This window comes from Neopsephotus bourkii, unplaced genomic scaffold, assembly GCF_033783945.1.
Source record: "Neopsephotus bourkii isolate Nb327-2 ecotype Australia unplaced genomic scaffold, CSIRO-AGI_Nbou_v1 NB_567, whole genome shotgun sequence".
Taxonomy (NCBI): Eukaryota; Metazoa; Chordata; class Aves; order Psittaciformes; family Psittacidae; genus Neopsephotus; species Neopsephotus bourkii.
The window spans coordinates 1157912-1446269 of NW_026901068.1; the positions used below are offsets into that span (position 1 = coordinate 1157912).

The following is a 288358-nucleotide window of genomic DNA, read 5'->3' on the forward strand; positions in this document are numbered from 1 at the left end:
AGATATTCTTCACTATGAGGGTGGTGAGACACGGGAACAGGTTGCCCAGAGAAGCTGTGGCTGCCCCATCCCTGGCAGTGTTCAAGGCCAGGTGGATGGGGCCTTGGGTAGCTTGGTCCAGTGGAAGATGTCCCTGCCCATGGCAGGGGGGTTGGAAGTCCATTATCTTTAAGGTCTCCTCCAACCCAAACCATTCTATGATTCTATGATGTACATACCTGCTGGGACTATTGAGAGCTATGCCCTGTATGGCAATTTGTAATGAGAGAGAATCTGCCCCTTCGAAATGCCCTTCATGTGAAGAAGGTATTGATAATGAACTGGGGAGGAATACAGTGGAGGAGTATTTCCAAATAGCATTTCTTCTACAGAGGCAGTGGAAAGCAATGCTGAGAAAGAAAGTAATTTCAGGACAGCCTCACGATATATGGTGTAAGTGTAAGAAATCATTTCAACACATAGTAAACTTTAAGCTATTTGACCAAGTGCTTAAGGGACTCAAGGATATTATTAAATGCTTTCCTGAGTCAGGACTAATATCTGACCATTTATATAAAATTAAGAATTCTGTAAGCTTAGCCATAATGCAAAATTGAAACCAAAACCCAGTTTGATAAAAGCTCTACAGCCTTCCAGAGGGCAGGCACTCTCAAATGGCAGCGCAGTGAGGAGATGCAAGGTATTTCCTGGTTGCACCAGCGCTGTATCTGAGTTACCCAGCTCTGGGATAGGCTGGGCTTATTTTCACAGCATCCATGGGGCAGGATTGCTGTATCTATAGAGCAGGTTAAGCCAAATGCAAACTCATTTTGTACTTTTAGAAAATATACAGGCTTGAACCAGAAAGGCAGTTACTGAAATTGCTACAAATGCAGCTCTGTGTGCTGAGTTCAGCAAAGTTACATTTAGCTAATTTCCTAAGTAGCAGGGTAGCTCCTTGCCATCATGCCATGAAAACATTGGAGGGGAACGTAAATCCTGGCTGAGCTTGTTTCTTTAGCCCCAGGATAATGTATTTCCATTAATACTGATCTGTTCTACCTGACTATTGTTTCTTCCAGTATGTTTTTACTCCTTGAGCTTATTCATGTACCTCAAAATACATGCTTATGTGATTTGCTTGTTCTATATCTGCTTCACTAATAACTGCTGGATCCTGGTACTAATGCCATCAGTGTCATCATTTTGATCTCATGACTACAGGATGATGTTGAAATAATGATACTGAATGAATGTATGTTTGCTGTTTAGTTTAGCAACAACTCTTGCATTCTAGTTGAGTTCCTTTACTAAGATCAATCTATCTAGATCTGTATCTCTGTTGTTCAAAATATATCCAAATAACACCACCATAGCCAGTTATTAAGCTACATTCTTTTCATACTCATTTCTTCTGCACATACGCTTGAAGTACAAGTTCTATTTTAAATACGATGTTTATTCAACAAACTCAATGTCTTTCATCTTGCATTAGCTCAGATGAAAGCATTCCCATGTAAAATTTTCTACTCCCTTGCAACAGCCTGTGGAGGCAGAAAGGAAAAGTCAGATTCAAAATCTTTGCTGGCCTGAAGCATTTCATTCCTGACTGCTACTGCTAACTCATCTAATTCAAATACAGGAAAGGGTGAGCAAGCAATAAACCATTTCAAATCAATCCATCTGGCAGTAGGTAGAATAACTATAATGAACAGCATGTTTACAGAGCACATTTCCTACACAGTCTAGTCATTTACAGAATTCAGGTCATGGATGTCATAGGTTGTCTGAGAAGCATTAGTTGCAATGATATTACTGGCATGTGAAAGGGGAGTTTGAGGGTAATTTATGATGATGGATGTTTGCTGTTTATGCACACTTCATTAGTTAGGTCAGCCTTGCTAGTGCTCCTGAGACTTCTCGGCTTTCCCTAGTGCTTGCTGATGGCCATTTGCTGAGTTCATAGGTGAGTGAACACGAACATATGGGTTTAGATAGATTATCTGCTTTATGATGATGTTGTGGTTTAACCCCAGCTGGCAACCATGCAGACGCTCGGGGTGGGGGAGAGAATCAGAAGAGTAAAAGTGCAAAAACTCGTGGGTTGAGATAAAGACAGTTTTATAGGTAAAGCAAGAGCAAAGCAAAACAAGGAATTAATTCATCAGTTCCCACTGGCAGGCAGGTGTTCAGCCATCTCCAGGAAAGCAGGGCTCCATCATTCATGATGGCTACTTGGGAAGACAAATGCCATCACCCTGAACATTCCCCCTTCCTTCCTCTTTCCCCTGCTTTATCTGCTGAGCATAATGCCATGTGGTATGGAAGAATATTCCTTTGGTCAGCTGGAGTCAACTGTCCCGGCTGTGTCCCTTCCCAACTCCTTGTGCTCCCCCAGCCCACTTGCTGGTGGGGCGGTGTGAGTGGCAGAAAATGCCTTGACTCTGTATGAGCACTGCTCAGCAATAACAAAACCATCTCTGTATTACCAATACTGTTTCCACAAGTCCAAAACAAAGCCCCATGCTAGCTGCTATGAAGAAGATTAACTCTACCCCAGCCAAAACCAACACAGAAGACTAAGGATAGCATGAGACGTCTGTTACTGAGCTGTTAGAAGTTGACATGTCCTTCAGTACAGAAGCTGGAAATCATATATTGCAGTATTTCCAGTATTTCACTCTTCTGCAGGCAGAGGAGAGAAACAATCTATTAAGTTTCTGTTTAAAATATGGCAATTTTATTCTGACTTGGTATGTTCTAGGATCTAACAGGATCCTAAATTCATTCCCAACATGAGGAGCTTTGTATCTGCCTCTACCAATGCTGCAAGCATAATGTCTTGGTATTATAAATCTTTGGATTTCCTTCAATGGGAACACATGTGTACATAAATAATAGAAGGATTTGGCTTCCTGTATGCAAATTTATTAGGCAAATCAGTAGGAGTCACAAACCCAACTAAGTAGCTGTCTCAAAAGCAAGAACATGAAGTACTTTTCAATGATCCCGAACATGACAGCTAAAGTCACAGCAAGGTAGAAGTTATACCACAATTGTGGTAGCAGACTGTTTAGCAAGGACAACCCAATGTGTTTGCTCTGTGAATGTGGAATAACACTAAATTTTTACACTTACAATCAATTTCCTTGCATAAATACACATGGAAGCATTCATTCAGGCAGAATGGGAACAGTTACTTGATCAACATCATGCACCTTCCAGACTTCTGGGAAGGACACAGTAAATAAATGTGTTTTTTAATTGTACCTCTTTTTTTCTGAATGACAGCTTCCAGGAAGTAGTGACAAGGACAGCGAGGATTCACTCAGATTGCTTAGTTCAGTTTGAGAAGTGTGAATGGCAAGAGAGATGGAAATACTACACTAAGATGCAATATTGCAAATTATGAACAAAACCCCTTTATAAATTCCAGTTACAGGTGCACCATTTGCCATTGTCATCAAGGCGCCTCTGGAGGTGAGACCACAGTATGCATCATCAGGAACTGAGACTGTGTCTCCACCATGTGAGCATCTGGATAGCAAAACTGCTCTAAAGATGTGCTTCCACTTCCTTCCCAGCTCTCCTGCACCCCACAGGCTTTTTCCTTCAGCTCTGCTGCAGGTGTTGCAGCAGTTAAGCAAGTTCAGCTTAAGAACTGAACTGACAAAACACTCCAAGGATAAGCACAATGGTAACAACATGTTTGCTGTTAGTGGGAGTACTTACATTGGAAATACTTGTCCTTGAAACCGATATCCACGAACCTGGCATAACTACCATATTCCAAATAGCTTCCCTATTGTACACACATTTTTTAAATTAGGATAGCTGCAATAGCCAAGTGCTCATACTCCTAATTGAGTAACTGGGCTAATAAAACTGTAATATGTAGAAAAGGCCTTAGGACCTTCTTCTATGCTTATTTTGAATCATCTTTCTTCTCATTTTTAAGGTGTTATGGTTCACACACTGCAGTACTGGGCATCACCTCAGATCAGTGTAGAGTACAAGTGAATCAGCAGCCTTGTTTGGTCCACTGCATGCTGAGCACTTTATTTTTCAAAGCCTTCCTCAAGTCAGGCCTCTTAATGTCTACTTGGTGATATCCCATTATTTTGGGCTTGGGCTTGGGAAATTCCACTTCTCTGGCTATTTAAGTTGTATGTAGGAGCAAAGCTCCTTTGTGCATTTCTCCTGTCTTGCACATCCTAGGATTTGCACTTCCCACTGTGACAGAAGATCTTAATATCTCCACAGAATGGTCTGAGCCTAGAACCTCCCCCCTCATTCAGAGTTAGCACCACATTTGACAACACCCTGACTCACATGAGACACTGAGGTCTCACCATAACATAGACCACTGCAATTTTCCTGCTTTAAGACTTACTATTGAATCAGGTTTGGCTGATTTCAAAAAGTTTAGTTAAATAAGGCTTATTTTAGACCTTCCTGTGGGCTGATCTGAAATTCAGTAATTGATGGCACTATAATTTCCTGTACACCTGTAAGAACCACAAAGCACAGCTCATTAGTCTGTATTTGGTATGAATAACTAGGATGATGCTCATATTCTATTTTTCATTTGTGTATATAGCATTATTTTATTTTTATTCTGGGCCTTATGAGCAGACAGCTACTCCCTTTCTTCTATGGACTGTCTCATAGCTTTAAATTGACACCTCTTGGAGGAGAGAGACAGCATGTGACATGTGTACAGAATCTGAGATTGATAAGGGTATCCTTTCATTCATTATAATGACTAAGAAGGAGTGAAGATTGACACTTCAATCACTCATTAATGAAGACTTACTGTATTTCCATTCATGAATGTGTTAATCAAATTCCAAAACATTTTTAAAAGGTTATTATTATTACAGAAGTTTGACTTAGTCTCATATGACAGTGTAGAAAAATCTCTCTCAATAAATTCTAAATAAATAGAATTCTAATTAATCTGGAAACTCCCCCAAAATTACTGTTGGTTTTTTTTTTTTTTTTGGGTTTTCTTTTCGTGTGTGTGTGGGGAAGTATCTTTTCTGCTTACAGACTGATAAGAGGCAGGACTTAAATATATACTTTCTGTAGTTCAAAGGGTCACTAAACCTCAGCAGAGCCAAGACTAATACACACCACTCCAGACAAGACAGGATCAGGCTGGGCTATGTTACTTCTAATTTGCTGTGGACAGAGGTCTCTGACTCACACTGACTGAATTAAAACATTATGATAGAGACTAATGCCAGAGTCTGCTGTGAAGGACTTGGCAGAGCAGGGAATGAGCCCTGTCTCACAATGCAGCTTTGTTCGAAGCTCCTTTTCCTGGAGGAGCTGGTGCTCAGTAATGGGCTGGTCCATGCTCCTCCGGAGCAGTACAGACCGGTCACTGAAGGAAGCCACTCCCGACCTCAGCTTTTGCAGGCTACCAGGCTGTAGCTTGCGTGAAAGCAGCCTGGACACCCCTGTGAAGGGATGGGCAGCAGAGCTGCTGTCTTGGAATACATCGTAACAGCTCATAGAAAAGAAAGTCACCGCGCAAACCCAGTCTCAACATGCATGCAGTGTAAAGGAGGCAATCACACAATCTTGTCAAGTCTTGTCTGCTGTTACAACTATTCCTCTTCCAAATTCTTTGAGCTTTCTCTCCCAAAGCAAGGCTTAGTTTGAGCGATTTCATACCCATTTCTTCCCTTGATTCCACTGCCAAATGAGATTGATTTGTCAGTTTTTCTCACTTTCTGTTCTTGTTCTTCATCAAGATGGCAATCACACGTCTCGCCCCTAAGAGATGGCAATCACTCATCCCTAAGAAGCTTACAAGGTTTTTCCTTTTTGGCAGCGAACAAGTCATGTATTTCTACTGTTTGGCTGTGACAGTGACTGTTCCCTGTCTTGTGTTGACTGATTAGGTGAGGTGCAGATAAAGATGATCTCTTTATTTTAATAAAACCCCACCCCTTGCTTGGGCTGATTGGGTGGAGAGAAGATTTTGTTCCCATAGCAACATTCTGCATGTGAGCCTGCAGAAATGAGGCTGGCTAGATGCATTTCAAACACGCTGCATTTAAACAGTGGGTTGTGCTCTACAATGTAGTTTAATTTTTGCATCTGACAGAATTATTTAGTAAACACCAGAGAAACAAAGAGCAAAATCTTTGCATCGCCATATGTGAAACATTAGCCTGCTAGTGCTAGGTATGCTATAGAGCATCGCTTCAGCTGCTCTTGTGAAATTCACGTAGTGAAGCAACCTGACCACATTACTATCAGTTGTCTGAACAGACACCACAACCCTTAGTAAAAATCAGTCCGAAGCTCAAATGTTGCTTTTGTAAGAGTTCTTTTACCTTTAGCTGAGATATTGCTGTTTGTAGGGAACTTTCTCGGCTAATATGATGAGAAAAAGTAAAACCCATGCAAGAAGTTGTATCTCAGAGATGTTGAGGCAGCAGTAATGGATGGGCCAATGAATCCTTGCAGAAGTGGCACATAGGACCAAGGAACAAGTTTTTCTCAATGCAAGGACCTGCTGAAGGAACACATCACTGGAGAAAGAATGGAGGACAAACACAATTTAGGTTCTGGTTTTTACACCTCTGGTTTTTACACTTCACCCTGTAAAGGTTGATCATGAGGTAGCTGGGGTAAATTTTATGGCTAAAGAGGATGGAATTAGACTTCAGTGACAGAGGGACAAGACAAGGAATGTATTTCACTTCAGAGCCTTTGATTCATTTATTAAACAATGAGAAAGAAGGACAGGGCAGAAGAAATATGTAGTAGTCTTTAACGGAGATGATATAAACTGGCCTTTTTTCTTCAGCTTTCATCTATTTGCATTTCAGTACACATAACCTCTCACTCAACACAAATCTTGTTCAGGCAGGATTCTACATGTTTATCCAGAATTTCACTTTGGGAGGTACACAGCTCAATGTCTCTGGACACATATATCAGAAGCACAGTGGTTTGGTCCAGGAAAAAATGATGGCAAATCACCCAGGAGGACAGAACGGCAAATAAAATGCCCACATAGAGTCAATATTAGTGAGTATTTTAGGAATTACATGTTATATGAATATATACAGTGATACTATAATGTGAAATTGAGTCACCTTTTTTCTGTGTTTTCCTTTTGGGCACTGGTGAGTAAAGTAATGACGTTGAGAATAATGAAAGAGTTGGTGTTATTGGCAAATACCTTGGTGGGAACAAGTTGAGAGAACATTGTTGTAGCATAGCACCATTCAGCTGGTAGCATAAAACTGTAGAATGGCCCCAAAACAAGTAGGTGATAAATTGTTACCTAAAGCTTTTCTGGGGGATGGATATACAGCCAGAGGGATTTCTGAAGTTTTGTGGAAGGAAGACACCTCACACCAAAAAAATATGAGTGAAAGCCAGAGGAAAGACAAAGCAGGCATAGTCACGCTGAATGCTGGTTTCTCTCTGGTTATCTGCGACTGATCTGAGCTGACCAGCATGGGCTGGAGCTCCCACCTATTGCATTTTGATTAAGTGGCAGTACTGTATGTGAGTAAAGCTCTTTGGAGGCCAGCAAACTAACATGGCTTTGTCAAAACAAGCTTGGAAATAATTGTACAATGCTTGTCAGTCATAATTTTTATTAGAGGGTCTTTGGAAAAGAAAGTAAGCTTGTATACAGGGAAACTGGAAAAGGATATGTTCCTGGAGATCGTGGCTCAATCTCACCAAATCATGTATTGCTTCATGCCTACACTTCTTCTGAAGATGCCTGGTGTTGCACAAGCATGATAAATTGGCCACAAGTGTAGGAGAAAAGGGGCACATGGGGTGATGTTAAGAGTGAGCATACAGAAAAGGAACGTGGTGAAAGGGTGGGTGCCAAAAACCATGCAGAGTCATAACAACTGATCAAGATCACCAAAAAGAAAAAAGACAGTGATGAGTTGAAAAAGTGGAAACACAAGCAATCCTAGTGCCCTGAAATGTTATGATCTCAGACAAGACAAGTCAGCAGCATTTGCTGCTGGCTAGCCAAATTGCCTTGGAGTTGTGTCAAAAATCCCTGCCCACCACATTTCTCGATAGGTCTGGATTCCAAACTTTTCATCTGCCTTAAAATGCTTATGTTTTCAAAATTAAGGGATGGACTTGAACCTTTATAGTGCCAAAAAATAAATGCAGAGGTCACCAGTGCAAGAAGGAAGCAGCAGTGTTCCTGCTATTGTGAGAAAAAAAAAAACAACCCATGTGCTGAGATGAGTTATCTAATACAGCTTTTGAAAGATACTGACATCAGGGTCTATCTCTAGGGTAAATGGCTCAGCTCTGCATCCTGAAAAGACAAAAGCTCTGGCCTTAAGGTGGGGAGCCAGATTTCCAATAACCTGTCATTAGAGATTTCAAGGAGGCTGCTCTATGAAAAGCCATGTTCAGTTGCTGACTTTTGATAGTTTCTGGCTGTTCTGGGTTCAGCAGGAGCAGTCATTTTTTCTCCTTCTCAGTAGCTGGAGCAGCGCTGTGTTTTTGACTTTCAGCCTGGGAACAGCACTGATAACCCTGATGTTTTTAGTTACTGCTCACATGTTTAGACTGACCAAGGACTTTCTGAGTCTCATGCTCTGCCAGGGAGGAAGGGAAGCTGGGAGGAAGCAGAGATAGGACAACTGACCCAAACTGCTCAAAAAGCAGTTCATGCAAACAGCACATCATGCCCAGGATGTAACTGAGAGTTACCCGGAAGGGCTGGTTCACTGCTCGCTCGGGCTGGGTATCAATGGGTGGTACTGTATTCTCTCCCCTTGTTATTTCCCTTGTTATTGTTATTGGTGGTAGCAGTGGTGATTTGTGTTATACCTTAGTTACTGGACTGCTCTTATCTCAACCCGTGGGAGTTACATTCTTTCAGTTCTCCTCCCCATCCCTCTGGGAGTGGCGTGGGGGAAAGAAAGGGTGGGAAGTGAGTGAGAGGGCTGTGTGGCTGACTTACGGCCTGGGCTTAGACCACAACACTGGTTCATCAGGAAGGGACGATTGCTGTGAAACTTGTTTCAAGGTCTTGAACTCTCCTAATGCATAAAAAGCCAAGGTACTGAACACTGACGTTTGGGGTACTTTAAGATCCCCATACCTACAATTTCAGCATCGCAACACCTGAATCTGAGGGTTCCAACTCTTTCAATCATGCTCGAGATCTTCCTCAGAAAAGAAGTGATTCCAGAGCACATGTCTTTTCATGGGTGGAGCTACAGGGAAAACAACCCAAACTCCCAGATTCCCATACATCTATGGTCCAGAATTATTGCTGATGTTATTATTCATCTTGATTATCCTTTTTCACTTAGAGACAAACCAGTAATTCTACCAAGCTTATACAACTAACCCTCATGCAAGAAGGACTCTGTGCTTCAGTGAGAAATGTCTGGAAGAAAGGAAAGCTCTTCAAGAGTTTGTGACAACCAGGAGTGACAGCAAATACATTCAGCAGGATATGTCCATGGCATTTTACACTGGGCAGTGGACAAGACTTGCCAATGACTGTAGGAGGTAGTATCCTTGGAAACACTACCAATTTCTGTGAATAGTAATCTACAGTGATCATGAAAGCACCATGTCATACCTGTAATACAGAAATTTTGACAAAATGAAGGGTTCTTCAGTTTCGAGAGACCTGAATCAGGTCTATAATCAGACCTGAGAGGGGAGAAGTACTAATAACCAGCAGCATGAGACAGAAATTAACAGGCTAAGAAGAGTACAGAAAATAGCCAACATGAAGAAGCATGCTCAAGTGATCCCCTCCATTTTAGCAGCTTAGTGCAACACTGTGCTGGGTAATACCTTACACTACAAACTCAAAGGCAGTAGCACCTGACTCCATCTCCTCAGCATTGCAAATGTGGTGGCTGAGGGTTGAAGACTGAGCACTGTGGTGTGGCAGCCGGTCCTCCATGATGTGAGGTTATGGACTCTGTGTTAACCAGCCAGCTTATATTCAATCACTTCAGCTAAATGGCTCCTGTACAACTAATTCCAAATGCAATGTGATGACAGTTTGCTCTGACTCCTCTGACTGCTTTTACTTATTAACTACCTTGCTGGAAATTAATTTACCACAGGTCACTACATGCTCACAGGACTGATGTTTCATGAAAATACCTGAGGACACACCAGGACACAGGGAAGACTTGAAATAAGCAGTTGCCCTGGTATCAGCCACATCCTTTGGATTCTGAAACGCGTGGTCCTGTCTTCCCAAGACACGGCACAACCTCCTGCTCTGTGGTCCTGGTTTGGCTGCTGGGCACACAGGCTCACCTGGTGCGTGTGTGTGTGCAGACATAACACATCAAGTAATGTTTCACCTCCGCACACCGGACAGCAGGAGCCCCGGGTTTCTGTACTTAATGTTAATGCAGAAAGTACGTTATAATTAGCACTGAATACCTTTCGAGATGGGATTCTATTTTAACTCGAGAACAGCTTGTAGCTCTGACAGTGTACTCCAGCTTGCAGGAAAAGTAAATTGCTCCTGGAATAGGTGTAATTTGCTTTGCGTGAGAATTCTGGTAAGCACTATGGGAGCACTATGACCACGTACAGAACGTTTAAGCACCAAACCGCCGTGGTCCAAGCGTCTTCCCACTTGCACCCGGATCAGTCTGGGGGGGATGAAGCCACCCACGCTGTCAGCTCCTTCACCTCCAGGAGGGGAAGCACACTCAGCCCTGCCCTGCTGTGGTTCAGCCCGGCCGGCTCTGCCCAGCCGGGAAGCGAGCGCCTGACCCGGGGACGGAGCCCCGCACGGTGCTTTCCGTGGGGTGCTGCCGCGGCTCCTCCAAGCGCTGCGGGGCCGCCCAGAGCCCGCCACCAGGCTCGCTCCGACCGAGCCTTCCCGCCCCGGCCCGGGAGGGGTCTGCGGCCGCGGCGCTGCCCGCCGCTGGGGAAGGGGCCGGGGGGCGGGGGCGGGTGTGCCCGGCCCCCTTCGCGGCCGCGCTGCCTCGTGGCGGGCGGCAGCCGTCGCGCCGCCGCTCAGTGTGGGCCGGCGGGCGGCGCGCGCGGAGGGCCGCCGCGCCCGCGGGTTCTTGGGCATGGCCGCGCCGTGAGGGGCGGGAGAGCGCGGCGCCGTGGCGGGGAGCCCTCGGCGCTGTTGCCCAGCATGCTGCGCAAGGTAAGGACCCTGCCGCCCACCCGCAGGACGCGGGGGCCGGGAGCCCCGAGCGCCGCGGCCGGGAGTCGAGCTGGGGGGGTCGAGGCAAGAGGGTGAAGGGGTCGGCAGCTGCGTGCCTGCCGGGGCCCCCGCCAGGGGGCGCGGCCGCCCTGGGAGCGGCTCGTCTGGGCCCGGTGTTGGCGGGCCGGCGGCGGGGAGCCCGCGGGCGCTGTCCATGGTGCGGCGGTCGGGCAGCGCGGCGCAGCGGGACCCGGCAAACTTTGCCGCCTGCTGCCGGCAGCTGCCCGAGCCTGCCGTGTGCCGGCTGGGATTGCCGTGGGCGCGCCTCTGACAGGGGCAGCGCCGGGTGCGGTGAGGCCGGGGCACGGGGTCTCCCAGCAGGCCGCCGCCGCTGGTTGCCAACCCGGGTGCGGCGGGGTAGGCTCGGCCGGCCGGGGCTGCTTGCGGGAGAGAACCGCCGGTCTGCATGTCCGGCGTGCGGCGGGGCGGCCGGTGCGAGCCTCTCCCGCCTGCCGGGCTGCCCCTCTCGCGGTGGCAGACCTTCCCTTCCCTAACATCTCATCAGGGACAGACTTCACTCGGCAAATTGAACAGCTCTTCAGCTGTACTCTAGGCAGCGGCGCTGTTTATTTCGTGTGAAGGCGAACACAAGACTCTCGTGATTGGTGAAGATCGCTGCTATAAGCTTTAGAAAAACAACCTGAAGGTCTGAACCAAGGGGAGGGGGTAGCAGGCACCACCAGACCCCGCTTTGGCACTGCAACCAAATGCTGTTGAAGTAGTAGGAATCCGTTCCCTGGCATTTGAGAGTTTGTACACAGACCTTCCAGCTTCTACTGCAATTTTCAGTACTCCTTCCGAAAGGTGAGCTTTCCTTCTAGGTGTACATGGGCTGTTTTCCATCATTGCTGGAAAGTAGCTGTAACGGGGAAGTGCCTGGGTATAAAGAGTACTATCAACAAAATGAATCACGTAACTGCTCGGGATTCTTGTCCCACTGTTGTCTTGCTCTCATTTTGTGTGCTCAAATTCTGTTTTTATGGCTTTAGACCTGTTAGCCTAAGCGTGCAGTAGTTTGGACAACTGCAGTAGCAAGGCAGCCCTCATAATTCATGATGAAGTACAGGAAATTTCTAGTGTAGAGATGGTCAAGCTTTGAAATTAAGGGTTTATTAAAGGTCAAGATGACCTTGGGGATTGTGGACGCAAGGTATTCAAGCCTTGATTCTTTTTCATACCTAGTTCCATGGCTGCCCAGGGGCTGAATCCAGGCTTTAGGATTGGTCTACACTGGCAACCTGTTCTGTGCTGTACGTTCATGAGCTGTCCACTGCAGACCCACCTCTGTGGGCATGATGGACCACCTGTGCTGAATTCCTCTTCTGTGCACAAAAACTAGAATGGTGCCAAGAAAAGTTAAACTAAGATAACTTTGGCTTTAAATTTATATGATTTGTAACCCCTAATTCTTCAGGAACACCTTGGGGCTAATGAAGGCTGCATGAAGAAACATATGAGAAAGGGAATCTGCTTTTAGGCAAAAGGATCAAGAAGTAAAAAAACCTAAAACTGTGGCCTTCACTTTGGATCATGATTGCCCAGATTGGGCATCCCATTGGACAGCCTTCGTCACTGAGTTCATGGATCAGGTCCTTAACATGTCTTGGAAAAACTGCAGTCATGTGGCCAACCAACAGTTAAAGTTAGTTTCATGCCATGGCTCTCTAGGCTAGAGTGTGAAACCTCAATGCCTGTTGCTTTGTCTGCTCTTTATTCCCTGCTGCTTCAGAGAATTTTCAGCCATTTGTGACTTAGCATCCTCTTTCTGCTCTTATACCTGTCAGGAAGGGAACATAAAACAAGGGGAATCCCTTGGTCTTCTATTGTTCTGCCTGTTGTGTGATTTTGTAGCCAAGAAGAGGAAGCCTAATATTTGGGACCTCTCTGACTTTGCTGTCCCTAAATGCAGTTGATGTTTCATTGATTTCTTCAAAAATAAATTAAGATGGAAAGGACTGGGCCACTGAGCTAGAGAGCTGAAATGTTTGCACAGGGTTTAGCACATTGTTAAATCCACACTATCCATTTGTATCTAGTCTTCCAGGGCCTCTTCTGTCATAAAGGACCAAGAAATGGAAGAGTTGTTTGGGATGTCTCAGAAGCATAATAAAAACTCAGGGTTTGTTGCCAGAGACAGATGAAATATGTACTTGCCCTTTGTTTTGGGGGTGTACTGAATTTCAGTTCCAACATGGAGGAAATGGACCTGTGAGGATGAGTGGAATCAGTGAAATGTTCGTGTCTTGGTGGAGCTGCTGTTGTGTGTGTGAGGTGGGCTTTCCCTAAGCTGAGACCTTGGCTCCTGAGGTGAGCTGATTGCTCTGAGGATCCTGCCTGCTTCCTCTGAAATGGTGTGAAGTCCTTTAGGCAGTGGTGACCTGAAGGCAGCAATTGCACACAGGTGCTGGCAGTCCTGTGGCTTCAAGGATGCTCTGTGCAACCTCCTCTGCACTTTTGCTCACCAATGCTGAGACGCGTCTTAAGCAAACAACCCTCCATGTGTTCCTCAGGTCTCTGCTGTAGTCTGTGAAGGAATGCAGAGCAGCTTGGGTTAAGGAGGGTCTGATGCTGTGGACAGCAGAGCTGTGCAGTATGGAAGAGAGACCACCACAGGGAAGGCCGAGCAGCAGGAAGACACTGTTAGCCTGCTGTTCTCAGGCATTCTGCTGAATCTGGAGCCTAGCGTAGGAGCTGTTATTGAGTGAATGCTCCTGCTAGGGAGCAGATGAGACCTCTCTGCCAACCATCTCCACCCCCTCCTTTCCGACCTCTCCCCCTACCTGTGTCCAACCTGTTCTGCGCAAAGGGAGTGCTTTCTAAAATCCTCTCAGTGCTAGTGAGGTCGAAATTTCCTCATTATCCAAACACCTTATTTGAGACGCTTTGCAGTTTTGTCCTTTCAGAGGGCATTCCCTTCCTTTCTTGTCTCTACACACTCTTTAAAGACTTGAGAATGTGTGAAGTTTCCTGTCCACCACTGCTTTTGCTCCCTCTTCAAGCTGTTCAAAACAGTTAAAGTTGACATAGGCATTTCCAAGTAATTTCTTGCTTGTATGAATACCTGTTTTAAGAACACCACTGCATAGTATTTAGGTGCTGCGGCTGGATGTAAGCTAATGTCAGCTGAGGTTGGTCCACTTGATTTCATTCCAGGTGAGAGATCTGATTTTTTTTCCTCCACTTGCCACTCACTTTTCACTCAGTTTCTTATTAGGAAGAAAATATTAATGCCTATATAAGCAGGAATAAAATCCCTGAGTTTTTTCCCCTGTTTTTAAGTACCTTGCCCTTCCTGGTCATTCAAATAAAATAGATTGACATCCTAGTTAATAGAGACAAGCTGTCTATGAGACATTGCAGGAAGCTAGTAACAGAGAGGAGAGACCACATTTCCAGGCAACAGATGGAAAGCCAGTTCTCCAAACCTCAGCATTCTTGTCTCTTTGAACTTGTTTCTCTCAGCTTCTCTTGCCAGATGACCTACCTGTCTTAACTGACCGTAATAGAAACGAATTTATTCAGCCTCAATAGCCTTTCACCAGGTCACTGAAGTACATACTAGATGTAAATTCTCATTTGTATCAGCTTTTAGTATCTTTTTGAATATCAGCTCTGTGTATCTTGTTCATTTTCACTAGGGAAAACAAATTCACGTGTCAAATACTGCTAGAGTTTTATCTTCAGGCAAGATGTACCCACATTTAGAAATTAATGGCAATCACACACAGCAAGAATAAATTAGTATTTAGGGACAAAAATAAATTAGCATGGGCAGAATATATTAAAAAATCCATGCTGGGCTAAATAATGCATGTGATAAAGATGAAATTGTGTGCTACTTCTGGTTTTATTATGTATTGTTTAATGTTCTTAGGTACCTGTTTTTGGCTTGATGCTCAGTAATCAGTGGCTACTCTTGTAGGTACAAATGAGGAGGGAAAGGGAACAGCCTTGCTTGGTAATGCTGTTTAATTCATAAGGTAGTTAAGAGGGACATACACACCTTGACAGGTACAGAGCAGTGTTGCATGTTGCTGTGAATTTTATTCACCAGATGTTTGAGCAGAATGAAAGTTTTATTTTTAACCAAGTGGTCGTTGTCTGTTTTTTACAACTTGTTGGGCAAAACTGCACATATTGGGGGCAATTTGGGCTAATGGGAGTGGGGTGGCACCATAGCTCTGCTGGGGAAAAAACGTGCCCTTTTGGTATTTGTAGTTGCTCAGAGATTGTCTTCAAATAGGATATAGCACTGTCAGTCAGACTTCATTTCTTTGAGGTTGAGGTAATTATGAGATTTTCCTTATTCAGCTATTTTAGAGGCTCTACTATTTTGGCTACCCTCAGGGAATATGAAATCTGTTAGCACTTAAATCCATGACAACAGATAACTTAAGCATTAGATTTAGCTGAGCCTAATGTGCAGGTACTTTAGCTGGGTAAGACACAGGCCACCCTGGCATAAGGGAGCACTGAATAAATTCTGGCTCCAAGCATAGCAGTGGTTATGAATAAGGGTCTTTGGCCTCTGGGAGAAACAGGACAGTCAGGCAGTTGGAGGTTTCTGCTGCAGCTTGGGCAGGCTGTGACCGGGGCGAGTTTAAGTGTGTTTTAGCAGATTTTTAGTGAATTTAGGTTCTTGGAGGTGTTTAAGTGCCTACAGGATTATGTGATGTGCAAGCAAGGATTTTGGTGGGATGTCAGTATTGGTTTTGAAGGTCTAAGATAAAGATACCTCAAGGAGTCCTATTTTCTGAAGAGTTAATCTTTCCCATCACTGCTTCTGCTGTTTGTTTTTTTTCCTGTGACTCAACTGATCAGCAGTAGGATCCATCTCTGCCATTGGTATCTGTGATGCAAATGTGGAGCAAAACAGGGCTGAAATTTCCCATTGCTTCAAAAGACTTGAAACAGTAGCAAGGGAAAGAAGAGGACCAAGGCAATGAGGCTAAAGCTTCAGGCTTGGCAGTGGTATATGCTGTGTCAGGCAATAGATGATGGAAGGGCAATTTATTCTGCTCTGCAATGCAAATAAGGTTCTTGAAAAGGTAGGCTGGTATTTCTGCAGTTTTGGAGGTTTTAAGTTGGAATTGTCTTGGTATAAATAAATGTCGCTGGGCTGTCTCAAATATATCTACCGTCTATTTAAAATCTCTATCCTAAAATTTTTTTTCTTAAGATTCTATAGTAAAATTCTTTGAAGTTGGGTTGGTCAGGAGCCAAAATCTGATGGAAAGTCAGTGTGGTTTATGTATCAAAGTCCCTGGGCTCACTTTTGAAAATGGGATTTAAATGGCTGACATGTTTTCAGTTGTCTTTCTTACTGGTTGTATTTTTACCTGCCACCTCTGTTGGTAAGCAGAGGAGAGCAAGGCATAAATGACACAGGGAGGAAGAATTAGGGAGTTACTGATTGCTCACTGCCTCAGTCAGCAGAACTGCAGCCATCAAATGAAGCCGTCAGGCCCCAGGTTCAGAGCAGAAGGATGTGCTCCTCATTTCGCTGTGCAGCCCCTTGCCATTAGGCGTTGTGTGGACCATGAGTTTCCATGGATTCAAAATACAAGCAAATTCAGGTAGAATACTTCAAAAGCTGTTGAGTACAAAATTAACACCACCGTGTCAGAAAGCCCTTGACCTGCAGATCCCCAAAGGCTGGAAAGTATTCTGGGGAGGAGCATTACATGATTGGTTTGGTCATGAGAGTCTTCCCAAGGCATTTCCTGTCGGCTGCTGTTTCAGCCAAGATACAGGCATGGGTTCAGTTCCAGCCAGTATGCTCCTTACAGTCTAGCACTGCAGAACTGAGCTTTGTTTTCTCCTGAGGTTGCTTGTGAGGTATTGAACCTATTAGAGTCAGGATGTTGATTAAGCAGGTGAGCTGAGAAATGTTTTATTAGTCTATGTCAGCTCCGAGAATGAGTGCATAACTTAAGATTGAAGCAGTGGGAAAAGAAGTGGAGGAGGATTGAGATCCCTTGGCTTCACTGAACTGAAAACAGAAGAATTTTTCAAAAGTAATTTCTAGTGTATGTGACTCATGTTCAGGGCAGTGGTAGGTCAGAGTGGCTGTTCGCATGTTTCTCCACAGCTTACCTGTGCCAGGACCAACATTTCCCTGTCCTCATGTTCTGAGGTAGGGACAAAGCAGGTTCTAGCACAAAAGGGACAAAAAAAAGAACAGCTAATATATTTTCCTCTGTAAGTTCCCCACTGCTGGAATGTTGTCCTGATGTGAAGACCATAAAATCTTAGCTTTAAAAAATATAAATGAAAAAATCTCCAAACATGGCAAAAAAAGTGACAGATATGCTGATTTTGGTTGTGAGGAAAATTTAGCCTCCTTTAAGTAAGATCATTTCCAGGTCTGTCCAGTGATAAACCTTCCAATTTCGAAAGGGTTTTTCATTTTCATTGTTTGGGGTATGGCTGTGCTGTATTGAGCAGCCAAATAAATGGAGTTAATAGGTTCATCTTGGTCTGAATTCCTGATAAATAAGCCATGTGTGACTTTTTTTCCCTGTCACCTTTTCCTGCAGCAGTTAGCACTTAGTGCAAAAATGGATCTCTCCAGACCGCTGCTTTACCATGTAGCAGAGGTACATTTAGAAACAGGTTTGCGGTTTGATTTCCACAGCTGCCTGCTTCCTCTGAGAGAAGCAGCGAGTCCTGCTTGGGTGAGGATGTGGCCGGTGTGTCTGCCCCGCACAACAGGCAGTAACATACCTCTTCCAAATAGTGCAGATGTGATTGAGCAAATCTGGGTATTTCCTGGACCTATCAGATTATTTAATCATAGGATCATAGAATGGTTTGGATTTAATGCTAGATTCTGTGTAGCTTGATGATGACTGAAATCTTCTTAAGTTATAATACTCAACTGACTGATGTAGCACCTTGACCGCTTTGTGGTGGGACATCTAGGCCAAATACCCCCAATGGCTCAGACCAGATCTACTGGTTCAGACCAGTAGATTGTTGTGAGTTCTTAATACCTGTAGAATTACATTAATAGTTCTTCATTTGGAAACTGTTACATAGTCTGTGCACCGTTTATTTTCTGAAGCCTCAACAATGGTTTGCAAACAGCACCAAGCTTTCAACATATCTCCTCCTTGCTGCCTAAGGAGTAATTTCCATCTTCAGAAGATAACTGGCTTGGGGTTTGGCCTTGGTTAAACAGGTACACAGTTTTTGCTGGGCTGTTGACCTGATGTGGATTTTTCAGGCAACTTTGTTTGATCTTTTTCTGCTACAGCCTGTATTGCGCATGTTGTTGGCGGAGAAAACTTTTCTCTCATTGAAGAGTAAGGCTTCCAGAAATGTTTGATAGTTTATAGGTGAATAATGGCTAAAGCTCACCTTTTCTGTCCTAGCACAAATCTGTGCATGCCGTGACAGATCTCATGTGGCTTCAGGACCTATAAAATCAGGACACTAGCTCTTTGGTCACTGGTTTCTGAACACTTGATCTTAAGCTGTTGTATTTAAAGTAGTGGAGCCTGACCTTGAATGCCAGAGACCATTATAAAAGGAAATGCTTCACTGGCCTGTATCATTTTTTCAAAGGTGTTTTAATAGAAAATAAGGTTTTGATTTAAAAAAGAACCCACAGAAAATCTGTTTCTGTTGTAAATACTGATTTTTCCCTGAAAACCTAACCTCTAGTTGGAAAAAAAAAAAAAAAGGCTTAAACCTCTTTATTCTCAATGGGATGTCAAAATCTTCTCTAGAAGGGGAAAACATCTTTTTTTCCGAACAGCAATACAGTGTTAATTCTTGCTAGTTTGATTCGGGTATTGTTTTGCAAATGAGTCAGTGTTTTCATCTGCTTTTTCTTTTTTTATTATTGTTCATCTTGGACATTTGCTAGCATATAATTATTCATAGCAGTAATTGAATTTGCACATCTCCCACCCTTTTCAGCTGCTCTCAAAACTATTCTATTACATATTCTCTGTGTCTTTTTTATTTTCTCAGCTTATTTCTGGGCAGATGAATAAGCACACTTTCTAATGCATTTCAATTATCTTGTTTTTTGTCAAGATATATTTTCAGGTAACACACTTAATTAAAACTCCATTAGCTGTTTAAAAAGGAAATATCCCCTTGTGGCAAGCCTTTGGGACTGGCCTACTTCAGGTAATGAGCGTAAATGGATGTATGATACATATTGACTTGTTCAGAAACAAAGGGAGATTTTTGTCCTTTTCCTTGCTTTTCTGTGTATAAATGAAGCCTGAAGAGGTACTCTTTCCATTGCTTTTTATCATTTAGACTGAGTCTATTCAGGCCTTCATGAGAGTTAGATTGCAGGGCTATTTTATTTTGCTTTATTTTATCTTGTTTTATTTCACTTTATTTTTTTATGTTTGTTTATTTTACTTTTTTATTATTTTATCCTGTATTGTTATTCTGTTCTGTTCTGTTATTGAAAGCAGCGCTGGTTGTACAGACTTGGGATACCTTATCAGAAAGCAGATCCTCTCTGACCTTTAGTAAGAAAAAATTAGGACAACTTATCTAAGCTTTTTGCACTTTGCATCCACATTCAGCAAAGGCATAACTGTACCCAGCCTTGCAGTGAAGAGGCTGTGCCCAGCCTCAGAGGCTTTTTTCCTTCTGCTGCTGATCAACCCATTCCAATTCTGTGCCATCCCATTGGGACCGGAGCAGCCAGTCGCTGAGGATGGTGGTTCGGGTCGTGGGAAAGCTCAGGTAGATCAAGTTGCTCTTTCAGACACAAAGCGAACTTTTCAAAGAGGGCTGCTTTCAGAAACCACTGCTCGCTGCTGCCAGGTCAGCTACTGGTGTGGGCAGACTGGGCTTCTGTGGCTTGCAAAGCACCTGTACAGGAGGGCAGCTGAGCACAAAGACTACGTTGATGAGTGAAGGGAGCAGGAAGAAGGTCCTTGTGCGGAGTGGTGAGTGTTATGTTACATGAATAAGGTTTGATTTTAATTACTGGGGAGAAACGTAACTAGAGAGCCCTGTAGGCTGTAACCCCGAGTGTGTCATTGCAGAAACTGTGTAGAAGTGCTTGAGGGTGTGCAGATTAAAATATCCTGGGCTTTGGGTGATGATAGAAGCCACAGTTTCCTGACAGCTATTTATTGTTCCTCTTTTTAATGTGTAATCCAAAAGGCTTTTTTTTTATCCAAGAGGATTTTTAACTTAGCTCTACAACAGACGACTTAAGTACTTTTTTCAGATCCTGAGATGTAGGAGTGCAGCTTTAGCAAGCAAGAATGTGTATCTGCATACGTAATACTCTGCTAATTCACACCTGTTGAGAAAAAATAACAGATTTATATCCTAATAGTCTGGCATAGCAGTTCTAGAGGTGGGAGTAAGTAATCAAGACTTTTGTACTCGGCACCTCTGCTGCCAGACTCTTCAGAAATTGAAATAATTAAAGAAAAAGATGAAGTTACTTTTATTCAATACATTTCTTGCAGGAATACAGCAATGGTGGTGAATAAAGGAATTTCAAATCACTGGTAGTGGATAGTAATCTAATGTAAATTCCCAGGCAGGTTAAGTTAATGTATTCTTGGTATGGTGCCTGGAGTAGGATGGGGGGAAGGGATGGGAAAGGATGAATCAGCTCTGATGTTTTGCAAGATCCTGTCTTCTAGTTCAATATTGTCTTGTTTTCTTTGCCTGAATTTATTTCTGACAGGTGGTGACAGAATGTTTTCATTAAAGCAAGGCAGATACCTTCCTGGAATCACAGAAATCATACGAAGTCTCCTGTGACAAACTAGTATTCAGGTTTACAAGTGGCTGGGTTCTCTTGGCCAGTTCTTTAAAGCTTTGATCTTCTGCCTAATGTGTTTTTTTCTGGGACCCATTATTCAGGAGCGAGGACAAGAGCGTACAGGCTGTGTCTCCTGCTGCCTGCCCCTGCCCGCAGGGAGAACTGCTGCCTGCAGGAGGGCTGGTTACCCGCAGTGAAGTAGAGCCTTTCCCTACACAGCCCTTGCACAGTGGTTGTGCTGACCTCCTGGTGGGCTTGGGGCAGTACCAGCATGCCTCCAATCTACTTTAGCACTACATGATGTTGAATTACAGATCAGCTATGGCATTCTTTTGCTAGAGCCTCTGAGGTTAGGGTACAGTTTTAAAAGTCCTATAAGAGAGGGTAAGGTGGCTCTTACCAGCTGGCAATAGGAAAAGCTGGGCATAGCTGTTATAGCACCACTGTAACAGTAACGTGTTATTAGTGCTTGCAAGGGGTGCTTGTGCCTCCTTCATAGATGGCTTGTGGAGCCAGGGTGGATCCTGATGCTCACATGGTTTGAATCTTGATGATCCAGGTGGGATAGCTGTACCTCACCTCATATGCCCTCAAAAGCTCCTCGCTGGAGTTTGTTGGAGACTGTGCTGCCTGCTCTGGTTCCCCAGTTGTAGTTCCCCAGTGAATTTCAGTGAGAATGTGGGTCACTGTCAGACTGCAGCACCATGGGGATGGACGAGAAATGACTGACTGTGCCTCAGCAGGATGGGTCAACTACATAGCTTCAGGGCTAGGAACTGTGTGTGGATCAGGTCTCCATGTGTAGGGTGGGACTGGGGAGAGGAAGAGAAGCTGCCTGATGAGTCAAGCATGGTCATCATGAGTCTCAGCAGAGCTGAGTGCACTGGAGGTGGCTTTTAATTGCTGGTTCTGGTGTGCTGATCCTGGTGTGCTGATCAGCCACCTCCAGAATAGCCTGCCTGTAACAAGCGCCCAGGTGTCTAGGCTGGGTTTACTGTTCTCTATGGTAACTAAATTTAGAGAGAATATAATTTAGAAATGAAAGAGAGAAATCACTAAATCAGAGGCAAGCATGGCATTGAATCAGATGCAGAAAAAGCAATGCTTTCCCCAAGCTGTGTAACAATGAGTTCATTTGTTCCTTGCTTCTGGAGCCCGTTTTGATTTCATAAGCACATTTTCTTCCTTGGCACTGCTGCTGTAGGGATTTTGAAACTTTTTGTGTGCTCTCAACATTTTTGCTGTGCCTGAGATCAGCACTGTTAACTTTACTGCTCTGACTGTTTGGTTCAGTCCCCTGGGCCTATACAGTGTTCAGCTTTGGCTGTCCTACAGGACAGATTTTGGAAAACAGCTTTAGAGATGCTAATCTCTAAAGTGTGGAAGTGTGGTATCTCTAAAGGGTGGTGGAAGGGCAGTGATACTCAGCACAGGGATAAGTGTGGATTAAAAACCTACTGTCTTGATGTACCTTAATGCTTGTAGGACTTCTCACCTTCACATTAACACATATAAGCCTTAACAAATCCTCATGACACCACTATGAAGTGATGTAGATATGTATTATTGCTATGGTTCACAAGAGGGCAAAAGATGAATTTTTGTTGTGTTGCCAAAGAAGCCAGTAGTTTTAAATTACTGTCTTATCCAAGACAACTAGAATTTGTCTTTCTAAGATGCTGCATTGTAAAAGCATATACTTGTCTAGGCACATGCATCAGTGCTCTCCTGAACAGGGAAATGTTCCTAAACTAGTGCTTGTGAAACCAGTGCAGCTTTGAAATAGCTGAGTGATTCTGCAGGGAAGAGCTGTCAGATTTTTATCTCTCTCTGTTACTGAGCTTACGAAGGTTCTGCATCCTAATAGGCTTTAAGAGTAGAGCTTATTTAGCAATTTCAGGTTTTTCTCATACAATTTCTCCCATACCTCAGTTTGAAAAGGAGAATGGAGAAGAGGGAAAAGAACAGCATCTCCAGAATACGTGAGAAGTGGTGCTTGGGTCCCTGGGCAGCGTATGGGAGAAAAGAGAGCAACTGAAGAAGGTGGTTCAAGGCTGAGGATGCCCGAGAGGGCTGTGGTGGTTAAACTCCAGCTAAGGGAGGAGGCATTGCTGAGACCTTCAGGCACCCTTCTACTGGTTCTGCTGGAGCATCCTTCACTGGGCTCTGTAGGTCCTGGGCTTTGCCTGCTCCTACTGCCTGTTATTGTCATCCTTTGTAGCCAAAGCCTTTACAACATAGTTCCACCCTTGCTGCATCCACCTCCTCCCATCTCTATTTGTTCTCATAGCAGCTCCTTGGCAACCTGCTGCACGAGATACAGTTTGCAGCCTCACTTAGAGAATTACTCTAATCTGACCTCCTCTGTATTGCAGACTATTTCTGCTCCATAGGGCTTAATCCTGCAAAGAGCTAAACTCAAACTAGACAGCCTTAGCTGAGATTGTCTTCCCGGGTATGTGGATTTATGGTTAAGAGCAGCACATATAGAACTACATTAACCACTGTAGGGTAGAAATCAGTATGATGAATTTAATTTTTCAAGTAAAGTCTGTAAATGGATTCTGGCTGTATAAAATCACTTCTTGGGGAGAATCTTCTTTCATGAATAAAAGGGTAAAAATGGAAGTCTATTCAGTATTATTAATTTTAAAACACTGTCACATATTTGTTTTACAAACACTAGTATCTTCTGACCAGTGGTCACTGAATATCATTTAAGTTTATATATATGTTGTGAATATATAGGTTGTGAATGTTCCATCCCTGGCAGTGTTCAAGACCAGGTTGGACGAGGCCTTGGGTGGTATGGTTTAATGTGAGGTGTCCCTGCCCATGGCAGGGGGGTTGGAACTTGATGATCTTAAGGTCCTTTCCAACCCTAACTATTCTATGATTCTATGATTCTATGTGTGTATATATAATAAATCTAGAGATGTGTCTTGAGTAATATCTCGTAAAACAAATACTGAGGTATAGCGAGGAACTAGGGCACAGATAATTGTGTTTCTGATCAAATTAAGTTTCTGCACACTGAAATATCCATGAAGCAACCCTTCTGAGGCATTTTAAATGGCACAGAACTCACTAGCTGTATCCTTGCTGATTCTAATGCCCATCGCAAGCTGTGTAGTTTGAGCCCTACAGCCTGACACTGTGACTTGTTCACAGAAAGGCTGACTGGCTCACAGTAACATCATTTCAGAAGCTGTAAAGATCATTCTTTCTGTACCTTGGGTTGCTTCATGATAACCCCTTTATTTTCTGCAGGCACTTCACTTTCTGCTCTCCTGCCAAAGGAGGTGCTCCCACAGACACTACCTCCCACATTTGTTTCTACTCCTGTCCTCTTGGGGTCCATTCACCAGTGCTGGGACCTTTCACACTTCACTGGCAGCCTCTGCAGTAATGGCTTGCCTTAGCCCTCATCCCTGTCTCCTGCTATGTGATGCTTGTGTAGCTCTTCCTGGTTCCCTCATGGCTACTCTGTTGTCCCTTCTCTAGCTCTCAGTGCTGCTGTATCTTTTCTGCAGTCAGTGGGTTATGGCATGATTTTTTTTCCTCTCATTTCACTGAATCCCACTTCTTTCCCATTAGCCTTGTCAGAGCCAGCGCCTTGGCATGGTGTTGCCCTGTGGTTAGGGCTTTGTGTACAGGCCTCTCTCATCTATCTTACACTGCTAGGATGCTTTTCAGATAATGAGGTACAGAAGAGCAACACAATTTACTCAAAGAGCTGGATTAGATTTGTGTATCACCTGTAAACTCATCTTCCTGAAAACATTTTCCCAATTTTCACTAATGTCCCAATTTTCACTAATAATATATTTTGGGAATCATTCTCTTAGTGGTGGGGAGATGCTGCTCCTGAGAACAAGGCTCCTGTTACACTTGGGAAGTGTGAACCTCCATATGCTCTCCATGGGCTCTTCCCAAGAAGGTGGGCTATTGATAAGTAAAGTGTTCAGTTTCCCCCATCACTTTGATTGTGTTTCTTGTGGGGTTTGTTTCGCTGTTTAAGAACGCTAGGCTGATACTAGTAATAGTGATGAGTGAGCCTGAAGCTGGTACTGTTGTATGGTCTGTGTTTGAGGTAAACATGTGGGAATTAATTCATGCTGAGGCGTTCTGTGTAGTCCATCTCCAGTATATAAAAAAGGGGGATGTAAACTCAAGCTGAGCTCACTCTGTTTAAGTATCCTACATTGCTACAGCAGACAAAGAATTAGTATCTGCATGTCACATTTTTTGTAGTTTAAACTAATTGAGCTGTGTATGATTTGCTTTCTCACTCCTACTAAAAACAACTGATGATCAGTACCAGTGTAAGTTAGACATGAGTAAAATGCTGTTCAGCTAAACAGCTTGAATAACGTAACAAATGGTGCCATTTTGCATGCCTATTCAGAGCTCAGAAAATCAGTCTCCTTCCAAAACTGGAGCCCTGCCACTTGATTTATGGGTTTTGAGCAGTTTCAGACTTAGCAGTTTCAGAGCTGTGTTTATCTTATAGTTAACATAATCACACTGTCCAGTCATCAGGATATAAACTGCACAGATTATGTTCAGGAATTACACTGTGGAAATGCAGATGGTTCTGTTTAATGAGGTACAAGACCTGTTTTGCATGGAATGTATAAACCTCAATTATCCATACACCACAAGGGACAAAGGGTGATTTTGGTAATCAAGCTTTGAGAAAATGGTAGGAATATTCAATATGATCAGCATTAAGAATAATGACCTCATCTGGGATAACACAAGGCTCAGATAATTGAAGTGCCTCTGTTTTGGATTCAAAGTGTGTATTAGTATTTAATGTTTGGGCTCCAGTTCAGTAACTGCTATTAGTATCCAAGTCAAGAAGATCCAAGATAAAAGCCAAGTAGGTCCCAGTGCTTCTCATTGGCACTGTAGCCTTCAGTTAGCTATTACTAGGGACAGAAAAGGAGAATTGATAGCCTGTTTTTCAAAGCTGATGTGTCATTTTTACACAGTGTAGTTGCTGACTCGAAAAAAAAAAATTAGTGGGCTTAGTTTTCTCTGGGAGTTGTATTTTAAAGAGAAATCATTTTCTTTTTGTTAAGGTTTGGAGCTCAGAATGTTTTGGAATATTTTTCTTGCTCTTTTACAGTAAATCCCACTTCATTTGAATTAATTACTACTCCTATGGTGATACTTGAAATAAAGACAATCTTGGATGCTCAAAAGAGGGGAAAAAAAGAAAAGACTAAAACTCATCATATGAGTCTTACTGATAGAATCATATTAACTCTGCATTCTGATGTTCACAAATTCCTCCATCCTCCTGCCTCCCATTATCAGTGCCTTTTGGTTTTTAAATGCATGGAAGGTTTTTCAAACAACTCTACCAGAAATCAGCTTCACATTACTTTACCAGGGCAGGGATCAACTCAAAATCATCTGGGTCACTACGCTCTGAAGAGATGTATGTTTACATTCTTGGTAAGAATTAGCATATTCTCCTCTTTGAAATACCAGTAAGTTTATAGTAAATGAGGACATCCTCATGTTGGTATGGGTGGACTCTTTTGGCGGATCTCCAGCTGTTCCGCTTGACTGCTTTGCATTCTGCCAGACTGTGTACGAGTGCGTCTTCTGCTCCATAGGCAGAACAAATAGGTGAATCCAAACAGAGAGATGCATGAACGAATGATGTTGTTTGTCTGTTGAGATGCAGCCTGGGTCAATTCACTGGCAACTCCATGTCCTGAAGTCAAATCTGTAGCTGACACTGCTTCATTATTTCAATGTGCAGTGTGCTTGGAAAGTGGTCTGTGGCCCATCTGTGATCTCACTGGCTTTTAAAACACTTCAATCATTTGGTTGAAAGGATGGCAGTTCAGGGTCACTACTGGGACGTACTGCTACATCAAAAGTACCTGTAAGAAAGAAAATATCTAAAGCTAGGCTCAGGTAGTTCTGCTCTCTGTCCCTAATGTGTTCTTCTGCATAGCATGTGGTAGCTGGAGGTGGGCAAGGCATACTTTGTGGTAGAGACTGCAAAAATAACTGTGGTTTGGTACCTTGCATGTTCCTAATAAAGGGCTACCTGAAAGCTGAGGAGTTCTTTGCAGTACAGGAGACCTGTGATTTTGTGTAAAACCACTGTCACCCACAGAGACCAGCTGGATACAAAAGATCAAGGGGGACCTGAACTCATGGCCTTGCTATTTTCAGATCAATAGGGCTCCTACATGACAGCCCTGCAGAAGGTTCTTCAATTGATGTGTATTTATCTTTTGACCTATTTCTCTTCCTTGTGTTATGCATAACTAGCACTGTCCACAGACATACAACCAGCATCTCATTCTCTGTGTGTGCACAGGATACTTGGAGATTCAGTGGAGCCCGTACCTTTGCACTCGAGAAGATTTAAGAATCACAGTCTTGCACTATTCCCACCCAGACTGTCATAATCTCCTGCCTTTTTCTAGCCAGCTTCAGGTCGCATGTTGTTTTGCAACAGCAGATCAAGTCACAGGGAATCTTTATTTTATCGTAACTACTATTCATTTCCTATGACCTGCTTTCCCAAACTCTGCCAGTTTTGACCTGCACATTAGATGGGAAAAGGAAAACTGCTTCTTACAAGAATCTTTGTTGGCTGTTAATGTGGCACAAAAAAGGAGAGGTATCTATTACATGTCAGAGGACAGTCTGTTGTGCAAAGTGTGGCTGTGTTACACACAAACATACATCTTGAAGTAAGAGACACAGTGCTTGAACAAAAGTATCTGAGACGTGTTGTTTTTAAGGACAAAACTGGACAATTTGAGAGTAAATAATATGCTTGAAAGTGTGTGTAACATATGTGATACAGTGAGGGTTAACGTGCAATGATGTTAATCCTCACTGTATCACTGAGGTTTGTGTAGGATGGCTTTATTCCCTCGATTTCAGTGGGAATTCTCTGTGTTCTTGTAGAGTACAGAAAATGTCAGGGAAAATATTCAGGTGTAATGTTTCAAAGCAATGCCACCTTATGGTTCATTTTAGAACAGGAACATGTGGCCTCCCCACATGCAAAAACACCATGTGGATCTGGTTGGGCTTGCTAACTTTCTGTGTTTATGGTTAGTGGGGTCAGTGACAGCCTATACCTATCACTATCAGGGCTAACTGCAGAGAAACAAATGTCATTATTAGCCTCATTCTCAAACAAGTGCTGTTCCCTCTGTACAAGTAACCATGGCATTGCTCACATGGGCAAAAAAATCCTGCCCCCAGTCCTTCCCTCCCAGACTGTTCAGGGCTCCCATTTCTGGTGAGATGATGTGCTCCAACCCAAGTCACCATTTATAATTTTGATAGCTACAGCCAATATTCATTGTACAATATGGAATATATGTGAATGATAGGACTGTGGTCCTGTCATTCACACACAGTAAATAATCTTTAACTGGCCAAAAGCAAGAGGAAGGGCTTTGAAGTTCTGCAGCACTGTTGCTTACCTGGATCCCCGATCCCTAAGCAGCATGGGTTTCATGGGCCTGGATATGTCTTAAGATGATCTTAGAAAAATCTTTGCAGCAGAAACTGGTCTTCTTAGTCTCTTCCTGCTCTTGTTCCAGTTTCTGGCAGCACTAGCTGCTGCCTGAATGCCAAAAGCTTGTCAGAGCTGCTTGTTTGTGTGGCTGCACTGAATTCCCTGAAAAGTCAATTATATATTGACATATGCTCATGTTTTAATTACAGCTACTGGTGCAGCTTGGAGACCTCTTTTGTCTGTAGTAGCTGTAATGGTTTGCAAATAATCCTGGTTAGCCAGTGAGGGAGGGGTCACTGGATCACAGAAGAAAAGTCCTGGGGATGCTTTAATTAAATTCTGGGTTTAAAAGTAGCAGTTTCTTCCAGCAACCGCAATGCCTAAGTCCCAGAAGTGGGATTAAGGAATATGGGATTCTTCGCTACGCTGCTCAATGCAGAGGAAGTCCATTTCTTTAGGAAATTACTTTTTGAACTGCAATGAGAAGTGGCACAAGAATGGATGTGACAGGAGCAGCTGGGACTAATGTTCAGCTGTTACTGAGCTGCAGCTCAGTCCAGTTTATACAGCCATCACCTCCACTGTCCTCAGTGTTGACTCCCCACCAGTTGCAGTGGGGTTAAAATAAAATAGAAGGCATCAGCTAGGCTTTGACACTTTCTGTTGAACCAGTTTATTCGTATAGAGCCCTTTCTTCTTCCTTTTAAGCACACAGGCACTACACAGCAGCTTTATTGAGTATTGTGCAAGACTGCTAAATTCCGTCAGATTCCAGCAGCAGTCCCATTTATTGTGGAAGATAGTAAAGCTTAGTAATGAAAATCTCAATATTAGCTTAAATATAGCTGCTGCTATGAATTTAGTTTATTCACAAAGGTGTGTATGTTAAGCCCAGTGGCTGGAGATAATACTGCAGGAACTCGTTTTCATATGGTCTTGAGCGTTTTGAATTGTAGACTTCTAAAAAATAAATTATACTATTTTCTGCTCTCACCATGTATCCTTTGAAATTCCTTTCCCTTCTCCTACAGCCTTTCTTCTGTCAAATACTTTGACAGCTACATGCAGACTGCCTCTCTTGATTTGGCCAACAAAATCAAAACCTTTGGCCTTCTCTCACTCTGGTGTTAGAAAATACATAGTGAGCTTATCATATCTGACATCTCTAGTATGTGATTGGTCTGAAATCAACATCAAAAGTGTTTTACAGACATATTCATAGACTGATCCTAGAGATCTGATTTCCACAGGGAACCAGGCTAATTGAACCAAGTCAAAAGTATGGAAATTACAACCAGTGCAGGTAAAAAGAAACGCATGAGAGTATGGAGATAAAACAAAACAGTGCAGAAATTAAGGAGATGCTACACCAGATGCCTTGTAAGAGCATCAGAAACCCTTCACATTTTTGCCTTCCATGATTAAGGAATACTGCAAACTTTACTTCTGAATGTCTTGACAGGCTTGGGCCAGGTTCTTCTTGGGAATAGATGGTTACAGCTTTGCTGATGGCAAACAGTTTCAATGCCATGCTTCAGTCAAGGGTGAGTTCATTTTGGAACAATTTTGCAATGTGCCTTCAATTGTGTATTTCCAAATCACTTCAAATGAACTGTGCTGCTCTGCCTTGGGGCATCCAACTGTAATACCTGGCACTGGGTTGTCAGGCCTAGCTATGATTTACTCTTTTGCTTGACATTATTTATGTGTAGTCAGTATTCCCCTTTCATTGTAACAAGCTTTTCTTTTTTTTCTTATATTTATCAAAAGTGATTGTATGTATTATAAAAAAGATTTATCCCAAATGAGAGAACTCACCAACAGGGAACTTTCAGTGTTTCTCTGTGCCCTCTATATAATCTTTCAACTGCATCATCTGTTCACGGAGTGCATTCTCACTCTGATTTATTAGTGTCACACAAACTATTTTATATCAGAATGATATGTCTAGGGTATTAAATAACTGCAGTGTTGGAGCAGGTTCTGGTAAGTCATTTCAGTGCATATTCAAGTGCTTTGGACACATATGGGTAACTCATTCAAAAAAACTCTGAAATATCTAAACATGCCTGTGACCACGCATAACCTGCTGTGACAAGCTGGTCTGCTGACTGCAAGGGCTGGGTACTAGAGCTCCCTGCTCCCTTATTGCAAGGATTGGGTGCCAAAACTCCTGGCTCAACAGGCTTCTCTTGACGTGAACAGGAACCTTACTCAGCTGAATAGGACCCTGTGTTCACAGGTATATAATTCTGATTGTGTTCAGCAGCGTATGTATGTGTGCATTTTTGCACATTCACTCTGCATTATTAGGTGAATAGAATGGTTATACTCCTCCGATTCTTTATAAGAAAAGGTTTTAAATTTTAGGAAACAAGCTGACTCAAAAAATGAGTATATTCTCATTAAAAGTGTGATATTAATGGAATAATTGCTATAGCTTTGTTTTGAAGTCTGATTTGACTTGTTAGCATTTTAAGTGTGTGAATTTATTTTGTTACATGTATATTTGAGACAGCAGTTGCAGGTTGGACTTTTTTTTTTATAAACACTTATGGGGAACAGAAGGTTATTTTTATAAAATATTTCTTACAGTTAACATGACATGAGAAGTTCTTCTGTTTGTGAGGGTGGTGAGGCACTGGAACCATTGCCCAAAGAAGTGATAAATGCTCCGTCCCTGGCAGTGTTCAAGGCCAGGTTGGACAGGGCCTTGGACAACATGGTCTAGTGTGAGGAGTCCCTGCCCATGGCAGGGGAGCTGGAACTAGATGATCTTAAGGTCATTTCCAATCGAAATCATTCTATGATTATATGATTCTATGATTTGAGAGATAGAGAAAGAAACTTTTCAAAGATTCTGCCGAGTTCATTAACGCCAGGTTTTCCTATATGAAGGAAAACATTTGGAAAGGATTCAGGATTGTATGAGTAAAGAAAGTGGGGTTTGGTTTGGTTCTGAAGACACGGTTCTTAGGTTATGTGACCTCCCATGTTCAGGAAGGCTCATAGCTGTAGGAAGACTCATATTGTCAGTAAGGCATCACTAGTGGCTATTCTTCCACAAAGAGTGTTCTAGTGGTTTTCTTCTCTTACCTCCCTCTCCCCATATTTCTTACCTCAGAAAGAGTAGTCTTTTGTCACTGTTGTTTTTTTTAACATTCCCTGGCATCTAAGTATGGTTTCAAGTGTGAAGCAGCAACGCACTAGTTTTCCAACCCTCTCATTCATATTTGTGGCCAGATTAAAGAAGGGCTCATCTTTACTTTTCTCAGACAATATTCACGGGTTTATAGCATCTCTGGTTGTCAGCTTTAGTGGTTTGCTTACATTTGGATACAAGATCTCATCACTGTGTATATAGTTGAGTCTTATTTTATTTCTCTGCATTAGAAAACCTCTCAGCTTTGTGCTAGATGAGGAGACTGAAAACCATGCTGTGTCTCATTAGTGCTTTATACATCTGCCAGAGAGTAATGCACTATACATGCTTCTCATGTGAGGGCATTTTGCTTCAGTTACACCTGTTGGTGTATCCCCTGGAAAATTATTATGGATGCTACAACCTGTATGGAAAAAGTAATGCTGTTGAAGGGCAATGGGTAATTAATGCTATATAGGACTTCACGCTTGCATGGATCCTGCTCTAGGATCAGTGTGCGATGTGAATGTGAATCCGGGTGAGATGCTCAGCCTGTGGAAGTGGCAGGCTTAGGGTCTAAAATGCAATATAGTGCTTTGTCTTCCAGTTTGTTTTCTGAGCTCTGTAGTAAATCCTATTGCTTGGACACTCTCCACTTGGCTTCCTCTTTCTTTGGGGCCCTCCCATGCTCAGCAGGAGTGCATTAAGTTGAAGAGTTTTGGGTAGCTGAGCTTTCAGCCTCCTGCTCTGTTGCATCTTTCTAAGCACTGCAAGAGAAAAATAAAAGGAAGTATTCATAAGAGAGATCATACTAGGAGTTAGGCTGCCTGCAAGAGACAGGTTAACCCCATCTTCTTGCAGAAATCGAGCCTGGTTTGTGCTGTATCCTAAATTCCCTGTATACAAAACGACCTCTAGCTGCCACAAGCTCTGTGTTTGCCAGTGCGATCCGTCCCATTTGTCCTTGTACGCTCAGTTTTCTGAGGTTTAGGTTTTGTGCGGATGCTGCAGTCTGAACCCAAAGCTTACAGAATGCCATGAAGTACCCAGGGACTTCAGTGGGCTCTAGGACCACTCCTAGATTCTAACTTCACCGATGCCTTTTGAAGGACCAAATGATCAGATGGAGTTTTGAAAGTCTTTCTGCTTCATCTGTCCTAAAAGTTACTGCCCCTACTCAGATTAAGGGTTGTGATTTCATAATGAAACTCGTCTGTGAAGTGAGACTATAATACAACTTTCTACTTTCTATAGATATACAGAGTATGCATTATGTGGAAACGTATAATTACAGTCAAGACCTTGGTTACACAAAGAGCCACAGAAGTCAAATGCAGTCATTTTTTCTGCCATCTCTAACGAGATTTCAGATCAACCATTAGCAGAGACAATGGCTTGTGGAGTTCTTACAGGAAGGTTCCTCATGGACCTTCAGGAGACAGGCTTAGTCCATCTACTTTCTTGTGAACACTGTGTCTGGCAGTCATTTAGATCTGCATGAAGTTTAACATGCTTAGAGGGAAAAATGAAGTTTGGTTCTATGTGTACGCTTCCATAAGAGACTACTGCCTTCAGCTTGCCAGCATCGTGTTTTCTAAGAGTATGGGGGCTTTGAAATGGAGCTGGAATATTGGGAAACGGAGGGGGAGAGCGGGCAGTTGTGCCTTTATCAGCTACAGTCAGTTCAGGTGGGTGCTGCATTTTGCCTTTTCCTAGCTCATCTGGGCTCGCAGGCGATTGCTGGGGCCATTTTCAGGGACGGGTGGTAGTACTCCAAGATGTGAATACAGATTCTCATTTAAAAAAGCCATGAACTAGTAAATTTATACTTTTTTAGTTTGTAAAAATAACAAAATCACATTTATTTTACACAACAATAATGATGCATAGACTGAAAAACCTGTGTGTTGTGTTTACAAAGGGAGACTATAAAGTAACTTCATTCACTGTAACCGTCCTTCTAGAAGAGCCAGAGCACAAATGAGCTGTACCTGTATAGCTTTGCCTTGAAACTGGCAAATACTTATTTTATTCTTGTTCAAGGACTTGACCAGCAGCATAGAATAAAACAGAGATTCTTAGGGGAAAATGCAGTGCCCTTCTCTGGATTTAGCAATGGAATTTTATTGTATTCTTATGGCAATTTTAGCTATGATCTGTTCAGATCCATGTTGGGACCTCCAATACCAAGGCTGTGTGACCAAGAAATCCAGATCCATCTCCTTACCAGCAGCAAGAGGCAGTGAGGTTTGAACCCAGTTCTATTTTTTTCCCAGTGTTTAGTGAAAGCTTGGTCCCTGGTTCTCTCTGATACTCAGATCTCACTTACTGAAGACCATACCTAGGATCTGCCTCTGCTGAGCCTGGATCACTCAGCTGGCAGTGGAGAAAGCTGAAGCTGTGTGGGCAGTTGTGCTGGTGCCCACTGTCCCTGGACACACAGCCCCATGCACCCACCACACGTCCTGTGTGTCTCCAGCACCTGCTGTGCTCTGTGGCTTGGTCCTTCAACATGGGGCTCCCCTGATAAAGTGCATATGCCAGATGTTTTTCCAGTGGGCTCCTTCACTGCCATGCCACGATCATGCCACAAAGACAGGCTGGGAAAGTTGGAGCCTCACAGCAGCCTTCCAGTATCTGAAGGGGGCCTGCAAGGGTGCTGGGGAGGGACTCTTCATCAGGGACTGTAGTGATAAGACAAGGGGTAATGGGTTCAAACTTAAACAGGGGAAGTTTAGATTGCATATAGGGAAGAAATTCTTCACTCTGAGGGTGGTGAAGCACTGGAACAGGCTCCCTGAGGAAGCTGTGGCTGCCCCATCCCTGGCAGTGTTCAAGACCAGGTTGGATGGAGCTTTGAGCAAACTGGCCTAGTGGAAGGTGTTCCTGCCCATGCAGGGGGGTGGAACTAGATGAGCTTTAAGATCCTTTCCAACACAAAACATTCTATGATTCTATGCCCCACCATCCCCATGGCTGGAAGGGAGTTGCTCAGTGGAGTGACAGCTGCCCGGGGCACCAAGAGGATGCCAGCGAGAACAGCCTTTGGGAGGCACTTGTTAGACCTTAGCTTACATGCAGTCTCACCAGCCACAGGACTGCTTCATCAGAAGAAACACATTCCCCAGGTCCTCTTTTTAGATGCTGAAGAAGGGATGGTGTTCTGGAGTCACAGCAGCACAGCAGCCTCTGGTATGCAGAGCAGCCTGATAAGGAAAGCACAAGGGCTTACAGTGGGTCTCCTCTAAGCATTGCTGCTCCCTGACTTGCAGGGGGGTCATTGCAATTCTCTCTGCACCATTTGATCCCCTTCTCCTACAAAAAAGAATACCATTTAATGGACTCTGCAGCATATTTTGACATCCTTAAATGTAAAACCATCTACAGAAATGGAAGAATATCTGTTTATATTTAGCTAAGACTAAAACTAGTCAGCTGAGTTTCACTTTGATGATTCAAAATTATGGGACTGAAAGTATGATAGAATAAATCTCCCAAGATCACCAAGTTCAAAGACATATTTTATGTTGAACAGTATACCTCCTGTGAAAGATTTGTTGCTTAGGGTTGTTCGTGAACCAGTCTCTCCAAGTTGTGGGTCTAATCTCACCTTAAGAGTGCAAGGTTAAATAATGCTTTACACCTGCTTGTGCAGTTCAGAAGAGGCTGCTTCACAGTTGCTATTTGATCTGATTTCAAGGTCTGCCACAATGCAAACAGTTATCTTTATTCCTACCTCTGCTCAGGAGTCATGCTAGTTTCTTCAAGTACTGTTGCTTCATTTGAGCAAAACAACAAAACCTTCAGGTCCAGCATTCCTTTGTGGAAAAATCTTCAAAGTCCACTAAGTTATCAAATTAATCAGCAGCTAGCAACAGATTGCTCAGGGTACGTATGAATGTGATGTGATTCAGTAATAAACAGCTCACTGCCAAATGTTTTTTTCCTGTGCTGTAGAACAGCAGTGCCAGGTCGGGATCCGAGCCCTGTGATTTTTTGTTTGAGTCACAGGTGGGCAGAGGGTTTCATTTCAGCCTATTATTTTTTGTAGCTAGCAAGGTTTCTGCATGGTCTGGAGAAGGAAGGATCCTGACGAATTGAGCTCCTGTTATGTGGTAGCATCAGGAAGTCACAAGTAGAATTGGCTGGTGCAGTCTTGCAGTGCCTGGTTAGGTGCTGCTGGTTTAACCACCAGCTGGCTTGAAGGGAGGGGTTGGTTGATTTCCTTGTTTACCACTGATAATCAATGATTTAAGATCTTGAGAAGATGAAGAGCTAGAAAAGAGGTAGAAAGGTCTTGAAGATTCCTTCCTTCCCATCCATTTTCCATTTTGGCTGAAGGATCTCAATATGGGCAGCGGCAGGGACTGCTTTGCCTGGGGAGAAGCGATTGCTGGGTTTGGTTCAGGAGGAGGATCTGACTGCTGAGAGAGCCAGGAGCTGAGTTTAGCGTTACCCCAAACTTCCTCTGTAACCCCCAAGGCAGACACAGGGTTTCACAGTCCCTCTTCCTCCACAGGAGAAGGAACAGCTGCCATCCTTAGAGAAGGGCTGGAAAGCTGTGCTAGTTGGTGTTGGGAAAGCCCTATGAAATGCAAGTCAAAATACTATTTGTTGTCTTACACATTAGAATAATTCACAACAAGTACTTCCTTTTGAAGAAGACAGCAGTTTATTTAAAGATGCGGTTTGTAGTCATGTTATTAGCATGGTTTTAAAGGACTTGCTTGTTCCTGTTGCAATATTTTTTAGAGTGATTTGCTGAAAGAGAAAGGGGAAGCTCTGAAGTGTATACAGATTTCCATCAAAGGCACAAAATAAATTGAAAATGAGACAGGCCATGCTATTCTTTTTTAGCATCTTGTGCTTCGATGAAGTTTGGAGTTGCTGCAGCTATGGCAAGTAAAGTCAAACTGTGTGATACTTGTGTGTCTTTAACACGATGCTCCTTTCCCAAATGGTGGCTGAGAGTAGCTGAAGTATTTGATTCCTCTTTACTGTATAACTTAAATAGCCCTTTTTTAATAGTAAAGGGATTAGCTTCCATTATCGTGTTTATCTTGGGTCAGTTTATTAGGTTTGTTGTATCAAGTGATCTAAAAGTAAAGGCTGAAATCCCTGAGGATACAGCACAGTAGTCAACACAAAATAAATAGGAAGAAAATTAAGTTGCAGTAGGTACCTGAGCATGTTTTTTATACCAGATGGAATATTATTTGTATTTTACAAGTGCAGGAACTGGTTTTACAAGATAGGCAACGTTGTCACTCCACAGCACAGGGCCATATAAGTAAGGCTGGGGGAAAGAGAAGGGAAACAGAGCTGTGCATGGATTGGCAGCCTTCCTCTTAAGACCAGGAGTGTGCATCAGCTCAAGTAGTGTTGCTGAATATTGGTGATGCCTCTAGTTATCTGGTGCTACTTTACCTTAGTTTAATTCCTTTAGGGGGAAAAAAAAGTTAATAAAATCTTCAAAGATATAAAGTGGAACAGATTCTTTTGTCCCAAGAGAAAAAGCAGTTTTGGTGGCACTGTAACACTACATATGTATGAGACACTAGATTTTTTGTTCTGAAAAGCCAAGGTATCATTGTTTTTCTATAAAATCACCGTATTTTTAAAGTAAAAAATTTTAAACAATAATGAGTGATTTTCTGGAAGTTGAGAATACATGGAAATTTTTATTTTGCTAGCAATTTAGAAAAGGATTTTTTTCACTTTGTAACAGAGCCAAATAATGTTCTGGGGGAAAAAAGAACATGAATCAGTTTTTCACTTGCCAATGCCATCCAGTGCTATGGGGGTGTTAATTCTTTTTATTAATTCACTCCAACAGCAAAAGCTAGCACAGGGACATGCTCCTGGCAGGGTTCAAAGCCAAGTTGGACAGGGCCTTGAGCAACCTGCTCTAGTGGAAGGTGTCCCTGCCCATGGCAGGGGGATCGGAACTAGATGATACTAGGTACTTTTCAACCCAAAGCATTCTATGGTTCTGTGATTCTCAAGTTAGAGACCCAGCAGAAGGATTTTAGGGGATTCTGTGACAGGTGAAGTGTCTCAGTGTCTTTCAGGACTCTGGGTTTCTGAAGAGCCTTTGACTGACATCCTTTAGCAGAGGCCATCCAAGATGCGCAGTGTCCATGACTTAAGCATGTTTGCTGTATCACTCCTTGTTTATTTTCAGCTCTTCACATTGTGTTAGTGGTTTCATTTCCTTCTGGTGAGCACTTTGCTCAGAAGCTACTCTGTCACGCAAGTGACATCTGGATCAATTAAGCCTAATGTTAAATGAGCATCCAAAACAGCATTTCCTCTTCAAAGGTGAAGCTTAGTGGGATTTTGAATGCCTGATTTGGTCTCCCATCAGTGCTTTAAATGCAGTGTGCTTTAAATGAGAGTCTTGAGCAGGCTCCTCTACTTCTTCCTGCAAGAATCAAGGAAATAAGGTTTCCATTAGAAAACGTTGTATCAGAATGTTCCCAGTTACTACAGTCTTGTGTTGTTACCTGTGTGTGCACAGATGTGAGAGTTCATAAATAGCTTTTGCTGTACTGTTTGGCTTAGTAGAGCCAAACATGCTGTAGTAGAAATGCAATAATAGAAGAGGGAAAGTAAAGAGTGTTGCCTTATGTGGTGTGCAACACACACAGGCAAGACCTTAGCTGTTTCTCTTGTAGTTTACTTATCTCCTGGGTGTGGAGAGGCATGGGTTTTCAGTCTTCAATTCTAATCAAGATGAAGGAAAGAAAGGATGGGACAAGCACTGCTGGTCATCTCCCACAGCAATAAACTGTATGGCGTAAGATAGCATTGCTTCTTGCTGACAGTGAGAAAACAAAAGATACTGAGAAAGGTCTGAACAGATCATATTATTTACTTAAACAAAATCTCTAATCTCCAATCTCCAAGTATTTTAAATGAATTAAGCTAAAAAAATTAGTTAACCTGTAGCCTTTTCTCTTTCCAACCCTTTTTCAGACACCTTACTTATGAATTGTACTGTTCTCGTTTCCAGAAAATAGAGCTTTCAAGTCATTGGTGCTAAGGTGTATTTCCTGTGGTCCTACTGTCTTGTCTTTTCTTCCACTTTCTTAGAAAATGTCCCAAATCCTATCCTAAGCACAGAAACAAGGTCATTTGATTTCAATTTCATGTCCTTTAGCTAATTAACTTACTCTCTTGCTTTGGCTGTCTCATGGTAATTGGTCCCAGAGTCTTGGTATCAGCTCTGCAAGCATCTCAGGAAATAGTAAGAAAAGCCCCACTTTGATCTTCCCCACTTGGAAAAGATCACTGAGAAAGACTGACTGTGATACAGAGTAGTGCCAGTTAAGGGAATGTTTCTGTATCAGTGGAGATAAAGCTATGTGACTGTATATTTTCAAACCACTTTTGTCCTGGGTTATTTAGGTAAAAACACAGCTCTTAAAAATGGCTATTTTAAGATGCATCCATTAAACTTGTGTGTCTGTGAAGAACTCCAAGAACTTGGGGGGGATGTCCTGAACAGGCAGATGTGTCAATAGGCCACAGATCATTCAAAGAACTGAATTTCTAATTTCTTTGCATCCTATAGGTTTCTTTTCACATCTGTGTGAAGGGAGTGACAGTTTCATACTGAATTTATCCAGAGTGACACAACATCCACAAAGCCTCCAGTTCTGCAACCTTGGCTTGTAAAATGTTTGTGCTTCTCTTTCAATGTGTGCATTCAGACTTTATTCTTCTTTATATATTACCAGTGTGATGAAATGCAGGGCTGTGGGTTAGATTCTGAACCTGTTTACAGTCTTTCTTCCAGTGTAACTTGTCTGAATTTGCTGGAGCCAGTCTTGATTTACACGTGTCATGGTTTAAACCCAGCCAGACAGCTCATTCACCCACTCCCCCACCTTTTCCTCCCTCTTTCTTTCCCCGCCCCTCCCCCCCTTCCCCGCTCCCAGAGGGATGGAGAGGAGAATCAAAAGAATGCAACTCCCACGGGTTGAGACAAGAACAGTCCAGCAACCAATGTACAACGCAAATCACCACCGCTACCACCACTAACAACAATGATAAGAGAAAATAACAAGGGAAGAGAATATGATACCACCTGCTGAAAAATGAGTCCTACCCAGAAGACCCCATGTCCTTCCGGGTAACTCCCAGTTATATCCTGGGCATGATGTGCTGTGGTATGGAATACCTCTTTGGCTAGCTTGGGTCAGGTGTCCTGTCTCTGCTTCCTCCCGGCTTCCCCTCTTCCCTGGCAGAGCACGAGACTCACAAAGTCCTTGGTCAGGGTAAACATTACTTAGCAACAACTGAAAACATTGGGGTTATCAGCACTGCTCCCAGGCTGAAAGTCAAAACACAGCACTGCACCAGCTACCAAGAAGGAGAAAAATTGACTGCTATTGCTGAACCCAGGACAACACGAAAGGTTAGTTTGCAGATCCTTGCTTTCTTCATCTTTCAGCTTCTTGATGACTCTGGTTCCCTCTGTTTTGTAAGAAATGACTGTTGTTGCTAAAACATTTGTGGTTAGGACATATTTTTTCCTATCCAGACTGTAATCCCCAACAGACTGTCCAGGCTGGTTTAAGATAGTATCTTTGGTGAGAGATGGTAAAGAGGAAGCTGAGCTTGGGTTTGCTGCAGGGACAACATTCCCTGCCATCCCACCACTTCTTCTTCCACTGCCAGCACTGTGCTCAGGCAGTAAACACTGTGTTGGTTAGAAGGACCAGTATGTCACAGGAGGGAGGGATCTGTAGCAGAAGTTACAAGGCCACTGGATTTTCTCCTTTATTTTGTTTAAATTGCTAGTGCTGACCTGTAGGAGTGAAGATAAGGCTTGTTTTCTCACCCTTTTCCTCCCTAATCCTTTATTCCAGAATAGGATGAAATTTACTTTAGTCCCTGGCAACATATAATATGTAGGTGTGAGCAAAAATACCTCATTTGTTGTGAAATATGCGTCCCACTACAGATTTTGAGAAAGTCAGAGACTCCCTAGGCCAAATTAAACCTACTGACAATCTAGATGCATAATCCTGCTTGCTATGGAACATTGTTCCTATTGTTAGACATGCATATATTGCTCTAAGCAAACCAGAATCAGTCAAGTGATACGTGGTTTTAAGTATATTTTAGTATTAGGGCTGAAAGGCAGAAAGTTGTTCTCTTTTTTTCAGTGCCTTTCAATCGAATTGGTGTGTTCTGCAGGACTCCCAAGCTGTACAGTTAAATAGCCAGCACCCTCATCACCGTTAATCTCCACTGCAACAACAAAGACAGCAGGACTTGTCTGGGTGCCAGCTAACCTTGCTGTCAATGAAGTGGAAGGAGTAAGGTGTGCTCACTGTCATCTCTCTAAACTACAACAAGGTGGCAGCGTACTTCAGGACATTACTAGTGCATCTGTATCTGCATCTGGCTGGCCATTTGCTACCCCTTCTCTGGGACATCACTGCATATCCTGCACCTACTGCTACAACAGCACCCCTAGGCTTGCAAGAGTCGTAAGAAGAGATGCTATTGATTATTTGTCTCTAGTGGAATAATGGCCCTGCCAGGTCACACTATAGATCTTCTGTGACGATCAGTATTAGACACTAAACCACAAATTTAAGCATCAGGTTGCATGGTGTGTATATACAGATACAGCAATCGGTATCTATGGAAGAGACCATTGCTACAATAGCCCACTTTTGGTAATTGGTGTTGTCAGGGGAGCATCCTGAAATTTGTGTCCAAGTTGCCATTCTTACTAGCTACTCACAGTCACAGCCTCCATATTTTACGCCATTCATACTTCTGTCCTGCAGAACATGGCTTCCAATAGCTGCCACATTTAAATGGTGCTATACAACAGGGGTGGCTTTTAACTGCAGGCAGCTGGGGGTAGTTGTCATGGTCAACAAATTGAAGTGGATGGTGGAGTAAAATTTGTTTTGTGGGTGCTAAAGCTGTAGATCTGCCTGCACTTTAGGCATCAGGAATCCTAAAGCTGCGTGTTCTCTGACTGCTGGGGAGAACTGATTTAAAGGATACTGAGGGATTCTCACATGGATCTGCAAAGTATCTCTGTCATGTCACATTTATTCTTTCCATTCATTGCTCACTTTTCCAACTTGCTCTTTCTGTATCCTGAGCTGAGGTCCTGGGTGCGGCTCTGCGCATGCCAGCAAAGATCCACTGAGCATGGGGAGCTCTGCCTTTGTTTGGAAAGATCCCAGAGGATGAATAAGCATGTTTGTACCTGGATGTATACAGACTGTGAGCAGTGTCCCGTACTCCATGGGAAAGGAGAAGAGGAAATCTTCATGTTGCTGTCTCAGCAGCATGTGTTGTCCCATGTGCCTGTTGCTCTGGCAGTCCTGCTCCTCCAAGCTGCAGCCACCAGTGTAGCATGGACAGTCCTTAAGGACTGTTTCGGCATCTGGTTTGCCCTCATAACGGGCACAGATTACTGGGGTGAGTTACCCTCCAAGAAAAGAAAACACTGATCACAGCCCCCAGAAGGGCTTCTTCATGCTTCTGTCACAGCTTCCTTGTTCCCCACTGGTTGTCTTTCCTGGATCCTGAAAAATCTTTAATTTCCTTTCAGACTGGTGCTTGGGGCATCTGTTCTGCTGTCCTTCACATGGAGTTGCACTTGGCAAGCAAAAAGCTTTGAGCTGGTTCTGTGTTACAGCGTACTACCTATCATGACTGACAGATGAGGGTCTAGAAAGCTTCCTGAGTTACCTGGGATATTGAGGTGTACTAGAGAAGTGAGAAGTTGTGAGACCCTTGAAAAGCTTGCCTAAGAAAGTTGCAAATGCCCCATCCTTGGCAGTGTTCAAGGCCAGGTTGGATGGGGCTTTGAGCAAACTGTTGTAGTGGAAGGTGTGCCTGATCCCTTCCAACCCAAACCATTCTATGATTCTAAGGACAGAAATATTTGCACCCTTCCTGAAGACACTTGTCCATCTGTGTGTTTCACAGGAGGAAGTGTTTGGTTTTTTTCTTTTACTCTGATTTTGTTTGGCTGCACATAGGCCCAGAGATGTAGCTCTCAAGAAGACAGGGAAAAAATAATTTGGAAACAAGAGAGCAAGGTGAAAAAAAGACAGACATGATTTTAAGTGTAAATAGAGGGCAAATATTCCTATGAGCTTGTAGAGATGATACCATTTTCTTACTCATTTGGAATAGCTTTTGGTTTTGGTTTTTTTTTGTTTGTTTTGCAAGCCGCTATATGAGCTTCTTCCCTTTTACTGCATATACAGTGTTCTGATTTGCAGCTGAGTGGGAAAGCACCAGTGATTCCCTTAGTTAAAGCAAGATTCTTATCTGAGGTGTTTTTGCCTTCAAACTTCCTCTTAGAATCCAGATACCTACTTTTACTGGAATTACATTATTGTGTTACTTTCCAGCCTAATTCTGTTCTTGGAATCGATTTGCCTATTCTTTTGCAGTCAAAACAAGAACATATTTAATTTATTATCTTGTTTCTGAGATTATTTTTTTTCCTAGGAGAGAACATGGACAGACACAAACTTTCTGAAAGTACTTTTAAGATGAAACAAGCTTAAAACCAGTGACTTAGTGGCACAGCTTTTGATATTTGTAGAGATTTTGCCCCTTAACAAGTGATCCTATGACTTCAGAGGTAATGGTTTCAGAATTGGATTCAGGCTTGAATTCATTGCAGGTTCGTTATGGGATTATTAACAGCTGTTTCTGCTGCTTGTAAATTCTGTCACAGAAGTTCAGGATTTGGTCATAAAGGTGAAAATCTCCTCTGCTAAAGCTGCTTGAGGGAGACAGTCCTGGCTGGGAGAAAGGTGAGACTGGAGTTACAGGCAGGGTGCATTTCTGCATAAGTTCTTGAGCAGTTTGCTCTTAAGGAGCAAGCTAAACTAAACTGCTTTCACTCTTTGGGGAGATCAGACAGCAAAAAGTGTTGCCTAATCTTTCCCAAGAGAGGTGTTTGGTTGGTGAATATTCGTTCACTGTGGACTGTTTCTCATGAGTTCTGATCTCAAGTTGGAACAAACTTGTATCTGGGCCCGTAGACTAAGAAAACCAAACAAACAAACCAAAACCCAAATAATAACAACAAAAAAACCCAAACCAGCTGGCTGTAGTAGATGATCAAAGAGTCAATACTTGGCTGAAATGATTATCTGTGATCTGGTTGGGAAGATGGAGAAATCAATAGGTACGTGACAGCTAGTTGGACAAGTGTTTGGTAGTTCTAGAAGGTATTTTGCTGCTTTAAACTGCTTGCATAACAGCGGGAAATAGAATCCAGTTCTGAGGTTTAAAGTGTTTGTGCTGTGAAAATCCTTTCAGTTCAGTCTTCTTCAGATATTTATGAATAAGTGAGAATTAGATCTTAGTAGAAGGTTTATAAAGCATGAATATGCATAAACAAATGCACACATTTGGATATGCACATCTGCACATTCTGCATTAGAGTCCTTACTTCCTACTTGGGGGGAAAAATAAAGCGACTCAGTATTACACAACTGAATTTAGGTACTTGAATTAATTAGGGCAATGAATGGGGCTTGGGGAGAAGCATGAAGATGGCTTTTTTTTTGTATGAAATAATTTCTTGTATCTAACTCATTAAAAGATGAAATGTATAAACTGGCTCCCTTGTTTCAGTGGTTTCCTGGGACTACACACTGCAGCACCTTGTTGAACTGGAGTTGCAACTGCTCCACAGTACAATAATGGTTCAAAACTGACTTCCCAAATAGTGTTTTGAGTCTGTCAGCATACCAGCTACTTTGGAGATCATATACAGCTGTGAAAGAGGGGTCAGTTTGCTCAGAAGTGGCCTGCGTAGAGTGGGATATGAAGAGGCTAATAGTTTTACATCCAGTATTGTTTGTGTACTTCTTGCACAGAGAGAAAATAATTTGATCCTTTGTTGTAACCTCTCCTTTTGTAAATGCATAGGTCTAGCATTTTGTATGTGCTACATCTACCTTCTCTCCTGTTCTATTTGCAGGGGGTGTGTGGTGTTAATCAGTAACAGCATCTGGGAAAAGAATCACAGTTTTAAAAGGTTTTTGTTTACCAGTTTTTCTTAGCAGGTTTCAGGTTTTTTGGGGCATCCTGTGTGAAAGATGCTGTGTGTACAGTACCTGGAGCAGTAGCAGAAGATAACTTGGCATAGGACAAAAAGCAGACCTGGGAGGCTTAGAAATACTGTCGCCCTTTAAGCTAAATTACTAACACGTACTTTGTAGTAGTATGTACTACATTGTACTGGAGTAATTTCCTGGCATTCAAACGATTATCTGAGAACACCTGCGATTATAATTCCAGCTTTATGTTCCAAGTGAATAGAATCCAATAAATGTTGCATTTTGTTCTCATTTTGTGTATACAGACTTGAGTTTCATTTTACATAAACCATACACTGTGGTGTGTTTTTCCGCTTCCTTTGTTTATTGTTCTGAATATCTTTTTGTACCTGGTAACAGTTCAAAAAGATTTGCTATCTTTTTGAGGCGTACTGAATGAGGCGATGTATTCCTCAGGTTTATTCTCCCAGTGTTAATTGCCTTACAGTGTAAATAAATCCAGCAAACCTAAGCCAGGATATCACATTTTATGTTAAAGATTATGATGGTCAAGTGAATTTGCAAACACGCAGAGCCTGTTTGTTCACCGGTTGGTGGTACTTGTAGTGCCATGGTGTTCTACATTATCTGTCTTTGGTCAACAGATCAGAGTGTCATAAAAGTTTGTTTAGTCCATGTTGTGCTTCTGAATGCTTTGATCTAGTGAAGTATGGAACTTCCCTGATACTTCTGTTTGTTAACTGTACTTTCCCACTGTTTCTACTAATCCTTGGTAATGCGAGTATTATTAACACTTTTAATAACAACCAAGTGAGACATGAGTTTAATTTTAATTTTAGTTTCTACATTCAGATCATAATTTTGCATAGTGATAAAACATTGCTTTGTTAGCTGCAGCTTTGTTAGCTATGTAAAAGAGAACTTCCTTCTGATCATTTGTGTTTTGAAAGTATAATTTTTAAATCTGTGTTTTAAAAGGCATAATAAAATCATTGCTAACCCGGAAAACAAATCAGTTCTTTCACTAAAATATTTAATTTGCAGTGTTAATTTGCAAAAACCCAAGGGATGGTGGGGATTGATCCTGTGATGAGTGCTTAGTTTGATGCTTCTGATGCATGCAGTCCTCTAATCCTAATGACTTTCAAATGATGAAAGAAATGAGTTGTGCTCATCTGCCATTGCCTGAGAATCTTGCTTGCATGTATCAAACGCTGCAGTCATTTGAGAGGACTGATAGAAAATGACAGCACATAATCTCATTCCAGTGAATCCGTCTGCTCCCAGCAGGTTATTACAGGTTTCTCTTGGTACCCATAGGTTTTGCACTTTTATTTGTCTGGTTTGTAGTCTTTCAGACTGCCTTTCCCAAACCTGTATCACCCGTGCAGGTACAGGCTGGTCTCTGATTCATTTCTTGCTGTTGGAGAGTTACAGAATGGTGCTTACAGATGGAGAAAAGATCCAAAAGGGAGGGAAGCTGTTTGCTCAGGTAGCTGCTACTACACAGGCTGCAGCAGCAGCCATGCTTTGATGAATGGGGAAGAGAGCTGGGCAGAAAAGGGACAAAGCCTGTTGTGGTTTTCTTCTTTCTTCTGTGCCCTGTGGAGCAAATATTCAGCCTGTAGCCATAAACACTCCATGTGGTTGTGCATTATACTGAAAAAGACCATTGGACATGGATTAATTTTAATTTTGTTTGATTTATGGCTTTAACTGATGTAAAATGCCATACTGATTTCTTGAGTCATCCCTCATTTGTCTTCAGAACAATCCTGCAAATGGAAAATCAGTAATGAATTAATTTTGTGTAGTTGACCAGAAGTTTGCTGCTGACAACTATTTATTAAATATGCTGATTTATGGTGAAGGTTGAAGCCCTTTCCTTTGGTCCCCATTGCAAACTGCAGATGTCTTGTGTTTGTCCTCCAGCCTAAGCCTGCTGTCAGTAAGGAGTAGGTGATGGGGATGCCTTTGTAAGCACAGTTCATTCCCAAGGCTAAAGTGGTTCTGCTTTCCTTATCAGGCAGCAGTATCTGTAGCAAACAAAAAAGGTCTTGTGAGCCAGCAGATATCTTGTATGACATGTATTCATGCAGAAATTGCCGTGGCCTCTGGGTTACCTTTGCTTATGTAAGGGAGAGGACGGCAGTGCTGGAGGAGGGGACATGCTCCCAGCCCTGTGGTGCAGCATGGGCAGAGCTGGGCATCCACACAGGGCCGGTGGGCTTCAGGGGAAGCAAGTATCCAGAGATGTCTCTCTGGCTGGTGGTGGAACTTTTCCTCATTGCTGGCCTGCCCTCTGCCTGGGAGCACAGCCAACCCCACTGCTGGGTTCTGACAGGAGAGCAGGCACAACCTGCTGTGGAGATCTTACCCATGGCAAAAGAAGGTAATATGTTACTGAAAACAGTAAATAGAAAACACTGTCTGAGGCAGTGCAGGGTGCCCTGAGCTTGCTTTCTACAGGCGCAGGCATTGAAATGATGATGGTTTATGCTATCTGCTCAGAGATAAACTTATATTTTCCAGACATTTCTATAACTTTCACCCAGTCTGAGGAGCTGAGATTCCTAAATCAATGCTCCTGCTTGTCACCTCTTAAGGCATGGTGTTTCCTGAGCATTTAGTGAGCTGAAAACACAGGTATCTGCAGCATCACACAGTAGCAAAGTGTCAGGGCTATTTGATGCATCTTTTAAGTCTTTGGCATGCAAGTGAAGTACAACAAACAGGCATAGGCCCCTGTGAATTCCCATGCTGCTTCTAAGACAGCTGTTGCTTTTGATTTTTGTGTGCTTAGTTGACACATTAATTAACACAGAAAGAAAAGTGATGCTTTGGTATTTCTCTTGGAGCTCCTTTTGGTGCTAGGGTTGCCCATGAGTGCATTTGGACTCTCTAGGACTGTCAGATGTAGGAAGTTCTTCAGATAGCAGTGGCTTTTTTTTGGTCTGTCTCTGTAAGTATGCCACTTTTGCTTCTCCTTTTCTCTTTTCAGTGACTTCCTCCTGTCATTTTACAGTAGAAGCTATAATGTCACTGAACCACTGCAGTGCCTCCCTGACCTTTCTGTAATCAATCTAGGAAAGAGAGAAAGCCTTGAAGGTCACAGCTTCACCTTTGCTCTGGCTGTACTTGAAAATACAGGGTGTGGGCAAGAAGGAAATTAGCCATGCTTTTAGTGGGGTTATCTGAACCCTGGAACTCAGTTCTAGTTCTGATGCTGACTGTCCCATTTATAACTTTCAGATGCATTTCCTGATGACAACAGCGCTTGTTAAAGGAACTGGGATTTCTGTAGAACAAAATTTCCTATGCTGTAATATGGAAAATCTCGTCTGACCAGTCTGTGATGCAGGATGAGTAATGGGAATGGCAGTGATGTGCAAAAAGTAATATGCTCAGGGGTCCTGAGCCATAGCAGAGAACAGAAGTAGAAGAATCTTGGATGAAACACAACCACCTTGGTTACTGTTCCTATTACCCTTATTTATCTATGGTGTTCTTTGGCCACCCTGCAGTGCTCTATTTTTTCTGAGAAGTGTGGTGCCCAGGCTGGGTGCAGTGCTTTTACTGAAGTGTTGTCTACATGTGAAACATGGCCCGAAACATGTACAGATATTTTCCAAGCTGAAGTTTAGTTTTGCAACAGTGTGACATGGACGTGTATTTGTGACCCTGTCTGATCTCTGCATCCACTCGTTCTCCATGTTGCATTTGTGTAGCTGATAACTGCTTCTTCATTTGTTCATACTGTATTATCATCTTATTTTAAGCCTGTTCCAACCGATTTATCAAATCCTTTTAACTTCTAATTCTGTCCTCCCATGTGCTTGCAGTCCCTTCCAGATGCTGTGACTGTACTGTGTATAGAAAATGCATGTTCTCTATTGCACTGTCTCAGTCAAGGCCTAAGTGTGTATCATAAGGTATGGCCTTCCTCTTTGTCAGCAAACCACTGAGAAGCACTTTCTTGACTTTCTAGTTTTGTATTGTGAAGGAGCATAAAAAAAGCTGTATATTAACTGAAGATACAGAGCATCTACTGTCTTACAGAAAGGCCTTTTATGCATCCTATTGTAGGAGGAACAGTGATGTGATCTGTCTCTGATAAACCCACATTAGCTTTTCCTTAACGCTCTATTACCTTCTGGGTTGCAAAGAGAGTGCTCATTTCCTCCCCTGTTTCCATGTTTCCTGTGAACTGAAGTTCAAGAGGGCTAGGAAGTTACTTTATTTGTTGCTCCCAGAAAGATGGCAATTTTTCTGTTGAACGGAATTTCCCAGTCACAGTCCACTTGCTCTGATGTAGAAGTAACTATAAGCTATTTAATTCTGGTCTTCCTTGCATTATTATAGAAACTGTGTTTTCCATTTATACTTTTGAAAAGTATAAATGGATTCACTATGGAAAATTTTTGTTAATCTTACTTTAAGTAATCACTGCTGAATAGAGCGCCCTTTATTTAATGAGTTACTATGGCAGTGAAAATTATGGTAGTCCACTTTCCAAGTGGTGGGAGTCTGAAAGCAGTCTTATCTCTGATGTGAAAGCACTGCTCAGTCTGTAGCTGTTACTATTGAGAGATCTAGATACATCAGTGCAAATTCACTCCAAAAAACTCGAAGCTTTTAAGACAACTCATTTCTCTTTGCACAATATATAGAGAGTGCTTGGATAGCAATTTAGGAGCCACAGTTAAAGAAAACAAGTTATGTGGATGAACTTGGGCAACAGGGAGCCAGTAAATGCACTTTGAAGTCAATGATTTACTGCACGAATTGATGCTGTCACTTAACCTCCTTAAAAAAAATATGAGCACCTCACTAAAAGTGAAATGACCTGAGAGGGACTGTGTAATCACTTCTGGCCACAATTATGACTATCCAAAAGGCTGAGACTAAAAAGAAGGCTAATCAGCCAACTAATTCAGGTTGTGATTTAAATTGCACTAAAATTAATGGATGGACTGTGACCTTGTGAGAACTGAATTGAGCTCTAATAGATAAAAGAATTCACTAAGCACAGGGCACTGCAGAACAGTTTTCTTGCTGTTCTGAAGTTGTATTTAGTTTAAAAGTTTCAAGCCTCTTTTTAAAAACAGTATCTACCTATGGTGAACTGTGAATGACTGCTCTGGATTGCAGCAGAGCAGGAGTTAGTGAAATCTTTGTCTGTTCTTGTCTTTCCTCCATTTTTCAGCTTAAGATTTCTTCCATATCTTAACCCTAACCACCCTTGACCTTAATTATTTTTCACATTACTGACTTCCACAGTTTCAGCTTCAGAGTTTTAGGGAAGAGGTGAATCACAGAATCAGGTAGGTTGATCAGGTCCTCTGGATGTCTCTATTCCCATTTCCTGCTCAAAGCAGGCCTAGTTAGAGTGGGTGTCTTGGGTTTCTTGCTGTTGAGTTTTGAGTACCTCCAAGAATGGAGACTCCATGCCTTTCTGGGCAGCCTGTTCCATGGTCTAGCCAGAACAGCACTCTGTTCAGCAGATGACATCAAAACCACATCAAAACCAGAGCGCTGAAAGACGATGCCATAATTTCAGTGGACAGACAAGTATCCTGGGTTTCCTGTAGAAACAAGCAGGCATTTGTAATTGTAGAAAGGCCTAAAGAGACAAAATGTGCAATAGATACTTCATCTTAATATTTTTTATAGCCTCAGTTAGGGTTTAAGTGTCCTCTGTAGTCATAGAATCATAGAATAGTTAGGGTTGGAAAGGACCTTAAGATCATCTAGTCGTGTAGTTTTTCAGACAGGGAGAAAACCCAGTCTCAGCTTGAACACTGTATCTCCTATGAAGTTTTTCTGATTGGATTTCTTTATTGGCTGCTACAGACTAGGGTGCAGAGATCTCCAGGAAGCTGCGGTGAACGTAGAACTGTCTAAACTAGCACCTTAGTCCTTTACCTTGACCCAGTCACAGTGGCACTTTTTCTGGGTGCGTGTAACATTGGTTTGGGAAAATGAGATTTTGGAGACCTGTAAACTATAAGACAAAAACTTTAAAAGTATACAAAATCTGACGTCTCTCGGTTTTTTTCTTAAAACAAGATCTTAAATCTCAGGAACTCTCAGTATTTTAAAATACTGAAATTCTGCACTGACTAGCCTTGCTTTACAGCCTTATACTGTCTAGAGCTTTTGAAGCCAACTTCTTTTGGGTCTCAAAGCTGAGATGTTAATACTACTAATTAACTCCTGGCCTGCTAAAATGGCAGGAGTAATAAAGTAGCTTTTAATTTTGACTGATTGGACTGTTTGGGTGTCATTAGGCTACTTACTTATAGCAGGAGTCTGAGCACTGTACTGAGAGCAGTGGAAGAAATTCCTGGCTGCTCAGCTAGAATACCAAATGTTAATTTTTGGTAGTGCTTAAATTAAATGAAAGCACCAGTTTTTTCAATTCTTCAGTAACCAAAATAAATTGATTACACAAGTGAAATGATGACAAGCTTAATATCCCCTTTTATTGTGTAAGTTCGTGGTGCCAGTATTGGCTCGCAGTCGTCGTGACTTGCTTATGAATATTGTACATTGCTTTGCAGTCACTTAATAAAATTAAACCTCCTGAGCTGAAGAGAAATAGTTCAATTATTTTTAGAATAACAGACCAGATATCCATAGCATGGAGGTAACAGTCATATTTTATCAAAATACATCCTCAGTAGAAGACACTTTGTAAAACATGTCTTTATGGAGATAGCGTTTAATCTCACTGTTGTCTCTGGATTTTACGGATGTGATTGAATTCATGATTCATCTCTCTTTAAGCCAGTGGTTATGCATGATACTGAGCCTTTGGATTGGAGAGCCCAACTCTTAATCAAAGCAATGCTTTAAGGAGCTAAAAAATCTTACCATGAACACACACACACACCAATACCACCATCCTCCCACCCCCCAAAACGAAACCACCATCACACATTAAAAACCAGTACTTCCTGTTATGAAAAAAGAAAGTTAGGAGCCACCCTTGCCTCCTAGCAGAGATCCTTAATACAGTCTCTGCATATTCTTCCTGCACCAGAATTCAATTATTTCCTTTTTATTTATTTATTATTTTTTTTTTAAGCCCAGAAAGACCTTAGTCTTTGAGCTCTTGCTTACCTCCTTCAACACCAATTCAACACTTTGAGCTCTTGCTTACCTCCTTCAACCCAGTTTTTGGGCTCTTTTCTCTCTTATTCCTCTCCATCTTTATAGGAATAGCACTGCATATATTTTTTTATCAATCTGGCTTTGCCATCTAGCTCAAGAAGTTATCCATTTGTGTTGATTTTTACCTTAAACTGTATGCAATATTTGGGATCAGCTAGGAGTTTGTTCTCGTGGGTTAGATATCTGTGGAGCCCTGGTAGCCTCTGTGAGTGGAGGCTGCAGCACCTCCAGGGCCTTTATACCATGCTCATGACCATAGTGTTTATGAGAAATGCTATTTGATTGCACAGCAGCCTGGGGCTGTGGCCAGAACAGAATATGAGCTCCTGGAGTCTCATTTTGGAGATTGCATCTCCTATTTTCCACCCTACAGCCAGGGCGATGCCCATACGTGGAGCTTTTCTTGTTCCTGAAGTTTTCTGTGCATCCAGGTTCAAAGCATATTTTGGCTCTGGCTTCAAGCCCAGCAAGACTAAAAGTGAGGAAATACTCCTGGGCTGGTTAGTGGCAGAAGGAGGGCAATTGATTTAATGACTCTGGTTTGCTAGATACACAGGAAAATTATTGCATTTTAGAGGTAAAAAAATAGTTTCTAAGTTTGGGTGGTTTGTTTTTTTTTTTGTTTTGAGTTACATTTGTTAAGGATGCATAGTGGTAATTGATGGACATGCAGATGTAATCTCTGTGTAAGTAAGAAGATGGATGCTGTCACCGATGGTCCATGCTTTAGCATTAACTGGCAGTTATGTGTTAGGTGCTTAAGTGAGTGCTGTGCAATGTTAATGCACTTTGCACTGAAGTAGCTAGTGTGATGGTCCATAGCTGGAGAGTAAATGTGACATTAACTCATTTATTTCACTGTAGAGTTAAAATCTGATTAAGATACCTGACAGAAAATGGTCCAGGGAATGTATTTGCAGGAAACACAGATAAAATTATTTCTAAAGAGGGAAATTTAAATGAGTGGGGAACAGACTGAAGGTGCTAGTGAGCTAAGTACTACCGGTATGATTTAGTTGTCCTCTAATTTTCCTCAGTAGGGATTACAGTTTGTTGCTGGTTTGTGGCCAGAATGCCCAGCAGTGCCATAGAAAGCATTTGACCAGGTCACTCACAAGTCTGCTGGTTTTACAGCATGCAGAGGAAAGCACAAAAAGCACTAGGTCTGAGCAATAATATAATCTTCCTTTGTATATTTAATAAATAATAAAACTGGAGTAGTGCAGGGTCATGAAACGACCAAATGAATGTGCTTAATGAACACCTGTGTATAGACTTAAAAATAATTCAATGGGAATAGAAAAGTCCTGTGGTTTTATTTGACTTGTGTTTTGCAGATCGGAGTGGCTGATGAGGGTAAGAGACTTGCAGGCCTTAATGTCTATTAATTTAAATCATATGAGTCATTAACTGTTCTTTTCTCTTTTTTTTTTTAGAAGAGGTACTCACATACTTGATCAGCTCTTGATGAGGCAGCTCCATTTGATTTCTTCATGTAATTGCAGTTCGTGCACATCCGCAAGTAGTGATTTTGAGCTTTGCTTTTCATTTTCTCTTGTTCCAGTAAATCAGTCACAGAAGAAAATGTGGAGCTATATGAGGGGAAGATCTAAGTAGCCTGCCAGCATTCCTTAAGATCAAACATCTATCAGACCCTAGAAAGAACAATACCGTGTGGATATGGAAAGAACCCTTCGGATGTTTTTGCATCATACAGGGTTATTTACATGGTAAATGTGCAGCAGTAAAGCCTGCCAGAAATCTGCAAGCTGGTCCATGTGCTTCTCAGTAGCTGGGGGTGTTGAAACTCCCTGGACAGGCAACCTGGATCTGTACTTCCATTAGCTCCCTGTGAATTTTAGCTCTCACTGAAGTTCAGTTCCTAGATGGTAGGACTTCTTGAAGGAAAAAAGTCTTCTCATTGATTTATTATTTCTGGTGCCCTGGTATTGATCTGTCCCAAAATCTTTTTCAGTGTCAAGAGCTGTAACATAGTGCTTTACCCAGTTTAAGCAAGTGCTAGTGTTCAGGGTCTGTTTTTCAGCCATTTACAAAATTCAGCTATTTTAACTAAAACTGTTCTTAAAGACTAAAACTTCAGTTCATGACCATTACCCCAGGCTTGTCCCCAGTGGATGTTAAAACCAGCAAGGCAAAGGCAGGCAAATCGCATTTGGCCAGGGTGCTTCTTAAAAGTGTGGATAGCCATCACTTACAGTGAGGTTGCCTGGGACTGCCCTTTGGGCTGCAGCTGGAACAGTGTGTCAGCTCTTAGCCAGAATGAGCTGTTTTATCAAGTCCACCACTGTGATCAGTGACTGTTACACATTTTGAATTCTAAATCAGTATTTTAGCCCCTGTACAGCTACTGGGACTGGGTTTTCAGAAGCTTTATCTGCAGGTCTGGAGGAAACAATTTGGTCTTACCCCTGTGATTTGAGAAAAGGTGCTGTTACATCTTGACATTCAACTGCACTCTCTCACCACCTTTCGACAACTGTCTTGGGTTTAGGGAAATGCAAGTGATGCTGTCTGTGTTCTGTTAAGCATAACCTTTCCAGGAGCTAACCCAACCTTAAATCAAAATGTGATGAAAGTGAAGCTGAAAGGAAAACAGCTTAAAAGCCAGCCTGTCCTGTAATCACCCTGTGAACCTTTCCCTCCTCATTTGGGTTCATTATCCCATCCAAGGAAGCTTAAAACCAGACTGAGTGCAGATGTTATCAACTATGACTCTGTATTCTGTATGCAGAGCTCTGTGCCACCTCCTGACTCTGTTCCATTTTTAGCTTTGGAGTAATGTAGTGTTCTCATGATTTATTGCACAAAACATTCAGGCAGCAGAAAGGATTGAGAGGACGTGGGGCCATTATAGCTGTTATCTAATTCCTTTTGAATGTTAGAGAGTATTTAAATAAATAAATGAAGTCTTTTTTTATGTGTGCTTCAGGGTTTCCATTTTGTGTGGAAAAAGGAGCAGTCTATCAAATAGTTCATCGACCCTTCCTAAACAGGAACTGTGTAAGATCCAAACAGTGAAAAGCAAAAGCAAAAGTTCCCGGTAACCTCAGGAGGGACAGGGGTTTTAATCCCTTTAGTGTGACCACAAAAGAGACTTCTTCACACTCACTTCTCTTCCACCCCACAGCCTGGACATCTCCCTTCCCTACCTGCATGCTTGCTTCTGTGGGAACAGAGGTGGTGCTGGAGAGGAACAGGCGCTCCCTCCCTCCTGAGTCTCCTCCCCCAGCAGACTTCTCTGAAACGACATGGATCGTGGTGCAAGGAAGGAGGCGGTAGATGGAGATAACCTCATACCTAGTAATAAGCCTCTTTGCAGGCTCCAGTAAATAAAGGGCAGCCAAATGCGGGAACAAAGGAAGCATTGGCAGCTGTCAGAAACCTCACATTCAAGCGCAGGATAATTTTTCCTGGTAGAGAGGCACCATGTGTTAGGTGATGCAGTGGACCACTTGTTGGTCATGTGAACAGGGAACGGCCACAGAAGGAAGGAACAGTGTCACCATCTGAAATATCCTCAGCAAGAATATAGGGCTTTGGTCCCTCTCCTGCTCTGAGTCCCCTTGTGTTGGGTTTGGCTGCTCAAGTAAGCTGTGTATCATGGCAATGAGCTGTGTACTGTACATGGGTGCCCAACATGGCAGGCCTTGCTGAGGGCAAGAGTGGGATAGAAGTCAGTGTGTGCCTTGCACTCAGTGAAGTGCAGAACAAGTGCTGTGTCCTTAAGGTACAGCTAATGCAACCTGCAGCATCGAAATGGTTACAGTTGGGTGTAGTAGGGCATAGTGTGGCTCTTGGATGCAGCTAATCAAAGAATCATAATGGTTTGGGCTAGAAGGGACCTTAAGGATCTAGTTCCAACACCCCTGCCTGGGCAGATGCACCTTCCACTTAGAGCAAGGTTGCTCAAAGCCCCATCCAATCTGGCCTTGAACACTGCCGGGGATGGGGCATCTGCAAGTTCTGTAGAGAGCAGGAGAGAGCAGAAATGAACTATCCCCAAATAAAAGACCTAGAATATCTTTTTTAGATAGCATTTTAAAACATAAAAAAATAGACAAGCTGGTGGTTGTACTACTTCAGAGAAGCTTGTTCTGCAGTGCAGAAACAATGCAGATGGCTTTATTCTTCTGTTTGACCAAGAAGTGCATTAGTCGAATTATTTGGTTTATTCTTTCGCTCTTAATTACCCTAGCCTGAGAAGGAGATGTGGTTGGTCTTTCCCTGGGAAAGCTTAGGACATCTACAGTCTATGAGTGCTTGTGACTTTTGAACTTTAAACCTCATTGTGTGTGATGTAAGGAGAAGGAGCAAAGGGTTTACCTTTCCTTTATTGGCGTTGGTACTCTTGTGGTGAAATTTCAAACCAGTTGACATCTTTTTATAGAATTTTCAATGAAGTTTATAAAGAAAAAGTGCATAACTGGAAAAAACAAACCTAGGTCCTTCTTGCAGTTCCTGCTTCCTGTGTGTTCCTGTGGGGTCTTCAGCCTTCTCACTAATACTCAGCTATCAAAATTCAGCCAGGAAGCACTGCCCATAGAACTTGGCTCAGAAAGAGCAGCCTCCAGAAGGACCATAGCCCTACATGCCCTCTTGCACCTCCTGTCCACACTGGTCAGCAGGGGCAAGTGGGCTGATGGCTGGCAGACCAACTGCCTGGGCTTGGTGCTGTGCAGGACATGCTCCTGCAGCGCAAGAGGCTTTGCATTCATGCAAGAGGAGGAGTCTAGTTTTGAGGAAGGCTCTCAGGCTATCTTTAGCAGTCAGACACAACTGAGCTGCACTTCTAGAAACAGAAACAGCCCTCTAATCTGACTTCAGTGTTATTCAGGTCCTTGCTGCTCAGCTCACAGTTTTTCTCTCCAGGGGATAACTCTTAGAGATATTAACCATTTCTACCTGGAACGCTTCATCTTTCTACATCAAGGCAGAAACCATCTACCTCTCCAAGTTAACGGTACCTTCTTAACCCGTCTCACCTTGCTGGGAGAACCTTGTGCTTCTGGACCACTTAGGTAACACTGTTGGCTTCCTGAGTATAATTCATCTCTAGATATTGCTGTCATCTGCTTTTCCAGCTGGAACTGGGTGTTTTGCTGTGGTTGCGGTCTAGGAGTAAAGATGTTCTCCAGATGCTCAAACACTTTTTAGTTTGACTACGTCTTCTGCCCTCTTACAGAGGCCTTATTCTTTTCTTTCACAACAGCAAGCTGCATTGTGTACATGCTAAACAGGTAGTAGTCAGCCTGCAGAGGTGACTGTTAACTTAGCATGGATTGTGTTGGTATTCTGACTGTCAACAGTTTGGCAGTAATAACTACCAGTGATTAATCAGATTACATGAGCTCTGGGTGATAATACCAGTGTTTACTGGAGTTGTTTTACTTCTGAAGTTCATGCAAGATCAGAAAATAGGACAATCACCATTTCTGTTGTCTCTGTTTGAGGAACTTACTGGTAAATGCAGTTGTAGTCATATGACTTAGTGTTATGTAGTCGTGCAAGGAGTAGGTAGTTGGGCTGGATGACCATTATGGGTCCCTTCCAACTTGGAATATTCTGTGACTGTATGTTCCTCACGATTTCCCTTAATTTAGAAAAAAAGGAAAAGACTTGCGTATACAATGTTCCAAATGAATTTGCAATGTTCCTCACTCATCTCTTGTTTTGTGAGGGTTAGTTTTGAGCCTTCATTTTTCAGGTAGCAGTTGACTCAGTGGATGACTAATATCATATGTTCCTGAAAAACTGGCCAGGAGAACAGTTTCACTGCTGCTGACCTGAATGCCCACATAGAGAACACAGTGGTATACACGAGTAACAAGTTTATCAAAGGTCTTAGCCTGTTTTATCTAGTACTAATCTTTAAAGCAGATTAAAATCACTGAGAGTTGTCACTTTCCTTCCTTTAAGTGTAATATGCTTTTCCTTTCTGATATAATAACCAAGATACTCCACACCGTATGTGTATCCTTATTGCATTGATTGTAAGGAGACGATGTGAAGTCTCTTCAGAATAAGAACATACTTCTGGATTTAATGACTCTTTAGATTCTGAATAGCCGTTAACAATGCAATAACCTGGGATTTTAGGGGTGGAAGGTGATGAGGAACGGAGGACACTAACTGAAAGTGGAACAAATTATTTCCCATGATTATCCCCTGACTGTGTGGTCATCCATAGTAAATGTATGTTGTGGGCAGGGCAAGGCGGTTCTTTATAAGCAAACCTGAATAGAAATAGTTTATAAGAGCAATGCATACATACAGAGAATAGAAAGTACTGGACATTCCGTGAGTAGGAACTGGGAAAACTGAATTGGGAAGGAACACAGGAAGCAGAAAGCAAACAGGTAAGCAAAATTTATTTAAAAAAAATTAGTCTTATTTTTTCTTTATATGCAAAGTAAGAAAATGTTGGGAATTGGGTGGCCCAGTGGGAATTCCTGCTCTGTTGCAGTGTAGTCTGGGACTGACTCCCTAACTCAGGATACTCCTTGGCTAATTTTAGGTAGCTGAATCTTACCCAGTCATAGCCCAGGTAAGCCATCTAATAACCAATGGTAATCAAAGGGGGGTTGAATATACAAAAGCCACCATAAAATGGTAAAAATAACACAATTTACACTCTGTTTAAAAGATGACAGTTTGCATCCTCTAAGTTCTGTCAATAAGCATTCACAAGATAGTTTAAATAATGGGGTAAAGGGGCTGTGTATGACTGGATTTCTCCTGGGACCATGAGAACTCTTATTATCAATATGTAAGCATTATTTGATGGATGGACCACTCGGTGAATAAAGAACTGTCTGGATGGCTGCACACAAAGAGTTGTGGTCAATGGCTCAATGTCCGGCTGGAGACCAGTAACGAGTGGTGTCCCTCAGGGATCGGTGTTGGGACCGGTCTTGTTCAACGTCTTTGTCAGTGACATGGACAGTGGGACTGAGTGCGCCCTCAGCAAGTTTGCCGATGACACCAAGCTGTGTGGTTCGGTTGATACACTGGAGGGAAGGAATGCCATCCAGAGGGACCTTGACACGCTTGTGAGGTGGGCTGATGCCAACCTCATGAAGTTTAACCATGCCAAGTGCAAGGTCCTACACCTGGGTTGGAGCAATCCCAGGCACAGCTACAGGGTGGGCAGAGAAAGATTCAGAGCAGCCCTGCGGAGAAGGACCTGGGGGTGCTGGTCAATGAGAAAATGAACATGAGCCAGCAGTGTGCGCTCGCAGCCCAGAAAGCCAACTGTATCCTGGGCTGCATCAATAGGAGTGTGACCAGCAGGTCGAAGGATGTGATCCTGCCCCTCTACTCTGCTCTTGTGAGACCTCACTTGGAGTATTGTGTGCAGTTCTGGTGTCCTCAACATAAAAAGGACATGGAACTGTTGGAACAAGTCCAGAGGAGGGCCATGAGAATGATCAGGGGACTGGAGCACCTCCCGTATGAAGATAGGCTGAGAAAGTTGGGGCTGTTGAGCCTGGAGAAGAGAAGGCTGCGTGGAGACTTCATAGCAGCCTTCCAGTATCTGAAGGGGGCATATAGGGATGCTGGGGAGGGACTCTTAATTAGGGACTGTAGTGATAGGACAAGAGGTAGTGGGTTAAAACTTAAACAGGGGAAGTTTAGATTGGATATAAGGAGGAAAATCTTTCCTGTGAGGGTGGTGAGGCACTGGAATAGGTTGCCCAGGGAGGTTGTGAATGCTCCATCCCTGGCAGTGTTCCAGGCCAGGTTGGACGAGGCCTTGGGTGATATGGTTTAGGGCGAGGTGTCCCTGCCCATGGCAGGGGGGTTGGAACTTGATGATCTTAAGGTCCTTTCCAACCCTAACTATTCTATGATTCTATCAGGCTACAGCCTGTTGATGAAGACACCTCAAAAACCTCAGAGGTACTGTGAAAGAAGGCCTTTTGCTAATGGTTCAGAGATAGCAAGGCTGTGCCAGCACTTTCTGCTCTGTGGTGGGAGCCCCAGGGAACATATTGCCTTCTAATTAGATATTGCTGTAATTAGTGTGTGTAAATATGCTAGCAAAATCCTAGATGTTAGTCCTGACAGTCCAGAGCTGTATAGACATTGCGTAGTGTCCATACAGTTTGGTACCTGGCGGGATCTGTCTGTGCATTACAGGGCTGTATTTGGAAGCAATGCATTTATTATTCCTATTCTTATTCCAATGCTGTTGTCTCTTTGAATGCATCTTCCTTACAAGGCCATACAGGACAGTGTCCTCACAGGACCAGGGAGTCCTGCCAGGTGATTGCAGAAAGCTCAGGTTCCACAAAGTGCGATTTCGTTGTGCCCTTGTTTTAAAGATAGCCACTCAGGGATTGAATGCATGGGCTTTGGTATCTTAAGCCAGCTGCTGTTAGGCATCTCCTCTCTTATTCTGTGTATTGGGTGGCAATAACCAGGGAATTCGGTTGTTCCAGGAGTATGGGGTAGGTTAGTGGTCTTCTCCATGTGTATGCATGTGTTCCTGTGGGTCAGCACACAGTGAGACTTGGGCTTACCTTCAGTGTTAGGCTCAGTGTCTGGAAGTTTCATCCACTGTTGTATATGCAGATGTGTATGTAGTTGCTTCCCTGTGTAAGGATCTCAGGATTTCTCAGGATAAGAGTAGAGGCAGTGTACAGCACATACAGTTTGGAACCCTTGTCCAGCGGTGTGGATGAGGTGCACTAGGGCTCTCCCGTATCTGCCTTTCATGAAGGAATACTGTGAGGTCTTGGTTCTTTCTTGTGTCATCTGTTAGTTTTCTTAGTAGGAGGAGTTTTAAGAAATAGAACCTCAAATCCACAAAAAGGGATAATTAACCATAATAATTAATAATTTAGTGTGTGCCTGTGCATGTGTGTGTTAAAAACATACAGGTGAATGGAGGCTGTTAAACCATTGGAGATAAACTAGCCTGACTTGTGCTTGGATTTTGACCTTCTTAAATGTAATTCATTGCAATATCAACATCATTGCAAATATCAGTGAGCAGTTGCCCTTGGCTTCCTCTGACTTAACATGGTTCCTCTTTATAAGAGTGAGGCTACAGCGTTTACATCCAGTTCAGTTTTTGTCAGTAACTCCATCCGAAAGGCAGCAGTTCCCCTCCGGCTTTGGAGCCTTTTCTGTAAAACTGTGCATTCACGGATAGCATTCCTGAGGCTAGAGGTGTGCTGGGTTATTCTCTGCTGCTCTAGGTTGAGGCTCATGTAATGATTTAAGTCACAAGTAGCAGCATACTGAGAATTTCATGTTCTCCTCCCATTGACGCACCTCAGTGAATTACATTTAAGAGAGTAAGAGGTTGAGACACAAAACAAGCGATGCCTTCCCAAGAGGGACAGGATTTTATTCTTGCATCTCCATTCTACCATATCAGGGTAAAAAAAAGCATTGAATGGATATTGCATATAGTGCAAATCATAACCAGGCCTGGGATTTATTTCATCTACAAAGTCCTTTGGTCAGTGTTTGCTCATGAGGCTCAGAAGTCATCTTTTCACCGTGGATGACTTCTGTGACTCGTATGGTGCAGGAGATCGGAGCTATGTGTCGTGGTCTTTGCTGCTTAAAGTGTCTGTGCTTCTGTGAGCTGGGAAACAGCAAAAAATGGAGCAGTTTGTCAGAAAAGGTGACAGACCACACCAGCACTGAGTTTAATTCAAATGCCGTCATATTAATTAGGTGCTATTTTGAGTTCAACAGGCAGTGTGGTGTTAACCAGACCCTTGTTTTCCTGTTACTTCTTTAAACAGTTAACTTGACACCAAACCCTGCAACACAATTATCTCCATTATTAATGGCTTTCACCGCTGAGGTATTTTTAACCTTGTAAGAAAATACGTGAGAGAAAGAAAGGCTTCCACTAGCAGATGAACATAAAGGCTTCACTAGGGCTTTCACTGCAGCAGTTTTTCTTACTGCCTTATGGAAGCATGTTTAGGGAAGAGCCTTCATGTAACTGTGTCATAGCTGATGGTGTTTGTCTTTCTGAGATGGAGAATTGGATGAGATGATGTGTCACTACTATTGAAATTTGTTCTTTTCTCCATTAACATGGAAAAAGTTAGCTAACGGAGATGGCTGAAACAATGAAGTTTCTACCTCTGACACCCACTGGCATGTGTAGCTGTCTTCTGGAAAATTAAAAACATAATGCAAAGTGTCAGCCACTTGGGCCTTGCAAAAATACAGCAGTTGTGAGCTGTAATAACCACTGCTTTCCTCTTGCTTTATGGTTAACAGCCTTCAGGCAGTGTTGTTTGTAGCTGAGATGACTTGGCCAGCTAATTCCATTGCTAACTAAGCAGGAGACAGAAAAAGAGAAGTTTGTAAGAGGAGAAATACAGAAGGAAGGATGGCATCCACCTTTTGGAGGGGTAGGATTTAGTTGATGTGGCTAATATCAGAGATTTTGCATTCCATGTCACTGGCAGAACTTTATCTCTCCAGTTTTCATTAGTGGGAAGAATGGAAACAAAAAATATGGTCACTTGTGATCCTTCCAGACCATCCAAAAACCTTCAGGACAAGAAGAGCAAAAACTTTCCAGCACCTGGCTTGTAGAAGCATACTGGGATTGATGGCAAAATCTATAGTTAGATTTTTTATTGTTTAAACAAATTAAAAACACATGGCTCTTCCCTTAAATTTATGGCCTCGTTTTGAAGCTGTGTTGGATTTTGCCTTTCTAGAGGCTTCAGCAGGCTTTGGATCACACTGGTATTTTAAAAGGTTAAGTGTTTATCTTCAGGGGACATATGTTAAGATACAGGGAAATTCTGTTGGATCGTGTTCTTCATCACTGTGAATCCACTGTGAATTTTCCTACTATATTTATGTGATTCTTTTCACATCTAATTGTAAATAGCTTCAGCAATGAAGCCTCCCATCATCTGCCTAAGGAAAATATGCCAAATTTTGGTAGAGCCTTGTTCCCCAAGGCTCAGCATCCATGTTCCCTCTCTCAGTTGAAACCCTCACTCTTAGTTGCATCCTGTGCTGACAGGTTGTACAACATCTTTCTTGGAAAACCTGAGCTGACCTTTGAGGACATGGGGCTGTTGCTTCTCTGTGGAGTTTGCTTCTAAGTATTATCCTTTTTCCTTTCCCAGGCTAGCATGGGTCAGGGGCTGCCCTTGCCTTTTAAAAGGGAAGTTGCCTTGGATGTAGGAGTGGCAGCAAGTTCTGCTTTGGTTTTCCAGCAATATCCACCAGAAGCAAAAGCCTGTGCAGCAGCTGTGATGCTTTCCTCCTGCATTGCCACCTTCTGGACAGGGTGGACTCCTTGCAGTACTGATTGTGGAAGGAAAATGCCATTCCCAAACTAAATAACCTGCATTCTTCCTGATAGGAGGAATAACTGCTACTATCACCATTGCTAATTTTAATATACATAACACTTTTGTTAGTACGTTTTAAAGAGCATCAGTAGAGTCAGGCACAAGGTCACAGCTCTGCAAGCGGAACCATGTGGATCATGTATTCTGTTCAATGTTTGTGTTTCACGAGCACAGTGGGGTCTCACCCTAGACTGAAAGTGCCACTGTGTTATAACTAATAATAACAACATCTAACAGTAATCGTTTCATTACTGTAACAGTCTGACCTTTTCCTGGGGGTTTGCTAATTGACACACATGTTTTTCAGCTCTGTGTTTCCATTAAAGAGACTGTACCAGGCTTGTCTGTGTCTTTGTACTGAGATGGAGACTGGAAGTCATTAATCATCATAATAAATAACAAAAAACAAATGGTAAATTAGACAAATAAGTTGGACTTAGTAATTCATGGCTTGTTTTAGGATTCTGTCTGCTGTTCTAGGCAAGTGAAATAGATACGCTGGTCACAGCCTGTGCCTCTAGGTGACAGGAGAGGCATGAGGCAAAGGGAGAGTGGCATGGCGATCACATCAGCTTGGCTCTGACTTCCCAGCCCTTGTAGCCACACAGCAGCCCTTCCAACAGCCTTCCAGGGCATACCAGTGGTGTATATATTGGTCCTCTTCCCTGCCTTGTCCATGAGAGACAGCCTCACCATGCCAGGGGCACCAAGAGGCAGGTTAGCTTTATTGTTAAATGGACACATGATACTAGTCTGAAATTGGAAACTCTCTTGGTTCTGCCCCATGTTTCTGGTGATGCCTGAGACAAGTTGCTTCTCTCCAAGTTTCCAAAGAACCATGGAAATACTAATTTCCTCTAGTTTCCCACCACCTTGTCCTGTTACCTCCCACAAATGTTCTTTCAGGTGATTTGAACCATTTCTGCATTTTACTGATTAAAAAAAAAGAAGTTTGTTTTGTCTCTGCAAAATGATGCTTAATCCACACTGTTGTCCTCTTATGGGGGTAAAAGACGTGTCAACCCTGCAGTGATGCATTTCTCAAGAGTTTCTATCATTACTAAAAGGGGCAGTGATTCTGACTGGAGTGCTGGGCTCGTATGTATCACTATATTAATTTCTTGTTGCATAGATGGTTTTCAACAGCTTGGAAATTGTTTTCCTGCTTTATGAATAAATCCTTCTTTGACAGGAATGCCACTTTTCTCCTTGATGTTTTTCAATTCAGTTTTTATCTTCTACCCTGGTCACAGATTGGTATCTCTCTGCATTTATTAATTGAAGTGAGTGAATGCTGCTTTGATGGGGTTAATATCTGCTATTATTGTAACCTGACTCTCTCCTTCAGTAAACTAGACAGCATGGGATATTTTCTTTTTCAGCTACAAGATATGAAATGGAATGAAATGAGAGGAAATAGTGCCATATGGTGTTCATGTTCCATAAAACAGATTTCTTACTCCACCAGCTGTGAGTGCCCTCATGTGCCTGGGAGATGATTTCTTCTGGCAGTTCTGGATGTGATGTGCAGGCAGGGCATGGCCCAAGCCCTGTCCCCAGCTGAGGGAAGTTCACACTGTCTTCCCACACAGGTTCTGGCATAGCGGAAAAAAACCCCATGGCATTCATTTTCCTCCTGTCATTTCAGCATCACCATTAATCCCAGTCTTGGAGAAAGACACAGGAAGATGATCTCACTTGGAGTATTGTGTACAGTTCTGGTGTCCTCAACATAAAAAGGACATGGATCTGTTGGAACAAGTCCAGAGGAGGGCCACGAGAATGATCAGGGGACTGGAGCACCTCCCATATGAAGATTGGCTGAGAAAGTTGGGGCTGTTCAGCCTGGAGAAGAGAAGGCTGCGTGGAGACCTCATAGCAGCCTTCCAGTATCTGAAGGAGGCATATAGGGATGCTGGGGAGGGACTTTTCATTAGGGACTGTAGTGATAGGACAAGGGGTAATGGGTTAAAACTTAAAAAGGGGAAGTTTAGATTGGATATAAGGAGGAAATTCTTTCCTGTTAGGGTAGTGAGGCACTGGAATAGGTTGTCCAGGGAGGTTGTGAATGCTCCATCCCTGGCAGTGTTCAAGGCTAGGTTGGACGAGGCCTTGGGTGATATGGTTTAGTGCGAGGTGTCCCTGCCCATGGCAGGGGGTTTGGAACTTGATGATCTTAAGGTCCTTTCCAACCCTAACTATTCTATGATTCTATGATTCTATCTGTGTTACGGTAATTGCTTTCTCTTGAGTCATCCCTACTCATCAGCTCCTGAGGCCGAGGAGCTGCTTCTCTCCCTGTCCCTGCCAGGAGCAGAGGCAGCCAGAAGGAAATTACTGTTATAATTTAGGCCACGACCCTCCTGAACACTGAAAATGGGAGAGCTGAAAGGCAACTGAACCTTCTTCTTGCATGTGTTCCACCCTCTGTCGGTGCTAGGCAGAGTTCATGCCTAGTGACTGGCTTTCCTGTGCTTGGGTGCCGCCAGTGAGACTTCTCAAACCACACCGAAACCAAAAATGAAATAAACATAAATCATGTTGAGATAAACCAAAAATTGTTAGGATCAAGGAAATCCAAAATTTCTTTGGGCCAAAACACGTTTTGCCATATGCCACAAAACCCTCCCTTGAACTCCAGTTGAGCCAGACTTCCATAGATCAAGCTTGGTTTGGGGGAGTTTGCAGGCTTGCAGCAGTTTGGGTAGTAAGTAGTCATCTGGGATGCAGTGTGTAAAGCAGTGTAGTGCAGGAAAGCCTAACAAAGCTGTTAGTTTGCAAAACTTTGCAATGACGTTTTTATGAGCTTCGTTACTGATCCTGGAAGCCAAAGAATAGCTCAGTGTCACGGAGTGCTCGGCATCAGATGGTTCCCTTGCTCTGTGAGAAGTTTTGACATTTCAGTGTATTTTCAAATATATTTTGATTCCAAAATGAGCTGAAGTAAATTGAACTGTGTAAATAACTTCTACTTACAGGAATTACCACACTAAATTCATGCAAATAAAGTCACAGATGCAAGAATGTTTGCAGGACTTTGCTCAGAGGGAAAATAGCTCTAGCTCCATTTACAAGGTGCTAATATCCTACTGTGTAACCAAAAATGTCTTTAATTGAAGTGTGACTTTCATGGCCAACTTCTGGTTTTGCTTTCAATATATGTCTTTGTGCTCAGTGATGGGTCAAAATTTTTCCACAAGCAGAATTCAAATGTGCTGTTTTAAATTCATGTAGAGGAAAAAGGCCTATGAAATATAATACGGAAAGGACCAGTAGGCATATTTCAAATTTTAGTAAGTACAGGAAGAGAGGTAAAATTAGCATTTATTCATTATTTATCTACTTTTTTATATTTATAACTAGCTCTAATTGTATTCTCTTTCCTTTTTTAGTTTTGAGAATGCCAATATATTTAGCTTCTGTATGAATGATATTTTGGGGCAAATAGCAGAATTGCTGACGTCAAGTGTTTAAAAACTGAGACTGACCAAACCCCCTGCTTTCTTCATTCATATTCCTAAGCTTTCAGATGTACTGAGATCCCAGTTCGTATTTTCTTTAGGAGAGCTAAAAATTTTAAACTATGGTATTGTAATTTTTCCTATTGGAAGGTGATATGTTCTTCAGATGACACCAATCCAGACACTGGTCTTTTAGCGTCATTGTGGGATTCATTATAGCTATGAGAGCTGGAATAGTGCTTTGGAAGGTTTACAGTCCTGCAGTAATAACTTCAATCCTTTAAGTGTCTGAGCAGAGACAATGGTGCTGAATATCTGACTTGGGCTGAATTCTTTATCTAGAATTTGAGGGGGGAAAAGGGATTCCTCCATTTTAAGGGCGAGATTAATGAAAATAGTTTGATTTTGTCTGTTTGCTGGTCTTTGAGAGTAGGCTGGTGGGCTGCAAGGAGCTGGTATCTTGGGAGGAAAAAGAGCAAAAGCTTTTTGTAATACACAACAGAATGGGTTTTGGTTCTTGCAAGGAATGAAGGATGTGCCACTCTGTGACTGTGGCTGTTTTGCCTCCTGTCTTACAGACTTGGGGAAGGGACTCTGCTCCCATATGTGCCTTCAGACTCCCCTCTGCTCCAAAGCAGAAATCGAAAAGTACAAATATCCATTTAACCCCTTACTGGCCTATGGGTTAAGAAAGTCCCCAGGTGCTGCTGCTGAGTTTCTATTCCTCTGAGGACAGCTAAGCACAAGATCTCTCACCCCCATGAGGTGTGTGGATTGCAGTGCAGCGTTTTGGTGTGCCTAGTCTGGAAAGGGGAGGATGAGGACTTTTCCCTTTTTTTCTTTTGTGCAGGCAGTTAGCTCTAATCCACCAGGTTTGGTACCAAAAGGCCAATGGATGGAATTCTTAGTTCTGGGAAGAACTTAAGTCAGAGCTCACAAGCATCAAGGCTTTCCAGCTACAAGACATGAGAGTTCAAGAAGCCAGGCTTCACTGCTGCTCCTCAGGGAACTTTTTGTCTCCTTCGAAAATCAGTATAGAACTGAGTGATTCAACTGGAAACCATAATTAAAGATGCACTTTGAATGTATTAAGTGCTGTAAGAGTGTGAAGTTCTGTGCAGAATGAAACCAAAATTGGTTGATATTATGGCACTGATATTTCTGTTTCTCATTTTCCCTTCTGTAAAATTGTACCCTATAATTTTCTAATGCATTTAAGGTAACTTTAGAAAAGTTTGAGAATCCTGGAAGTCTGATGATCCCACAGTAATGCCTTGGCAGGAATGGCATTTCTGGGACACAGGGTATCTCTGGTTTTGGGGAGTGACATTATAAAATTATGGGTATAAAACCACGGTTAGAATGCTAGATGGATAACAATGGCAAATGCCATTTTCTTTATTCAGGTGAATGATGCAATTGTTTTGTTTCATCATTGTCCTTTTTTTCATATCCTTTAGTGTCCATCAAAAGTACTGCTGTTGTGGTACGCTCTAACCAAGTTCCCTGCAAGGGTAAGCAGAAGTCCAGGACATGTTTTGCAGTCATGTGAAGCATGGCAGAGAATGGTAGGTCTGCTCCCCTAGGAGGAACCATGTGGCTTTCTAATGCAGGCTTTATCTTGCTGCTCCTGAGAGTGAGGATTGAAGTGAGAAGTGTGGGCAGCAAGAAAACAAGTGTATGTTAAGATGTGCTTCTTCTTGGGGAGTTACTGGGAAGCCAGTGTGTGTGTGCCGGCTCCCCTGGGATCTCCACTCAGCAGAGATGGTTAATGTGACTTGCTGGTGTGCCCTGCACTGTCATTCAGTTAACAAGGAGGGCCGTAAAGCACTGTAGAAGCTTCCTTGTTTCAGGATGTGATTTCTCACTTTCTTCTTACCCAGCCTTTGATTTTCCTCTTCCTCTGAGAGAGCTGACAGTTCTCTTGCATTTCAGGAACACCCTTTTTCCCTAGACTCCTGGCAAACGCACTTTGCCATTCTCTCTCATCTTTGATTGCCCTTGGTCTACTCGAGCCTCCTTTTTCATTCCTAGTCCTCCCTTGCGGGGTTTCTGATGGCCCATGATACTCCACACTGTCTTCCCCTTGTCTCCTGCAAAGAGTGCTAATGGGCACCTTTAAACCTTTCCTCTGTGCATGCTGTGTCTTGTGTCTAAACCATAGATCAGTGGGTGGTGATGCAGCTTTGTTGAGATCAATGGGGGTCACGCTGACCTGCTTGCTGAAGGTCTGGCAGTAGTTAATAAGCAGCTCTGGGAGGCTGATCTCAAATGTGTCAGGTGAAGCTGGAGAAGAAGGTATTCAGTGAGTTATTAATGGTGCATTTGTTTTAGCCTGCCTGATTCTGTGAATGAAGTTCTATCATTGTGGAGCAATGCTACCATGGAGCATTGTGGAGCAAGCTCCAGTGTTGAACCCAGGAGACTACTGAGTAGGCTTATTTGTAGGTACTTTGGCAACAGTATTTATATCAAGAGCTATTAAAAATAATGAGATGCTGCAGCTTCACTAATGATTTAAGAGGTTCTCCTTGCCATCTCAGTATGAGGCTGATCTGGTGCAGCCATCTTCATGACAGCATCCCACAGTGTTTTGTCTTTATGAGTACATCTTGTTCTGGCTTGTTTCAGAAATCTGCTCTTAGCTCCAAGGTCTGCAATTGTTGACCTGTAATTAGTGCCAATATTACGATGCTTTACTGCACTGGTCTGAACTACCAGCTATTTTTAGATATGACATTATTCAGGTCTTTGTTGCATAGTTTATTTCATCATGAATCAGTAGGCTGCTGAGTATAAAATACTGCTGTTTTTTAGAACAATTAGTGCAGACTTTTGTAGATACCAGTTAGTATTCACACAAATCTGTCTTTAGATGGAGATCCAGTCCCAGGCTGGGGGGGGACTGTGGTCAATATTCCTTTCTGGTAGCTTGGAAAACTAAGTACCTACCTTGCCCATGAGCCAAGTAGTTGAGTGGATCTGCAGTTAATCTGCAGCAAAATCGGATATTCAGCATGCATACAAGTCATGAGGGTAACATCTACCATAACTAAAAGTATTAACTGTTTGTCAAGAAGCTAAACACTCCTAATATCTTAATGAGAAAGAGTCAGGTTTATGCCTCATGGAGTACTAGTAACAGGAAGCTTGATTTAATGAAAACTTGGGTAGAAACTAGGGCATATGCTATGTCTGAACCCTACAGCTAATGTTGAATTGTCTCAACCTGCATCTTCTCTTTGAATAGTAAAATGTTAGCCCTCAGGTGGCTGTAGTCTCCTTGAGTCCCAGTTAGCATTAATCATAGATTGTGCAGCTTTTGTAAATAACTGTCATCTTTCTATTTTGAGAAATGTTCTTTGAACACCCTGAGGTTTTAGTCACAAAGCAAACTGTATTCTCTTTTCCTTTCTCAGCACTGTACTTAAAGAGAACTTGCTTTCTGTTACACCTCTAAACCAAGACCAAGAGGTGCTGAATGTAAAAACCCCCTGAGCCCAGTGAAGAAAAAAACATGGAGTTATTGGAGGTAACAGTCCTTGATACTGCAGGAGGAACTTTTAAGACTTTAATATCCCAGAGAGCAGGCCGCTCTACTTAGAGGTACAGGCTGAATGAGAGGTGATTAAAGCTAAATTAGAAACAGGCAGTTTCCATCTGTCATTTTAGAAGCCTAAAAAATACTTACATTAGAAAGGAAGGCATCAGAGCACAGAACTAGAAAAACACATACCAGGAGGCTGCCTTCAACATGGATGCTCACTGCCCATGCATACTAAGCAAGTCCTCCCAAATAAAGATAGAATTGGGGTCAGAAAACAAAATGGAATTCACCCTAAAATAAACATGGATCTGGGCAGAAACTTTCATAGAAAGAGAAATACTTGCAAGGTTTACTTTTGAAAAATACCCCAGGAGTGAGAGTGTGCAGTTAATCGGTTATGATGCTGCAAACAATATAAATTGTTCTTTAGAATTCAGAGGTATCAACAGCAAATGAGCACTGGATTTTTTCTATGGAGTCTGTCATTGTTTTACTATAATGGCCGGCTAATTATGGCTTAAATCTCAGGAGTGTTATGAAGATTAGTTCATTAATGTGGTTAAAGACCCTTTATGGTCTGTGCTAAAAGCTGGCAGCAATATAAAAATAATGATAAGCGCTTATATTTTAGCATGTTCCCATGCACTTTTGTGAAAATGGGCACATTTTCAGTTTCAGTAATTTGTACACTGCTGTAGTCTGATACTGTGCTTCAGAAGGAAATTGAATGATAGTTATAAGACTTGCATTTGTACGTAGTGGTGTTTTAAGCCTTACTTACATTTCAAGTGAGAAAAATGCACCCTGAGGTATGGCTGATGAGGCCTGAAACTGCTGCATACCATGAAGAGACAGTGTGTGGCAAGCTGTGGGTCCAAGCCTGTGGCTTCACCGCCTAAAGGGCTCCCAACAGCTTTCCCTGTAGAAAACACAAGTCTGTTCTGTGGATGGAGAGAGGATGTTTCAGCCCTTTCACAAAGGCTCTGTATCCAGCTGTCAGAAGAGAGAAGTCCTCATGACTGGAGTGGCTGAATGTTGTGATGTTCAGTCACAAAAGCTGAAGCCATTGCTGTGATCTGGTGAAAATGGAGTCAGGACACTCCTGAGCACTTCCAGCTACAGTGATCACAGCCTCATTTCTCTGGATGTGAACATAAGCCTCCTCCAGGGGTAAATGCAAGGAATTAATAGCACTGATAAAACTATCCTGTGGACACTCATGCACAGATGTGAAATGCTGATGGGATTGTTCACTGGGATGAAAAGCTGCCTCACTTCAGTAAGGGACTGCAGCTAACAGAACAGAGCTATTTCTCAGGTCAGTTCTCCTCTCTCTGGCTACTGAGCCATCTGTCCTCCACAGAAAAGCAGAAAAGAAACCCTCCTAAAAAATTTGGTTACTAAGTGAAAGTCACAGGGCTTTTTATAATGGATTTTTTAGTTCTGAAAATATCCCTTCTCTTTAGGGAAATAAATACGTCTTTATTAACCTTCCCAGGAAGTAATGTTCAGATTAATAAGATCATCAACTCTTTTTAGCTTTTCATTTCTAAATGCACACCTGTGAAATTTCTAGGCCTCAGTGAGCTTTCCCAGTGATGAATGTAACTCCTTATTTTGCTCCACCGCACAACCTGCTTGTATTATGTGTGCTGAATCTAGCACCTTCTTTCCAAACTTCTGGAAGTTGTTGTGTACCCCAGTCAGCCATCAGAGGGTTCCTGTATCTCATGCTACCTCACCCCCCAAATTGAACTGCAGCTGGCTAGGACCTTCCATTAGGGCCTTTCCTCTCCTTCACCTCCTTGAGTGTGTGTCTGGGAGGGCAGAAAGACTAGGAGGACTTCACTTGCACCACATGTGCATTCCCTCCTTCCTCTTGCTGCTCTGCATCCTCTGCTGCAGCTCCTGGCTTCCTGGGCTTGCTGGGTTTTCTTCTTAGGAGGCTGCCACACACTTGATTCACCCAGCCTCTCTTTTTTTTTTTTTTTGCTTCCCCCTATGCTAGAAGGTGCATTGGGCAAACACCCCTCCTGCACCATTCCTGCTGCATCTGTGTCTTCAGAAGTCAAAGTAATTTTATGCCAATCTTGCATTTTGGGTTCTTATCTTTCTTGGCCATTGGAAACCCACAGGCAGGTGCTGTGTATGGGGAGAACAAGTCTCCCAGGGTGTCCTAGAAAATGGAAGGCTGCTGACTGCTATTGGGGTGCTCCAGGCTCCAGAACTGAAAACTGGGCACTGCCAATCAGTCTACCTTTGTTCTGTGACAAAATACAGCTTGGGGATTAATATGGTGCAGGGAAACAGCTCCAGCTGCTTCTAATTTCCTCCCTAGGAGCCCATCTGTCTAGCTGCCACGTTGTGATACAGTTGTATTGCTAGTTGCATTGACTCATACTCTTTTTTCCTAATGATGCACAGAGATCAATTACCCATATGTTGTTTCTAGTGCATATATCTGCCTTTCACGCAGTCCCTCCTGAGGGGTTATTGATGTTCCCATGGAGCATGAGAAATGGATGGGACTCTTGCAAGCAACCACTCTACTAATCTGTGAAGACATCCTGAGGAGGGAGCTGGAAAATTGCTTTCCTTCCCTTATGGTGTTTTATGATATATGTGCCTATGAGTTCTCTCTGAATGAGTTTCACTTCTGTTTTATTTCTTCATTAAAAGGTGTGTCGCACATATCTTCTTCCTATTGCTTATGGCTAATATGCAGCTGAGCAAGTTTTTCAGAATCATGTCAAGACTGGAAAATAGAGTGAGCTGGCTCATTCTCAGCACATATATAAAAGACTTGGGAAAAATATCCTAAATATGCCTGCCCCCTTTACCTGGAGGCAGTGGTTGCACCCATGGGGCACTGAGGGCCTCACTTAGATTCCCAGATATGGCAAAGAATCAGCATGTGCTCATTTATGATGCTTGTTTCATTTGCTACCATTCGTTGTTCAGCATTAGAGGTGTTTGCAATGATTTCTATCCCAAGTTGCTTCATAGTTGCTCCACTAAGGACTAACCAATGTGCAACACTAAACAGACCATCTTGCTTCAATGACATTATACAAGGTTTTGCTTTCTTACTGAAGGCTCTTGACTTTTCATTAGGTTTTTAAAGTACTAATGTAAACTTTACTGATATAAAGTACTAAATGGACTGGGATCTGCATGGTGAGAGATCAGGCAGTATTGCCACAGATGAAATGTAAATGTACTCAAGCTCATTGGGTTCATTTTTCAAGCAAGCCAAATGGCTGGATCTATTGGACCATTTGCTTGCAGTGTAGCAGGACAACCTGTGGTGGAGCCCAGCTATGGTGTTTACCAGGGAGGTTGCTCATCATTCTTGCAGCCTTACACCTTCTGGCTTCAGTAACATGTTGGTTGCTAGACTACAAAACACCTTATTAACACTTCTTTCTTTCAGTAGGTTTGTTTTGACTGGACAAAGTGACATGATAGGAGGTAACAAGACTTTCTGTACAGAAACAGAGCTAACATCTTTCATCTTAGCTTAACTTGGCAGCAGCAGAACTGCTTTTGCAATATGTTGGACTGGGAGCATTTATTCATTTTTAACTATACGAAACTTCTTTACATTAATATATCTTCACTTGTGTTGAATAAATATTTTAAGAGTCTTCCCTAATTTCATTTTCCCAGAGTCCTTACCATGGCAGAATCAAAGGCAGTATTGTGGCTCTGTCTGGCTCATTTATGTGAGCTTTCCAGTAAGCAGAAAAGTTTCTGTTTCATACTTTGCCAGATCAATATTCTTGTAAGAGGTGACAGGATGATGATTTGTCAGGCAGGTTGATCTGTTTTAAAAGAGCTGAATCACATACAGCGTGTCAATAAATAGCGGTGTTTTGTCTGCAGATATTTCTGGGGTTTGGTTGGCTTGGGTGTTTTTTTTCTGTTTCATTACTTTTACTTACTGAAAGAAGCAGACTGCTTGAGGGCACATAGGAGTTACTGATTTGGATCACACTTGTAGTTCACCAACTCTACTTATGATCACACCTGAATGCATCAGAGGAAAGTATAATATGCAGCATAGAGTATGCTTCATAACTTGTCTCCACATAAATGACCTTCTTAGCCTCCTCTGTCTGCTCCCCTTCCCTCCTTCAATTTTGAAGATGTACTTCCTAACGTTACTTTGAAATTTTCTACCTGTAAGCTGTTCCTGGGTTCTGCTCATACAGAATTGTTTGTGCCCACAAGTCCTGCTTATTCCCCTGTCTGAAGCCATTTCCTAACCCTTCAGGTTAGGTCTTGGCCATCTGGGCAGACTTCAGGTGGCAGCTTACCCCCAGGGAACCACAACAGATGCAGAATGTCTGAGAGATGTCTATGAAGGGAGGGGAAATGTCTTTAGGACAGAAACAAACCCTGCAGAAAAGCTAGGAGTAAACAGATTTGGGAATAAACCTTGCATAGCAAGGAAACCAAGTATCAAATTGGGCAGAAGGAAAGTTCTTGTGATTCTTGGAATATAATTCTATCTGGTGACAGTGGAATGTATCTCAGGATGAGTGCCTATTATTCTATGGGAAATCCAACCTCTAGTGACCATTGCTTGCCAGCTCATGTTCGCCACTCCTCAGGGTATTACTAGCTACCTGGGAGTCAGGTGTTCACAGCACAGCATTGACATTCCACATCACTCAAGTGAACCTAACAGGATTTCAGGGTGCTTGATCTCACCCAGAGCATTCAACAGCTAAACATAAAGGTTGTGAACTTCGTTTCCTCCATCCGTCAGGTCTCTGTTTACACAGATGTCAACAAGTCAGCAAAATGTTGAAACGTGTGCTGATGCAGGAAGCACTGTCACAAGAGGTGGGCCTGGCCACACAGCAGAGGCTGTACACTTTGGCTAGTCCAGCGAGGAGAAAAGCCACAAAAGCAATGGAATTGGGTGGTTTTGTATATTCTTGTAAATAAAGAGAATTGCATCAAAATCCCACTTCCTTGAATGCCAGAAGAGTCAGTCAGTAACCCAAGGCAGTGTCCTGGCTCACATCCCCAAACACTCTGGACAGCGAGTAACTCCTCAAAAGCCTGCTCTGAAAGCTGCTTCAGTCACCTCCTGCTGCACTTGGTCAGCCATGCTCGAGGTTTCTTCTGCTGAAAGTCATCTCTCCGGGTTTACTCATGCTGAGATGACACTCACACACACATTTCTGACCAAAGCCATTCTCTGCAGTCCTTCACTGTTTGAGGTTCAATAGCTTTTGGCCTTTCCTTGGTTTGGGAGGGGAGGAGAAATGAGTACATACATGTCTGTCAATAAACATCTGTCAAGGACTGTTTAGATAGCTGGTCCTCAAGGGCAGCTCTGGGTCTCTTTAGTGCCTTCCCACTTTTTTTTAGGTTTCTGGAATTTTGGATTTTTAACGCTTTTAGGAGGCCAACTGACTACTTGCCCATAAAAGGATGTGATACCACTGCCCCCTCATTGGTTTTGTGGAAGACATGTAAGTTACTTCTGAACTGAGCTACAAGGTTGGACACTTCTAGACATATTGAATTAAATTGCATGGTAGAGCAATTGAACTATCTGCCTTATAGCAATCATACTAACTGCTTTACAAATACCTGACTTCTTTACCAATTTCAACCATAACTTTTCAGTGACTTCTGGCTGAGTTCTGACTTTTGCCAGGTCAACTGAAGCTGCATTCTCTTTCTGTAAGCTATTAATATACTGATCCAATCTTTCATGGAAGTCTAGTGTCCTCTTTACAGCAAGTTGAAACCAGCTTTTCCTTGATAGAATATGCATGTTTCCTATTTTTTTCAACCAATCTCATCAACTGATAAGCAAATCAGGAATTTTATCGGTTTCTCAGGGCTGTCATGGAGGCATTTACTCTGGCAACAGGAGAAGTATGTGCATCTGTCAGAGTTTCAGTTTGATAGAAAGGTTGAGTAACATTGGTTGAAGCAGCATATTTGTGAAGTGGACACTCATTAGAAATCCAGAGTGCTCACTGAAGGGTTAAATGAAGTCGGGCACACTCTGTGCCCCCCTTTCTCCCAGCCCCCTCAGACCAACTAGGAGAGATGGATGCTATTTCACAGACAGGTACATCTTGTGGATTAATTCCTTTAGAATTATTTCATAATAGTACTGTGGCTTGCAGTGTCTTAAATAATCTTTTTTCCCCCTAAACATGTAAGAAACAATTTCCATCTTTGATAAAGGTGGTTTCTACTCTATTTTGGTGTTACTAAAACAAGCTATTACCATTTAAATGGCCTTAAATGGGGCAGTTTGTATAGCAACAGAAAAGCAACAAAACCAAACCAATGTGCCTCTAATACATAAGCCAAACACATAGGTATTAAAAGGTATTTGAAAGACCTAGTTAGATTAGGCATCTTTTAATTATAAGCTTAACATTGAGCTGCACTAATACCACAATTAACTTGGACTGTTATAATGAATTTTCAAAATACATTTTCATGCAAGTTGTTACTACCCAGTTGCTGGAGGCAAAGGAGTGCTGAGGATCCATACAAGCAGTTGCAATAATGTCTGGGGCTGATTGCCTCTTAGGGCTTCGCCTTGCCAATTGCTTGGTTTTCATCAGCTTCAGTGATTTATTTGCCAGAGATTCAGAGTCAGAAAATATGAAAACAAGCAAGGAGCTTTGCTTTGTTGTTCATTTTCAGCAAGTGCCAAGCCAATGGTATCTTTGGGCTGCTGCAGATAGAGTCCAGTTCCTGGCTTAGTTGAACTTCGTGACTTGAATGAGTTGTTTCTGCCAAAACAGTCCAAAATATTCATTAGTTTTTAGCTACATCAAAGTTTGGGGGCAGGATGTTCAACTTCTTTGCGGCAGCATTTAGATGTATTACATTGCCTCTGCCAGCTTTAGTACTTAGCAGTTGTGAGTCAGACCTTCCAAAGTAATGAGATTAAAAACAGTGACTTTTTTCTCTTTCCCAGCTGTTTTATGAGACACCTGGTGACACCCCTGACAGATTTTTAGCTTTTCTTTGTAATCACAAATTTACACAATTAAAAATTATGAAAGCTTAGACTCTTACTTGATTTTATCATTCTGGGACTGGGAGTTTTGAGAAACTCTAAATGGATAAAATCATGAGAGGTGCCAGGGCTGTGGTAGGACAGTAGAACCCTCCCTAAATTCTGCATGCAAGCCTACAGGAGGCATGGCACAACTCTCCCAGTGATACCAAGGGATCAAAGTTTGTCAAGGGATCAAGGCCTTTTGACCCAACAACCCTGGAAGACACAAGCCAGGCATGACTGACAAGTAAATGACACTAGGGAGATCCACACAAGGAGCATGGTCCCTTTGGAGGAGTTGTGTGGGATCCCAGCCACTTGCCCGTATCCTCTATATTGGCTAGCTGTGTATGTATGGGAATTTGGGGAAAAAACTGCCTACTTCTCAATCTACTGAATCCCTGGCAAAAAACTTGATTACGTGGCTCATGTGCACCTGTACTGTGGAGACGGCTCATCTTCACATATTTCTGAGTTACGTGCCATGACAACTCTTACTCTTGTGGGAAAGGTCATGATCTGACCTAACCTTTGTCTGTGAGCATGCTGCAGTGTTTATCTGCCCTTTAAGAAAAGAAAAGAAAGTAAATATTTGATTTTCCTCTCTGGTAGTGAGTATAGGGATTTACTTGTTCTTAATAGAGAACTGTGCAACATAAGGAAAACAATGTCTACAAGACAGAGCTCCTGATAGCATTCAGAGCTGGTTTGCAACAGCTTGTCAAAATGACTGCAGTCTGAGCTACAAGGGCACAAGTATAATCCTAAAATTAGCAAGAATAGTTTGCAGTTGCACATTCTGACCCCCTCAAGATTTTATAGCTGCCTCCAATAAGGAATTAAAAACGTGGGGGTGTCGTTAACTTTGCAGAGCTCATACACAATGGCCAAATAGGAAAATGACTGGAGAAAATGTCAAGGGAGAAACTATTCTTGTATTTCACAGAAATACAGTAGAAAGTTGTTATGTTTCTGAATTTCCATGTTTGCATCGCATTTGAAGTTGATATTTCCTAATACAATTTAAATAAGTTGTGAATGTACCTCCCTAATTTAAAAAAAAATGGTTATTTTATCCCAAGGAAGAGCTGTGCATCATCTGAACGACACATTTCAGGAGCTGCTTGTGTTCTGCTGAGAAGTCATTAGGATGAGGAATGGCTTTTGTTAGAAACACAGCAATGTAATTATGTGTGAGAACTCTGCTACAGCCTTTGGTGATAAACTACAGTCCGTATCCAGTCCTTAAGGATCCGTACAATCTTACGAGTTACTTAGCCTGACTCACTGCTGCATCTTTTCTCTGTAGTCTAGTGCTGTGCAGCGTGCTCCCACCCAGTGGGAAATGTGAAGGCAGTGGCCAAAAGAGCATGTGTGTGATAAAACCATTTCCTTTCAGTATTTGTATGCAGGCTCACTTCCTTTTTTTATGTATACCAGTGAAAAGTGTCAGCTTTGCATGCAGAACTCAAATACAGTCTTTTCCATCAGTCAAGCTAAGACTTGGGTGATGTGTATTAAAAAACAAAATGCCAACAATCAAGTATGTGGGAGTTTAGGGGTTTTGGTTAAGATGTACACATGCTCTTTGGTCCATCTAGGCATGTAGAGTCCACAGGTTTTGTTCTGGAATTGGGGGAAGTTGAGAAATGAGCATTTAGAGCAAGATGTTCTGACTATACTATACACTATGTGTTTGATTCCCCACCCCGGATACACTTTCTCTTCATATCAGCTCTCTCATTATGCACTCTGTATGCGCTCTTCCTATGACTCTCCATAGTCACTCCGTGTGCTAACAGTCTGCTACTGTGTGGTGCTGCTTATGGAAGTGGGTTGGCTAGAGGGAAGGTTGTCAAGGAGAGGAGGCACAAACCACACTCAGCCTGCAAAGAGGGCTTGAGAAGAAGTAGGTCATTGTCTTCTCCTGCTTCTGTCCTGTCAGATGTCTTTGCTCAGATGTGCAAGAAATTGCTGGTTTGTTGTTTTGTTTTTAAAGCTGCTTGAGGGGTAGAACAATGAGAGCTTTACCAAGGAACTGAGAAGATCTGGACCTGCACTGAGATCTGCAGTAGGTATCATATTTAGTATGTGCTCAGAAGGCTTTTTGTGGTGAATTGTCTCTACTTCTTACTAAACCCAGTTAGGAATCCTTGGAGAAGATAATCTGATTTCAGAAGACTAAAGAAATCTAGAGGGAAAATGGGAGAACTGGGCAAAACAATGGGAGATCTATCAGGCCAAAGTAAAACAGCTTTTTCTCAAAAACTTAGATATCTTCCAATCATGTATGTTTGCAATCTGTCCTACGCACAAAGACAGTATTTAGGGCCAGGTTGGATGGGGCTTTGAGCAATGTGGTCTAGTGGAAGGTGTCCCTGCCCATGGCAGGGGGCTTGGAACTAGATGATCTCGTAGGTCCCGTCCAACCCAAACCATTCTGTGATTCTGTGATCTTTGTGTAAAATCAGAAAGCCCACACCAGATCTGCTAAAGTTAACTTTATTTTTTATATTATAAGTCACATGGATTGTTTTGAAAGTGGCTGGCAAAGTTATCTCTGTTCTTATACCTCAGTCCAACTCAGTTCCTGGCCACCAAGGCTGGTAAGAAGAATAGGACCTAACTTGCTGAAGTATTGAGGATCCCAGAAATGTTCTTCATTGGATTACTTTTAGGTATGTCAAGCTGTCTTAAATGAACTAGCGTTCTGTATTCCCAGATGCACTTGGTGTAAGCCAGGGCTTTTCTGAGCTTAAATTAGCAAAATTTGTGTTCTTTTGCAGGTGAAACAGGGAAGCTCAGGTGCAAGTCTTCCTCTAGTACTGGCAGTCCCCAGGCATGTGGCACAAAAGTAGCTGGAGCAGGCGAGTACATTTGAGATTGCTGAGGAGAGGATCTAGAAGAGGCTAAAGTCAAGTTTAGCTGCTCTGGGATCCCAGGTGGCAGCCATTTGGTTGCTACTGAGTAGAGGATCAGGTAGGACCAGTTGAGATTATCTTTCAGCTCCCCATAGATTTGCATGTGTATTTGCCTTTTCTGTGGCAGTTCAGGTAAAGGAAAACCCTTTGTTTATGTGGGAGTTTTGACATATGAGTGAGGAACCTTACAAGTGCACTGTTTCCAAAAGACTGCTTTGCAGATTTGAGCTAAATCTTCAGCCTTTTGCAAATCAGCTAAATGTATTTGCCTATTTATTTCTGCCTTTCCTAGCAGAAATAGGGAAGAGATTTTTTCACCAGACAAGAACCCAAGTCACAGATTCGAAGACTTGCAGCTGAATTTTGTCATTGACTCATCACATGCCTATTGGTAAGCCATCTGCAAATAGGATAATTGTCTGTAATTTAGGGTGTCTCATCTAAAGACCTCAATTTCCATTGCTAAAAAATGAGTCTAATGCATACAACACAAGAGTATTGTGTAGAATAACTCACTGTATCCAACTATTGAAGAGCTTTTTGCAGGTGTAGAGTGCTTGTATATATGGCTAATCAGCATTATTTAACTGTACTTCCAGCCATTAAAACTCCACTGGCCCAAATGAAATCAAATCAAGCTTTTATTCTAACCTGTACATGGAGAACAATTTTTCCAGCCATAACAGTGTATAATTTGTTATTTGCTCTCACCTGATCTACTTGTTAGCTCTTGACAGTGAATTGAGTTCTATCTCACCTGTCTCAGTAGCGCAGGTGTTCCTAGACTTGATCCTGAAAACATTTGCACACATTAAATTTAACACATTAAATCCCCATTTTGTTTAACAGCAGTTGTCCCATTTCAAGCAGTTGAGGGCTGAGAGGCCTACCCAGTAAGTAGGTGGGCACATTCAGCAGGAAGCTTTTTGGACTGGTAGGAAAGAGACATGATTGATTGCTCAGCTGTTGAAGGTATCACAAAGCCAAAGCGAGCCTTTCTCCAAAGAAGGTACCTGCTTTGTCACTTCAGTTATACCCCAAAATGGCACAGGCTTCATCTCTGCATGTACCAAGGCACAACAAACTAGGATAACACAGATTTTCTTCCTTCTTGGTTTCACAGGCTGGAGACAAGTTTGTTATTCAAGGACTCAGCACAAGTGTCAGATACCGATCATTACCTATAAATTCATTGGGAAGTTTATTGTCATGTTTTATAAAAGTGATTTCCTTTATGAGGCAATTACATGCCTTACTACTTCTAGTGCATCTTGCTGCTACCTTCAAATGTGCAGCTTTAGAGGACATTTCCACAAAACCCTTTTCAGTTCCCAAATTTTTAAATATTCAATATACCCCAGCGTGAATGTCATTTGGCTTTAGAGTCTATAGTTCTACTGTGTTGAATTTTAAATCTCATTTTCTAGAAATAGTCAATTTCTTATAGTAACATGTGATTGCTGATACTTGTGGTGGAATCCAGTTACTTGGTTCAGCAAAAGTTCACCTTCTGAGGGGTCACGGTGGGAGCACATTATCTTGGAAGCAGTTTTCGGAGTTTTCCTTTTCCTCCTCCTTGCGCGTACTTAGTTTTTTTCAGAGTTCATTATGCCATATTGAAATCCTGTCTCCACAAGCTCGATTCCTACTCCAGGTGGATGTTGTATGTCTCATACTCTTTCAGGTATTGTGGCTGAACTTGCCTTCTAAGCAAGATTGCAGAGGCTTGACCTAGAGCTTTTTGAAATCAACCTTTCTATTTACTCCTGTTGGGCTTTATTCTGGGTGATCAGCATACTCCAGTCAGTTGCAAAAGCAGCACAGCCCTTTCACCAACTTTCCCTGTCCAAAGCCCAGCATAGAGCAGGTTGTCATAGTTTCTTTCATCTTTCTGCCAGGTTTGTTTTCAGTTGAGCCTGAGTGTCTGCTGTCTGATGTTTCTGCCATGGGATGTGTGTTGTAAACAAGGTTTGTTTTCATTTCTCCAAGATAAAATGCCTGCTTGAAAGAGCTAATTGTGCTTAGTCAGTCTACAAGACACCAGTTAGCGTGTCTCATTTCAGAGCTGGAGGCGTGTGTTTGAGCCCCTTACTCTGCCCTCATGTCAGAGGCTATTCCCGTTGGGCGCTGCTGGAGGTGGGTACCTGCTCTGTCAGGGCCAGCAAAGCAAAGGAAGAGGACATGGTACTAACCCCATCCAAGTGAGCTCTTGTGCTCCAAGCTACAAAAAGGAGCATGTTTACTGCACTGTTTGAATTGGGAGTGGGCAAGGAAAATAAAATGGATTCAGTCAGATGCGCCTGAAGCTAAATATATAATTTACTTAGCGGTGTGAGGTTTGTGTTAATGTGGAAGCAGGAATGGTGCTCTTGTGTTGGAGAAAGAGAGAGAGAAAAGAAAGAAAACTACAGTTATTGGACAACATAAAGTTAAAAAACTGTATGTTCAGATCTGATGCTAATTAAATTTCTTAGTTGTTCTGAATGACAATGAATTGGAAAGCTAGAACTCCCTGAACCCGCATCTCCTTCTATTGTAGATAGTCCTTCTAGATGTACATGTAAACCCAACAAAAGAACTTCTTTGTCCACAGACATACCTGTGGAAATCCTCTCACTTCTTTCTGCTTACCTTGCCCACCTTGAACTTGGCCATGCTGTAATTACATGTCATGCCCGACAATAGCTGTATTATATCATCCTGATTAAAAAATGGACTGCTGTATCAAGCTACTGCCTATCGTGATGTCAGTCTGCACAATGCTGTTGATTTGGCAGACTGTTAAGCAAAAGAATTATAACTTCTTTCCTCTGGAGCTCTTTATTAAATCCAGATTGATGTTTCATCCGAAATGTCAAGGAATCTGCCAGCACCTTAGCAATTAATGAGAATAATGACCTGCTGTAAAACAAAAAATGGTGAATTAAAAGTACAGGTCATGTCTGTGTTTGCCAACAAGATACAGATAACCTTTTGTTTTCAGTTGGTTTAATTCTCATCTTTAACAAAAAAGACATAGATACTAGGGAGAGTCTGTTAATTGCAATTAAACTCAGGCTCCTATTTGAGTGCTCAAAGATCATGGCTCGCAGAGACAGCTTATACTAAGTCTGCTGCAGCAATCCAGGCCCCAAGTTTTTCATTCTGTTCTTCTTCAAAGATTTCTGCTTCTGCTGCTGGGATTCCTCAGCTAATCATAAAACAGTTGCAGATCTGCTTAAATCATAGTTGGATGCACTGGGAAGACAAAAGTTGATAACAGTTTATGCTAATACACCAGAGTGATACAGCATCTACTTTACCAGGAGCTAAACTGGTCCTGTAAAGAGGGAGGGAGGCATCTAAAATGGCAGATTGTTGGGACTGAAAATTCTTCTAAGCTTTCCTAAGCTCATCTATATCTACTAATGAGTCAGAGCTTTAATTCCCATTGAATTAAACAGAACAACTCTGAAAGAGGTTTGTACTCGAGTAATTTTAAGGATCCAGCCCTTAAATTCTTAAGTTATTTTGATGACTTAGACTTTGCAATGTTGTACCTAAAATACTGTAATTCCATTTAAAAATTTTGGGCACTATGTGTAAAAATTATTCTTGATCAGAAAAACCCCTCTGTGCATACTCCCAGTGAGTGTTCTGTTTCTGGTTCACATTTCTAATTAAGAGGGTTTTATTTTAAAGGTTAAATGCTTTACATTTTTGGACAAACATGGAAGTGAAACTGTGTTATATTTTAGTGTAGATTTTAACAGCACTTCTACTTTCCTTTTGTGCTGCCACAGGGCATTTTGACGAGATTTTATCTACATAGAAGATAGGAAACATCCCTATTACAGTAGGAGGGAAGATGCATGAAAGCATAATTGAAGCCAGAGGCAAAACTGTTTGCTTAGTTTAGTGAGATCAGTTTACCTAGTGTGTTTAAGAGTATATTAGCTCTTTGTAAAAAAATCTTGCTCTTTCACTTGGAATGAAACACCAGAATCACCAGAGCAAGAGGTCACTGTACCAGCATAAGCCTCTAAACACCACTGTAGACATTATTGCTTGAACAATGTGGTTTTATTTGCTTGGATTATTCAACGTGTGCAGATACATTGGTTGTTTCTCATCTGTGTATTAATATCAAAGCCAAAACTAATCTTTGTCAGAGCCTGTGCAGGAGAACCTTAGAGGTCCCAGCCACTTGGATAAAAATCCCATCTTCTTGCTTGGCCTCCAGGGGCACTTCAAAAGGTCTTTTTCACTTGCTTTTAAAATGCCAGGCCTTTCCTGACTCTCTGTGTTGTTTTCTTAGAGCTACCAAACCAGTGGCATTATCAGCATAGCCATCAGCTCCCAGCTCTGACCTCCCCATCCCTGTTGGTTGCGTGGCCCTTCTCATGTGGTGCAGAGGATGCAGGCTGTGTGTCTTCTAACACGTGGTGGATTCCTTGGTCAGTGGCTTCATACTACTTCAGAAAGATGTACCATCATTTCTCAAACAAGTGTTATTTTCTAGGGATGAAATGGCCAATAGTTGTTTGGCTATCACACTGCCCCGCTTTAGCCAGCGTGCTGTCCCCGCTGTGAGATTTGCGGTGGTTTGTGAGCATCTCCTGATTTCAGATGAGTGCTTTTCCATGCTGTTTATGTTCGTTCAAAGGTTGTATGTTTTGTGCTCTGAGACATTTTCTGACCACTCAGTTGAAATTTCTGATTAATTAGATATCATCAGGTTGAAATGTAGTTAATTACAAAACCAGAAATAATTGCTTTAAGGATGATGCTTGCATGTATATTTTTTTCCTGTTTTCCTCCCTACTTCTACTGTTGAAAAATAACCATGGAAAGACCCTATGCAAAAGAAGAGACATAGCTAGAACTCAGTTGTGCACTAAATATTGTTGAATGAAAGTGTGAGAAAATTAGGAAAAGGAAATAGTTTTTTTCAGTACCTCTTTGAGATCTACTGCAGGGGCCTCAGCCTGGTAAAGTTCAAACTTGGCCATTTACCTGAAATGTAGAACATTGAAAAGCACGTACTTCTAGCAGGAAAATGTCTGTAGTTTCTCTTTACATAGTGTAAACCTGGCTCTCCTGTATAGGCAGGATTTTGGAGATGCCCAGGGTAGTAATATATATCTCTTTTGTACCTTATTGCATGGAGCTTCGCATCCAATTGAGTTTACCTGGTATGTGGTATTTAAGTGATGGTTGTTTCATTTATCAGTTTGTATTTTTTAATGTACATAAACATGACAAAAGGCATACCAAAAGAAAAATCTGCATTTGAATTGAAGTGGTCCATTAACGTGAAAGACCAAGGCATATCAACAGCATTTGTATTCTGTATACTTACATATGCTAAATAATTTTGTTTTCAGAGTGGATAGATTATGGCTTTCTGACTCTGAAATAATTACAGCCTCAGCTATAGCTGCAGTGTTAGTCATAGTGATTTAGTGATGCCGATAATGTTGGGAATATGCAGACTATTAATATGATGTGGGGCAGCAATGGTGAAGATAAATCTGTGGCTGTACTGAATATTCACCTTTCCAGACAACACTACTCATCTCTGTCAGTACTTGAACGCATCCACCTGTGTAAATCTGGGAAACACTATTAAAACCAGATTGTAAGACTAAGTAGTTCCACAGCTTCACTGAGGGCAAATCCTGCCTGACCAATTTGGTGACCTTCTATGATGGGGCTACAGAACTGATAGATAGGGACAAAGCAGCTGAAATTATCTACCGGGACTTGTGTAAAGCTTTCAACACTATGCCACATGACATCCTTGTCTGTAAACTGGAGGGACATAAATTTGATGGATGGACCACTCAGTGGGTAAAGGATTGTCTGGATGGCCGCACGCAGTGTTGCGGTCAATGGCTCAGTGTCCAGCAGGAGGTGGGTAACAAGGGTCTCCCTCAGGGATTCGTGTTGTGACCGGTCTTGTTCAATATCTTCGTCGCTGACATGGACAGTGGGATTGAATGCGCCCTCAGCAAGTTTGCCAATGACACCAAGCTGTGTGGTTCGGTTGATACGCTGGAGGGAGGGAATGCCATCCAGAGGGACCTTGACACGCTTGTGAGGTGGGCTGTTGCCAGCCTCATGAAGTTTAACCATGCCAAGTGCAAGGTCCTACACCTGGGTCGGAGCAATCCCAGGCACAGCTACAGGCTGGGCAGAGAAGAGATTCAGAGCAGCCCTGCAGAGAAGGACTTGGGGGTGCTGGTCGATTGGAAAATGAACATGAGCCAGCTTCAGTGTGTGCTCGCAGCCCAGAAAGCCAACCGTATCCTGGGCTGCATCAAAAGGAGCGTGACCAGCAGGTCAAAGGAGGTGATCCTGCCCCTCTACTCTGCTCTTGTGAGACCTCACTTGGAGTATTGTGTGCAGTTCTGGTGTCCTCAACATAAAAAGGGCATGGAACTGTTGGAACAAGTCCAGAGGAGGGCCACGAGGATGATCAGGGGGCTGGAGCACCTCCTGTATGAAGATAGGCTGAGAAAGTTGGGGCTGTTCAGCCTGGAGAAGAGAAGGCTGTGTGGAGACCTCATAGCAGCCTTCCAGTATCTGAAGGGGGCCTACAGGGATACCAGAAAGGGACTCTTCATCAGTGACTGTAGTGATAGGAGAAGGGGTAATGGGTTTAAACTTACACGGGGAAGTTCAGGTTAGATATAAGGAAGGAGTTCTTTACTGTGCAGGTGGTGAGACACTGGAACAGGTTGTCCAAAGAAATGGTAAATGCTCCATCCCTAGCAGTGTTCAAGGCCAGGCTGGAAATAGCTTTGGTCAACATGGTTTAGAGCGAGGTGTCCCTGCCCATGGCAGGGAAGTTGGAACTTGATGATCTTAAGGTCCTTCCCAGCCCAAACCATTCTGATTCTACAATTCATTTGGAAACCTTTGTGACTGACTTACTTGTACATGATGATCGGTCTAAGCAACAAGTATTGTAGTCACCACTAAAAATGATTATTAAATTACCTTTTTATTAAAAATAAATATATTTCCAAATGAAGAGAAAAATGTTTAAGGTTTAGAGAACTTGCTCAGAAGCCACTCTGCAACGTCCAAGCATACCTTTAAAATAAATGTTGCTCCCCCTATTAGACAAGGCAGTGAAGACACCCAGCCCCATCCTTGCTGTGCACTTTGTGTTCTCAGCTGCAGCTCATGGTTACCAAACCTGCTAATTCCTCATTCAGCAGAGACCTGAGCTATCTTTGGCTGTAGGATTTTTGCTGCCCCAAAGGAACCTGAACACTGGCACGCTTCACTGCCTGGGGTGCACCATTGAGCATATCCTCTATGGGATTTTACTGTCTGCAGAAACTAGCTAACTACTAAAATAGTGCCTGATTGTATAGAGCAAGTCTTTTTTTGTCTAACTAAACAGAATTTATATTTTTAGCCTTTCTGCCACTGTTTTTTTTTTTTAGCATTTTTCTCATTCAAGTGAGTAGCACTCTATTGAATCTTTCAGTAGATTGTAGCTTGTACCCAGAGAGGTGGTGATGTTATGTCTTTAGTGAATTACATGGTAGCAATTGAATTTATCAGAGTATAGTGCCAAGACAGCATGTTTCACTGCGTTATTTTTCATAATGAAGGAAGAGAAGAATACCTGTAGGTGGCAATAGTACTGAAGCTGTAGCTGCACACCATTGTGGGTTTTTTTAACTCGTAGGTTACTAACAAGTTAACTTTCAAGTTAGCTTTCTGTAGTTCCAATTCTTGATTGATGCTGAAGGCCAGGACAGCATGGTCTCTAATGTCTGAATGAAAATCTAAATGCCAGATTTCTCACACTACCACTGTTTGGCTTAGGCAAATTTACAGATGGCTTTAGGAATTTTGTTTCAGTATTTAGTTGAACAAGCAAAGAACTTAAATAAACTTATATTTTCATCTGTTATTTGAAATAGTTCAACCACACCAGGTTGGATGGGGCTTTGAGCAACGTGGTCTAGTGGAAGGTATACCTGCCCATAGCAGGGGGCTTGGAACTGGATGATCTTTAAGGTCCCTTCCAACCTAAACCGTTCTATGATTCTATGATTTACCTATCTATGTGTTTATTCATTATCAAGCAGGGGGGGTCTGACATGGATTTTTAATGATATCATTGACTTAACTGTGACATTTTTATCATTGTCATTATTGTAATGCACAGTACAATAATATAAATTAGGTAATTCTCTCAATGAACTGGAAAGATAAAAGGCTGTGTGTGCCCAAAACAGAAAAACCAACACTGTCCATGGACGAAGCCCAAGTTCTAGCCTGCAGCTGCTCTTTCAAGTTGAACTCACAGTGCCGATGGGTAACAGCAATACCCGTGGAGTGTAACAGTACTGGTACAGCTCTGAGGGCAGCCAAGACAGCAGGTGAGCTGTGAGCATGAGCAGCAGCCTGAAGGACCCTGTCACGGTTAGCTGGTGATGAGCTGGTGCCATCTGGATTTCAGCTACACTCAAGACAGACCTCAGCCATCTTATACCTGGGCTGCTGTAACCCAGGAGGGATTGTATTGCTGTAACAACACTGAGGGAGGTGCGCTGGCCCCAGGTCTGCTGGACTCAGAGCAGCATTTCAGCTGTTTAAACTGTGTTCAGTGGGATGTGCAATGACTTTCACAATGTACTTCTTGAGTAGGAACACAGCTGAAGTGTCAGAAGTTGCTAATTCTGTTGGTCATTGGTCTGTGATGCTCTGGTTTTATCACCACAGTGGTTAAAGATCTACTAGGATTACAGAAGGATTGCAATGAAGTGTGCGGGTACAAACTAATAACTCTTAATTTACAGTCTATATCAGTACTTCTGCGTCATTATTACTTGGTAAGTTATTTAAATACCTACTGAAGATTAAGTAGGATCTTATTTTGACACACATAGTTTGCATTAGATGAGGCAATACTAACTGAATAGAAAAATCTAAGTTCTGTTTATGGCCTATTACCTCTGGTGGCATTTTTATGAAATTTCACAAAATGGGGAAGTGACACGTCCCCTCACAATTCTAGTTGCCACAAGAATAACTTATTTGTGTAGAATGTTATTTTCTGGGGGAGTCTAATTTATGCATTCTGAGTACTCTGCTGGCTGATAGTTCAAAATAAAGAACATTTGTGCAGGAATTTAATCATTATCTTCAGCTGTGAATGCCCATTGCTCAGCGAGAATTGTCCCTGTAATTCTGCTACTATTTTAACTGGTATTTTAATTAAGGCTCTTCTGCTTATCAAGTGTAAAACCATTTGTTGTGCACCTTAATCCACTGACTAAAATGAAGAAGTAAGAGAAATAAACTCCATGCAAAATGCCAGAGAGTTATTTGAAATAATGAAATAGTTGCAAGTGCTGGACTAACATGTGAAATTAAAGCAGAAGAGAGCAAGTGTGTTGTGAGTCTGGGAGCAGCAGGTGAGGTGGGGACTCTGTGACCTACTTTGCTGCGCTGATTTATTTGCATTAGTCATCCTGGTAGCTGAAACCCCAAATTCCGCATCTGTTGATGTTGTTACCCAAATGCTTGTAAAGGAAAGTCCATGATGGCAGCTTAAAGCACGGCTGTGATTTCTCTGTGATTCACGATACCTGATTAGACTTGCTGTCCTGGAAGGTGACCATGTTGTTCTTCTTGGCATAGTTTATCCCTCCTTTTTCAATTCTTTTTGCATTGCTACTTCAAATAGTCCAGGCTTTTAAGAAAAATGTTATGGTAGTGGAATTCAGCAGTCAAATATCAGTGGAAATACAGCAAAGACTAAGCTTGCAACTGGTATGTATAGGTCTTGTATTTAGTTATTGATACTAAATTATTTGAACTACTTTGTACCTCATGCCTGCTTTCTGGGCAGTCTTGCTGAGAGTTCAGCCTTGCAAAGGAGCAATGTTACAGCCCCCAGAGCTTAACAAACATGAGCTGCCAACACACGGGAGTGGTAGGGGTGGGTGGACACAAGATTAAAAATCCTCCTGTAAACCAACAATCAGACCCAAGTTTCTGTTGTCAGGGCTGAGAACTCGGTTAAAGAATGATGACCTCAGGTGACCTTAATTATCTTGTTGTATAATGATCATAAAAAAGGGAGAGGCTGAGAAATACTGTCTCTGCTCTCCTTGTATGAATGTGCTGGGCAAGGAATTACTGGGTTACATAGAAGCTGAAGCTTTTTTGTGTGTATGTGCACACTTCAAATCTGAGCTTTGTGTTTGAGAGGTGTTTTAATAGTGATGTTTTAAAAGGATCTGAAGGAATTTAAAATCTTGACTTGATTGCACAGGTTACTTAACTGCTGAGAAACCTGAGGGCCACCCAACCCATGGCAATTGTGCTAGGCAATAAATGGTTTAGAAACCAGCAGTGATGCTCTAAAAACACATTGCACCTTCTCAGTTTTACAACATGGGCAAATCCTACGCATAAGGTACAGGGTTCATAGGGAAAACCAAAACATCTTTCAGCAAGTTAGATTTCCTAACATCTTAGATTAGATATTAGGAAAAAGTTCTTTACTGTTAGGGTGGTGAGGTGCTGGCACAGGTTGCCTAGAGAAGCCGTGGCTGCCCCAACCCTGACAGTGCTCAAGGCTAGGTTGGATTGAGCTTTGAGCAATCTGGACTAGTAGAAGGTGTCCCTGCCCGAGGCAGGGGGGTTGGAACCAAATGATCTTTAAGGTCCCTTCGAACACAAACCATTCTATAATTCAAAGTTATAGACTTCCATGTTTGCTATGCTGCCATTTTCCAACTCTTGTCTTGCAGCAGCCCTTAGAAAGATGGTCTGTCGTGGATCATGGTGGGCACAGGGCTGGGGAAAAGCACACCTGAAGGTAGTGCTTCCAGCTCTCTCCATGATAAGCATCTGTCTTTTGCCCTGGTCTGGGTTACCGAAGAGCAGCATTAGGGGATGATCTGTCAGGGGGGATGGCACAGTCCTCTGGGCCTAGCACACTGGCAGAGCTAACTGGCCTCTGACCTGGACATTAAGCTCCCATCTCCCTACCTTACACCTCCTCCGCGTATTGTGCTACATGGCTAACAGACCCTATAACCTGCCCTAACCCTCCACTGGCCAGTATGTGACTTGCACAGCCCATTGCATACCCCCAGAGGCTGGGGACCTTGCCGTTAAGACAGAGAGTCATGCTTGGCACTGCTGCATGCTCCCATGCTGTGTGTGCCAGGTGGTGCTGCCATGTCTCACTGTTTCCTCTCAGCTGTTAGTGTTTTCCCTAGGGAACTCAAAGCAAGGATAATGATGTATTAAAAAATCAACATGCTTGTTGCTCTGAAAAAATGCAAGCATATAGCTCACATCACCTCTCTTGCTCTTCACATACTGCTGCTACCTCCCCTGCACTATTCCATATCCTATCAGTTTCTCCCCATATGTCCAGATAATGGTGCAAACATGGGTTAAAAGTAAGTCTTCTGAATGAGAAGCATGTTTACAGCAACAGCAGGCAAGAGAAACAAAAATCAATAGAAATGGTTTTCTGGGTCACAGTTTCATTAATGTCTTCAGCTTTAAAGGGATTTGGTATTTTTGTGAGGCCATTGTAGGCCACATGGACATTTCAAGTTCCATAAAAATTTTAAGGCATAATACAGTGTTGGTGCATGTTTATGCTCCTGGGGATTTGAAAGGTTATTTCCTTTACTTTGAAAGATTTCCTTTCCCGTTGCAATGATTTTTATTGTCATTCTTGGGAAGCACAGATGAAGGCAAAGTCGCAGCTGGTTTTGGAGGCTGTCCATCGAGCAGAAACGTTTTATTGAAGTGGTTTAGGTACTTTCCTCCATTCCTGTACCATCCTGCACAAGAACAGACACCAAGTACCACGTGCTGACTCCTACTGTCAGCTTCTTGCATAAAGGCCTCCAAGTAAGCCTCAGCAGCTGAGCTTATTCTCCTGACGCCATCTATCCCTGACTCCATGTTGTAAAAATGCACCTGGAGAAGGATTATAAAATCATAATTGCTCCAGTAACTTCCCATAGCATTCCCCAGGGTCCTGTACAAGCAGTGTAACACCTGAAAATACTTGAAAAACCTAACAACAGAAAGACACAGCTACTGATGGTACATCTCATTTCCTCCTCCGATGATCTGGTGCCAATTTTTCCTTGCTGGGCATCCAACCAGGGTAACTGGCATTAGTAAATAAGGCCACAGGCAGATCTGAACAGAGAAAAAAAACAGCATAGGAATTTATCGTATCACATCAGTGGAGGAAACAGTAGAGTTTCTATCCACCCTGTGAGTGGAGGGAGCAGAACACGTGCCCTGCACGTCACCTCCTCGAGGACCCAGAAGGTGACATCTGCCATCCCAGCCCCCCTCCTCCTCTGCTCGTTCTGCAGGAAGGCTCAGATGTGTTTACTCCATGGCAAATGAAGCCATTTCAGACTGAAAGAAAGTGCTTGCTGTCCTCCGCCTGGGATGAGAAAACAATCTTTTTGCTGGAGCCACAGCTAAAACATGTGCACTACACAGTGGCTTTATTTTTCAGGCTTCCAGTGATCAATACACATTGAGAGGTAGATGTTGACAAATGCAAGCAGTTGTTTACATCAAGTTTTCTCACCTCAGAGCAAATTTAAAATGTGCTACTCCTGCATTACAGCATGCCAACAGATGTGGTGGGTTGTTTCAGGCAAGCTTTCATGTGTCTTGCAGTATCACCTACACAGCAGATCGCTGAGTTTCGTTGCCGTTTTTAGTATCAATTATAACTATCTCAGTGCTCTCTGAAAGCTGGCTGCTGCCAAAAAACAATCCAATTTCTGTTATAACATTTAAATGACATAGCATGGTCAAAACAAACCATCTGTGCTGACAAGAATTTCCATTAGTACACAGCTGAGACATCAGCTTTCAGCAGCAGAAGAAACCCAGTTAGCAACATCTATCTTCCTTGTGATTTAGTTCAAATTCATCTAAGGCATCCATCCACTGTTCTCCATCTTTCAGAGAGGCTGACAGAAATGAGATTGGTTGGAAACTCTCTGAGGGGTGAAATTCATCCTGTGCTGACTGCAAAAAGACACTACAGTGGAATGGAGGCCAGCACAGAGAGAGCTCAAGAAGTTCTGCTCTGGGAACAGTGTCATCTTTTATTTGCTTAACAGTATCACTGAGATACATTTGTTTGTGTTCTACTAAAGCACAGTTGCTATGAACAATTTATATATTATAAAAAATATTTCAAAGGTCCTGTAGGTATCAAAGTTTCCAACTAAGCCACAAAATCAAAGTATGCAGAAAGATCAAGGTTCAATATTGATAAAGGGTTGCAGCAGGAGGCTTTTCAACTCCCCAGTTTAGCAGTGTTAGTGCTATGGCCGTATCTGAAACGTAAAGGTTTTTTTCCTGTTGTTTTTTAAAACATGCTACTTAAAGGTAGTGCCTTACCTTTGTACTCTCCAGATCTGTTTTAAGGGAAGACAGATGAAAAATGAAAAGACCAAATAGATTATCCGGGGAAACTGAAGTTTCAATAAATGATGCATGTACTATAGCCCTGAATGATGAGTAATTTGGTAAAATATCAGTGTGCCTTTGAAATAACCTCACTGAAGAGCCTTTGGCCATAAATTAAGCCAATAACTTGTATGTGCACATTTATAAAATCTATAATATAGTTCCCATGTTCTTTCTCAGGTGCCACAATCTGAGAAGGTCAGCACAGTCATCAAAGTACTTGCATAAATACATCAGTGTCTTTGCAAAACTATATGAAATTCAGAGCCCAAAGTATCCACTTTGATATCCACTGCAGAAGATATCTCACCTACATGGTAAATTCTACCACAGCAGAGACTGATGCTGATCCATACTGACAGCATTATCTACAAGATCTAACTGAATTGTAATGTCTCATCTGCAGGAATCTTGGTTTGTCTAAGCAGTAGCATTATATGCTGATCAAATCCTTGATGGTCAAAATCAGTTCAATTACTGTCATTAGGTTTGAATCAGGAAAGTAACATGCATACAGAAACCTAGAGACATTTCTGGAATTTCTTATGTTGTCATGTATATGGCTCTTAGGTACCTTTTCTGCACTCATACAGTTAATTCTTAGAAAATGGAATTAGGAAAAGCCAGCTAGAACAAATTATGTATTTCTTCCCTCTTCCTGAGACACTGTCCTGATGGAAGACCTCCCGTAGCTTGCAACAAACCTATTAATATGAAAACACTGCAGCTACTCAGTATTAAAACTGCATGTTTTCATACAGCTTCTCATACTTCTGATTCAGGAAATGATACTATTGCATATTCTTTTGTAAGTGTGTATATGTATCTATAAATATATGTATTTATGTATATAAATTCTAGCTTGAAATAGCTAGACACACACAAGTGTGACCGAGGGCTCTATATCTGACACTTCACCAAAGAATTTGTGGTGAAAAGAATTTCAAATTTACTAGTGGCTGAAAGCAAGATTTTATTGCACATCTACAGCAGTAATATAGTGAACTTCAGACACTGATGTTGTGTCTTACTTGAATAGTTCTACAGAACACGAGAAGAACTTGCTCATTTCAGTTACGGGACTGATTTTTTCCCTACTTTAATGGTGTCTGCAATTTATTGAACCAAACCCCACCAGCAACACTAGAAGAGATTTGGGAGGGCCTGTATCTGTTGGAAATTGGTAATGTTCACAGAAGTAAAAAAACTTCGTTGCAATTTCATGACATTCAAGAAAATCTATTGCAAGAATTAACCACTAAAAATCACAACCCCCTCCAATCAACCTGTAACATGCAGAACAAGCCCACTTATTTATTTCTTCTTGTGGTAAAAATATACCAAGTCTGGTAGGTCCTTTCTCAAAGAAACTGTTAACTTTCTTCCCCCTGTCCTGTTTTACTCTTTGCTGTCCATCCAACACAGTGCACAGCTTAAAACTGCTCAGGCTTTTGGCAGACTGAAGTCAGAATGGCATAAAATCATAGAACGGTTTAGGTTGGAAGGGACCTTAAAGCTCATTCAGTTCCAATCCCCCTGCCATGGGCAGGGACACCTTCCACTAGGGAAGGTTGCTCAAAGCCCCATCCAACCAGGCCTTGAACACTGCCAGGGATGGGGTAGCCACAACTTCTCTGGGTAGCCTGTTCAAGTGTCTCACCACCCTCATAGTGAAGATTTTCTTCTCATTATCTAACCTAAACCTACCCTCTTTCATTTTAAAGCCATTCCTCCTTGTCTTGTCACTGCTTACTCTTGTAAAAAGTCTGTCTCCAGATTTCTGATAGGCCCCGTTTAGGTACTGGAAGGCTGCTACAAGGTCTCCCTTCTCCAGGTTGAACAACCCTAACTCTCTCAGCCTGTCTTCACAAAAGAGGTGCACCAGCCCTATGAGCATCTTTGTGGCCCTCCTCTGATGCAGGTGTTCCCCCCTGCACTCCACTCAGTGCCATATGTAAACTGCTTGCTCCACCTATAAAATACTGTAAGTACTGAGGAGGCATAAATTAATAATGCATGTTTACATATATGTTTCTATATATATATGTATGTCTGTAGAATACCAAATGAACAAAGAAAAGGTAGCTTGAGCAGTATGTTTTTAACCTTAAAGTTTCCTGTCTAGTGTTTTTCTTATTTCTGAGATTACAGGGCAGTATGAAGACGTGTTGGAAACAGTAGGGATTCGTTTGCTGGAAGTGTCATTCACAGCTGCTGGGCATCATTGGAAAATTAGGGGATGGGGAAATAAATGCACATGTGCATGTGTTTACCAATATCACATTTGTATGTGCATAGATCTAGAAGTTACAGAAGGAGCTGTGCTGCCATCCAGAGAGACCTGGACAGGCTGGAGAGTTGGGCGGGGAATAACATGATGAAATATAACAAGGGAAAGTGTAGAGTCCTGCATCTGGGCAGGAACAACCCCAGGTTCCAGTATAGGCTGGGGAACGACCTGTTAGAGAGCAGTGTAGGGGAGAGGGACCTGGGGGTCCTGGTGGACAACAGGGTGACCATGAGCCGACACTGTGCCCTTGTGGCCAAGAAGGCCAATGGCATCCTGGGGTGTATTAGAAGGGGGGTGGTTAGTAGGTCGAGAGAGGTCCTCCTTCCCCTCTACTCTGCCCTGGTGAGACCTCATCTGGAGTATTGTGTCCAGTTCTGGGCCCCTCAGTTTAAAAAGGACAGGGACCTGCTGTAGAGAGTCCAGCGCAGGGCAACTAAGATGATTAAGGGAGTGGAGCATCTCCCTTATGAGGAAAGACTGAGGGAGCTGGGTCTCTATAGTTTGGAGAAGAGGAGATTGAGGGGTGACCTTATTAGTGTATATAAATATATAAAGGGGGAGTGTCACGAGGATGGAGCCAGGCTCTTCTCAGTGGCAAACAATGAAAGGACAAGGGGTAATGGGTACAAATTGGAGCACAAGAGGTTCCACTTAAACCTGAGAAGAAACTTCTTCTCAGTGAGGGTGACGGAACACTGGAACAGGCTGCCCAGGGAGGTTGTGGAATCTCCTTCTTTGGAGACATTCAAAACCCGCCTGGACACGTTCCTGTGTAACCTTATCTAGGTGTTCCTGCTCCGGCAGGGGATTGGACTAGATGATCTTTTGAGGTCCCTTCCAATCTCTAACATACTGTGATACTGTGTGATGCTGTGAAACAAGAGGGCTGTGTGAAGAAGTTTTGGGGGAAGTGAGTTGCAACGCAAACAAGCTGCAGGGGGTTTAGCTCTGTGCATGTGAAGAGGAAATAAAAAATTATCTATAAATAGAAAACATACCTTGTGGAGGAAAAACCTGCTGATTTGAGACCTGTTAATCTCTTCTGGTTTAAAATTGCTGTGTGAGTTTGATAGAAGGGCTGAAGATGTCTTGCTGAGAGCAGTTACTGAAAGTTTGTTTTTATTCTCCTCTTAAGAAGAGGATTCACTTCAAGCTATTTAAATGCTTAGGGACATTGTTTAACTCCTAAATGTTTATTTTGCTGCTCCATTCACTACAGAAGAATGCAAAAGCTCCCTGTTGATTTATTTGAGCTTATCTACTTCTTTTCTGCATCACTGAGCTGTATTGTGTACAGATGTGCCCTTATTTCTTACTATTGGATGCCTTAGAAAAATAAATGCATTATGGTTTTGGGGACTGAACAGATGAAGTCCAGATAACTAAAGGGAATTTTATTATCACTAACCAGGAGAAAGTTTATACAGATTTAGCAAAGCATCCTTTGGAGATGACACATTCTTAGAGAAGCCAGGCTGGGTCAGTTATTTGAGTTACATAGAAAGATTTTTTTCCCCTTTTCTAGCAAACCAGATGCCAGCATTGGCATACCTCAGATGCTTTATCTCCATGGATGTCCTAGATGTTCTAATGCCACATTTGCATTATTCTCATTCCTTCAGGCAGTCCTGTTAGTTTTCATTTTTCCCTCCTCAGCAGCTGGTTTTATGATATTCAGATATAATTGCTGATCTCAGCTTCACCAGAAGATTCATTCTGAAGCTTCCTGCTAAGTTTTTGCTTGGATTAAGCTGTTTGTTATTTTTCTAAGGCCTGACTAAACCATACTGTTATTGAAGTTCTGTTAGAAAACAAGAAAATAGTTCATTTTAAAGGTTTAATAGTTCATTTTGGGGTGCCTATGCTTTTACAAATTTCCATAAATGTTAAATGGCTTAACATTTGACTGTATCCTCGCTCCATCTTTTACAAGGATAATTAACCTTTATGAAATCCCAGCATGCTATGACACAGTTAAACCCTTGACAACTGAGAATGTGATTGCATGACCACCTTTAGTCCTCACTTCTACCTTCTGCCCTCAGGCCTGATTCCCTGCCCACTTCCCTGAGTCAACACCAGGGCTTAAGGAGCTGTGCAGCCAGTCATGAGGGGTAATAAAACTCATATGTATGTATTTTTGCTATCTAATAAAATTAATTTTGTCTTGGCAGAGGTAGTTTTCACCTGGATCAGCTCTCTGAGCAACTCAACATTGTTAGAACCCTGTCTCACGGATAAGATACTAGACCAAACACGGGCAGATCTCTCTGCACTGCTAATACGTACACATGTAGCGTTACAGGCTACCAGTCATCAATTCTATATACTAACACTGAAGTCGTGGCACCCAAACAGTCAGTAGTTTTTATGGCAGCTTAAGTACATAGTATAAATACTTCTCCGCCAATGTTACTCCCTGTGGGCAGCTCACATGGGTACCTTCCGGGTTGGTATCAGTAACTGGCCATTTCTTTTTATGGCCCCTTGTTATCTTCCTGTGCCTATAGTTTTGGAGCTGCCTGTAGTTTCGAGACTGCTGATGTCAGCTGGTGGTAGTGCCACCAGGAAGCCCCACCTGTAGCTGGGATGGCCCTTCAGCTATGCAACAGGGCTTTATAGAGAGAGTGTCCTTGTGCAGGTGCTTGCTATTACTCCCTGTGCAGCTACAGCAGAGCTACAGGTATGTGGTTAGGGCAACTTTGTTTAACAGCCATGGCAGAACTGCGCCTTTCAGCTTAAGCAAATCTTCAAACCATACCTAGGGTTTTGGCAGTGCAAAACAGGACTGCTGGAAAATGGTAAGTTATTTTTATAAAAACTTGTGGGAGAAATGAAGATAAAACCTAAAGAACTCTCAGGAGTTTTTTTTCTCTGCTTTCAAACAGTGATAGGTTTGTGATACGTTGTTTTAAACACCAGCAAATTTGTGGTTTAGAAAAAAGACAACTTTTCACCAAAAGAAATGCAAGGTTTTGGTGAGTGTTAATGAATATGCTCTGATATTTCATAAATGTATCAGACGTATGTTTGGAATGCTGAAAATCATTGGAAATGGTAAGTGTCAGAGTGAGCTGCAAGGTAGGCATGTTCCCTTCATGTCTTATGTCTAGTGATACCACTTGTTTCTGAAGGTTTGTCTTGATGTCTGTAACAGAACTTCTCCTCAGCTGTTACGTTGTGGTAACTTACATGCCTGGGCCTGAGAACTCTTAATTACTCATGATATATACCATGTTGCTGATACGACTTCTTATGTTGCTATTAGAGTTTATATATTGCTCCAGTGTTTCCTACTAAGTCTCCTAAAGAAGTGTTTCAAAACCCACATGTAATAATTAATCTTTATTAGCAGAATAGGAAAGTTGGAACTTTCCATTTCTCTCCTTAAAACACTTGAAATAAATTTGTTTATAAAGCTGTGTATTTGTTTATAAGGCTACGTATGTGTGTGAGATCCACACACACAAACACAAATCAATTTAAGGGAAGATTGTAAAAGATCAGTTTCACTACTAAGCCTATAATTATTACAGTTTTTTTCCTCCATTTTGATTTGTAAGCATGTGGCCTGTGAGATTCTTATTAATAATGTCATGGCTTTTGAAAAATCTGTATAATCTGTATGACATCTGTCAAATTGTTGTCCTGAGGTGATTACAAAAAGAAGTAGGGAGGTGCTGGTAGCTTGAGCAGATGCAATTACTTGCTTCAGAGCTGACCCTGCTGCCAAAATTGTGAGGGGTTTAGGCAGGAAGAGGGGCAGCTTCAGCTTTCAGTGACACTTGAGGCTAACTGGTGATGGGGTAGGGCAGGCTGCGTACACGGTCGGCACTGGAAGGCCGGGGGGGTTTCCGTTTCTTTCAGCCACAGAACCGTTTGGCTGCTGCAGGGTGTCTTCAGCAGTGCTGTCAGGTGTCTGTGGACACTGAGTTTCTCTGCGCTTCTGTTGCTTAGGATTGCTTTACATGCAAATGGTTTATCAACATATTCACATTGCTTAGGAAAGTAAAGAAAGCCAAATCCTACTCTTCACGGATTTAACTTTAGTAAGAAAAACTCAGTTACAGTTGTTCTGGAAAAAAAAAAAAAGGTGTTAATCTTGTTTCAGAAAACTACATTCCTATATAGTAGTATAGAAATTTTTATCAGCAAATGTTCTGTCTCCACCCTTTCCTTTTCTAGTGATCTCATGATGTAACATTCTCCATAATGGAACTTCAGGGGAAAACTCCCTGAAATGCTAGGACTCTATTTTTTGTGTTGCTACAGTTTCCAAAAACATTGCAAAATAAGCTGCTGCTTATATATTCCTGCTAAAACTAAGGTCCCAGGGGTAAGAAAACTATACTGAATGATTTCTCATACATTTCACCAATTGTATAAGAGCAAAGCAGAAAATTTCAATCTTTCAGATATTGTCCCCAAAATTTCATAATGAATAATAGATTATGGAAATCTGATTGTTAAAGGTCCAAAAGGATGAGTATGAGGATGTGTCAAAAATTCAGACTTACTTTTTTCTGCTTAAAATCTGTATTCTCTCACAAGCTATTCTGACCCATCTGACAGCACCAGGATAGTTAAAAATAGGAATCATGTTGTAGTTTATCACTTGATTCTGCAGTCAACTAGTCATGTGTCTAAACTCAGTAAATTAAATTCTAATCTAAATCATGATTCCAATAGTCATTAACTGTATAGATCTGACGAAGGAAGGCATGAATACAAGATACTGCAGTTTGATACTGTTAAGAATGAATACTTCCATGCAGGAAGTTATGAAGCTCTGCCCCTGTCTTTGGGACATGAGTAGTGAATGACTTTGTGATAAAGACTTTGCACACTGGAGCAATTGGCAAAACTTGAATCGATGGACCTGGATTTTTTCCATAAAGAGCATTATAAAATTAAAGTAAAATGAATGTGATAACTGTTAGCAATACAACCAAGAAACAAATACAGCAAATACTTTATTCAGTGAAAACTATCCTGTGGGATTATATATCAATTCATAGTAATAACCCAGAACTGGCTCCTTGATAAATGACTATATTTCAATGAGTAAAGGGAGCATATTGCTGGATAGTTAGGAATGATGGTTGATGCAAAGTTACGTAGTGTAATGCAAATGTCTGTGCTATGCTGTGTTGTTTTGTTTGTAATCTGCTGCCTTTAAAATATTTGTTGTGAAAATGGGGTATGTGGCAAACTGATGCCAATCATGGTGGGATTTGGGCTTTTCTGCTTAGTTGATGTTAATCTTTCAAGTGCTTGTCACCCAAATTGGAGCTGAACACCATATGTTTAGGTCTGGCAGATTGAGAAGTAAACTGGAAGGAGCTATCTGGTTTTATTATGCTCACCTTAAATGGGCACTTAACCATATTTATCTTGTATTAATGCCCAGTTAACCTACCAGATAACTGACTTATCATGTTTCCCTGTTCACCTGGTTGAAAAGGAAAGCTTTCATATGGCATTGAATTAGATTTGGCAGAACAATAGTTAGATGAGTGGTAGGTGGTCAACGTTGACAGTGGTGAGGGAACTTGAGCTTCACGTCCCTGTAACCTGCACCTCTGTAGTCAATGCAGTGAAACCCAAAGGGCTGTGCTCTAACAACACTCACCAGGAAGTGCTGTAGGTTTATGTGGATAATCATTAATTTTTCTGGCCTCTCATAACCCATCTGTGTTTTCTGGTTGACTGACAAAGAAGTCCTATTCCTGCATTTGACATTGTCTCTTGATATGGAAATAATTGATGTCACACATTTAGCATGACATAACTAATACAGAGCCACAGCCAGGCGATGCACTTCATAGACAAATGAAATGGACAGGCTCCTATCCAGCATGGTTTACAACCCCTGTGTGCAACCATCAGCCACAAATTGAGCTGGGATGTCTGTGAGGCTATCGCCATAAAGCAGTAGGGTGAAAGCTCTGGTGTATTGACTTACAGAGCCTTTAGCAGCTCATATATCAGCTACCCAGCTACAGGCCACATGATGGGGGGCTGTGTGCACTTCTCTGAGCAGTGGGTACAGGTGGCACATCCTGAGAGCAATTCCTGTGCTCATGGGCTATATCTAGTTTGAGGTTTTGGCTTGTTTATTTTAATTTGGGATAAAAGTTTGCACTGATGTAATTACCAGGATATGCAGTAATAGGAGAGTCGGGCTGGCTGTCTTCTGGCTGCAGTCTAAACAGTTTGGATGCAAGTTCACACTCATATTTTGGAATGGGGTACACTTTTATGTGCCAAGAGGCTGCATCTGTTGGTCCTGCATACCTTATGGCAATACCAAAGTGGCTGATTCAGGAGAGACAGGCTGCATACACTTAAGCAGCCCCAAATCGCATACTGTGAGGCAGAAGAATATTTGTAAGCTGGTGAGCAGCAACCATTCACATTGCCCAAGGGAGAATTCTGTACTCGCCTCTGCAACATGGGTCATCTTTAGTGTAAATAGCTGGGCTCCAGGCAAGTTCTTGGGTACACAGAACAGCTAGCATTCAAGTCTGCTAAAAAGGTGGCTCTTATTCACAGCGTTTGAAATGCACAAGACTGCCACCATCCTGTCGGTTCTGTTTGCACTATGGCTGTCACTCAGCAGCAGCAACGAGGAATTATGTAGCAGAAATTTCATATGCAGTACCAGAAGGAAAGGGCTTGGCATTGCCTCTCATCAGACATCAAGGGACACAAGATAATAGGCAGGGGAAAGGAGGAAAAGGGAGAACTGTTAACGTTCAACTGGAATTTTCCATTTGCTTCTCTATCCTTCAACTCCTGTCAGTGTATCTCAGTAACACACAATGGCAGTCTTAGTTTGGAAGGTTTTTTCCTGTGTAGAAAATGGGTATTCACAGAGTGCCCATGTCTTTCACATCCTGCAAGCACACAAAATATTTCTTAGTGAGGAGAGGACGAGGGAGCAGAGGAGGTGATGTCAAATTTTAGTTCAAGATCTGAATGTTTATCAACATCTTCTGAATGTACGTCAGAGCCAGTGCAATCTGTGTCAGTGTGATCCCTTGGTAGTTCGTGCTGGGTACAGACAAGCAGAGTATCTCCTTTCCTGTGGGTGCGAAAGGCTCATGCTTTGGCAGATAAACTGAGAACCATGACAGTGGGCTCACGGATAACTGCAAGACAGACGTCACTCAGGACTGTCCCATTTGCTGTCAGACTTAGAAATGGCATGGTGACTGTCAACACGTAGACCTTTTCCCCAGAGGCTAGTTACTACAACCTCTTGGAAAAAGCTTTGGAGGGCATGTTAAAATCTCTCTCAGAAGAAGCCCCAGTATCCTGTTTAGAGAACAAATGTTACCATTGTGGAAAAAGGGACCTTCGCCTTCTTCCTGACTGTACCTTTGACAATATGCTCTTGACATCATATGTTTAATTCCTCCCAATAAACATCAGAAAACAACATTTAATAATAGAAGTTTTAATTCCGGAGAGCTCAAGGTTCTCTGCAGGAAGATGTGCTGTGCTTCTTCTTCTACAAATGTGGTAGTGGAGGTCCAAAGAAGCCAAGTAAATTGCCAAGATCCAGATTCATGATAAGACTGGAAAGAGAAGGGGATAAACCTCAAGCCAGTCTCCTAATAACAGAATTTGCATGCCTTCCATCTCCATAGAGGATTCCTTTCTTGTGATACTCCCCAGTGTGTGTGTACAACACCATCTACGGGATTACACTGTGTGGGAGTTGGGGTTTGCTAAGTAATCCCACTGTTGCACTGCCGCTACTTCTCCCTCCATGGCCTACACATAAATCAGTACAGATAATTCATGGCTTACAGTTGGGACTGCTGTGTCTGCTGAGCAGGATCATGCAGCATGAAATGGATGGCAAAGACATAGCTTTTGGAGATGAGACAGGAGTCATCTGCAGAAAGCTCAGGCTCCATGTGACAGACCTGCTTTGAATAATCTAATTCCAACCCTAATATCTAATCTAAATCTGCCCTCTTTTAGTTTAAAGCCATTCCCTCTTGTCCTCTCACTACATTCCCTTGCAAAAAATCCCTCTCCAGCTTTCTCTTAGATCTTTATGTACTGGAAGGCTGCTCTGAGTTCTCCCCGGAGCCTTCTCTTCTCCAGGCTGAACAAGCTCAGCTCTCTCAGCCTGTCTCCATAGGAGAGGTGCTCCAGCTCTCTAACTGTCTTTGAAGGGCTCTCCTGACTTGTGGGACCCGTGCCTCTACCCAGGGAGCTATTTCTCCTTCACCATCAATCACTGCCATGTGCAGCACTTGTTCCTAGTCACCCAGCCAGCTGCCCGTGGTCAAAGCTCCTCCAGGAACCTGCCAGTGCAGGGTTTTCACTGCTGGCACAGGACATTAGAGCTATCATTGCTGGTATGCATAGCAGTAACTGCTGCTGCTGAGAGCAGCACCCAAGCAAACAGATCCACAGGCTTGACTGGAAGGTGTGACCAGTGCCGCACCTAGGTATTATGAGACTAACTGTATTATCCTCTCTTCTTAGAAACTACGTTAGGAGTGTTTTCTTCATGAATGTATTCATATGTAAGCCTACTTAGCTCAGCCACACATGATACACCTCTAAATATATATTGCACGTCCCTGCTGGTATTATTTAAATAAAATTTATATTTAAAATAAAACTCTCAAACTTTTGACTGAACCATGATTTATAATAAGCCTTGTATTACTGAAGAGTCAAGCAGCCAAAGACTTTGATGTGCCCCTTTTCCAACTACTTCCCTCTCTATGCTTTGATCAACTACACCTGGCAAGGCTTAAAAACACTCCCCAAAGTATCTGAGGAATAAGGAAACTTCATCCTAGGTCCTGGAAACTGCACAGTTCCCTTTGGAAATGTGCAATTATGACTTCAATGAAAACCCCAAACCTCCATTTGCCTACTGAATTTCTTACTGACCTTTACCTCTGGAATTCCCCACCCTCTGGCACATTTTGAGTAATGAATTAACTTTCATGTCTGAGCTGAAGGACTGAAGAAGTTCAGTTCACATTTTAAATCTTTTTTGCAGTAGCTTTCCAACTTAAGCTGTCTCGTTCAGCTGCATGAGAAGTCATTGTCTGTGTGCGGTATCCTGTGTTGTTTGGTTGATACTGCATTGGGCAAATAGTGCTTCCCTTAGTAAGCCCACTTGGTGCTTAATTTGGGATAACTTTGTAAAGAAATGGTCTTAAAATCAAAGAAGAAACACCTGCCAGGTGAGGTCTAGGACCTTATTTTTGCTTTGGAATTTCAGGTCTTTCATTTTTGAAGACCACATTACGTGCAAACACCAAGGAAGCCCTTGGGTCAGATAATTAACCTCCAATCCCAGTGTTATCTCAGAACATAGGACTCCAATAAACATGTAAATGGTGGCAGGGATTTTTTTAAGAGCTGCAAGCCCCCCCTAGGATAGTTAGCTGTGTTGATTATGTATGTCTATATATGCAAATACCTTGGGACTGGTGCCATCTCCAGCTCAAGAAGAAAAGCAGCGAGACTCATGCATGGGCATTGTAACAACTGTACCTAAAAGGTGAAATCCTGCTGCTATTGCAAGGGACTCAGTCTGAAGGAGCTCCATATTACTGCCTCATGTAACAAGGTAGAAGTAGTAACTCAACTTTTCTGTTTATTCCAGGAAAGAAAAGAGTAAACTTCCTGTACAGGTTCCTGAGTGATTATAAAACCAGTATTCTACTTATACTTCTGAGTAGTTTATGATTAAATTATGTAAGTGGTACTGATTTAATATGTTCCTCAGCATAGGTGTTCTCAAGATAAGTGCAAAAACCAGCCAGGAACTCCACTCAACTCTTAGGAATTTAAGTGCATTGGCATACACATGCCCCCAAAACAAGTTTTCCTTGAGTGTTCATATGTATGGTGTGAAGCTGCCACTGAAGGATTTATTTCGTATGTGTAATGTACAGAAGTGGAGCCTGAATTGGTTGTTGTGCTCCACTGACCCCATTGTAAAATGTAGACCCTGATTATTTAGTTGGTTTGACAGAATTTTTGTACATGCTTGTTGTTGAAACTTGTAGGTATCAAGGGCTTTCCAGCAGCAGCACTCAGATGCATCCAGAGTGCTTTATGCTGCTGCAAACAGTCAAAACCTTTCAAGTGAGTCTGCCGCAAAAGAACAACATACTTAATACTTCTGGTTTCTGTCTTTCTTTGCCGTTTGGACTTCTGAGCCCTTAGGATTTTCTGGGTTTTGTCAGGTTTTGCTGTAGCCACGGGGTCTAGGTTTCTCTTAATGGAAGTCAAGATGACTGCTTGATGCAAACCGCTCCAAGAGCTGAAGATTTAGGAAAAAGCCTGAACCAACCAGTGACTGTCAGCATGAGGAATGGGGCTGTCACCCTTCTGTTCATCTATACCTGTGGGAGGTCATTGTTGCCCCAGCTCCTGTTCCTTTCCCCCAGCCTCCAGAAGCATTGGTGTTCAAAACTCATAGAATCACAGAATGGGTTGGGTTGGAAGCGACCTTAAAGGTCATCTGGTTACAACCCCCCTGCCATGGGCAGGGAAACCTTCCACTAGACCAGGTTGCTGAAAGCCCCATCCACCCTGGCCTTGAAAGCTGCCAGGGATGGGGCAGCTGCAGCTTCTCCGGAGAATCTGTTCCATTGCCTCAGCACCCTCTTGGTGAAGAACTCCTTCCTAATATCTAATCTAAATCTACTCCCATTCAGTTTAAGCTACTACCCCTTGTCCTGTCACTACATGCCCTTTTAAAATGCCCCTCTCCAGATTTCTTGTAGGCTCCCTTCAGATACTGAAAGGCTGCTCTAAGGTCTCCCCGGAGCCTTCTCTTCTCCAGGCTGAACAAGCCCAGCTCTCTCAGCCTGTCTCCATAGGAGAGGTGCTCCAGCCCTCAGACCAAATTAAAACTAAATTCAAAACAAGCGCGATTTATGGCCCATTCCCTCTGGCTGAAGCTTGTTCCCACCTTCTTCACCCCTCAGATACTCTCCGTGTTTCGAAGGAGGGGGGAGGAAATACCACAGCCCCAACTCCCTCTCTACCCGACCGATAGGCGCCACAACGCGCGGCCGCCGCCAGCCTCGCCCCTTTCGGCGGCAGCCGGAGCGCTCAGGGGTTAACCCGGCTGTGCCGGCTGAGGAGAAGGGGAGCAGCGGCCATCGCCGCCGTGCGGGAGGGACCGGCACGCCCGGAGGGAGGGGAGAGGCGGGCCCGCCTCTCCCCTCCCTCCGGGCGTGCCGGTCCCTCCCGCACGGCGGCGGCTGCGGCCCCGACCCCAATCAGTCCCGTTTAGGCGGCCATCGGCGGGGTTCGTACGTGCGCTCAGGGTTTAGGCGGGCGCCGCTGAGGAGAAGGAGGCAGCGGCAGCAGCAGGGCAGCATGCCGGGCAGCGACACGGCGCTGGCCGTGGACAGGACATACTCCGACCCGGAGAGGCACCGGCGCCGCAAGACGCGGGTAAGTGGTGTGCGGACACGGGAAGGGCTGCCGAGGACACCCGCGTACAGGAGGCGAGGCTGCTCGGTGGGTCTGGGTGCTGAGAGGCAGCCGCCGACCTGCAGCGTGTTCCCCAAGAGATCTCCGTGTTTACTAGGTTGTCCGTCTGTCTATAAGGAAGTTTTTTTTATCGGTGCTTCTCTCGTATTCCGACTTTGGAGTACTCTTCGGTGCAGGGAGATTAAATGAAACGGGTTGTTGACATGACAGAAACCAGTGTTCGAGATAGAGCCACAGCAGAAACTGTTTGGAGTGAGAGTAATACAGAACTTACTCACCAAAGTCAACAGTGCTGATGATTTGATGAAGTGACTGTGTCTGGATTACACTGGTGAATACTTGGTTTTGGTCTAGTTTCTCAAGGTCTGTTTAGTAAACTGTGGATCAGGTGGTTGTACCTAGCAGCAGAGAACGATTACAGTTCCCTTCATGAAGTTACTTGCAAGAGGGCTGTGGCAAGCATGGGTATCAGCAGAAAAGGTGTATCTGTGTGTGCTGGGGATGAAATAAGAATTTACTGTATACTCGTGACTTAAGGGCTTTATGGGACAATTTTTTCTTCTGGTCTGCTGGAAAGTTCATCTTTATCTTACTACTTTGATATTTTGCCTCATACAGCGTAAGATAAACGTATAGGCAATTCTGTCAATCCTTTCATGTGTCTAGTAGCCTTTATGGTGAATATCCTTCCAGTGCTGGTAGCTGTCTTATTAATGCACAGATTTCAAATTCTTACCTAAATTCTCAGTTCAAGCAGGTGTAAAAAAAATGGGGTTTTCTTACCATGCAGTACAGGAAGATGTGTAGAAAAGGAGGTTGCTCTTGTGTGATACTGGCAGAAATTCTGTGTTCTGTGCTGAGATTCTGCATTGGTAAATAAATGAGCCCTACAGTTTGAAGTGTAGGATTAGCTGATTGTGAAGAAAGACTGGTTTGGGGGGTTTATTTTTTTTCGGGGGTGGGTGCATTTTGGTGCTTTATTTATCCACACCCCCCCACTGCACATTGGCAATACTTTCTATCCCTACAGCCCATTGATTGACAGTGCTGGAAAGGAGATGGTGTGCTTCAGATTGTTGCTGCATAATGAAACGGTTTAAAAATAGGCAGTATACAGTGTAGCTTTACTACTGGAGTCTGCAGTGCTCTTCATACATAAACTGGGTGCACATGCTAGTCATAACCCAGTTAAAAGGTCTCTGTCTTTCCTTTGGTTTTCTCTTTGAAAGCTGAACTGATTAGGTTTTCTTCACTGTTCTAGCTGTAAGAATAATATGCTACCCAGCTTACTGTAGTTAGTCATGGAAGAAAGTTGCATACCTTCAAGGATGCCTTCTGGTGTACTGCAGAGTTGAAGTCTGCTCGAGTTTATCTACTTAAAAGCATGAAGTATTATGGCTAATTTCAGTGTTGCGTATTGTACTTGTGTATTGAAAAATAAAAGAAATATCATTCTTAAGACAATTTCACAAAAGCATTGGGTTTCTGTCTGATTTGGGCTTTCTTTTAACCAGGTTTAGCTGCTCCTTCCCTTCCTGCTACCATGAGAACTGGATTAAGTCTGTAACAAGTTCATAGACTTATATGCAATTGCATTGCTCCAGGGTTTGGGCTTTACAAGTTGTGCCAGATATCACAGAGTAAGAAACTGATAGCAGAGCAAAATAATTGCTAGATCTGGTAGGAGCAGTTTCCAGATAATGTCAAGAGCTTGCATTAAATCTATTTGTGCTTATTCCAGACAAGTAGGGGTAAATTGGTTGGATAACTTCAGCATTCCTCTTACTGCTTTAACTAGGGGAATGGAAGTGGTCATGCACCAGAGCAGTAACAACTGGTGATATAATGTAGAAAAGAAACAAGAAAGCAGAATGCTGTTTTTCTTTTAGCAACTGACTAAAAAGCCTTAGAGCAGCTGGAATTAAAACTGCCATTCCCAAACATTCAGGGGCAAAAGCAGCATAGAGCATAAAACCAGCAATACAGAGCTTGTGGGAGGATGCTCAGAGAACGAAGGAAGTAGAGAGACTTGCTTATGTGAAGAAGGTCTTGGAGTTGGTTGTGTCAGCAGGATAGGGACAGTGTGTAGTACGCAGAGTGAGAGCCATTTAGTGAAGCCTGGGGAAGAGAGAGGTGTCAAAGTTGCTGCATCCCATAGTCTGTATAACAGGCTACTGGGTCCAATTTTTAGGTGCGAGGCTTTTAAAGATCTTCTCCAGCCCTGCAGGTTACTGCCTGTGTCTTTCAAGCCCATCTAAAGATTTTTCTTATGAGAAAGTGAAGCCTTCTCTATGGACGGGCAAGAAGACAGTTCCAAAATTGCAGCTGTTTATGCTGTAGGAGGGCATCATCAAATTCAGTTTGCAGAAGTGCTGACTGTGAATATAGCCATCAGAGTTTGAAAATAGTAGAATCAGAGGGGTGAAAGGATTTTGAAATTCCTGCTGCAGCTAAAAAGTTCTTTCATTGCATGTCAACAGGTCTGTTCGATACCTTTCTCTTTGCTACAGCAAAGATACTCTGGGCTCTGCTACCAACTCTCCAATGACCCGTGTGCCACATTTTCTGCAAAGTTCCCAGTGCTTGAAAGAGACAGAATATTTTAACGAAGAACAGCTGAGTCATTCTTACCTGGGGGTTGGGGGGGTGTCAGTGATGCCTAAAGAGGCCAGGTATTTTGGGGGAGAGGCTGGATTCCTCTCCTCCTTAGACAGGTCACAAGAGAGCCAAGCTATGCTGTTCACAGCAGCACAGAGCGTAGAATAAAACTGCCGTTGCCTGTAGTGTAATGACATCAGTGCCTTACAGTTCTGGTATTATGTGGTGGGTGTAGACTTACAGTTACGTGGTTACCCTTGGTTCTGGTAAATCCTCCCTGTCTCTCCTTGTCAGTAATATCTGGTCACTGTAATCTGGATTCCTGCAGCTCACTGGTGGTACAGGTGGTCCAGGGTGGGCAGACAGCTGTGTGAAATGTTGCAGCTCTTCTGGGCTAATGCCAGCTTCACTGTGCTTCACATCTACTACTAGTTGAAAACTAATCCAAATCTTTCAAAATCGGGACCTACGCCATGAAGCAGGAGAACCAAGGCTGCAATTTTAGCTGTCATGCACAAGGTGCTGTTGCTGGAATGTAGCATGCAGGACAGCTAGAGGATTGTGGTGCTTTCTTGAAACTTGTTTTTGCAGTGAGTACTGCAGGAGACTGCAGGCGCTCAGATTCTGTCTACATTGTGCTCATTGGACAGTGAGTTCACGCAGAGGTCTATGCAATGCCAATAGTAACACTCCCTATGCTCAGACTAGCTTGGATGTGCTAACTTATGCCTCATTGTGTTGACTTTTGCTTCTAGAGCTTTGTGTCAGCCTTTCAAGCTTCTATTAAAGCTGTCATCTCTGAATGCTCACCAGATTGACTTATTTAGACCTCAGGAACCTGTATACACAGTTGGTTTTGGTATTGATCAGGGCATCACTCTTCACTCTTGATCACTTGCCCCTTGCAGAGCAAAAATCCTTCACCTTCACATTTCATCAGGATTATAAATGTGTATGTATGACTTATCTTTTCAACTAAAGTTAAATTCAACTAAATGAGTTCCTTTGCTGCATCTCATCAGACGTCTATGCGGAGATAACTCCTGCTTTTAACAAGTACCAGATGCTTTAAGAAGTACAGCAATTCCTAATTATGTAATTTCTTGCACATTGGAGCCTATTCAAAACTTTCTCTTTATTAGCAGTAGACTTACATTTGAAATGGTAAGAATTCTTCCTTTATTTAAAACAAAAACAAAAACCCCAAAACATCTTACCTTGAGCACACATGGTTTATTTATTAACAGATAGAGAATTGTGATACCAATCTTTCTGGGCTTTCAGCCATAGTGCGACTAGCAATAGAGTCAGTGTTTTATAGATGAACTGATTATTACGTGATCAAACACACAAAAAGGCTTACATTAAAAATTAATATGAAGTCCACTTGCTTTCTACTTGTGAAAAAACATTGTGTGACATGTGTTTTCTCATTTTCCATCTCTTTTATGATCCCTCCCATTCATCTTGTCTAGAAATGAGGCAGTCTTTTTAATAATCGCTCCTCATGTGGCTCTCTTTCTAAGCCTGTAATCACTTTCATCATTTGTCCTTGAATTCCTTTTATTTCTGAAAGTCTTTAATACATTTAAAGAAAGTAACATAGAAGAATTAAAAATGTAAAGCAAACAAGCAGACCCCCCTAAACCCCATAAACCAAAGACACCCCCCCCCCCCAAACCAAACTCAAACAAAATAACACCCAAACTTAACAATAAGCCCCCTCTACCCAAAACAAAAAGCCACACCACCTTCAGCTTTTGGAGAAAGGGAGATTTAATCTCCCAGTGCTCCTTCAAATTCAGAGAGCACTGTAGAAGAAATGCTTGTTCTGGGCTTTTGTGACTTATAACCAAATTTCCAGATATTTTGTGCTCAGAGAGCTTAAACACACTTTTCCTACTGTTCCCTGTTTTGACAGAAGATGATGGTAATTTGATGAGGCAGAATATTGTTAAGACCTCTAAGCATTGGTTTTAATTCCATGGTGTATCTAGAAATGTGTGAAACCTGCCAAAGAGTAGGCTGCATAAAGCAGGAGTATCGGGAATAAGAGAGGGAAGCTATAATTGCAGTTTGAACCCAAAAAGACAAATCAGCTAGTGAGAACTGAAGAAAAGCCTGGTTTGTTAATTTTAAATGGTAATCATGTTTTGATTGTTTTGTCATTGTAGAAATGTTTGGAAAACTAACTCCTTATTTTTTTGCTAGTCCTAGAAAGAAATGTTAGGAGGCTTTCAAAGTTAGTATCTCTTTTTGGTATACTTCAAGTTTTGGGATTAAATACATCTAAAACTAGAGGTCAATTTTGGGTGTAATTTCTCATTGTCAAATGAAATAAGGAGGGAAATTGCTGCTGTACAGCTTACTGTAGTATTGCTGTGCTCCCTGATCCTGCAAGGTGGACCTCTTTGGTAGGGTTACAAGCCATAAAGGTTGTATTTTCACACAGGCTATGTGGGTGAAAGCGGGCGTGCATATTTCTTTCAAGATTTAAGCTGATTTTTAGGCTTGGAAGTTTTATACTTAGACCTTTCATAGTTTTTGGTGTCCACCTGGAAAATTCATGTCTCTGAAGCTTGTACAGTGTCTGCTTTGCTTTGCTATGCTTTTGATTCATCCTTATTGAAGTGGGTGGTATTGCCTGTGGGACTGGGGCATCTATATCACCTCTTAAATGTTAGGTATATTAAAAAAAAACGTCACTGGGGGAAAATCACCAAACTTCTGGTTTGCTTTCTTTTTGAAGGGCATGTAATTGTCCTTCCGTCAGGTTGCCTGTGGTGATATAGGGGGATGCCAACAGCTCTAGATCTCTAGCTTGCTTATTGTCATCATCTTCATAGGTAAGGCTTTAACTAGGCACCAACTGGCACATTATTTGCGTAAAGGCTGAGTCTTTAAGGTCTTGGCAGGTTTGACATCTAACATTGTCCAGGCTAAACAGGCAGCCATTGCCCATTATACAGATTTAGGCTTTGGTGCCACTAGCAAGTGTGCAGCTTTCATCTTCACCCCCACAGTGAGTTTGGTTTTGGGAAATACCTGTGTGTGAGATGAGTTTTGATGTAGCGTTGGGCAATGGAATGTAAATCTTGCTTTTCATTTATGTAGCCAGATAGATGGAACTTTGCCAGAGAGCACTTGCACTGTTGCTGACAACGGTTGTAAATATCTTTACTATTGAAGTTCTTTGCTCTTTGGGACTAAGGGACACCAATTTGATAGGTGGACCACTCGGTGGATAAAGAATTGTCTGAATGGCCGCATGCAAAGAGTTGTGGTCAATGGCTCAATGTCCAGCTGGAGACCAGTAATGAGTGGTGTCCCTTGGGGATTGGTGTTGGGACCGGTCTTGTTCAACATCTTTGTGGGTGACATGGACAGTGGGATTGAGTGCACCCTCAGCAAGTTTGCCGATGACACCAAGCTGTGTGGTTTGGTTGATACGCTGGAGGGAAGGAATGCCATCCAGAGGGACCTAGACAAGCTTGTGAGGTGGGCTGATGCCAACCTCATGAAGTTTAACCAAGACAAGTGCAAGGTCCTACACCTGGGTGGAGCAATCTCAGGCACAACTACAGGCTGGGCAGAGAAGAGATTCAGAGCAGCCCTGCAGGGAAGGACTTGGGGGTGTTGGTTGATGAGAAAATGAGCATAAGCCAGCTTCAGTGTGCTCTCGCAGCCCAGAAAGCCAACCGTATCCTGGGCTGCATCAAAAGGAGCGTGACCAGCAGGTCAAAGGAGGTGATCCTGCCCCTTTATTCTGCTCTTGTGAGACCTCACTTGGAGTACTGTATGCAGTTCTGGTGTCCTCAACATAAAAAGGACATGGAACTGTTGGAACAAGTCCAGAGGAGGGCCATGAGGATGATCAGGGGACTGGAGCACCTCCCATATGAAGATCGGCTGAGAAAGTTGGAGCTGTTCATCCTGGAGAAGGCTGCGTGGAGACCTCATAGCAGCCTTCTAAGTGTCTCAAGGGGGCCTAAAAGTATGCTGGAGAGGGACACTTCACTAGGAAGTGTAGTGATAGGAGGAGGGGTAATGGGTTCAAACTTAAACTGGGGAAGTTTAGATTGGATATAAGGAAGAAGTTCTTTACTGTAAGGGTGGTGAGGCACTGGAATGGGTTGTCCAAGGAAGTTGTGAATGCTCCATCCCTGGCAGTGTTCAAGGCCAGGTTGGACAGAGCCATGGGTGAGATGGTTTAGTGTGAGGTGTCCCTGCCCATGGCAGGGGGGTTGGAACTAGATAATCGTCATTTCCAACCCTAACTATTTTGTGATTAATATGCAAAGCCAAAAAGAAACCTCCTGTTCTAAGGCCTGGACATATGGGACCCAGTATGCAACTGGGCTGACTTGTAACTGTGCATCTTACCTTTTTCAGACACTCAGTGAGTGAGAACGCCTCTAAGGCAGTCTTTAATAGCACTGTATATAGTCTAAGCTTTAATTTCGGAACAAGGATGAGAGTGGAGGGATGTCACTACTGCCTGAGGTAGAATATCTACAGATTGTGAGTTGTGATGCTGTTGTTGTAGAAAGCTGTAATGAGGCCTTTTGTTTTCCAAAAAATTCCAGAAAAGCTTGATAATACTGGGAGCTGGCCCACTTTATTATTGCTCTGTTTCAGTGTTGCAGCTAGATAAGATTTCAAAGGGCAAAAGTTACAGAAACCACTGCTATTAATATTTTCTTGTATTGGACACTGAGACTATGGTGTACTTTAATGGATCATTGATATAAAATATTTGGCATCAATTCTAAATACTTCTTGGTTAACCTTAAGTGCAGTAGGCATCTTTGTCTTGGTTTACCTGCTTGGGTACAGTTTAGTAATAGTTACCTTCCTTTGTAAATTTTTGTTTCAGTCGCTCTGGATGAAGAAGTTACCTGGGAAGGTAGAGAATTAACACTGTGCTATTGAATTAAAATAAAATTGTGATCCTGTAGTGCTGAATCAACTGGGAACTTTTGATTGACATCAGTGGCCTGTGGAACCAGTCTGAGGCACATTAGAACAGCCTTATAGGAAGTTGCATACATATTAAGTGCTCTTTATAGAGTGGAAGATGCTGCTTCTAGTTTGTATTACAGTCTCATTTAGCTTAAATCAGAATGGTGTAGATAGGCTTTAATCTTTATTTTTGTTTTGTAGATACATGTTCTGGCATTGGATGTATGGAAACCTGTGTAGCTTTCTGGCAAAAGTTGTGATGAAAAAAGCAGCCTCTGTGTGTGTGTATGTATAAGGATTGCAACAGCTAAACACTCTGATTAACAATAATCATATGACGTAGATAAGGTTAAGAGCACTATGGCTTTCAGAAAGGTTACTCACATTTACAAGATACTACACTGTTGGCTTCTTGAGCATTAAATGAGGTTTTTTTTCTGTTAACTTGCTAATCCTGTGTTTAAAGCAAGGCTTTTCAGTTGAAGATGGGGCATGAAGGTGGAAGTTGGTGTTTAAAAATAGGGAAGACTGCAATGCTCTGGAGTCAGTTTGTATCTACAGGAGGTGTTGATTTGATTTATGAACTGAGACAAAGTGTTTCACAGTGCTGGTGGAAGTGTAAGCCCTCCATTCTTAAGAAAAACTTGATGCTTCCTACCAACACCAAAACAGCAAGTAACATGGCTTACAGGAAATGTGAGAAGTCAGTGCTTTGGGGTCTGTACATTATTAGTGAATTTCTAAGTGGGCTTTCTGTGCAACACTACAATAAACACTGTGACAGAAAGAGAAGCCTTATTACGGTAAGTTGATGTAGCAAGTTTCTCTGGTTTTGCTGCATTCACTCCTTTAATTCCAAGTTATTCCAGTACCTGTAATACAGAAATTAAAATTAAGCTAGTGCTCATTGTTCAAATGTAAGATGATATAACTATGCAGAAAATGTTCTGCTTTATACCAGCATGTCTGTACAGGTGAGTGACGCCCAAAGATCAAACTGACATACCAATTAGAACTGACTCCTTAACATTTCTCTAGTTCAGGGCAGTACAGCTTAGTAGCATATATTGTACTGTAAGTGTGCTGAGGACTTCCAAGGATTCAGTGCTTCACCCTCATTTCCTACAGCTAACTGCAAGGAAAGGTGGAGGCATTGGAACCAAGCAGGATCAGACCCAGTACTAGTCTCAAAGAGACATTTAGTCTAAGAGAAAACTGTATGAACAGATCTTGTTAAGAGTTGCCGAGATCAGTTGTGAGGAATGTTTCTTATTTAAGAAGGGCCAAAGAAGACTTTGACTGTTTACTTACTCAAAACTGCTCAGAGCTATCTTGTATCAAGTGCCTTAGCAGCACCCTAGCTAGCATGGAGCTCCTTCACCCACACTGTGGTCATACTGTGCTTGCAGGTTCTGCACCTCTCCCAGTTCCAAGCTTCCTCACTCCCTGTCCCACGGCTCAGGAGGAGGGCACTGTGGGAGTGTGAGCAGCTTTCAGTGGCTTTTGGGCATGAGCAGGGCAATAGCAAGGAATGGTGAGAATAGCAGAGAGACATGGTGGAGAGGGGAGCAGAAGTGTGGCTGCCCACGCTCTGCCCAGGATGGAGTCGTTCCCACTTGCTGTCAGTCTCTCACTTTTTTAAAAAGAGAAGTATCTAAATGTTGTAGATGCTGTGAGAGAGACACAAAATTCCATCAGCAGGAAATGGATGTACTGGTCTGGAGCCTTTAAATCCAATTCTGATGTTGACAGTGAATTACCAGTGTCAATAGTGTCATACTAGTGTCAATATGATTATTATTATTATGAAGAAATAAATTATTATCTTGTGTAAGTCTAGAAGAAACACGAGTTCAAACCTGAAAATGATAGTAACCAGGAAAGGACAAGAGATGAGCTTCTTGGTGCGGGGAGCAGGGCACAAATAAAAAAGCAGAGGAAGAAAAGGTAATAAAGCATTGTTAGTGTGAGAGTGTCTAACTGCAGTAAAAACATTAAGCAAGAAATGTACACTGTTGCTGTGATAAGTGCTTTTATTATGGCATTTTGTTGCAGGAAAGCTTTCTAAATGTCAGTTTCTATAACCGTTTCTTTCATACTTACCTCAATTCTATTGTTTACCAGTAATGTTCTGATACATTGGGTTACAAAGAGGACACATCCTCTATCACATACCTTTGGATTCTCTTTGGTCTTTGAAAATAAACTTGATTGCAGTTCTTGAATTATATATCTGGCTTGCTTGTTTGTTTGTACCAAAGCAACTAAGAAGAATCTGCAGTGTATTAAAGCAAGAATGAAAAGTGTTGACTTGGCTAGAATCAGGAAAAAAAAAAAAATTGTTCCAAAGGCCAGATGTAATTTTCTTGTATCACTTCTTGACTCCACACAGATTACTTGAAAATAAAATGCTCCAATACTTGGTATTGTTCCAGTTGCTGATGCATGTGCAGAATATTGGGAGCACGTGGTTCTTACCATGTTAGGAATCTCTGTTTTATTAGAGGTTTTGGCAGGAACAACACAGTTCTGTGTCATAGTTTTCCTTGGTATTTGTTGCTAGATCAGCAAAGTATCTGTTCACTTCATCAGGTTTCTGATTTCTTTCTTCCCTGTTTTCTGCCATGTCCAGAAAAAGTGGTTGTCTTTCTTTGTCACCCCCTCTTCCCATATGTTAAGGAAGAAATCTGGCTACATCTTGTCACCTATAACCTGTCCTTTTTTTGAGCAGATGGCAAAATTTGATGCTGAATAACAAAAGGATGACAGCCTGCTCCTAAGATAAGAGTTAAAAGGATATTCTTAGGAGTCTCTTTTAAAGCCACATAGTAAATAGCAGCAGACTGATTCAGTAGCTGCCAGGCTCTTGTTGTGCTAAAGTGGATCCAGAAGGTTGTCAGTGAGTTTGCCATACTTTTAAGTTGATGTCCTGCGCAGCTTTTTTGTGATGGTCTCTACAATGGAACCTTTTCTTCATATATGAATTCATGCAATGGGTGATACTCAGGCACTTCTGATACACAACATCATCACAGGCAGGTCCTTACAAGGGGTTGTGATGTATACAAGAATTATGCTTCTTCTGTCCTGTGCAAGAGGATTGGATTTTGTAGCCTTTTATACCACAGGCATGGAAGGGCTGGGGGGATGAGGGAGTGTGAAAGCACTTATTAAGACCCAAGGAAGATTTAAGAAGAGTAAAGAGAATGAGGAGATCTTTGACAATCAGTGAGAGTTTCTCTTTTGTTTGCCAGTAGGTATACAAATAAATTCCAAGTCTGTCCTTATTGGCCCTTGCATGTTTTATTTCCATAAACTCGATGGATGTGGTTGCAAGTAATTTGTCTTAGCTAGTGCTTACTGCTACTGGTAAAACAGATGTGCCATTATCAGGTCATTCCGTTGTGCCTTTCCAGTGTTAACTGCTATGGAATTCTCTCCCTAGTGCACAGAGAGATTCCATTGAACAAACCTTTTATTTCTAATATTTATGAAACTGGCTTCCTATGGATTTCTACCTGAGGAGCATCATTTGGTCTTGCAATACAAAATTAATGTAGAAGAAAGATGCATTATTTTCTGTGTAGTTTGGGTTTTGTTTCTTTGGGGTTTTTGATTCTGAGCAACTGTTTTTCTCTCTTTTCACTGAGGAACTGCAAGGGATGGATTGCAGTTGAATTCAGGATGATGAATGAGACATCAATCGACAAAACTTGATCTGAAAGTGATCAAGTGGAATCTCTAGTGACATTTGTAAAACTTGGTGTGAAGCTTTTGTTTGCAGTCTGTTGGTGTCATAAGCTATGATATTCTTTTAGGTTTGGGAAGCTGGGCTTTGAGAGCAGTAGCTTACAAATTATTCTTTCACGAAATGTTTTGACCTATGTTGTCACTTCTCGTGCAAACTTTAGGTGGGTTTTCTTATTTACTAGTGAGTATGTACATTGCACTGTAGCATATATACAAACTACTTGTTAAATTTTAAGAAGTACTCTTGCAATGAAAATCTACCCACTTGTGGTGTTTTGAAACCAATAGCCAAGCCCTTGTTTCACCTATTCTTGTTTGGACTTGAGAGAGTCAGCTAGATTAGTATTTCTGTGCTCTGCACCATTATGTGCTGTGGCAGTTAGTGTCAGGGAAGGTTGATGAAGTTCAGTGATTAGCTTGAGGAGAATCGATGTTTTCCAATGCAGTCTGGAGCAGTGGTGACTGTTGGCCTGAGGCCCTGATGGCAGGGCTTAAGGCTACTGTGGCAGCTTTCAGCTGCTGTGTGATGACAGGAGTCAGTTACCTCTGAAGACTGTGTGACAGGGGAGGGGATAAATACCCTGAAGGATATGTATTTCAGAATCCTTAGCCATATGGGTGGATACTTAGTCTGACTTTCGGGCGGTGATGGGAGGTGCTGGTGGTCCAGAAGTATCCATTGGATGCATGTTCCTGTTTTCCATAACAGGCAGATTTTGAGACTACCTGCCATAGATATTTCTTCCCCAAAAACGTGTGTATGTCATGTAAGTGTTTGAAATTGGATATTTGCTTTAAAGATAGCTGTGTAGGGCACCCTCTGTGGCTGAGAGGGGCACAGCTCTTGCAGGAATCAGTCTGATCTCTGTTGATTTGGTAGAAGCTCGGAAGCTTCCACTAAATCACATACGGGGGCATCTGAAGCTGGATGAGACTAAATCCAGTCTAAGTAGCTGCATGGCAGTGGGTATTGCAAGCACTGCATAAAAGATGCAAGTTTCACCATTTTTCATGCATTATAGAACAAGATGTATTTATTGAATATCTAGACATCCGTGCCAAATCAGCTTCACTCTTGAAGAACTTACAGTTCTTTTTCAAAGGCAGAAAAGCAAAAGGCTTTTCTGGCTGTCCCTCTTGCACAGTGCATTCTTAATATTACTGATCTTCATTTCACTTATGCAGAGCTACTGTTTTAGGAAAACTTTCTTTTTGTAAAAAAATCTGTCTTTTGCCAGCTTTGCCATTATGCATAGAAACCGTTGGTCTGTGGTTGCTCAGAAATTTGGCAGTACAGGATGTTGCCTTTCCTTTTCCCTCTTCTCTCCATTTTAGCTTTATTGTAATTATTGTCAAGTGCTCCTGCTGTGAGTACTGTACAGAAAAGCATTCTTTGGGTAGGTAAGCCAGAATTAAGTTGTGGAAAGGCTGCTTTTTTTTTTGTGAAGGAAGAAAGGTGAGAAGATACTAATGTGTGATTTGGAAAGAAGGAGAGTAATCTTAAGTTTACCTTGTTACTGCAAAAGAGTAAAAGGTTGTTCTGTAAATCTGTAGGGGTTTTTTATTACTTATGGTAACAGCAGTGCTTCTGGTAATGTTAAGTTTAACAATGTTTTGCACTTTGTTAGTGGTGCATTGAATTGGAATTAGACTGGAACTGACTTACGTGTGTTGTCATCTTGTATGAGACTTGAGGCTGCAAGCAAATGAGTCCACATCCTGTCAGCAGCATGGTGGGCAATTTTGGTGGTGCAGAATTAGGCCTTGTACAGATGCTATTTGTAATAATGTCATTAATGAACACAGGCGTTTATGAACTTTTAGCATGTCAGAAAGTAGTCAGAGAGGCAAGCTTCTAGTGATGGGAACTGGGCACACAGAGCCACAGGGTGAAGTATTTGTATTGTCTTGTTATAGGTGCTGGTGGTGGGGAAAGAAATCACCCTTTCAGCAAGGTAAGCATGTATCACAAGGGTCAGAAATTCAGAACCTGATTTTTAAAAAGCCTAAGGCAGGAATTTATGTAGGAATTCTTAGAATGTGTGATTGGAAAGTGTGATTGAACTTGGTTCTTTGTGTATACTTAGGGTCTGAAATAAGCTGGTTTGTTTTTCAGTACATTTTTCTATTAATTTAAGGAGTTCACCTTGGCCTTGCATAAATGACAGCAAAAGATACATTGATAGATCATATTAGAGGTTATTCCTCATGTGTCTGTCAGACCTCAGTCTACCTTAACCTTTTCAGCAGGTTTTGCCAATTAAAATGAATGGTCCCTAAGGAACAGGAATCTGGTTTTCTAGGGCTGCGATGTAAAGTTGTATAGTGTTTTCAGCGTGCACAGCAGGTCTTCATGTCTTGACAAGAAATGCTGGATGATGTTTTCAGTGACACTTACATGTTGTTTACATGAGACTACTTTGTGCTCAGACACTGACAAGTATTAGTGCAGTCATGTCAATTTTGTAGTGTGGCTGAAAAAGGAATGTGTGTAGCATAGTGGCAGGGGTGGAAAGGCAAGGAAGGCTGAAGTTTAAGGCTGAATGACTGTCTTAGAGTACTGCTGTTGCATTAAAGGATGTATAGGATTTGTACTCAGTGGCTTCAACAGACATCCAAACTAGAGGCTGTCTGAAAAAATGCATAACTTAATTTGCATAAATCCTGTCCTTCCAGAGGCAGATAATACTATGCCCTAATTCCTTTGAAGCTCTCAGTTGATCTTCTAATTTCCTCTGTTCCAATCCTCAGAATGCATTAGTTACCTTTTTAAGTGCTTCTTCAGCTTGATCTGTCAGTGATTTCCCAAAAACTGTAATGTTGTCTTTTCAGAATGTGCCCTATAATCTTTAGTATGTAATTGCTTTTGCTATTCTTGAACAGACATTTTGAAGAGAACCAGGGAAAGGAGGGAACTGGGGGAAAGAGAAAATTTTTACCCTTTCTCTACAGTGCTAGTTAAGGAAATCTGGGTCTGATGCTCATCACTCCTCAAATGTAACTGTGTAGTTAATATACGTGCCTGCTTGCTTGTGATTGACAGTACATGGGGAATTGCAGCACTGGTTCCTGTCCCTGCAGACACAGAGGATTTTTCCTCCTTTGGTGTCTTTCTCTAGCTGTGAGAAAATAAAGGTTGTTAGCTGCATACCCTTATTACAGATGCTGATTGAATTAACTTGTACTGGAGTTACTAATATGGAAACTGAAATCTTAAGGGTTAGAATTTACATTTTTAAAAGTGGAGAAAGTAATTTTATGTGTAAAAAAGAACCCTCATACTGTTTTGGGTTCGAGTTGGGTTTTGGGTTTTGTTTCTTGTTTGCTTGTTTTACATTTATGTATGATCTTAGGAAAATAAAGGACTGCTATCAATTTGTAGCCTGCCTAGTAAGATGATTTTAAAATGTCACATAGAGTTAACTTCACTTTATTAATATCCCTTGCACATTGCAATAGAGTCTTAATTTCTATTTTTAAGAAAAAGTTTTTGTCTCTGGTTACATGCAGTGTAGCTTGCTAATTTTAGGGGTGTGAACTCATGGTTTAGTGAGACAAAGTTTTAATAGCTGTGTCTGAATACTTGTTTAAAATTTATCACCATGTTTCTCTGTAGGGCCAAATATGTTGCTTATAATGTTACTGTTTTGTTGATAGATAAACACATGCTTTCATAAGATAGGATTTATGAGTTGGAAAGGGGAAGAAATTCTCATTGCAAGATGATTTGGAACAATCTCATGTCTTAATATACCAAATGATCATATCAGTGTGTTTTAATGCTGCAGAGTTAGAATTGCCTTGGAAGTATTGTATTTGAACTGAGCTTTTGAAATTTCCATGTAAAAGGTGGTGAACTTGTCATATATTTTACTATAAAATATATGAAGCAATTGCTTTATTTCCTGTAGTAGTTATTCTTTGCTAAATTTGGGGAAACTTCTGTTTTAGAAAGCTAGTGTCTGGTACCTTGCAGTGCTGTGATTGATGATTGATTGAGGGCTTGGCTTCACAAACAAAGATTTGGGAAGGACTTTACCCACGCTTACTACAAGCGCGATGAGGACTGAAAGGGCAATGTGGGATAGACAAATCTGGTTGGAAAAAAGGCTGCTTGGTCATTCAGGATGTTTCTGAACAAGACTCTCATCTCCTGGGTCAATCTCATGTGACCGATGTCCTGAACCATCTGGATGCAGGGTTGGGTCTGCGGTTTCCAGTGCACCTTATCACCTGCCATTTTGTCCCTTGCCAGTCACTACAGGGCTTTGCAAGTGTGAGTAAACTGTTCCAGCCTGCGCAGTGGATTTTTTAGGTGAGGCACAGCGTGCGTGGAACTGGCCCCACCCTTTACACCTGAGGTTTATCTGCCAGGGCCTAGCGAGCTTGGACAGTGACAGCAAAGTCCTCAGGTCTTAGGTTTGGTTAGAGTGTCTTTCTCTTAGATGGATGGCCTTACAAGGCTAGGTGAGCTCTATCTGTCCGGGTTTGGAGTTTTCCTTCTCCGAAGAGTATCGCTATGTCTAGGCGGGATTGCTGTGATTAACATCCTGGGAAGATACAGTTCTGAGTGCTCTGTGATTTATGTGCTAAAATAACGTCATTCTCTGAAATGCCTTTTCCTCCTGGGGCAGACAGGTCTATCTGTTGACATTATCTTCGCAACAGTAGAAAGATTTAGGAGACTGTCATGTTAACAAAGGTACAAAGTGTCCTCAATTCAGCAGCTCATTTTCAAACGCAAAAAGCCCTCAGCATTAGCATAGCAGACATGCTTGCTTTTTTGCATGTTGAATGCTCTGAAGTATTCCTAAGGCTATGCTCACCTTTCTTCTGCTCTAGTAGGCATTGCGTTGTTTATTCAGCCCTTTGCCATTTATAAAAGGGACAGTGATTAAACATGATGCTTATGCATTGTTTGTAATTGTATGTTATATATTCTGCATCATTTCCATTTAATAGTTTTTTTCAGAACTGAACAAATTGACAGTGTGAAAATATTGCCATGTTCTGGTATTTGAACTTCCCAAAAGATAGACTCCTATTTGTAATCTCCATATTCTGATTTATGTCATCCCCGTGTTCCCACCCAAGGAATGGATTGTCTACTCTTTTGTGGCAAGTGTGTTCTTCATGCAACACAGTGCTCTCAGGATAACTTCCTTCCTTCTGTCCATCCGTCCGTCCATCCTTTCTTCCCAAATACTTGGAACTTCATGGGCTTGGCATGCTGGGTGCCAAGTGGTCTTCCCTAAGTGCTAGACATGAATTTAAATGACTAGTTTGCATGAAATACATATTTTCAGTAGTAACAATTTTAGTCTTGAGGTAATCTGTGTCTTGTGGGAGAGGAGAATAGAGGACACTGATTTTATTGCCATTAAATGGCATATAAAATATGCCATTGTATGTTATAATTTTTATACATATGTGTACACATATATGTGTGTATTTAAATTCCTTATACCCTTTCAATGTTTTATTTGATCTTTTCCTTGAAGCACCAATATGAAAATGATTATGAACTGAAGGATGAATATTGTATTTACCTTAGAAAATCAGGCTGATCTTTTCCTCCAATGTTTGGTTTGTGGAAAAAAAGAGAAAAAAAAACAACCTTGTCAAACTACACCATGTGAAATGCATGGAATATGGTTATTTTTCTTTTTTTCTGAGATGTGTATTTCATACCAGTTCCTGCAGTTTTCCATCTCTGGGAAAAGTTGTATGGAAATTGTAGCTTATCAGTCTAATTTTCAAAGAACACAGTTGGGAGAATAGGGGTGAAGGTCTATGAAGATTGGGAAATATTTCCTGGAAGTATTTTTTTCTACCACAAGAAAAGAGAATGTTATTGCTGTTGGCTCAGGACATACCCACTGTTGGGATTTAGTGGCGAGTGTGTGTTACAGTGGTAACGTGTATTAAAACATTAGTATTTCAGTGGCTAAACTGTTCCTACTCGTGCATGTGACACAATGATTTTATCCAGAAGTCTCATAAATTGAATATGCACTGTGGTGGTTGTAGTGCTGACAGTGCTTAGATGTGGTAACAAAGAACCTGTGCTATTATTTCAGCATGGATTTTTCAGAACTTTAAAGAAAACCTAGAAAGCCTCTAAACAACCCTAAAAGATCCCCACATTACAACTCCATGTCCTGTCCAGAGCTTTTATAAAACTGATGCATCATTTTCCAGATTCTCTGGGCACTTTTTTCCCCAGTCTGAAGCACACAGATTTCCCATCACCTCCTAGACTAACATTCGTTGTTACCTCACTGCATCCATTTCATTTTGGACAAATGTATCTTTACATCTTTTGTCTCATTAGGTTTCATCTGTCTTGAATATCTTTATATGGTTTAAGTGATTCAGATACTTTTTTCCAAAGTATTCACTTCTTTAATCTCTTACAACAGCATGTTTTCTGCTATGTAAATAAAAAGAGAATAGGTAAATTCCCTAGTGAAGGTAAACTGGGAATTAGCCTATTGAGATACATGCATACCATTTAAATAGTTAACTTTGTTCTGGGCGTTTGGCATGACACTGGTGTTGAGCAGTGGAGGCAGAATGGCAAATCAGAGTGCATGTGCAGAAATGAGAGGTCTTGTAATCAAGGTGAAAATAAGACATTATTGTCAGTCTTTATGTTGGTGCTGCAAGGAGTCAGCAGGACTAACCTCCTCCAGAAGGAATAGCAATTGTAGGATCACTTTGTAAAAGAAAGGAAGTAGTCCTCTGAGTAAATCTTTCAAGGCCTTAGTATAACCTCAGTGATGTGAGAGGCTTTAAAGTAAGTGGATCTCTGAGCAAATTTTTGAAGAGAGAATAATGAAAAACTTAATTAAAAACTTTGGAGGTAAATAGAAAATGAAATAAGGTTTTGGTTTAACCAGTGGTGGATCCTGCCAGTTAATACAGTCTGTTATCTTAGCAAAGGTAAATGCCATGTCTGCTGAATTCCCTGTGCTTAGAATTTGAGTCAAAGTCTTGCTATGGTGCCATGGGATACACAGTGTGTAAAGGGGGAGATTTCACAGGCGATTGGGAAATAGAAGAGAGATGGCGTTAGAGATGGTTGGTAATCTTGCAAAGCATCTAGTACAATTTTGCTTTAACCAAAGAGAGGAAGCTTTTACTATTAAATTTATTTTTATGTAATATATGTTGTCCTGAACCTATGCACCAATAACAAGGAGAAATGGTTGAAATCACAGAATGGTTTGGGTTAGAAGGAACCTTGAATTTCATTCAATTCCAACACCCTTACCATAGGCAGGGACACCTTCCACTAGACCAGGTTGATCAAAGCCCTGTCCAACCTGGCCTTGATCATTGCCCAGGATGGGGCAGCCACAACTTCTCTGGGCTACTTTTCCAGTGCCTCATTTCCCTTACAGTAAAGAGTTTCTTCCAAATATAATCAAGTTAGATGTAGAAGAGAAGGATCTAACTGCAAGTAAAGGTAGCAAATCAAGATTAAAATATTATTCATGGGAATAATCATGTTCTGAAATTACTTTCCGAGCTTGAGTAACAGGAAGAATGCATGACTTCTTTTTGGAAGGAAGCCTGATAAGTTTGTGAGTGCAGGTTAAAGGAAATTCCTGGCTCCTACCATTAAGTCCTTTGTTTCTGTCCTGGAAATTATTTTACACATTTCCTGAGGCTTTTGCATCATTCTGTTGAAGTGAATATACTGACATGAGACTAGAGGCTGCAGAGGTGACAAGGTCAGGTATCTTGTGAGAATAACTTTTATGTGTCCTCACCAGGTACTTGCCCATTCCTGTAGGGAGTGAAACAGAGGTGATTTGCCTGGTACCACTAGCTGGCATATGCTGATCCCCCTGTAGGCAGGTCCTTTAAAGTTATCCACATAATATGCTTTCTTACACACCTGCTGGGCCAGAAAGGTTGTGCAAGGGACAGTAATGAAGTTGGAGCCATTATAAAGGACCGTTAAGGAAACTGGCGGAAGCAGAAAATATTTTGTAGCATTTTGGGCATGTAAGAGAATCTGAGTGTGTTGAGATGTGGGGAGTGAGGGGATCTGGAACAGTCACGCTGTAGGAAACAAGTCCATGATACCATGTTTCATTGGTTTTGCTGAACTAATGCTTCTGCTGGACTGGGGATTATACAGAAGAGTCTGCGTCACTTCTTTAGCAATCCAAATGTGTCCAAGGGAATACAGCAATTGTTACATGCTGCTGTTTAGGCTGACCTAAGGCTTAGATCTCTGACGTAGTGGATATTTTTGCATTATGGGACACTTTCAGGAATTTTGTTTGTAGTAGAGAACTGTCAGGTCCACTGTTTCGCACACTCTTCCACATACAGGAATATATACACACTTGTATTTCAGTTCAAATGCAGTTGTTACGTTAAACTGCTCAGCTAACAATCCAATCCATTTAGTGATGGGTAAGCCTTAATTTTACTTAACAGTGTTAGACTAGAATCCATATTCACTTTAGCCCTCTGTCCTAGCTGCTGGGCCTCACACCCTCCAGGTGTATTGGAAAAAGTAACGTGATGGGCATTGTGGTAGTTGGAGCCAAGCACAAATTATTGCTTGAAAATAGTAATGCTGTGTTAACATGTAGATGTTTTTGCCCATAGCACTCACAAGTCACAGCATAACAGAAAATTAATGTTCCAGGGACATCTAATCCATTATTAAAAATGGATTGGCAAGACTTTGTGGCCATATGTGGTTTCTCGCAGTGATTTAGAGATGCTTCTTGGAAAATTCACACAACTGGTTATAGTAATTGTTCATCTGTCAGGGATAAATTGACAGTGCCAGATTGGATGGAGTCTTGGGTGACATGGTCTAGTGTGTGTTGTCCCTGCCTATAGCAGGGGGCTGGTCTTAAGGTCCTTTCCAACCTTAACTATTCTATGATTCTATGAATTGTCCATTGCAAGACAGTTCGGTTGCTCGTGTCTTTAAAGCAATTACTGCTATTTGTATTTGAACTGTAGAAGTGTAGACAACTTGCTTAATATACAGGCTGTGCTCAGGTGTGAGGCTTCCTATCTAGTTTCTTTAGTAACCTTAGAAGTAAATGCCTGTCTCCTAGTTCTGAACACAGTCTGATTTTGCTGTCTTTGGGTTAACTGTCAGTTTGCATGTAACCAGCCCTGCAGAAGAGCCCTCTATCTCTGTGGAAACAAACTTTTAATAATACATAGTCTCCTCTGCATTGTGTTGCTAACAATAATGACACCCTTCAGAAGGAGCATGGAGTTGAAGTGGGATCAGGTTATCCACTGATAGGTAACAGGTGCTTATTCAGGCACTGATGAGGTGTAATGTGTGCCCTCTGATAGTGTCTATGTCTGTAGTATGGAGCTCTGCACAAAAGGCAGCTTTATACTCGAATGAATTTTTCATATCAGCTGGCTAGTGATGAATTGATGAAAGTGTGTTAATAGTGAAAACTCAATTAATGATTTGCCCTAAATGCATGGGCAAAGGTACTCTAGCATCTTCAGTGGGTCGTGCTGGAGTGTAGAAGGAGAAAACGGGCCTACCAGAGAGCACTCTTGAGGAGCCCTGGGAAGGCAAGTTCGATTTGAACACAACACCCCAGCCAACTCTTGTGCTCGTAGCATTGATGGTTTGCCTTTGGGTAGGCAAAATACATCAAGTGAAGAAGCAGATATTAAGAGCAGACCATTTTTCTCTGGTGTGGTGCTCGGTGTTACCAAAAGTGCTTCCTGCCACAACTGATGTGCACCGCATGTTGATGTGCCTCTTTCCTATGGCACCATTCCTGTCTTCATTGAGAGCAAGTGCCACGGGACGTGTCTGTGTTGATACATACAGAATGTGTCACTGAAATTTTAGACGGGGACTAGTTCCTTTTTTATTTTTTTTTTTTTTATTTTTGATCATTTCCATGGTTCCATTTGTTATTGGAAACTAAAATCTTGGGGTTTATTTTCAAACAATTCTTGGTCTTGGGTTTTTTATCAGTGTTCCTCGAGTTAATTTAAGATTCACAGCAGATTAGTATTAACTACATTTGTGCATGTGCTTTATGTGGCAGGGGATAAACAGGAAATTTTTGTCAACCTATATTTTGAATTCTTATTCCAAGCACATAGCATGCTTATTGCTGTCTGGTGTTGGCTGATTTTGTGGGGGAGTTTTTTTCTTCAGTAGGCACATTTAGTCCTGTTTGACAGTGTTCCATTGTCTTCAGGTGCATAGTATAGTGATGTTCCTGATAATTTGTTTGGGAGGCTGGATTCATCCATGCTTACGAATGCAAAAGGTAATTGATGTTAGTTGTTTGAAATGCCTTTCTGCACTGCTTGGCTGCCACACAGTGTGGAAGGATGGGCTTTACTGAAGTAGCTTTGGTTGCTGCTTCTGAAAGTCTGGATCTGGGTGTCTTGACAGAGCTCTCTTTCATGAAGGAATGTATGCTTCATTCCTGTGCATGACATTAATATTTCACTTTCACAAGCACTGAAGCAAGAAAATCACAACCTTCATAAAAAATGAACAAATGTTGGTGGTTTTTTTGGTATGGATTGTTGTGTAGTGTCTTAGCAAGTGTTCAGTGTTTCACAGCCCATCTACACTTTTTGCACTTTTATTTAAATATAAATTTTAACTTTTATTAAATGTTGGTCTTTGCTTCATGGAAGGCTTGATGTTGCAGGTAACTTTTTAGCTCTGCTTCAGGTTTTGGTTTGTTATCTAGCTATTTTGCACAGGCACTTGTCATTCTCTGACTCGTTGATGGAAATCTCTTTAATGAGTATATTTAATAGAGAGGGGGGGGGAAAAACAACAGAGCAGTAGAGTTTTAAATTAACATGAAGTGCTCAAGCATAACAGTTCAAGTTGGAACCAACAGCTTGGAGTTCCTAAGTGGGGGAAATATGCACAGAGGAGTATCAACAGTGACAAGACTCCTGCGGCTTGATTGCAAACTAGAGTGCAGTCACCTCTTTAGCAGTGAATTATTTAGATATATAAGCCAATTTCAGCCTACTGTGATTTTAGAGGTAACTAGATGGCATTACCTGTATTATGCGTACTGAAGAGGTAAGAACAATGTATGGAAATCGGGGTCTGCCTGAAGTCTTTTTAAGCACTCTGGCTTGCATACAATACCATTTTTCAAGTTAATCCTGTTAAGCAGTGATGGATGTAGCTTTTTTGGTAAGCTCCATTCAGGTCATGGCTGGTGGGAACATGACAGCACAATTGCTCTTTTAAAGGGAGAGATGTGTGGCTCAGACCCTGCTGATTAATCATGTACTGAAAGATTCATCCAAAATACAGTTTTACAGGGATAGGATAAAAATGAGACTCAACATGTTTCATGGAAATACTGCAGCATAGGCGAGCTGCTGCTGAACTGGGGAAAGGAGTCTGCTGGACACCTTGAGTATTCCCTGCCGTCTCGGTGAACTGCCTAGGAGCCTGTGTTTGAGATGTGAAATCTGATCAGGCCTTCTCTGTCTCTGGAGGCAGGTTGGCTCCAGCACTGCAGGGGCTCAGGGCAACAAGATTCCTGCTGCAGAATAACAAGAGCAAGCCCAAGAACACAAGGCAACATGCCAGCATGCCCTCATGAACTGACAGTGAATTTCTTCAAAACACTGCTATGGTGTGAGGCCAGCTTTCCCCTTTCTGGGGCATGTCCTCACTGCCCTACTGTCGTTTGTGTTTGCTCCATGAATCTCAGGATCCAGTAGCCAGAGATCTCCAGGAGGGACAGAGGAATGCTACTGTCATAGCCATCAGTGTGGTGGCTGAGGTGTCCTCACTGAGTTTGAGCATGTCATAAACTGTAGAGAACCCAAGTGTTCCTTGATGAACAATCTTAACTGGTAAGCCTCCAGGCTGTTCCTTTCCCCATGCCTGTTGCTGAAGGCACAAACAACTAAACACACAATTAGTCTTTGGTGGAGTATTTCTCCCCCATTTATTTTTGCAGTGAAGTCATGATACATTTTGCACCTGAATGGATTCCCCTGGCAACAGATTGTGATGTCAGTGCCCTGTTAGTGGACTAGTATGAAGTCACTGCAAAGAAATTCCTGGAGAATGAGGGAATAAACTCTTCAGGAAAACATATTTTAAAGAATGTGAAATAACAGGAAAACGATTTTTGGGAAATGACTGGCTAAGTGCATATCACTTGAAACACTGACATTTGCCTTAGTACAAAGTCTTCAGACTACCCCTGTTAGTTCTCTTGTAGGTTGTTTAGAATCACAGCTCCATTTCAGTCAGACAGAATTGCTTTTGAAGTATTATTTACCATCCTTCCAGTCTTTGGATTGTGCCATTTGAGTGGCACAGAAGAGAGACAAAAATACGTTCATAATTCTTTTCAAGCTCTGTGGCACATATATAATGGATTTATTAATTGCTGTAAGTTTAAGAAAAAAGTTTAGCTAAAAAAGAATTGAAAGTATATTTTATAGTGCAATTGCAATCAGATACCCCTAATGAAGTATCTACACTAGTGTGCAACGGTAGGTTTTAAAGTGGGTATCATTTTTGCTTGACAGGCAAATGGCAGCCTGGCCAGCCCCATGAGAAAATTAGGGCTGATGATAATGTTGCATTTAAACTTTCAACACTGGCCTGTGTTTGTTTTGGGGTTTATATATGATCCCTTTCATGCTTTTTTGTGCTTCTGAGAAGTGAAGGCATGTACACAAGAGACTAGAGAGGAGAAAGTTTCATTCAGGCACCAGCAGGCTGATGGGGAAGGCTGAGTGTCAGAACTTGTTACATGGCTTAGAGCTGTGTGTTCTGCATTCACATTGGTTCTTATTTCTGCCGCTGGCTTGTATAATTGCTGTTAACTGTTAGACTCCTAGAGTTAAAGCTGCTGTTGCTTTCCTTTGTGAAGTTATGTAAGCTCCAGAGAATCTGTATGTCTGAGAAGGTACCTTTTGAGACACTGAAAATGACCTACTAGAAGATTGCATTTGGATAGTGAGATTTTATTCAAACTTCCTAATGTGAATGGGCACTAATATGATTTACAAGAAGTTGTACCAGTAATGACAAATTATATGTTTCTGTTACAAATGTTATAAAGCTAGATCCCTTTAAGTCCCCTTGGCTCAGAGATGAGCACAATCTGAACTGAGTCAGGAAGCTTTGGGGAGTATGTATAACCTGCAAGAATTCTGGGTGAGGGGGAGGTACCTACCTGTTACAGGGTATGTAGATAGAAAAGTGGGGGGAAACCAGTGATGGGGAAGGAACTGGGAACTGAAGAGCTCATGAAAAAAGTATATGGAGATAAAGGAATGGTGACAAACAGTAAGGGGAAAAACCTGAGCTCATGTGAGGCAGAAACTCACATGAGGTGCTTCTCACACAAATGAGAACTCCTGAACTTGTGCTTAACTGGTAAGCTGTGATTTGAAGCAAAGTTCTTGTATGTGGCATCCTCCCATCCTCCAGGATCAGCAGAACAGTTGCTGCAGTGTCCTCCTTGAGCTTAATGCTTAGAAAAATTCCAGCCCTTACTGCTTCGCCCAAAATAGTGACCAGTTCATCTTCCATCTGCCAAAATGGCTACCATCATCACTTATGGATGCCAGCCATGCCGTGGATGAGATAGAAGGTGAAGACAGAAGAGCCTAGGTTATTCTTTGCAGGTAGCAGAATGACTGTGCAAGGTGTCAGATGCCTGCGGTATCAGGCTGAGGATGAAATTTCACCTGAGGTGGTTGCAGGAGCTTTGTGGCATCAAAATGTAAGCACAGATGAAGTGTCTGTGGTTGTCAAAGACACACTTTGTTTACTTTTGGCATAACAGGAGTCCTTGAATGCTTCAACAATGAAAGCATTTGTGATACTTGATCTTCTGTGGGTGGGAGATCACAAAATTTTCATAGTACAGATATGTGCTGAGCAGGTTCAGGAGGCAAGACTGACCAAAAGGTAAATGAATAAATCATGTTTTAATACTTGGAACTCATGATTAGGTTGAAAGAGCAATGTGGTAGTGAGTTTATTCTTTTCACCTCTGGCTTGCATTGCCCACCAGTGTGTCTGAGTGCCTTGGCAGTAGAGGGAAAGGCAAATTCCCATGGAACAGATCATTGAGTACAGCTGGCATGGCTATCTCAATGCAAGTTGTGACATACAGTTTGTCACTGTGGCTTCTCTTGAAATTAGTGGTGATTTTCTAATATTTGCCTTTTGCAGGTCTGAAATCTGCTCAGATCACTGGGGCAGCTGACCAGAGGCAGGTAACAAGAACTGCCAGAACTACCACTACCATAACTTTCAATTATGTTAACACTGTGAACTCTTCAGACAGTGATCATAAAAACAGAATGCCCCAACTCTGAAAATTTTAAGACATTTTTGACCTTGCTAGACTTGCTCACTGCATGGGATATTGGCAGGCTGTGAGCCTGTGGGTAGTGATTTCATGTATGCTCACATATAGCTGTCTCTTATGGGACCAGTTAGTGCACCTACTGAATCCATTAGATTTTCTTTAGTTACACTGCGAGATCTGGTCTGGTAGCAAAATAACTACTCGTAGTTGGGTCTCAGCATTCTAGACTATAACAAAATTTCTCTGGTGGGATTAAAATTTACATAGTGCCTACAGGGTTGTTGCTGCGTGTAATGAGCCTTCTGGAACAATGTTTTTTCAGGAAGTATTTCCAAGAAGATTCCTTTCCTTTCCCTACAGGCAGTAGTAAAATTGTAAGAATACTTGTGATCAGTTCTGACACAAGTTTCAACCCTTATGCGTTAGGCAATCAAATGTCACTATTTTGTGAGATTTTAAACAAAGTAAGACCTTCTCGTCTGTTACCTTATGTGACCCAGAGCCATCTAGAGAACTAAGCCTTGTTAAAATGGTATTCATTTTTAATTACGCCATTTCGTAAGTGTCTTCAGTTATTCAGTCTGCTCTCACCTAGTCCCAGCTCTGCACGTGAAACAAGGATGCCTGCACTGCATTGTGCATGAATCTTTTAAAACCTGCATTGTAAAGTCAGTATCAGAAACTAAACATGACCTTCATCACAGTAAGAGTGAAGCAGCTTCTCAATAAAGCACTTAAAATAAATGCCAAAGAGTTGCTTTTTACTAGCCTATTTGAAACTACTTTAAATGTGCTTAAGAATTGTTACATGGATATACTACACTATAGTGGCCCTAGTATGTGTGGCTAAACATCTGAAAACATTTGAACATACAGCTGCTTTTATTTTGGTGGCTCTTTGGCTGTTAGGTAGCAGACAGCTCTACCAGACATTTCTAGTAATTTTTATCATTTGTTTTCAGGCTCTGTGAATATTGTCTAAATACGGTTAAATGACACAAAGGAACGTAACACCTGGTGTATTTATTTCTGTACCACCCTTATAACACTCTTGCTAAAGCAGTAAATGAATGAGAAAGATAGATAATCAAAAGCAAACAAGATCCCTACAGACCAAATGGGTTGAATAATTAACTGCGTCACTTTATTCCATGAAGTTAAAATGACACGGTGTTGTCTGGTTAGTACCAGAATCATATGCACAGGCAGACTTTTTAAATCTTAATTTGGAGATAAGAACAGTTCAAGAAATGACTTGTTATTTGCTCTTTCAGGTGAGGGGGGCAGAATTCCCCACTTCATGTTTGCACAGAAGGCCTTTAGCCTCTGCAAATCACTGCAACTCATTAAACTTTCCAAGGCATTTAATGAACATTTGTGAATCTCCAAGCTTCCTCCTGAGCTGATGCAGAATATAAGCCTTCCAGGCCACCTTGAGTAGCCAAAATGTTAGGTATTCTTACTTCTAGTTTACTACCTGCCTCTCCTCCACCTCCCCCTGCTTTATTTTATTATAAGCAGTCTTAAGTCTACAGAAGATAATTTTTAAAGTATATTGCTGTCCAAACTCAGTGATAGCAAGTACTTTGCTCAGCTTTGGAAATAGTTGGCAATCAGGAACCAAAATCCAAACTGAAGCCGGGTTGGTGCATGTTACTCTACTGTGTACAGAAAGTGACACCTCTAACCTATTTCCTCCACTGGCTTGCTTGCAGACAGTCTGCTTTGACCGTAATGTATGTACCAGGAACTAGGGGGCATGATCTCAAGTAGTTTCCGTTGCAGTTTGCAGTATGATTCCTTGGGCAACTGTATTTCTCTGAATTCAAAGTTATATCAGCAAAAGCTTCTTGACATAGCAGCGAATACAAATTGTTCTGGGAAGGGACTCTGAAATCTAACATAACCACTGTCCGTGCAGCTCTGGGATTGTTGGCCTTGCCCGTAGTTGTGAAACCTGGATGTATGTTGTGGAATTCTCTGAGAGGTAATAGGTAAAAGCATTGCTTAAAAGTGACACAGTTGAAATCACGACCTGACAGGCTTGATGAACAAGCAAAGAGCAGTAGTTAAAAGAAGGAGCAGGACTTGGTTGAGAACTGTCGCCACCACTGGATTGTGAAAGAGCTATGGTGCAATTTTTGTGCTTCAACTTGTCAAGTAACTGACTACAGAAAGTGTATTTGTCAATCTGCTTCTTTAGGAAGAATATCTAGAAAATGTTTTTTTCCACATATAACAGTATAGAATATTGTGTAGAAGTTGTAATCAGTCTTAGCATCATTGGGCTGATCTCACAGGAGGCATATATTTGGGTTTTAGTAGTGGATATAGAGCTTCATCTGCCTGTTAACACCACTAAACATCTGATTTATAGATGGCAGTTCATGCAGGTTAAATTACTCTAGGGGCATGACCAAATGAGTGAGAAGGGATAAAAAGACAGGTTTCTAATGCCTTGATCTTTTAAAATGAGTACTGTGGTTTGGGTTTTGTTTTGCTTTTCCACTTGCAGAGGTGTGAGGTCTCTTGTGTCAAATGTCAGACTGTTTCCTATGGGATTCCGGAGCCTGTAGCCAAGCAGAGCTCCCTGCTCCGGTACAGAGCTCTCTCAGTGCAGTGCCAGTAATGTCGTTGGACTCCAAGGACAGCACAACTCTTGTCTGCTTCCTTTCCCACTGAGCTCAGTTTTGTTCCTTTCTCTGCTGTTGCTGTGACTGAATATGGTAATGTGTTTATAAATGTTTTACACTCAAGCTAACATGTGATAAAGCATATCCTTTTACACTGAGTAGAAACTTAAGAGAGGGGGAAAAAAACCAACCAGAATTTATTTAGGAAGTTCAAAGAAGAGGGAGGCAGGCGAGGAACAGAATATTGATTGCTGCTTCATTTCTAATCAAATGTTATTAGTGAATAGGCTGCTAGCATCTCCACAACTCTAAAAATAGAAAAATCTAATAGGAGTTTAGTATGTAGGAACTAGCATTAAAACAGAATCGGCAACTAACCTTTATGTTTATGGGCTTTTGAGAAACCCTCTGTGTTTAGCTTGAATGTAAGCTGAACACATGCCATTTTAAATGCTCTGAATTAAGATCACAGGCTGCCTGAAAAAGACCATTAAGCTTATTGCAGTGTTTTATGGTGTAATAAAATTATATGGAGAGGGAAGCTAGGGAAACACATGACTGAACTTCTGCATCCTGCTTTAAATGGTTCTGTTGTGCTGTGATGGCCAAAGAACGTGGGGAACAAACTTGAATAGGGGCAGTCTGTAACTTCATACAAAAATATTATAATAGATCATGGAATACCAGGTTGGAAAGGACCTCAAGGATCATCTGGTCCCACCTTTCCTGGCAAAGCATGACCTAGACTAGATGTCTCAGCACTCTGTCCAGCTGAATCTTAAAAGCGTCCAACACTGGGGAATCCACTTGGGATAATCTTGGGGAGATTATTCCGGTGGCTGACTGTTCTCGTTGTGAAAAATTTTCCTCTTGTGTATAACTGGAATCTCCCCAGGAATAATTCATGCCCATTACCCCTTGTCTTTTTCGTGTGACTCCTTGTAAAAGGGAGTCTCCATCTTCAATGTAACTAGCCTTTAAGTACTGGAACATGGTGATGAGGTCTCCCCTGAGCCTTCTTTTCTCAAGGTTGAGCAAACCCAGTTCTCTTAACCTTGCCTTGTATGGCAGGCTACCCAGTCCTTGAATAATTTTTGTGGCCCTTCTCTGGACCCTTTTCAGCCTGTCCCCATCTTTTTTTGTGTAGTGGGGACCAAAACTGAAGACAGAATTCCAGGTGTGACCTGACAAGAGCTGAGTAGAATGTGAAAATGGGATGAGTGCAGTTGGTTGACTATGGTAATGCCTTGAGACAGGCTCTTCCAATTCTTTGTGGTTTGGTAAGGGAGGCAGGGACTTTCAGTAAACTGAAAAATAACTCTTAAAAAAGCTCTCAACCCTCTTCTATTGTTTTCATACACTTGGTAGAGAAGTTGCTTGGTGAACTCTGTGATTCAGTTCCTGGAATATGTAAGTCATGGATGGCGCGTGTTTGTGTGACAACTCAGCCAAACAGAAAAGCAATAGCCTGTGCTCTTGTTTCAGGAGTGCTGTCCTGCTCCGGCTATATGGCTTATGGCTATATAAGAATTTGAAATATCTATTTGCATAATTAAGTTTTTGTTAGATACAATGTGAATAACTTCCATTACCATCTCTGCTTAGACAATATAGATATCTTTATGTTACTTTGTAGCATGTGAAGCTTGCCAGCAATGCTGGAAGAGATTCTTGGGTAAATAGAATTCTGTACTAATGCCTAGCTTGAAAATTGTTTCTTTATCATATGCATTTATAGCAGTTGACTTACCCATCACTACAGAGTGTATAATGGGCACTACTGAGAATGTAGCAAAATCCATTCTCTTAAGATTGTATTTTATTAAGCAATATCATCAGTTGTGACAAGTATCCATTCAAATTGAAATGTATGGGTTCCATAAAGTCATGTGCTTTGGAGTTCACAGCATTCAGAATGAACATTTGTTGTTTGTGTGGTGTAATATCAATCATCACTATTATGTTAAAAAGGCAGATTGTTCTGGGATAGTCTTAATTTCTTGTATCTCCTTCTATAAGACTCTTAAGAAAAATTAATGGCAAAAATAGCCATTTCTGTAAATCCTGGCAATTACTGTACCAGGTAAAATACATCCCAGATTAAAAAAAAAAAAAATTATTAAACTTATTTCAGATTTAAAAGATGAAGTTGCAAATATTCGAAGAGCAAAAGAAGAGGAAGGATATAACTGAAAAGAAAAATATATAAACATGGAGCCTGAATAAATGCATAACTGTCAGTGTAGCAAGCTATAATGGTTTTTATATGTGAAGTTGGTTGTACTACAATATTCTGATGACATTAAGCTTTCCTCTTCCAAAAAGTCTCTGTTTGATCAGCCGGTGGTCCTCATTGATATGAGTTAACAGGTTTGCCTGTTTTGTTGTTAGAGTCTAACTTACACTAAGTACAGTGTCTGGCCATATAAGCTTCTTGGTAAAGCAAACCTCTCTGACCTTTAATCATATTCCAACAAACACTATTTGAAAAATAACTTTACCCAAGAGACATTCTCCCAGGACAGTTGTACGGTGCTAGTATTGCCCTATTCAATTGAATAAATCCCTCTGACACCATCGCATCCTTCTGGAGGGCTGGGACGAAACACCCAAGATACCCTTAATGATGCTGAGATCCAAATCAGATTGTGACTTCAAAAACATTATAAATGCATTAACCCCCTCTCTCCTCTTAGATAGAGTTTTAATAAGAATAAAACACCTGAAAGGCCTTAAATAGGAAGGACAGGGGCCTGTGACACTTGTGGTTGCTGCTGCATAGGAGCAGGCTTTTTAGCCCTGCTTTCTCCTATGGTAGTTCTTGACTAGATCTGTGCCACACTGAGCACAATTTTGCATAAACATATTAAAGTGGCAAAGAAGTTGCATAAAATTGCTCTATAGTGTTTTACCAACCTTCTCAACTACAGTATCTAAGATAGGTATTTTAATTTCACTGTATTAAGGGACTTTTAGATTAACAACATAGTATTAGCTGATTCAGAAAGATCATCTCAAAACAGTTTTTTCTACTGAATCTATTCAAGGCAATTTAATGTTTTGTGCAACCACACAGTTTCTGAGCAGTGTCCAATATTCTGTTAAAGTCACTACTCTTTCTTGCCTGTGAATCTCATCTTCCAGTTCTACATTTGGGAATGTTTTTTGTGTTGAATGGCAGAGAAAGGAGTGGTGTTTTTTTGTTTGGGTTTGTTTTGGTTTGGTTTTGTATTTAGTTTACAAGCACTGAATTTGTAACTAAATTTTGTGCAGAGTACACTTTCTCCGCTGTATTTAAGCTACATGAAGAGATGTTCATGAAATGTTCCCTGCCATTGGAGTAAAAGGCAATGAGCTTTGTAATGAGCCTTTAATGTCAGCAGGAGTTCACTCTGCAGTAGTTCGTTCCACCCTTGACATTTTAATTCTGGCCACAGATAAATGTATTTTCAGTTTGCAGACATCTCTGAAACAACAAGTCTGCTTTTATTTGCCAGTACTACCCTGGCAATATATAACTGTTACTACTCAAGCTTGTTCAAAATGAGTCGGGATCAGAATGGTTTGGGTTGGAAGGGACCTTAAAACTCATTCATTCAGTTCCAACCCCCCTGCCACAAGCAGGGACACCTTCCACTGAGGAGGTTGCTCAAAGCCCCATCCAACGTGGCCTTGAACACTGCCAGGGATGGGGCAGCCACAGTTTCTCTGGGCAGCCTGTGCCAGTGCCTCACTACCCTGGTAGTAAAGAACTGCTTTGCAATGTCTAATCTAAACCTACCCTCTTTCAGTTTAAAGCCATTCCCCCTTGTTCTGTCACTGCGTGCCCTTGTAAAAACTCCCTCTCCAGATTTCTTTTAGGCCCCTTTAGGTATTGGAAGACTCTTACAATGTCTCCCCAGAGCCTTCTGTTTTCCAGGCTGAACAACCCTAACTCTCTCAGCCTGTCTTTGTAGGAGAGGTGCCTGGCCTTCCTCTTCCCCCCCAGAGCTTTATCCTGTGGCACTCTACCAGGCAGATAGATGCCTGAAGAGCCCAGAGTCTGCTCTCCCAAAGCCCAGGGTAGGGAGCTTGCTGTGAGCACCCCTTCCTGCCGTAAGGATTTTCAACTCAACTATTTCATGGTCACTGCAATCAAGGCTGCCCCTGAGCTTCATATTCCCCACCAGCCTCTGGCTGTTGGTGCGAACAAGTTCCAGCATAGCACCTCTCCTCCTTGGCTCTCCTGTCACTTGGAGAAGGAAGCGATTGTCAACACATTCCAGGAACCTCCTGGATTGCTTATGCCCTGCTGTGTTGTTCCTCCAACAGACACTGGGGTGGTTGAAGTCCCCTGTGAGGACCAGGGTTGTATGTATGTGAGGTTTTGTTGGGGGTTTTTTTGTGGACTTGTACTTGCTTATAGTAGTAACTTCATGTATATTTTTTAAAGATATCTAAAAGCATATTTTTATATGTATGCATTTTATAAACCATAAGATAGTAAGCATGCACATAAGAGTTCAAGACATTTCATCCAGAATAAGGAGAACCGTTACAGTTGCTTTGGAGGAGTTGATCAGTTCTGTTCATAAATGGGAAGCATCACCTGTGACCCAGTTTAGTAGCACAGTCACAGCAGCAGACACCCTTGTGCCACTATATTTTTACTTTTCAAAATAATGTTTATATTAACTTGGGGGTCAGTGTTCCATTTTATTTCAGTAGGAAAATACGCAGGGTACTGCTTGAGCAGGAAACTCATGGTTTATATTGAACCCTTCAGTGAAAAGAAAGGAAAATATTTTTGCTGTTTTAAAATGAAACATGAATCAGAAAGTGCTTTAAAGTGCAGTAGTTGTGGTCTTCAGGAGGCAGAGGGTTAAATTAATTGGAAATGCAGAGAATTTTGACACATACTACACTGCAATTAAGGTGTTTTCTCCAGAGTTTATTCAGAGCACTGTTAATCAGTTACGTATAGCAGCTTAAAATGCCATTATTGCAGTAGTGGTTTTGAGTAACAAATGACCTGTAAGATAATTCATCTGTGTGATTCCAGTTTTAGTTGTCCTCATCTTGCATAATGAAATGTGGTTTTGTTAATAAAAACAAATTAAAACTCTTTTTTAATAAAGTAGGCTTTGAAATAAAACCTCTCATGTCTTTTGTCTGTCTTTTCTGGGCTTTTCTTTTTTTTTTATTTCTTTCAGTATATGTAGATCATGAAGTATGGCCAAACTTGGGATTTGTGGTGGCCCAGTCTCCCTGCAGTTCTCTGCCTTTGGTCTTATTTCTGGTATAAAGTACAAATACAAGCCTTAGATACCAGATGTGGAGCAAATATATGCATACATGTGTAACGTGGCAAATAGTGAAACTTTGAGTATATAATACGCTTTAAAAAAATGAAGTTGTAGAGAGATGTACTAGGTATTACAAAGAGGTAAATAAAAAACTTTTCAAAATGGAGCTCCTTTCTTGAGGAGCAGCCTGAAGTGTAAGGATAGGAGTGCAGAGGAGGAGAGGTGAAAGAGAGACCTTGTAGTGTTCAGCACACTTCCAAGTTCAAACAGGCTGGTTTGTTGGCTGCTGACACCTGGCAGGAGGGCTACTGGGCATTGAACTTAATGGACAAGCAAAGCTTAGAGCCCCTTAAATCTAAAAGTTAAAGAGATGGAAGAATATCAAGTATGTGTGAAGTGTTCTTAAAGAGGAATCAAAGCCACAGCTCTAAGCCTTCTAGTAGTTCCCATAATAGTGAGAAATGACATCTAAGCTGCTTATTAGGCAGCCTGTGGTTGTTATTTGCATAATGTAGTAAAGCAGACCTTATCTTCTGATTAGGCCTTTTTATCATAAAATGAGCTAAAAGACCTGTGTATGGCAGAGCTGCTGATGTAAGAGAAACTTATTTTTGAGATTTCATTTTATCAGCCCAGTGTGGAGAGAAGGGGAAGGAAAGGGGAAGAAGCAAGTGCAGGCTCCTTGGAGTAAGCGACTTGGTTCACGTACAGGACAAGATGTAATTGTTTATATGCTCCGGATGTGCTGCCACAGTATTAAAGCAAGTGAAAAAATCTTGTGTGATGGAGCTATTGTTCTTTTGTTTATAAATGAAAGTTTTGTGATGGTTAAACCAAACAAAACCCCCATCTCTTGGGTCTTTTGCCTACGATGGCCAGTTTGTCTGGATCTGGAGTGTTTTATCTCTGAGTGGTGGTACCTCCAAAATTCCCTGCTGCTGTAAAGTCTTAATGTTCCTCTTATAAAAGAGGTTTTATATAAGTGTTGCCACTCAAAGCAACAAGAAATCATGAATTAGACTTTATAACATCAGTGTTGGGTTGTGGGCTTCATTTTTCTAGATCTGTAAATCATATGTTTAAAATTGCCTTAATGTTGTTTATATTTTGGGGAAGGAGGACTGGGTTGGTTGTTGACTAGTAAGTTAGATGTGGGAGTAATTTCTCTGTAATTGAGGGCAAGAAACCTTGTAATATTCCCTGTGAGTCTCTTGTATGACTGTACAGTTCCAGGAGCTGGGATTTCAGGAGATGCTTAGGCAGCCCAAAGAATAGTGAAATTAAGAGTTGACTGTGTAACTCGTAATAACCAGGTGGAGGGAGCAGGTGACCTCTTGTGGCTTTATCAACATGGAATAGGTAATTAGTGATGTGAGGTTAGACAATGGAATGATACAAAAGAAAGCACACTCTAAATCACAAGTGGTGGTAATGCAGGAGTATCTGCTGTAACTGTGAGAAGTGGTTAGTCATACGAGGGACATGGCTGGCTTTTTTTTATCAAATTCTCATTCATAGGAAAGGTTTTAATAAATGAAAATGTATAGCAGCTGGCTTTGCAGAATGTCTCACAGTATTCTGGAAAACTTCATTCGTGCCTCTGAGCATTTTGTTCAAAAGAAAGGTTATTACTGAATGGGAGGGGGGAGAAAATGCATGAAAGCTGTGGAGAGGGAAGGAGCATTTCTTGGAAGCACTAGAAGTGACTTGAACAATCAGTCTACAGAAGAGATACAGAATGTCTTGCATCACTCTTCAAAGACATGCCACCCCCACACTGATTAATAGTGGCTGCATTTCGAGGGATGTGTGTCAGGTGAAAGGCACTCTTCTCCAGGGGAGTGGGAGTGCAGGCTCCTCAGAAGCACTTCACAATGGAATCCCCTGTATAGAACCTATGGCTCCCAAGAATTTCCTTCTATTGCTATGGAAACCTGAGACAGAAGGAACATACACGTAAAAGTAACATTTTTATGTAAGAAGCTAGGAGAGAGCATTTGAACAACTGTTTAATTAATGGCACTTGAAGAGTGGGACTGATCTGAAGCAAAATAGTTAACAGTCGGGTGTGGAACCTATCTCTTGCCCACTGTTAAGAAACTTGAGCATGGTAGATCTGAGTGCTAATTCATCACTCTCTTGTTTTCCTTGGCCAGGACAGTGATGTTTCTGTTTTTACATTACTGATGACTGCTGGACAGTAAATGGGAAGCAGCTCACTTACTTTTGTAAAGGCCTGTTGAAGTTTGCAATGTCTAGGCACAGAAGTTGTTTGTATTGGAACTGGTTTACTCGTGTCAGTTTTATGTTGTGGAAAAATCTGGAACGGGACTGAGTGCAAGTCATGACATGAGAGACTTTTCAGTGGATGTTGTTGGATTTTGAAGGAGCTGGCACTGGCAGTGAAGCAGAAAACTGCCTCTTCCCCCCATTGTTCTTTTCTTCCATTGTTAGTCTGATCTGGAATAGTGCCATATCTAGAGACGTATTTACACACAAGCAGTGATCTACCTAATTTGGCTTTAGTTCAGTCCTTTAATTAGAAATCAGATGAAAGGTTGTTTCTGGGATACTCCTACTTTGAAATGGGGCAAAACAATGTTGATGTGAACTTGACTGTTTGGGTTACAGCTTATACCTGTGTCATGGTTTAAACCCAGACAGACAGCTCGTTCACTCACTCCCAGTGAGTGGTGCCGGGCTGGAAGGAGTCAAGGGCCGTGGGGGCCTCCCCTTCCCCGCTCCCGGAGGGATGGAGAGGAGAATCGAAAGAATGCAACTCCCACAGGTTGAGACAACAGCCCAGCAACCAATGTACAACACAAATCACCACCGCTACCACCAATGACAACAATGATAAGAGAAAATAACAAGGGAAGAGAATATGATACCACCTGCTGAAAAACAAGTCCTACCCAGAAGACCCCGTGTCCTTCCGGGTAACTCCCAGTTACATCCTGGGCATGATGTGCTGTGGTATGGAATACCTCTTTGGCTAGCTTGGGTCAGGTGTCCTGTCTCTGCTTCCTCCCGGCTTCCCCTCTTCCCTGGCAGAGCACGAGACTCACAAAGTCCTTGGTCAGGGTAAACATTACTTAGCAACAACTGAAAACATTGGGGTTATCAGCACTGCTCCCAGGCTGAAAGTCAAAACACAGCACTGCACCAGCTACCAAGAAGAAGAAAAATTGACTGCTACTGCTGAACCCAGGACAACCTGACTACTTTGCATCAACCAAATTAAGAGTAAAAGCTGTCGTTATAGTAACACCAGAGCTTACATGTAGATGCTTCCTTTGAGTCGCTTTCTACAGAGTTTGTTTTAAAGCATTTTTTTTTCCTGCTTAAACTGAACTTACAAGCACATGCCCATCTTTCTCGAGGTGCCGATGCTCACAGTCTCAGCTCTGTGGTGCTAATAAAAAGAAATAGGATGGAGGGAAGGGAAAGATAGGAGATCAAACTGGCCCTGAGGAGTGGGTTCTATAGCTGAAGTCTTGCCTAAGTTGCTTAGTATAACAACTGAGTTTTCTTAAGTATGAGAACATGTTGGTAAGTGTCCAAAGCTAGTCTGCCTCTGTATGATGCCTTACTCATGAAATGGCCTTGAGGCTCCACAGCCTTGGAATACTGAAGAGAAGATACCTGCCAAAGGGTATCTGGGATTCTCTTTGGCTACCACCTGGAATAATCTCCTGATGTGTGTTAGTGAGACACCTTACAGCTTTACTGTTTGCCTTTTTGGTAGGTGATAAGAGGAGCTGTTGATGGTAAAAGAAAAATCTGTGTTAGTTGACTCCATTAGCATTTGCCAGGTGGTCTCAGACAGATCACTTGTGCTGGATCTCTGGTTTCCCCAGTAAAAAGTAGAAGGAGTTTCCCTCCATTCCTATATTTTCAACCCTCTGCATTATTATTAGTACAATGTTCTCTGTAGGTACTTCTGGATATTACTATTAAGTGGCTCTTTAAAAAAACATGGGCAGAAAGTGTTTAGCTGTAACATACTGTACAGCAGTTTGGGGGGCTGGTTTTATATAGCTTAAGGTCTTTTATCATAATTAAGCACTATTTTAAGCATCCCATGAAGGACTTTTCTTCTATGGATTCTAGAAGTAGCAGCGCATGTAAAAGAGGCAGTAAAACTCTCCCCACATTTCTGCTTTGGAATATACTGGAGAAGCAACAAAAGCTCCTCTGCACGTTCTTTTACCCATTGGAACCCCTGTGCCTCTAGTGAATGTATACTTGTTGACAAAAACAGAATTACTCCTGGTTATTTTTGTTGTTATTGCTAAACCCTAAAAGCTTTAAAGCTGCCTTAATCCTATCTTGTATGTTTCTTATGGGATCCTTTTCCTAAGCTCTAGTCAGATACCTCTCTAAAAGTCTTGCAGATAGACTTAAATTGTCATTATATGCTTCTATTTAGCTTGCCCAGCTATGACTGGGGATGGTAATGGGGCTGCTTGGGGAAAGAGAGAGAAATAAAATGAACCACCTTTAAGCCGCTTGAACAAGTAGATTGCTTTGTGTCTTTATGCTTCTGTTAGTGATGCAACCCAGAGATGTGTGCTTTCTGAAGACTGGTCTATATTTGCAGTCAAGTGACTGTCTTGCAAATGCTTTTTCTCTCTGCTTCTTTCAGCCACTTCTTGAAACAGTATGAAAAAAATAAATTGATAAAATAAACAGTAGAGTTCAGTTTGACACCTAAACACAGGTGGCTGAGCTCTAGTTTGTTGGTGGAGAGCCATTGACACAGCCAGTGGAACACAGGAAATGATTCATCTGAGCAGCCAAGATGTGGGCTTGAGGGTGGGTTGCATGCTCTCTAACATCTATTCACTACCGATTTATTTTTCCCAAATGGATCTCACATAGGATCTTTGGGGAAGAAATAGCCTTCTACATCTGCTTTACATTTAGCAGCCAGAGGTCATAATGGTCAATCTACACAGGCTGTTAAGCATGGTGTTCTCACCGTTCAGCAGTTAGAATCGTAGAATAGAATAGTTAGGGTTGGAAAGGACCTTAAGGTCATCAAGTTCTAACCCCCCTGCCATGGGCAGGGACACCTCGCTCTAAACCATATCACCCAAGGCCTCGTCCAGCCTGGGTTTGAACACTGCCAGGGATGGAGCATTCACAACCTCCCTGGGCAACCCATTCCAGTGCCTCACCACCCTAACAGGAAAGAATTTCCTCCTTATATCCAATCTAAACTTCCCCTGTTTAAGTTTGAACCCATTACCCCTTGTCCTATCACTACAGTCCCTAATGAAGAGTCCATCCCCAGCATCCGTTCATGTTCCTGTCCATGTGGGACCCCTTTCCATCAGTCTTACCGGGGGCATTTGGGCACATGGGTCCTTTCGTGCTCTGGGCTCTTTGGTAGCATGGCCTGAAGATCTCAGCTTTGGTTTGCTTTTGCAGACAGTAAGTGAGACAATATGTAGTTTGTTATGATGCCAATAAAATCCCAATCCTTGCTTCTGTGATTGGGTATTCAAAGTGCTTTTGTGCTGTGAGTGCTTCTTTATGAATGGCAGATTGCCTTTTACACAGCTCTCCACTTACTGTTGAAGATGGAAAGTGTACCAGCCTATTCATGTGTAATGAAAGGTACCTAGCAGTGTGCCTATGTTTGTTGAACCAAGCTGTGTTTGTTGAACCGAACTCTGCTATCCCTTTGGAAGCACTGGATTTTGGGTTGGGATGGGCTGCATGATGAGCCTGGCCACACAGTCAGGGATCTGCTTGGCTCCTTGGAAAAACGGGGTTGGGGCAGAAGGAAGTTGCTTGGTCTCTAACAGGTACCTGTCTAGTAGACTGTGGTGTCTGGCTGTGATGCAGGCAAGGAGCCTGAATTGCTGCACTCCCCAGTCACTGTTCTTAAAAGCTAGTCTTCAAGCAGCACAAACATTACAATTAGTTCTCAACTGGGTTTTAGCAAAGTGTATGCCACAAAATGCAGTGGTCTCTCCAAGCCCCAGATTCCTTCTTCCAAGCTAACACCAGCTAAGGTTATCACAGTTATCACATGCAGATTGTTTTTGGGTTTTTTTTATCCTGGTTTTCCTAGAAGCCAGATCCTGTGCATATCTCATATTTCCTCAGGCCCTGGGCTAGTGCTTTGTCTTCCTTGTGTTACCACTTGTCTCAAGACTGCATCCTCTCATCTATTGCTAATTCCCAGGTCCCTATTAATTGTTACTGTCACAGGAGAGATGTATGATTATTCCATACTTCTTTCTTTAAGTGCTTCTTCCTGAAAAAAAATACGGCTGCTCCCATTTTGGCCATTGAGGCCACCACTCTGTGTGTGTATATATGTCTGTAGCTGTATCTATATGTCTCTATAGCTATATCTATCTTTGGCAGCCATAATGAAAATCTTTTATATATATATATAAATCAGTCAAATTCTTTATTATTAATATCTTGGTGCCCTTGTTAGGTGCTGGTGACCCAGGAGTAACAAAGAACAATGGCATGGGTGGCATTCATCTCTCCCCAGATAGCTGGAAGAGCACTCCCATAGTTTGAGGGTGATGTGTGTTCAGTCTCCTGCATGTGGGAGGATTTGAATCCACATCACAGGAGAGTATACCCGTCCCTGCAGGGTGAGGCAGCATCTCAGACTCCTACTGACAGTTTTCCGCTCTGTGTAAGGAGCTGGGTATTCAATACAGCAAAAAGTGCATGCTATCCTTACAGTGCTTCAGGAAGGAGTGCTAGTTGGGAACACAGGGCAATTCTCATTTCAAGATGAGACTTGCAGCAAGGAGGATTTGGGGGTGGATTTGAAGTTTGACCTCTGGTATATTAGTTTTGAGCTGCAAAGCAATCACAAATGGATCTTTGCACAAGTGTTCTACCTCATCCAGGTAGAAGACAGGTGATAGGCCACTTGTCTAGAGATACCAGAGTCCTTCAGTGCCTGCTTGCTTAAAAAACATTCCCAAACATCCAAATAAACAGCCCTGCCCTCCAAAAAAACCCAAAAACTACAACCAAAGAAAGCAAACAACAAACTGTAAGCAAAAACAAAACACCAAACCAAAGCCCAAACAACAACAAATGCATTACATGAACATATATGATTTCAGTAGCCTCTCTTGCTTGACCCAACCTTGCAGCATGATGGCAAGAGAACACCTGCCATTTTGGCCAAATACAGTCAGACAGAGGAACGTATTGGATGTTTTTCTGTACCCTTGGTGAGCTCTTCATCTAGTAAGCGAAAAAGCCTACTCCTAGCAGTGTTTTGGGAACTTAGACACAGTTCTTCTTTAAACTTCACTGAATTTGCACTGACCCGATGACTGGTCTTACTCATTTCAGAAGCAGATTTGCCATATGCTAATTGATTTCCTCAGCTCCAAAAACAGCGTGGCTTTCAGCAGATGTATTCCTTCAATGCTATTGTTCTATTTATCTCTATTGCTGTTGTGACCTTGAAGTTCCAGGAAGGCATGGGACGCATAATGATGATAGAGCTTGCTGAACGCTAGAGACTCTAGTGAGGGAGAGGACATAAGGGAGAAGGGATCTGGTTTGGGCTTGTATCCAATTATTAAAATACATTTTTAGACTATTTTGTACTAAGGAAGTAAACACTTAATGCTGTGCAAAGGTTAGAGACAGACTCACCCATTCTTGGAAGTATGTGCAGCTTGTCCTGAATGACATCAGTGATGGATCTGTCTTGTGTGTGTATATGGAATTCTTGATTTATTACAGTGTAATTTTGTGCCAAAGCTTATTCAGAAATGTCTTAGGTTCTTTCAGGAAACTATTGTTAAAAACCAAGCTTTTTCTCTTTACTCAATTTGTCCAGACACAGTAAATCCATTTAAAGAAATATTTGCAATATGGGGTACTGATCTGGTATCTAAGTTTTTCAGCTCTTTGCTTTGACTGCTTTTCTTTGTTCTATGAGCTTGAAAAGATACAAATCCTATGTCAAACTATTTTTGCTTATATTAAATGTGTGGTTTAGCTACCACAACAGTATTATGCATGTTATCACTTAAAAAAGTGATCTGTAAAAGCTCTTTTTTTTCCTATTAGTTCTATTTCTAAGACTAAAAAAAATAAATATAACAAAACAAGAAAGATAGTTTTGATACTTGTGACTTTTTTCGCTCTTTCAATTAGGTATCACCCTGAATATAGAACACCATCCATGTGTGTCAGCTCTGTGCAAATACTAAAATGAGATACCAATAAAGTAGACTTTCTGTGAAGGACATATGGCTGATGATACAACATCATTTACAATTTGTATGCATTTGTGAAGATTACTTGCACTTCTTTTTAATAATTAGGCCTATGGCTCCATTGATTATTTTTAACAAACTGGTTAAGTGCAGAGCTATAAGGCCATAGCACTGGTTTAATCCTTGGAATAGAGATCACCATTAACAGGTATTCTCCCCAAGCAATTGTCAACTCCAAAACTCTTTAGTTTGCTTTTTTCAAGTGTCCGTTTTTCTTAGAAGCTGGTGAATGAGCATCTGTTAAGCAGTCTCTATAGACGTGATGCTGTGGCAGCTTTAATGACATGTGATGTCTTTGTCACAGAGGCTAGCCCAAGATGGTAGTAGGGATGAAGCTATTTTGGTTGGATCACTCTTGCCTCATGCTTCCTCTGTGGTTTTGACTTTATATGAATAAATACTTTTAATGTTTTGTATCAGACTATCTTGCCTTTCTGTTGAGAAAGACAATCTGTTGTGTTTGTGTGGTGACCAAGTTGCCTGATTGGTTTTGTTACATTTCCTGAGAGCATGGTGAAGGTATACAGATCTTACACTTGAGTGAAAGCATATATAGTATATATAGTATACATATATATACTACATATACATATATATACACACATATATATACGATATATATACTACATGGTGAAGGCATATATAGTACATATATGTATGCTATAGCATATATATATGCTATATATATACACATGTGTATGCTATATATGCTTTCACTATATATGCTATAGCATATATATATATGCTATATATATACACACACACACACACACTTTGCTGTTAAAACAGACTGAACCACAGCCGACCAAGTTGTTGAGCATCATTATCAAGCATGCAAAGTCAACTGTGAGCCATTTCTTTCACTGTGGTCTTGTACTAAAAACCAGCAGCTGGTTCCTGCAGAATCATGCAGTAAATTTCCAAAACCTTTCAGCTGCTTGTGAAAAACTGAATTGTGTGGGGGATTGGAATGGCAGGAGCATGTATCAAAAAAGGACTTTAATCTGGTAAAACATACTGAACAGTGTAACACTGCTGTAGAGGGAAAACTCTGTTCACATCTCTTATCGGTGTTTGAGAGAGATATGGAGCAATTATCAGTCAGGATCTGCTTGAAACTCTCAATGATAAACAATATATTTAGGAACCTTTTCTAACCAGGTGTTGTTCTGATTTTGTGAATAAATGATTCTGAAAACCTATACTGGAATGCTTTGAACTCTTAATTCATCTCACTGCTTTCTTACTAGAGACAGACAGTTCCTTAGGCCATTTGTCAAGCTAGGGAAGTCAAGAAAAACACTGCTTGGTTTCAAAAAAAAGTTAATTCTGCTTTGCTACTATCGGCTACTTTATATTGTGCACTTGTTACAATTAGACGTGGAAAAGGAAACTGAAAGTTGGATTTCAAGAAGTAAAATTCAATTTCTGTTTTCTTTTTCTCTCTCAGGTGGAAAGACATGACATGAATACCCTGAGTTTACCGCTTAACATTCGCCGTGGAGGCTCTGACACTAACCTGAACTTTGATGTACCAGATGGGGTTCTGGAGTTTCACAAAGTTAAACTCAGTGCAGATAGCTTGAAACAGAAAATCCTCAAGGTTACAGAACAAATCAAAGTTGAACAAACAGCTCGAGATGGCAATGTGGCTGAGTATTTGAAACTGGTAAATAGTGCCGACAAGCAACAGGCTGGGCGCATTAAGCAAGTCTTTGAGAAAAAGAACCAGAAGTCTGCCCACTCCATTGCCCAGCTACAGAAGAAATTGGAACAGTATCACAAAAAGCTCAAAGATATTGAACAAAATGGATCTTCCAAAACTACTAAGGATACTTCCAAAGATAACTTGAAAGATATTCAACATGGCAAGTCTCGTACCTCTGGGCACGGAACAGAGAGCAGCAAGTCGGGTGTGCCAGGCGTGTCTTTGACACCACCTGTCTTTGTTTTCAGCAAGTCTAGAGAGTTTGCAAACCTGATCCGAAACAAATTTGGTAGTGCAGACAACATTGCTCATCTCAAAAACACCTTGGATGAATTTCGGCCAGAAACAAGTTCCAGAACATACGGGGGCAGTGCCACTATCGTTGCCAAACCAAAATACGTTAGTGATGATGAATGCTCAAGTGGGACCTCTGGCTCAGCAGACAGTAATGGGAATACTTCCTTTGGTCCTGCTGTGGCAAGTACTCTGGACAGCCAAGGAAAGCTTTCCATGATTTTGGAGGAAATAAGAGAAATCAAGGAGACACAGTCGCAATTAGCTGATGATATAGAGAATTTAAAAACACAGTTTAAAAGAGACTATGGCTTTATTTCTCAGATGTTACAAGAGGAAAGATATAGGTACTTTTTTTTTTAACTGCTCTCTTGAAATGACTTTTGAATGAGTATAGAAGCTGTTTGGAAAGTGTAAACGTGGCATGTGCTTGTGTATGTGATATTTCAGAAGCAAGAGGAAAAAATAATTCCAATCAATATCTGGTACCAAAATGTTCCACTCCTTCCAATAACTGAAAATACATGTAGAGCATTAATATTTCCTATCAAATGATGTGGTAGCTCTTTGCCTTTTGTTGAAGGCTTGTCAGAAAATTCTCTCATCTGACATACTACACTATATGAATACCACATATAAGATGCCAACTGATTTGGAACCAGTGGAAGGATTCTAATCTACTGGGGCTTGAAAATTGCTAATCAGTCTACAGTATAGCAGATCTGAGTTAGAGCTCATAAGTATAGCCTTCCATCCTGCTTACCTTTCCAGACAGTTCTCAGAAGCATTGCTATCATGGATGCAATGTCACTTTGTACCGTGATGTAACACAGCTGTGGAATGGGATTTTAAGCTCTGTAGCACAACCCCTTCTTGGATGTGTTACTTGGTAGCTAATTCCTTTATCATCCACTGTGGGAAGAGAGATAAGTTCTGCAAAGGGTTTGCGCCTCCTGTACCTATATTTCATTTGTCATATCACTTGTTAAAGTAAGTGTTGACATCTGAAGTCTTTACTGCACTAATGGGCAAACAGTATGAAATGCAGTATTTAACATTTGCCTTGTTTACAGTTCCTGAAATAGAAGGGAAGGCTGGGTATCAGGTGGTAACATGGAGAAGGAGAGAACAGAGCAAATGGTTTACTGGGCTTGGGACTGGGCTTCAGGAGAAGGTAGAGCAGCCTTTTCTGACAGCTCACTGCCATTGATGTCTCAAGCCTCCTGCCACCAGTGCTTCCATAGCTAGGCAAATTTGCCTCTATCATTTTTGTGGCAGCCACATTGTTTGCCTGTTTGTATGTTAAATCAAGTTACAAATTCACACAAAAACCCCGATTTTAGTTTTCTGGTTTAGTTGAACTGGTTTACTGCACACAGATGTGACAGAACAGGCAGTGCACATGAATGGCAGGACCTTGCAGTTGTGAGAGGGACAGGGAACATGTTTTTTCCTTTCACTACTTGTGAGCTGTTAACTGGCTGAAGCTCACTTATGACACATATCTTCTTGTCTAAATGAAGAGTGAGAAATGGAAAAATGTGAGTTGGATGTCCTTAGGCACTGTTTATCGTTTGTATAATTTGCCAATGATGTACAAATATTTGCTTTTTAACATCCACTACCAGCAAGAAACACTCAAAAGAGGCTTTCAGTTTGCTGAATAAATGCCTATGGAGAGTTTCCAAAGTTCTACCTGATTTCTCTATGCTCTGTAATGCCAGTCAGATGAATCCATAGTACACAGAAATTAGCTTTTAGAATGTGTAATTGTTTTCATGATTAAGCATTACTTGAATAGAAGGCACTAAATTTAGACCTTTTCTCCTAATAAGATATGAAAGATTGGAGGACCAGTTAAATGACCTCACTGATCTACATCAACATGAGACAGCAAACTTGAAACAAGAGCTAGCCAGCATAGAGGAGAAAGTGGCCTATCAGGCGTATGAGCGATCACGGGATGTTCAGGTACTTGTTTTTCCTTATAATAAACTTGTAAGATTTTGCACAGCTCTTGTACTGTGAAACACTTTTGTCTTTCTACGTCTTTGTATTTAAGGAATCTGGGGAAACATTTAAGCTCCTGTTTTGTCTGTTTTAAGTTGAAAATCTAGCACTTTTAAATTGGTGACAGTCTCCACTTGTTTCAATGGATTTAGAATTTTATCTGCTGGAATGGATGCTGTAGCCTAGGCAGACTTGTGGACAAAGAATGGCCTGGTTTAATTTCTTGCACCTGAGGAGGAAGGAATTGAATCTCCTTGTATTGTATAAAATGCCACATTTGATAATGTCCTAACACAAACCTCGTGCTCAGGCTTTCTCCTGTATGCAGTCATATCACTGACAAGGTTTATTATAAGTTGAGTTTAAGGTCAAAAGAGAGCTAATTGATAAATAAACTTGTTGAATTGCCAGTTGTAATTTAAGACTTTCTGTGGTCACAGAGTCCCTGTAATCAAAGCTGTAGGGTGTGTACACCTCAGTAAGCAGCTGTAGTCATGCCTGGCTTCATTTAAAAGCCACTAATAACGTCTACAGTTTGTCCTGACAGCATGTAGTTACAGACTTGAATACTTGTGTACAATATAAGCACAATGGTTCTGCGCAAAGTCTGAGCAGGTGGTGAAGACTGTTAAAAAGGTTAGTTTGCCTTGCCTTGGGTTTAAGTTCACTGACTACTGAGGAATGCTCAAAGACTGTCGTTGTATTGGGTCAGATGGTAAAAAAACCTCAAACCAACCCTGTCCTGTACCCCTTTACACTCCCATTTTTAAGTGTAGAGAGTGCAGGCAGCGGGACAATCAAACTGTTTCCTGTCTGGTGTGAGAGCTTAGGAAACTCATGGGAACAGAGTCGGCAAGGACGGTACTGAATGTAAGCATATCATGGGTTACTTTGTAGGTTTAAAGGAGAGAGGTGTTTCATGCAGAACTCCTGTGAAGGTATCCTGAGGATGTGAAAACTGAATGAGACCAGAGTTCTTCAGCAGAAGGGCTGTGAAATGTTTGATAGCTCATTAGCAGAACCCTGCAGGGGTGTCAGACACTTTTAAAACGGATTGAATTGCTACACCAATGCAGCCTTGTTTCTTTTATCTCTTTATAGTTGAGCCTGTTTAAACCTGTCTTGTTAGGGGTTTGCAAATAGGCTAAAATAGAGGAAAAGCATTTAAATTGTGGATATTTTAAGTAACAACCTACCTTTGGAGTGCTCTGTCCTGAAGGGGTGGATAGATTGTTTTTGAAACATTTGCTCCACCACTCAGTGCAGAACTGCAGGGAGTAGATTTATGTAGCACGAGATAATTTGGGAGTAACTTACGGTCAGAGTAGAAGAAAGAAGAAGGGAAGTTCTTTAGTGTGTAATGGAGAGCATGCATGAACTGTAAGGGACTTTGTGCCACCCATAAGAACTATCTTCTGTATTATCACTAATTCTTGGACCAATGAAAGGAAGCCATCTTTCATAAGGTGCTGTGCCACATGCTTGGTGCTGAATTTGGTGCCAGGCTGGTCAAATGGTACGGTAGTTCAACGTGCAGTGGTTTTGTTTGTGTATTTTCACACAAAAGGTTGGGTTGAATCGGCTTCTTACTGTACGACCAGGTAAACACCCCTGGAGTGCAAAGAAAATGTCTGGAGTTTGAGAATGGGGAAGGAAGTTCGGATGCTGGAGCATGGTTTTTCCTTTTTACATGGTGGTAAACGTTTGTCAAGTTCAGGGTGCCCAAATCATAAACTCAGCAAAAAATGGCATTTTGGCAAGTACATGGAACAGTTAGAATTTTTTCCCTGTTTCACTTTGAGGGGGCTTAAGTGTGGCTTAGTGTCATAGGAACCATTTTACTTGAAGACCGTTTTTAGTCCACACTCAAGCAAAAGAGAGAGGTCTACTTTCTTTAGGGCAAAACTTACAACTTTTAGGGGGATTCTGCCACATGAGAGAGAGAATACCTTAAAGTATCGCTACAGATTTCTTCACTGCCTCAGCTGCCACTTGAGGTGTGGATTAATGAGCCTTCATGCTGACAGGTTGCAAGGAGAAATGTCCCATCCCTAGGAGTGTTCAAGGCCAGTCTGGGTGGGGCTTTGAGCAACAGTCTAGTGGAAGGTGTCCCTGCCCATGGCAGGGGGTTGGAAGTGGATGAGCTTTAAGGTCCCTTGCAACCCGAACCATTCTGTGACTCATCACAGCACTGTACTATGGGTGGCTTTGAGAGGAAAAGTATTGTAGACCAGAGAGGTGGTGTAAATCAAATGCTGTGTGTTGCAAAGTAGATTAATTAGTAGCACAGCAAGCCTGTACTACCCTGACGTATTCTATAGCATATAAGAAGAAACTTACTTTGCTGTTTTAATGTCATGAAAGTTGCCATGGCAACAGCTTTCCCAGTGCTTCATCACATCAGCATATGCAGAAAACATCCGTCACGAACATTACACTTATGATACTTTTTCTCAAGCATGAAAAATATAAAAACTACATTTTGGAGAGTGCTGTCAGACTTGCTTATGCCTGAGCAGGCAGCGATACACATGTGCAGAGAGAGATGTGCATTCATTTTCTTTAGATAAGTTGGTGGTTCGTTCAAATGTTAGGAGTATGTAGAAAATTACACTTCTAGCTGCTGGGTGGCTCTGCAGCTAAAACAGGAAAGTGGTGTATGGAATTCCAGCTGCCCTAATTCCTGTTCTCTGTCTTCAGGAAGCCTTGGAATCATGCCAGACCCGGGTCTCCAAACTGGAGCTCCATCAGCAAGAACAGCAAGCACAGCAGTCTGAAACCATTAATGCCAAAGTGCTCCTGGGGAAATGTATCAACGTGATCCTGGCCTTCATGACTGTCATCTTGGTGTGCGTTTCTACCATTGCGAAGTTCATTGCTCCGATGATGAAGAGCCGCTTTCATATCATCTGCACTTTTTTCGCAGTGACGCTGCTGGCAATATTTTGTAAAAACTGGGATCATATTGTGTGTGCCATAGAAAGGATGATTGTACCGAGATGAAGCCGCTGGCCTGGCTGCGTTCCTTTTTTTTTGTTACCGCTCCCCTCACTGTTTTGTAAGTGCAGTGTGTATACAAATTATTTTTGTCAGTTTCAGTGTGCAGACTGGAGGGAGAAGGCTACAAAGACTCCTGGACTTTGAGGTGTAAATACATAAATACATACTTGTTGGCAGTCTTGCCCGTTCAATCTGATTGTGTCTAACTGGCTGTGTCTGTGACCAACTGCTTGCTTCTATCAGTCTCCTGCCTTAATCCAGTGGGTTTTCCACTTTGCAAACCCACACCCACAAAAGATGGTGTGATGCTCCAACAAAGGATCCAGGCAACTGCAAAGTGTCAGGCATGCTTTTTGCTAGGCTGGAGTGCAGAGAGAGTGATCAGGAGGGAGTGCAGCACAATGTGTATTATCAGCCCTGTTAGACTAATAAATTAATTTTCTCTCTGAATCCAACTAGAATGATAATCCAAATGATAGTGTCATGTGTTAGTAGTTCTTGATTCTAAATTCATGCATATCTGTATATGGGAGTTTTAGTTTTCAGGACCAGCAAAACTTGATGCTTCTGCTAGTAACCTTTTTGCACAGAGAGTTTATTGTTTGTAAATTAGACCAGTGCTAACTGTGATCAACAGTCATTGGTTGTTCTGTCCTGGCACTGTTCCTTACCGCATTTAGGAAAGACATAAATGTGGTGTAAGACTTCCAAAGATGCACTGAATTGAATGATGAGCTCTCCAGGGCACTGTGTTAAGGAGTATAGAAGCAAGTACTGTTGGGTAAGATGCCACGCAGAACAAAGCACTCACTTGCTTCAAGCCCTGGAACTGGCAAGGGGAGAGAAATGCACAGCAAGGTGACACACAGCCTGTGTGAGCACCGAATTGCTGTGGTGCTCTGACTGAATGCAGAACAGGTAGGTGGTGGGACTCTGGGTATGGTGGATTCCTCTCCTATGTCGGATTAAGGATGAGGGAACAGCTTTTTAGGAGAGCAGGGAGTTAAACTTCTGTAAATATCCAAACACTGTGCAGACTCTCTTGACAAACATTCCTGAAAATAATGTGTTAGCATACAGTACCGCTACTGGGACACAGGATTGGATTTGTTTTCCTACTGGAATTTATTTTGCTTGATTTAAGAACTGCAAAAAGAAAAAAAAAAAATCCGTGGCTCTCAGCCCTGATGTAAACCAAGGTCTTAAATAAAAACCAGACAAACCAAACAACAAAATGAAACAAACCACCACAAGCAGAATTCTTCTCCGTTCTCCATTAAATGCAGTCTCCAGTTATTTGATGTTCAGTGTTACTTGCTGAGAAAATAATTGTCATGACAGGTCTTCTTTTCAGTTGTGCTATTTGTTATGCTGCTTTTATGAGAAGGGGGGGAAAGGGGTTACTTGGTGTGTATGTTTTTTTAATCGAGTGCAATAGTTGATGTAGATATTCGGAAGACCTTATTCTGAGGGGAGGAAGTGGGCACAGGGAGGCAGGGGAAGAGCTTTGACATTTTACCATGATTGGATTAACAGTGAATACAGTTACTTTTTGTGACTTCAGGGACTGAAGGAAGGACAGAATTAGCTGCATAAATAATGATATGACTCAGCATTTAGAAAATTCAATTAAAACACTTACTTTTTATGTGTGCTACATCTTTGAACAGAGAAATCAGGAAGGATTGTGCTGGCTTACAGGCACCGGAAATGGATCAGATCAGGCACACCCATGTTATCCTAACCCAGCCCTGCCTCCTCTTCAGAGGAAGGTGGAGTGGAAAGCCAAAGTCCTGCAAAGAGGGATATGACTTTTTAAAGCCCAGACTTACCAATTGGTTTATCCCTGGCTGTGTCAGGAAGAATTATATATAGATACATTCTTCTTTTCCTTATCTTTTTGTTCTCTTTGCCTTTACCCCAGTATTCCTGGTATCCCCTGAAGAAGGAAAGATCAGGGAGACCTTTCTTTTAGTGTCTCTTCACCCATTTCAGTGCTGTATGCATGCATTGCAGTCGGCCTTCACCCTTAAATTCCAAATACCTGCACTTAGCCTCCTTTTACAGCTGCCTAATGAACTGAGGGGATTGCTTCCACTGAAGATAAGCTCCTGGCCTTATCTTCACAGGAAGGTCACTTCCACAATGTTAAAAAGATTAAAAGGAACAAAAGTAGCAGCTCTTTCCTGGCCTTTACATCACAAGATAGGGTTTCCCTTGCTTTGTTTTTTATGCCCTTTTGATGTGTCCTTGGTCTTTTCCACTGTTTTCAAATAATTTGTTCCTATCTTCATTTTTGAAAAGGCATACAATACCTATTTATAGTCTGTACTTTCCATTACTTTATCCAATGAGTGTACTTCTATTTAGAGTTCTTTCCCTTCTGAAGCCTTTTCCTAAATTCCACCACCCAGTTTACTGATCCCCAAGATTATACAAAAAAAAAAGAGTGCCAGTATTGATCCTCAGAAAGCTGTGTCTCTGGATGGTGTGTTGCCATCTTCATTACAATTTCCATCTTTTGCCTGTTGCATGGTCATGTGTTTAAAGAGAGAATCCTCCTAGTGCTAGTGTGTGTAGTTAAAAATGTCTTGTCAGGTAGCCTCAATGTCAGGCAGGAAAAAGTCATTCTTCTTATAACAAAGGAAGTTGGTATGGTACAGCCTGGGGAGGTGAAGGCTTCTGCTCCAAGAGCATTCTGTTACAATCCTGGAAGAGGATCTCAGTGCAGACCGAGGGTAGAAGTTGTCCAGGGGCCTACCAAAGATTGCTCACTGTCTTGATAAAATCTGACTGGGTTCAAATTAGAAGGGTCTCTGTTTCCGTAGTGGCCTTCTAGCTGGCAGAGGACACAGAAAACGCTGTAAGCGCTGCATAATGTTACTCATGCAGATTAAAACAACCCTAACTAGTAAAGGGGCACAGCACTTCTCCAGGTTATTCTTCTTGCTGGATTTAAATCACTGGAGAACGTGACACACATCAAGAAATTAAAAAAGATGTGAAGGGCAAAAGCATGTTTTCTGAGTTGAACTGCTGTAGTTCTGTGTACGAGCTTCGCCAAGTGCAGGCTGTCCAAGGAGGGCAGTGGTCTCCCCTCTTACCTTCACACTCCCCTTTTTTACCTGGTGCTGCCACTTGGGTGTGAGTCAGACTTCTGTGTGCCACCTTAGCTCAGGATGCTGGAAGAAAAACCTAGCCAAAGGGGGGAGTGCACAGCTCTCCACAGCTGGAGACTTAAAGGTCTCATGAGTGCAAAGCGGGGACAAAAAGGGAGATGAGCCTTTTTATTTTCTGCTGCAGTAAATCATTAGCTGCTCTAAAACTGTACCCTAGGCAGCCTCCCTGCAGAATAATGGGGCGGCTTCAATGAAGAAAGGGTGTTGCTTTTGCCTGCGGGGAGCAGATACAAATAGCAACTAGGCTGTGGTAGTGCAGGCTAGGCAGCTGCATCTGTACCCAGGTGCAAGAGTAGGCTGGTGGCTGGGCCAGCCAGGGCTGATGTCACTGCCACCAGCTCCAGCTGGGATTATGTGAGTGTATCTGGCTTGCAGCCAGAGCTCTGCCTGCAGTGAAACTGTACCTAGGCCATCCCAAACCATTACCAGACCTCTCTTTATGGGAACTTAGTGCAGCTTCTCAATGAATTAACCACGTTCTGTAAGGATATCGTTTGCTTTTATGTTCTTGTACGACACATTAGACATTCTTGGTGTTCTTACACTTACTCATCATGAGCCTCTAAAACACTCCCACTCAACAGAAAGTTGCCAGACGGCGTAGTTTCTACTTGATGCTGCCTGACAGTCAATTATTTCCCTTTGACAGTAGTTCTCCAGCAGAGAAGCCCTTCAGTTAGTTGTTAATATCTGTTCTATAGGCCCTTGGCAGCTTTTTTGCTCAGAGGTTTCTGGAGATTTATTTTCTCATGAGGGTTAGCACAATCCTCCTGGTCTCTCCCATTTCAGAATTCAGGTCTAAATTAATTTTCCCCTGGAACTTGTATAATGGTTCCCTCCACTAGCTTTGACTGTAACTCTATTATTGCTGAACACCCAATTAGTCACTGACAGCACTGAATGAGACCTAGTCTAAAGTCCTTCTCCTTTCTGCACTACATTATATGTGTTCATGCAACTTCTCATTTCAGCGCACTCCTGTGATGTTGGCCTGTTCTGAATTCTTAGAGAAGCATGATCAAATCCGTTTTTTAGTTTACTATCAAAATGCTTGCATTGTGCAGTGCCTGTTGCAGGACCATCACATATAGACCTGATATCTACACTGCATGAAGGATATTTAAAGGCCAATGGTTTTCTTTGAACAAACCATCACTGCTTATCTGGGGAATTATCTGGAGAATAGACATTCAATAGGTGAAGGCAGTTTGCTGTAGGAAAGACACACAATCCCCTCGCTACAAGTCTAAGCTAGAGAAATGCAGTGAAAGCATAAGCTTCAGTTTTGTACTCATAAGGGTGGCTAGTAGCTTCTGAGTAACGTAAACATCAGTGGAGTCCAGCATTTGAACGCTGCTGCTCAAAGAGGAATCGGTTTCAGGTTCTGTTTGATACAAAGTCAACTGCATAATCACAGGTAGTGCTTTTTGAAGTTAAAATCAATAGACAAATCATTTTTTCAAAATAACCTTGCCAAACCCATCACCTTAACCCATGGAAATGTGGCTCATTTAGATGGCATGGAAACCATGTTTGCAAGCCAAGTCACTTTCCTCTGTGATACAGATTTTTTTACAAATACATTTTACTTCTGGATTCAGTGGTACAGCAGAAGGTAAACACAGATTAATGTAATTAAGCACTTTAACTTGGGATAACAGAATTTAATCACTTCTGAAAGTCCATCTAGGAATAGCAATCAGGCACGTTTATTCTCTTTTTTCAAGCAAGCAAATATTTACCAGCTTTTTTTCATTTACCATCATGCCAGAATGTGGCCTTTAATTACATTGCTCCCCTTTAAAATGTAAGAGATTATAAAAGGCTTGCATTTAGAGAAAGTTTAATGGTCTCTTTGATGCGGAGTAGAATCCAGCATAAAGAATCAGACAGTTTTACATTGCAGCAGTGAAAGACAAAAGTTTCATTTTAGTTAATGCAATTGCTTCTTTTCCCTGAAAAGGCAAACTGAGTGAACTGAGCTGATGCTGTATATAAAGACTGCATGAGGACTGGTCAAACTACCTTGTACAGTGGATTTGCTGTATGTTTAGCGTGAAGTTGTACTTTGTTGGAAAGTTTTGCACAAAGCCACCTTTCCTTTTTACCCAGGGAACCTGGGTCTGGTAGTATCAAGGTGTACCAAAAATTGTCTGGTTTTATTGACTGAAGTACTGTCTCAGCGTGTGACCTACAATGTTTCTCATACCATCTTCATTTTGTGCAGCACTGTGGAAAGATGCAACTATGACAATGTAGTTTTTGTATATCTTGTTGTGTAGTCATGACTGCCTCTAAGGTGCCATTAACATTTTTTTAAATAAAAATATTTACATTTCTTTGATGATGAGCATTGTTTCTTAAACATACTGCCTGATCGCTCAAGTCCCCCTTCATTTTAATTTGTTGCTAACAAAGTTAGTCAATAGACAGTGACAGAGTTGTTCACTTCAGCACAGGCCCCAGCTTTAAAATCCTTATGAAACTGAGCATTCTGCAGCTTTGACCAAAAGTGGTAATTGGAATTTTATTCACAGCTATGCCATGGCAAAACTGCAAACAACAAATGAGGTATGAGCTTGGGTGAACACGCTGAGCAAATGTGATGCTCTTGTGCCAAGCGGTTGGACTTGCTTTGGGTTTAGTTTTGGAAAACTGACTTAGAAACCTAAGCTGAATTTTTACACTCTTGTCAGGAATCTTGGTCACTTGTGCCAAAAATGTAATACTGACATGACTAATAGCTAACAATAGCTGACATAAAGCAAAATATTTGCATGTGTTTTTCACAAAGCAGAGGTCTTGTCAGCTGGCAGTGGCAGCCTGGGGAATGATGATATTTTTATACCAAGAACAGAGTAAAAACAGTGCAGTGACAGCATGTGGCTTTGCACTCATGTTGTACTTCCTGTTTCCACCTATTTGAAGAAATGGCACACAGTGGCTCCCCGTGTCACCTGCAGACTTTTCAAGCTTGTGTTATCCTGAGTTTCCCCTGGATGCCTGGAACTCAGCCTGTATTAAGGTTGACTCCACAAGCAGCAGGTTCCCCCCTGCCGCCAATAACTTTTGCCCACTTCTGGCATGGGCTGAATAACCCCTGCTAACTGCAGTGGCAAACCAGATGTGAAAAAATGCGTCTCATTCATAAGCTGTGCTCAGAGTTGTTTATAACCCTGGCTTTGAAGTATACATAACACACCCTGGCAACTGTTCTAGCACACAAAAATAGAAAAGCAGAGAGGAAAATGGTGCTGTTTGACTTGGCACACCAAGAGAAGTGTCCCTCATAGCCAAGTAGTAGTCACAATACAGTGTTGTTAATCAGCGGATGAGACAAATAACCATTACCAGCAATGTACACAGAGTATGGAACTCTGTCTGGGGACAGGTGATAAGTTAACAGAGAGTTTGTGGGTCAGGGTTAAAGGGACAACAGTGATGGGAGACATTACTGTGGGGATCTGTTACAGACTGCCTGATCAAGGAGAACCTGCAGATGAAGCGCTCTATAGACAGATAGGAAAAGCCTCACGCTCACAGGCCCTTGTTCTCATGGGTGACTTCAACCACCCTGACATCTGTTGGAATGACGGTACCACCCGACACAAGCAATCCAGGAGGTTCCTCAATTGCGTGGAAGACAACTTCCTTCTGTAAGTAATAGAGGAGCTGACAAGGAGAGGTGCCATGCTTGACCTCCTGCTCACCAACAGGGAAGGGCTCGTTGGAAATGTGATGCTCCAGGGCAGCCCTGGTTGGAGCGATCATGAGATGGTCAAATTCGAGATCCTCAGGACAGCGAGAAGAGCGCGCAGCAAGCTCACTGCCCTGGACTGCAAGAGAGCAGACTTTGGCCTCTTCAGGAACCTGTTTAGTAAGGTTCCATCGGATATAGCCCTAGAGGACAGGGGGGCCCAAGACTCTGGTTGATCTTCAAGGATCACCTGCTACAAGCTCAGGAGTGTTGCATCCCAACTAGAAGGAAGTGCAGCAGGAGGGTCAGGAGACATCCTTGGATGGATAAGGAGCTGCTGAGGAAAATTCAAATGAAAAAAGGGTCTTATAGAAAGTGGAAGCAAGGACAGGCGGCCTGGGAAGAGTACAGGGATGTTGTCCGGGAAACTAGGGACCAGGTTAGGAAAGCTAAGACCCAGTTAAACTTGGCTAGGGATATTAAGGGCAACAGGAAGGGATTCTACAGGTACATAGCAAATAAAAAACAGACTAGGGAGAACATAGGCCCCTCAGGAAGCTCTCGGGAGAACTGGCTACCCTGGATTTGGAGAAGGCTGAGGTACTGAATGACTTCTTTACCTCGGTCTTCACTGGCAAATGCTCTGACCGCACCACCCAAGTCTTGGAAGGCAGACACAGGGACTGTGAGAATGAAAACCTTGGGCCCACTGTAGGAGAGGGTCTGGTTCGAGACCCTCTTAAAAACCTGAACATGCACAAGTCCATGGGACCTGATGAAATCCATCCGCGGGTCCTGAAGGAGCTGGCGAATGAAGTTGCTAAGCCGCTGGCCATCATATGTAAGAAATCATGGCAGTCAGGTGAAGTTCCTGACGATTGGAAAAAGGGAAATATAACCCCCATTTTCAAGAAGGGGGAAATGGATGACCCAGGGAATTACAGACCAGTCAGTCTCACCTCTGGGCCTGGCAAAATCTTGGAGCAGATTCTCCTGGAAGGCATGCTAAGGCACATGAAAAACAACAAGGTGCTTGCTGACAGCCAGCATGGCTTCACTAAGGGGAAATCCTGCCTGACCAATTTGGTGGCCTTCTATGATAGGGCTACAGAACTGATGGACAGGGGTAAAGCAGTTGATGTCATCTACCTGGACTTGTGCAAGGCATTCGACACTGTCCCACACAACATCCTTATCTCTAAATTGGAGAGACATCATTTTGATGGATGGACCACTTGGTGGATAAAGAACTGGCTGGATGACTGCACGCAAAGAGTTGTGGTCAATGGCTCAATGTCCAGCTGGAGACCAGTAACGAGTGGTGTCCCTCAGGGATCAGTGTTGGGACCGGTCTTGTTCAACATCTTTGTCGCTGACATGGACAGTGGGATTGAGTGCGCCCTCAGCAAGTTTGCCGATGACACCAAGCTGTGTGGTTCGGTTGATACGCTGGAGGGAAGGAATGCCATCCAGAGGGACCTTGACACGCTTGTGAGGTGAGCTGATGCCAACCTCATGAAGTTTAACCATGCCAAGTGCAAGGTCCTACACCTGGGTTGGAGCAATCCCAGGCACAGCTACAGGGTGGGCAGAGAAGAGATTCAGAGCAGCCCTGCAGAGAAGGACCTGAGGGTGCTGGTCGATGAGAAAATGAACATGAGCCGGCTTCAGTCTGAGCTTGCAGCCCAGAAAGCCAACCGTATCCTGGGCTGCATCAAAAGGAGTGTGATCAGCAGATCAAAGGAGATGATCCTGGCCCTCTACTCTGCTCTCATGAGACCTCACTTGGAGTATTGTGTACAGTTCTGGTGTCCTCAACATAAAAAGGACATGGAACTGTCGGAACAAGTCCAGAGGAGGGCCATGAGGATGATCAGGGGACTGGAGCACCTCCCATGTGAAGATAGGCTGAGAAAGTTGGGGCTGTTCAGCCTGGAGAAGAGAAGGCTGCGTGGAGACCTCACAGCAACCTCCCGGTATCTGAAGGGGGCCTACAGGTATGCTGGGGATGGACTCTTAATTAGGGACTTTAGTGACAGGACAAGGGGTAATGGGTTAAAACTTAAACAGGGGAAGTTTAGGTTGGATATAAGGAAGAAATTCTTTATGTTAAGGGTAGTGAGGCACTGGAATGGGTTACTCAAGGAGATTGTGAATGCTCCATCCCTGGCAGTGTTCAAGGCCAGGTTGGACGAAGACTTGGGTGACATGGTTTAGTGTGAGGTGTCCCTGCCCATGGCAGGGGGGTTGGAACTTGATGATCTTAAGGTCCTTTCCAACCCTAACTATTCTTTGATTCTATGATTCTAAAATGCTTTGTGTTGGTGCCCCCAATGCCCCTGAGAACCAAAGTTGCACTAATGTGCCAGAAACTAGCTGAAGGCACCCAACACTTCACTTGATGCTACACCACAACTCATTTTGCAATACTGAAGCCTGTTTTGAACTCACTTGTTTAGACTCTGAGCAGTGCAGTTTAAACTTGGTTATAGATGCATCCTGAATGCACGTGTGCCATTAGTCGTGCTACCGTGGAAGAGGACAGCAATCAAAGCACAGGTTCTGCCACCCACAGCAGCTATCACAGAGTTGGTGTAATTGAAAGAAGAAATCTCCATGCTGTATTCTCCTCAGTTCCTGTTTGGACTGTGGACTGAAGTGACAACTCATTAGTTTTGTGAAGTTACCCAGCAGATTGATGTTGTGTTACCTTTCATGTGCAGCCTTCCAGATTCAGACAGAAGTAAAGCAGAGGCTGGACTTCCCTGTGTTAAGACAAGCTTTGAAGCTGGCCAGCACTAAGCTGCTGAAAGAATAATCAACACACTTTTGACAGAAACTGTAGGAACTGAGCTTGCATTTGATGTAGTTGTGATCCCTTCACTTGGTCAGTGCATGGTTCTACCCATCTGTGTGTTTAAATTTGGAAAAACTCCGTTAGTGGCTACAATGGAGTCAATCCAATGGAAATGAAAGTACAGTTGGGACTGATGCCTGTGTTACATAAGAACAATATACATGAACATGAAATCTCACAGGTCACTGAATTCCCTCTTCATTTTTCTGTTGAATACCATTTTAATAAATTGGTCTGGGAAACATTGTTTTTCCCCACAGTTACAGACACATGTTTGAAATGGAAGGACACAGAAGATCAGTATTTATAAGCACAAGATACTCTACATACATGCTGAACAGAAAAATAGAGAACACAACACCTATGTGATCAGTAGTCCCACAGAACGCAATTGCCTGAGTAATGGCTTTGTAAACTGCCTCATGCTTTATATCTACTGATGTTCTATGTGGTAAAAATTACATTCCAGCTCTACTAAGCTCAGTGCTGAAACCTCCTCCAAGTTTAACCAGGGAAGACTCTTATCACTCTTATCGACACTATGGTACTTAAAAGCAATTTTGTCTTCTGATTTTTTTAATGGCAAAGATATTATTTTTCTCAAGCAATCTACACACAGCAATGTATGGTTTTAACTCTCCGCCACAAAGAACACACTACTTGGTCACAGACACCTCTGCTGCAATTGTATTGGACAATGAACTTATCTGGATGCTTTAAGGCTCTGCTGACCCAGAGGCTGAACAGACCTTGTATTCCCAACACTAATTCCCCTCATGGCCTCTATCAGGTCAGGATTCAGGTCGAGGTGACGCAAACTAAGCGGGGATTAAACTACAGGTATGACCAACAGCAAGTGTGCATAACAGCAAAACCCTTCTCTAAAGATACACCACTGGGCTACAGGGGCTTGAGGATTTATCTGCTCTTACTTAAGCCCCACAGTGAATTGAAACAGTGTACCTTAAAGAGACTTCACTTTCTGTAAAATAAACTACTGAGATCTCTAGCTGCACATATTTCTATTTCTAGAAAAACCTCTCTGCTGTGGGAGATGTTTCAAAAAGGGGAATTTGCCTCTTGGAAAAATCTAACATATTATAAAGGTGCTATACTTGTTTTCTTTAGGTACTGACTTAATTAGAAGGCTTACATAAACAAAAAGCAAACAAACCAACCCCAATACATATTTTCCCTCTCTCAACAGGATAACTTCACATCATATTTACCTCTCTACTTTCCCCCCAGTTGTCCTGTAATACTTGTAGTCTTAATTTTCTAGCTATTTCTCCCTCTTGCTCGACCTTATTCTCTCTGCTGTGTCCATAAGCCCCACACGCCTACTCTAAATTCCTTCTTCCTTCAGCCCTCTCCTCCTCATGCCCTTGGACTCCATTTTGTCTGTTGCTTTTTTCTCTCTTTCTCTGTACTCTACAAGACTCCCAGGTCAAGTCTACCTGAGTCACTCTCAGCAGCTCTATTTTTAAATCAAGCAGAGGTAAGAGCAGGTTTTTAGCGCTGCTTCTCACATTGCTGTGAGACATGGAGGGAGATGGTCACTGTGACCAAGAACAGCATCATTACCACCTGCACTTCAAAACTGTGGGTACCAGGTGATTAACTGGAATTAATCACTCAGTGGGCCTCGGAGGGAAACAAATACCCTTTTTGGATCAGTGTGAAAAAGGTGGAGGCAAAAATAAAGTAACATGATTTCCACCATCTTGAGTCATCCTTTTAGAATAAGCTTACACACTGGAAATGATTACACAGAAACTGCACCCTTATCACCAAATCAGCTGGCAAGAGACAGCCAACCCTGTCTGTTGGGTTTAGTTAAATAATCTTAAATTTTGCATTTATTACACTATGTCTCCCCCAGAGCTCACGCTGAGTGACCTAGATTCCTGATGTCATGTTTCGCACGTAAATCAATAGTTTTCCAATCGATTATAGCTGTATAACCCTGATGTGAACAGACATTAATAGAACCAAAGAGTCTGGGCCACGCTACCGTTCCTGTTAATGAAGCTGTAAAAGGGAGGAAGACTTCTGTTCGACCTTAGTTACCATTAATACTGTTACAGCTGATAGTGGAAAAAAAATAATTTAAATGAGCAAATCTGATGCAGAATTAAGACTGATACCAAATTAAGCAAGTTTAATACAGAACCAAGAATCAGGCATGCAGCTTCATCATTCTTTTTGAAAGGTTTTTTTTTGCATTGTAAAGCCATGTAGAACTACAGCTTCTTTTTTCTTTTCTTTTCTTTTTTTTTTTTTTTTTGCATTTTGCATCAAAATTAAATTTTAGTTCATTTTGGAAGGCGAGCTTTTAAGTTATTGTAATGTTACCTACATAATATAGGTGTACATTGGTGTACACTGAATACTGTTACTTCCAGTATCGCAAAGGTATTGACTGCAAGCACAACATGCCTGTATAACAGTACAGCAACATCAGTCTGCAGTGTCAGACTTCAGTGAAGTAAGTACTAAACCCCTTGTCATTCATTGTAGCTGTGGAAGTGACTAGTATGTTTCAGACACCTTATAAACTGAGCTTACAACCACCTCTAGGGGAGCCAACGGCAATTGTCATCTCCAGATCCTGATACAGCTAATGGCAAATTTAACACTTGGCTTCTTTTCTCGTTTTCCTTGGGGATGTGTGTGTGTCATCTGTAATACCCACCTTATAATGTACTACTCGAAGACAATTTTAATCCTTATTAAAGGATTGTTAATCTCATTAGGAGAGTGTCAATACTCGTCTGGATCAATCTCCCACTTTAGCCAGAGACTTTAAGGAGAAACTGAATACGTGAACAAGAAGATTGTGTTTACAGCATCCTAAGTGCTCCTACCAGCTGATTTCTGTCAGAAAACAGCGACCGCTGCCAGGTACGCCCGGAATGTGTTTTGGTTTGTACTTGGCTACATAAGCCTGAGCGCTCACGTTGGTATTGGCCACTGGACAACAGCCAGACAACAGCTACTTAGTACCACTGAATACAAAACATAATGCTGTGGGGAGTGAAGGCAATAAGGTTTGCATGAAGAACAGTTTAGGAAGGAGCTCTGAGGCCTTGGTGCTTTGACAAACCCTGGGGCGATGAGTTGGGGCATTGAAGGCCAGAGGATGTTTGTGGATGGTTGGGGCACTGAAGGCCAGAGGATGGTTGTGAGAGGGTCTGCAGCACTGTGATAGACTATTTACCTGGATAGTTTTACAGGGGCCAATGAGACTGAACGTTGTATGTATGTGCTGGTTGGGAAAGTACCAAAGAGGGGGATAAAAAAGGCTTGGTTGCGATGAAATTGGATTTGAGTCTCTTCATCAACTTGAGTCCGTGTTGTGAAAGGCCACATAATGCATAGTTTTCTACCTCAGATACCTATTACCATAAACTGCTGTGAGCTTCAGGTCCAGTGCTTTCCCCTCCTTCAGAAGCAGAACTGCAACGACTAGCACATCACTTGGGTGCAGAGGCTTGAAGCCACTATACACAGCGGCACAAGCCCAGCACTTTAAACAAACGGCCCGCGCTGAGCAGACGAGTGCCGTTCCGCTGCACCGGCCCCCCAACACCCCTCCTCACCAGAACAGCACACCGACGGCTGTTCCTGCGCAAAGCTGCCCCGCCCTCCGCCGGCTCCCAGGATGCTCCGTGCCCCCCGGGACCCCGGCGTGCGGCGGGAGATGAGGCGCCATTTTTAAACCCCTTGGTGTGGTGGCGGCCGCTGCTGTAGCTTGAGCTGGCCGAGGCGTGAGCGGTGGGCGGGCTGTGGCTGGCCTGACTGGGGCTTTATTTCGCGGCCTACAAGCTGGGAGGCCCTCCAGCCCTTGCACCGGTCCTGCTCGCTCACTCGTTCATCCCCTCGACTGTTAGTTGCAGAGTAGAAGGTTGCAGAGATAGGTAGAGAGATCGTAGGGAGCGATCATCTTTGTCTTGTGTTCCGTCTGGTGGTAACAGCCTTCTGCCGCCTCTGTTGGCTGGCCGTGGGGTGGTGGGTTTGGGACTCACCCAGCACAAGGTCAGGGGTAGGAAGCGCCTGCTCGCTGCCAGGTCCCCAGATGTTTACATTTGAATGCTTTCTTTTCCACCAGTGAACTTCAGCCGTGTGCAGTTTGAGGCCAGTGATTATTTTCTGCACTTCTGGAGATGGGGCACCCATTAGAAGTGTTGTTCCTCTGACCAAGCTCCTATGTCCGTAAGTCATAGAAAAATCAACAACAAAAATGTCATGGTGATACACAGCTTGCGTGGCCTCCCACATGCTCTTTGCCCACGTACCATAAGATACATATAACCATATATCCAGGACGTGTAGAATACATATGCTAACTGAAGACCTCTGCTGTGTCTGAGCATCTCTCTTTTTAACTCAATATGAAAGGGAAGTGATTTTTCAGAAGAGCTTTTTGGTTGTAGCCTATAGAACAGTTTATATCAAGCAGTCATCTGTAGGCCCAAGTAAAACTTTGAGTGAAATTCTGGCGAGCAAAGGTTTCTCATGTGTGTTTGAAGGTCCCTTGTCAGGAAAAAACAGCGGAAAGCATACATAGCATATGTAGAGTAGCTGTTCTTGAGTACAGCTAGATTTACCAAGTGTTGCTCCCCTGTAACATTTCAGCTTCTTCAGTAACAACTGTCAGTTTGACTTAATAGTGTATGTGGCTAAAGCAAAAACCCTAATCCTGAGCTAAGATGCAACCTTGTTTGTTGCTTTTCACCTAATGATTATCTCTTAGTGTAATACAGCAATTGAAAGGCTGATTAATGCTGCGTGCCATGTGTAGGGATGGAAACTTAAATAATGTATACTTAATTATTGTTGGAATGTGTACTTCGAACAGTGTTATGGAGAAAGTGATAGTTTGAATAAGATTTATGTCTTCTGTAATACAGAAATTCTTCCAAATTTCTGTACTTGGGCACGTAAAGGTATTAAGTGTTTATTTTCACTGGATTCTCTTCAGCAATATCTGAGCAGCATCCAGCTTATGGAACTCCATGTAATAAAGGTTTTCATGTTTCTCTTTGTTATCTTTCCACCTATATATTTTTTTTATTTGATTACTTTGGCTGTTGCAAATTGCTGAGGGTAGATTAGTAGAATATGGACTGTTACAGAAATGAGAGGTATGTTATCATATTTCTCAAATGATATATTGTTTTGTTTTGGCTTTTATTCACTTGATGCTCATGGGAAGTCTGATCTCTCATGAGTGTCTGGCATAGTTTCTTAAGGCAGAATTTGTTTCACTTAACTTTGACTGTCTAAAAACTAGATGTCTAGTTCAAGGCTGGTTTTTTGTGAGCTCATGATAGGACAACTCTCTGCTCCTTAAAGGAGAAAGCCTTATTCCTCCTTCTGCCTATTTGCTTGGCTCTTTGTTCCTTTCTCTTACCCAGTACCAGCTGCCTGCTTTCACTGATGATGTAGCTTGTTGGATGCTTCCATGAGCTAGTGTGACTCTCTGACGTCACAGAAAAACCACTGAGTGTTTTCTGCTTGTTTAAATGTGTTGGCTTCTTGAGTTAAACCATTTCATGGAAGGGTCTGATGAATAATAAATCTCGGAGTGGGAATGAAGAGAGGAGGAGTGGAACCTCCCCTGCGAGGTGACAGTGAACTCTTGTATTGGATTACACTTTCATTAGTGCATTATCTAGTCTTATTGTAGACTCTTAAGCAGGGATGAGAAGGGGTAGTGTTTGAAGAGCTCGCTTTCATGAGCCTGTGCTGCTTGTGAGTGTCTCACTTATCCTTTGTGGCAAATTGTTGTTTCACAAGACCTTCGCTGACTCGATTGTGTGAAACAGCTGTCTGGCTTTCCACAGATTTTACTGAGATTTTTACTGCTTGAACAAAACACAGCACAAGGGTAAATACTGTTATTTTGTTTAATCAGTACTTGCAAAATTACATTCATTGTATCATCAGTTTAAAATGGTGTTTGAATATGATGAATTTACATGCTTTAAGTGTGGCTGTGGTAGAAAAAGCAGTGCCATGAGTGAGTTACATATGTCTCCCAGGTGAATTACCAGTACATGCTGAAATCATGTAGTCTGGTTATACCATGTAAGCTAGAAGGAAGCCGCATTGTTGTAAACAGATTACAATAAAAATAAACGTATTTATGTTGATATGTTCATATTTTTCTCTAAATGCAGGCATTGTTGCCTTTTAAAGTGCTTGTAGCAAACAAAAGGTTAAAATAATATAGCTGAAACGTCTTGTAAAAGAAGAAAGTCCTTTTCACAATGTGTAGATATGAAGAAGAGAGAGGTGTGAAGTAGGTCTTTAAGCCATGTTTCTCTCTGTATGAAAATAAGAAATTGGAGATGAAAAACAAAACACGTGATGCTTGGAAATGTAACTGACTGACTTAGCTAGATATTCTAAAATAAATATTGCTGTTTTAGCTACTGAGAGTGCAGTTCCTGTGTTTCAGGTTCCTGTAGCAATACCTTTTTATTTATGCCTGCACAAAACTATGTAAGGTTTCATAGTATAAATATAGGGTAATTGATACAAATTTTCAGTTCTGTAACTTGATAAAATTTGCCCAATGTGTATGTGGAGGATTAATTTTAGGTATGATGTGGTTTTAGTTTCTTTAAATTATGTTTTATGGCTTGTTTTTTTAGCTCATGAACAGATCTCCAAGAGAGAAAGAAATTTTAACTTGTGTTCCTTAAAGTATTTCTCAGAAATGATGGGTGTAGTCTTGTCTAATTTTGAAGATTACTGAAGGTCCATTCATTGACTATAAGCAAGTAGTGCAAGCCATTAGCACTGAAGAAATTCTTCATAGTAATATATATACATAGTAATATATTTACAGATACATACAGATATCTGTAGCCCTAAGCAATGTTTGCTATTGACAGTTCACTGCCAGGATTTATTGTATGATTTACATATTTCCTTTTTTTTTTTTTAATTGCGTGGGGGAAGTGGGAGGTTTTTATTGTAAGAATGTGATTAGGTTAAATATTACAAGTTTCTATTAGTGATTAGTGATTTCTATTAGTGATTTCAAGGAAAGAGCTCTCCTGAAGTAATGAAACCTTTCTGTTATTGTAGTTAGTTTCACAGTTGTCACCAGGAATGTAAATAATGAAATTTGCCACTAGATGTCCCTGCAAGCCAAAATAGTTTTGTTTCCTTGAAAACATACTGGTTTGGGTTTTGCCGTCTGAAACATTTGTTTCGTCAGCTGCAGTTTTCCCCCTTCTGTTCTTTCCTTTTTAATTTTTCATGAAATCTTCATGCAGATGAATACCTGACCGAGTGTGTGTCTTGATTTATAATTTGGGCACTTTCTGATCTTAGCAAAAGCTGCGAGAATATACTTCTCACCTACAGCAGTTTGGAATTGAGAATCCAAAAGGTTGCATTTCCATTTATCTTTTTCTTTTGGTTGATAGGCTCTCAGAATAAGCCATATTTTTTTGGTCTTTGACTTTGTATCTCTTATGGCAGTTCAGAAATACTTCTTACGTAAGTAAGCTGCAGGATTCAGACCTGACTTCAGATCCTGTGTTCCTAATTGTGAGCTCTAGTCTACAGTGTGATAATTACATTGGTATCTGCAGCTTATGGAAGCAAAGACCTGAGACAGAGAAAGGTACTACTGTCTGGTGGGGATTTTTGTTTGTTTGTTTGTGGGTTTTTTCACAGCGATTGTGTTGGTATGCTTAGAAATTCTTAGGGTTGTGCTGTCTTGGGTTTTCCCTGTGTACCAGAACTTTCATTCTTCATATGGTTTATTGTCCTTAGGATCATTGACCAGTTCTCCTCATACAGCTGTTGGTTTAACAATTGAAAATGTCTTACGTTGAATTTGGAAATTGTTGTTGTCTTTTGTTTGTCAACAACTAACAAAAATTCAGGAATGAAAAATAGATACTCTGTAGATTAGAAGGTTCTTCAGAACTTGTGCTGTTAATATTTGAAATTGACTGTGTGTAGAGGACAGTCACTGAGAAGAGCATTCTTTATTTGGAGTTCTTCCCCCTTAGTCTCTCTGGGTAAAGCAGAATACAAAGTTGCTGTACTGGTGGTGTAACTGGTACAGCTTTTCCTCTGACCTTTTCCCATCTGTGGTGGGTTAACCCTGCCTGGACACCAGGTGCCCACCAAGCTTCTCTATCACTCACCTGGTGGACGCAAGGACACAGAGATCACTCACCAATTGCTGTCATGGGCAAAATAGACTCGACTCAGGGAAACGAGTTTAATTTGTTGCCAATCAAAGTCGAGAGTAGGATAATGAGAAATAAGACTAAATTTTAAAAACACCTTCCCTCACCCCTCCCTTCTTTCCAGGCTTAACTTCACTCTCAAATTCTTTGATTCCTCCCCTCCAGTGGCACAGGGGCATGATGTGGAACGAGGGTTGTGGTCAGTTCATCACACACAGTCTCTGCAGCTTCTTTCTCCTCAGGGAGGACTCCTCACACTCTTCTACTGCTCCAGTGTAGGGTCCCTCCCATAGTAGAACTGCTCAAATGTGAGTCCTTCTCACAGGCTTCAGTCCTCATGGACTGCTGCAGCATGGAGCCCTTCCACGAGGTGCAGTCCTTCAGGAGGAGACTGCTGCAGCATGGGTACCCTGTAGGGTCACCAGTACTGCAGCAAACCCCCTCCAGCGTGGGCTCCTCTCTCTGTGGGGCCACAGTCCTGCCAGGAGCCTGCTCCAGTGCAGGCTTCCCACAGGGTCACACCCTCCTTTGGGCATCCCCCTGCTCCAGTGTGGGGTCCTGCATGGGCTGCAGGTGGAGATCTGCTCCATCGTGGACCTCCATGTGCTGCATCTCACCATAGAATCATAGAATCATAGGTTAGGGTTGGAAAGGACCTTAAGATCATCAGGTTCCAACCCTCCTGCCATGGGCAGGGACACCTTGCACTAAACCATATCACCCAAGGCCTCGTCCAACCTGGCCTTGAACACTGCCAGGGATGGAGCATGCCTGAGGCAGGGCACAGCCTGCTTCACCATGGGCTGCACCACAGGCTGGAGGGGAATCTGCTCTGGTGCCTGGAGCACTTTCTCACCTCCTTCTGCACTGACCTGTGTGTCTGTAGAGTTGGTTTTCTCATATATTTTCACCTCTTTCTCTGACTGCAATTGCTTCTGCTCAGTAACTATTTTTATCCCTTCTTAACTATCTTATCCCAGAGGTGCTATCGCCATCCCTGATGGGCTCAGCCTTGCCCAGTAGTGGGTCTGTCTTGGAGCCCTTGGCATTGGCTCTGTTGGACATGGGGGAAGCTTCTGGCAACTTCTCACAGAAGCTGCCCCTGTTGCCCCCCTGCTATCAAAACTTTGCAAAACCCAATACACCATCTTAGTAATGGAGAAAAGAAAAATAGGAAAGTAAACTTACATATCAGACTCTCTTGACATTATTATGTCTTCTAATGGAATAGGCACTGACATACAGTGTTTATTTTCCTATATGGAAGATAAATTTTCAACTTGCTTATAGTTCAGGGATTTATAAAATCACATGGTAAGTGTTTAAAGATAGATACATGAAAGATTTAAAGAGTGGAATGGAAGAAAACATTTTATATTTAAGTGTATATGTAAAGAAGATGACGTATTTACAGTGATGGTGGAGATCTAACATTTTTACTGAGTTTTACTTTGTACAGAATTGCACTTTTAAACTTTGAATTACACTTTTTACACTGCAACCATGGTGTTCTTAGGCATCAGTCCAGCTATGCCAAAAGCTAAAATAGCAGAGGAGTTAGTTTCAAAGCTTTTTAATTTCCCTAAAACTCAGTTACAGTCCTCACTCTCCTAGATCCTTTAGAAGTGTCAGTAATGATCAGATTAATGTATCTTGCTTCTAATACTGAAAAGAACTAATGAGGCTTGTTAGAATACTTCCTCATTTCTTGGCATCTGTTGATTTGAAGCTTTCTCACACCAATCTGATACTGTCACATTTAGCAAAACTTTCTGGAAAGGTCACAAGAAACCACAAGAAAACAAGGAAGTACTATGCATTAATGATGTATTTCAGGGCTAAATTTTGGACTAGCATATTCCAGACTGTCTGTGTAGCCTTAACTCTTCTCCAGGGAGGGCTTGATAAGAACTGAGCAGTGAGAATGATCTCCTCTTATTCCAACTGAAATGATGGTATTGAGTAGTATCATCATTTCAATTGGAAGATGAATGTATTGTATGTGCAAATGAATGTACTGAGTAGTGCAACTTGTTAGGATAGTGTGACAGACTGTGACTTGTAATCAGGAGTAGTAAAAGCACTATGTGTCTGATGTGTTTGGCCTTTGCTTTATCTCTGATTAACAGGGCATAATTAGGGCACTACTAGCACCACAGTTTGAGTCTCAGTGTACAGCATAAGGAAAAATAACATTCCATGTGATCTGTCAGATAGAAGTACTTGTGCTTATTTTGTATTGACTTCAATAATATCCATGTTATTCATGTCCCTGGTAGGGACTAGGCAGAATGAACAGAGTTGCTCTTTTGGTAAAGGTCTCTAACCTGAGTTACAGCAGAACCAGGAGTCTTCTGTACTTGAAAGCAAAAGTGGCATGTGAAATCTTTGAACAATGAATGTGCTTGACTGCTAATTACATGTCCTTGTATTTCATCAGGTGACTTGATCTTCTCGGATAACAGCAGAAAAAGTGGATGGCATTGTAGATTAGTTATAAGTTAATTTCAATTTTGTCTTCTCCATACTTGTTGTGAACGGTCACTCATAAAATGGAGGCTTCAGGTAGTCCTCTTCCTTCCATGCCTGAAAGTAGTGATACCACTGATTTAGAAAACTTACTAAAACTTCTGAATGAGGAAAGAATGCAATGTGAATACTATAAAGTAAATTATCAAAATGCGAAGACAGAAAATCTAAGGTAATTTAAACAGGTTTCTTAATCTCAACTGTTAATATGTGGGAGGGATTTGTGCCTGCATGTGTTAGCTATTTATGTATTTAAGGACAGAGCATTGTTTATATTAGAGAATAAACAATTCAGAATACCTCAAGACATTGCAGATTATGTTTTTGCAATACTTGTTATGCTTGTAAATATGGGATACCTTTTCAGTATATTACAGAAGAGGATATTAATAGTTCAGTTCTAACTTGACGTTTGCTTCTGCATGTGAGTTTTTTGAGCTTTAATATCTAATTTTAGAGAGTAAATGTAAAATAAATTGTTTTTGTCTTGCAGATTACAGGAGGAATATACAAAATCACAACAACTGTTAGCCGAAAAGCAGACTGTACAAGAGAATATTCAGCAGCTTTTTTCTGAATATCAAGAGGTGTTGCTAGATAAAACACGAGAGCTGGAAAATCTGAAGATGCGGGTGAGATAATTTACTGTCAGGCCCTACTATGGTGTTAGGTCCTTTAATAGGGCATGTATATATTTCTGTTTATGTAACATGTATATACCTAGATTGAATATAGTTCAGGTGTCTGGAAAGCCACCCAACCCAAGTAATGTTTCTTCTTTAGGGTAACTGACTATGGATTGAAATTATTGTTTTCTAGTTTAACTGAATCTTCCAAATTCTCTTGTTATGTCCTGTGTTAATAGCAAGACATTTCGGTCTTTGTGCATGCTCCCCTGTTATGGGGAGAATCATCTCTATCTTAAAAAAGATTCCACCAAACCAAGAAACACAGGAACAAGTAAAAACCCCTGAATCTTTAAGGTAACTTGGGTGACACCTTCTATAACTGTTTTTTTTCCTTAAACTAATACACAAACATTTCTAAGAACATTTCCAATGTTCTTAGAAAACAAATTCATCATCTAAGAAAGGATCCCAGACTCTGACTGGAGGATACATGCCCTGCTACTATAACTAGAATTAATTTTCAGGGACTTTAGGGTACAAGTGGAAGGGAAGTAGAATAAATGGAATATGTCACAGGTTGTGGATGAGATTGGTTTTTTGGTAACACTTTTTCTTGGTAGATAGTTTGCTGTATTAGCCATACCCAAGAAAAGTTAACAAATCACTATGTAGCATGGAGCTTAAAGCAGGGAATCTTTCCTGATCTTAGTTTCATTTCAGTCTAATACGTAAGCTCCAACAGATACCTTGTATCTAATGTGTTTTACAAATAATTGGGTTGGTATTGCTCATTTTGATTCTTTCAGGTTGGTTCCCATACTGTTTATGTTTTCCCAAGCTCTAATTCTTTATCCCCCCACCCTTCCAGGACATAAATCTCTTGGTGATTCCTCTTGACATTTGCATTGCTTCTACCAGTAAATACTGATGTTTTAAATGCTTCTGTTATCTTCCCAGAATATTTGTAGTTTACTAATACATCTTTTTTTCTTCTGTAACTATTACTGAAAAGTCTTTAGAAAAACATAGAATATTAAGTAAGATTCCTAAAATCATATTTGAAATACTTTATTCCTGGCTATTTGTCCTATGACAGTGCAAATAAATTACTACGACTAGTTATTTATGATACTTTTCTGTCTTAAGGTGATAACTCCTCAAAAATTAGAACTGTTAAAAGCACAAATACAGGAGGAATTAGAATCTTCTATGGCAGAACTTCATCGGAAGCTAGAAAATGTAAGTAGTATGTATTGAAATTCTATTTCTTTTAGAGTAGTGATCACCAGTTTATAGCTGTTCCTCAAACCTTAGGAAATCAAAACTGAAAGGGGAGCAAAGTATAACATTCTTTTTCTGGTATTATTGCCCCAGGCAGTGACTGTTGAAACCCTGGAAGAGGGAGAGGGAGGGATTCAGTTCATCAAATATAACTTTTGAAATGACAGGAACACTGAATGGACATTTGAAGAATATAAAGCTGAAAACATCACTGATTGATATTTTTGTGTTTTTTCTGTCTAACCTAGGAAGTAGAAAAATACAGAAGAGAGTATAACAAACTTCACTAAGAACATGCTTTTCTGAAGTCAGAATTTGAACATCAACAGGAAGAATATTCATGTATTTTAGAAGAAAATACAATATGAAGCTGAGGTACATAGAAAGTTGCTGTAGCTTAAAATATATCTGATGACAAAGCTGCTTGAACACTGTGAAAATGTTGGTACTTGATGGCTTGTCAGTATGATGCCATTTCATAATGTTGTGTTTATTTCTGTTCTCTCAATTCTCAAAACACTTTTATGACTTAGCCTAAAGCTGTCTCTGTGGGTTTGTTCAGTGATGTGTCGCAATATCATTTGTGCTATTGTAAGTTAGAATAGACTTGCCTTCTGATAAATGACAGTCAGTAGCCTTGCTTAATGATTTTTTTAATTGCATTTATGATGGAATTTGAGACATCATGCTGATCTGAAATTAATAAATTATCTGGACAACTGATGGAACTGATGGAAGTTACTTGGGTAAATAGTAGCTTTCTACTTTTATCCCCTCCATTCTCTAGAGAATACTGTGAGATAAATTTTTACCACATCTGTCAGTTTCTGGTAGCAAATTTAATTCCCTGTTTTCTTACCTTCCTGGAGAGGCTTTAGTTAGTTACGAAGTAACTGTAAAGCCAGGCACTTTGGCCTTGTATGTGTGTCTGAATGCAGATTTATTTTCAGCTCTTTGTTGACATAAAGCTGTCCTGCATTTTTTAATGTACACTCCAAAATGACAAAGCCGTGGGCTTTGTATGGGTACAGAAGTTAGTATTGTCATAAGATATCTCAAGAAAAATACAATACAGGAAGAAAACTTTTAACTTCTACCATAGTTGTTCTTTAACAATCTCAGATTTAATTCAAAACAGGCTTTCCAGTTCACATTTATGAGGGATTTCATTTTGGTCCTTAATCCAAAAAAGTTTTAATTTACCATAAGAATAGGCTAAACCTCTAACATTATTTAAAACCACTTTATACAATGTGCCATACTTATGTCACAGGAGTAATAAATAGGAGAGGAACTTCTGCTAAACATTTTTTAGTCAATTGTCTACCAGAATATATGGATCATTTAAAGTCTTTACTTTTTGTATCAAGTGGTGTTTTCTGCTCACTTCCAGAAAGAAGTAGAGAAATGTAAAATGTTGAGTGGTGTTTCTTGAAGGGAAGAAAGTAGATACTAATTTCTATACTGACCTCCACCCCCTTCAGCACCCACTCAAAATTATTCCTGAGTACATTTGTCTTCCAGACATTGTGCCTTAAAAAAACCACCTTAAATCTTTGCAAGTTGCCCTGAAATGTTCACAACTTAGTATTTAAGGATCCAAATCCACCATGTAGTTACTTAATAAGCTAGTATGTCATTCTTAACCTTTTGCCACTGTATATGCTAGCAGGTTGTAATTACGTTTGTCATTGTGAATAGATGTTCATTGTAAGTGCTTTCCTCTAGATACTTAATTCTCATTGACCGTGTAATTACTGCGTACAAATGCCTAAACTATAGAAAGTTTCCATGCAAGCAGTAATTTTCTTTGATTTGATGTTCTTAAAACTCCTGCTTTTATTGGGGCCATTTTCTATGTATGTCACAGTTGTAGGGAAGTATTTGATTTGAAATGCATTTTAAAAAACTATAAAGACCTGGATTTTGAGAAAGTAGTGTGGCACCCCAGGAGGCCAGAGTGACTATAAGTAGTTACCAATTGAAATTAGTTGGGGGAGCAATTGATAATACGGTTTTGTGTATCATTGTTTTGTTTTACTCAGGGGGGTTATATTTAAGTTTGTGTAAGTTTGAGGGATCTGTAGTCAGAAGCGAAGTATGTGTAAACTGACATGCTAATGCTTGAGTTAGCGAGGCATCAGGGTCTTACGCAGTTTGGATCAGTGTCGTATGAAGACATTCCCAATGAGTAGTCGTTTCAGAAATACCCAGATATTCAGAGGCTGGCTTGCAGAGTGTATAGTATTTACTCAGAAACCCAGTTTTCAGAGGCAATCCTGCGCATCTGTGTATATATCACCAAGACTTTGTGAAACAGTAACTTTTCTACACTGCAGCTTGTAATAACTGGCTGGTTAAAGATGAAATACATGTCAATAGTTGGACAGCTTGCTTCCTGGAATGGATGTTCTGTTTGAGCACTTTAAGTTTTTCAATCAGAGAATATAGAAAATAGCATTTCAAGATGACTCAGTAATCAAGATGATTCAGTAGTCTTCAGTGTGTAACTTGAGGAGTTAATAAAAACCTGTAATAGTACTTACTATAATTTGGGGAATCAGATCATGTCAACAGCTTTAGTGTTACAGTCTCTATATCAACACCATTAAAATTTGTCTCGCCATTAAAAATTATCTACAAGACTGGGTATTCAGGATTGCCTTTAGGAAAACAGTAGATGAAAAAAAAATTAAGATATGTTTAAAATAAGATTCGTCCATGATTATCTGGGACATTTAGCAGATAATGTTAGCAAAGTATCACATGAAAAAATTGCAGTAAAGCTGTGAATATGTATATATATTTATTTTGGTTATTTGCCCCCCCCTAAATTCATAGGTAAAAGAACTTAAACATTCACATAAATTGGAAGTAACAAACATCAAAGTGGAGGCAGCAAGAACAAAGAGTGAAATAGAAAAAGAGAGAAATAAGATTCAAAGCAAAATGGATGGTAAAACATGCAATTATTTTCTAATTATTTCTTTTGTAACTTCTAGGTAGAATACTACAATTATTTTCCTCCAAACATTCCCCAACAATCTTCACCTTCTACTTCTGGTCTAGGTCATAGATCTGACAACTCATTTTGTATGTGAAATAATTGTATTGTTGCACTTTGTCTACTAGAGTAAGAGCAGTTACAGAACAGTTTTGCATTTATATAAATCAGTGAATCTGTGACACAATTTGAACATAATCTGTTTCAAATCATGCACTTCATCTGGTTATTTTTTCTATTATTGCCAAATTCTTGTCTTCGACACTTTGCTTGAAACTTTAACACATCATAGAATTTCAGTGGTTGTTTTGTTTTCTGATTCTGTGTCCATGGAATTGATAACAATTGGGTACAGCTGCCATGTGAAACAAAATACAATTTCTAGCTCATTCTTTGAAGAAAATAGACAATGTTCAAAGTTACTCAGTACATTTGAGTATGTAGGCAACTTGAAATAGCTTTCTAGAGTGAAAAGTCCAAAGCTATCTAGTACTAGTTATGTGTTGATTTAAATTACTACACAGCTTTTGGTGGTCTGTCCTCACAGATGTGCCATAACCCCAAAACAGTACCTTCATCTTCTTGGGATAGTTGTTTCTGCTTGCTTGCTTTAATACTAAGTTCTCTAGGAGCTACTAAAAGGTAGTGTTTTATCTATTGACAATGCATACACAGTATATTGTGAATTAAGAATATCAAACCCTATGAAATATGAAACTAAATACAGACATGATTTAAGTTGTCCTGAACTTGCTGTGGAATCCAGTTTGCATGACTGAATTAGCTATATAACCAGGAGTCATTGTTGCACATGTTGGTTTATTTGCCAGTGAACACAGGTGCCTTGGTCACCACCAGTTTTTAATTTGCATCTTATGTCCCAGCCTATAGATTCATCATTTTAGAATTGCCCCATTTGGTAATATGAGTGGATTAAAATGTGAGATTTGTTGTAACCAGGTTTCACTGGTAACCAATTACTGTTTCCCATAAACTTTTCCATAAAAGAAAAACTTTCTTGCTTGACCTTTTTGTAGCTATTGTGGAACACTTTTTTAATCTATCCAGACACAACTGCTTAACAGAAATTGCTTTAGAGTTTAAATCTATAATAATCATAGAATCATAGAAAAGTTAGGGTTGGAAAAGACCTTAAGATCATCAAGTTCCAACCCCCCTGCCATGGGCAGGGACACCTCACACTAAACCATGGCACCCAAGGCTCTGTCCAACCTGGCCTTGAACACTGCCAGGGATGGAGCATTACCTTCACAGTAAAGAACTTCTTCCTTATATCTAACCTAAACCTCCCCTGTTAAAGTTTGAACTCATTACCCCTTGTCCTATCACTACAGTCCCTAATGAAGAGTCCATACCCAGCATCCCTATAGGCCCCCTTCAGATAGTGGAAGGCTTTTATAAGATCTTCACGCATCCTTCTCTTCTTTCTTTCTCTTTCTTTCTCAGCCGATCTTCATACAGGAGGTGCTCCAGTCCCATGATCATCCTTGTGGCCCTCCTCTGGACTTGTTCCAACAGTTCCATGTCCTTTTTATGGTGAGGACACCAGAACTGTACACAATACTCCAAGTGTGTTAAAATAATAAACCCTCATAGGCAGAGATTCCAGTGCACTGATTACTCCTCAAAAGTTTTCGAAATGTTGCTGTTATACGAAGAAAGGCCACGTCCGTCTGTTTTCATTGGATTTTCCCCGTTCTTTCATTCTGTCATGTGAATTGTGATTTTTAGCTCCCTTTTATCAATTTATAAAACAATTTTAATACTGAACTTCATTAGGTTGATATTCATAATGACATTTTAACCTTTTTTGAATTGTATAATGCAGGATTGCTGTCAGACATGGAAATTCTTAAGGCAGCTGGTGAATATCATAAGGAGCTTTTAGTAGAAAAGGATCAGGAGCTAATTCGTAAAGTGAAAGCTTGCAAAAAAGGAATTTTCTGAAAAAATTGCAGTCTTACAGGTTGAAAAGTATGTTTGTTGATTTACTGCTCGCCTTCTAACAGAAGAGTGTTTTGTGTAACTTCTTAAAATGTTATTCTTGGCAACTAAACACTTAAGCATTAATCATGATACTTGTGTGCATGTTGAATGATGTCTCAGGTTAGAACTTGAGAACAAATTAGCTGATCTAGAGAAGATGAAACTGGGACAAGATACTTTGAGACAATCTGAAAAGGATCAGTATGAAGAGAAACTACGTGTGTTACAGATGACTTAAGAATCTAGCAGAAAGAAACTTCAGTGTTTGCGGTAGAATGGCTTTTCTAACTTTTAACATGAATTTCTTAAGTTTCCCCCCTTATTTCTTTGTAGGAGTCAATATAAAAGTTTGCTATTCATAGATACACAAATGTTAATTATGTTAAATTAAACAGCATTATATCTTGCATTGTGTAAAAAGGGGGCAGAATTAAAAAATGCTCTGTTAAAAAAAAAACCAATGAACCCCAAACAATTTTCATCCAAACCTTTAATGATTATAATTTCCTGAACATTTTTAAGACAACTTTGCAATATTCATGTTTGATAAAATTGGGTCCATGTAATGCTGGGGCTATGCTAGCAGCCAAGACTAAACCATTTATCTTTCCACAATGGCACCCTATCAGCAATTGGCAAATTGGGATCCTAATACGATACCTCTTTGAGTTTGTTGAGTTCTTGGTGAAGTCATTATACTACAGTGTTTTTATGATGGTCAATATGATAAAATGAGCAAAAGTGATACTTCAAAAAGCAAACAAAGAAATGTATTTCTTACTCCCATATGAATTCTAATAATCAAAATACATTTTAAATCGTTGCTTAGTTACATATTTAGCAGCCTTTCAAATTATGGAACACGTTCTATTGTCAGGCTGATTTGTCCTAACTTCTAACATCTATATTTTGATTAGGTAAAAATAAGGATGTCTTGTACAATTTTAGATTAAAAATACAACAGCAAGCTATTCAAATAGAGGAGTTGGAAGAAAAGAAACATGAAAGTGCTCATCTGAAACAAGTAAGGTTTCTACTACAACCACATTGTAGAGCTTGATAGAGAAAAAGAATCTTTTCTGCAGTCACCATGCCCCGCATGTGAAGATTAGATTGAATTTTTAAGGCCTTTTTTTTTTCTGAGGGACAAAACACATAGAACAGGTACTTAAAAGTGTTCAGAAATCAGTCATGCTTTCCTAGATCTTTATAAATGAATTACAGGTTTTTGCTTGATTTGTTTTGTGGGTACCAAGGATTTCAAAGCTCTATGTTGAATACAGTTATGGACTATTTAACTGGAGATTCTGTTTCCATGGAGACTTATAAATTGTTTCTAGGTTATGCTTTGCATTTACACTGCATCTCTCATCTGAGGTTCTTCAAGTGCTTAACAGATGTTTCATAAATGAATAAACTAGTGTAAAGAGGTATATTTCTATTGGAAAGTGAATTGATGGCAGTGTTGAAAATAAAACCTTTTTTAACTCCTGCTCACCCATGATGTCATTTAGTAGGTAAGAACGTAGCTGTGCATCAAAATATTCTGCAAGCTGTGTGCACTTGAAGTTCTAGGCAATATTTTTTTCCTCCACAAATCAGAAATTAGGGTATGAGTATCCATGTGGGGAGAGGCAAAGGAAAGGGAAACTACCCTTTCTGTGTGCTGATTGCAGAGGCTGGACTTTTCAGGCTCTATACTTGTTTTTGTGAACAGCCAAGGCTGGCTGTAACACATACAGATAGAAAAGTCTGCATAGCTCCAAAACACTGCTACTAAATGTGTGGTATCTAGTTCTGTCCAGTCCCGAGGCTTAATGTTGGATTTCTTAAGTTCTAGGGGCCACATCAATGACTGAAGACTGCTGCCTCCCTTTCTCATTTTAACTGCAAGAGAAAACCTTCTTTGTCTAGTAGTGATACACTGTAACGCTTTTGGAGAAGCTGTTGAGTAAGGCAATAAGGAACAAATAAGAAAGGCTTATGGAAAGCTAATGCAGTCATTTGGTGTCTGTGTTTTGATTTATCTCAGTTAGTTATTTGCATACCTTCTCAAATGGAAAAAGATATATTTTTTTTGTAGCAAATTTATGACATGCAACTCCAGAATACCTCACTTTCTCAATCAGAAAAGAATTCGCTGGAGTCTAATCAGAAGCTGCAGGAAACAATAGAGATATTGAAACAAGAATGTCGACATGCAAAGAATCAGGCCGAAAAAGCTCAACTAGAAGCAGAGTAATATTCTGTTTTCTTCCTTTTGGCTTTACTTTTCCTTTTGATACTGCTTGTGTTCCTTTCACATGGATTACTTAGCTGTGGACTGCGGATTTTTAATAAAGCCAAAAGTTAAAAATGAACAGGAAATAGCAGGCAATTGTAATAAATGGCTATACATTCTGATATGCAGTATGTGTAATAGTTTGGCTTGTGGTAACTTCAAAAATCATAGAATTATAGAATGGTTATGGTTGGAAAGGACCTTAAGATCATGAAGTTCCAACCCCCCTGCCATGGCATCCACTTCTGCAAGCCCCTGTGGGAGTAATAACAAAATAGAAGTGTGTTTCCATTTATGTCTATACAATTAATTATTGAATAGTGAAATATACTATTTGTATAAAATGAAATCCTATTTCTACTGAAATGAATGTCAAACTTACATTAGTTTAAGTGGATCTAGAGTTTCACACACAGTTCCTTTAAGAATGTTTAAGCATTAAGGGTGAATAAAGCATTTAAGCATTGTATTATGCTTTCGTAGGTTTCAGGAACCCAGTCTGTATGTGTGTGTATTTATATAGCCAAATACATGTCTAGCTTGTATTGGACTATTGTGTGGTGAGTTTTTTAAAAAGTTAGCATCCCAGTTAAATAGAAAACTTCCAAAGATATAATGGGGCGTTTTTTTATTTTATCTTTTTGCTGCAAATTGGTACTATAATTGCTTTGTTGTATTTAGCTTAAGTATTGCTTTTCAGTTTAACATTTGAAGAAATTACTGCATTGGGACTGCAGGCTGTGTTCAGTTGTCAGTAGGATGTTAAATACTTTGGACATTTACTTTAGGAAGATGTATTCCCATTTTGAGTGAGATTTTCACTGTTATTTGAGTGAGACTAACTATCATTTAGATATTTATGGGCTATAGACCAGCCAGGAGTAGGTTTTCCGAAGAAGGCAGTGGAAGGAGCTTGGCAGTCCTCAGAGATCCTTGTATAAGTAGGTAGATAAAGGAGATGCACCAAGGCTGATACTGCAGAAATTAAGCCGCTTTGCAGGCTACCTGTAAGTCCTCCAGGTCTGTCCTGCTGTTAGTCTGGGAGCCGTGAGACATTATTTCCATTCTTCTTCTGACTCTGTGGTGATAGGACTTCCTTCCTCAGCTCAGTAATTCTTACAAACTTGAACTCCAAGAGTTAAGTGGCACCAAAGCAACTCGGCTTAGAGAGGAAGTGAAATAAAGACCAAAAGATAAGAAAGCCTAAGATAAAGTTTCAGATGAATAAAATAATGCCAGATGGGCTGTAAGCAGGTAAAGCAGCTGCCTGATCGTGTCAGTCTCAGGCTTGGAAATGAAAATGTGAAATGAGAAAAAGGGCTGAAGGCAAACAGATTGATACAGCTCAGAGACTAGCTCAGTCAGGCACTTGTGAAGCATTTCAGGAACAGTGATAGCATTTAGAAAAACAAAATAACCCAACTTGTGGCATTTAACCGCTGTCTCCACTGAAATTCTTTTACTGGTAAGCAGTGCTTTTTGACAAAGCTCTTTGGCTCCTGGGTAGTAGATAGTTATTTACAGTCAACAGCAGGGTACAAACCACACTTGGTCTACTGAAGAAACTGTGACAGGTACCAGGTGGATCAGGATCCTAGCCCTAAGAATGGATGATGACTAATACTTTAGCTATGGGGAAGGGAAAGGCTGTCTGCTGAGAAATTGATGGAGATATATTCAGAGTCCCTGTAGGGAAACCACACTGGCCCAGGATTGGAGTAGTAAGGATTCACTGATACTAAACCTTGAACTGCATTTCTTAAAAACTGCTGCACAGAATCTCACCTTTTTTTTTCTTCTTTTTTTTTTTTATCGTATCGTTAAATATGCTGTTAGTTTACTTTGACCCACAATGCAGATAACCCAAACACAGCAGCAGAGAGAAACTCACTCATTTCCTATCCGCTGCTAGAGAACACAGCCTAATTTTAGTATGTTTTAACTATGCAAAGGCCTAACCACATAACATATGCTGCTAGTGGTGTGTTTTCAGCTGGAGTGTTGTCTAAGAGCCATATTGCTGTGAGCTTCCTGTTGTGTTGGTGTTTGTTCTGGTTGGGAGCACATACAGTCAAGCCTGTACTTCTGTTTCAAAGGCATAGTAATCTGCACAGGGCAGCAACACATTCTTTTACATCTTGCCACCCAAAGAGAGAAGGTAGTTGTCAGCTCTTCTGACAACTGATGTTTGGCGTAGGTGTCTGCTCTTATGTTCCAGTGGGATTGTTTTATCCAGATTCGGGAATTTTCTGCTGTCAGTTTGGCAGTATGCTGAACCAAAAAGCAGCCAACAGTTGCTTCTTGGAATTGCTTTTCAAAATTTGCCTCGTGGTTGGACAAAACCTAAGATGATGTTAATGCATGGGTTTGAATGTCAATAGTCACAATTAGATTGTGACCACCATCAAATTTAAATTAGATCCTTCAAGTATATAAAGGTAGGAAAAGATGCATCTGTCTTAAGAACTTTAAGCCATTAACCAAATGCACTGCTCTGTTTGTATAACCTCTTAATCTTTTAACTTGATTTTTTCAAAGGACTTTCGAATACAAATGAATGGAACAGCTGGAGGAGAAGCGCTTGATTACTAAGCGCATGACAGAAAAAGAAGAGAAATACAACCAAATGAAGAGCAAGCTGTATCGAACTGCTGTTCCTCAGAAAAAGGCAGGTTGACTCTTCTTTCATCAATGTTCTGGCTTATGAAAAGTTCAACTTTACTTTGGCCAGCTAACATTGTTTTAAGAGTTTATTTGCAGTCTATTGTATATAATAACAAATACATCAGGCTCTTCAAGATTAGCATAGAAATTGGTTGAAGTGATATGCAAAAGAATATTACCGCCAACAACTTTGTTATAATGCCATCAAGATGTTCTGACACTCTCTTTTGTGTGCGCGCGTGTGTAGGTTTATTTAAAAGGTGGACTCCTTGAATAGCAAGGATGATATTTTGACACTAGACAAATGATTTTCTACTTTTTCTTGATGGACTATGAAAATTGTATTTCTCCTAAGCTTGCTTTTTATGAAATAACTGGAAAGGAAAAACTGATTGTTTATAAAAGCTTAATTGACAATTTTATACATTGGACATAAACAGGTTATGGAATCTGCCAGTGGCTTTTAAGGTTGCAAACAATTGAGATCAACAAGAGGAAAAAAGGAAGAGGATACATTGTTTTCGTCATGTTTATACTTATTTGTATGTGGTCATTTAGAGAATGAATTTTGTAATTCTCAGATACAGTTAGTGCTTGTTAGTAGAGCTGGTCACTGACCAGTGAGTGACTGACAGCTATGGATCATTTCCCATCTCTTCTGTTTCCCATCACAGGATTCAGAACTTTCAAACAGCCCAGCACCCCTTCTTAAGGAAGGAAAATCCTAAAACCAGTCACAGCTTGAAACAGTGTACTTTGTAGATATAGTTTTTGCATGACCAGTATCAATGTATCGAGGCATTACTTAACTGTTTGAAATACCTGTTTGACAGAGAAAGACTCTCAATGATAATAAGCAAAGGAGGATGAGAGAGAAGCTAGAACTTTCAGAAGCCAAGATAGAAGAACTAGAAAAACAAAATCGGCTGCTAAAGAGGTAATAACCTTTGCTTTCCTTTGCTTGAAAAATTACATATGCTGAAGGGCTGAGTTATAAAGTATTTCTGAAGATACATGACACTTGGTTTGGTAACTGTAATACAGTCTAATGGCATTTTAAGCACTAGAATTCTTAGCATGGAGTCCATTATGATGGGTATCTGTGAGTTTGTAAGCCAACTGCAGGACTGTCTCCTCAAAAAGAAAGGAAAATGATCCAATAGATGCAGTTACAGGAATCCCTGCAAAAGAAGGGAGTGAAAAAGACTTCAGAACTGCAAGGGAAACAGACTTACTTAGTATTCTCTTTGAAAGACAAACTCCTGTTTTTTTTTCTCTTCATTGAACACCTACGGAGGGCTTGATTCAATAATTAATGTAATGTGGCTCCTGTGGCTCAGTACTGTGAATGCTATTAAAAGCTTAATTTATTCCATGTAAATTCTAATCTGTAATCTGCAGATAGCTGTAAAATATGTAGAGGGACTTTTAAATAGACATTTGGGTAGAAAAATATACAGTTTTCCACCTTCCAGTTCTAGTATGTAATTTTGCTTCATAGGATAGTGAAAAGCCAGAGTACTCGTGGAGAGGTGTGTTGCTGTGTTGGGCTAATAAAGATTTTGAGCACTAAGAAATCTCTTCTTCCCTATGAAGAATATGCACGCCTCCAGAAGAGACTAAAGGACTTGCAAGGTAGGCACAGTGAATTCCGGAGTATAATTCTGAATCCTAGCACACCGTCCCTCAATCCAGTTGGTCCAATGTTGTCGTCTACCTTGCCTCCTGGGCCTGAAGTGTCCTCCCTTTTTCAGGTGGGGATGTATTACAAGCTGTGAAAATATTACTGATCTTTGTCTTTAGGAAGGAATATTTGATCTTTGAAGAGAGAGAAACCTGAGGAACACTTCTAGTGACATTCCCTTCCTTGCAGTAGGAGGGAGTTTTTGAAAGATGAATGATATGTTACAGAATGTGGCAGACTGGCAGTTTTAACATGGGTCTCTATACCTGGTTCTGCTCCTGAGAGGCTTCAAATGGATTCTCCTCAGCAAGAAATACCACAATGGTGTTCTCACACCACAGTTTCATTCTTAAAAAGCAGCATTGCTGCTCTTGACATGTTGTGTGGTTGAAAAAGTTTTACTTATACACATTTCTTGCTGATGCTGTTCATCATGAATATCAGAAAGATCCCCACAAAACATTGAATTTAGCAAATAAGAATATTTTGGACTTCACAATTCTTATTTCAAAATCATGAATGAAAGAAAATAAAATTATTGCTCATTTTGGTCCCTTGTTAAGTATGCAAAATGTAATAGAGCTACTTTGTTGTTAATTTCAAGGAGGAGCAGCATCAAAGAGAGCTATCCCTGCTTCCCAAACAGTTGGAAGAACTAGAAACCACACAGAGAAAACAGCTGCAAGATCTTGGACCAGCCAGGGAGTCAGTACTGGTGGGTGCACACACAAACTTGGCTACAAACAAGGTCACTGGAGAAGGCAATGCCCAGAGCGAGGACTACAAATAAAAGCATCAAACTCTCCCTGCTGTTAGTGGTCATTAGCTCATCGTTTGTACACGCTTTTCCTAAGTAACAAGTCTCTTCTCCCAAGTAACAAGTGATAGGACAAGAGGTGATGGCCTCAAGCTGCACCAGGGAAGGTTTAAATTGGATATTAGGAACAACTTCTTCCCTGAAAGGGTTGTCAAGTATCGGAACAGGCTTCCCAGGGAAGTGGTAGAGTCACCATCCTGGAAGTGTGAAAAAATGTGTGAATGAGGCCCTTAGCGGCACGGTTTAGTGCTGGCAATGGTTGGACTCCATGATCTTGAAGGTCTTTTCCAACCTCGTTGACTCTGTGATTAGAAGTAACAGCAGCTATTTCAACCCTCCCCTGCAGGATTAATTTGGGAAAAATAACGCTCTGGGCTGGAGCTGGCTTTGCCCAAGCTAAGGCTTACTGATTTACGAGCGTGCAACAGGGGCCAAGAACTGGCTCGTGGCAGTCTTGCATGTTAGGCCCTGACCCCGACCCCAACCGTGTGGTTTTCAGTAGGCCATCAGCTGATGTTGGAGGGCAGTTTATATAAATGAGAGAAAGCCTTGGGGGCAGAAAAAGGGTAACCACAGGGGGAAGAATGATGGTTACTTTCTGGGTGGTGGGCTCCTTGGCCAGTCTGGCTCTGCACAAGAGTCAATTTCCTGTCCCTGCAGCATCCTCTCCTGAAAGCAGGGTGATCAGTTATCCTTGGGTTTAACACTTGCAGCTTTTTAAGAGTATCATCAGCCTTAGCACCTTGAAGCAGTGACATGGTGGTCACTGAAGTCTGTGGCGAGGGGCCACTGACCACTGCTGCTTCCCAAAGGGAGGAAGGCTGCTGGCAGCCCCCTGCTCCAGCTCTGTGGGGAGGTCATGGCAGCTCAGTACCTTCCAACTTCAGAGTGGCAGAAGAGGCTTGCCATGCACGGTCTCAACACATGTGGCTCTTCTCTCCCTTGGAACCTCATGGGGCTGGAACTGCAGTTATACTTCCTCAGGGTTGCCATTCAGTGTCTTACACTTCATTCCTTGCATGACCTCAGCATTGCTACAAGCTGTGCTTGCTTGCTTTTAAACGTTTTAAGTAACACACGTCAACCCAATAACCTCCAAATGCACTTTATTCTAGATAAACCCATACAAACACTGACATGTATTTGTCATTTGCACTTTTTTTTACCATTCATTTTAAACAACAGGTTAACTTCTGTACAACAGGAATTACTTTACACATTAGTAAGACTTTAAACTAGATGACTGCAAAGTAATGCTCTGTAAGCTAGTGTTAGAAAATATGCTGTTTGCCATACCAGTTTGCCTGTAAACATGTGAATATATGTTAAAGAGAAGTTTGCTTTCATTTCAGAGACTGCTGTTAGAACTGTTAGGTTGCCGTAACACAGCTTTACTCAGAGGTCGTTCCTTTTTGTCTGTGTAACAGTAAGAGCAAGGTGCAGATATGGAAGGTGTGCCAATGTTTTGTGTGCTGACCCAAACCTACCAAAAAGAGCCACAATCACTTCATTATACTTCACATCACTTCGTGAGATCCACTTGATGGGTTACAAAGTCCCAGCATGACTTTAAATGGTTTACTAACAGAGTGACGCTGTTGAGGAGGCTTGAATAAAAGGCAATAATCCTATTCCAGGCTGTAGGCTAAAGCTACACGGCCTGCTTCAACACATACTTAATCTCTAGAAATTATTAAAGCTATTGTAGCAAACAAGCAGTAGTACAAATACAGAATAGGACTGATTTTTGTTCCCTCATCATATAAACACATAGAGTGAAGTTCACAGGATCAGACCCACGCAAACAGATTATATTTTACAGCTTTTTTTTTGTCTTTTTTTCTTTTTTTTTCCAAGCAGAAATGTTGGGTTTTAGTTTTCTGCCTGTACAGAAAGTTACTGTTGAACAAAACTATCACAGTTCATCCCAATGCACTGCCAGCAAACACCTGAGGTGGAACGGAACTGCTGAAACCTCAGGCTGAATGGAAAGAGTAATTAATGTGCTCATGCCCCTTCTTTAATATAGATGACTGTGCTTTAGTTATTTGCTGCTTTAAAGTGTTAGGTTAAGAATGATAAAAATCAAGCCCTTAAGTACAGGTATTCTAAGCTTAAGTGCTACTCAAGCCATGGGCCATTCCTTTAGGACAGTGGGCAAGATAGGTTAGGGTTAGGAGTGGCGTGTTTTTTTCCAATTAAAATTAAAACTTATCAAAATATACTGTGCCAGGCAGCGAAGAGAACTGCTGAAAGTACTGCAACATCGTAGTGCAGTTTCCTGAACAAAGCCATACATTCCATCAAGTATAAAGTGTAAACGTAACAGCAAGTGTAAGACTTGAATTTAAAACTAAAAAACAAAAACAAAAGCCATCACAGTATGGGTTGGTGGCTGCCCTCTCTGATATGCAAGAGGTACAACTTGTGCAATCATGTCGTAGGGAGGGGGCAGACCAGTAGGCAACGTGGTTTTGTCTCCTTGTCTTCCACGTTCACAGCGGTCTTGCTTCTGCCAAAGCGTGGTTAGCTTGTGCTGGCGCTGGGCCCAGCCCTGGCCTCTGGAGGCCTTCACACCCGAACCAGCCAGCTTCAGTTCTGCTCTTCTGCAGCCTCTGGGCTCCTCCAAAGCAGCAGCACACAGTAGGAAATGGTTTGAGGGCTCCACTGCCTGGGAGCCCCACATAGGTATCTCCAGCTGGTCACAGCCCAGCACAGGCTTTCTATACTACAGCTGGGCCATGTGTACCACAGGAGTCTCACCAAGGTAGGGACAGCTCTTCCTGCTCCCGTGGGCCACTGTATTATGCCACTCACCTCCAGTAGTGGAGCCCTCTGGGAACTGTGGAACGGTAGCTCTGGCTCATCAACACCTTACCTCAAATCTAAGGGCAGGTGGTAGCCTTATGTGCCTCCCTGTGACTGGAGCAGAGCTCACAGCAACTAACCATTTCAGTTCCGTAGTGGAGGGCAGAACTGTGCTGGTGTCAGAGCAGAGCCAGAGCTGCTATGGCTTTGCACAGTAGCCACTGCACCAATCTCGTCTCAGCAGCATGGCCACACACCTGCTCTCCAGCAGGTGTGGCTTTAGCTACCAAGGCAAATGTAATGGATGCCCTCCTTCTAAACTGGTCAGGCCTCAAAACCAGCCCAGCAGGACTAAGGCAGAGAGTCCATCACCCCTCCCCAAACCCAGCTCTCATATCTGTAGCAGTTTCTCACACACAGAGGTTACACCAGCCCTCCAGGTCTCACATATTATTAAACTAACACTTTTTTTTGACAAAGCCTGGAAAAAATATATGCTGGCTTTAGATCTGTGAGGCCCTTTTGTACATGGATGGCAAGACTGGCCAGGACAGTCAGCACGGCTGCAGGTTTGTGCACCAAAGTGCAGCCCTCGTCAGCTGCCTCATCAAATGGCAGGGGTGGCCTGATGCGGGTGCAGCTGCTCAGAGGCTGCACATGTGAAGCTGCTCATGAGTGTGTCACAGCTTGTTTAAGGATGGGACGGTAGAAATGTAAACACAGACTGATGCTGGGCTAGTGCCTTGCTCCAAAAGCTTCTCCCCAGGCTCAGTGGTTCGCTTCACTTTGGATGTGAAAATCCTAACTTAAGGAAGGTAAGTCCAGCCTTGTGGCATTTGCCCTTCAAACCTCAGACCTTTTTCTGCTAAGCATACTTGTCATAAGTGTCACTTTGGTGCTGTTTTGTGTGGGGTTCCCCCCCCCCCAAACAGGAACCAGTGTACGTTTTTGTCTGTAAGGAAGGAAACTGCAGCTGACCCGTATTCTGAAGCCAGAGCTCATCCTCACATTTTGTCAAGGCTGCTGAAGAGGATGTGGTGAAACATCAGCTTTCTCTCTTACAAAAAAAAGAGCTAAGCAACTTACAAGTCCACATGGGATGTGTTGCACATCCACTATGAGCTTGTTTTTAAGTAAGCAGAAAGCTCACTTAGGCAGTATTTTGGAACCAAAAGGTATGTACGTGTTTTCAAACACCTAAAAATGCTGGCCCTGCCAACTCTAGATGCACTTTTGCTTTCATGTGCCCATGTCTGAATATGTAACCCTGCCCGTACTTCTCTCCCAAACGCAGGTATTACTTGGAATGATCAGAGTGGAGAAGAGTGTCCAAATGTTTCAAACCCTGTACATGGAGTCAGTCAGAACAGTTTTGGGAGCAGCAGCACTTATTTAAAATCCCCCACAGTGACGCTGTGAGTCAGAGCTCTGCTCAAATCCATTTGCATTTTTTCTTTTCATCGAATAAGGCTTTTACTTGCCGGAGCTGTTTCTGGACGTCTTCAAACCCCCGTTCTCGCTCGAGTTTGCTGTCAATCTGTTAACAATTAGCAGAAAAGAGAATATTTTTTTCAGTGCTTATTTTGCTTGCTGGTTTTTAAAGCCTGCTTTGCTGCATTCTAACAACTACTGGCAGAAAACCCCATCTGAATGCCTGACTATATGCAAACATTCTTTTCTGACTTTAACACTTTCTTTTGGTAGTTTTCCTTTCAAGTCATTTTGATTTGCAATACTTCCACAAAAAGAATGACAGAGCCAAGCAAAAAACCCCCAAACAAATCCAACACATGTTCATCTCTTCAAGTGCGAGGCGAGGCCAGTGTTCCAGTTTAGCCTAGAGCAGATCTGCAAATGAAACTTTATTTCTCTTCTTTTGCCCTATAATCTGAGGGCAAACTGCCTCTCTTCCTCTAACTGGCCCACTTGGCACTGGCCCAGGGGATGGGAAGGAGCACTCCTGCTGTCTGGAAACTCTTTACTGGCAACTCTACAAAGTGACTGAGGTCTCAGTGAACTATGAATGAGGTTTAGCTGCTCCCAGTCAAAAGCCAGAGGAGGAAGAGCACAGGGATGGTTTCCTCTTAAGAACGGGGTAAGTTTAGCTAGTACTAGCTTCAAAAAAGAAATAAAGGGGCAACAAGATTAGAAAGTATTCTGAAGACTCCTCTACCAACAATCTTAATGAGCTCAATAAGTGTAGTACCACTCTGAGTATCATTCCAAGCATCTTTTAAGAGGTGAAGATGTGATGCTGAACCCAGATAATTTGAGATGTTAGAGATCTGAACTGGTAAGCTAGCTAACAGGTGACTGCGAGCTGAATGATTATAGTAAGTGCTGATGCTGTGCTGCTGGGCATGAAAGAGAGCAAGGTCTGGTTGCTGGGAGACCCAGACAACCTGCTGGAAGCGGTAATGAGGCTTTCAGGCAACACGCCCCAGCTGGCTCTTATCTGCCTCCCTGCGCAGGCACACGCAGCCTCTGTTAAGGATGCTGAGCAAAATGGAGTGGAGAATCCTACCATGCAAAGCAGGGGGCAGGGATTTTCTGACAAAGCTGCTTAGAGGTAGCCTGTAACTAAATGCTTTCAGTTGAGAAAAGATCTGTTAGCAATAGCAGGGACTGGAAGCTGGAGCTTCTTTAAGAGAGACTAATAGAGCAGAGCATAAGAGGGCTATGATTGGAAAGGAGCAGACATCTCTTGCTGTAAGGCTGAGCGTGCTTCGCTGGGGTGTTTGTACTGCCTGTTAAACTGAGATCCCTGGTGCTACAGTCTCATCTGATTTCTGAATCTCCAGGGAAATGGAGCGCATGCACAGGAGCTGTGACAGGCGTTAGCAGATACCCTGCAAACACAGTGCAACAGGAAGTCTAGGCTTACATAGGAACTTTCTCAAAACTGCGGAGAGGATTTTGCTGCCACCACCTCTGTGAAACACACTGTGACAGTAAAGGTGCATTTACAAACCTTTGGCCTGTGACCACTCCAAGAGCTGGGGGCTCCAGCCACTGTGAGGGCTGCTCTGGCTGACACAGCTCAGCTCAGCAGGAGGAGCAGCCTCAGCTGCACCACTGAGGGGCTCTCTGAAGTGGCACTCAGTGGCTCACAGAGGCCAGGTTTTTGTCAAGTCCAACTTTCAAGCCTGAGGTATCAAGTTGACATTAAGGGGTCAAGTAGGAATAAGAGACATGCTTACCTCCTCGTGGTATTTTGCTATGTATCTGTAGATTTCATTCAAGGCCACATTCTCATTAAATTCATTTTCATGTTTCTAAAACAGAAAACAGCTCTGGTCAGACAGTTCTCCTTTTTAAAAACCTTAGCATGAAAGCAAATGAAGTTGCTGCTTCTCAGCCATACCTTAGATTCCTGAGTCAGAAATTCTTCAACCTCTGAAGTGGTCAGTGGAGGCAGATCCCTGATGGCTTTATAGTATGCTTTTACTTCTTCCTTGTAGTGTGGAATGTCCTTAGCGTAGAGAAGCTTATTTGTTGGTGCTTCCTTAAAAGAAAATATTTGAAGCTTTGTCAGTTTTCACAGCACAGATTTCCTAAGGTTCCACCTCCACACAGTTAATTGCATCTAATTGTGTCTGTTCTCTGTGTGACTCATTTCTCTTTGCAGTGGTTATATGCAAGGAACCGAGGTTGAAATAAAGATGAACCACAAACGCAGGACCTCAGGAATGGTGCACTGTGTTTCATGACAGCTGCCATATAATTATTTCTATTGACATCAGGAGTGATGAACATTTGTCCCTTAGATATATTTTTCATTCTTTCTTCCTCCTCACTGCTCCTCAGACCTGAAAAACTGTGAAAGCTGAACCAAAGGGCTTGAGGCTGACACCCGAATTTACACACAGGATACAGGAGTGCTGGGGAAAGTTCCCCTAGGGTAATGTGCTAGATCCTGTCACAGCAGAGGATCACCTCAAACTCTTTGGTCCCTAACACTCCTTTCACTCAGGGGTTCACGAGAACAGAGAGCTGACTGCCAGGCGTGCACAGCCAAAGCGATTGATTTTTAACCCCAGGGCTTCAGCAGCTCAGGTCAGCACAGACCTACCAGTTAGCTTTGGGTTCATCTGAGGAAATAAATGCTGATGTTTGTGGTAGGAGCTGGAGCCCCACCTGGAAACCATGTTTTCAGAATGTAAAAGTGGGGGCTGGCAGTTTCCTGTCACTGCTCTAGTTTAAATTCTGGGGAACAGATGACACAGCCATGTGATACCTTGTCACTACTGTTTCCACCATGTGATGAAATGATCTAAATATTTGTTTTCTAAGTGTCTACAGGCTTTTAAGGTAAAAGGCTGAAAATCATGAAAGTAAATACATTTTAGTACTAAAAAGCCACAGGATGTTTACTGCATTGCAAACCTTTATGAGGTTTCAGCATCCCTTTACAGATGGCTAATGGGAACTGTATCAACAGTACTTCACAATGGATGTTCAGCACAAACCTAACAGAGCATGCTCATTTGCAGCTTTTGCATTAAGTGATGTGATTAGTTTTAATTCATTACACTTCACTGCTAAAGTAAGATAAATACGCACATTATTTGCTGTTTAACAGAGGAGCAGTTGGTTCAGATCACACACGAAATCAGTCCATTTTTATATACATATTTTTAGGCTAAAAACCATCTCCAGCCTGTACTTCTTGGTAGCATGAGCCTGAACAAATGCTTCCTGCTGTGGTCCAAAGAAAAGGAAAATACCCTTGGGAAAAACGAAGTATTTCTGACCCCTGGAGTTCTGGACAATGTACTAAAGAGCTTCTGAATGTAAGATTTCTGGACTTGTTACTCCAGCAAATAATTTTGCATATAAAAAGGGAGCAGCTAATACATGTGAAAGGAACTGTTTCAAACTTCAGAGCTCTTTCAAGTATTCTTCCAGCTGCCAGGAGCTTACTATGTGTGCTTCCTGCATACTGGCGTGCAGCAGACAAAATCTGGACTAATCAAATAATGTTAATACTTCCTAGACCTTTGCTTAAAAATTCTTTAAAAATTCATTAAGATCTTCCCATTTCCACCCTCTTCCACATATTCTATAAAAGCACTGTGCAGAAAATAAGTGCAGAGAAGACAAGCAGCAGTTAACTATAAATAAGGCATTCTAGTAGCTCTATCCGTTCACTCCAGTGAATTCTTCAAAGTGTTACGAGAAGGAGCAACGAAGAATGGAAACCCAGCTTAAACCAGACAATTCTGCCCCCAGTGTCAGCAGATCCATCTCCTAAATCATTATACAGTTGAAAAAGACATTGATTGAGAAGTCAGCAAAAGAATGGTAGGACAGCATTACCTTCCCCAGTGTCTGTTCAGCTAGAGAAAAGGCATCCATGAAAGCTTGTGCGATTACAGACAAACAGCCATCTATATGTGAAGTCTTCTTAATATCGAAGACAAACTGGGGATTCTTCAGTATGTTCACCCAGAAGCGAAGAGGAAGACTAGACAGAGAAAGAACAAGCATGTTTAAAATTAACCACTGAGGTAACACAGCTGCTTTAAAATGGTGTTTTAATTACACTGCACTCATGGAAAGAAGCACATTTCTGGTCTGCCTATTCATGTGAAAAAAGGGATCAGGGAACAAAGGGTGCAGGGAGCACACACATCAGTCAGTCAGCTTTCCATCTTTAAATAATGCTCTCAACCTGCAGGTATGTCTAAGTGTGAAGTCAGTATGCAGACTGAGAAGCCCTGGAAGCTATGGTGGATTTTATCAGTGTCCTATCAATATACTAAAATCACTAAAATCAACATACTAAATTTAATGGGATCTACAAAGCCAAACCAGACCTTCACCTAGACATGCCAAAAATCTTACTTTTCTGGTGACAGCTGACCTGTTCTACCTTTGCCGCTATATTTTCAGAGGGTGCATGCACTCCTGTGCATATCATACCTGTTGGTTTTCCATATGTGGACCACATCAGGGTCAGTTATTTTTTTGCTCTCAGCTTGGGCATCCAGAAAGTCAAAGAAATACTTGATGGCAACTGGTGCTTTATTGTTGGGTAAACTCCAAATGCTCCTGAAGAGCTTTTCAACGACCGAATGAATTGCAACCTGAAAAGTAAGAAAAGGAACAATGCTATTGTTACAAAAGCAAAGAACTGGATTTCTTGTCTCAGGGCACTGAGCATGCCCCAAGGTAACCACACAGAGGAACTATAATATGCTTGTGGCAAACACCAAGCCCAGGGATTACTGGTAAACAGGAGAGTCAATACTGAAAAAGAAATTACAAATACACCATAATGAGCTGCTTTCACGTGTCACACGTCCTATCACTTTACCAACATGAGAACTGTGGTGAACTCTGTGATAAATCGTAGGTGGAAGGAATCACTCATTACATCAAAGACATCAACTCTTCAGATGCTGTGGGCACCGTTGCTAAAGGCATTTGGAACTTGTGACTTGAAGTAAAAGGGAGGTGAGTGAAAGTTTAACCAGTTTTCTGGGGCACTGGTCTTCATGGTGTCATCTGTGACACATGTTGAACACACGTGATCATCAACACTTCACAGCCAAGCGACTGTGGCGCTTGATCTAATTCAGGAATAACAGCTTTGGGTGGCATACAGAGACACTAGTATTAGAGAGAAGAACTGAAAAAAATGGGTATTTCTAATCCAGAAGTGAAGCTATTTGGCTCACAAATGCAAGGGTTAGGTTGCCGATGGACTCACTGACATCATCACAGAGTATTTATAAGTAGAGACAAACAAAGCAGAACACTGTTTTGTGTTTTTTTTCTTCACATCTGTTCTGAAGCTCAGTTCAGCTCAGTCTTCTCTCAGCAGGAAGGATTCAAGTATACCCCAGGGCCTCGACGTGCTACTGGCCAGTTCATTTCATGTTACAAACTCTTCGATTGCTTCTGTGTGCATGTATGGATGAGACAGAGAGAGACATAGCTCTATGCAATTTCATTTAGTGCAGTGTGCATCATGGGTGGAATTTCACAGTGAGGATATCACAGCACTGTTGTCTGGAGCATTATTCTACTTTGGAGAACAAAATGATTAATTCAAAACCTTTTAAAAGGGCTGTTTCTTAAGAGCCTGATCTTTTCTTTTGTACTCCAGTCTTCCATGATAAGATATTAGTGGTTTACTCCAGCAGTACCTAAGGGCTTATGTTAGTTTCCACAGCTAATGAGAAATGACCAGTCTGAAATAATGATTGATAGATTTTTAAATGCAAGGCGGCCATAATCACCATCCCTTCTGGCCTCCTGTATCACACAGCTCTCGGTGTTGTGCACTGATTAATATTTTAACATACTGTTGCAAAGAGTTTTACAACCCTTTTGAGGAAGTCGGAAACTGGAGGCAGTGAGCTGGGGTTATTCCTAAACAATGTGCATTGTATAAATTAGGTAACTGTATTATAAATCCTAAGGACTTTGCTTTTAAAATTAATCTAGTCACTTCAGATGCTTAATTTGAGACCCTAGAAGATTTAATTTCATGAGCAGTATTTTGTGAAATTCAGGCCTTGGAAGCTGTCTCTGAGCTGGGCAAATTCTAGTAGAAAGTCAGGAGATTGTTGACTCTAAACTGTCTCTCCAGGAGGGATTGTTCACACCCCATGAGACCCATTGGCAAAATTCACTCTCTATAAGCTCAAAAACTATCTTTTTTCTTCAACCCGAGGAGAAAGGTTGTGCTTACTGAGCAGGTAGTGCGAGTAGTGGACAGTTTCAGAACTCTAGCATTAGAAAATGTGTCTGTCTTTGCAAATGGTCACAACCCATATTTAGCACAGTATTACACGCAGAGGAACTTGCATTATTTCTGCTTTAATTTCTACTTCTGCTGGGGCAAATTAGCCAAGCCTAACATCAGCCCTTCTTCAAAACAAGGCCATTAAAGTTTACCTTGGTTGACAGAAGCTTTGTCAGGTACATTTCCTTCACTTTGAATTTTTGCTTTCCCTTGTGACCTGCTCCTTTCACATCTTTGTTTGCTTCGGAGTCTGGTAAAATCTGTCGTGAAGAGATTAAAGAGATTACACAGATACAAATACAGCTCAGTATTAAATCCCCCACTTAACAGTGTAATGACGGAACTCACCAAATGACAGTGTTCATCTGAGTAGTCCACATCTAAACAACAGAAAGCAGAGAGTAAACAGGCATTAATGAAACACACAGCTACAAGTTTGTGAATGCTGCTGGGCTCTGGGCTGTTCATGCCATGATGCCAAGCAAGCAGGCTCAGCATCATGCTTTCCTGCCTGCAGTGTGGGGAAGCCTCTGAGAAACACACGGGTCCTTGCTCACCTCCCCAGTGCCAGCCTGTAGCTCTAACCACTAAGCTAGGGCATCATCATCTGCTGCTGGAGTAAGCTGGCAGCAAATTGCAGCTCCTCTGAAAGGAGGACAACAGACAGCACACAAGATGACTGCATTGCTTTAGTCTAATAGTACTCTGTGCAGGCAGGCTGAGGTCAGGCTTGAAAGCAACGGCTGAGAACAGACAGCCCTGTCCTTGCTGAGGGAGAGAGCAATGCCATCCCAGTGACTTGCACTTCAAGGTGAATTACACACTAGGAGTGTCTGTTTCCCTCCAGGGGCTACAGAAAGTACACCTCCCCCAAGTCACAACTGGGGTGGGAGCAACCAGCATCACAGGGGTCGGTGAGATGAACTGACCCCTTGTAAGCACCCTGTAACTCCTGACCTGCTGTTGAGACAGCAGAGTAAAAGCTTTCAGAAACACAGTCAAGAGAATAAGGATAGCTCCAAAACTGTATTTTTCTGTTATGTCTGTCTCTGGACAGCACACCGCTATATCCCTCATGCACACCACCAGGCACTGGAGCAGGGCATGTTCCCTGCGTTGGTCTTGTCAGTGCCACCTGTGCTTCCCTGCCCTGCTTTCCTGCCTATGAGTCTGTATCTTTAAGTATTTCAAGATTTATTTGCTGACAACTGTAAGTCTTTCTGTCCTTCTTTCCTCTTCCCACTGCCCTTGTGCCTGCCACACACCCAGAGCCAGGGTAACATGGCTTTTTATTTGGTTCAGCTGTATCAAAGTACCATTTTTTTCTGACCTCCTATTGACTAAGATACAACCTGCCACAGCTCAGCTCTCTGCATTTCCAGCCCATTCTCTGCACAAGATTAAACAAGTTGCAGTTCCTTTGTTACCTGATCGGGTAGTCACCTTCTTTTTAAAGACTTTTATGGTTGCTCCATTTGAAATCTGAAAACAAAAACCAAACACATCACACTGAAACGGAAGAATTCACAAAGCCCTCGGTTTCATTTCCTCTGTCCCTCAGTCTGTGGCACTGCAGAGCATATCAGCCTGCTTCGCTCCCACCATGGTGTGTGCAGCTCTCAGCAGGCAGCCAGGGCTGCAGTTTGTCAGCCTTACCTGGCAAGGCGTGCAGGCAGCTCTTCCAACAAACCGGGCTCTAACACCTTTCTCTTTCTTTGTTTTTTCTGATTCAGCCCCTACTTGGACATTTTCATTTTCACATACTGCTTCGTGCTGCTTCTACAGATTGCCCTGATTGAATTCTCTGGCTCCAGAGCAATAGGATCTTACAGGAAGGTGAGGAAGGAAGGGGAACACAAGGATGGTGTCTCTTCTGGCCCCCTTTCTTTCAGCTCAGTCCATTCCCTCCATGCCCTACAGAGGGGCCACGTTGAGGGTCCAGCCTGGTGCTCCCAACTACTTTCAAAATGAGCAAAATACTTATGCCCTGTGCACTGTAAGGTCAGGATCCGAATAAAGCTACCTGGTGATTTCTAGGAAAAATCTAACCCCCTCCTTCCCTGAATGCACACTGCTGCCAGGATAGTAACTATTATCTTTAAAAGAAACTGACAAGTCATGCTTTTATTATCAGAGTCACACAAAACCAGCTCCTGCTGAGAACTACACCACTGCTCTGCTGTCAAATGCTGTGTTTTGCCAAGTGCTGTGTACTTCCCTCTATAATTACAAACACAACTGGCCAGTCCTAGGAAGGGATCTCTGCCAAGATAATTTAAGTGTTTTTTAAACCTTGGCAGCCAGCCTGGTGGAAGAAACCAGTTTTAACATTAAGATACTCTATCAAGAGCTGTGTCTCTCGCCAAAGAAATCTGCACTTACACTTGCTCCTGGAAAGTAAATGCAATCTATTTTGTAAGTATGACTTTTTGCAGGGTTTCTGTTTATCACAGTGTTCCAAGAGCTCTTTCAGGTAACACAGAGTGCTTTAAAACACACTACAAGTGAGAATATGCTCTAAGTCTGGCTTGTGAGGTAACACAAACCCAGAGATTCTTCCTACATGGCCCTGAAGATAGGTAAACAGGAACACAGCTACCCAGCAGCTCACCCTATCCAACAGCCATGTGGGCAACATGCACACTCCACTCCCTCTCCAAGAAGCAGGAGAGCAGCTCGATGCTGAAATGTGTTGGCTCCTGTCCTGAGGGAGACAGGCAGAGCTCAGTGGGAGAACTGTGCTTCCCTCCAGGAGCCAGAGGCGTTGGTGCAGCGCAGCCATGATCCCAGCCCCCACTTCAGGTTTTATTTCTGCTCTTAGATAAATTATGCTCTTAGCATTGAGCGGAATACGCTTTCCCTTCTTTATCACTGCTGCAGCAGCCATACTTGCTGTTTCTTTCAGTGTGATCCAATTAAATAAAGAAATAGCCCTTCCTTTCATGTCCTGCTGCCTTTATCACTTTCATGGTGGGATGCTCCCATGGGCACCTCAAAACACCTTTACTTTGTCAAGTGTGTTACTGAGGGGGAAAAACAGGGAGGGGGGAGATCTGTTCGGATCCACACAACATGGAGTACTGCTACTTTGCAAAACAGAAGATGTAGTAGTGTGGCTCTACCCCTCTTCCTTGTTCTCCAGGCCTGCTGTCCTCCCTGTAATTCATTTCTTGTCAGTGAGCTCCCTGGATCATTCAGATTTGCTGCCTGGGGCTGTGCCTACTCCTGGAACATGCAATGCAGATATAGATTGAGAAATAGACCTCTGACTTGGGAAGCAGATCTGAAAGTGGCTCTCTAGCTCTCTTCTCATGTGGGAAATAGGACATCATGATAATCAGCAACTTTCTTGTCAAGGCTTGTGGTTATTCTCAGGCAAATAGTGAAGACCTCATAAATAATCACATCAGTAACCCTACCAGGAGCGAAAAGTTAGAACAAAAGGAGTATGTAAGTCAGAGACACATGAAAGTCCAGTAAGAGTACAGTGGATTTGGTTCCTTCAGAAACACTACACAAAAATGCAAGCATCCACTACCTGAACGTTTTAAAATCGGTACAGAAACTAAGTCTGCTTTTTCCAGAGTGACTGGTGATTCTGGGACCTTTACAGCTAACTGGACACCTTTACACTCCTTTTTGTATTAATATGCATACATACAAGAAAATAAACTATATATGGTAATGGCTGACACTTGACAGGAAGCCACTGCCTAGAATGTCACCAAGCTTCTGCCTAACACATACATGATTTTGTCAGTGTCAGAAGAAGTGAACTAAAATATCTAAGAGACAGATACCCAGCACAATTTCCATGAGGCAGCTGCTAAGCTATAATTAGTGTAGTTACAGCTTTGCAATAACAGCTGAGCCTCCAACCTAACTTGCATCTGCCTGCAGAAACCTCAGACGAAAACAAGGGCTGGGACAAAGATACCCAGGGATGTCACTGACCAACTGCAGCAGACCCATTTGCCATGAGGAATGTCACCCTTTCACCACGGCATGGCATGAGCTCAGGAAGTGCAAAACGTTGCCTGGTAAAATCAGGGAGCACTTGCAACAGCTGCCTGTAGTAAAGAGGGTGGGTACTACCACATTAGACAGAAGTTCAACTATCTAATCAGATTCAATCTACTTTGACCTTTGCTGCAATGTCTTAAATTTGTACAGAATCTTTACAAACAGAGTGGAGGAAGCCCCATGTTAATCTTTAGACAAGATTCAAGAGAGGCACAGGACAAGCTGTATTTAAGACACTGGATGGTGACTCAGGACACCTGGGTTCACTGCTGCCTCACCAGAAGGTAAGGAAAGCAAAAAATGCCTCCAGAAATCTGTCTGTCAAGCAACTCCAAATGTGCTTGCTCCAGCTCTGAGCAGCCCTGCGCTCTGTTCAAGCTACAAACAGTCCTGCTAGGAGCCCCCGTATCTCTCTGTGGATAGCACTGTATATGCTCACACAGAGAGCAATGTGTTCACGGCTGGCTCAGGTTTCTCTGCACCATACTGCATTGCATGGAACACACATATACTCATCAGAAAAACTTCTAACTAAATAAAAATTGACTATGTGTTAAGAGCCAGACTTTCAGATTCAACAAAGAGGCACGAAGAATGTTCACTAAAAGCACTCAACATGCTAACCTAATTTCTAAAATCTATCTGTAAGCATCACAATGTGAGCTCCCATATCATTTGAGACCAATCACCTGCTGAACATGTTACCTCAGCCCATCACCCTCTATTTTGACTAGTGTCAGTGGAAATGCCTTAGATGGGCAACTGAAATGCTCAACAGCAGTAACAGTTCACCTGGTATGCTTGAATCAAACAACCCTGCAGCAAGCAAACCTCTGAAAACTAACAGAGAACAAATGACTCATTGGCAAGAAAGTTGCGTGTCACACAGCTCTTTCCTTCTGTGGACGATGCTCAGCTGTCTCTTCAACAGTCTGATCAATCAAGATACTTCTGTGCAGACAGCATTTTGGAGCTGGGGAGAAACTGCTTCTTGATTCATTGGTATGGCTTCCATGCTTACCTCATAATGACCGATGGTATTTAGCTTTCTTATCCCATCCTCCATCACCTCAGAGGAACCATCAATATCTAACAGCTCTCTTTGCTGCTCCTCAGACACCAGTTCTGCAGTACGACAGCAACAGAAAACAATTACATTCTAATGGCATTTTCACTGCACAGATGTTTGTAAAGAAAAACACCACCTAATTATTTTTGGACCAGTGGCTCCCAACTGAGCTGTTTCTCTCTGTCCTTGTCCTAGGTCACACAAGATTGGTTTTGCACTCCCACACTACAGATTTGTTTTCTGAGATAACAGCCTGGGTGGCTTCCACCAGCCTACTGGTGCTTCACTTTGTCTTGGTCAAGGCAGAGGTTTTGGAGGTGCTTTCATTTGATCTAGTTATTCTGTTGCACAAGTGTGCCTTGGTGTTACAGCCACATCGGGACCAGAAGAAAGGTTTCACAAGCCACTGTACAAGACTGTTAGATTTCCTGTTGGAGCATGTGGAAGCGGCATGGTGGCAACTTCAGGCTTTTATCTGACCTTGGGCTCTTGAAAACCCAACAAGAAATGATGGCTCAACTGATTTGCTGGAATGGGCTAATTTACTTCTGTAGATACTGTGTGTATCTTTGTGAGTCACTTGTGAGCTATTATATAAACCTAATCTGGCTGTAAATAAACTATATTTGCAGGTTCTCCTGATCAAGGGAAACGTAGGCCTATTGGAAGGAACAGTGGTAGGAGGGATAGCAGGTAGGGAGTAAAGTACTTGGTAATCAGGACATGCCTTCTAATTGACAGGATTTATCAATCAGCTGTATTGAGGTGGATGGACCACCTTACTTAACCCAGAAAAGGAACATATACATTACATGTGTTCAACAAATAACGTGTTTGTCAACTGCATGCTCAAGTCCTTGCAGAAGTGAAACAGTTGCAGTTCCAATGTTCCAAGTGGGAGTATAAATGATCTAGTATTTCCCTATAAATTCCTTACAAAAGCTATGTTCTGCCTATGCGCTAGAAAAAAAGAAATGAAAGAGAACAGTAGCAATTCCTAACAAGAAAACTCCACAGACAGACCAGCAAACACCATGAAAATACAAGACAGTGACACACTCTTACCAAGACCAATTTCATCCAGCTGAAGACCATAGAGAAAGCCATTCTTATTAAGGAAAGCCTGAAGACTCTTTTCCTTGGCTTGGCCAATGGTGTCGCAGTCCAGAACATTAACTTGGATTGTCTGACAGGCATCTCCGCTCTCATTTTCTGGGATTTTTTCAAAGATAATATTCACTGTCTGGAAAAAAACACGAGAGATTTTCAGCATATTTATTATTTAAGCTAATTCAAACGAAGATTGTGAAGGAATTACACAATGAAGCATTTAGAATTCCTCGTGTCCAAAGGATAAAAGATACACAGCGATGTACTTCCAAAACTGTATTTGGTATTCTGCTTTTGTGCAAATGTATTTCAGTGAATTATCAACAAAATAAAAAAGACAGGAGACCGGGAAAAATTACAATGCATGTTCTAAAAAGAGCATGTCTTTTATTTAAAATGAGTGCCTTAAAAGCAAAACTCTAAGCAACTAAAGATCTGATAGGGTTGCTAAGTAAGTTGTCATGGTAAGCATGATTGATTTTGAGTGGAGAGGAAGCAGTGCCGAAATGCGTATTTACACCAGCAGATTATGCTGAGTGCCTTGTATCATACAAAAAAATACACCTCCCTTGGAGACGTAAGTGTCTGCATACAGCCGTCTCTCTAGAGGCAGCAGGGATAGGGCTACTGCAGAAGCAGAAGGAAAGGGAAAGCAAGCTGCAGCAGATAGAACCCAAAGTGGTCCAGATCTGCATCAAAAAGTGTAATTTATCCTGTTAGTTATCGCTGCAGGTCAAACACCCACACAACCTGGACAGCTACAACACCCCTGCCCTTTAGCTCACAGCTGCTCTTAGCTGGGACACAACTCATCTGCTAGGCTGCACACAAGGTGAGTATGGCCTAGAGGAAGGTGCCAATGACTCTGTGTGACCATCTCCAGGGAATGTTTTCAGTCAGGTTGTACTTCTGGTCAAACCAGGCAGATCAACTGCCAAAAGGCAGGGGAAAACACAGAACTGCTAGTGCAGGGCACTGATAACCATCATTTGCAGTGCCACAGCCTGCTCCTTGCAGGAAATCACAGTTCAGCTACACAGATACTGCTAGAAGTGTCTTGGGGCAGAATTAAAACAAGTGTTTTAGGTGCCTTTACCTGACTGCAAGAAGCATAGGAAAATCTACATACTCAAACCACTGTGGCTGTTGGACACTTCTGGTATAATCCGTATCTTTTGAGTGAAATGAGAGGACTGCAGGTGTGACTCAGTGAAGGAGTGATTGTTAAAAGAGGAAGCAATTTAAACATGTTTTTTTCCCCTGCTGTCATGTGAAGGAAAGAATTTCTGTGCAGGTTGCTGCAGGGAAACTTTTCTCTCTTCTTAGAAAAATGGGTAGTTATCAATAGTTGTAAAATGCTATTATTTTCTGCTTTACTACCCAGCAAAAGAGGAAACTACAACACACTGGTGGTGAAAAACAGTAGTCCAATGAGACATAAACTAACTTTACTGTTTCTACAGAAGCAAAATGAGTATTAAAAACAGGGCTGCAGAATTTAATAAAGACTATAGGATGCAACTGAAGTAACAGAGAATAACATAATCAGGGCACCAAGACGTTTAATTGTGGAGAAAATGAGTCCATGGAAAGGACAGATGGAACAGAAGAAGAAGATATGTGGGAATGGTGCCTGCACAAGGAGAAGCAGACTGGATGCCATGCCTCAGGTCGGGATTTCATGCGGAAAATTAGTAAAAAATATATTGGAACAGGACTGATGGAGTCATGCTTGGTTAGGCCCACAGAGCAACTGAACAGACAGCAGTCCTGCCCTTGACTTTGATTGCCCTGAGGTCATGGTCTTCTAGGACAAAAATGTGGACAGGGACCAACTGTATTTTGTCTTTGAAAAACTCATTTTAATCAAAGTCCTTGTTTCTTCTTGTCTCCAAACTGATCTTTCTGGAGTAGCCACTCACACTTTAACTGATGTTGAACTGTCTTTACATCCTCAGAATCATTCCTTCCTTTAGTTGATCCTTTCCTTCTGACATTATTCCTACACTGCAATATTCATGTAACTGCTTAATTTCCTCTTCCTTTCAGACTGTTGAGAGAAACTGTCTTTTTTTTTCTGCTGCATCTCCTTTCCAGCACATGCTCTCACAGAGATCACACATAAATGTGCTGCCTCTTCAGTTATTAGCATGTGACAGTCCTCCCGTCCTCACTCAACTCACTGCAGGATGACAGGACTGTAAAAAGAGAGCAGCAGTCCTTTATGTAGGTGGAATACTAGTCATTTATGAACTCTTTAATCAAAAGTACCCACAATGTGAGGGTAACAACACTTTACCACTCAAAGAAGTGGTCAGGTGGGAAGAAATATTTAAACACACTAAAGTCTCTAAACCAAGAGAGACAGTTAGTTTTGCTGAAACGATTTCCTGCAGAAATTAATCTTAAGTGATGTAGCAATTGATGAGAAGCTAGGAGAGCCAATTATTATTAAGTCTTCCCTCTGCAGCTGAAGTTTTCATAAATCAGGTTCAACCTGTCTGACAGCACAATCCTGACTTTGGAAACCGTTAATCAGAACCTGACAGTCACAATCACTGCATTTAGACACAAAGAGTAGCACTGAAAAAAGAATCAGAAATTACTGTAGAATTATGAAAGCCCTTTTATGATCAGCTCTGAAGGTCAGAAAACGTTTAAGAGGCATGACAGGAGCACACATGGAAGTCACGAGGAAACGTCATCAGGCCTTGTTTTGACTCTCACTTTGCAAAGGAAATGAAAATACAAGTCAACTTAGGGGAAGATTCAGGAGGAAATTACAGGATGTGTGGTTCAACCAGTAATATCTCAAGTCGAGACTATGCACTTGAATTAGTGATTAGCAACACAAAATCACAGTGCTCTTCAGCAAAGGCTTAAGACAGGTTGCAGGAATTGTTAAAGGCTACTCAAGGAGCACCAGGCAAGCATCTGCAACTACCTGTATAGGAACAGGCTTGGAATCTAGCTAGAAGACAGGAGCAAATTTGAAAAAGCACGTTTTCCACTCTTGCAGTGGCAGAAATAATGACATTTGAAGCCAGTGTTTACAGATGGTTTTCCAGATTTGTAGTTTTCTTGAAAATGAATTTCAAACAATGATTTATTTAGGAAAGCTATTAATAACCACAGAAGATAATGAATGAGATGTGGTTTAATAAAGAAATGTGATAATGCCATATATTTTCCAAGAAAAATCATCTGGGATTTTCAAGGGCTCTTACTCATTAGCCTGTTCTCTATTTAGCTGTGCATGTGAACAAAGCAGATTTCCATGTATCAGACAGACTCAAAAAACAAGAAAAACTTTTGACTGGTAAAAGTTAGAGAATTTTAGGTGAAGGAGACAGCACCATGACGTAGAGCACAATGAAAACTACTCCCGTCTCCTAGACTATGAAATACAATGAACAGAAAAAATCAGCTCAATCTTGTGATCCTTCTGTAGCAGCCAGAACAGAACACTTACCCATGAAGAGGTTACAGAACAGCTAACAAACTGGCATGAGAAAAAAGTTACATGAGTTAAATGTAGGGACTATGTAAAGCACGGGTTGTACTCTCAATGCTATCGTGTGATACTCAATCTGTATCTAATTCAGAAGACTCTCCCAGAACCAACATCTGCACTGCTGGCTTCCTAGCGAGGGCTGTTGTCTCATTCTCTGCTGAAGAAAAACCCCATATGTCACATGCATCTAGTAGCTTCTCTATCTCCCACAAAGCATGCCTAATAATACCGCAACCATGGCGTCTTACTAGGAAATTGGGTTCCCTGTCTCCGCTTTAACCCCCTACAGCCCTCCCACTTCTTTTAACAACCTTCTTTTAACTCATAAAGCAGCTGCACACTCTAAACAACCTTCCACCACGTGGCTTCGCTTCACTTTCAATAAAAGGTTGTTGGTGGAGAGGTGAAATAGATAATTTCTTCCCATCTAAAATGCAAACTCATTTTAGCAAAGAATTCAACAGCCCCAATCCCTTTTTTAAAATAAGCAGTGACTATTCAAACAAAGGCCAAAGCTCCAAGTCTACCAAAAGAAGAAGTCTCCCCTGGTTTTCCACAGGAGAGACGCCACTAAGAACTTCTCCCATGCCAGGCTGGCATTGTACAGCGTTTCTATTTAAAATGAAACACTTTAGTGAAAAGCTAACACTCAGCTGTGCACTGCACTTCTTCATCAGTCATGGGGTGAATTATCCACCGAGGGGGGCAGCTGCTTGTCTGCCTGTGAGAAAGCAGGCTTGCTTCCTCAGCCTGTGAAAAGGCTCCATGACACATCCAAGTCTCTTTCAAGGCAGTTTTATTTCTCAGTACTCAAATATAAGCACAGCATGAAACCAAACAGCTCATACTGGGACCAGTGCTTTTAGAAGCATCTTTCCTTCAATTCCTCTGCCTGAGTATTTAGTCGAGCAGCTCATCTCTCTTCAATATCTGATCCTTCCCAGCAGAGAGGGATAACAACAGCGGGGTTTGCTGGTCCTGAGGTCTATGGCCTTTTATAAAAAGGCATGGGGCCCAGCCAAGGGACAGCTCTGATACAATTAAAAACCAACGTGTTTCTCAGTTCTCTTTTTTCCTTCCTGCAAACGGCCTGAAATTTAGAAAATCTCTCCTGTCCTTCCTTCTTTCTCTATGTCCAATTCTTCTTCCGTCTCCTGACCCAAGATTTTATCTGCATAGTGTTTAGGAGAAGACCTGTGGACCTCCCCCTAATTTTTAGGAGCCTGTTTGTATCCTAGTTGTGCTGGTTTGAAACTGAAGTTGAAATCCTGAAAGGACAATTTGCATGCAGAATGCCTGCATCCTTGCTTGTGCCCTGCCACTGACTTCAGTGTTGAACTCCTAGCAAATGCATCCCTGTGTCTTCAAGTGCCAACATAGCTTAAAAATCTGGACATCAAATGCCTGCAGATGTGCTTCAGTATCTTTTTATCCCCCTCATTTTGGCTGTTTGGCAGTTTTTACACTTTGCTCTGGACAAGTAGGTTTTAATGTACTGCTTTGTGGGTCTGTGGAAAGGGGCAAAACAAAATACCAGCAAAATACTGCAAGACTCAGAATGCAACTGCAGTGAGAAAATGTGCAAATGCATTTTAGAACTCTGCTCAGGATTTATTCCATTTAGAAAATCCTTCAGGTGGAAATTTTCTTCCAAAGAAAGTAGAAAATACTCTGTTCCCTCTCTGTATACTCACAGGTCCTTCATGTCATTGCAGTGCATGTGAAACGGTTAGTGAGAGAAGAAAAGCTGACTCCTTCCACTTTAGCAACCTGTTAAAAGCTATTCTTGAAGAGAAAATGTGCATAGCTGGCCTGCTTCCCCAGCCCAGAAAGCCTTGATGTTCCACTTAAATCTCTATCACAGTACAGTTTTAGTTTCCGGTGTAAATCTTACACAAAACACCAAACAAAACTGTTTCTCTTTCCAGACAGAACTAGAGTCCTTGCGCTCCATCTCTGTAATTTTACTGCAGGATCCTCCCTCCTTTTCTGATGGTTTTTAAGGGAACGTTCAGCCACTTCTCAACTGAGTTGAACAAACTGCTGGACCTTAGCAGGTAAAGCTGATTTATTAACTCTGTAACAGTATCATAATCTCCTATTTAAAAAGCTGGGATACAAAGGCAGCAAATGTCTGAGAAAGGCTGTCTGATCTCTCACTTCCTCACCCATCTGCAAACAGCCTTCCTGACTTACAGAGTCCTTCAGACCACTTCCCCTGCCTCCCCTTCACTGCAAGCTGCCCACAAGACCCTATCAGTGACTGCATGCATAGAAATAACACTAGAAAAAAGTATTTAAGGCAGTGTTCAGCAGTTTCAGAGTCAGACATCCCCCTACGATTCCCTCAACTTGAATTTGTGCTATAAATAAGAAAAAGTCAATCAATTCCACACGACCAGATGTTCCTGCATAGTCTACTAGTAGCAGGCATATTGAGCTTACTTGCAAATTGTTGCTTTGCATAACTACTGGTTTTGTATCCTATGGATATATATAGCATATACTTAAATTTACCCTGGATTCCAAATTCATGCCAGAATGCAGTGCACAAGCAAGGAAACCAGAAATACGGTATTATGCATTTAATTTTTAGTCACAAACTTCCTTTCCAAATGCACACTGTGACAGCTTAGCTTGAAGCACCTTCACATGAAACTTCCAATAACAGCTTTGTAAATTACTATAAGAAGATTTGACTATAAATCTGTTTGTCCAAAAGCTTTCAGCAGAAAATGTTTCACAGAAAGGTTGTGATTCCAGTGAGCTTCCTACATGACACAGTGAGCCAAACCCAAAGGATTGCTGACCAGCCAAATTTCCAGGGTCACGCAGTCTACTGACGTATGTGTGGTATCTTAGGATCTTCAGGTTCTTCCCACAAAACAAGAAGATGGGCAGACCTGGAAGCTCCAGCACTACCTGAAGCTCAGGACATGGGCTCCTGAATTCTCCTCCAAAGCCACCAGCACTTGCAGTGTCCCTACCATTGCAGTTGCTCTGAATCCCAAGCTCTGAAGCCCACTATTCAGTCGCACTTCTCATACTCCTACGTACGTCTGGTAACCCTGACAGGAAGCCAGGAGTTAAGAAAAGAGGAAGCCATGGAAATGACTGGAGATGCAGATTTTTAAGTTCTCAGACTCAAAATAAGTTGGAAATTCTGGGGAAAAAAAGGACTCTGGTTATTCTGAAAACCTTTTTCAGACCTCCTACTCAAAAGTCACAATTTTTAAGTGCTCTGAAGTGCAATAATCCTTGCCGTCCCTTCTCTCCTCAGTGTCAGAATGACAATCAGTAAGGGAATTTCAGCTTTCAAAGAATTCCTGGTATAAGTGTAAAATAGGAAGCACTTTGTAGGTGCTTTGAGAAAGGCAAGAAATCTATGGTAAAGTTCAGAAACTCAGCCAGACTTCCCAGATCCCTTGTTTTTAACCAAGCGACTCAGTAAAATTCACCACAGTGTAACCTTGCTAATTTGGAGCTAATAACATGGAAACCCGCAGCAAATTATTGCTGTCTGAAGATTAGCCACAAGTAAATACAATAGAAAAACAAAACCTCTGCATTCCATCCTTTCATTCATTGGAAAAGTGTAATTTAGTTTAAATTTTAAGCATACGTTTATATTTTTGTAGTACATTTTAAAATAACAAGGAATTTTAATACCCTGAGACTTCATTAAACCTAACCTTTGCCAATTAAGGCATGCTGTGAAGTAAGGAGTGAGTGCTATTTGTGAAATGTATAGTGGTGAAATACCAGCTAGCTAAATACTATTTCATTTTGGAACTTTGCCAGCCATAGCAATTGTATTATCTGGGTACTTAACCATCACCTTAGTGTTCAAGAGCCTTAATTTAGCTTCCCAGAAAAGGAGAAAACATTGTAGTTGTCCACTTTTGGAGGGAACACAAACTGGCAAACATACCACTGTTTTGAATTCGGACACTTGCCACAGCAGCCAGTCTTCGTTCAGCGTGTACAGGGCTTTGCAAGTTATTGCGTCAACAGGTCCTTTGTTTATCCTCTGATTGAGGGTTGTCACTAGCAAATAGAAAGGTTCACCAATTGTCTCCTAGGACATGGAGAAAAAGCAAGGAACATGTTTATTTTTGTAATCATTAAATGGGCACAGATAGCTAGAAAAAGCTCAAGTGTAACAAATTATTTCCTTTTAACTAAGTTGTTATCTTGCAATTAGAAAAGCAAATCCCTCTGAGCAGATTTATCCAGTTATTTGTTTAACCTCCATCCTTTGCTTTTCAGTGTGAAAGTCTCATGCAAATAGCAAGGGACAGCTGGAGCGTGTGGCAAGATAAGCTCACAGCCCCTTGCTGTGCACAAGCACACTACAGACAAGCTGCTCCTACTCCACCTGGCAGACGCTTCCCGGTTCCACCAAAGAGTGGGTGGGGGGTGAGACGTGCATGTGTTCACATGCATACTTCAGCTGTTTCTTCCTTTTTCAGGCTAGTGAGAAAACAGGCTAACAACTAGTTTCTTTTTGAATTGAAGTCTCCTCTTGCTTTCCCTGGAAAAAAAGCCTTGAGAACTGTAGGGGGACTTTCACTGGTCTTTCAGTGAAAGAGGACTTCCCTCTCCAGCCTCAACCCCAGGTTTTCAGGAAAGCACCTGAGAAAGGATGGATCTGTTTCCATGTGACACCATTCCCACAGTCTGGCTACAGCCTCTCACTAGCACATCTCTGTAAAGATGACTGGTGTACCAAGAACAGATCTCTGACAGTTCCTTGGCTCTCTTCTGGGGTTACAGAAAACTGGTGCAAAGCTGCTGAGCTTCAACAATTCTGCTGCTGTATCAATGCAAGGACCGATCTGAGTGTTACCAACAGTGCAACACTGTAACACCATCACAGTGGTAAGAGAGACAGGAAGCATAACCAAGCACTGAAACCAAGAACAAAGTGCTACCAAGTGGACAGAAATAAACAAATGGTAAAATTAAAAAAAATAAAAGCTTAGTCACTTAGCTCTTGAAATTTGCAACGCTGCTTGGAGGTTAGAAAGTTCGGAAAGAACATTAGTTTTCCAAAAGATGGTATCCCTAATATGTCCATTATTGGTAGCTTTCCAACAGCTTGCATAGAAAGGTACAGCTGCATTTTCACAAGCATGTCAGTCTTTTAGTATGATTGCTACATATCTCATAGAGTCAAAATAATGTCTGACACAAGAAAAGAATATGCTAGAATTGCAAAATTACCCAAATCTCAGCCAAAGAAAAGATACAGTCATTGCTTACAGATGACCTCTTTTCCTACACCCCATTGATGACAGCTAAGTCACCTAAACCAGAAAAGCACATATTGGTAATGTTAACGTTAGATCAAGTGCTTTAAACCATTCCTTCTAACAATTCCTCTGGAAGAAATCAGTTAATATTCTTCGTGTATCTTGCATGGTGAAAAGATGTACACATACCCGGAGAAATCCTGAAAGGCAGACAGACATCCAGTTTGTCAGGAGTTTTTCTACCACAGATTCCGTTCTTCTGAGCAGGAGCTTAGGCTGCACATTGCTTGATTGCTCCATCAAGTCCTTTGTCAACACTTCCAAAATATGGGTTAGATAAACTAGCTTAGTCTGTAGTGCAATGGTCAAGAAGGATGCAAACAAGCACCTGTGGAAAAAAGAAAAGGAGAAAAAGAGAATGCTGTAATATTGGAATTTCCCTTCCAAGTCAACTTTAATAAACAAACCACACTTTAATACAGCTCATATCCTAAGTTTCCCTCTCAGGCACAGAAAGTGTCCACTGATCTCTACACAAATACAAAAAACCACAAGTCCATCTGCTCTCATGATTATTTTTCAAACACTATTTGTGTCTCTAAATGTAATTCTGCTGAACAACACCTGCTTCAGCAACAGAACGTTTCTAAACTGTACAACTGTTGATCTAACTGCAGGAAGTGTTTACAGTTTTGAAGTGAGTTTTCCTGCTCCTTTGCCTTTTTGTTTACATGCACAAACATTCTGATTTCTCTTTAATAGCTTGTTTTAATGGCAATGTTTTTTCTTTCTCAGTGTGTGCAGATGGAGAAGATGGAAAAATGCTCCGGAGTAATGCAAGCTTGCTTTGCAAGAAGTTGAAATTACATTTGTGAGCTACAATCCATGTTGTTTTTTCCTGCTAATTGTCTTGAAGATTATAAGCATAATCATACTATACCTGTCTTTCACAGAGAAATTTTTCTGCTTTTCAAGGGTGTGAATGAGAGTAACAAGAAAGCTCTTGTTACAAATTAAAGCATGCAACATGTTGAAGCTTTCATCCTTGCTCGTTTGGTCTCTGCTCTGGAATAGTTAAACAAAAATAAGCAAACTGTAGTTTGGCTATGATGGATTCTTCATGCTCAGAAAAATGGTAAGCAACATATGGGGTAAGATCCTGGCCTCATTCAAAGTAGTGGGAATTTTGCATTTATTTCATAGGTCTCAGGATTTTACAGAATATGCATTTGGGTTTGTGTACAACACAGAGTACACACATGCAGAGCATACAGCTTCTGTCATGCACACAAAGTAATGAAAATAGGTAAGTTTGCCTGTCATTTCCCATGACTAAACGATGTTTATTTTACTTAAATAAGTCATAGTACACACTGGGTAACAGCAACCTAGGTATCAATTTCTTTTTACATATAAAACCACGTAACCCCCCTCATGGGGGAAAGGGAACACACTGAAGATGCAATCATCTGATGTGTTCTCGGACAACACTGAGATACAAGACACAATCACTCTTGAAAAAATACTTATTAAGGCATAACACACTACATCAACTTACCTGTGGCATGTCTTCACTGAAGATGGATGCAAAGCCTCCTGACTAAAATATAAGACAGGTTATATTTATCATTCTTACCTATACCATAAGTTTCTAACACATGAACATGTTAAACACACCGAGCATGCTCCTGATGGTGTACAACTTGAAAGAGAACAATGGAAATGCTGGTTTCTAACGTGGCTTCACTGTAACAGCTCTACACAATAACTTCTGCAAAGGTGCTGCCAAGGTTCACTGAAAAGTGAACTCTCAAAGGTAACCTTCAGTGTTACTCTGTGTGCTACTCCATGCTGCCGAGCTGCCCTGGCAGAGCAGTCAACTAACGCTCTACAGGAAAAGCTGTTTATTACCCTTGTCTATGAACATGCTGGTGTGCAAGGGGTGCTGCAGGCTGCTTCCTTCTTGGACGGCAGTGATACCCTTTGGTATATGGGGTTTCTGTAACAGAGTGACACTTCAGTTCATCTGCCTCCATTCATTTCAAGCCACTTAATGAATGTTCACTAATGAACTCCCCAGGAGGTCCACGCTGTCAGTCTCTGGAGAGGCACAGGTGCCACCACACATCCAGTCCTAATGACAGCTCTCACAAAAAATAGGAAGCACCCAGTTCTCAAATACCTTGTCAATGCCTCTTGTCTGACTCTTAGAGCCTGTAAAGTCCCAACCCAGCTGTATGTTCCCAAAGCAGCACCCTTGAGAAGCAAATCCACACTAGTAACATTTACTGTCATCTGCTTTATCTGTGGTGCTGGGAGCCCCAAGCTTCCTTACAAGATCATAGAATCACAGAATGATTTGGGTTGGAAGACATTCAAAGATGATCTAGCTCGACCCCACTGTCACAGGCAGGAACACCTGGCACAGGTTGCTCAAAGCTGTGTCCAACCTGGCCTTGAACACTGTCAGGGATGGGGCAGCCACACTTCTCTGGTTAACCTGCTCCAGTGTACCTCCTGCAACCATCCTCACCGTAAATAACTTCTTCCTTATGACCAATCTAAACCTGTCTTCTTTCAGTTAAAACACATTGCCCCTCAACCTGTCACTACAGGCCCTGGTAAAAAGTCTGCCTCTGTCTTTATTATGGGCCTTCTTTATACTGAAAGGCTGCAAAAAGGTCTCCCTGAACCTTTTCTTCTCCAGGCTGAACAACCCCAACTCACTCAGCCTGTACTTTACAGGAGAGGTGTCCCAGTTCTCTGACCATCCTCTGGACTCACTCCAACAGGTCCATGTCTTTCTTGTGCTGGGGACCCCATGGCTAAAACACAGTACTCCAGGTGGGGTCTCACAAGAGCAGAGGGAGAGAATCACCTCCCTTGACCTGCTGGCCAGGCTTCTTTTTATGCAGTCTGGGGAACGACTGGCTTTCTGGGCTGCAAGCACACAGCCCTGGCTTGCACCTAATTTTTCATCTATAGATCTGATTTTTCATCCCTCCATTTCCTCATGCCTCCTGTTCTCTTTTCCCTTACTCCTTTTCCTCCACTGGCTATTCCCATTTTTCCAGAACTTCTTCAGTGCCTCTAAACAGCCTACCAATAAAACATACACACACAGAGAGTGAAACAACCAGAACCACATTAAAGGTTAAAAATGTTTGTGAACAGGGAACAAGCATGGTAGCATTAAAGCAACCAATGTAGGAAATTGAGGGAGAATAGAAATAATAATCAAAATCAAACAAGTAAGCAAAAATTGGGCCAAACAAAAGGAATGTTTTAAGAATAGATGTAATATCCATTTAACACCTACAAGCATTAAGCACAAAACAAAAGCTATAAAGCCAGATCAAATGTAGAAAATGAAAGCAGCAGGAAGAAAGAAATTAAAAATAAAGATGGCATTCGTCACTCTTAATTTTAAGTATTTGACTCCCTCTTTAAGCAACTCTTTCCATCGTAAGACAGATGTCTCAGGCAAGTGGGTTGAACCACATTCTTGAAAACCTTTGATGCCTCTGTTTAAACAGCTTGGATTAGACAAGACAAAGACCATCAAACACACTGGAAGGCAGAAAGAGTACAATATGGACATCATGCAAACACATGGGTTAGTGAGCAAACTGGTGGTTTGTCTCTTCAATCCTTCCGTCAGCCCGTTTCACACTTGGCTGCAATCTATCACCCCATCGCCTTTTCCGTTCATCTAATATTTGTTTGGTAGAGCACTGCTCTCCTACCACATTCATGCAGCACAAGGCATGTTTGAACACTCCTGCAATGTAAATGGTAAGTACTTAGCAGAAAAAATTGGGACACAATATGTTAAAAACCTTGCCTGACACTGCATGTCTATAGAGAGCTAATAGTAGCAAGTTTACCTTCGTGGTATCAGTATTTCAAACTGAGATAAAAATGTAATTGGAATCATTTCCAGGATGCACAGTGGTATGGCAATTGCCAAGGCAAAACAGGAGCCCTTCCCTTTCTGACCTCACATAATCCAACATGGTGGCAGACTTTGTGCTTTTTTTTCTTTGCATAAAGCAAATCACTTCCACCCAGACAACTTCTACAGATTGTTCCTGTTTTGACAGAGGACTATCACTATGAAAAGATGCATTCCTAAAACTAAACACACTATTTAAATGCAAATATGCCTGGCAACAAAACAAACTGAAAGGGAAGAGATGCAGAAAATAAGGTTTCCTTGGTTCACTTTCTTCAAACCTCCTAGTGACCCCATAGAGATTAAACTGGGGGCATCACAGCAGGACCAGAAGAGATATTCCCAGTTTCCTTTGGTGGGAGAACTGGAATCAAAGTGTACAAAGATTATGCATATATTAATTGTTAAATATTATTCTGCCTTTGTATCTGGTATTTGGTGTTGTACAAAAAAAGGCCCTGATTCTGCACTATTATGTCTTTATCACAATAAGCTTTTAGTGGGATTACACATGGTGATAAAGGGAAGCAATGTACAGACAAGACTACAGGACTGGGAAACAGCAGTGATGAGTAACACATGAAGGCTAGTAGGTAATTCACATAGATATGACCTATACCCTACAACACCACAACACTAAGCAAGGGTTTCTACTCACTGGTGTCAGTTACACAGCAAAATACCACCAGTTCAGATCACAGCTTCTGCCAATTAGCAAATGCCAGTAAGCACTGGTTAACATCATGAAGTAATTTTGAAAGCTGTGGAAATGTGCTTATCAGCACTGTAATGTGTCACATGTGCAAAAAAAAAAAAAAGGCAAGAAAAGTAAAACATTTAAGAGAATTGTGTCTTCAATCTTCTGACACAGAGGCACAAACTGCTCTGAAGAGCAATGAAAATATCCACCTCTAAACCGGGCAGCACTTGAGTACTTAGGTAATTTTTAAGCATTTGACCTGCACTCCTTTGAATCAAGGTCTGACCATTTCTGTCAGCAGCCTGGAGCAGAAAGTCAGCACAACCTTGCAGCCACTTCTTCATCCCACAAGTCTAATTAGGAAGTGTCATGATGTTTGCTAGCATGTTAGCTAGCCTGTTACTTTAATTAGCTACAGCATGGAAAGTGAAAGCATGAGAACAGAAAAAGCAATGGTTAAATTATAGCTTAGTTATTGTGGCCTGAAAGGCAAGCAGCTTAGTGAGGCTGGTAAAAATGAAATGGATGCACACACAACCCTTGAAAATTCAACACTGGTGCTTTATATACAGCATTTAAGGCTTGGTTAAATATAGAGACGTACAGTCTTAAAGTGTTCTTTGGTGATTCCTGATTTAAGAAAAGTTTCTTGTGAAAACGATGCATGATTACTGTGTAGTATTTGCTTCAATTATTTGACCTTAACCTTCCTAGCTTTTTCATTATTAGGTAGGGCTGACAACTGAAAGACTTGTAAATATTTACCTCTGGAAAGAAAGTTCTAAGAGCAAAGTGTTTGTAGTCAAGGAATGGAACAGTTCCAAAGCTATCCACCACATCTAATTCATCCATCTGCAGTTCAGCAAACCCTGAAAAAGCACCCCCCACCACGGACAGTTAGTTTAGTTGACACGAAATCATCTTCACAGTTGTAACTTGACCCCAGTAGATGTTCCTTAAAGAATAGTTTTCAGGGAAGAAGGGCTGTTTTTCCAGCTGAAGCTCTTATGAGTGGGAAAGTACCAATCAATTTTTTTCCCCACTTTTGTTGAAGGAAATATTACATGCAATCCTATTAGCTCAGTGCTATCTGCTACTGCAGTGCACACCAACATTAAAGATGAATTCTGATACATAATAAAAATATTCTATCAGCTATAATATTAACATTTTTGTATAATGTGAGCTTCTTGACAGTTTCAGTTGAGAAATTACACTGTACTTTAGCTTTATAAAGCCCTTTAGACCTACCCTCACGTATTTCCTTCCGAATCTCATATTCCAGCAGTTCCAGTTGCTGACTCTGTTTACGAGTTAACTCTTTGGATTTGTATCTGGTAACTATGAATGCCGCTAAAAAGGAATAAAAAACAGATTCTGAGTACAGACACTGCAAAACAGACAAGCCCTAGAAAAGATGAGTTTTAATATTATTTTAAGAAACAGAAAGATTAACATATGCTTGCATTCTCCAGGAAGATCAGTTTCTAGTGCTGTCTGTGAGCAAGTATGCATGAGCTCTGGTTACCTGGATCGAAACCCTAATGTTTAATAAAAAACATTTCTTCTAACGTCTTAGAATTGTCAGTCCAGCTTTGTTTGAAAATACAGTATACACTGCTATGTATACAACCTGCACAGTGAGACACAGACTCTTCCACTTCTACTACTAGCAATCTGAAGCAGAAATGGTTAACTTCTCTAAAGCTTATTTTGACAGAATAAAGGCATAAGATACAGCTCCTGTAAAGGTAATGCACTTTTTAAAAAGACACCCCCCCAAAAAAAAACACCCCAAGAAACCAAACCTGAAATTAACAAACCCAAAAACCCAACCCCCTAAACTTACTACAGAAGTGGAAATTTATCAAATATACAGCCAGGTCAAAACATTCAGAAACAAGGAGTGACAGAAAGAGGAGGGGATAACTATTTACCTCCATCAATTTAGTAATGACCCACAAATTCACAAATGATCCAAATGAGACTGAGCAGAAACAGCACAAAAAACTGCCTGAAGATAAACCGTTTGTTAGGGAACATCTGACTCGGGGACAGGAAGAGTGCCCAGCTTGGACAGCTGGAACAGCCCAAGCTGGGACACAAGGATGTCAGTCCTATAGCTTGCCTGTAGTCTGACAAGACGGAATTCACTACCAGACCAGAGTTATCTTTGTCCACTTTTATGTGGCACAGGGGAAAACCACCAGACTGTTTGCGACAGTCCCAAACGTGTGCATGTATGTATATGTCTTTATGTGCCTTCAGCGAATAAGAACCTGAAAACACATTATTGTACTTACCTATAATGACACCCACTACAATAGGTAGCAAAATCAGAACATACAAATATACGTGTGATGATGTTGGCTTGACTTCATGCTCAAAATTTCCTAATTTGACCTGAAGAAAAATAATGGCTGTATTAATAGAGGACAGGTATTAAATCAGTGCTTAAAATGACATTTAATGTATAAAAAGAATTAAATGTATTTGAGGCACATGAAGGGCCACGGCTCTCCAGAGTTTTGAGAAGACAGCAGCAATGTGGAAAAAATGTATGGGAACCAATACAAATTTAACTTTTACTGTACTGGATGCTCAAACAAGACAACAGATAAGTGACAAGGAGGACCTCCAGACCAAACTGTATTAATGCAGCACCAAATTTTGTCACTGCTTCACTGCAAACTAGGGCGTCCAAAGGAATGGCAAGATTTGGCTTCCAGCTGGCCCAGGGGCTCATGCCCTCCGGAATTGCTGGTAAATGTTCTGGCACTTTGAGGCAAGAAAGGCACGTGTTGATAGTACAAAACGTTCCTTTGCGCTCACAATGCTACTTTGCTGAGCAGAAAAGTAAGGTAAGAATCATGCAAATAATGAGGGAAGTCAGATTTTTGATAGATGCCTGTTCCACAGCCCTCTTGCCTACTTTGCAGAAGTTTCAACCTCCTTATGTAGGATGCAGGGGATTCCCAAAGGTCCACTGAAGAACAAACACAACGTACAATACACATACAACTTTCCCCAAACAGCCACCGGGTTTGTCAAAGGCAGGACAGGCACTAGTTCTTACAAATGTACAAAAGGGCTGAGGTCTGCCAGATGCCAAACTGACTCATTCACCACTGATAACTACAGCAGAAGAAATTTCACAAAGGAGGATCTGAAAGAGGACCACGAAAGCACATAAATAAAGGGTAGCTAAGACTATAAACAGACTAGAGGTAAAAATACACTCTGATACAGAAAAAGAATACCACCAAGTGCCAGGGATAGAAATGAGCCTGAGATAATTGAAAAGGAGAGTTGGGTTGAAATTATTTTGAGTTACAGCAGGGAAGGCAGAGATCTGGTGATTTCAATCACTGGTTTGTCACAGGAGGTGAGCAGCCAGGGCAGCTGGAAACTGCCAACTGGATAGTCCTATTGCAGATACACAGACTTGAGCAAGCAATGAAACCCCCCAGGGCTGGAAGGGACACAGCCTTCATACTTCTGGGGCTACAAAGAACAGAAGACAAAGCAGACCCATTTCCTCCATCAAATCTTTTTTCCTCATATATTTATATTTTTTCATGGTTCCTTTATATAAAGTACTTTTGGTCTGAACCTTCCTAGGATCCATTTGCCTTTTCTAAGGCTGAAATGAAAAGGTAGCATCATAGTGTGACTAATACACCTGCCTTTCTTCACTTGTCATGTCCAACCAAAGCATTCCTAAAGCAGGAATTACTGTTTATCATCTCTGCTTACTGCAAACTGAGACAAAGCATTCATTTTCTGCTCATATTTGAATTATCTTTAATCTTCATCATAACTTTCCTATTCAAGTAGTCCCATTTCTTTATTTTGCTTACAAATCATGGACTAAATAAAGTACACTTGAATTCATCCAGTTCTGATTCCTAAATTAATTTCATTCTTCCTGCATGACATTATGAAACCTCCTCTGGACTGGTAATACCTCTGAGCTTTGTCATCAGCAAATGTTATTAGCACATGCCTTATTTTTCTGCTTGAGTCACTAGTGATACTAAATAATATCTGTATGAAAAGCAACTTTGCCCAGAGTCAGCTCCCAGCACACAGCATCCAGGTTTTCTAATCCCTGCGTCTTCATAATCACCACATTAAGTAGTTTACTGAATGACTTCCAGGTACATGTGATCTACTGCTTTTTTGCTGTTGAGGAAATCACTCATCTTATGAAATAAAGATATCTAGCATAATCTGCTTTTATTAAAAAATGTTGACAATTACCCATTTTCCATTTACCTCCAAGTCTTTCATGAGTCCCTCATTCAAAATACATTAAAAAGCTTTACCCAGAAACAGAATTAAATCAGCAAGCCCCCATTTGCCTAGTTGTTTGGGTTTTATTTTTAAATACTGGTTTATATTTGCAGCCTCTCCACTCACACACTGCCTCCTGACTGCAGTTTTATTTCATATCTTTCCTACTAAGCCTACAATATCATGTGCCAGTTTCTTCTCCATCCTGTGATGGGAATGATTCTGTTACTGCTGTCTTGAGCCCCTTGATCTATATGAATCTTTCTTCTGTCACAAGAACAGTATTTTCTTTTTTGATACTGCCATTCAGACTGATCATCCTGTCTTTGACACCACACTCAATATCCTCTTTCTTCCTGAAAACTGTGGCAAGACATACATTTATTCTCAGGCAATACCTATTCTTTATACTCATCCTTTCTACAGACTGGCCCTACTTCTTCCATGATGATTTATTCATAAGATTGAAAAAACACGTGATGATTTATTGCTTTTACATTTTTCTTGATGTTGGAAAGAACCATTTTTAAGGTACCAGAAGTGAAATGTTACATTATAACTATTGCATTTGATTTGCCTTAGCGAAGTGGTGACCTTTCTATGACAGTCACTCCTATGAAGCTTGCAGGATGAGCAAGGCAATGTTAATATTTAAATGCAACACCACTCTCAGAAAGGCTTTTCCATGCCATAACTGGCTCAGATGGCAGGATCCACAGATGGGGGATCAGTTAGCAGGGATATGAAATTGAGAATAGCTTCGTTAATCTTTACTATGAGACATATGCCTTGAAGTCAATAGTTATTTCAGTTTTATACCACCATATACTGCAGTAGGAGTCTGGCATCATTTTTCTCCCTCATAAATGGTGATGACTGCATTTTGAAAATTCATATCTTCATCTTATTCATGGAGCAAATATCTTAAGCTGCCATTTAGCTTTGACATCCATGCTAATGTTCTTATATCTGGGTCTGGCTTTGTGCCGTGCATTCAAAGCATTTTGTCCTTCCCACTGCACATTGAATTTCACCCCCTTCTTCGTCCAGAAATGCCTTCTCTTTTGTCTCAGTGGTGATCCCTATGCACACATCAAGATCTTCATCTGCTTCAGTACAAAAAAGTGAATGGGAGTGCACAGTCCTCCTCATGGCCACACTGCAGCATCAGATTGCTTACAGAACTAAGATGAGGAGCTCTCCCAGAGCCAGTCATGCTGTGTTGGTGATGTCTGTGCTGCAGCCAGAGGTGTGACAATCTCCTGCTCTCCTGGAGCTCAGCAGCAGTGAGTTCAGTTTGGGTGGCACAGCTTATCTCTGACATCACAGCAGTAACCAGACAGTAAATGAGTTCTAGCGACACCTAAGTTAGGCAGGCATGCTTGGACATGCCGAAGATACTGTGCTACCAAGTACCCGGAGAGCAGAAAACGCATCCAGTTCCTCGCTCTATAAAGAACATTGATAGCATTAATGCTACATTTTGCTACATTTGCTACATAAACATCTAAACACTCCCGAATTGCAACAAAAGGGAATTCTACTTACAAAAACTTTCACTGTGGAAAAGTCAATCTTGTCTGTTCCTTCCCTTTTGAATTTGCACAGTATGGTGCTACGGTCTGGCTTTTTGGTAATATTCTGGACACTGAACCATATCTTTTTGGACTGTGCACCATTCATATATGACAGATAAACTTCTACCTCAGTCTTAGAAATATTCAATTTGTCATTTTCTTTCTAGAGGGGAAAAAATTGAAGATAATAAACAGTCATTAAATACAGTAAGCAGTAAAATTATCCCAAACATCTATTTAAAATAAGGAATTGTAGTTCATTACTTTCAAACTTACATATATTTTCAATTCCAGATCAGGATCAAGCTCAGTGTGCAGCTGGTAGTTAATGAACACTGGGTCAGGGTGATAGTGTAATTTAACACATGGTATAAAGGTAGTTTCCACTTTTAACATCATATCAACAACTTTACCCTCTGTTGCATGGCTCAGGCTTGGCGTTAAGTAATGATATTCAGATTCATTTCCAGGACACCTAGAGACCTAGAAATGCAATAGCAAAGCTGTAACAGTCATTAAGTACCCAACTGTGGGTACACTTACAAACAGAGGCACTCAAAACCATTTTAATGTCTTCCTGACTTCACACAGATACCTGCTAAACCTCTTCTCCCCGATCAGGGCTGCACGCAGAGCACCTGAGAAAATTTCTGCCTTGAGCCTGTGTCTACCTTTAAGCACATTTAACACACACTCTGCACGCTGCTTTAAGGCTGATTACACACTGCTAAGGAAGATAGTTCCCGCAGTGAGACAGGAATAGTGACAGTGATTTCTCCCTCCTTCCCCTCAATGCAGGTGACAAAAGAAGAGCAGGACAAGCTCTCTGGCACCCCTGGGCACTGGCTCTCCCCAGCTTGACTCCTGAGAGATAGGGGTTGCTACAGTTACCCCACTGTTCACTGCATGGGGTAGTGCTGCTGTTTTCTGGTGTTTGTGCTGCAAGACCAGGGGTCAATGGGGTTCCCACCTCCTCACAGACTTGGAGAAAGGGTTTCATCCCAACAACAGCTCCAGTCTGCAGCCTGCAGCTGAGGCAGTGGCACCATGTGGGTTCTCAACAAAAGCCAGAGAGAAGTAAGCCATACCCTCCTCTCCAACAGATCCATGTATGGACGTGGGGGAGACTCAAAAAGGACAGATTTAGAACAAGTCTCTAAGGCACAGAAAAAAGGCTTAGGGAATTATGCAGGAGAGTAGCTTATGTGTATCCATGATCTTGTACTGAGAATGTGAGCAACTGTAATCCTACAAGTGGTCATATTTATTTCAGTAGGGTGACCGATATGTGCTTGCAAGAGTTTAAAAGCTATTGAGATCCTCCTTAAACCTTAAGAACAAAACCTAATCCATCGAGAGGCCTGTATTTGGTATTATAAAGGAGATTAAGACTTACAGTGAGGTTTGATCTCTGGTCATCTGAAATAATCACACTGTCCACGACATTAAAATTTCTACCAATTGTGGTAATTTTACGACCACCACTGTAAAAAAAAACAAAGGGTGGGGGGAAGGGAGGTCACTATTAACTTTTTCCCACACATAAGTCCTGCATTACAGCTTCAGCTGTGCATAAACCACTCTTGTACATTTTGCTTTGGTAGCAGCCAATACAATAAAGTCAAACTGCAGGACAAGATAATTAGAGCTATACAGAGTACTTCATTCTTTCCTCATCATGTAATGGTAAATACTTTCGCTACCACAAAACCAAATGACATGTAATGAATACACATGCATACTCCTTTTCAGGGACTCTCCACCTTGTTTTCTATTCATGCAGCCAAAGAACGAGACTGTGATTTAATATTCTGTCTAGGAGAAAGAGAATTATGTTATTTCACTGCCCCAGAGCAGCCCTGCCTGTGCTTAATTCTTGCCTTCTTCAGGACGAACCGATGGTGCCAGGCACCTCACAGGAAACATTCTCAGCAGTGTTCAGACCATCTGTCTCAGCACACACAATGGTGCTTGTGTCTGAGGGCTCTGGCTCACAACCTCTGCTGAACACAGTTGGAGTGGTTTAAGGTATTATTAATTTCCAGCTGCCTGAGCTGCCTCTCACCTGGAGATGAGGGCATGCATCCTAGCTGCTCAGCTGCTGCAGCTGCCAGCCCAATCCATTACCTCAAATCCACACTTACCAGTGCTTGACACCAAGATAGCAGATTAAGCATGTGAAAGTGGTTAATAACTGTGCAGGCAGAGGGACAGGTGGAAAGCTGTGCCAGAGAATATCTTAAAACCACCCTGTAAGTCTTTCAGTGGAGCTGTAAGTCTACCACAGGACACTGCAAAGGCTCGAAAGGGGGTCTTTCAAGCCCCAGGCCTACAGCAAATCTGCCTGTATCACCGCAGTGGTGATTATGTTCACCTAATTTCCAATTCACTGATACTTTATACTGTTTTGGAGATGAAGGGTCTACAAGTATCTAGAAATGAAAATTAACTGAAGTTTGAATTTATGTGTGCTACCAGTATTTTGGATTTAGCTGTAGTATGAAGAGATTATTTTTGGCTTCTACAAAGGAGACCTGGGGTGGGCATTAAGGAGTTTACAGAATCCTGCAGAACACAGAATCCATCTTGCAGCTATTGTGACTCTACCTGTATGTTAAATGTTAAATCAGTTCACCAGCATAAATTCATTCTCCACAACAGGCTACAGCAAGTCATCCAAGTTTACATCAACTGCAGTCTGGCCAAGGAAGGAGGCTCATATCGGCTCAGTGGGACTGCATTTCAGTATAAACATAAAACCTACATTTAATATATACACAAAAAGTAGAGGAAGAGAAGCTTACCTGATCCAGGAGGTATTTGGTGTGATTGCAAGACATGATGGTGGTGAAACATAATGCAGGGTCATTGGTGGTGAACATTTTTTCCCATTAGCCTGTATACATATACTTTTGGCCTCTTTACGTGTTGGTGGGAGAGCAAATGTCATTTGTGTATCGTTTAGCACATTTCTAACTTTAATGCTGAAGGAGAAAGAAAACAGTCAGATGTTAAAACACAGATGCCACTATGCTCCTCACTGGTGCTACTACGGGAAGTCTATAACCTAAAGCAAAGGGTAAGGAGAAAAGAGAAATCTCCCTTACAGCTGCCAGATGGAGGTGGAAAGACAGAGCAGGAAGTTGAAAAGACAAAGCTGGGCATCTGTGGAATGAAGTTACTGTGTGTCACAATAATCACAGAAGACAATTCAGATATTGGTCTTCTGGCCCTGGGATGAGGCTATGTAATCCAATGTGTGATTTTGTTGCTTACTGTATACTTCTCTATGCTACCAACATGGCCCATGAGCTAGTGAAGAATGAGAATCTTCAGCCTCCTTTTCTTTTATTTTTCTTCTTCTGTTTCCCTCTTTTCTCCCCTCTTTCCCTCCTCCTTCCTCCCTTTCACTCCTTCCTCTTTCTTCCTACTTCCTTCCTCTCCCTCCTTTTCTCCTTTTGTTTTCTGTGGTCCCCAGGAAATTCATGGTTCCAGTAAAAATTGAACAGTACCATATGAATACTTTCTCAAGTGCTAGCTATGCAAAATGGGCTCAGTAATCACACACAGCCATTCCAGCTGCACCTTAAAATGACTGATTCAGACTAAGACAGCCTAATTATCTAGGGGCTTGCACTGTGCAATCATCAACAGAGAAAAGTACAAGCTGTTGCATGAGAGACTCCCTTCCCTGGCACTCTGTTTGTGCTTTCACAAGCAGAATCCTAGAATATAGTCAGAATATTTTGAAGCAGAGGAGAGTCAAACAAAAGCTGAGGCTTCCCTGTGACCTAACAGATGCTGTAAGGCACAGAGGGACATAGGTACAGAGCTGTCCCACTACTGCTGAGAGAACTGCCCACTTCCCCATCCCTCCCAAACAACGAATTAATCTCTATCCTTCAGGAATTTAAAGTGTAACTAAAGGAGTGCAAAGCATGCCCTTGAGGAGAGGTCCCTGACAAACTGTTCACACAATGTTATTGCTAAGGCAAAATGGGCTTAATTTTCACCATGCAAATTATTTTTCAAAGTTTAACTCACATGTCTGGTTTACAGCCGGTGATCCCAGTCAGTATCAGTTTTATGCCTGATGCATGTGTGAAGTTTTCTCCTTTGACTGTTATTTCACTTTTGCCTAATGTAGAAATCCACAAAGGCTCAATAGAATGAATGCTGATATGCTATCAAAAAACAAAGCAAAACAAAATCTGATTATAAAAAGGCTAAGCAGTTAAACAACAGCTGCGAAAACAACCACCACTCAGGAATGCAGGTTTTTTTAGCACTGAGATACATTTTTCTTATTAATTTCAACCTTATTAAGCTTGATCCTGGGACTTACTGTCAATTACAGCTTCTTTACAAGCCAACTATTTTTACCTACATATTTTATATTTCAATTTATCTCATTGTCAAGTTGTGCAAAGGAATCACAATCCAACATACTGGAAGGTAAGTATCATAAAACCCCAGCTTGAAAAGATTCATTTTGTGTGACCCTTGAAGAACTAAGAAGCAATGCAAGACAAAACCCACAGAGCCATCACCATGACAGATTGGAGCAACAAATGAAGGCATCTCTTGTGGCCTGAAAAGGGGAAGCAGGGTCAACTCCTAGAATGAAAAGTCAAGAAAGAGCCCCAGAATAAGTTTTACTAGAAAGTCTTTTGAAAGTCATACATAGAACTAAAGGTACAACACAACTGCGGGGATTTTCTGGTATCCCGTTTTGATGCTAAGAAATTTACAAATCTATATTCCAGGATTTAAGAATAATCCTAGTTTGCTCTGACGCTGTCATAGTCATGCAGAAATACGGCCAATTTTTAAACTGTGCTTTTCTTTGTGTATTTTTGTATTTACTTGTCGTAACTTACTAACATTACCAAGCTAGAAGAGGGATTCTTTTTCCCCCAGTATATTTACTTGATATGTTTGACAGCATCTCATGTTTAATCAGTTTTGCTGCTTCCCCAGTTTTATGGTCACACAGACGGTTTTCTTTCTGTGTGATTTTCAGACAACAAACTGAAAACATTCATAAAACAGAAAAATATGCATGTGAAACCACAAACTGTTTGGGACATTCTCAGGCAAATGATTACTAGCTTGCTTTTAGACTGCCTATAATACTAGTTTAAAGTGAGATTTTAGAGTATTGTGATTATCCTGATTTCTGCTGTACACCTGTGGATACATCCATCCACTGGGCAGTTCAGCCTTCCTGACTGTGAGATGCGTGCTGGTGCAAAGCCTCTAGGAAAGTCCTTCCCATAAAGATTGTCTTCCCATTGATTTTTCATGTACTCAGGGCTGCACCATGACTTTGGGCTGGTGGCCTGAGGGGACCAGAGGAGTCACATCACCATGTTGCAAACACAACCTTGCCCGTTTCAGAAAGGTCTCTGGGATGAGCTGTCCTCACATGCTACCACTGCCCACAGAATGCCACAGCACTCTGCAGGAAATCTGAGACTTGTCACAACTGATTGAAAGCTGCAATTTGTGCCTTAGGAAAGGGCAAGAGAGTGCAAAGGCTGGGGCTAGGGGGCCTGCAAAAAGGCCCCCAAGGTGACCTCGGGTATGGGTAATGGAGAAGGGCAAAAGAAACCCCTGAGGGAGAAAATTCACTCCCACCCTGACCTGAGGATCACTTCAACCCTTAGTATGCAAGCTGGACAACTGAAGCAGAAATCTGAGAAATTAAAGCCAGTGAAATACCAGTGCTTTTGTCTGCCTGCATCCCATCCCTATGCTTATGCCCCTTATGCCCTACCTTAGCACATCAAGGACAGTCAATATCCTCAAACAGAAATCCAGAACCCAAATATTACAGAAAGGAGTAAAACACTGTTTTGCGTCCTGCTGGACTCCCTGCCAGATACCACACAGCACATAGCACTTCAGCTTAGCACCCCTTGTTTCTTATACCAAGAAGAAATCCTGTGAAGAATGGTTCACTCTGTAAGTTTCAGTCCCTCCCTGAAATCATGCCTTCCCTGCATCTACACAACAGACTCCCTCCCCATGTCCTGCCTTGGACTCATGGCATCAGCAGAGTCACTCACAGCTCTGAAGGCAAGCTGGCCTCAGCTACTTGGGAGCCTGCTTCCTGCCTTGACCGCCATGGTCCATGACACTTCCCTCAGCAGCAAAAGAAACTGTGAATTTCCTCATTGAATGCGGGAGGGACCAAGTGTCCTCAACGGGGTCTGCAGTGCTTGTTTCCCTAAGCGCTCATTTCCCCAGTGGCCAAGGGCCCTGACCTTCCAGTTGCTGTGTGGCAGGGGGAGAGATTCCCGGCAGTGGGAGGGAAGGGAGGATACTTATAAAAACCACTAGTTGTGAGGCATGTGATGGAAGCAGTGTAAACTCAGAGAGAGATACAGAAAGAGTGCACCGGGTCCTCAGGTGATGTAAATCAGCACAGCTCTGTCAACTTCAATAAAGCTCCATATTTCTGAGCTGCAGCCACCCTTCCACATCCTCTGGACAGCCTAACTCTTCCTCGGGGCTGTGTAAACAGTGCCAGCCACATCCTCACAGGTGTGATTAGCATGACTGCAGGTACCATAGAGATACCTGGCAGCATCCCAGGTTAAGCAGGATCTGTCACCCTAGGGAGTTCATCCCTGCTCCAGCACAGCCCTCCTGCGGTGCCAGCACAGGGCCTCAAGGCCATGTGAAGAATTCGATCAGGGAACTAGCCCAGATGAAAAATAATAAGCCGAAAGACAATGTTTATTTCCAGACAAATCAGATTTCCCCAGCCAAGCATGCTTGTGCAACCACTCTGCTGCTCTGGCGCAGGGAGCGGGAAGGTGCCTGCATAGAATCCAGCAGCTGGAGTCAGGAGGAGGCTGGGGCTGCCACTGAAAAACAGTGTATTAATCTAAATGATCGGCTGCGGTTGTGGGAAAACACAAATCCGCTTTCTCAGCTCTCCAGTATGCTCTCCTTAAAGCACCAGCAGTCAAAGGAGAGCAGGATTTCAAATGCAATTTCAAGCCTTCTGAATGGATCAATCACTTCTAAACAAACATCTGCATTTGGACTGCCTCTAGTGCTTTCACTGCTTTGTCCATCACTGTCTTTCCAAGATAAGGCATGTGGAAGAAAGCCATCTCCCAGGCAATTCCAACTATTTACCAATGTCAAATTAATGCACTTGGAAGCAGAGCAAAGAAGAATTTCCTCTGTTCTTTCACCAGCCGTAATGCTTTATATGCAGACCAAATCCAGAATATTAATGCTCAGAAGCACAAGTACTATAATCCCACTCATCCCTGTGAAAAACAAAATGAATTTTGTGATTTTGTTTAAGAAACCTCAACTGAACAGCTGAATTTAAGAGGATGAATTTTACCTGTCTTCCTAGGTAAAAGTTTGGGTAGTTCTAACAAAACATTTAGGGATAAGAACACAGTTGCTATTTATACCAACTGTGCTATCACTCATGGAAAAGCAGAAACCAAAGAGTGTAGGCAGTAAACCTCTATGTACTTACTCATCAGTCAAATTTCTCTTCACTACTCATTTCTTCCCTAACACCTGCATGTCATAAGCAACTACTTATGACAAGACCACTTAAGTTTTATGAGAAAATGAAACCATTTTGGCACCACAGAGAATGAAGGGATAACCTTGTGGTTAAAGGGCTGCTCTACGAGGCAAATCACATAAGACTGTATGCTCACATACAGTCTGCATGATTTTAACAGAAACTCAACAACCAGATACAAAAGGTACTCTGGCACCAGTGACATTCCTTCATTTTCAGTGATCCACCTTGAGAAGGATAGATGGAGAGTAGCTCCACTTCCAGTTTTGTCTACAGCCTGAATGCAATGAATTTTTTTCTGAAATGTGAACCAGGGATTTGCTAACATCCAGGGATTTCAGTTCCTGGATACATCCTCTAGCAACTCAGAAACTGGGTGGCACATCCCCCCCCATTTCTTCTGCTCCCCTGGCAGCTATGTTTCAGGAGAAGCTGTGATCTGACTACATGAAATGAAGAAATTTGGGACTCTAAAACCTAACTTACCAGAGTTCTCTATGACAGCAGAACTCAAACATGCATTTAAATCTAGGTAAGAGATTAAGTTCAAGATGTTCTCCTCTATTTTTGTTTTGTTGTTTTGTTGTTGTTTTTTTTTTGTTGGTGTTGGTCAGCTTACACGTCCCAGCTCTCACGTATGCTGGCTCCTGTGGAGTGCCTAAATACAGCATACCAGGACTTACAAAGCACTATGAAAAAAATAGTATCAAGTTCTGCATTACCTTTCTATGTAACCGAGTGGCTCCTCATCCATATTTCTACTTCTACTACAGAGTTGCCTCATTTTAAATACATTTCTTCCCCAACCCACAGAAACACAATAATGCCAATCTTAAGATGCTAACTAACCTCTGTTTTCTGCGCAGTGGCGATCCTCTTGGAAGCAGCTGCATTACAACTATCCTAAAAAAAAATAAATGACCATTTCTCCATGTCAGGACAAGGAAGAGAGAAATTGCTGCTCAGATGTAAGAAACACAAGGAAAAAGGCATCACAGGGGATCACAATTCTCCCCAAGAAACTTCACCTGGCAGGTGGTGGCAGGAGAGACACGCGTCCATTTACAGCTGTCACATTCACCCTTGTGTATACATTGTAAGCAGCTGGGAACACAGAAAACACAGGTTTTGTAAGAGCACAGGAACTCAATCTAGATTCAGCAGTGAATGTAAAATTTCAAGTGACAGAAAACAGCACAAACTCCTGAGAACAACCTGGCAAACATGTAATGAAATGCGTAAACCACATAACCTACGTTTATGCTCCATGTCTATTGTTCTGTTCTGCTCATTCTGAGGACAAATTTAGTATGAAATACAGTCTGTGCTGAGATGATGAGTCATAAATTTTCAAAAAGCACAAAGCAGTTGGAACACTTTGGGTTTCACTTTGTTGTGGTTTTCTCCAGTACAAAAGTGACCAGGTACTACTTTTTAACCAGAAAGGGGCAGAAAACCATTACTGATGCACAGCTTGCCTGAACTTCTGTTCTGTGTGTGTAGTGCTACCAAATACTTGTAGTTTGCTATTGCCTTCCCCTACCAAAAAATATGCCTGTCGGAGACTAATTTGTCCACATCTTGCTTTGCAATGCATCTATCAGCATGGAGGAGAGCCAAGAGCAGCACAGGCTCTCTCCACACATGCTGAGAAATGCTCTGATTTAGAGAAAGACAGCTCCTTCCCTGTATTGCTCCAGGGATCGGGAAGTGATGTGCCACTTTCCAAAAACGCAGGAGTTCAATTCCATCCCAAGGGCCTGTGAACTAGCCTCTGCGTATAGCAGAGGAGGGTTCTGAACAGGAACACTGTAGTTACCCATAGCATGTGTTAATCAGATCTTTCTAAGTTTTAACAACCAGATATCATAAAGAGTTAGGCCATGTACTGGGTAGAAATTCTTTCTATTGCGAGCTCTCAACAAAGCGTGTGGCTCTGAAAAATAATGTGCTCATAACAATAGGTATTCATTATTCCTATAAGTAGATTAGATGCAATTTTCTGTTTTAATTGTATTTATGTTACCTGTGGACCATATTTACATTGTACCTGGCCCTATTAAAAAACAGCTCCATAAATAACTTTTACAGAAGCTCCACTCCTCTAATCTAGGTCTTATTCTGAGTATCAGAGGCCCACCTTTTTCACAAGGCCAAAACAGATTTTAATGTCATTGTGACATCTTTTATTATCTCTTCAGGCACTTGTCATAAATTCAGTCATTGTAACGACTTCCCTTCCGCCAGCTGCCAGGGTCCCCTTAAATAAAAGTCATCAAAAGAAGTAGCTTTCCGAGGACAATAAAAAAGGAGGAGAAGGAAGAAATGGGCCAAGAAAAGGGATTTAATGATCTTTAGTGAAATGCATTTCCTTAACAAATACAAAAAAGAAAAAAAAAACTATCATACTTCAGGTCCCCATCCTCCCTCCCCTCTTCCAACCCCTCAGTGAATTTCAATAGGAACCAGGCTCTTACTTTTTCAACTGAAATGTTTGTGTGATATTCCAAGAGCTTGAGGACAGCGATGCTTCGATAACAAGACAATCTGGAAAAATGTCACAGTTAGGCATATGCTGGATATTACAAGAAATAACTGTAAAAAATAACTGAGTTGAAAGCTCATGTGCCTTCTTCACCTGTTCTCTATGTGCTGTGCACCTTCTCTCATACATTCACTCACGCTTTTGACTTCTGATAAAAATAACTAAATTTTATCCTCCCATAGCACCCTACAGCTGAGTTATTCCAAGACTTCATACACTCTCACTAATTAAGCTTGATGCTACCACTGCATGACATACAAAAACAATGTTATTGTAAGAATACAGATACAGAAATGCTACCATGAAGCCAGGATATAAGATCGTCTCCCAAAGAGCACACAGTGGTATACTGTGGCACAGCCAGACCCCAAATTCAGGCCCTCTAACACAATAGACTGTCTCAATGTGAGAGACCCCAACATACCGCACTTCTCTCTCTTTCAGTCTGAGACTTGGTTTCAAAGTCTTCTTTTGTAATCTATGCAGTAGCAATTTTCATCCTATTTAAATCTTTTATGATTGCATGAGTCAATTTGCCATTATTTCAGCTAGCAATTACTATACCGACAATTCACTGGCAGCTGTGGAATGAAAGAGTATCTTCTCCTATGAGCAGAATACCACATCGAAAAGTAGAGTTAGATATGTACCACTTAAGCCATGTTCCCTTTCATCTGTGTGCCTGCAGATGTGTATGTCTGTTAAATGAATGACTGTCTGAGATCAAATGAAACCCATGTGTGCAGACTTTTCTGGCTTCTCTATGCTAGGAAGTAGATAGCTTTTTTAATCTGTGAAAGTTACACAGATTTAAAGTATACCTACCTTGCAAAGGTAGAGAAAGCTTTGTCTTCATGACAGGCTGGCTTCTTCAGATGAAAGCCAGCTTTGGCTACCTCTACACTTGAATAAAAAGTATCTCCTTGCTCTACATGTCATCATGGCACTCGGGTGCTCACTGCAGAGGTCACTTGCACGATGTGTTAGAAACAGCCATTGGGACTGTTTGTATGCTTAAATACATTAATAGATATCAAAGAGTCTGATTTTTAAAGGTTCTTAATGCGTGAAGATGTGGATAAGCACACGTAGACATTCTAGACTCCTTCACTAAGCATCTAATTGCCTAAATCACTTGCCTACATCATTATACGAGAAGGGTCTCAAGCCATGAGCTACTGAAAAATAGTATGACTCTAGGAGTATTAAGTAAAAGTTAGGAATTGATATATTTCTGGCAGAGGTTGTTTGCTCTTTTACATTTGTACAAATCCTTTTAAGTTTGCACAAATATTTTAAAAACAATGCTGTCAAAAATGGTTTCCCAATTTTTTCTGAGCTGAAATTAATGGAACCTATTATTTTCTTTACAGCCTTTCAAACTGCACCAGACTGCATTGACTAGAAGGTATTTCAAAGTGGTTGCTTATTTTTCCAGAAATGATATCTGAAGGAGTTTTGCAAGCGCACCTTCTTGTGAAACTGAGGTCACTTTACATAAGGTACCATAAAGAGTCAACATAATTTCCATACTTGCATTATCCGCTAATACATCTCAGCTCATAAGAGCATATGAGTGGCAGTAATAGTGGGAGACACAAGCTAAACTCAGCCTTCTGGTTAAGACTGTCAAAGGGCTCATCTTTGGGACAATGCACAGGCAAAGCAAGCTGGCTTCTGTAACACTATACTCCTAAAACCTGCTAGTGGAGGAAGAGAAAGCCTTAATCTGGGAAGACAGAGAACCAAAGCAATGTACTATATAATTCTAAGAAAACAGGTCTTCATGGGCTGAGTCAATAAAGGACTTTTTTTTTTTTCTTCTCTAATGTATTTGTCCCTCTTAAAAATCTACTAGCAGTGTTTACTAAAGACAGCTTAATAGACCAGGATACTTACTGATCATATCACCCTGTCACCTGCTAGTGACAATCTTTTCTTGATTCCAAATTAATATTGGACAGGAAATTGACACAACCCTTGCATGATGTCAGAGAGGCTTTTCCCATACAAAGGCCATAGGATGAGCTCCTGAGATCCCAATATTCCCAGTATTCCAAGGAACCTCCTTCAGGGGCAAGGGTCCCCAAGAAACAAAGCTCTTTGCAGCACTGAGCTCTTCAGAACAATAGGTCATTTTAAGTCTACTATTACTCTTACTACACAAAGGTATTATAAGAGAATCAGATCCACACAGAGTATTACATGTCTTTTCGGGTGTATTATCTAGGAAAAGATAAAGGCAGCCATTTATCTGAATTCTCTGATTCCTCTTCAAGTCACTTAAGAGCACACGGTATCCTTGGGCTTGCTACCTCTGTCCCTCAGTTTAGATTAAAACTCTCTTTTCTATTCCAGTATAAACAAATAAAAAAATGAACAAGGTCAACCTGTACTATAAAAGCTCTGTGCTTCTATATAGACCCTTGAAGCAATGCAAGGGGGATGTTTTACTCCTATTAGTCATGTAAGATTATACTGTAAGGCTTATCATCTGATCTGTAAGACCAAAGCCTAGAAAACAACTCAAATGTTTAGGCATTCAGTAATTTACCACCTCATTCTAAAACATATAGTTGTCCATAAGATGCACAAAACAGACCACATGCAGCATGTGCCCAACAAAAATGGCTCAGATCTCTACTCTCTGAGAATTACTGGTGAACAAAGCAGTACAAGACATACTGCAAATTGATTCAACTATTAAGTCAGAACAATGAATGAAATAAAGCCAAAAAGATGTACTAGTCAAACTGCCCCTCAATTTCTCTGCTAAACCTCTACATGAGACAATCACTTTCTCATAGTGTCTAAGTTAGGGTGAAACAGTTAATTGAATGTTAAGATTATTTATTGTACAGGCATTCATAGTCAGACTTTCCTCTTACATATGCTAGTATGGTTTCTTGCAAAACCAAATTCTGTTGGAAGATGAGTGAAGGGACCGTGCTGCTTCCACAGCTCCAGCCTGCTTGACTGACATTGAAGCTATCTAAAGTTTCCTTGGACACTGATTAATGGCACCATGTAAATATACTCTTGATGCACTCACTGCACTGCTATAGGCTGAACTGAAGAAGTTGCTTCTAACCATAGGTTAACATGTTTTATTACTCCTAGAGAGGACTGCATATTATCAGATCTTTAACTATCAAGAATAGTGTGAGTTTACTCAAATCACTCGACAAAACATTATTTTTTTCAGTGACATTTTCAGTTCTTCTCAGTAATAAAGGACAGTGAATAAGCATTAAATACAAGTACTAGTAAAACATACCATTATCAGTTATCAACAGAGTGGTCAGATTGCAGAAACAGGATGAGTTTTTCAGTACGACATTTTCATAAAATATTTCAGCAGGTGTTATAATCTTTATCATACAGGAAGTAAGGATTTTGCTTGTACCTGCAGACACAGCAACCTATAAAATGATTAAAAAAAGAATACAAAAGATTTCTTGTAATGTTTGCTAAGTTCTCACCTTGTTTTTACAGCAAACTACACATCAGGAAGTGCACAAAATGAAAATGTTTGTGGTAGAAACAGACAGTTCACTAGGTAGCTTCTCAAAGGAGAGGGCTTCTCCCAGCTGAAGAAGCAATACCCAAAGAGTCCTGAAAGGAACAGCATTGCTTACTTCCAGAAATCAAATGGATCTGTAAGGTATGTTAGGGATTTTAAACCAAGAATTTTGCTATAACAGCTTTATATAACAGCATTACAACAGCATTATATATAACGGCATTATATGCTGCTATAGTCCTTTAGAAATATTTGAGCCGGAATATACAAATCCTCACAGAGAGTCAACGTTTGCATCCATAACCAAAGTGCACTTAATTATGAAAAAGAATTTGACTTGTAATGAATTATCCTTTGTTTCTGGCTGAGAGCGCTTTACAAATATGATCACATTAGTGCATTCAATCAGGAAACCAGAAACAATAGCATGCAGATTAAGTGGCCAGTCACAATACTTGATAATCAAATACTCAAGGCTGTGTGCGCTGTGAACAGATACTGAGTAAATACTAATACTGAGCACTTAAAGACGCATTTGTGTTAGCATATGTGTCCCGGTGAATGCTTTGTAACTTGTTACAAAGCTCAAAACTTACATAATGCACTTGATATATTGTCACTGGAAATATTAAAATAGCTGACAAGTGATATAATGGAAATGCTGCCTTTGTCAGCAGGGTGAATTTTTGACTTAACATTATGAAGTATAGCTTCAGGATAGATTTTATACAAGAGGAAGAAAACATCTATCTGATTGACACATTCAACTTATTGGCATTTCCAATACATTTGCCAATTGTCCAGACAAGAGACACTAATACATGGAACATGGTGACAAAAGAAGGGAAGCTGCAATAAGTGACAAAGTAACATATTTTAAGTCACAATAAACAAACATGCATGAAATTGGGTGTACATACCTGATTTCTGGCAGGGAAACTTAGCTGGATTTTCAGATCTTTATCAGGTGCATGTGAAATGTTATACCAACCCTTTATGCTGTTTGAACGTGTACAATTTTCTTTCAATGTGCACCTAAAAGTATACATAAAATTATATGTAATTTTCCTCCTTATATGTATTAATACATATATGTATACATGTATATATTCATATATACATAGATATGTATAATATACATATTATATGTATTATATGTAATTTTCCTCCTTATCATGCCTTTGACTTCAAATACCATACTTTAACTTATTTAACAATATAGATCTTTTACACAAACACTATTGATTTTTTTACACAAACACTATTGATTTTTTACAGGAGTATGGTTATAAGCACAAAAAGCTTCAGGAAAACAATCCGTAAAATCTGCTTATCAAAATAAATTACAATGCATTGATATATGCTTTAGGGTCCTCATTAAGCCAATGGGACTCAAACAAAGATGCCTGGCCAATAACTGTGGGCTTCATAGCCTGGGATGGAATTCATAAACCCCAACTTGACTGCTCCATTGTACAGTTCTAGATCTGATCCACCCAAGTTCCCTCTATACTCAGTGGGAAGAAATATGCTCTTTCAGGGTGCAATTCACGTATCCTATTTTAGACATTCATTCAAAATGAAAATGAATCATACTATAGAAGCTGCTTTTTCTCTCTAATGAGTATGAGAGGAGATGGGGTGAAGCTCAGAGGTAGAGCTACGCTATGAATGTGCATAGTTGATGAAATGCATCCCCCTTCCTAATCCACTCTGTCGCCCACTGAACTGAATAGTAATATCTCCCTTTTATGTCAGTGTACTTGGTTACAAAACACCGAATTTGAAAAGGCAGTTCAAAATAGATTTCTTTGTCTTCAAGAATAAAATCCATTTCAGAATTAGGATGGCACAAAGTAAATAATAATGTTATAGATGTCAAATCGTAGGAAACAGAAACTACACAACAGAAAATTAAGGAAGAATGAGGAAACACTGCGATACACAGGTAATAGAAAGACTACACATATTAGTAACATGATAAGCAAAAGAGAACACAGGCATACAAATTCTCAAATCACTGAGTTTGAAAGGTGAATCCTTAGAATACTGTTTGCAGTGTTCACTGTGTACAGTTAATGAAGAATCCATAGATTAACTCCAAGTAACTTCATATAGCTTGCAACTAAAGACAAGTAAGAGCTAATTAAATGTATCTTACTATTTTAAATACTAATCTTGAATAATTATAAATGTAACATTTAGTATTGTTTTAATACTACTAGTTTTATACCAAATGCAGAAGAACGTATAGCTTCAATCATGTGATCAGTAAGGTGCACCTTGATGAACTATTCCTTCATTCAAAAATAGAAATGAGAACACACTTGCAAAGCATGGGCCTTTTTCATGAAGAGCTCACTGTATAAAGGAATCTCACAAACAATGAGTTTTCTCTCCAGAAGGAACAACACAAGAAAGACTTTCAAGAAAAATATCTACCTCTTTCCAAAATGCCTGAAATAACCCCACAAACTATAGAAACCATAGCCATCTTCGCTGTAGACCACGATGTTGGCAACCGGAATGTAGTTAAGCACAAGGTCACTTCCTTTGTGGTCTAACTCAGGAAACTGAGTTCCTGCTGCACAAGAACCTGCCAGGGCTTTGCATCTGAATACATTCAGATCATAACTATACTGTAAGAAACTGAGACTATGCCTTACATATCTCAAACTGTCTCAAGTAGGATGAACTTCAGTCTCTTATCTCTCTTCACATTACCGAGATCACAAAGGTACATCAATACTACAGTTTAAGAACCACAGAAGATGGGATCTGTAGTCAACAGCTGTGCAGAAACCAGATGCTTGGCTACGTATGGTAGGTAACTCTCACTGGCAATGACACATAGGAAAGAGACATCCTACAGTTTCTAACAGGCTGAGAATGGTGATATTGAGGATGCAAGGCAACACACTTAAAATATTTGGAACTAAAAAAGTGTATGCATTTCAACAACACCAATACTAAAATATTAAAAAACTATGCATGAAGCTGAATATGTAAAACTGTCCTAGGACAAAGTTATTTGCTGCCTTAGACTGCCTGAGGGAAATGAACTTGTTTCCCTCAGTCTACACTGAACAACCTAGGAGTATATGGCAAAAAAAGTACTGCCACCCAGGATGCAGGGTCAAGCTTGTCTTCATACCAGGAAAAATGTGCCTTTTGTTGCTCTAAAAGCTGACCTTTAACAATCAAACAATGTGCTCTGGAGAACGACCATTTCATAGGAAGCAGTCACAAAGGGAGCAGTAGAGTATCTGATGCCCCTCAGTATAAATTCTTGCAATAACCTTGCACAGGCCAAGAATAATATGAATTCCACTCACCAAAAGATGAGATTATTTTATTATTTCCCTATTTTTAGACAACTGACACTGTTTGCAAGCACACTGGAATGAATATAACAGATTTATATTATTTGAGAACCACATGGCTCTGAAAATTAACGTACAGACTCAGACAACTGCTATGTCTGGCTTTACTGAAAAGCTGGACTGGACCGGACCCTATAGTATGAAGGTATGAAATCCTATGATCAGATTTCAGACATACATAGATATGTATACAGTGAAAAGCAGAGTCAAGATGCTTTTTAACCTTTCACAGCAAGCTAGTTCTTTATACAGCTAAGGATTCCTCTTCACAATTGGGATTGAGTTCCTTTTATTTTGATTTTGATAACACAATACCTATGCATACCAGTTCATTCATATTTACTTAAGTCTTTGCGTCACTAATCTTGTATTAACTACACAGCCTACTGAGTTTGCCTTGTCTGCCTTGCTAAAGCATACTGATTTCCTCATGGAATGAGAATACAGCTTCAGGAAAAGATTTGGCTTCCTTTTTCAGGGTGCCAATCCCTGAATGAAGTCCACAGATGTCATGAGCACTGACCAAATTCAAAAGCAGGTCTGGTCATAGCAGATAAAAGAGGCATATCACGTTATTTCCATATAGAAAATAAATGTAAAGCACTAGTGTTTTGTATTGGAATAACTTCAGCATACTTTAGGTAAATCCGATTCATCTAGAGGAAATCTATAAACATTGAGAGGAATCTATGCTATGAAATGTTATGAATAATTGTTTTGAATGATTGTAAGTGAAAAATATAATTTATATATTTGTCCCTATGGAAGGAAGAGTAGAAATAGGAACAGTAGAAACAATTTCTTTCATATTGTTTTCACTTGCAGTAAGATGTGTAGATTTTTTCATAAAAATACTGGGTTTGTATTGACACAGCCTTTAAAATCGAGAACTTCTGGGAAGTTTTATTTAAAAAATGGAGTGCATATTTAATATAAAATTTATTTCCCATTAAAGTACAAAACATATCATTGATCTCAAAATTATTGCAGAATATATTGTTTTAGTGGACTTGGATAGATGTATTTAATTAAAATATTGTTTAAAACTATGTTTTCTTTTTCTAAAGCTTCACTCAGTGCTCTCTCTTCACAAAACCAAATATTTAATGATGCCAAGTACTTCAGAGTGAAAAATTACGTGGGTGTTGAACAAGATCCATATTATAGTATTTTATCTTTTTTTTCAAAAGAATAAAATGTTTCTGTTTCAACCAGATGGAAACTTTTGGTGATTCCCCTCATAACAGGGGATTTACTGACTAACTGTTATTCACAACTCTTTATAAGGTAACTAAAAAGTTAGCACTGTAACATATACAGTTTCTAACAAGGTAGAAAAAAAAAGAGTTTGAAGAAAAGACATTATAGAATACTCTCTTCTAGTAACTATTTTTGCAAACACAAAAAAATAAGCAAAACCACATTAACACTGAAACAAACCAAAATCATAGAATAGAATCATAGAATCATAGAAAGGTTAGGGTTGGAAAGGACCTTAAGATCATCAAGTTCCAACCCCCCTGCCATGGCCAGGGACACCTCGCTCTAAACCATATCACCCAAGGCCTCGTCCAGCCTGGCCTTGAACACTGCCAGGGATGGAGCATTCACAACCTCCTTGGGCAACCTATTCCAGTGCCTCACCACCCTCACAGGAAAGAATTTCCTCCGTATATCCAATCTAAACTTCCCCTGTTTAAGTTTTAACTCATTACCCCTTGTCCTATCACTACAGTCCCTAATGAAGAGTCCATCCCCAGCATCCCTATAGGCCCCCTTCAGATACTGGAAGGCTGCTATGAGGTCTCCACGCAGCCTTCTCTTCTCCAGGCTGCACAGCCCCAACTTTCTCAGCCTATCTTCATATGGGACGTGCTCCAGTCCCCTGATCATTCTCGTGGCCCTCCTCTGGACTTGTTCCAACAGATCCATGTCCTTTTTATGTTGAGGACACAAGAATTGTACACAATACTCCAAGTGAGGTCTCACGAGAGCAGAATAAAGGGGCAGGATCACCTCCTTCGACCTGCTGGTCACGCTCCTTTTGATGCAGCCCAGGATACGGTTGGCTTTGTGGGCTGCAAGCACACACTGCTGGCTCATGTTCATTTTCTCATCGACCAGCACCCCCAAGTCCTTCTCCGCAGGGCTGCTCTGAATCTCTTATCTGATTCTATTCTCTCATAGAATCATAAAATGGTTTGGGTTGGAAGGGACTTTAAAGACCATATAGTTCCAAGCCTCCTGCCATGGGCAGGGACACCTTCCACTAGACCAGGTTGCTCAAAGCCCCGTTCAACCTGGCCCTGAATACTTCCAAAATGGGTTATATTAACTTTCTAAAAGAAGGCTACTAGTGGATTTCCTCAAAAATCAATCTTACAACCACTTTTGTTTAATGTTTTAATTACTGATAAGCTGACATTAAAGAAAATTTACACTATCAATATCTGCTGATGATACAAAATTGGGAACATTACTATGCAGAGGAAGATGAGAACCACAAAAAAACTTGGATAACCTTGAAATGGGATGACATATCAAAATATAAAGTACAAGAACATACACCTAGAGCAATAAAAATCTCACAACCCATTTGTGTTATAGAGTGGAAACTCATCAGCTGGAAAGAAAACAAAGAAAGAGAATGACCCGGGGCATTATTAGATGATGGATGACTGTGGCCCATCAATGTGATGCTGTCATAAAAAAGACATTTGTAATTCAAGGATACACTAAGGTGCCTTCTGGACAGACTGATTCAACACCTTTGAGCAGGGCACAGCTGATATTTCTTCTGGAACACTATGATAATTAGTCCTGGCCATCTTTATCTTAAAAGGTTGCATAAACTTCACAGAAGGGCTACTGAAGTGGCGTTAAGAAAAGAGACTCTTATGTGAAAAGATACTAGTGATGTTAGCTGCTTCAGCACACCAGAACAGAATTGAAAAAAGAGACTGCTTCCGCAATAACGCTGAGGAGATGTGAGGGAGGGGGGATCACATATTTAAGCCCAGGTGATGTGAGCAACAGAACAAATGAGTATAACCTGTCCATGAACTTACACATAATGAAAAAGAGCAGACAGATTTTAACCAGCAGGAAAATGAGACTCTTAGCCACACAACCAGGTCAGGGAGGACAAAAAGCCTATCTAAATTTAGGATTAGTTTATGAATAAGTTTACATAATGTGGTTGCTTGCAATTGCAAGACTAGGCTTGATGACCCAGGAATTTCTTTAGTACAGGCCAAAGACATGCAACAGCTTTCAAAGCTGCTTCAAAGAAAGCAGCAAAACTAATGACTCAAATGTGGGGATGAAACATTTAGAAATTTTCCTCTGGCCTAAACCAAAGACAGTGATTCCAAAACAAGGAACTATGAATACTGAAGACAACTGAGCGCTCTTTCCCCATTCACCCATGCAAGTTGCTCCCAGCTATGAAGATACTTCAAGCATGAGTACAGAATTTTATCTATCAACCTGGAAAGCAAAACAGCTGTTCTATAAACAAAGTAATTTCATCTTCTTAGCCCGATATATATTCCATGATTAGGTCTCAAAAATCTGAGGGTTAACATGGTCTTTAAAAGGTGCAGAGCTCCCTTTCACATGACAATAAAGTGTCTTACATTTATGGCTATAACTGATTCCATAAAAATTCACTAGATATAAAATTCTGATGCTGAACAGCTCCAAGGCAGCCAAAATGTACACTGACTGGTAATTCATTCCTCTTATATGAAAGTCTAAAATACAAAAAAAATACCTTTGAGTCAAAGAACACCACCCACAGTACGGATCCTTTACAGATAAGCATTCTTGCTCGGAAATATATCTACCGCAATTTGCAACTGGTATTCTTCTCACCTAAAACCAAAGAATGCAGTAACACACTGAATTAAAATAGCCTCCATAAACCAGGAAATTGAGGGTTACCATTAAAAATCTGACAGCAACCAAGCACAATCCCAGTGGGGAAGTTTCCCTATGGACTCCCCTCTGTCAGAAGACCTTTGGATAGAAATATGCAGCCTATTTTACACACGTTGTATTTTGCCATCAGATGATGAAACACTTCGGATAATGACAATTTGGTTCTATTACTCAAAGGCCAGCATAGACAGATTAATGCAAGAAAGACTGATTAGCATAGTGAATTATAGATAACAATAGAAAAGAGGTATATTTTACAAATGATGCTTTGCTTAGCAGAACACCATTTTCCTCTCATCAAAACTGAGATTATTAAATGACTGATGAAGGTGCATCCAAAAATGCATGCACAAAACAAAATGCATCTGTGTTTGCATCACCATGTCAGGTTCCTGCATGTGCACACTAGAACAAACACATGCAACTACTTAGCATGCATGAAAATGCCATTTCAATAAATAAATGTAGATAATTGCAGCTATATTGTATGTAGCTATACTTGTACATTCAGCTTGAATATCCTAGCCAGCCATTTTCAGAAAAGGAAAGGAAAAAGAAAAAGAGAAAGCTGATTACAAATATTGAATACAAATACAAATAATGTTATTAATCACAATGTTAACCAATAATCTTAGAAAAATATTCCTTATTCAAACCTTTTTTTTACAAACTTGTAAGAGTTAAAAGTTCCTACTGTTTGAAACAGCAATGAGGATACATGGCTTTCTGCAAAACTATAGTTACTGGGTTTTTCAGGTGTATTTTGTAAAATTCATTTTATCTGAAAGCATGTGAGATGACCAGTTCAGAAACCAGCCAACATCATAGACTACTAGCAAGTTAACAAAGACAGTGTAGAAGCCTTATGTAAGCTCCAAGAGATGATGAGAGAGGCATTTATTCCTAAAAGCTGTTGTTCCTCTGTAACTCCTTTACCAAAGCTATAGAAAATGAAAGTCGTTACTTTGAATACCTACATACACTTTTGACTGAAATTTTGATTCCTTATGCATTTTTGATGAATAGGTTATTTCAGTCAGGAGTTCTCCTACCAACTTACCCACTCATACAGCATGTTAAAATGCTATGTTCACTACTGGAAAAGGGATTTAACTGTAAACGAAGGTAACCAAGTGCTGGGTAAAATCCTGTCCAGCCAAGATGGACAGATAAACCTTACATTTTCACTGCCATCTTCCCCGCTGCTGGTGAGACAAAGGAATATGCTGAGTTGATACTCAGCAGCCCTGATGCAGGACAGGGAGCAACAACTGCACCAGCTCCTGCGAGCAGCTCTCTGCTTAACATGCAGCTCTGACACGTTTGCTCACATGCAGTAGCTCCAGTGATTGCAGAACTCCTTCGCCTCACTTTGCATAGACATTAATCACTTCTGATTGTGGTTTGGTTTTGTTTTGTTTTAAAATCTAGGCCTAACTGAAGATGATAGGAATTTTATCGTCAATTTCAACAGAACTAAAATTTCTAAACTAAAGAACTAATCCCATCTCAAATTAAGAGATTTCTCCACATTAAGAATTCCTTAATTGACCTAGCATACCCTGGCCTGCCAATACCTGAATTACTAATTCAGAGGAACTCTGTCTCCAAAGAGTCTACAAGTTTTGTTTGTTACTCCTAGCTTGATTCTGCATGATGCCTCCAGGAAAAAAAGAGAAACAAGGACTCTCTCAACAGAACGATATATTAAGCATGAATTAAGGGTGTTTCTGGATCAGTGGGCAGCACAATACAGCTATTCAGCTATTCTGAGCTCTGCAGAAGTGCAGCCCAAACTTAGATAACATAAAGTAGATGTAAAGTTAGAAACTGTAGTTTGGATATTTTAAGGTCTAACTCTGACCCAAACTGATACTTCACTCATAAAGTGACAGAAATCCTTAAAGCAGCAGTTAGCTTGAATTTATTATTTAATTTAATACTGTACTTACCTTATTGGCAGAGGACAGGTAGATATAGTTGTTATCTACTGGATCAAGTCGAAGTTTGGGGAAAACGGAGGTTTCTTCCTTAATTTCATATAAAATTTCTGGACAATTAGATTCCATATCCTCATTAAGAACAGCCTGAAACACATCAAATCAAACTATTCAAAAGTCCTTTTACTGATCAGTCAGCATTTTAAACAAAAGCATAATTTCAGCTACATCAAAGCTTCTCAGGTGATTTCAAGCACCCTGATTCAATTCACGCTGCAGAAAGATGGGGGAAAAGACCACCACAACAGATTTTTAACCAAATCCATGCTAGACACATTTTGTACTGAATCTGGCACTGGTTTAGTATATGAAATATCACTTCCACTGAGTATGTTCCTGATTGATGCGGAAACTCAATGCAGAAGATACCCCTATATCCCAGTCATAATGTGCTACATACTCCTACAAATGGAGAAGAAGGTATTAGCCTTCATGAAATAAATTAACATCCAGAGACCCATAATGTAAAGAGGAACTTACGTACGTTACTGACAACTGTCTCCAGGACAGAATGTTCTTTGTGGCTTCTGTGAGTATACATCTGAGGTGGTATTTCTTTTTCTTACCTTGCTCAAATCTACAGGTTTCTACCACTGTTCACATGGAATTCAAGAGAACCAGAGACTCAGAAAATTTATTTTGCAAGATAATAAGCATACCAACATTGATGGAAGTTTTTCCATAAGCACGACTAAACAAGGGAGATATGTTCATGACCTCTATGGTGTTAAGGAGACATGGAAGACTTCCATTTAGAATAGAATCACAGAATCATAGAATAGTTAGGGTTGGAAAGGACCTTAATATCATCTAGTTCCAAACCCCCTGCCATGGTCAGGGACACCTCGCTCTAAACCATATCACCCAAGGCCTCGTCCAGCCTGGCCTTGAACACTGCCAGGGATGGAGCATTCACAACCTCCCTGGGCAACCCATTCCAGTGCCTCACCACCCTCACAGGAAAGAATTTCCTCCTTATATCCAATCTAAACTTCCCCTGTTTAAGTTTTAACCCATTATCCCTTGTCCTGTCACTACACTCCCTAATGAAGTGTCCCTCCCCAGCATCCTTATAGGCCCCCTTCAGATACTGGAAGGCTGCTATGAGGTCTCCATGCAGCCTTCTCTTCTCCATTTTTCATTACTAAAAGCACAATGAAACCAAGTGGGCAAAAGCTTTTCAAGCTCTCTACTATATTCTTCTCCAAGTGTCTGCTTATTAAAACCAAAAATTAAGAGTCACCCTTTGCAGCGTAGACAGAAGATGCACATTCTTGCAAAATCCAGTAACAAATTAAAGCATAAAAGACATTTGACTGGATGGCTGAAAAGTTTAATGAGATGACTTTCACTTTCAGGTGACTGATTTAAGCTGGAATAGGTCAACTACTCACAAGCAAAGACTTTTCTCTCTGACAGACAGCTATTCACATCATACAGATAGGCTAACAAACAAATAAATATGCTTCCAAAATCTAACAGTATTTAATATTTCTCCTGGAAAATCAAAACAAGGAAGGAAACAAAAGACAGTCCATAAATTGACACTGTGGGTACTAGCAGTTGAATGAAATATTTAAGTGAAATTGAAGCAGGGTACATAATTGATTCTGAAAGTTAAGTTTGCTCTCCAAGTAACAATACAACAGTTACTTTACAAACGAACAAGAAAGAAATAGAGATTCAGGGGACTGTATCTGTTTATAATACAGTGCCTAAACCAGGAAACATTTACCCACTTGAACATGGCAGCAGTTGATAGAGAAAGGGAGAATCACCACAATTATCTTACCTTCAGTAACTGTCCATCATCTGTTCCCAAAAAGAGAACTATCTGATTCAAAACAACCGTGCCATAAACAGCCACTAAACCAGAGTGAATCAAGGTAGGTAATTTCTTGATTGATCGTGCCTCCTGAAAATCAGATATAAGAAAAAACAATCACAAGATCATTCACGTACAATGCAAACCATTAAGAAAAAGAATCCCCCGAAAGATTCTCAGAGAACTCAGCTTTACACAACACTTAGGGTATCATTTTAACTCTGACACAGTTTCAGAGCAATGTATCATTGGAAATGGCACATGAAATGACTCTTTTATACATGGCAACTGGTCACATCTGTGATAAAGATCACATCTACTGCAGCTAAACCAACCACTGACCTCAGTGGGACACAGACTTGGCCTAACAGCAGCAAGTTACTTTGCGATGGAATTTTTCTTCTTTTGAGCATAGCCCTTGGGTTAATTCTGAATTGCTAGTTCTTCTCAATGAAGAATTCATCTTCACTGAACCTACCAAGAAGGCTACAGATACACTCAGTAATCGCTTTCAGAGGCATGCAAATATACTGAAGAAAGGAGCCACTTCAAGCACACAGCCATTTGTGTGTGTGTATGTCAAAAAAATGCTGAGCTTCATCCTCTCCTTTCTGGTTTCCGACTATGCTAAAAGAAGTTGAGACCTGTGTATTACACCAACATAAAATTTAGATAAAGCAGTATAAAGTTCATGTCAGGGAGATTATAAATGTACTTAAACTTTAAAATCAACATGTTACCTACAATTCTCCATCCAAGCTGGAGGAAGTAAAGTGGCAAACACACGCAAGCAGCTCATGAAAGAAAACATTGCGCAGGAAATCTGTATCTTGTGGAAGGAAAAAACAAACCAAATAACCCCAACTGCAGATGAACAAAAGATGACTGTAGTGATAGGACAAGGGGTAATGGGTTAAAACTTAAACAGGGGAAGTTAAGATTGAATATAAGGAGGAAATTCTTTCCTCTTAGGGTGGTGAGGCACTGGAATGGGTTGCCCAGGGAGGCTGTGAATGCTCCATCCCTGGCAGTGTTCAAGGCCAGGTTGGACGAGGCTTTGGGTGATATGGTTTAGAGCGAGGTGTCCCTGCCCATGGCAGGGGGTTTGGAACTTGATCTTAAGGTCCTTTCCAACCCTAACTATTCTATGATTCTATGATTGCTGAAAGGAAGCCCTGATGTGTGAGAATAAGGTCATTTGCCAGGTGAGAGGTGGTATCTGCCACAAACTCCCTACAAGCCAAAGTATCTTCCTAATAAGCAGTAACTCAGCTCTGCAACCCTCTAATTGCTTTAAGTCAATCTCCATGGCATATGCTGCCAAAAGGGTGATACCACCTGCTCTCCAAACAGGTTCAATCCCAGACAACTTTACTTCCCCTTCCCTTCTATTAGTATAATGCTTTCCAGTGAGCTGAGTTAAGGACAAGAGCTAAGGACTAAGTTAAGGGCTGTAAGTACATCTACCTGTGTACCTAAATGTTCATTTGAGCCATTCTCCTCATCACATGAGCATGTGGCTGCACAGACACCAGTGCTGGCCCAAAGGAGTGTCAGGCATGGAGAGGTGGGGGGCAAGAGCTCAGGTAAGACCAGGTCCTTGGGAAAAAGCCCTGTGGGTCAGCTTACAAAGTCCAGAATCTCAGCCTCAAGGACAGATTTCTAAACCTACAGGAACCCTCTGAGTGTGCAAGAACCTATCTCAATTAAATGCACACATGAAAAAACCAAGGTATGAGAATGGACCATTAAAACTGACATTTTGCAGAAAGGTGAAGGCATTTCTCAAAGTTATGAAGCACATCCATGACACAGTAACGGCTGAATTCAACTGTCTTGCATGCTAGGATGCTGGCTTAACCCCAACAACTCTTTCCACATAGAAATAGATTTTTTTCTAAACTGCAATCCTAAGTCAATTAAAATCTTTTTCAGTCATCTGAATTATTTTAATTAGCTTGCCAGAACAGCCACTTGGAATAAAAGAAGACTTGATTAACTTTCATATTTAAAGATACTATTTTTTCCATGCAGCAGGAAAAAGACACTGGAACTGCCATTTCCTGGCAGAGAACTTCAGTAAAACCCATTTACGAAACTTTAGTACCATGGAGGTCTGTTTTAGATATGGGAGGGAAAAAAGACTGTGAGCATTTTAGGGTGGGAAAAGTTAACTTACTTTTCTATTAGATCAGAAGGTAATAGAATTCCTGCACTGGCAAACACAATGAGACTTCTTTCCCATTAAGGAGTGTGAAGGTGAAGCTGTCAGGCTTTTATTTCCATCAGAATTAGGATTTCTTTTTTCTGCAGAGCACGGTGTAGTAGTGTAAGGAAAACAAACTCCCCCAGGTTCCTTGCGGGCTGTACAATCAGATCACAGAAGAGCAAAGGACTCACCCAGTCTCTGAAAAGCTTTGCTGCCAGATTTTATTTTGACCCACATACTAGTAAAATAACTAGTGTCATATCAGTGCATCCTCCTCATCTGGCTGAAGAACCAATACTGACAAGTGTGGAAGCCTCCTCCCCTCATTCTGCTTGCTAGAGGGAGGGTCAATGCAACATTGAGCTAATACAGAAAAGAAGGGGAATTTAGACGGTGGGCAGTCACAACAAAAATTTCCTTCTCGCTTCTGCAACCTATTTCTCTAGCTTGCCCATTCCCTCCAGGGTGCAGCTGCTGCTTCCACACTTCTGTCACCCCTTCTCCATGTGCATTTATTTTTTTAACAAGCCCTTTACCTCTTCCACTGTGACTAATGGGGTTACAGCACTGTAGGGCCTTCCCGAGCTTTTTCTTTCACAGTGAAACCCATCCTTAAAATTCATTTACAGTCTAAATTTCCTTTGTACTTGAAGAGTCACTCATCTCCATGATCATCTATCTTCCTATCCTGTGACATTTTCAGGCTCATATTAAACCAAGAAAAGCAAAAGAAAATACCATACTGTTCTAGAAGACCTTTCTTTTTTTTTAATTGTTCAGTTCTACCCTCTGTTCTACTCTATAGTCCCTCAAAATCTTGATATGCGCACCTAAACCTAGGGATTTCCTGAGTTAACCTACATTTTGCTTTTAAGTTCACTCCACTATACTGTTTGATTACTGGCATGATAGGTATTTATACTCATTTTGCATCTCATTTTCAGATTTATCTCCATATGATCCCAGCTGCAGCAACCATATTCACACTCTTACTTTCTGTCTTGATCTCTTCCTGATTATTTTACACTGCGTGCCTCAGAGGAAGGGCAGCATTTTTAGCTCGCAGAGCCCTCATCATATTGCAGCTGGCCAAAAAGTGAAAATTAAGGGTTTGAGCATCAGAGTGAATGAACAGATGCAGCTATACAAAAGGACACAAGACTAGTCAACACTAGAACAGTACATACATGTTTTTTCTAGGGGAAAAAACTTCTGGAAGCTCATTCTTGTTTCTTAACTTCACCACTCTTCAACTACCTGCATCAATGATTATTATTATATCAGAAGATAACAAACTTTAATACTGGTGCATGCAGTGAGCCTTTATTAGGGCTAAGGAATGAAGAGATTAACTGGTCCCAGATTTTATTTCCAGGAGGTTTTTTTACTTTGTGCACTGCATAGCAGGGTCTTCACAGAGACCTTGCAGAGACAAGATCCTGAGCCTCATGATGCAAGACAGGAGGGACAATCAGAGGCAATGCTTGAGCCAAGATGGAGAGGTTAGAAATTTGTGACTTCCTGTAGCAGCAGAAATGCCCCTTCTCCATCCTCAGATTCAAGTTTATAGAATTGGTAGTGTTAAGGGAAGCTTTGAAGTCAACTGAGCTTGAACAAAGCATTAGCAGAGAGCAAGAAGAAGCAAATGGGTGACTCTAGTTGGAGGTTCCTTCCTGTGAAAGATGAATACACACATCTGCTAAACAGCCATGCTGTTAACAACAGGTTTCCTTTTTTTTTTTGGGGGGGGGGGAGTGGTGGGGTGGAATCAGTCACACTGCAGAGACTGACAATGATTTTCCATTCCTTGAACCACTACCCATTGTTGCACATCTACGCAGACACTAGAGACATTGCCTAGTGCACATCAGAACTACAGAGCTCTGGGGCCAAAGTGAATGAGATGGGACCCCAAGCTTTGCAGGGTCAGTGAAAGGTGGTGCTTTTCTGGATTTGCTACTCCCAAACTAGGAAGAATTGACTGGAGATGTAATCATCAATGGCAGCCTTCACTGCAATAACTGTGAAATAGTTGAGTTCAGGATCCTGAAGGTGATGAGAAAAGAACAGCAGAGTACAGAGCTGGAGACCAAGCAGCTCTGTGTAGAAAACAGAAAGAAGCAACTAAGGAAAAACTGCCTGGACACATAGGAATGGTGTTAGGAAAGCACAAGCCCTGGCTTTGAAGCTGGCAAGGGATGTTATGGGCAACAAAAATAGCTTCTACCACCACCTGAGCAATAAAAGAATAACCAATGAAAATGTGCATCAGCTGCTTAATAGGTCAGGTGATTTATTTACAATGGATTCAAACAAGGCTCTGGATTTCACCAGGAAGGTTTTGTGGTCCTCTGAACCCAGAGTTCAAGGAAGAGAGAAAGTACCAGTAGTGGAAGAGGATTAAGACAGGGATCTCTTAAGAAATCTCAGCTCATGGAAGTGTCAGGGGGGCTGGATGGGATCTTTAAAAGATGTCAAAAGACTGATGACACTGCAAGGCCATTCTCTCATATTTCTAAAGTTGTGGAGGTCAGGGGAAGTCTCAAACAACTGAATAAAGGCAAATATTGTACTCATCCTCAAAAAAGCCAAGGATAACCTAGGAACTACATACTGGTCAATCTCACTTCTTCCCTGGAAAAACCATGGAGCAAATCCTCTTGGAGGCTATTTCTGGACACAAGAAGAAGAAAGTGACTAGGAAAAGCCAGAAGGGATTCACCAAGGATAAATCACACCCGATCAATTTGCGGTATTTAAAAGATATGTAGATGTAAGCACTTAGGGACCTGGTTTAGTGGTTCACCACCTTCTGCCATGAAATGACTCAACTTGTAGAGAAGGGGAAAACAGTGGATGTCATTTACTCTGACTTTAGCCAGGCTCTTGACACCATCTCCCACAGCATCCTTGTATTCAAGTTGAGATGTTACAGTTTAGACAGTAGGACTACTGGATGCAGTGAAAAAAATGGATGGATCATCAGGCTCAAAGGCTATTGGTTAATGGTTTGTACTCTATCTAGTCACTGGTTACAAGTGGAGTTCCTCAGGGAACCTATCCTGGGACATGTCTTGCTCAGTATCTTTATTAATGACCTGGAGGAAGCCAGTGAAAGCTTCTGTGTTAAGATTGAATGATATCAAAATGAATTCATGTGCTTGACTGCAGGGCTGCCATTCAGAGGGACCTAAAGAAGCTGGAGAAATGGACCAAGAAGAATCCCAAGAAATTCAACAAGGACAAATGCAAAGTCCTGCACCTGGAATGGTCTAAACCCCTGCAATGGTACAAGCTGAGGAGGTCCTGGAGGGCAGTAGGCTGAATAGGACAGCAATGCAGCTGCAAAGGTTAACAGCACCCTGAGCTGTATCAACAGAATACCCAGATTGATCATGGAAAGCAATTATTCTCCTTTGCCTGGCACATGTCAATTCTTTCCAGGATACTGCACTCAGTTCTTGGACCCTCTGTACAGCACTGATCTTGATACATTGGATTTCAGCAGCTGGTCACCATGATGGTTGGAGCCCAGAGCATCTGCCCTATGACAAAAGGCTGAAAGAACTGGGCTGGTTCAGCCTACAGAAGAGACAATTTCAGAGGGAACAGAGAAACAGACCCAGAATAAGCTGCATGCAGGATTAGATGTATGTAATGATGCAAACTGGAACAGGGGTGATTTCTAGTGGACAGGAGATTAAAATACATCACTAGGAGGACAATTAAGATGACAGGTTGTGCAGTCTCCATCTGTGGAAGTTTCAAGATCCAACAGGACAAAGCCCAGAGCAAACTTGCCTGTTTTCAGAGCTGACCTTAGTTTGAGGAGGGGGCTGGAATGGAGGCCTCCTCTGAAGTTCTTTCCAACCTGAAAGACTTGGCGATTCCTAGGAAGCAAATCCTCTGTTCAAGAAGCCCCAGACTTTCAGAAGTTTCCAGTAAGAACAGCTGGTGAAGTCAGAAGACTAAAAGCAACTCTTTTTACTGGCAGCGTGAGAATTTACAAGTCTCCTATGGTTTATTCCTCACACTGAACAGGGATGAACTGAAAACTCATTGTAATTAGAACTATTCACTTCAGAAACGTTAACTCTAGAGATCTATCAAACATCAGATGAAATAGTAGCAGTCTGGTAATACACAGGAGATGACTTTGCTACTAGAAAATTAATTACAGAATCAATTTTGATACCAAATGATATTTAGAACTCTGTAATCCTTTCCTTAAATAAAAGACCATGAATCATTTTGGAATGAGTTACCACACAAATTCAAATGTCACTCCTGAAAATTAATGGCCATGATTAAACTGATGTGGCTCTGTTGACTTCAAAATCTCACTTCAGCAGCGGTTTTAACAGCTAAGATTTGTCCTCGGATTCCAAACTAAGCTCAATAAATTAAGGGGCATATACCAACCCACATATTTATCACCCACTGAAAAATGCAAAAAATGGAAGAACAGACTGTTTCATATCTTTACTTGCATTAAATAGCAGATGAAAATCCAACCAAGACATCGTTTAGTAACTATCACAGTTACTTAACCTTTGCACATCATAAACATTTTGATATTAACTACAGCAACAGGTATATGCCTGACACTTTTATTTTCTCCCTGAAAAATTGCAGAATCCTTTTCTTCCCATGCAACTTTTTTTAAATGGCAAAACTAATTTCCAGATTTGCCACTGTGGTTAGGTAACATACTACACCTCCCTCCTGTTGATGGCCTCTAATTTGAGCACTTCTCCTACTCGTCTGCTTGGCTGTGATCCACAAGATCCTGGGATCTCTGGAAGAGACCTGAGATTCTACTAGCTCCTGTTCAGCCACTGAACAACAGAGTAAATTTTTTCTTAATGTTCACTAGCTACTGAAGCAAGTTTGTGGCAAATTCCAGCATTACCCCTACGTACTGGTTAAGGAGCTTCAATTTCACAATTGTGATTCACCAAAAACGTTTGTTAGTACTCAGTCAGCTTTCTGAAAAGATATGGAGAACGAGATTTGGCAAATTCACATTTATTAACAAGGTAAATTGTGAGGAAGACGCGCTTACGTACATGCAGGTTGTACTAGAGAGTCCATTAACGCCTACACCTCAACAATGCGGGTATGTAGATACACTCTAAAAGATATGTGGAAGAGAGGAAACAAACTGAACATGAATCCACAAAATGTTTGCAAAGTAGTTTCATCTAAGACACCATCTGCTTCATGCTAGTTAGGGATCATGTCTCTGAGAATCCAGTACCCTCTATGTCCAGAAGAAACACATCCAACTAGGACAAAATGCTTTCTGCACACTACTGCATGAAACAGAACTAACTAGCTCTCATAGAGAGCAACTCCACAGAATTTGTAGCAGTCACAAACTTTTTTGATAAAGTTGGTAAGCAAGAATCTTAATAACGAATTTTCAACAACAGATGTAAATATAACACTAAAACTTCATGCAACTGTCAACTCTGGCCTAAACAGCAATGAGAGGCTAAGGAGATAATGCACCTACAATAAGTTCCTACAGGATGTGGTGCAATTTGGTTCCAATCCAATGAGGTACTCAAATTCATGCTTAACCTTAAATGCACAGGCATGAAAATGATGGAACTACTTATATGCTTAATGTTAAATATGCCTTTAAGTGCTTTATTGGGTTAGGGCCAGAAAGCTCAGTACCTTACAGGCACAAGTTTGGAGTAGAACATACAGCAGTAGTGTAGCAGGGAATTTAGGACCAGAGATACCTCGGGCTATGTCCCTCTTGCACTGCACTATTGAGAAGCACAGCGCCAACACCCAGTGCCAACACAGTGCAAATACAAGCAGCTGTGTGAGTGCAGACAGGTAGAGGATGTCTCGCCTAAAGGTAATCAGAATAATTACAGAAGTCTGAAGAATGACAACATCAGAAGGAAAACGAAGTGCCACTATTCCCTAACGTATATTCTGACTACACACTATATTCCTGCAGTGAAAAACATGTGTATTTTCAATTCCTACATAAACTGACAGACTGTGTCTGCGATCTGTGTACTTCATCACATCACCTGAGCTCCAGAATTCAAGTGTACCCAGCAAAGAAGGATAAGACTCACGGCAACCTACAACACATGGAATCTGCAATGCAAAAGTCAGGCTGACATTCAGCATGGTCCACCCACCACAAACACTGTACAGGTCTTACACCCCAGGCAATCACAGCCCTGCAACACATTCATTTGCTCAGTCCCAACACTGTGGTTAAAAGACTGGACTTTAAAGCACATGTTCAGTACTGTTCCTTGCTGCTATTCCTATACATTGTACTGCAATGTACTCATGACAGTTCCATGCTACAAGGCACTCCTTTATGGCCAGAGCCACTGCTGGCTACTACACACACTTTGTCCACAAGCTGCGCACTGACAGAGACATGCTGCACACCATCCTCCTGCCAGTTCTGAAGGCTACATGCTTCTGAGTCCAAAAAGAACATGTTCCACATTTGCACGGACTCCCATGATTTGGTGAGAGACAGTAGAAGAATCTGGTCTAAACAACCCAGAAGCAGCAGCATATGGGCCTGTCATCTCCAAACTTACTCTGCAATAGCCTAGCCTAACCTTCTGTAGTATGAAAAACATTAAAGCTGAACTACATGCATTTATTTCTATGTTTATACACCATAAGCACATATAATTAGCTTAAAAGGGAATCTAATTAGCCACATAATGTTATAGGCCATATTACCACACAACACCCAGATGTCCTGCTATCTTACAAAATCTATCTTCCTTGTCAGTGGTAAACTGTATTTATTGTGCCAAAATATCATGATTAATAACATCACCATAGTTAGGGACATAATGTTAAGCAAACAATCCTTTTAATCACCTTTACAGTTTAATCACCTTTACATCAGCACTGTACCCAAATATAATTTACATTTCCAGGAAGGATGAGCCTTTTGGGACATGAAAGTAACTTTGGAGTTACAGGAGTCTTATCTGAATCAAACTGATCTATAAGCAAGTGGATTTTTCATATTCAGGCATCGAGAGGCAATAGGGATGAGGGGCTGAGAGGACTTCTGGTCTGACACAGAAATATCCACATTAGCTTTACCTGCATTTACTGTATGAAATCCATGAGAGTCTTCTGTTTTTTTATTTTTTGGTTTGCAAGCTCAGAAAGCACCTCCTGAAGAAACTCCATGAGTAATAAGGACCAAATAATGAAAACTAAAAATCCAGCCAGCAGATAGGCATTTTGGGGTAAGGATGAGACTTCAAATTCATTCAGCACGTCTGCCTTGTGAGAGCATGTAAACCATGCAGTAAGCTATAAACTGGCATTGGAAATCAAAGGTTTGGCTCCAGCTCTGTTGTAAAGAGTTTCATTATTTACTTCAGCACAGTTGTTTCACTCACATATGGGGTTCTCATTTATAACTATGTCCTCTAACACTGGCAAGAGTCGCAGCTCAGTAGGAAGATGAGCACAACGAATCACACGTGCCCTCCTGTACTTTGCATTTGGAAGAATCTCAGCACTGTGCTCTGCTATGGGATAGGTTTGGAAAGCCAAGGAGTGACAGTACACCTACCACGTCTTCCACAGAGTTTTCAGTAAACTCCCACTGTAACACAGAAAGGATTCAGGGGTTAAGCTGCAAAGTGCCTTAATGGTGGGGGAACTGCAAAAGGCCAGGGCTTGCTTTATGATGGCTTGCTCGACCCCCTACCATTCTCCCTGACACTTTCCAGTATTGCTCCTTCAGCCACAGCTCTGAGAAGACTTCTGAGTGTGACTTAAAAGCACAGGCAGGCCTTGCAAGAGCACTTTCTTTGCCTGAATCATAATTTTAGCTTCCTGAATTTATTTTTTAGTTCATTTCTTTACTATACCAAGGCCACAGCAAAGCCGGTAGCCTTGCCCACCCTGCCCTCCATGTGCCCAGCTCACCCTCAAAAGGAGGAAGGTGTTGAAGAGAGTGTTACAGAAGTAGGTGACATGGGGATCTCCATGTGATACCACTGCTTGGGAAAATGTAACCACAACAACAACAAAGACCTATTGGCTACTGCTGCCTGCTGTGCATATGGGTTTGGGGAAGGAGGTGGCTGCGAGCCCTCTTGAGCAAGGCGAATCCTGGGAGGTTTGGGAAACAAGCAACCAAACAAGCAACCATAAATAACTAGTGAACAATGGGGATAACAATACACACAGCTCAGCGCACAGGTGTCAATTTGATGGGCTTTTTTTCATTTCTGATGTAGTTGCAATGACATGAGATGTGAATGCACAGAATAAGGTAGGAAATGTTTTATCTAGCCTATATGAAAAATACAGTGAAGTACAACTAATCATTGCCAGAAAAAGGCACATGGAATGGTGAGCCTGAGACTCAGGCCCAGCCCAGGATGCCCTCAGGTGTTCCCTCAGACATGTCTTTCCCAAGATGTAGGTGGGAATGACATGCCAGGATCTGCTAAGGGGTCAGATTTTCAGAAACAGTGCTGGAGAAATCACCAGGGCTGATGAAACCAGGGCTGATACGACAAACCTGTTGCAGTTCTGAAGTTCCCCAATGAACTTCATATGCCTTCAGGTCAGAGACACCCAATAACTCATGCACAGTGACACCAGCCACAATAACAGCATTACCCACGGCGTGCAGGACAAGCGCTTAGCAAAACGATGCCCAGACTTACACAACTATTCCCATTCATGACAAAGTGCGTGGATGCACAGGCTTGCTCCTTCATCTCCTCCATCCCAAAGATGCAGACAGCAGTGGCATTCCAGGCCTTGGCGTCCTGTTTGTAGAGGAAAACACCAACCCACCAGCCCCGCTCGCCCTGGCGGACGAGGCTGGAGGAAACAATGAGAGTCCTGCACCCGCAGTCCAAATACACATGCCCTTGCAAAGTAAGGCCACCCTCTGAGGGGCGCAGCTGGCGCAGGACAGCCATGCTCGGTGGCTCCGTGCTGTTGCCTGCCCTGGCCTTCAAGGTATAGTAGGGAAAGAAGAGGTGGTCCCCCCACTGGAGAGCGTCAACGAAGTGCAAAGGCTCGTCCTTGCGCTTGATGATGCCCAGCTCTTCCTTGGACTCCAGGTTGTTCATGCTGCGCACCGTAATGACGGTTGCCTTGTCCGACTGGGAGGGCTCGCAGCCCAGATAGTTCCCATAGCTGCCAGTCGAGTAGGTGGCCGCCACTGCCAGGTACCAGGCGCCAGCCAGCTGGAAGACGACTCCAGCGGTGGAGCCGTCGGGCAGGCAGCTGACCACTTCGCTGCGGTTGAAGCGCTGCCGGTAGGCCGGCTGCTCCCACACCTCACAGGTGCCATCCTTCTGTGTCCAGCCAGCCAGCAGAACACCCTTCCCGCCCGCCTCCACGTAGGGCAGCAGCAGGTTGCTGCGCATGCCGGGGGGCTCCCCGCAGACCTGCCCCGCCGCCGCCGGCACCACGCGGTGGCGGAGCCGCAGCTCGGGCCGCAGCTCGTAGAGGCAGCTGCCGCCCGCCACCAGCACGCCGCCGCTGCTCACCTCGATGTTGTCGATGGGGGCCCCCGGCAGCTCGAAGCTCTGGGGGCCGCCGGCGCCCGCCAGCGCCGCCAGCAGGGGCAGCGCCCAGCTGAGGGCGGGCGGCGCCGCCGCCATGGGCGCGGGCTCGGCTCGGTGCCGCGGGGCGCCTCAGGCGGCAGCGGGCGGCGGGCGCTCCTGCGCCATGCTGCGCGGAGGGGGCCGGGCGCGCTGCCTCCGCCGCTGCCGCCGCTTCTCCCTCCGCCGCGGCCGGGCTGCGCGCGGGCGGGGAGTTCCTCTTTCGGGGCGGGGAGGAGGAGGGGGTGCCTGCACGGGAGAGGTGGGCCGGGCTCCTCCGGGAGGGCTGCCCAGCCACCTCGCCGCCGTGCGCCGCTGCTGCCCCTCCGCCCCCCAGCCCCGCCGGCCCGCCTTGCCGTGGACGGTGGGCGGCGGCGGCGGCGCGGAGGGAGCCCACCTCGGCACCCGGACGGTGGGGGGTCGGGGCTGGGGGCGGCTCCTTCGCCGCGGAGTGGCGGGACGCGGAGGGGGGCGAAACGCGCCTCGGCTCGGGCGGGTCACCTAGCCTCGCCTCGCCTCGCTTGTAGCCGGGCGGCGCCCCCTCTCTGCGCCTCCCGCGACAGCCCGGTCCCACACGGGGACCCCTCCGGGGCAGGGCGGCTCTTGCGCTCCCCGGTCTGTCTCGCTCCCTGTGACACCGTGCGGGCAGCGCGGCCGGGGGTAGGGGGGTGCTGAGCGGGGCAGGCCTGCGGGCCGGTGGGCGCGGGGTGTGGGCTCAGGGGCAGGCTCTGCTGATGTGCACGCTGCACGCCCGGCAAGGCGGTTGTGTCCCTCAATGCTCTGCACCGCTGTCCTGCTGAACAGCAGCCCCGCAGCGCGGTCAGTCGCTGCTACCGTGAGCGGGAAGATTGAGGTGTCGGAGCCCTGCCTAGAAATCCCATGGCCTGAGGTAGAACAAAGGCTGTAGGCTTTCTCCCCGAGTTCAGCAGGGCAGACAAAAAGCCCAGCCCTCTCCAGCTGTGCTGCAGCGAGATGGACGCCCAGCCAAAGAGCGCTGCGGGACAGGTCGGGCTGTGTTGAATGGCGCAACCCATTTACTTTATTTCCCACTGGGCCGTTGCCCGTACAGGCTCAACAAAATGAGAAGTACAGGCGGCATGCTCAGCTAACGGTAAATTACTGTTTTACTGAATTTTAAATGAAAAAGTGGGTTTGTGAAAGGTAGCAAAGATGCACTTTAGTGTTCTCTCCTGGGTGTCTCTGGGAACTCTGAGGATGGGCATAGAGCCCACTGCCACTCATACTAAGAAGAGGGCATAATGTTCAAAACTGAGAGGCCATCTGACCCTCCATTTGCACTGCTTTTATCTTAAAGTAGCTTTGCAGCAGGAATAAGTGGAACTGTAAAAACTAGAACAAAAGTAACCTCTGTCAGAGTCAAGCACAACATTTTCAAGTAGGAAGTGCGATGTAGCTAGCAAATTTTTTATTATCCTTCTCCATTGCTGAACCCAGCAGGGGTTATTGTGCAAGAACTGGTGGTTGCTCTGGTCAGGAAAAATATTTGGCCGTCTTGCAGCAATAAGCATCTAGGACAAGTATTACCATGAAATTCAGAGCTCTTCCCCACCCGTCTCTTGTACAGTGTTTAAAAATGCATCCGAAATCTGCAAAATGTAATAGAGGATGTGGAACAGAATCGTTGCACAATTTTACTTCTTGCCAGATGTGAAGAGATGCTCTCTGCACTAACAAACACTGCCTGTAGCTCCCTGTGCAGGACTGAACTGATCAACATGTAAGCAAAGTAAATCCTCATGCCAAAAGAGATTGTGTGCAAAAATGCAATTTATACAGCTTTGCAAAGGAGGCTGAACATGTCACGCTGGAGTGCATTATACGCTGCCTTGCCTTCTAGTTGCTTTTCAGTGCAGGTACAAAGCTCCCCGTGATCTATGTCTTGCTCATAACCCATAAGGCTAACCAGGAAAGTATACCAACCAACCTCCTGCAAAACTCTGAGGTCTTGACCACAGAGCATGTCCAGCAATAGGTCTTCTTCTAGAGACATTCCTCCCTTTGCAAAATCGTCAAGCTCTGCATCTCTTGGCTTCAGGGCTGACTAAACAGTTGTTTCTCAGGCTTGATGTCTAAAATAATCCATATGTACATCATGGACCGACTGATTTAGTTAAATAGGTGAGGCCAAGCTTGTTCTAGTTTTCAAGAACAGCAACACTTCCTAAGGCTGCAGACTTCTCCAGCTGCCAGAACAGTGTTCTGCTTCAAATTTTGCTTATTCTAGGACCTGGGAAGGCTGGACTGCATACAGCTCATGTAATAAGAAAACAGTATATGTGTGGGGTAACAGGTACTAATACAATGAGGTGGGGTAGGATGGGATGGGATAGGAGTCTGCACCCCCCCTGTCCCAGGGACAGCCATTGGAGTCCAATTCTGCAGGCTCTTCCCTGCTTGCATCACTTTTCTGTTTCTGTTCTTTCCTCCCTCTTTCTAGGAAAGCAGTAGCTTGGAGCGGAGCCTCATCTTGCAGTGTTTGATTTTGCACATGCTTCTGGAAGCCACTGAAGCAGCTTTGCATTGAGAATTAATGCATGAAGTTTTTCTCATGAGTGGCCCAGTTCTTGAAGTGGCAAGGTATTCTCAATTCCTTTCAAAGCTCCTGAAGTAAATAGGAGCTTCTCCAACCTGTTCTTCCAGAGATACTCATTAGGATTCCGGAAGAGTTGACCTTCTACGGTTGTTATGGAAATAGAAAGGGAGGCTACAGGTTTATTTTATAATGCTGCAGAGTATAGTATTTGTTATTAATACAGCAGACCAGAAAACAGTGCAATCAGTTCATGATGGAACTGATTCTAGGATAAACTGTCTGCCTGTTAGTGTTGCACTTTACAGAGCGTTGCTGTCTAACTGCCACTCCAACCAAAATATCTAAGAAAGCCAGGGAACCAAATTGAGCTTCCTGTACCATCCAAAGCAAGCTTTATATATTTCAGCGGGGCGTAAGAGATCTGAAGTTAGAATGTGAATCACAGTAGCACTTGGTTCTACACATACAGTTTAAAGAGCTCTCGTTTAGATCTTCGTCAGTGTTAGGCAGAACACATCCTGAATTAACAATTGCTTTCCAAATGCAGTTCATCTGCCTGTTTCCCTTGTCCTTATTTCTCATCTGCATGCTAAATTCCTGTGAATTTATGACTCCATGGAGAATGACAACATATTACTCAGTAAATGAGATTTTTGTTTTATGTTTACTTTATTTAGCTTAACTTTGGTATTTTCCCTGTTTTGAAGCTCCAAGCCCAATTGATTTGATTTATTTATTTAATGCATGTGGTTACTTTAGCTTGGTTCTGAAATTTTTTTTTCTCAAAGGGTAAATAACTTTTTGTCCACAAAGTAATAATAGGTAGCATTAATGTTAGCATGCATTTCTCCTCAGTGTAATACTTGAAATAACTGCTTTTCTCATTATATACTTAAGAAAATTTTATACTGTAACTAAATGTTGACAAAATGAAAAAGAAATACCAGGCAGTTTTTCAAAAAGCTTTGCTGAGATGGATTCCCTTCCTGGCAGAGTAAGTGCATTTGAATGCTAAAACTGACTTTGCGGATTCGGATTTCAGTTCTGCTTTTCAGTTTTGTTTGCATGCATCATTTAATATAAAAGTCACTGACCTGTCTGCATTTTTTCTGGTGGTCTTCACCATGAGGAAATGGCAAATTCAAGAACAGGCATTTTTGTGACCCTTGAGAGGAAATTCCAGTCCCTATTGCAAATAATGAGCAATTAACTGTGAAAGGTCTGCAAATAATGCAATTGGAGGTAGAGGGCGTTGATCTGAATTCATGAATGTACTACCCATGTATTTGTCTATGTTAAAATATTCACAGGTACTAATGCTTTTTGTATTGTGGGAGGGAGAAGGAAAGAAGGAAATAAGGGAGGCAGAGAGGAAGAAACAAAGGAAGGAAGAAGGTTTTAATCTTATCTCCATTCTAAATGCTATTAAATTTTGGATAAGAAATCAGGAAACCACAATTACATATGCAGAACACATTTTTTGAATCACATTATGTTTCCTTTCTTTTCAAATGTGATGGTTTTGAGTTACAATAGCAATGTGACAGAAAAGGAACTGGGGAATACACACAAAGGAAAAATATACTTTGCTCTTCTCTGCATTGAAAGATGTTCATAATCTAAATTAAAGTGGCACTGAGAAAGTTGATATTTTATCAAGAAATATAAGCAGGAAACCTGAGTTCTAGATAGGCTGTATCACAAAATTCCTATGTAACACTGGACAAGACAAATCCTTCACTAAGCCCCATGTTTGTCTCCTCTATTCACAAAAGAAGTAAAATGACTTACCTTCCAAGGAAGCTCTGGGAATCCACACAAGTAAAGGCATTGTATGCATGGGATGTAAGATTATAGGATTACAGGAACGCACACTTGTCGTATAGGTAGTATAACTGAAAATAATGTTTTTCTCATCCTCAGCTTAACTTTCAGAGGTGATATATACCAACAGCTATGTTTTACCTAGGATTTATTTTCTTTTTATTTTATTTATTATAAAAGTTTGTCTCATGGCATTCAGCAAAGCAATAGGAATTAAATAAGAGGAATGAAGTTGGACAATATTAATCTCCTTTTCTTTCCTTTGCAACCAGTACGATTCATGATAGTGCTGTCTGAGTTGTACCATGCTGAAGCAAAATGGTGTGACTGGATGGTACTGGCCAAACCATGGTAATAGGCCTGAAACTTGCATTTGCTGGTGTATTTGCTTCTGCCATTTGGATGCACACAATGAGCACCCAGCACAGGGAGCTTTTCCTATAGTCACTTGGGAACGGGTTTAGTGTGTCAGTGTATCTTGCAGTTCAAGAATATTCAAGGCAATGCAGAATCAGGAAGGCACAATGGTGTCTCAGAACCATGGTAGGTCCCTCCATCCTTTGTAGGTATGCACATAGTTTCATTCTTCTGGTGCTGCCTGTCTATAAAGGCAAAAAGCCCCAGCTGAAGTAAAAGGTGCCAGGGTGTGAGCAAAGACAAGCTTTGTGGGGTAACAAGAGGGAATGTGGATAAACTATGGGGATAATGCTAGGGATTACTGAGGGAAAGGAGCTGAAACATGGAAAGGATGTGAGGCAGCTGATAGGAAGGGAGCAGTACCTTTTTAGGTAAGAGCAGAATGTAGCTAAATCTCAAGGAGGGCTTGAGGACTATGTTGTTATAACTCCTTGGGGATATGTGTGGGGTGGTGTCAGGGATATGTCTGTGGGCACCAGGGAGAATGTTGCTTTGCTGGAGTCCCACTGATGTGTTGAGCCACTTGCCCAAGATGATGCTCCTTTCTGATGAAACTCTGGGGCTATGTGCAAAGCCTGGGCATCCCTAACCTAGCAGAGTGCTCCAGATGCTGGTTAATGCTTCTCTTGAATGGACCAGCATGTTATAACTGAAGGACTCAGGCCCCAGTTAACCGGGGCTGGAAATTTAGAAGTGAGTTCTGACCATCAGAACATGGGCCTTGAAAAAGTTTCTAACGGGAACAGTGCCTACAGAGAGCAGCAATACTTCTAGAGTAGAATTTCATTACTTTATTGTGGGGCTATATGACGTGGAAACCTGCAGGAATTTTATGACCCAAAAGGCTCCTTCCAGTGCTTCATTCTTATGTCAAGCTGGCCAGGAAGGGTGGTGCCTGATGTAACTCAAATGCCTTTAAAAGTGACCCAAAATCCAGAGCTGGCTGTGTCTTCAGACAGTGATAATACACAGTGGAGGGCCCTAAGATATAGAGGAGGTCTGAAGAGCAATTCTGATCAAATGAGAAAAAGGCAAATACTGTATAAAGTGGCCCTTGCTGTATGAGCCAAAACACAAAACAGAAATTTCCACATAAGTCAGTTCCTCAGCATGAAACAAACACGCCCTGAGTAAAACAGGAACAAACTTAAGTCTGCTGCACCTAACTGTGCCAGTAGAAAACTATCAAGAACCTGTCCTAAACTTCTCTTCGTTTTTCCCCTTTGCACCTTTACACCTGCAGAAGAGATAACTATATGAAGGGTTACTAAATCATTTCAAATAAAATGTTAGGTCAGCACATTTGCTGCTTAAGCTGTCTAAACCAGCCCATCCTATTTGAATAAGACAGCTGTAGGAGAGTTTGTGCAGGTTTTTCTGCTGGCAGATCTGAAGAGAAGATAAATTCAAGCAGAGGATTGTGGTGGTAAACAGCTGGATATGGGCCAAGAAGTGGTAAAGGAAATGGTGACTGACCCCCCCAGGAGTCTAGGTATGTCTCTGTTACCGTCTTGTGGATGTGAACTGAGGCTGTGGGATGTGTACATCCCTTTCACAGATGCCCTGTTTCTTGGTTTACCTTTTTATTAAAGACTCATCAGCTGTCATTAAGAGCTTCTAGCACAAAACTACCATCTCCTGTCTTGCATCAGCACAGCCATTTGCAGAGTTGCTGTCTGCCTAATTCCTAAACATTTTCCTATTTATGGCACCCTTCTCATAAGCAATTTTGTTCTCACCCTATTTGTTTTTAGCAAACACTCAATGGATATATGAACACTTTTTAATGGATAAGTTTAGCAAAAGCTTTTAAAAAGAATTTTTTATACCTGAATTCAAGAAATTTTCACCTAATAGGATTTGAAAAGCAAGCCTGTGTCATTCTGCTAATAAGAACCCTCAAGTTGGAGAAAAGTTAAAATACATGCTAAAATTTGTTCATCAAATTCCAATTAAACTTAGAATACTCAGAATTGAAAAAAAAAACAAACCAACCACCAAGTACTCAAATTTGGGGAACAAGATGCTGTGATCTTCCTCAAGGACAAGCAAAATGAATGACTGCTTTAAAGAATAGCCATCTCAGCTTTAATTACAGAACTGGTGCAGGAGCTGTCATAGCATTAGTGTATATTTATATGTTCCAGGATTAGAATAGGTTCTGAATGGATAAAATACTATTTATTTTCACCATTCTTTTCTCTGTTTTCCCAAAATGATACTTATTTCTTGCAATCCCACTGCAGATGTGAATAAACACACTTAGTGTTATTTATAACTCCAGCTTTTGGTTGTGGTTGTTAATCTGGTCACAGCCAGTGTTTCATAATCTGATATAAAGAGACTTGAGGATTGAATCAAATTACAGATATATGCAACTGTAGCAGATAAATAGGAAAGTTTGTTAACTGTAAGAGTGGGGTAGTAAAGGCTATGATATGCAAAACAACAAGTTATATATAGTTTCCAAAATATTAAAATACCTTTCCACTACTCCTGACAGTCACAATATGAAATATTACTTTTGTTTACCATTAGACCCACTTGTATCAGTTGAATCTAAGCTCAGATAGTTTTCCAAGTCTACCTTTCAGCACTGTAACACTGATGTTGCATCCTTTATAGTATGTGGACTAAAAGATGACAGCATACCAAACCTGCTTTGCCAGGGCAGTTTGTGAAAAAGCTCCTCCACAATCTCTCATGTACCAGAAATTCCATGCATCTTTCCTCCTTCGGCTTGGGAGTCCTACCATCCTACAGCCCTATCATCCTAGAGCAAAGCCTCTAACTGTAGGAGAGATCCCATCTGAAACACCAACAGCAGCATCCTGTTGTTACCAAGAGCACAGGCCTCCATATACCCAGTTCAAAACATGAAAATACCTACCTCTGTTAGGGAAAAGTCAAACATGGCTGCAGAAAATAATATTGGATTTTTCTTTTGTAAGTAAAGGTGTAAACGATGCACTGGTGCTAGATAGGTTAATACAGAGAAATGCATGGAAATAAAAGTGGTTTTGAAATAAAAACCAAAATGCTTTTCCAAGTATGTATTCATTTAAGGAACTGTGTAACTAAGCACCTATTTACATATGTTATATACTTCTCTTTGCATGCTGACCTGTATCTTTTGAAATACTGTTGGTGAGAGAAAGAAAAATAACTGTATTGTTTCCCAAAGTTAAAGTTCTATGCAGTTATGCTGTGAAATGAATGGCTTGTCAGGGAAAAAATAACTTTGCAATTTGTTGTGTGTAGGAAGGGAATGAAAGATGTTAACTCTACTCAGGAGGTAACGTGAAAACTATTCTGGTGTGCAGACCAGTCTTGATCTTTCACTGCTGGCGCTTGACCTTTTCCTCCCTGACTCCATGGCTGGTTTCCATGAGCAAATCTTCAAGGTAAAAGCTGACCCAAATTTAACTCCTTAATTGTCATTCTTGCGATTGTTTTTCATGTATCTCTGTCTCACTTCCCCCTTTGTGCTGAAGGGACTTTTGCATGGAGACAGGACATTAGAGGCTAGCTCAATGCTGCAGTGCCTGCAGGCTGTGATCTACAAGCTGGTATTGTTTTTTCTTCTACAGTCATCTAAGAGGAATCAAAAAGAACAGAGCGAAAGATGAGCTTGGCATGTGAAAAATCCCAATTCCTATAGAGAATATTTTTCAAAGTTGACTGAGTAGGAACGATCTTTTAATGATGATTTTTTAAAACACCATTATCAACATAAAAGCTGTACTTAGTTTTTCTTTTGCATTGGTTTTAATGGAAATCTGATTAATTAAGTTAGCCAAATTAATTAAGATAATGAAATTAACCAAAAGAACTTTCAGTTTTGTGTCCAGAAGCTACAAAGATAGTTTCCATCAAATAATCTCCTCATTGTTCTCACTGTTAGCTGATACAAGGACCCAAGATATACACTACCTTTGCCACCGGAGAGCAGTGGAATTAAGCATGTTAATTACAACAATAATTGTTTTTAATTAGTGACATGCAGTAAATGCCAGAGCTTGAACCCTTTTGTTGAACAGAGGTGTCTCTGAAGGAAACAGGGACCAACATTTAGTATGAGTTTTCTTGGAATTGTTTCTTTTTTTTCCTAATATTTCCCTTCACTGTGTTCATTCTGACAAGGGCCTGATAGAGTTGTCAGTGTCTCAGCTTGCACAAAAAGCCTTTGAATCATTGTCTTTAAAAAATCATACATGCAGCTATGTCTGGTTTCAAAAACACAGTTCAGGAGCTAGATCTGGCACAGAAGTGTGTGGTGGCCAAACAGTGGTTCAAAGAACAAAACAATAAGTTTGCTTTTACACAGGGAAGAGCTGTAAGAAATATAATCTTTGCAGTACTGCTATGGATGAACGTTTGCCAGCCCAGATGTCTCTTTGTTTAGAATCATAGAATCATAGAATAGTTAGGGTTGGAAAGGACCTTAAGATCAAGTTCCAACCCCCCCGGGGTTTTATGGGTAAATAAAGTCTCTCCCTTTTCCAGTTACTTTGAGTCTCTTAATCCAAGCTAAGGAAAATACTTTCCAAAACTGACCCATAGGTGATGCGGCTCAGCAAAAAGTCAACATTTAACAGCTATGTTCAAAAAGTCTCCAGGGGTCATTGTTTGCAATGAGTGTTGGCAACCGCAAGGCTGGGAGGGGCTTCAAATATTTTGGAGGACAGGATTATAATTCAAAATGATCTTTACAAATTGGAGAAGTAGCCTGGGGGGAAAATAGAATGAAATTCAATAAAGGAAAAGAAAACCCCACATGATTTATTTGGCTGTAAAACCCAGGGCTGGAAAGATGATGCAAGTTCCTTGAAAGTAGAACATTCCACATGTAGCTGAAACAACCAGTGTGGCAGGCACAAGACTGGGACAAACAAGGAAACCCACAGTTTTACAAAAAAGGATCCATGGGGTATGCTAACACAAGCTAGAACGGAAGTCAACAGCATCACGCTTTTGTACAAAATCACATGGAGACAAAACTTCTGTATAAGCAGAAATACTGCCTGTAAGAGCATGAGGCAATCCTTCTGCATAGCAAGGCTGCTGCTGATGTGTTCCCTCTGCTTTTGGGCATCCCCCTTCCAAGAAGGAGGAGAACCAGTGGAAAGCAATGAAAACCAGAATGGGCCTTTGAAGACAAGACTGAATTAATTAGAATTGTTTTGAATTATTTTTTCTCCAGAGGAAAAGAGGAAAGGGTAAACTGAGAAGGGTTGCAGTGATCTTCAGATATGCAACAGGAAAGGAAACTGTTTGTTCCCCTTGTCTGCGGTTGATTGCATGTCAGGAAAACTACAATGAGTAAGGTTCAGATTTGACATTAGGAAATGTCAGGAAAGTGAAGTCTCAAAGGGTCAATTGCTGGGCAGTACTTAGGAATGTAAATCTAGGTTAGAAATGACAGGCAGAGTTGGTCTTGCCTGGGTAGATCCACAATGTCCCACCAAATCTGACTCTGTCTTGATGAAAATAACTGGCTCTGAGCAGACATGAATAATAAATATTGGAAGAGGGAGATGGCTGCGTATGTATGTATAGGGATGACACCATTTATTGGGGAAGATGTGTTATGCGTTCATGTTTCATATCCTCATCCCAAACTTGGGCCAGTAACATTCTGTATGATGATAGGATGACATTTGCTTCTCTCTCTCATTCTTTAGCAGTTCCCTGTATTTACCATTACTTCTCCCCCTTCAAACTATTTTTTGGTTGTAGGGAAAGTGGCGAAAGGGGCTCTCACTCTCTCATGCTATTGGAACATCCTGCATTTTACAGGGATTAGGAAAAATCTCTTGCAAGTCCACCTGGGGATGCTGACTTCTCTATTACCCTTGTGAGAAAACGGAAGGTCCCTTGTTGTATGACAGCTGCAGGGGTCACTAAGCTTGAGTAAGGCAAAATAAGGTCAAGATTTTGCAGGCAGGGCATTTTATAATATTGCCTGGGAAAACTGATGAGAAAATTATTTCACTAATGCATATTTATTAAAGGTAGAAGAATTATCTCAGATATGAAAGACAGCGGTCACTGAGACATGAAAAAGGGACGTGGATCCCCTTTTATGTCATATACTGATCAGTACTTTTTTAATTGACCACAACTAATCTGAAGATATTTTTGTGTATTTAGTGGACTTAAGACAGGATAAGGATACATTTTTGCTAGAAGGAAGCAGCACTATTCTTGGGGTACTGGGATTATTTTTTTTAGGTTGGGTTTTGTTTTTTTGAGGGGGGGTGGGAGTTTGATTTGTTTTAATTGTTAGGATTGTAATCAATAAGCAAGTCTGTTCATGTCAGTCAGAGATCTCTAGAGACTGAAAATTTCAGCCACAACTACAGATCATGCAATAGGGCTCAACAGTACTTTAAAAGATCTTTTAGTCCATCCTTTCTCTCATAATGGAGGAACAGCTACAAGTAAATAATTCTCAAGAGATTTTTCTCTCTTGTCTTTTAAGAGTCATCAATGATGAAGAGTGCTCTGCCTCCCAAGACAGGCTATTCCTGTGCTTACAGGCAGAACCTAAATGGATAAGCTGAACCAGGTCTTCTCTGGCTATTTCAGGGACTATCGCTAAGGGTTTCTTGTCCTGTCCTGCTGTTTGAGGTGTCTGCCCAGCAGATGGAGAGTGAAAACGGAGAAAGCTCACAGTCCAGCCTGTGAAAGTAAGTACCCGTGAAGGTGGGTGGCTGAATTAGAGATGGAGATGTTTCCAGCTCTTTGCTCCTTCCTGACTCCAGCACATTCCACTTGGAAACAAACATTTGTATTGTAGGATATTCTCTCAGCCAGTGGTTCCCAAAGGAGGAGCAAGGCACCAAAGTGAGGATCATATCTGTAACTGGTCAAGCAGTAGTCATCTTTCTCTCCGGTGCTTCAAATCTGGCATGGTAGGAGGGAGACTGACAGCTAGGAGAAACAGCTAGAACAGAAACCAGGTTGGAAACTCTCCCACCAGGCGTGCATCTTGGTGCAGCAGAGGCAGAACAACACAGCACCTGCTGGTGCATGGTTTTAAAGCTCTCTTGGTGAGTGTGCTTGGCAGCTTCCCCTTAAGATTCACAGATGGCTTTGCGAGGGCTGCAGTGATCTGTAGTTACGACCGCAAGCCGGCAGGCGAGGTCTGGGCTGTGGTGAGCCCTCAGCGAGTTCTCACTGCCTCTCTGCATCGGCCAGCTTTTTCTGTTTTTAAATAGTGCACTGCTCTTTCTGCTGCTCCTTCCCAGCTCTGAACACATCAGGTTATCTCTCCGAATGAACTGCCATGGGTGGCCACAAACTTGTAACTGCCTGCACCTCACAAAACCTTTGTTTATTATCTTGTGTGAAGGGGATGCTGCTGCTTTTCATGTTAGTACCAATCTTACAGTGCCTAGAAACTGCTATCTTATGTGATGCACTAAAAGCTTTGGCTGAGTATTTAGAAATACATTTACTATTGTAGCAAGAGGTTTCTAGCTCTTACTGTCAGAGTAGGTGCCCTCTTGGACAAGCACCCACAGGGTGCCCACCACAGGGTTCAGCCCTGAGGGGTCCAGAAAGGGTCTTGGGGCTCAATTTTGAAGGCCCAAGGCCTTGCAGCGAGAACCCCATGTCTCAAGGAAGCCCATGACAGTTTTGCCAGCTGCAGGGAAGATATGTCGGCAAGAACCTTCCTACGCACACGTAAGGGACACTTAGCACATCTCCAGTTAACACAGATCACAGCCAGTGCCATTGCAGCTCAGTTGCCATGTTACCCTGACTGGTGGGTGAAGTCTGCAGGGGAGCATGAGCATCAGCTGCCCTCGTGCCTGCATGGGACGGATACATTCAGTGGACTGGTATTTCAGTCCCAGTGTTTCCTCCACAAACACTGATTCATAAAATGTTAACTCTGCACAGCTTCATGTCAGCCTTTAAAATCATGAGCAACATGGACCAGTGGATAATGAACTCTTGGTATTGATAGATATTCTGGGTCTGTTTATTTGTTTTCCTACAAAATACGTGCACACAAGCACGCATACATAATTATACACAGACACATGTGTAAATAGAAATTCCCTGTCAAATATGGAATATTACAGTGTGTGCTATAGCATAGACTATATATAGCCAAGAGCTCATTGCAGATATATTGCTTCCTATTTGCAATTATAAGAATCGCGTTTCTTCTCACAAATCATTATATAACTCTCCCATGGCAACTGCAGCAGTTGAACAGGAGAAGAATGTTAGGAAAAGATGTATATATTTAGCTGTTTCAGTGAAAAAGGGTGTATTACAAGGGTATTAGATACTCATTGACTAACTCTTTTAGTACTCACGAGAGAGGCTGGAAGCTGATTCCCCTTGCTAGGATCCCCCTGAGCCTAGATGAAAGCTTTTTATCTGGTGGACGCGAGTACATTGGAATCGGTGTTGGGAAATCTCTGGGCTATTAAAATTTGCAGTCTGTATTTTGGCCACAGGGTGCCGCTACCAATTCAGTTGACAAACCCAGTTTCCCCAGCGAATTTTAACAGCATGATGCCTTGTGGTAACTCGGCCTGTGACACAAGGTTTTGTGGGGCTGCCTGTTGTCCAAAGGTTCATACAATAACCCTTTTCTCGCAGTCACCAATGGGCTTCAGTTCAGCTGCAGTCAAGATGTTTCCTCACCAAAGAATAGCTTTTTATTAAAGCGCACAAGTGAAAGGTGAGCAGAATTAATGATAAAAAGGACCTAAAAGAGAACTTTAAGAGGTATTTCATAAACATCATATGTTTATACAGGGTTAAAAAAACTGATTCTTGTAATAATATTTAAGATGAATCTGCCAAAAATAAGCTGTGCATCTATGATACTATACAAGCTCATAAAAAGTATTAGTGAAACAAGATGATCAATTAATCCTGTGGCAAACTTCAAACATCTCCACCACCACCATTAGAAATGCACTGTTTCAGATCCTTTTTTAATCAACTACAGATTTTTTTCAGACTCCTTCCTCGTGTTATCCTCAGTATTTTAGTGACCTCTGTTCTGTTGGGAAATAGTGGATGTAAGTGCAATAGCATCAAGGTAGTCTAATGATACATTCAGACCTGAGAATTTTTATTTGCAGTCCTCAGTGGTTAGAAAAATGCACATTTTCTAACATGTGAAAGGCATACATACATCTCAACAGATATAGCTACCTAGTGAGAACCCTATCAGCATTTTGCAGCATCTTCAGGTAAGGGAAGAAAATGTGCTGCTGTCAAGTCATCTCTCCAACAACATCTGGGTAGATGCCAGCTGAAAACTACTGACAGAGCTCTCACTTGGGTCTCCTCTGAAAGGCAATGACAAAAAGAGGGGAGGATGTGGGAGGAATCTTGTGCTGGGTGGCCAGAGAAGAAGGAGGGGTACGTAGCAGCAGCACTAAGGACAAGTGGCAGGAAAGAAAGGGGCAACATTTTAGGGGTGGAAGGAAAAGCATATAATACTATCGATTTTCTCCAGTAAGCCCTTCTTACAAAACAGTTGGGAGCCACTGACAGTTCATGGTTCTGCAGGTGATAGAGACCATGTTCTCTTCCTGGAAATCACCATTTTTTCCTGGAAATCGTGACTTCTTGAACACTGCTGGCATCTGGCCAAGTCAGATATAATTTCACTGATCCTCTGCCTGAAATAAATTCATAATAATGCAGCATGGTGAGAGCCTGACAAATAACCTCACAGTGCTGTTGTTGATTGCAGAAAGGATTTCATATTTTTAACAGAAATTTGCCTCTATTCACAGCCGGTTGCTTTCACTTGCCTGATATTAGCTCACGCAACAGTGAGTTTCAGGCATGCGTTGCAATGTCAAGCCTTTGAAAAGGATTTCACATTTTTCTGTAAGCTATATATCACCTTATTTCACTTCCCTGTGTTCTGCAAGATCCTGGATTTAAGAAAGTAAATAATAGAAATTAAGGGTGACTTCATGCCATTTCCGTGCAAGGTACAGGTCTGATGTTCCCACAGGAAAATGGTCTGCTCAATTCCCTAAATGTGAGCTCAGTAAAAATCCCCAGATTCTCATTAAATGGCTGGAATGTATCAGACTGTAGAAATCAAAACACCCTGCTGAAATCGTTCAGAGAAAGCTCTGGCAGTCTCGTGCCTGATGTATGCATGAACGCGTGCATGTATGTCGGCATATATGTACTCCTGCCCTACTCCATGGCAGCTCAGCTGCTGGATTGCCCTTGGTGTTCGATCCGAGAGGTCTATGGCTGTTACTTCCTTTTGGAGAACACGGAACAGTTTAGTATCTGCTCCCCAAAAGGAAGAAAACGCCTTCGAAAACCTCCAAATCCTCTTCTAAACAAATTCACGTTGCTCTATCAAGTCCAATCACCATCTTAAAACTTTTTCTTTCCCTAGAGAGGTGCTGCAATGGGGTTTTATTTGCCTGAGCTATTTACTCACAGATTAGCTATTGCCACATGAAGCCATTATTGTTGTCCAAGAAGTTGTGTCCTGAGAGAACAGATGGCCCTCAAGACCTCATATGCTGGGGCAAGCAGCTCCTTTTGAAGCTGTAATGGCTTCTCCAGGGCTCTGTGTCTGCCCTGTAAGGACTTTGGTGCGAAGGACTGTTTTCAGTGGCAGCTAAGATAGGGGCTGGGAGAGCATTGGCTGTTACAAAAAAAAAGAACAAGCATTTGACTCTATTTGCCAATGTAATTTGTGTTGTGTTTTCCCAGACTGATAACCATGTTCCCTTCTTAATAAAGATCCCTCTGTATCATTTCTTACCTGCCTGCTTGCAGCAGGTGTAAAGGCAGGCCAGGCCAGTGCCTTTAGCTTTTGCACATCTTGGGACGTAGGCTCAAGTTGCTAAGCCACTTGGCAGATGATTGACAATTGCATTCACAGCAGTGGGAAAGAACAATATTTATTTAACGAATTAAGCTAATGAAGAATACGGCAGCAGGGTGGGTGAGAAGGGAGTAACACAACCCAGCTGCCACAGGGCCTGCCAGCAGATAGCTGTAGATAAACCGCAGATACTTGTGTTAAACAAAGACAGCAGTTTTTGTCCTTCAGAGTTTTTTCCACTTAGAGCACTGGTCAAACTCGACTTAGCTTTTTTAAAGAGATCTGCCAGAAGCAAAAGTGCGAGTGCATGGAAGGAGGCCTGACACAGTCGTTCTTTATATTGATGTCCCGTACAGACAAGCTAGCAGGAGTAGGAATCTGAGATTTCCTGAAAAGAAGAAAAAAGAAACTAAAAAAATAGCAGCAGGATCTTCTGTAGTGAAGACTGGAGAATAAAACAGTGAGAGATCTACTAAACTCCTCAGCAGGGGGAAGAGCCTACCCTCCTTCACGTGGACAGCTGAACAAACACTCTGCCTTTGCTGCGATCTGAAGATACAGCTCCTGAGCCTCCTTCCCACTATTAGCTTTCTAAACACAGCACACCAACAGCAGGATTCAGCTGAAGCTTGCACAACTCTTGCAAAAAATCAGTGCTATTACTTCTTGGCTAAAGCCAGTTTGGATATTCCTGAAATGCATTGCAGTAATCACAGTTTGACTGCCTTCTGGAGAGCTTGTTCTGACTCAAAGCCTACAAAAGCTCAAGCCTGCACAATAATCTGAATGCTTCAGACTCTTTTACTCCATGCGGATGGTCCCAAAACTGGGACCTGAACATAACTGCCATTTCAATTACTGGCTTCAGGGGAACAAAGAAGGGGCTCTTTTTACTACAGTGAGACTGGTAAGATGATCTCTTTCCCAGCCCTAAGCTCCCACTGGTCCAATAATAACCAATAACTGGGATTTCCATCACTTGCATCCTTTGGGAGACGCTTATATATCACTGATTCATATTGCAAGTTTCCTTGTTGTGTGACTGCCATAAGCCTGGCAAATCAAAGAGCACTGACGGCTTACTGAAGGAAGGGATACTGAGCAGACCTGGACAGGAATTTTTCAACAAAACATCAACACCAAAGCATTTAAAGGAAACAATAGGAGTGCCAAAGAAAGTTTAACAAGAAAAGTATTTCAAAGAGAGATGAGTCCACTTCCTATCGATGGGTACACCATGGGAAGGAACGTTACTTGGCAAGCAGGAATCTACCACTCATTGAATCTGCTTCTGAGTGTCTCCCTTTGCCTTGACCCACTGGAGCTGCCGCCTGGAGCATAAACTGTGGATATACTCCCTTTAAAGCCGGTATGCCAGATGGCATCCTCCCTTCCCAAATTAGAAATGAAGGGTGTTGGCAGAAACTCCTTGGGAAGCAGGAAATGTCTGCACAATGCTTCCTGCTCCCTTCCCAGCAGATCTCCTCGCTGTCTCACCGCTGCCGGAATTGGCAGCTCCCAGCTCCCACTGCCATCAGAACCCAGAGCTTAGTTTTCTGAAGTCACAGAAATGACTCTGTATAGCTGAGCCCGCTGTTCTCACCATTTAATTTCCACTGTTTCAAAACCCTATTTGATTCTGTGCTACAAAGGCAGTGTCTAATGCAGGTCTAATTTGATATGATACAGTTATCCTTAGAAGTAAACTGTTTTGACAGTACCTAGAAGCAAAAAGCCCCACCTCTTCAAATATTCTTTTGATAAACATCTTCCTAAGTTTTGAATTATTTGCAGGAAGTTTCCACAATGAGATATTTGGGACCAAAAGATTGTGTTTGGCAAAAATGAGCTAAAGCAGCTAAAGTAGATGTAGCATTTCAGTTGTGTGGCAGTGACATAATCACGCTTCTAGCCCAGAACAGCTCACCTGATTTCCAGAGGCACTATTTGACAGGAACTGCTGGCCTATTCCCTTGTGGAAAGACCGCCTTTCAAGTATTAACCAAAGCACTCGCAACAGGTGTAAACAACTTTCCATTAGAGGTAAAGTTCCTGATACATTAGACAACATCACACTTTAACCTTCCGAGATCTAATTTAATTCCGAGGATCAATAGCTCATGTTACTAATATATTTTGCCAAAACCCTGGGATTATGTCCTACATATTATAGTAATTCTTTCCAGAAGAATTTCAATTTGTAAATAATGAAGAGCTCGTACAACTCCTTCTGTTAGCAGCACTGCCGGGCCTTTTGCCAGTTTGTAAGCTGAAGAATTTTGGTGTTTAGTGCTCCCATCTGTTCAGAAAGCCTGAGGGTGAGTAGTTATCAAAAGCAATATGTGGGCTCTTTTATTCCATGTCTGAGATTTTATGACATACTTTGTCACAAAACAGGCCACTGGGGAGAAGAGATTTCCCTCCTTCTGAGTCTCTCTGCTTGGGGAACCTCTAAAATCCCACATACTTGGTATTTGACCAATCTTGAGCTGAACAGACCAAAATTCACACAAATATCTAATAATTCCCATCCTGATACCTCTGATAGAAATATGATCAAGTGTTTCACAGTTATGAAAGAATTAAAATCTCAGGCATGTGTATACTCAGCGCAGAGGAATTCGATAAACACAGCTCTGTTTGAACAAGGGCTTTGAAGGCAGCCCTGCTGTCAAGGTATAAGGAACCTTTTGTTCTCCAAATAAACACTTCAGATGCACCCTTCTGCTGCATCATGGTTTGGAAGGTGAGGACTCCTCTCCCCATGGGGATGGCAGGGTGCAGGGGGTGGGGACACAGGGCTCCGGGAGACCTGCCTGCTGCAGGGGGACTGCCTGCCTGGTGCGAGCCTGTCTGATCTACCCAGTGAAACAGCATTCTTATTGCCTTTTAGCTGGGATGCCTCAACCCTCCTGGTTTGAATGCACTCCAGCATAAAGGTTATTTTCCACAAGTGACCATTTCACTAGAATTTGCTCAGAACACCTAAGTGCAAGTGGTTTGGCATCTATGAGCTCTCTGTGTACTGTGTCAGTGGGCTGTTTGCCATCTGTCCTCTGTCCCACCATAGGGACACCCTGCTCTCCTGCCATTGTGCTCTTTGCCTCTTCCCCTGCGGCAAGTGGACATGCTGGGGTAGCATTCACATTGCATCTTCTGCAAGCTCTCTCTGTAGAACTTACATGAAAATAAAGGTTGATGTTGACCTCTCTGTCTGGCAGCACAGGAGATGGTGAGGATGTCGACGAGGTGGCTTCAGTGCTGGTGGCACCCACTGCAGAAAGCAGGTGAGAGTTATCACCCACTTTGCAGAAACCTCTTCCTTGTTCATCAAAACAAGTTACCAGTGATCCTGAACTCCAGTGTGATGCCAGGGTATAGATGGCGCAATTCCTCCCTTTGCTTTTTATTTCTTTAGGATGAATTAAAAAACTGAACTCCTGAATTAAACAAAATAAACGAAAAGCTCCAAGGGGCCTTAACTTACAAGTAGATCTTTAACTTTTATTTAAAGCCTACATTTTGTGGACAAGAGCTTCTTTGGGGTTTGCCCTTGGCCTGCTTTAACTCAGAAGACTCACTGTCAAGATAATCATAAGCAGGATCCTACATGTTTACTTAAGTTTCTGATCTGTTTGTTGTAAATGTTAAGTGTTGTGAATGTTGTAAATGTTGATAGTTTTTGTTAGGTTCATCCACTAATAAACTGGCGGCTTCATGTAGTTTTAGCACAGAGAAACCAGACAAAATCCAAATGAACTCCATTACCAAAATGAAAAACAGTACTAAAACCTCAGAATTCAAACATGATTTGCGTTTGGAGAAGGCTGGCACGGCAGGCACAAGGTGAAAAAGAAATGTCAAAACACGAGCCTGAGAATGAGCTCCCAAGAACCATTTTTAAACACCCCTTTATCTTGACATCAGCCAGTTTCCATATTTATTAGATATAGTCTATAAGTATAACTTAGTGGTAACTCACTGTACCACATTCCACTGGTTTCACATAACTTTGCAGTCATTTACTTTGCAGTATCATTACAATTATGAAGCAACCTCCACACAACCCTGCACAAGTCTATTGAACATCTGAAAGTCAGACCAGCTAGTCTCATTAAAAAAGCATCATCAGTTAAAAGTGTCAGAGCTGTTTTTCTTTTCCTTATTCACAATGCATTCCAGCCTTAACAAATGGCACAGCAAGAGGTTTATTACCCTCCTGCTCTGCTAAGGAACAACAGGAGTCTTCCCTATTGATGCAGATAATCTAAAAAACCTTTTGCTTTGTATGTGTTATCAGATCTTCTAATGAACCGCAGCTAATTAGGCCTTTGCCTCCCAGACCCCAGATCTTTTCTTGCTGCTGTCCTTCAGTTTCAGTTTTAGTTGGCTTGTGTACATGGAACTGAATAAGCCTGTTTTCGTTAAGTATCCTGGCTTAAGAGGGATTGTTTGGGAAATAAGTAGAGTCTAAAATCAATACCTGAGCAAGATTTAGGCACTTACTCCTCCTTTCATTTAAGTAAGAAGCCCACATTTGAAATATCCTTGAAAGCCAAGGCCTTAAGGGCAGGAAAGTGTACATTTAGGGTTTTGTCCTCAAGCAAGTAGAAATCATCGTAACTCCAACCATGCATGTTGCTGGGATAATGAGCAACACTACAGCCAGCAGCCAGTGGCCAAGCCATCCCCAGGCAGGAGAGGCTGCTGCCACTGGTCCCCATCCAGAAGGAAGTGCTTTGCAGGTCTGGGGAGCTTGAGCCATGCCCGCTCTGGCACCGTGACAGGTTAAAGATGCTCGGCATTTGGCGAGGAGAGGTGGAGCACAGGCAAAGTCACCATGCTCTGCTGGGAACAGCAGCCCCTGGAGCCCATTGCCTGGCTGAGAATGCTGGGGACAGCTCCCACATAATGTCTTCTACAAAGTGATGCTCTTGACATCCTCTGTGAGTGCAAAGGGCAGGGTCCAACAGATAAGGCATGGGCTTTGGCTCCTTGCCACTGCTGGGGAGGTGGCAGGAGAGCAATCAGTTCGGCTTACTGCATGGCTGATTTAGCCAGCAGGCTGCCTGGGAGAGCAAACACACACAGCGCTGGCATGGCAGGGTGTCAATAGGACATTTTTTTGCTTGCTTGTTTTTTGTTTGTTTTCAGAGAACCTCTTTTCCCCCTTTCTCCACAGGATTTCAGCATGGGCAGAAAGCACATCTGTAGAGCAGTGCGACGTGTCATGAAAGGCCTTACAGAAATATACATCTCTGTGATTGCAGTGATTAAGGATGTGAGCATGGCATGTCTTGTGGGAAAGGGGAGGGATCTGGAGGTGCAGCTCCAGAAAGAGTCTCTTTCAGCAGCCAATAAAGCTTATCAGTATTGACTGAAAGCATTAAGCTTGTATCAACAGATTTACAGTTTAGAAAGTCTGACTTCCTGGAAATTAATTGAACATTTCTTTTCCAAATACCAGCACAGTACATCCTCATCAAGGATCCGAGGGATGAACTGGCAGTGCTTGCCATCTGTGACACCTGGATTCAAATTCTCTGTGAGACCTGTTGGCATTCAAAACCACTAAAGTTTTTGGTGTGTTGTTTTTCCATCTGAAGATGAGCCACAGGAACTCTAAATTTGTTTAGTTGAATACTAAATTAAACGCACATGATTTATTTGTCTTCGGTGCCTAATATGTCAGCTTTAAACTTTACAGTTAACAGCTGCAAGGAGGCACAAAGCTGGAGTTCGTATTTCCCAGCCACTGCACAAGACAGCTGCAAGCTCAGACTCTGGGATATCTGTTTTCTAGAGTTTCTTCGAAATCTTGAGAACTGGTCTGATCCTTTCATCTTAAGTGGATGCTGAGCTGTGGTGGAGGGTGAAATGGGCTGTCCTGGGTTCATTGAACTTCCACAGGGAATGGCAGAGGTCTCAGGCATCCGCTCATCCAGAGATATGAATTGTACCTGCTAAGGTGGGTGTGGGTTTCAGATGTCATATTTAAGTCAAAGTTTTATCTGTAAGGCTCCTGGAAAGCTCCAGATTAAAACCCAGCCACAGTAAATCTTTCTGAGCTGGCTAGAGCTTCCTATGCAAGCTACTACAATGTGCCAAAAATTCGCTTTTAAAGACCCTAAGGAAAGGGAATTCAACACACAGAACAAATTAATGGCACCATTTTAGAGCAGATTTTTAAAGCAGCTATTAAAGGGTCACTGCCAATTAGAAAACGACTAGAGATTTATTGGAAAACTAGGGCAATTTCTTAAAACTGCTGTCAGATTTCACCTTCTACTCCTAACCAGGTTTTGTGGTTGAAGCATCATATTTCGCATTGTTTTAAGAAACATTTCCCTGAGCAGAAGACCCGATGAGCTCTGGTTACTTGTGTCTCAATGACTGATGATATTCTGCGACATATACTGATGGAAGCATTTCCTATGGCTAAAAGTTTCCCTTCTCCTCCTGGGTGGCTTCCTTCAGTGTCTGGTAACAGAGCTCAGAGCTCACAGTAACAACACTATTTTAGGTCTTTCTCCTCCACCCAGTCACAAAAGGCAGAAAACCTGTAGGAATTTAATGTACTTAGGAATTCTACATCTCTCTTTGATATGGCTGCAACCGGCCAAAAGTCATTGAGAAGGACAAGGAGAAAGATGTACAGATCTCCAGGCCCTGTAATCAGGTGAACAGCCAGATATCTTTAGGAAATTCAACTAAAAATAAGTTCTCTGTAAGCTCTTGCTGTGTGACTGGCCTACCCAAGCCACAGAATATCCTCATTAAAGGACTACATCAGAAAACAGGAAAAGTGACTGAAAGTAATGTCCAAGGTCCAAACCACACCATATAACACTTGATTATCTTCCCCCAGCGTAGTCATCCTGAGTGTTGCTTGTCACTACTGTAAGTTTGGGAGGACAGCCTTGCAATCACCCTATCATCTCCCTCTCTGTTGTTTTGCTAAGGTTCCCTTCCTTTTCTTTAGGGCTCACACACACCTCTATGAAAGCTATAAATGTCCGTATGAATGTCATGTAGGTGACATACTAGTAAATTCTTGGTGTCAGGTTACTATTTCCAGCATTGCTAAGAATCCACACTACATCTCTCTATATATACATATACATAAATACATATATATGTGCGTATTTGGTAACTGTTCCTTTAAGGTGCCAGGAATGAGACAGACAGGGTTCAGTTTAGGCGACGTAGTAGGCTGTGTGTAGGCAGTGAGAAGCAACCTAGAATATGAATCCTGGCTCAGCTTTGATGCAATCTCCACTGAAGTTGAGAGAGTTGCTCTGGATTTACAGTGCTGTTTATGAGAGTGGAGCTTGGCACAAAGCCCTGTGGCTCAGCCTTTATAATACATATAAAATATCGTCTAATTGTGCTTGCTTCTACAAGATTAACCCAGCTGGTGAGATTTCTGCATGTAAATAGCTATGAAATACATTGTGTAATCCCTGTGACTGATGTTTTTAAACACGTTTTGGGCAGTGCTGTAGTGGCTGTCTACAGCAGATTCATTACCCACCGGAGGGCTGACAGTATCAGCAGAGACGCTGGTTTGCAATGCCTCCTTCATGGTGAAATCAAGCCAAAATGAACCACTTCAAAGCAAGGATGTGTGGAAGGCAAAAATTTCTGACTCACTCTCCCCTGAAGGAGAAGGTGTAATGCTGGCTCTTCTCCCACACGCCTTCCTCTCCCCAACTTTCCTTATTGATACATTAACAAGCTTCCTGACATAGAGATAAGAATTTGTGTAACTCTACAAGTTCAACAGCTCTTGCTACTCATTCCTCAAGTCTCTTTGTAACATCACAGCTGCTTGCTGTGAACGTGATCACAGATTAGGTTGACACGTGACGATTTATGGCTAACACAAAGATGGATGGGTTTAATGGGAGGCTTTACTGTGATCTTAATCTGTGCTGGTTTGTTCCCAGTTAATTTTGCACGGAGTCCCCAGCTCATGTGAAATCAGAAATCGCAGCTGAATAAGAAGAAGTCACATAAGACTATGCCCTTCTTCCTTAGGTTAACCTACGTTTAGAAAACCGTAAGTTTGGCCTCTTGCATCTAGAAAACCATAGGGAGCATACTGCAGATGCAAACAAACAAGACCATGTGAGCCTGTGATGAAACCTGGGTATATAACACAAGCTCAGCAACAGGTGAGCTCTGTAACAAACTTGGTTAGAACTGAGAAACCGAATTAAGTAGCAGCTGAACAAAGAACAAATAGCTCAGCTTTGTACTCATAGTGTTCTACAGAGAAAGAGTGAAGAATCCACCCAGCTCCTACCAAAATTAAAGACATATTTATAAACAGAATTGTTTCTAACAAGAAGACAAATCTCATCCTTGTGTAACTGTCCTGCGGTCAGTGCAGAACCCCAAGGGAATAATTAAAATCAGAATGTTCATTAAAGTCTTCTATGATGTGCCAGCTGGTCTCAAACGGGGAAGCACGTTAATGGCTTCTCAGTGAACATGTTGCAAGATCAGCTTCTTTTATTTAGCAATTCTTCTGTCTGGAAACTGTCGTTTTATTTCTTTATAGAAATAATATTCTCCCATACTGTTGGAAAAGAAATAATTGAAATCTAATACTCTTTGTATGGATTCGAAATCTTTAATTTGTTCTGGCACTGTTCTGGCAGCTCTGGAACCTACGTTTTTCTCTTCATTATAATTTGCAGAAAAATTCTTGATCTGTAGAAAATGATAAGGGTGTTTTAAGTCATTGATTAAGAAAGTTCACTGTTTTGATTAACTGTGTCTAGACAAAAAAGTCAGAATAAAATGTGGTCTTAGTCACAGTTCACTTCATCCTTTAAGCCAGACTTTCAGTGC

At 41.7% G+C, this 288358-nt stretch overlaps 3 protein-coding genes across 5 annotated transcripts; 2 read left to right on the forward strand and 1 right to left on the reverse strand.

The window, feature by feature from the left end:
- The first annotated feature begins 11014 nt into the window (after window positions 1-11014).
- On the forward strand, window positions 11015-156492 carry TMCC3 (transmembrane and coiled-coil domain family 3). Of its 3 annotated transcripts, none has more exons than XM_061351301.1 (4): window positions 11015-11137; window positions 150799-151697; window positions 153186-153321; window positions 156061-156492. In XM_061351301.1, exons 1-4 carry the CDS (start codon window positions 11126-11128, stop codon window positions 156361-156363), a joined length of 1350 nt encoding a protein of 449 aa, XP_061207285.1. In that variant the 5' UTR covers window positions 11015-11125; the 3' UTR covers window positions 156364-156492. The 3 variants fall into 3 exon arrangements, with proteins under 3 accessions (XP_061207285.1, XP_061207286.1, XP_061207284.1); XM_061351302.1 differs by lacking the exon at window positions 11015-11137 and adding an exon at window positions 98653-98668; XM_061351300.1 differs by lacking the exon at window positions 11015-11137 and adding an exon at window positions 107240-107442.
- A 20375-nt stretch (window positions 156493-176867) lies between these two features.
- On the forward strand, window positions 176868-186649 carry CEP83 (centrosomal protein 83). The gene is given in 9 exon segments (XM_061351309.1): window positions 176868-177016; window positions 177338-177476; window positions 178620-178712; window positions 181596-181710; window positions 183608-183705; window positions 183707-183753; window positions 183886-184035; window positions 184714-184789; window positions 185849-186649. Coding segments are annotated over 9 exon segments (1026 nt in total). The 3' UTR covers window positions 186008-186649.
- A 5651-nt stretch (window positions 186650-192300) lies between these two features.
- On the reverse strand, window positions 192301-263936 carry PLXNC1 (plexin C1). Its single transcript, XM_061351273.1, has 31 exons — window positions 262968-263936; window positions 252024-252146; window positions 250184-250318; window positions 248065-248165; window positions 241827-241941; window positions 240661-240805; window positions 237316-237385; window positions 235867-235942; window positions 235688-235741; window positions 231319-231458; window positions 230079-230258; window positions 228671-228758; window positions 227551-227757; window positions 227246-227437; window positions 223705-223804; window positions 222653-222754; window positions 222167-222270; window positions 218305-218346; window positions 217687-217811; window positions 216936-217134; window positions 215423-215569; window positions 207933-208110; window positions 206820-206923; window positions 203203-203257; window positions 202124-202155; window positions 201928-202035; window positions 199945-200108; window positions 199339-199486; window positions 197384-197524; window positions 197220-197294; window positions 192301-195556 (listed from the first exon to the last, which is right to left on the reverse strand). Exons 1-31 carry the CDS (start codon window positions 263916-263918, stop codon window positions 195452-195454), a joined length of 4506 nt encoding a protein of 1501 aa, XP_061207257.1. The 5' UTR covers window positions 263919-263936; the 3' UTR covers window positions 192301-195451.
- Window positions 263937-288358: the final 24422 nt, after the last annotated feature.

What these genes read in the sequence shown, in the direction of transcription:
- TMCC3 (XM_061351300.1), top strand. Translation starts at nt 107,365, where the DNA reads ATGCCGGGCAGCGACACGGCGCTGGCCGTGGACAGGACATACTCCGAC. An exon ending in TTACAAGAGGAAAGATATAG is followed by an intron (nt 151,698 to 153,185) that starts GTACTTTTTTTT and finishes TCTCCTAATAAG; the next exon opens with ATATGAAAGATTGGAGGACC. An exon ending in AGCGATCACGGGATGTTCAG is followed by an intron (nt 153,322 to 156,060) that starts GTACTTGTTTTT and finishes CTCTGTCTTCAG; the next exon opens with GAAGCCTTGGAATCATGCCA.
- PLXNC1 (XM_061351273.1), bottom strand. Translation starts at nt 263,918, where the DNA reads ATGGCGGCGGCGCCGCCCGCCCTCAGCTGGGCGCTGCCCCTGCTGGCG. An exon ending in CCACTGCGCAGAAAACAGAG is followed by an intron (nt 231,459 to 235,687) that starts GTTAGTTAGCAT and finishes GTTTTTTGATAG; the next exon opens with CATATCAGCATTCATTCTAT. An exon ending in GCTGGATGAAATTGGTCTTG is followed by an intron (nt 206,924 to 207,932) that starts GTAAGAGTGTGT and finishes GTCGTACTGCAG; the next exon opens with AACTGGTGTCTGAGGAGCAG.